General features: G+C 45.4%; 12 protein-coding genes across 47 annotated transcripts; 5 read left to right on the forward strand and 7 right to left on the reverse strand.

Moving 5' to 3' along the window:
* Nucleotides 1-8,393: 8,393 nt before the first annotated feature.
* LOC110125876 (intercellular adhesion molecule 5) lies at nt 8,394-16,480 on the reverse strand. 6 transcript variants are annotated; one of them, XM_020875213.2, is made up of 8 exons: nt 16,348-16,480; nt 13,853-13,928; nt 13,283-13,549; nt 12,060-12,380; nt 11,543-11,821; nt 10,733-11,002; nt 9,847-10,089; nt 8,394-9,673 (listed from the first exon to the last, which is right to left on the reverse strand). In XM_020875213.2, exons 2-8 carry the CDS (start codon nt 13,905-13,907, stop codon nt 9,459-9,461), a joined length of 1,650 nt encoding a protein of 549 aa, XP_020730872.2. In that variant the 5' UTR covers nt 13,908-13,928; nt 16,348-16,480; the 3' UTR covers nt 8,394-9,458. The 6 variants fall into 6 exon arrangements, with proteins under 6 accessions (XP_020730872.2, XP_020730873.2, XP_020730871.2 ...); XM_020875214.2 differs by having other exon boundaries at nt 16,336-16,480; XM_020875212.2 differs by having other exon boundaries at nt 16,207-16,480.
* Nucleotides 16,481-23,844: 7,364 nt separating this feature from the next.
* Nucleotides 23,845-33,498, forward strand: SMARCD2 (SWI/SNF related BAF chromatin remodeling complex subunit D2). The gene is made up of 13 exons (XM_020875221.2): nt 23,845-24,379; nt 28,738-28,922; nt 29,123-29,165; nt 29,326-29,448; nt 30,208-30,363; nt 30,771-30,866; nt 31,012-31,113; nt 31,261-31,422; nt 31,587-31,684; nt 31,844-31,979; nt 32,119-32,241; nt 32,360-32,461; nt 32,554-33,498. Exons 1-13 carry the CDS (start codon nt 24,164-24,166, stop codon nt 32,605-32,607), a joined length of 1,596 nt encoding a protein of 531 aa, XP_020730880.2. The 5' UTR covers nt 23,845-24,163; the 3' UTR covers nt 32,608-33,498.
* A 51-nt stretch (nt 33,499-33,549) lies between these two features.
* On the reverse strand, nt 33,550-38,207 carry PSMC5 (proteasome 26S subunit, ATPase 5). Its single transcript, XM_020875222.2, has 12 exons — nt 38,098-38,207; nt 37,491-37,562; nt 35,924-35,993; nt 35,521-35,618; nt 35,298-35,354; nt 34,990-35,220; nt 34,579-34,705; nt 34,305-34,495; nt 34,103-34,201; nt 33,912-34,022; nt 33,736-33,822; nt 33,550-33,653 (listed from the first exon to the last, which is right to left on the reverse strand). The coding sequence occupies exons 1-12, from the start codon at nt 38,119-38,121 to the stop codon at nt 33,600-33,602; spliced, it is 1,221 nt and encodes a 406-aa protein (XP_020730881.1). The 5' UTR covers nt 38,122-38,207; the 3' UTR covers nt 33,550-33,599.
* A 37-nt stretch (nt 38,208-38,244) lies between these two features.
* Nucleotides 38,245-45,971, forward strand: FTSJ3 (FtsJ RNA 2'-O-methyltransferase 3). Its single transcript, XM_020875210.2, has 20 exons — nt 38,245-38,743; nt 38,920-39,025; nt 39,932-39,978; nt 40,102-40,181; nt 40,610-40,709; nt 40,802-40,996; nt 41,077-41,192; nt 41,312-41,416; nt 41,499-41,599; nt 41,843-41,923; nt 42,015-42,161; nt 42,260-42,395; nt 43,550-43,731; nt 43,874-43,991; nt 44,072-44,340; nt 44,579-44,667; nt 44,751-44,850; nt 44,943-45,126; nt 45,210-45,304; nt 45,387-45,971. Exons 1-20 carry the CDS (start codon nt 38,677-38,679, stop codon nt 45,577-45,579), a joined length of 2,511 nt encoding a protein of 836 aa, XP_020730869.1. The 5' UTR covers nt 38,245-38,676; the 3' UTR covers nt 45,580-45,971.
* Nucleotides 45,972-46,107: 136 nt separating this feature from the next.
* DDX42 (DEAD-box helicase 42) lies at nt 46,108-81,782 on the reverse strand. Of its 2 annotated transcripts, XM_020875207.2 has the most exons (18): nt 81,483-81,782; nt 72,219-72,455; nt 69,926-70,076; nt 64,594-64,655; nt 63,256-63,292; nt 62,267-62,416; nt 58,918-59,022; nt 57,315-57,434; nt 56,087-56,263; nt 55,412-55,540; nt 54,423-54,522; nt 53,776-53,823; nt 53,174-53,271; nt 51,756-52,032; nt 50,778-51,004; nt 49,349-49,459; nt 48,144-48,245; nt 46,108-47,704 (listed from the first exon to the last, which is right to left on the reverse strand). In XM_020875207.2, the coding sequence occupies exons 2-18, from the start codon at nt 72,437-72,439 to the stop codon at nt 46,988-46,990; spliced, it is 2,832 nt and encodes a 943-aa protein (XP_020730866.1). In that variant the 5' UTR covers nt 72,440-72,455; nt 81,483-81,782; the 3' UTR covers nt 46,108-46,987. The 2 variants fall into 2 exon arrangements, with proteins under 2 accessions (XP_020730866.1, XP_070335613.1); XM_070479512.1 differs by lacking the exons at nt 63,256-63,292; nt 72,219-72,455; nt 81,483-81,782 and having other exon boundaries at nt 69,926-69,940.
* Nucleotides 81,783-82,260: 478 nt separating this feature from the next.
* CCDC47 (coiled-coil domain containing 47) lies at nt 82,261-100,710 on the forward strand. The gene is made up of 13 exons (XM_070479513.1): nt 82,261-82,451; nt 87,376-87,644; nt 88,081-88,188; nt 88,710-88,884; nt 90,402-90,523; nt 90,902-90,967; nt 92,743-92,844; nt 93,048-93,158; nt 94,113-94,198; nt 95,488-95,546; nt 95,839-95,948; nt 96,181-96,348; nt 99,021-100,710. Exons 2-13 carry the CDS (start codon nt 87,381-87,383, stop codon nt 99,099-99,101), a joined length of 1,452 nt encoding a protein of 483 aa, XP_070335614.1. The 5' UTR covers nt 82,261-82,451; nt 87,376-87,380; the 3' UTR covers nt 99,102-100,710.
* Nucleotides 100,711-104,322: 3,612 nt separating this feature from the next.
* STRADA (STE20 related adaptor alpha) lies at nt 104,323-132,711 on the forward strand. Of its 25 annotated transcripts, XM_070479516.1 has the most exons (15): nt 104,698-104,827; nt 104,906-105,267; nt 107,741-107,882; nt 112,977-113,056; nt 115,139-115,196; nt 117,726-117,754; nt 123,367-123,469; nt 123,961-124,082; nt 125,529-125,637; nt 125,744-125,867; nt 127,919-128,090; nt 128,626-128,730; nt 130,784-131,025; nt 131,298-131,340; nt 131,809-132,711. In XM_070479516.1, exons 4-15 carry the CDS (start codon nt 113,021-113,023, stop codon nt 131,959-131,961), a joined length of 1,296 nt encoding a protein of 431 aa, XP_070335617.1. In that variant the 5' UTR covers nt 104,698-104,827; nt 104,906-105,267; nt 107,741-107,882; nt 112,977-113,020; the 3' UTR covers nt 131,962-132,711. The 25 variants fall into 25 exon arrangements, with proteins under 25 accessions (XP_070335622.1, XP_070335635.1, XP_070335621.1 ...); XM_070479520.1 differs by lacking the exons at nt 104,698-104,827; nt 104,906-105,267 and adding an exon at nt 104,326-104,413; XM_070479514.1 differs by having other exon boundaries at nt 104,698-105,267.
* A 1,693-nt stretch (nt 132,712-134,404) lies between these two features.
* LOC110125892 (basic salivary proline-rich protein 4-like) lies at nt 134,405-135,765 on the reverse strand. Its single transcript, XM_020875251.2, has 2 exons — nt 135,377-135,765; nt 134,405-135,311 (listed from the first exon to the last, which is right to left on the reverse strand). Exons 1-2 carry the CDS (start codon nt 135,763-135,765, stop codon nt 134,405-134,407), a joined length of 1,296 nt encoding a protein of 431 aa, XP_020730910.2.
* LIMD2 (LIM domain containing 2) lies at nt 135,133-137,439 on the forward strand. The gene is made up of 5 exons (XM_020875239.2): nt 135,133-135,242; nt 135,990-136,087; nt 136,273-136,317; nt 136,398-136,537; nt 136,612-137,439. Exons 2-5 carry the CDS (start codon nt 136,043-136,045, stop codon nt 136,769-136,771), a joined length of 390 nt encoding a protein of 129 aa, XP_020730898.1. The 5' UTR covers nt 135,133-135,242; nt 135,990-136,042; the 3' UTR covers nt 136,772-137,439.
* Nucleotides 137,440-139,761: 2,322 nt separating this feature from the next.
* On the reverse strand, nt 139,762-197,799 carry MAP3K3 (mitogen-activated protein kinase kinase kinase 3). Of its 4 annotated transcripts, none has more exons than XM_020875241.2 (17): nt 197,432-197,799; nt 189,482-189,603; nt 187,818-187,910; nt 178,514-178,554; nt 173,517-173,616; nt 168,262-168,375; nt 161,456-161,576; nt 152,058-152,191; nt 148,328-148,389; nt 146,390-146,457; nt 146,102-146,194; nt 145,303-145,494; nt 144,632-144,780; nt 143,896-144,027; nt 143,285-143,414; nt 142,749-142,926; nt 139,762-141,539 (listed from the first exon to the last, which is right to left on the reverse strand). In XM_020875241.2, the coding sequence occupies exons 1-17, from the start codon at nt 197,433-197,435 to the stop codon at nt 141,311-141,313; spliced, it is 1,962 nt and encodes a 653-aa protein (XP_020730900.1). In that variant the 5' UTR covers nt 197,436-197,799; the 3' UTR covers nt 139,762-141,310. The 4 variants fall into 4 exon arrangements, with proteins under 4 accessions (XP_020730900.1, XP_020730899.1, XP_020730902.1 ...); XM_020875240.2 differs by having other exon boundaries at nt 148,316-148,389; nt 197,432-197,798; XM_020875243.2 differs by lacking the exon at nt 187,818-187,910 and having other exon boundaries at nt 197,432-197,797.
* Nucleotides 197,800-201,940: 4,141 nt separating this feature from the next.
* Nucleotides 201,941-211,957, reverse strand: TACO1 (translational activator of cytochrome c oxidase I). Its single transcript, XM_020875245.2, has 5 exons — nt 208,811-211,957; nt 208,410-208,516; nt 206,769-206,896; nt 205,910-206,087; nt 201,941-205,572 (listed from the first exon to the last, which is right to left on the reverse strand). Exons 1-5 carry the CDS (start codon nt 209,088-209,090, stop codon nt 205,372-205,374), a joined length of 894 nt encoding a protein of 297 aa, XP_020730904.1. The 5' UTR covers nt 209,091-211,957; the 3' UTR covers nt 201,941-205,371.
* A 1,479-nt stretch (nt 211,958-213,436) lies between these two features.
* On the reverse strand, nt 213,437-241,088 carry DCAF7 (DDB1 and CUL4 associated factor 7). 3 transcript variants are annotated; one of them, XR_002310217.2, is made up of 8 exons: nt 240,709-241,088; nt 224,721-224,879; nt 223,930-224,041; nt 223,436-223,554; nt 220,577-220,786; nt 219,515-219,632; nt 218,084-218,318; nt 213,437-213,500 (listed from the first exon to the last, which is right to left on the reverse strand). XR_002310217.2 is itself a non-coding variant. In XM_020875206.2 (7 exons), exons 1-7 carry the CDS (start codon nt 240,844-240,846, stop codon nt 218,146-218,148), a joined length of 1,029 nt encoding a protein of 342 aa, XP_020730865.1. In that variant the 5' UTR covers nt 240,847-241,088; the 3' UTR covers nt 213,437-218,145. The 3 variants fall into 3 exon arrangements, 1 of the variants encoding a protein (XP_020730865.1); XR_002310216.2 differs by having other exon boundaries at nt 213,437-214,270; XM_020875206.2 differs by having other exon boundaries at nt 213,437-218,318.
* Between the last annotated feature and the right edge of the window lie 2,512 nt (nt 241,089-243,600).

A 243,600-nucleotide genomic window follows, 5' to 3' on the forward strand; every position in this document is an offset into this window, starting at 1 on the left:
TTGCATCACATTGTCTGAGTAGGGGTCATTCTATTCTGGGGGGTGGGGTGGGGCAGGGCAGCAAGGGGGAGGATTGGGAAGACAATAGCAGGGATCCTGTGGGCTCTATGGGTACCCAGATGCTGAATAATTGACCCGGTTCCTCCTGGGCCAGAAAGAAGCAAGCACATCCCCTTCTCTGTGACACACCCTGTCCATGCCCCTGCTCCTTAGTTTCAGCTCCACTCATAGGATACTCACAGCTCAGGACGGCTCTGCCTTCAATCCCATCCGCTAAAGTACTTGGAGCGGTTTCTCCCTCGCTCAATAGCACTACCAAACCAAACCTAGCCCCCAAGAATGGGAAGAAATGCAAGCAAGACAGGCTATTAAGTACAGAGGTAGAGAAAATGCCTCCAACGTGTGAGGAAGTAAGGAGAGAAATCACAGAATTAGTTTTGTGCAGAAATTTTAAGGTGACTACACGCTCAGCCCAACTACCCTCGGGAAATGTGTAGGTATTAATCACTCAGTCGTGTCCAGCTCTTTGTGACCCCATGGACTGTAGCCTGCCAGGCTCCTCTGTCCATGGGATTCTCCAGGCAAGAATACTGGAGTGGGTTGCCATTCCCCAGGGGATCTTCCCAACCCGAGGATCAAACCCAGGTTTCCTGCATTGCAGGGAGATTCTTTATCCTCTGAGCCACCAGGGAAGCGCTTTGGGAAATGGGAGCCATGCAAAAATGGCTTTGGGACCAATAGGACCGGAATATTCGGGATCTGAACTGGGGCAAAGGAAGTGGAAGAGAGATTCTAAATGCATGTGTACATGCTAAGTTGCCTCAGTCGTGTCCGACTATTTGCATCCCCATGGACTGCAGCCCGCCAGGCTCCTCTGTCCATGGGATTCTCCTGGCAAGAATACTGGAGTGGGTTGCCATTTCCTCCTCCAGGGGATCTTCCCGACCCAGGGATCAAACCAGTGTCTCTTGTGTCTCCTGCATTGACAGGCTGGTTCTTTACCACTAGTGCCACCTGGGAAACCCAATTCTAAATGAGGGGTTCCAAATTCAGTGCCAACAGGTGCCAGGTTGGTTATGTACATAAGTGGCAAGGTCTGCATGTGAAGGGAGAAATAGCAACTAGCCCTTAGCCTGTTTGTGAAGGATAAAGCACAAGAGGGGTGGGAACCAGGGCAACCTAAAGAACTCAGGCCCCAACTAAGGATGCAGCCCATCCAGCCTCGTTACATTGCCTTGTCCTGCATTCAGGACTGCAGGAGGACTTTCCTGGTGGCCCAGTGGTTGAGACTCCACCTGTCGATGCAGGGGCCACGGGTTCGATCCCTGATCTGGGAAGATTCTACATGCCTCAGGGCAGCAAAGCCTGTACATCACAACTACCAAAGCCCTCGCACTGCACTCTGCAACAAGAGAAGCCGCTCAATGAGAAGCCTGCTCGCCACAACTAGAAGTAGAGTAGTCCCCACTCACTGCAGCCAAAGAAAACCCTCTTGCAGCAACCAGCACCTAGCACAGCCATAACTAAATATATTATTTTAATAAAAAGACCTCAGGCGACTTCCCTGGTGGTTCAGCTTGTAAGGCTCTATGCTCCCAATAGAGGGGACCCATGTTCAACCCCTGGCTGGGAAACTAGATCCCTCATGCTGAAATTAAAGATCCCAAGTGCTGCAACCTGACTCAGCCAAATAAATAATTTTTTTTTTTTTTAAAAGCTCAGGAAAAAAAAAAAGCTCAGGTGCAGGGATGCCAGACCTTCTGATTCTTCGAGATAGACAGGGTATCCAGACTTTCATGTAAAATTGGATGTTTAAACATTGGCAACTAATTCATATTGAAAAAATTTTAAGGGCAAAATTTAACCCAAGCACATTTGCTCTTCAAGCTGTCAGTGAGCAATTTGTTATTAGAGGAATGGATTGGGATAACTTGGAATAAGAGAAAGAATCTGGAAGACTTGGGCTTGAATTTATGCTCAGGAAGAAATGACTTAACCTCCCTGAGACCCAGTTTGCTCACCTACAGAATAGAGATAATAATGTATTGCCTTATAAGGCTTGGGTGAGGAGTAAATGAAATAAGGTTTCTAAAGTGATTGACACATTACAGCACTTAAGAAGCTTCAGCTGTTTTTGCATTTAACTGTGCTCTGTGTTTTTCCAAAGGAATGTTTAAATGCTCATTATTGAATCACATTCCGTTTCCCTAATGGCAACTTGAATGTTTCTTTTTCTTTCTAAATACACTTCAAAGGGCAGTTTTAAAATTGTTTTTAGTCACCCAAGCACCTTGGCTAAGTAACTGGTGATCCATAAATTAATGCGTAGATGTTCAAAGGAACTCTATTTTCTGTTAAATTTTAATTTTTACCCATTAAATTTTGCTCATATCTTTATTATCTCTACTTTACTACTCACTTTAAATTTTATTCTTTAAAAGCTTTCTATATTCTTTAAGTGGATTTTTAGATTACCAACTTTAGAGCTTTATTCTTTTCAAATATAAGATTTAAAGGTATAAGTTTTCCTTTAATCAGTGCTTTAGCTACATGCTACAAATTTTGATATTTTGTGATTTCATTATCCTCGAGTTAAAATATTTTCCAAATTTCTTTGACTATGACAATTTAGACTTATGTTGCTTAATTTCCAAGTATTTCAGGAACATAAAACAAGTATCAAAGCATTTAACAATATTGAATTAATATGGAGGATGTCCTCTAATGAAAATTAAAAAATTAACAACAAAGACGATTTTTGGGGCGGAAGCTTATTTACTTCCATTAGTACTGAAAAATGAGTTTTAAAATCTCCAACTAAAATTGCAGATTAATTTATCTCTCTTTTTTTTTCTCTTATGTGTTATTTCTATCCATATTTGTAAAACATGATGTTACAAAATCAATAATTCTTTTACAATGAAAATAATCAGCAAATCTTCCTAAAAAGCTTTTAGGAAGTTTTTACATGCTGTAATGAATTTTCTTCCAAATGGGACACACTTGTATTCACTTGGGATATCTTACATTTAGCAGTTAATGTAAATATACTTGGGGAGTGGTTGAAAGTTGGAATAATCAGAACCCTGGAGCTCCATTTCTTAGCTCAGAAACCATCCCTCTGCTTCAGGTCAATCTTTAATTGTCTGAGTTTAAAATCATGAACTTTTGGGGACTTCCTTGGTGGTTCAGTGGCTAAGACCCCAAGCTCCAAATGCAGGGAGCCTGGGTTTGATCCCTAGTCAGGGAACTAGATCCCACATGCTGCAACTGAAAAGAACCCACATGCCACAACTAAGATAAGTAAATAAATAAACTGCAGCCAAAATAAATAAATAAGAATCACGGAAGTTTGGATTTAGGAGGGCATCACAGGGGCTTCCCCGGTGGCTCAGCAGTAAAGAATTCACCTGCAATGCAGGAGCCACAGAAGACAAGGGTTCGATCCCTGGGTCTGGAAGATCCCCTGGAGGAAGGCATGGCAACCCAGTCCAGTATTCTTGCCTGGAGAATCCATGGACAGAGAGCCTGGGGGACTACAGTTCATGGGGTCGCAGAGAGTCAGACATGACTGAAGAAACGTAGCATGCATGCACAGGCCTCCTCACAGGTCATCCTTCTTCCTTCTGATTTAGGATTCTTACGCTATAGTATCTCTCACAGGTCATACTCACTTGTGTTGCACTGGTATCAAGGGAATCACTATTCATAAGGCAATTTATTCTATTAAGCCCCTCAGATTTCAGTAAAGTTTCTCTTACATTTAGCTGAGATCAATATCCCTGTAGTGTCCCCATTTGACTTTAGAATTATTTGCAAATCTCAAGGTCTTTTAGAAGTTGATGTATTGAGTACAAATACTATTATCTATTACTTGAATAAGTGTTTTAAAGGGAAAGTGAGCCATATTAAGAAGTATGTGCTGAATGAATGTGGCAGGAGAGGGGAGTTATAGCCACCAGTAAGAGGCCTCTATGTGGCTTCCTGGGTGGCGCTAGTGGCAAAGAACCTGCCTGATAACACAGGTAGACACAAGAGACCTGGGTTTGATCCCTGGGTTGGGGAGATCCCCTGGAGTAGGAAATGGCACCTCACTCCAGTGTTCTTGTCTGGGAAATTCCATGTACAGCGGAGCCTGGTGGGCTACATACAGTTCATGGGGTGGGAAAGAGTAGGACAGGAGAGTGGGCTTGTCAAGAGAGCAGTAAACGGTAGGGGGAGCTACACTCCAGACAGCTTCGGTTCATCTCCTTCTAAGCCTAGCTGAAGCAACTCAACCACTGCTGGTTGAGAATTACAAAGATGCTAGTTGATTTTGCAAAATTTTTGAATTTAAAAAGAACCTGACGAGCCCACAGGTTCCGTCTACTAAAGTCCGCTGCACTCTAGCGCCTGGGGGCTGCAACTACTGAGCCTGCACACCTACAGCCTATGCTCCACAACAAGAGAAGTCACTGCAATGAGAAGCCTGAACGACACAACGAACAGGAGTCCCTGCTCACTGAAACCAGAGAAAAGCCCATGTAGCAAGGAACACCCAGTGAAGCCATAGATAAATGAATAAATATTTTTAAAAAAAGAGACCTTGAAGATCATCTTCCCTAAACTCTCTGATTTGCCAGCTGTTCATCTGCTTCCCTGGTGACTCAGATGATGAAGAATCCGAGTGCAATTCGGGAGACCTGGGCTCGATCCCTGAGTTGGGAAGATCCCCTGGAGGAGGGCATGGCAACCCACTCCAGTATTCTTGCCTGGAGAATCCCCACAGACAGAGGAGCCTGATGGGCTGAAGTCCATGGGGTTGCAAAGAGTCGCAAACACCTAAGCAACTAATCACACAGAACACACATACACATCTGCCTTTTCAGCTCTCCAGCTAGGCACTGGGTGGCAATCTTGAATGCAAATTAGAAATGCCTGAGATGTTTGCAGTAGCCTTCACTCCCTGAGATTCTAACTTTAATGAATCTGGGAGTGGAACCTGGACAAGAGAATTTTTAAATGCTCCCTGAGTGAGAAGGTTGAGAATTACTGAGTTGGAACCACAAAGATGAATTGCACATGTGTACTTGGTAAAAAGGAACAAAAGGAGATGAGAGATCTGGGCCAGTTTCAGTGTTTCTGTTTCCAGTTCTAACCAGTTAATTTTATTTTCTATTTATTTTTTTAAGGCTTTTTAAAAATCCTTTTTAAAGTCTTTATTGAATTTGTTATAATATTCCTTCTGTTTCATGTTTTGATTTGTAGACCACGAGACATGTGGGATCTTGGCTCCCTGACCAGGTATCAAACTCGCACCCCCTACACTGGAAGGCAGGACCATCAGGGGAAGTCCATAACCAGTCAACTTTAAAAGTTCTAATAAGCCAGGAGTGAAAAGACAAATGTTAGATGAGTCCTCATGTATAAAGTGCTTAGAGTAGTCAAATTCATAGAGACAGAAAGTAGAATGCTGTTTTACCAGGGGCTGGGAGGAGGGTCAACAGGGAGCTGCTTACACAGAATTTTAGTTTTGCAAAATTAAAATGAGTTCTGGGGATGGGTTACACAATATGAGTGTGCGGTAAATGTTATGTATATATTACCTCAATTTAAATCTTCACATTGAGGTATAACTGACATAAAACATTGTATTAGTTTCATATAATGTATTACCTTGTATGTTTTTTAATACAGAAGCTATATGTATATTTCATATAATGATCTCATATTTTTATATATTGTGAAGTGATCACCACAGTAAGTCTAGCTAATATCTGTCAGCATACATGATTTCAACTTTTTTTTCTTGTGATGAGAATTGTTTTTAAAGATTTTTTTTATATGGATCATTTTCAAAGTCTTAATTAAATTTGTAAAACTATTGCTTCCATTTTATGTTTTGGTATTTTGACCACTAGGCATGTGGGATCTTAGCTCCCCAATCAGGGATCAAACCCAAATTTCCTGCATTGAATGGTGAACTCTTAACCACTGGACCACCAGGGAAGTCCAGTGATGAAAACTTTTAAGATCCATTCTCTTAGCAACTTTCAAATATGCAATACAGTATTAAATATAGCTACTATGTTGTATATTACATCCTAATGCATAATTTTAAAATGTTTAAAATATTTTTTTAATGAAAACAACTTCTCTACAATTAGTGAGATGTGCATAAGAAAGAATTCAATAGACAGAGCTCCAGTAATCCTAGACCCTTTGGAATAATGTTTTTCTGACTTTATTTAATCTTTTAAGTTTAACCTGAAATGGCCATCCTGAATTTTTTCCATTATTACTGCTGAAATACATACAGTGAGCTTTGTCCTTTTATACACATTTGAGAGAACTGACACTTTCCCGTTTCTTCATGAGTCCTCCTCAGATTTACAGGCCCTGGGCTTCTGGGAGAAGCAAGAATGATATTGCTTTGTGGCTTCTTTGAGTCAGAATGCACTGGCAAAGCTGAGAAACATTTTGAGGGATACCAGAATTCCAGGGATGGCGGAGCCTGGTGGGCTGCCGTCTATGGAGTCGTGCAGAATCGGACACGACTGAAACGACTTAGCAGCAGCAGCAGGAGCAGCAGTATTAGAATGAACAGTTCTTCCCAGTTTGTATGAGACTTTCCCAATTTTAGCATCAAAAGACCCATGTCACAGGACCCTCTCAGCTCTATGCAAACTGGGACAACTGGTCATCCTACCAGTAGTCTTAAATCTTAGGGAACATAAATTTAGAAAAAAAAGGAAAAGTAGAGGAAAGAAAACAGTAGAAAAAGAGGAAGAGAGAACACAGTGGAAAAAAGAGTAAGGAAGTATTGATGATGTGTATGACTTTTGCTCATACACATTATCAGTGGTTATTATGGATTTCTGATTCTTGCTTTCAGTTTATTATGATTATCACCATCATTATATAGTACAAACTAATACTTGTAAATACACATATATGACACTGTGCTAGTGTATTTATAAGCACTAAGTCATTTCTTTCCAAATATAGTTGTATACCACATAAATGTTATTATTATCCCACTGAAGATTTGTGTTTCCTCAGGTCTAAAAGAAAGTTGCCTTGACTTTTCTAACAGGATAAATTTTTGGAGTATTAAAGGTAGCTCTTCACCTGGAGAAAATCAGGATAAATGCAGTTAAGTGTGAGCTGGTTGCTCTATTTTCAGAAAAGGAGTATGATCAAAACCTTTCAGGGAATGGGGTCTCCTGGAGACACTGCCCTCAGTAGGGTGAGCAGAGACCAGCTCAATTGTTCCGGAAAAGAAATGTAAGAAGATCCTTTGTGCCTGAAGAATTGACTAGGAGGGACCGCCTCCTCTGGGGAGAGAAAGGAAATAGTTCTGAATCTACAAGGGGAAGAGCCTACCCAAATCTGAGGAGACTTAGGGAATAAGCCATCCAAAGTACCCTGCTCTAAGAACCCCATGCAAGGTGTCCACTAAGCTGGACCTGAACAGTAGGTCATCCTCCTGGAGGATCAGCGGCAGCCCACCAGGAATCTGGATCTGTATGAGCTGGGTAGGATGCTGTCAACAGTGACACCAAGTGGCAGTGAGAAGCAATGGCAGGAGCAGGCTAGGCTCTCTAAGGTGGACCAAAGAGCCGGAAAGACCCTTCCTCCCTCCCGTTTAGGATTCACTGTTCCATGGAGCTCTGGGCTCATGAGGTGGGGTTAGCACATGACAGCTACAGACCTGATGAAGCTATGTCAAGGCACTGAAGTGGGTAAAGATTCCTGGATGACATAACTCTATACTCCTTTCTCGAACCTGTTTTCTAACTTACTTCCCCAAGGGCTCAATTCAGAAAAGTGGATAATTGCTATTACTCACATGATGAGAGAGCAGTGCCTACTAATTAGAAAAATGGAAGCAGAGATCATTTGGAGGGCTGCTGTTGTACAAATTCAAACAAAGCATTTCCCAGCTCCCCCGGAAGCCTTTCTGGACCCTGAGTTAGGTATTCTCCCAAGGGTCTTTGCGTCCCCATTCACAGGACTGTGCTTTGCTGTTGACAAGCTCTAGCTTCTAGTGGCAGGGACAGGGCTTTGTTCACCAGTGTATCCCCACTGCTTTGTGTGTATTAAAACCAAAGGATTATTTTATACCTAATCCACAACTCAGACTCAGGGAAGGTCTGGGAAGAATGAGACTATTTTCACTTTGATGCCTGCTGTATTCTTTCTAGGTGGTGTTTTCAATTTGGGGAAGGCTGTGGCCCTCTATCTGGAAGTCTGAACTTTAGTTTTGAAGGCAAGCCAAAAATGCTACTTCCTGAACTACTGCGCCACCTGCCCTGGGCTGGCTGGTTATGCTATGAACATTCTTTTCTTAGAAACTTTACTCAAAAGGCAACTATGTGACTTAATAAAAACTTTCACACACAGAAGAAAACTACTTTCAGATAACATAAAATCACTTTTATTTTTATCATATCCAACACTTCAATGACCCATACATAACTGATTTGGGAGAAAAGATTGGTTTTAGAAATCTTTGGGTCTTCTCTAAGGGTTGAATATAATCTTTACAATGAACAGAAAAGGAAGCTCAATCATATGGTGAACACTGTCATATGAGGAGTCCTCCTGAAGCTTAAAGGAAAGTTTGCAGACATATAAAAATATATACTTATATATGGAAAAGGAGAATAAACATTGGGATTCTAACCTAAGAGCTTGTACAGGTAAAAAAATATGTTTAATATGAACTCAGATGATTTACTCTATAATGGATTTCTAAAGAGTAATTCAGAGATGTTTAGAGCCCAATTTCAAGGAAGAACTCTACCTTCCACTTCAGGGACAGAACACTGGGCTAGGAGAGCTGCTTGTCTGACCCAATGTGGAATTTCTTATGATCTGTATACTCTTCTCGGGCACACAACAGATGGTTAGGGAGTTGAAGCCTAACTAGCCACTGAGCCTTAATGATGTTACCAAGCTCAGCTCTGGAGCCAGTATTCCAGAATTCCCCATTAGCGGAGCCCAGAATGTGTAATATGTAGGCGGGAACTGGCTTTTGATTCTTAGCCCTTTGCTGGGTACTGGCTACCTTCAAACTCTGGTCCCTAGACTAAGAAATTGGTTCCCATTTAGTCATGAGGAAACCATGAGAAATGCACTGTATTTCAGAGATATTTCTGGCTATCTCTTCCATCTGATGTTTGGGAGCAAAGGGCAGTGGAAATGGGGATGGCAAGGCACTTCTGAATCTGAGAGTGGAGTGATGAAGAACACACAAGGAGCAAAAGGCCCGCTCACTAGTTGAACACTGGGACTGGATTCTTACAGGAGTTGGGCTTGTGGCTGGATTGGATCCACAGGATATGAGGGCCAGAAATACTGCTTTATGGGACCATAGAACAGAAGATATCGTCTCCCTTTCTCTTCCACTTCCTCCTTCCCTCCCTTAGGAAACCCCAGTGGTAGAGGTTGCCTTCAACCAAGTAACTTTCTAATTAACAATTATGTTTATTGTGCTTTCCTGCTTGTTGAACAGCAAACTGGCTTTCCTCTTCTTTGTTCTTCTCCTTCTGCCTGTAGGGCAATTTCCTCCTCTCCTTTTTGCAGGACCGATAGTTTAGATACAGTGCTATGGTGATCACCATCACGCCCGCTCCAAGGGCGACAATAATAATCACCAAGATGGTGGAACTGACTCCTTCATCCAGGCCTGCCGAAGCACAGAAGACAAGAGAACGGGGAGGGTTAGCAGGCAGGAGAATCACCCTACCCCAGCCCACCAGGCTTATGTGTCGGCCTCCCCCTCCCCAGCCCACCGAGCTCTTCCTGGTCTCCCCTGAGGGACTTCCACCGTGGGCCTGGCCGCAGGGGAGCCACAGTCACCTTCAACAAGGATCGCAACGTCTTTGCTGGCAGAGCCCAGCTGGTTGGTGGCTGTGCAGCAGTAGGTTCTAGAGAGGTTCTGGGTTGCCTTCTGTGGCACTTCAAGGTCAAAGACTGTGCCGTTCCAGGTACACATCAAGACCGGTGTCGGGTTTCCCTTTGGGACACAGGCAAGCATCTGCTCCATCCCTTCTAGCCAGGTCTGGTTGCCAGGGCAACCAGATTCCTCAAAGCGTGGCTTGTCTGGAAAGAGAGAGTCCCCAGAGGAGTCAGTTCAGTAAGCCACGTTTCCTCATGACCGTCATGCACTAGCTCCCTCTCCCTCCCCAACCCAGATGATGTGTCCCCTTCACCCAACAGCTTCTTTCCCAAGGGGAGGACCATTGGTTCCCTGCTTTGAACTACACTTTTTCCTCCTTGGATGAATCTGAGATGCAACAGGGCATTTTAATGGGTTAATACTAAATGAGCTTTCTCAGTGGTGGTCTTGGGGTCCCTGCTCCTCATCTTTGCTTTTCTGTGAGGGATATCATGGGTACGGGTGAACCCAGAGACAAGGATTTTTCTACTTTTCAAAATACAAGTTTTCATGAAGAAATTACCCTCCTCAGCATAGGTTTCAGCTGTTTTTACTCCCTATGTTCTCAGCCTTTGGCCCTCAGCCTGATCACCTTCTCTTTTGTTCCAGTTTCCCCCAGGTTTCTCCCTACTCACTTTCCCATGGGTAAGGTAAGCTTGCAGAGCTTTACTTTTTATTTTTTCCTTTGATTTTCTTTTTTAATGAGAAAAGTGTGGCAACTCTAACAATGAAGCTATTGACTAAGATCTCTGGAAATGTGAGACTAACAATCCATGTTTTGACAAGAAACATCAGGCTTCTACTCACACAAGACATGGAGTTGGATCACAGTGGTTTTGCTCAACTGCTGACCCTGAACCTCCAAAGAGGCCTCACAGGATAAATTCCGGCCATCATCTTCCTCACTGGCGGTAAGTGAAAGCCAGGCAGGCTCCCCAGGCGCAGGAAGATCTGGGGCTCCCTGAAGCCGCAGAGTAGGGCTGGGGGATGTTAAAATATGCCCCGAGCAGGTCACATTAATTTCTGTCCCTGCCAATGGGTTCATTTCTTCTATCTCCAGGATTGGTGGAGGGAAGTCTGTAAGGAAAGGAAAAAGAGAATCAAAACATATTTCTCAAAACTGGCAGCAACTTCTGTACTCAGCTGCTGGTGGTACCCCTCGGGTAGGCAGACAAGAAGGGAAAGGCTATGGATACCATTACTGCTTCTATGCTGACTGGCAGGAGCAATGAGATGGTTTTGGAAATTTGAGAGCTTCTCCATAACAAATGCCACATGAGCCTATTTGGCTGTGCCTCTGTGGCAAGGAGAACAAGATGTCTTTTTATCTTACAGATTTCTTTCTCACCTCAAATCACTGTACCAAGGAATAAGTTCAAGCATCCATAATCACTCTGTCAGTAGAATGGTCTAAGGAAACAGAGTGAAGGCTGGATAGAACTACTGCCTCAATGCATCCCTGCACTTATCTGAGAAAGATGAAGACCAGTGTTCACTTTGGAGTATACTAAACAAAGGTTCATGGGGATACCCGCAGTTGAATAACCAAGCCTTTACTATGGAAGTTTTCAATGGCAGAGAGAACCTTCAAGGGAAGGGAAGAGGCAAGTCACTTACTATAGACATGCACTGGCTGGCTTGTTCTCTGTTCCATTGGACCCAGAGATGTAAGGCAAGACAGCTCCTGATCACCAATCTCCATGGCCCGAACGGTGGCATTGGCCCATATTGTGTCTCCTTCCCAGAAGAGAAAGGGGCTAAGCTCCTGGTCTCCCAGGAACATGTGGATCATCACCTCTTCAGCTGGGAACACCCTAGCCACCTCGCAGCTCACCGTTTCTGCCATCCCAACCTCCAGAAGTGAAGAGACCCAGATTTTGGGGCTCTGAGAAAATTCTGCCAAGAAATGAGGAGAAGGGAAGAAAGGAGAAAGGCCATGATAAATCGTATAGGACCCCACAATGTAGGGAGTGGGGCTAAAAGCTCTCTGTTCCCCACAATGAGTTTAAAACTCAAGGAGCTCAAATACCCTTCCACCTGCATCCTAAACCCTATGGGAAATGAGTCCTAAAGGCCACGGTAAGATGAGGAAAATGAGCCTCAGGGTTCCCTCCACACCTGGGCTCTGACTCACCAAAGATTCGGAGTACCTGGAGGGCTGAGTTGCTGTGAAAGAGCCCCCCACCATGTGAATTCAGGTCCAGTTCTGCATGGCAGGAGAAATTGCACCTGTCATCCTCCCTTTGGGCTTTGACATTGATGGTGACCTCAGCTCTCTGGGAAGCCATAGCTAAGCTCCTAAAATTCTTCCGGTGTAGTTCTTGGTTATTCTGGAGAAGGATAAGGGTGAGGTTCTCCAGGGGTGTGACACTGGGCACATGACATGTCACTGTGAAAGCTTCATCCACGGCCACCCACGCAGGCTGCAGCTCCACGATCACTTGCTCTGGTGGCTCTTTAAGACAAAGAGGTAGGTTTGATGAGAGAAGGATACTCACCTCTCCAGAGAGAAAGAGTAAGAGGACAGGAAGCCTGTGATAGAAGGTAGGACTGCTACTCTTAAACCATCTGATGAATAGCATCAGCTCTCTGCCCTGGATGAGATGAGTTAGGCTTCTTCCTATCGAAGGGAGCTAAAGTCATAGCCAAGACAGGTGACCGCTGAGAGGCCCCTTGCGTTGACTGCCATTTTGGAGAGCCCCTTTGCTTTGGAGGGGCCCCTTTGCTGCCATTCTGGAGAGCCTTTCTCTCTTACCAGAAGTGCTTCAGAGGTGTGAGCAGCATCTGAGAAGCTCCTGAGCATCACATGAAAATTCCACCACAGCTAACCAAGCTCCAACCCCAGAGGCCACACTCATGGTTACATCTTTGCTGATGCTATTTGCTCACCTGAAAGATTCTCCTTACCCATCCCCATCACTTCAAATCCTAACCATATGCAGGGGTGAAGTTTAAGAGCCTCCTTTTCTGTGGAGACTTCTCCAACTACCCCAGCCTACAAAAACCCTCTTTTCTCTAATCCCTATTTATTCTAAGAATTTGTGACAATTCAACACTAATTTTACACTTTTTTTTGGTAATTTACAAATCAGCATCATTAGCATATGCCTCCTGTATCTGAACATATTCTCAAGCCCAGATGCCAGGATGCACTCTACCGTCTGCTCCTAATTTAAAAGCCTACACCAAAGGGAAACAGAAACAATTGGCTCGAGAATCCCTATAGTATGACAAAAATCTTTAGTAAAGGCCCCAATTCTCTGCCCTAAAAGAAATTCTCTAACTATTCCCTATATAAGGCATAGTAGTCATGTTCCCCCACACTTCCCTTCCTCCCCAGCCCTCAGCTCTACTCACGGTACACAGTGATGGCAAGGTTTATGTCCTTTTGGATCCCTGCACAAGAGAAGAAGCACAGCAGGATGGAATTCTGTGTGACATCTTCCAGCAGAAACTCCTTCCACTGAGGCCCGTTGCCCACCTGAGTTTTCTTTAATAAGGTTTCAATTCCACCGGGTCCTGGGTCTGGACAGCTAGTGCTGCAGTTGACCATAAGGGACTGTCCATACTTTACAAGGGCCTGATCTGGCCAAACAGAAACCTCAAATCGCTCTTCTGCAGCTCCTGAAAAGGTCAACCAGACATGCCAAAGTCTCTGGTGAGGCCCACAAGACTTAAAGAGAATACAGAGCCTAGTCTATCTATTTAAAGGTTAGAGAATAGGAAACCCACTCTGAATAAACAGGAATAGGGGACAGGACAAGAAAAGGGCCTTGAAAGAACAAGTCAGAATCCTGACTCTACCACCATTCCCCCTTCTTGTCATCTTTTGGGTATTGATTTCTCCATTAATGTCCCTATGGAAACTATGGCATTGCTAAAAATCATGCCCACAGAAGCTAAAGAAACCTTCCCAAAGAGCCTCACCTGGGTAATGGATCAAGGCCAACAGGGCCCAGACACCAAACAGTAGCATTTCCATCCTTATGAGAAGGGCCAAAAGCTGGAGAGGAAGAAAGAAGGCAGCAATGCTGGAGAAAGTGACCAAATAAAGAGGAAAAGGAAGTAGGAAATTCTTTCTTTGATACTGTTAAAAGTTACCTCCTTTCCTGAAAACCTACATGGTCTGGAGAAACTGCAGCAAGCGTATCAATGCTGTGGTTGTATTAAAAGAAATTCTTTCATCTATCTATTTGAGTTTGGTTTATGTGCACAGCAAAAAGACAACAGGAAAATATGGGAAATAATGAAGGGGTATTAGATTAAGTGAGAATCCTGTATCAGTTTGTATTGCACTTATCTGTTTACATGTTTGCTTCTATTTGAGTCAATAGAAAATGGCTGTCAGCATGGAAATATGAAAAATGAGGTTTAGAGAGATGAAATTTGGCAGTGTTTATCTGGCACTGTCCAGTGGAAAGTGACCCTAAATCAAGAAAACATGTTCACTAGAGTCTTGTTGTCTTATGGGAGAAATGTTTCATCAGGCTTCATGAAATATCCCTCAAAATAATCCATCTTTCTGATCTGCCTCCAGGCTCACCAAGCAACACTTGGATTACACTTTGGCTAAGTCAAGTCTTAAATGTCCACTTCTTTTCTCTGCCAATCTATACCAAGTGTTCCTTTCAAAATCCAATTCAAGCTAATTTCTTCTAAGAAAGGAATTTCTTGACTAATGCTATTTCACTTCATAATCCCTTATTACACATTATCTGTACACTTGATTCCAAAAGTGATTTCTGAAGCTATCTACCTTAAAATGTAATTCACCTCAGTGGGTTATTTTAATGATGTAATCATAACTGTACTAGGAATTCCTTAAGAACAAAAGATCATTTTATTACCTTGCCTCTGCAGCACCTAGCACAGTATCTAGCACATCATGCATATTCCATAAATGAATGACAGCCCTATAATTCTGCATTTTTTCATACATTAGGTTTTGTACAAGACTACTATTACCTGTATGCTGGTCTGAAAGAGGGGTTTTTTGGGTCTCTTTTATTCACACATAAAACAATAGGCATATCAAAATTTACCCTCCCAAGTAAACATTATCATTCAAAATAATCACTTCTGCAGGCTATAAATTTAATCCAATAATTATTCAAATTTTTTTTGGAAAGTGATCTAGAACTGGCTTTTAAGCTACATAAGAAAAATCAGTCTCTTTATTAAGCTATTCTATTATTCTTTGTGCAAAAGTGATAATTCACTCATCTTATTCCCCAAACTTAACTTTGAGTGACTTAACGTCTCTTTCAAAGGAAGATCTCCTATCATGGAAGAGATAATAATGTAACATCAGACTGTGAAGGAAATCTCAAAACAAGAGTTTTGAGTAATAACAGCTCTGTGAAAAAAGTACAAAATCCCCAATTGGGGCTACTTATATTCATATTCATACATTCTTTCTGCAAACAATTATTGAGCCAGGCTTGTAGTAAGGTGTTGAAGTTACCAAGATTTATCCTATTACATAAGAATTCCTGGGAGTTAGTGGGAAAGACAAATGTAAATACAAATAACAATATACTCTGCTGAGCGCTATTGGGAGGGAGTACAATAGGCAGGTACTCCAGCCACTAAAAAGGCTGCAAGGAGAATGGTGGGCAGGACTTCCCTGGTCCAGTGGTTAGTACTCCGCCCTTCCAGTCCAGAGTTTCAGGGATGTTGGATGGCTTTGGCTGTGTAGCTGAACTGGACTTCCCGCCCAAGTTTGGGATGCTCACGATCCATTTATATCCCAAGGGTATTTGCAGTTTATTATACAGATTGAGTCACATCCTACTCTTTGATCACTCTCCCTTGCCTCTGCCTGGAATTTACTTCTTCCTCTCTGAACACTGCTTCACCCAGTTCAATGTATCTTTGCAACAAGGCTGTATCCCAGCACACTCTCGGATGATTTGGCTGCTATCTTCTCCCTCAGCAGCACCACCTTCTAACACACTCCTCCTCATCCGTTAGGCCTGGGAGTCCGGTCTACTTCCAGCCTGGACTGTAAGGCCCCTCTGAGGGCAGGGCCTTTTTCACTGATGGATCCCAACCACCCAGAACGGTTACGTCTGTAACCGACTATAAAATAAGTGAATGAACTAAATAAAATATTGACAAATATATGAGTGAGGGGCTGTGCCCATCGTTTAGATACAGAGTATAAAGGTCAGCTCTGCCTCAGATGGAGTTTCCCGAGAAGCGTGTGCACTGCCCCACAGGCCCTGAAGGCCTTTAAAAGCATATAGTATTTTAAAATTTTAACTATGTGGGAAACATACTTCAGTGAATGCTCCTCAACGATTCCCGGGTGTGAGGAGGCAAAGCCCGCCAAGAGGTCAGACCCCCACAGACTTGACAAGAAAGCCGGGAGGAGACCCCGACAGGAATCTAAACGAAGAAAACAAGACCTAAAATCTCACTGAGGGTCGCTCTTCACGGCTCCAACCACTCCTCTATCCACTCCGCGGCTTCGCCGGCTACGCCTTCAAGAGTCGGCCACGCGCTGAGACCGTTTGGTAGGCACAGCCGGGAGGGGGCGCAAGAAGACGCTCCTAGCCGGACGATTTGCCTATTCCGCCTAGAAACTCGTGACGTTTGCGCAAAAGCTTAGAGAGGGTTGGCTGAGGCAAGGGGGGAGGGCGGGAAGTTAAGACGACCGGAGGGGGTTACGGAAAAGATGAGTGGGGTTGCTTGTATTCTGCTTGGCAGAGAGCACATATTTGACTCAAGGTAATCCTTACTGTATAAAACAACGTGAAAACAAAAGGTAAGCGGTTGTTGTAGCAAGTAATGGCCCTATAAGGAAAACAAGGGACTGTAGGCACCCCTGCCTGTTCGAGGGGTGGTGCGGCCTGAACAGGTGAGACTTCCCCGCAGGAGTGGGCTGCGCGCGCAGCTTTGTTCCCGCCTTGGGCCTCAGTGCGGGCTTGGCGTTGTGTTCAAGTTAGTGACTCGCACGAAGCCCAACAGGGACTCTTCCCAGCTCTTCCTGGGTGGCCTGGGAAACGGATGCCCTGCCACTGCCGGCCCCGTTTCTGTAGCCCACTCCACACACAGAAGTAACACGCATGAGAACTACTGGTTTAGGCCTCACTTCCTACCCAAATGTGCGTGCGCCCTTGATTCCCACCCTGCACCAGTCAGGTCCTATCAATAAGCCATAAAAACTGGGGTGAGCTTATAAATCTTTGTTGCCTCTTTCCACCTTGTGTCAACTTCCACGTGGAACGTCTCCGGAGGGTCTTGCCTCAAAACCCTTTCCCTGAGCCGAAATTAGGCCATTTGCTCCGACATCCTTTTGCTCTGGCTCCCCTGTAATCGCTGGTCTGATCCTAAGCCATGGGCTGAGTTTCTTGATGGAGTGAAATGAGAAGGTTTGGAAGGGTTTTTCGAGTGCTTACTTCTCTAGTACCCTAGTACCACTACTTCCTCTCTTTCCCTACTCACAGTTTCAGGGAGAATGTTGGATAGAATAGAAGCTTTGAGGCTAAACAATTTTGTCCATGAATGTCTTACTGGCTTTAGGACTATGGGAAATGTAGGTAACTTACAGTGTCCTCCTCTGCCAACAGGAATGGCATTAGTTTGTTTATATTAAAGTGCCTACCATTGTTTTTGACACTAAACATAGGTGTGCAATAAATGGTCATCAGTTTTTTCCTTTTCCAGTCTCAAAAAGGCTTTTCCTTATTACTCTAAAACTGCCGAGCTTTATTTTCTTTATAGCACTTACCACTACCTGACTTTGAGCTAAACATCCAGCAGCCAACTTAAATGGGTGAGCTGTTCTCTTCCCAAGTCTGCATTTAGTGATGTTGGTTGGTTACCTGAAAACCAAAAACTCTTTAATTGAAGCATAGTTGATTTACAATGTGTTAGTTTCTGGATATGTTCATATTCATGTATATAGAATAAACTATGTATATTCTTTTTCATATTCTTTTCCATTATGGTTTATTATAATGGTGGAAGTATATATATATGTATATATAAGTATATATATATAAGTATATATAATATATGTCACTGAAATTGTTAGAGGTTACAAATTAGGGTTTGATTATTTTTTTCTGAGAAATGGTTGGTAAACATTAGGACACCACCATATATATCTATTTGTTTACCTATTTATTATTTTCTCTCTAGAATCTTTTTTTATAATTTATTTGTTTGTGCTGGGTCTTTACTGCTGCACCAGGGCTTTCTCCAGTTGCAATGAGCGGGGGCTACTCTTCATTGTGCACGGGCTTCTCATTTCAGAGCACGGGCTCTCAGGCACACAGGCTTCATTAGTTGTGGTGCTTGGGCTCAGTAGTTGTGACTTGAGGGCTCTAGAGAGCGGGCTCAGTAGTTGTGGCACACTGGCTTAGTTTCTCCGTGGCATGTGGAATCTTTGTAGGATCTTCCCTGACCAAGGATCAAACCCTGTGTCCCCTGCATTAGCAAGTGAATTCTTGTCCACTGTCAGCTCAGTCGTGTCCAATGCCTTGCGACCCCATGAATCACAGCACGCCAGGCCTCCCTGTCCATCACCAACTCCCGAAGTCTACCCAAAACCATGTCCATTGAGTCAGTGATGCCATCCAGCCATCTCATCCTCTGTCGTCCCCTTCTCCTCCTGCCCCCAATCCCTCCCAGCATCAGGGTCTTTTCCAGTGAGTCAACTCTTCGCATGAGGTGGCCAAAGTATTGGAGTTCCAGCTTCAACATCAGTCCTTCCAATGAACACCCAGGCCTGACCACCAAGGAATTCCTCTCTCGAGAATCTTGTGTCAAAACATGAGGGCATGATTGTCATCTATCTTATTTACTGCTGTCACCTTAGCACCCATAACAATGGTTGCACATAACATGCACTAAATAAATACTTAGTAAGTGAGTGAGCTAGGAGTCTGTGAAGAGTCGTGATTTCATACCTTAATTTTCTTTGTGGGGAGGTGTGACGTAACTCGTTCATAAGACTTCTAGTTTTATGACGCCTGCCTCTTTGACTGCTTTCCATTTTCCTTCTGCTTCTTAATCCGTTGTTGCCAAAGCTAGGGGCAAGGATGAGAATCTGGATCTGTCTAGAAAAGATATCACCACCACCCTCTTTTAGGCAACAAGCTTGGTGCATCATCCCCACCCTTGGTGTCCTCCATCAGTAGGATAGAGTGGAAGATTTGTGCTTGTCAGACACATACCTTCAACTTATCCTAACCGCAGATGTTAGGGGATGATCCCTAACACTGTTTTTCAAAAAAGTGTTTCTTTTACCTCTTCATAAAGTTCCCAACAATCACTATTGTATGAGCTAGTTTTAAAAGCATTTGGAGATTTCTAAGAAGTTTTAATTGATAGGTTTCTATTTTATTTTCCTGGGAATATTTTAAGAAATATTTCATTTGTCTGAAGTTATACAGTAACTTAAAGAGCTTATGAAAATAGGGACTTTCCTGGTAGTCCAGTGGCTAAGACTCTGTGTTCCTAATGCAGGGGCCCTGGGTTCAATCCCTGGTCAGGGATTAGATCCCACATGCTGCAACTAAGAATTCACATGCCACCACTAAAGAGTTTGCATGAGGCAACAAAGATCGAAGATCCTCTGTGCCACAATTAATACCCAGTGCAACTAAATAAATAAGTAAATTAAAAAAAAATAAGTATTTTTAAAGAGTTTATGAAAATAGAGTATATATCAAAAGTTATCAAACTGCAATTTAAATATGTGAAGTTGATTGTCAATCATATTTCAACAAAACTTTTAAAAAAGTCATTATAGAAATATTTGGAACTTCCCAGGTGGTGCTAGTGGTGAAGAACCTGCCTGCCAATGCATGAGACATGAGACTCAGGTTTGATCGCTGTGTCAGGAAGATCCCCTGGAGGAGGGTATGGCAACCCATTCCAGTATTCTTTCCTGGAGAATCCCATGGATAGAAGAGCCTGGCTGGCTATAGTCTATAGGGTCGCAGAGTTGGATACAACTGAAGCAACTTAGCACATAAAAATACTTAATATTCTAAGTTAAAACTCTTTTTTTTTTTCAGAATTAGTAAACAAATTTCAGTTTCATGTGAGAATGTTTTTTCAGTTTTATAATACATTAGTATGTTATTTCTAGCAAAATGTATTTGTGATGTGATGCTTCTGTTGCTTTACCTAATTTTTAGCATGTTCACTGTTTTTTGTTTTGGGTCCTTTACAAATTTATTTTCCTGGTTAATGCATATCAAATGTAAGGCTAGTTCATAAGCTCTATCACAGTAACCTCTTCAAGTACCCTCATTTCTCTTTTGTGGCTTTGAATAGTTTTGCTCATTTATGTTAAACTCTTTCTGCAAAGTGCTACCAAGTCAACATCCTAATCACTGCTTGTGAGAAATAAAGGTTTCAGCACTTATATTTGGCAGAATTTTTTTCAGCTTATTTTTTTCAGGTACTTTTGAATGTCATTTTCTATATTGTCATATGCTTATATTTCTATTATGCTTTTTCCAGTTCCTCAGCAGCATATCATCCTAAACTTTAATTTCTTCAATTAAAATTTTAAGCTTCAACATGTTTAAGGCTGTTTATATAATCCCATGTAATAAAAATAGCTGTATCATGTAAATATAGTTGTTTTTAAAGTTCTGATAATTTTATAAAATGATCACTTAGTGAACTGAATTTTGGCAAGTGAGCTCACTCCAGCCCACCCTTTCTTTTTATGAATGGTGCTTTCCTAGGGAAGTGGAGAAGTCATTCCTTCAGATGTAGAACTGCTTTGGTCCAGGTAGTTCATGGTCATGGGACTGGGTTATAGAAGCAGCAGGTCTGAACTTGACAAAAGCAGAAGAAACCCCAGCTAGCGAACTATCCTTTCCTGTACCTGTATCTCTCACTTGACTACTTTTTTTACTTGATTTCTGCGTTCTCCAAATTTGCTGCCTCCCTGATTTCTCAAGACTCTCTCTCTCCCTTCTGTTGTTGATTAGTGGCTAAGTCATGTCCAACTCTTTTGTGACCCCATGGACTGTAGCCCACCAGGCTCCTCTGTCCATGGGATTTCCCAGGCAAGAATACTGGAGAAGGTTGCAATTTCCTTGGGGATCTTCCCAGTCCAGGGATTGAAACTGTGTCCCCTACATTGCTGGCAGATTCTTTAGCACTGAGCCACCTGGGAAACCCCCTCTTTCTCCCTTACCTGCTTTTTATTCCAGGGACTGGCAATACCTGACTCAGGGCAACTTGTTAATAGAGGCTAAATAGCTAGTTAGGATCAATATAGCCTTAACCAGAATCAGAAGAGCTTATAGATTAAGGGTTAAACATCAGGAGTTAGTATGAAGTGAATCAACCTTGGTGACCCATCAGAGTGAAGGTAAGGATAAGATCTGAGTAGGAAGTAAACAGAGAAAAATCCAGGAATTCAGGTGGAGGGTCACAAGTCAATACAATACGTCCAAGGGAGTGAGACTGTAAAGCTCAAGAAAGATTTGAGAGTCAAAGTTAACTGTTATGGTTGTTGTTCAGTCACTCAGTTGTGTCCAACTCTTTGTGACTCCATGAACTGGAGCATGCCAGGCTTACCTGTCCTTCACCATCTCCCGGAACTTTATGAAACTCATGTCCATTGAATTGGTGATGCCATCCAACCATCTCATCCTCTGTCATCCCCTTTTCCTCCTGCCTTCAGAACTGTTATGGTTAAGCTGGTTTTAACCTTCTGTCCTGATGGATTATCTCCTGATTGGAAACAACTTGAAACAGAGTTCTAGGATGAGGAAGCAGAGGTAACATTTATCAGAGTTATTTCCTGAGCAGGCATTGTTTCTGCATGGTCCTGGAGTTCACACTGCAGGAGTGTGTGGATGGAGACAGAGCCCCAAAGATATCTTTTCAAGGTCACTCAACATAAAAAAAACAATAAAAGTAGAGCTCCTTGGTTAACAGCAGGGATATGGAGATGGAGCAAGGAACTCCTAGCTCCACACTTTCAGCTCTCCACAAGAGCGCTGAGAAACCCAAAGGACCCCAGTGGGTTTAAAACCTACTTGTGAAGGTGATGGAAGACGCGAATGTGAGAGCACTGTTTCTCTGCAGGTAATAACAGACCAGAGATAATAGAACAATAACAGCTACCAACAAGAAATCATATACAGTGGGTAAGTGCCTGGATTGTGGATTCTTAGGCCAGATTAGAACCAGATTTGAATCTTAGCACCATCACAGGAAGAACAGGCAAGTATCTGAATCTCTCTGCCTTGATTTCTGAAACAGAGGCAAAAGTAGTATTTACATTATATACATTGTAGGGATTAAATGAGGTAATATGTAGTAAATGCTTAATAAATGTTAGCTATTCTCTGCCTACTGTCTAGGAAGTCTTTCTCAATTTCTACCATGTCTTATATATGTTTCCCCCCTAAAACCTTGAGGATATTTTTTCATAGCAATTAACTCATTGCTGAAGTTATCATTTTATCTCATTGCACTTGAAGATCATTCACTTGTTTACATATACACAGAGGGTTGTACCAGAATTACCTGGGAGGTCTTTTTTTAAATACAGCACAGGGATCCAGTGGTTGTGTGTGTCTATGTGTAGGGGGGCGGCTTGGCAAGGAGAGTTTGGAATAGCTCCCCAGGGGATTCACCCCTACTACTGCCTCTGGAACTGCTGTTGCTCTAACAGCTTGAAAGGGCTGAAATGGCCATCAACTGCATTGTCAAGTATTCTTTACCCACTTTGCAGTGGTGGAGAGGGGCCCTGGTGGAACAATTCCAGTGGTTTGTTCTCAGACTCGCAGGTAACCCACTTTTAGGGAGAAAGAGGAGAGGGATCTCTGAGAAGACAGCCGAGCAGCAGCAGCAACAGCAGAGTCAATCACTGAAGAGTCAAGATACCAGGAAGTAGAGATGGGCAGAACTCACCAAAAAGGGTTGCACTATGAACAGGATCTGGGGTGCTTTGGTGTAAGACTTGGTTGGGGATGAAAACATAAAACAGAATTTATATAATGAAAAAGTCTATCTTTGGTACTCCAAAGTGTACTGAGTAGCAACAGCATTGCTTGAGAGCTTGTTAGGAATGCAGACTCTTGATCCCTAGCCTAGAACCCAAGCTTACAGAATCATAGCCTGCATTTTAAACAAAAGCCCAGGTGTTTCTTATATTCCTTAGTGTTTAAGGAGCACTGGTCTGTATCATGGAGAGAAAATCACAGAACACCTGGCAAGGCTGAAGCACTTCTGAGTACCTCTGACATAGGGCTGATGTCTGAAAAGGTACTGAACTTCTGAAAAGGTACTGAACTTTTGAAAGTCGCTATAAACCTTGGAGAAAGACCTTATTTAACTCTAGGAGGCTTCTCGGAAGGCAAAATTCCTTTGCCTAGAAACATCTCCTGTGGAGTAAAGTATTACTAGGCTTCCTTAATGGGAGGCAGAGGCATATTCAAAATATGCGATAAGAGCTCGGCGCTTGGCCAATTCAACCCTTCACACAGTGGATCGGGTCCGGTGCAGCCAAGTCCGTTGGCAGCTCTGGCTTTTAAAGTCAAGTTGGCAGCTGCTCTGCCGCAGAGAGCAGCTCGTTGTCTTTAATTCTAAAAACGTAGAAACGAGGACAAAACTATTTTCAGGGAGCGTGATCCGTTACCTCGGGAATTCGGCTGCACCGAGAAGAAATCAGCAACTACTCTTACACCGTACTCTTACCTCCTGACCCTCGACCTCTGACCAACCCCCCCCCCCGCCCCACCGTATTTCCGTGTGCAGCTTCCGCTCCCGCCCCTCCGGTGGAAGGCCGACCCAAGGGATGTGGGCGGGGCTTCGGGGCCCGGCGGTTAGGGGCGGTGCCTGTTGGGGGCGGGTCTCGCGAGGGGCGGGATTTGAGGAGGCACCCTCGCATTGGGCGACTAGGTATAGGCGGGGCTTAGTGCTGGGCTGGGTTAGGCGGGGCAGGGAGTTAGTTACCGCCTCTGGGTAACTGGACGCTGGCTGCCAAACCTCCGGAGGCCCGGGGAGGCAGCGGGCCCGTAGCAGATCCCGGATCCGGAGTTTTCCGGGCAGGACCGGAATCAGGATCGGCCCTGCCCCAAAGTGGGTTTCTGAGGAACTCGCGAACTTGGATTAGGAAAGCCCGGAATCCGGATCAACAAACCCCAGAACCCGGAATTTAGATCGGAAAGTCCCGGAGCACGGACTGCGGAGCGAACTCAGCGCGGAGCCTGGAGTCCGGACCGAGACACCGCCGGACGGGACGGAGCGATGTCGGGCCGTGGCGCGGGCGGGTTCCCGCTGCCCCCGCTGAGCCCTGGCGGCGGCGCGGTTGCCGCGGCCCTGGGAGCGCCGCCTCCGCCAGCGGGACCCGGCATGCTGCCCGGACCGGCGCTCAGGGGGCCCGGGCCGGCTGGAGGCGTGGGGGGCCCCGGGGCCGCCGCCTTCCGCCCCATGGGCCCCGCGGGCCCGGCGGCGCAGTACCAGGTGAGGAGGGCGGATGGGCGGGCGGCGCCGCGAGTGAGGGCCCTGGGGCAGCCTCCTGAATAGGGGGCACAGAGGCTCTGCATGTAGATTTCACGGGGCATGGTGCGGGGCAAGGCCAGAGACTCTCGGGCTAAGCCAGGTGGTGGTGGAGGATTTGAGGGAGAAGGTAAGAGCGACTTGGGTGGAGGGTTTGAAGCATTTGGGAGCGTCTGGGAGTCTTCCTTGGAACAGGGATTCTGAGTAACTGAGAGATGGAGGCGTAGTCAAAGCTAGTGAGTTGTGGACGGGTGGAATGAGAAATCTAGTGTAGATTCTCGGGTAAGGGGTCCTGGGAAGTGATGAGAAAGTTTTGGGAAAGAACCGTCATTGAGAAAGCAGGGTTACCCTGCATTGGTCTTGGCCCTACTCCAAGTCTGCTCTGGGTTTTTTTTTTTCTCCCCCTAGTTGGGAACTGGCAGAGTTTTAGCGTGTCTGAGATGGCTCCCAGCTGCTGAGGAGGAGGAAGAAGGGCCTGGCTTCCCAGGGGCACAGAAGGCGGAGGATGGGGATTGCAGCCCGTGCAAGGGGAATCTGCTCCTGGGCCAGGCCCTGGCACCTTCACACAGGGATGCCTCTGGGTTAGATCAGAGAGGGTGGTGGACAGGCCTGAGGAAGGAGGAAAGCCCAGCCCATTCTGGACAGACTTTCTGGCTTTCTGCCTGGTGTCATAGTGTCCAGGAATTGATTAGTCTGGAGGAACAGAGAGGCCCCACTGAGTTACTGCTGGTCTGGGGCTGGAGGAGCCTGCAGAAAGTTGCTTCAAAGGGTTCTGTCTGACCCCTTCTGGGTCTGGCTTTGCAGAGGACTTCTCGGATTGCAGCTTCAAAGGCCATCGAGAGGCTGTGGGGTCAGTGTGTGAGGAACTCAGCCTGACACTGGGGGTGGGGCTTACCAGTCCCCAAGTTCATTGTTTCTGGTTGCCCCAGAATGCTTGGGAATTGCCCTCATCCTTTTTCCCGCCCTCCTCTCCACTTTTGATTAGCCTTTAGGTTCTAAACGACATATCCCAATCTGTGTGCCCCATCACTTGACACTGACGTCTTGCTAATCTCTCAGGGCAGCTGGGAGATTCTCCTGTCTCCTCTCCCTCTCGCCCTCAGGTAGAGAGGTCCCCTAAGTGGATCCTCATAGAGTAGGAGCCCTGGGTCCCCACTTTGTGAAGAGATGCTTCACTGGGACAGTGATTTTTCCTTCTTGCTCCTCATGTTCCCTCTGAACCAAGGAGCTGGTATTGACAGAGACAGACCTGGTCCCCGAGACTCCAGCTGGGATTCATCTTTCCCATCTTGCTCTCACTCCGGGGGCTTCATGGGCCCAGGGTGTCACTGAGGGATCCCTGTGTCTGTCATTCCAGCTCTTAGGTGAGATAGCTGAGGAGCCTCCCTGGGGGCCGTTGGTCCCTGGGAAGGCTCCAAGGACCAGATAGGAGCCTCTCTAATTTCCTAAGCCTGAGGAAAGCCCTGAGAGGATGGATTCCGGAGTGATTTGGAGGGAGTGGCCTTGGACCGGTGGCAAGGCTAAGCTAACTGGCTGGGTACCCCAGGCTTCTAGGAGTGAGGACCTTGAGGAAGGCACTGAGCCTCTGCTTCCTTGGGCTTCCCCTCCAGCTTCTCATGGTCTCCTCCTCCTCTTCCAGGGAACGGGGATGTGTGTACATGTTGGGGGAGGGGTGCAGAAGTAAAGATAGATGTCAGGGGAGGGAGGACCCAGTTCACTTCTGCTGACTTCAAGGAGGATCCTGTGTGGCCTCTTTCCAAGTCCAGTTATGTGACTTCTGGGAGAAGGGACTTGAGATCTGAGGAGCAGGTGGTATGTCTCTTGCTGGGCCGTGTGAGGTGAGCTGGAGGAGCGAGGCTCTGAAGCCCACTTGGGGCAAATAGGGGAGCTTACTGATGGAAGGGAAGTGATGACCCCACCTCCTTACAGAGTGTTTCAAGCAGTGGGTCACGGTCTACTAAGGGCTTAAAGAAAGCATTAAAAAAAAAAACAACAAAAACCCACAACACCTTCCCCTTCCCACCCCCCGCAAAGAACACAGATTGCTGGGTTCATGCCAGAGAGTTGAAGATATTTTCTACGTCTGCAGAGGTAGGTTCTCTTCTCCTTGGTCCTTAGGCCCAGCCTTCAGAGGCACCAGGGGCCAGACTGGAGGCGGCAGCATCAGCCTGGCCTCCCACCCCTGCTGTCCTGGGTGATGGAGCCAGAGTCCGGTTGAGGACATGTGTTGTGCTGGGCTGAGGGAGAGGAGGTTACTGCTCACTTCTGAGGCTCAGGGCGTGGAGCCAGGCCTCCCTAGCCCTGTTGCAGGAAAGGGGTCAGGGAGCCTAAGAGATCAGGGCTCTGTTCTTTTTTTTTAACTCTTGGGTTGTTTTTTAGAAGAGGAGGAATTACTGGTGCTTCAGAGCCCAGGTGTGGAGCTTGGCCAGGCTGAGCTGGGACTGCAGGAACTGTAAGCCTCCTTTCCCTGGGCCCCTTCCCCCCTTGGGAGAAGCCTGGGGCCCTGAGCGGGCCAGGGGGGCCTCGCAGGCCTCCTGCAGGCCCGGCGTGTGCCTCCTGGTTTGGGACTTCCTGTTCCGGGAGCACCTGCCTAGGCAGGCTGCGTGGTGCTCAGGACCTCCCACTCTGCAGGCGCCCTGCCTCAGCTGTTCCACCCCCTCAGCTCAGGCGCTGGCGGGAAACACTCGAGTCTAGGGTGCGAGGGGGCCGGGCTCTCAGCTGTGGCCATCCTGAGTTTTTTTTCCTAGCATCTCTAGCTGTGTAGCTATGGCTCGTTAAGGCAGAGAAGCAGGCTGTCTTTGCCTCTCAGCAGCTCAGAGGAGCCTCCTCCTGATGAGGAGACTTGTGGCAGGACTCCAGAGGTCCCAGCCAGAGCCCCCCACATTGAACCCTGTCCTCCCAAGTGCTTCCTTCCCACCCCACTCCTTTTCCTCTCCCCCTGTCTTTGGGTCGTGTTTCTTATGTTTTCCTCTGTGTCTGCCTCTGGTCAAGAACCTGACCCTCCTTGGTGAGAACGTGGGACGAGCGCTGGGTGAAGAGTTGGAGTAGTAATCTCATCTCATCTCTGTGATGCTGGCGGGGAAGGGGGTTGGGGGGGGCGGGGGTCCTTTGATTTGGTGTGAATCCCCACCCAGCCTGGCTTGGTTGGCTGGTTGTGCTGGTTGCATAATCTGGGCCCTGGGGCCAGCCCTGTGAAGCTGCCAGGGACAGTGTGTGCAAGGCAGAGCTGCCAAACAGGCCTTGCAGGCAGCAGCAGCCACGAGGAAGGGGGCGGGGGTTCCTCCCCAGTGGGCTCCACAGTAATGTTGGGGAGCTGGACCTCCGTGGGAAATCCCTTCTACATGCTTTGAAAGAAGCCACCGCCTACCCAGCTTCCTTTGCTGATCCTAAGACTTTGATCCTTGCAGCCCAGGCTAATCTGCTCTCCATTCTCCAGTTTGGCATTGGCCAAGCCAGCCCCAGCCACCAGGTGGTGCGCGGACCGCAGGCAGAGGCCAGGTGCCAGCTGCTCTCCCTTCCTCAGACCACTGGGGAGCCACAGCTTCCCCTTGGGGTCTCCAGGCTTAGGGGTTGGGGGCTGGGCAGCAGGGAGGTGAGAGAAGGGTCCAGTTCTGTGTGGTGAGTAGGGGCCATATGGCGACCAGATGGTCTGTGCACTCCGCCTGAGGCCGCCCCCACCCGTCGGGACAGGCTCCAAGCCATCTTGTTGCAGCTTGCTCACCTGGGGTGCCACTGCCGATGCGCCTGCCAGCCCATTGGACTGCCGTTCCCTGCGCAGTCACACCACCAGGCCGGTGACTGGAGACGGGCACTGGGGCTGTGCCCCGTCAGCCTGCCCGCATCACACGCACAGCCCGCCGCCTGGCTACGACACTGCCCCCAGCTTCTGCCTCAAGCTGGGGGAGGAGAGGATGGAGTGCTCGGTGGGACCGTCTGAGATCCTGAAGACGGGCTGGTCCAGGGAGCCAGGCAGAGTGTTGCTGGGGTCAGGTGGTTGCAAGTGGCAATGGGCCCTGCCAAACTCCCCCAGGCCCTTCTCCTCCCTACAGGCAGGGTTCTCCTCCCACCCTCTGGGCTCTGTGGGCCTCATTCGCTGGCAGGGCTGCCAGGGCGGTTGAGGGGGCGGGGCAGGTGTGGTTTACACTTCTGCTCTCAGGCGCCTGCTCCCCTTTGTTCCTGGCACTCCTGCCCGGGCTCGGCGGCCCCGCCGTGTGCTGCTCAGGACTGGGCCCGGCCCAAGGAGAGGGATGGAAGGAATGGGTTATGGGCCCCGTTGGGCCCCACCCCTGACCTATGCACCCCCGTTGGCTCACTTCCCCCAGCGGCCTGGCATGTCCCCAGGGAGCCGGATGCCCATGGCTGGCTTGCAGGTGGGACCCCCTGCCGGCTCCCCCTTTGGCACAGCTGCTCCACTCCGACCTGGCATGCCACCCACCATGATGGACCCATTCCGAAAACGCCTGCTTGTGCCTCAGGCCCAGCCCCCGATGCCTGCCCAGCGCCGGGGGTAAGACCATCCTGTTTCTTCCACCCCGTCTAACGTAGCTCTGGCAGTAACAGAGGGTTTCCTTGTGCCCTAGGGCTGCAATGACTGAGGAAGACTCCTGGTTTTCTTGGGAAGGTCCTGGGCACTGGAGAGGTGGACGGGTGGGTGGGGGGGGAGTCCTTTGGACCACTGACCTCTTCGTTGGGTTTCTGTCCTCTCAGGTTAAAGAGGAGGAAGATGGCAGATAAAGTTCTACCTCAGCGAGTGAGTATGTCGGGAGAGGGCCTAGGAGGCCCACCCAGGGGCTGGTTGGCTGAGGGTGGACTCAGCCTCCCCTCACCCTGGGGTGAGGGAGGAAGCGAGGAAGGAGCCAGAGCTGCAGCCGAAATGAGCTGATGGATCCCTGCTCCCTCCCCACCTCCAGATTCGGGAGCTTGTCCCAGAGTCTCAGGCGTACATGGACCTCTTGGCTTTTGAACGGAAGCTGGACCAGACCATTGCTCGAAAGCGGATGGAGATCCAGGAGGCCATCAAAAAGCCTCTGACGGTGTGTGCAGCCCCAGCCGCTCCTGGGCCTCACCAAGCTTCTCTGCCTCTCCCTGGCCTTGTTTTCCAGGGGCCAAGTGAGGGTCTGATGGGCTAGAGCAGGATGTTTCACACTGTAGGATACAGCCCATTTAGCATGAATTCGCTTTAATGTGGTGGAGCCAGCCTGTTTTTAATGGAACATTAGGGTTGTAGAAATGATAATTCTTCACAGTAGCAAAGGAATTATGACATTTTTGTTTCATATATTTGCATATATGTGCAGATCTTGGATCATGATTTAAAACATTAATATTGTACATCATGATCAGAAGTTTGAAAGGCAAAGCTGGAGGGTAGATAAGGATAGTTCCTGTCTTCTTCTCCTTCCCTAGAGAAGCTTTATCTAGAGAATAGTTCCTTGAATGGTGGAGGCTTTCCAGGAGAAAGCCTGTGGCCATGATGGGTGTTTGAGTTTCACTTAAGCTATGAGCCAACGACTTCTGATAGCACCCTCTGTGTATCTCTGTCACACCACCGATCCCCCTGTATTGGACCTGTTGGTGCTGCATCTGTTTCCCCGTAAAATTGTGAGTCCCTTGAAGGTCGGGGATGAGATTTCCTCTCCTGGTTCCCAGGGCCTCATTAGGTAGGGGCCTGGCCCACAGCACTCTGTATGGGTGTGAAATTAGTTCATACTGGAAGATTGGGTAGCAGCTGGTCCCTGTCTAGTTTAACCTGTTGTCTTTCTTGTTTTTTTTTTCCTGTTGTCTTTCTTTAGCAAAAACGAAAGCTGCGGATCTATATTTCCAATACATTCAGTCCCAGCAAGGCAGAAGGTGACAGTGCAGGACCCACAGGGACCCCTGGAGGAACCCCCGCAGGGGACAAGGTGGCTTCCTGGGAACTCCGAGTAGAGGGAAAACTGCTGGACGACGTGAGTTGGGGAAGGAGGTGTCTGGAGGGGCGGTGGTCTGTGTGGGTTTCAGACTTGGGCCAGACACTTGGGCACTTCCGGGGTCATCCTGCCGGAGGGAGAGGGCACAGCTCCCAGTCCAGAGGTGGGAGGTTTGTGTGGTTGTTACTGCGCTTTTCCTGCAGATGGCAGTAGAGTGTCCTGAGGAAGGGGTGCCCTTGCTAATTCCGGTCCTTTACTGGCTGACAGTGGGGCTGCCTAGGGCCCCTGTCCGTGCCTCAGGTCTCACTTTTCCCCGCTTCTTTCAGGGCCTGAGAATCCTCAGTACCTGAGCTCTAGGACTGAAACAGTATTCCTGTTTGGGGCTTAGTATGTGGCTTAGGCTTGAGCCTTCATTGGCACCCCTGTCTCACCCTTTACATCCCCAGCCTAGCAAACAGAAGAGGAAGTTTTCTTCCTTCTTTAAGAGCCTCGTCATTGAGCTGGACAAGGAACTGTACGGGCCTGACAACCACCTGGTGGAGGTGAGCAGGGGCCTGGGGCTTGGGAGCACAGGGTGACACGCCAGGTGGGCAGAGAAGTGGCCTTAGTCCCCGTGCAGGGCCGGGTGCGTACATTCTCACCCACCCCTTCGGTGATGAGCTTGACTCCCCTTCCTCCTCCTGCCAGTGGCACCGGATGCCCACCACCCAGGAGACAGACGGCTTCCAGGTGAAACGGCCTGGAGACCTGAACGTCAAGTGCACCCTCCTGCTCATGCTGGATCATCAGGTGACAAGTGCCCTGAGGCCACGTCTGGGGTCACGGGGACTCTCGTCTGGGGCTGGGGGCAGGTGCCTATCGTAAACCCTTCCTGTCCCTGCCCCAGTCTGCTCTGGTTTGTTTTTTCCTCCTCTGACTCCCGTCTGCCCCTCCCAGCCCCCCCAGTACAAGCTGGACCCCCGCCTGGCGAGGCTGCTGGGGGTGCACACTCAGACGAGGGCCGCCATCATGCAGGCCCTATGGCTGTACATCAAACACAACCAGCTGCAGGACGGCCACGAGCGCGAGTACATCAACTGCAACCGCTACTTCCGCCAGGTCAGCGGGGACACCGCCCCCCTTATCTCTGGGCCCCTGCCCTGCCTGCAGCTCCACAGCCCCACCGTGGCTAGTCCTCTGCCATGTTCTCCACGCTGCCCCGGGACGGTTCACTCCCCCGTGTGCCCGCTAGGGCGTCACCAACCCTCTGGCGCCCTCCCCAGATCTTCAGCTGCGGCCGACTCCGTTTCTCTGAGATTCCCATGAAGCTGGCGGGGTTGCTGCAGCATCCAGACCCCATTGTCATCAACCACGTCATCAGGTAAACGGGAAGAGGGGGAGGAAGGTTGCTCTCAGGACAGTTTACCTTTGACTTAAAGCCAAAGCGAAGCAGCATGATTGGTTTCTTGCTTCCTGGGTGTGTGTGGTTTGGCCCGGGCGGGAGGGAGGGAAGCAGCTCCCTCTCCCGTGTGCCCTGTAGCGTGGACCCGAACGACCAGAAGAAGACAGCCTGTTACGACATTGACGTGGAGGTGGATGACCCACTCAAGGCCCAGATGAGCAATTTTCTGGCCTCTACCACCAATCAGCAGGAGATCGCCTCTCTTGATGTCAAGGTGGGCCCCCAGTGAGCGGGGCAGGTGTCGGGCATTTCCATTTATATAGCATCTTGGGATGGGACCTGAGGCCTTTAGGGTCGGGGCTGCAAGACCTTGTAGGGGTGGGAGCCAGCCTGACATGTACGCCTTTGCCCAGATCCACGAGACCATCGAGTCCATCAACCAGCTGAAGACTCAGAGGGATTTCATGCTCAGTTTTAGCACTGACCCCCAGGACTTCATCCAGGAGTGGCTCCGTTCCCAGCGCCGGGACCTCAAGGTGTGCCCCTTTTTCCTGAGGGTGATCCTACGTTAAGCTCTGGGGGTTCTGCCCCCAGTACTGTCCTTCACGCTCAGAGGTGGGAATGGCATTCAGCTCTTCCCTGGGTGCTCTACAGATCATCACTGATGTGATTGGGAACCCGGAGGAGGAGAGGCGAGCAGCTTTCTACCACCAGCCCTGGGCCCAGGAAGCAGTGGGGAGGCACATCTTTGCCAAGGTGAGGCGGCTCTGCCCTGGCTGAACTGGAGGGCACACTGGAGGGGCAGGGTGGGCAGTCAAGCCTGAGCCGCTGGTCTATCCCTCCTCCAGGTGCAGCAGCGAAGGCAGGAACTGGAACAGGTGCTGGGAATCCGCCTGACCTAACTGCTCAGGGACCCCTTCCTTTCTTCCCAGCCTGGAGCCACGCCCTCCTCAGCCTGGAAGGGGACCACCCTCTGGGGCGCAGACACGTAGGATAATGAGGGGGTGAGGGGCATCTCCAGTCACCCTCGGCTCCCCGGCTTTAGTTTCTTAAGTGTAGTGATAGGATTCCTTGTTGCTTGGTCCTCAAAGCCTTATTACTTACACATTGGCTTTAACTGGGTTCACAAGAGAGGCCTCCTCTGCCCCCTGCAGGCAGGCCCGAGAAGGACCTGGAGGCTCTGCTTTGACATTGTAACCAAGACCTTTCGGAACCAAAGGCCCCTGGCTTTGCTTGTTTACAGACCCCCTTGGGGTGAGTGTCCATGCTGGCTCCAGGGAGCTGGGCGAGGAAGAGGGGCATGGCTCCCTCTCTTCCCAACCTTTCCAAACCAAAGTTCTTTGCCATTCCTACCAGCTCAGCCTTGCTGCTGGTAATTTCCTTTCCTTCGGGTTATTTGCACTATTTGTGGAGCAGGATTTTCTATGCGGGAGCCACTTTTTTTATGGGGGTGCGTTGGGGGTTTTCAGGGAGCCCTACTTGGGGGTCCCTCCTTATTTTCTTTTCTCAATCTATGCAAGCGGCTCCGGCCGCCATCATCTCCTGCAATGCCAGAGGGCTGCCACCCTGGTTCTTGGGCCCAGGGTAACGCCTCCTAGGGAGAGGGCACCCTACTTGTCTGGTGTGGCCCGAGGTGTGTGTGTGTGTGCTCGGTGGAGGGCAGTGGGAGATGGGGAGGACTGTTGTTGCCCTTTGGAGCCTGGTAAGGAGGGTGGGCTGAGGGTTTGGCAAACGCCACTTCTGGCAGGTTTGGAAATTTCCAAATAAATCTTTGTTTATTGGTGGTACCCAGACCTGGTGATTGAACAGTATGGCCACTGATTAACAGACTCAAGTCCTCAAGGTCCTGACCGGCAGAGCTTTATTTAAGGGATCCACACAAAGGACGTCCGCCTCACTTCCATAGCTTCTTGATGGACATGTTTTTCTCACTGTCCTTTTGCATGACCTGGGGAGAGCGAGCATTTGAGTGAGGGACCCGGTGAACGCGCGCCCGACCCCACTGTCCAGAGCCGCCACCTGCCCGGTACCTTAGCCACCGCCATCTCGAAGTCCTCCTGCGTGACGTGGACTCGGCGCTCCCGCAGCGCATACATGCCAGCCTCGGTACACACGCCCTGAGCAGGGAGAGAGGGCGCGGCTGCCGCTGTGCCCCGAACCCAGTGCCTCCTGCCTCTGCCCCCTATCCCTTAGGCACTCCTGTTACCTTCACTTCAGCCCCTGACGCTCCTGGCATGAGCTCAGCAATTTTTCTCAGGTTGATCCCCCGGGTCAGGTTCATTTTCCGAGAATGGATCTTCAAAATGTCCAGCCGGGCCTAGCGATGGGAGAGGAAAAGCCTGAGCCCAGGGCCTACCCCCACAGCCGGGGCTGCTGCCAGTGCTGCTGGTTACAAACCTCCTCGTTGGGGGGTGGGAATTCAATTTTTCTGTCTATGCGCCCTGGGCGGAGCAGCGCTGAGTCTAGGATGTCAATCCTGTTAGTTGCCATGATAACCTAAGTGGACAAAGCAGGTGGCGTCAGCTGAGCCCTTCCTAGGGCAGGCTGCCCCTCACCCAGGGCCCTCCCTGGGTCCTCGTCCCAGCCGACCCCACCGTACCTTGATATTCTTGGTGGCCTCAAAGCCATCCAGCTGGTTGAGCAGCTCCAGCATAGTGCGCTGGACCTCACTGTCCCCTCCAGAGCCCCCCTCCAGCCTCGAGGAGCCAATGGAGTCAATTTCATCCATGAAGATGATAGATGGAGCGTGTTCTCGGGCCATGACAAACAGCTCCCTCACCATCCGCGCCCCTGTGCGGAGACCAAGCAGGTATCAACGAGCGAACCGGCTCCGCCCCTTCCCCTCCTTAGATTTTGTTTCTGGCGGCAGTTACCTTCCCCGATGAATTTCTGTACCAATTCAGAGCCAGAGACACGAATGAAGGTGCAGTCCGTATGATGTGCCACGGCCCGGGCCAGCAGCGTCTTCCCCGTGCCCGGGGGTCCATACAGCAGTACCCCCTAGAGAGCAAGGGTGGGGCTCAGGGAAGGAAGCTGGCCCCATGTTTCATTCAAGGAACATTAGTGTTTGCACAGTGCTAGATCCCACATTAGATACTAGAAATAAAAAAGTGAATATTCGTCACAAAGTCCCTTATGGAGCTTACACCCAAACCATTCGATGGCCTGGGAGCATCTCTTCCCCCGGCCCCGGGGTGAGCAGGACCAGTGGAAGCAAGCTCAGTCTACCCAGCTGGGGCAGGTGTACAGAGGGCAGCATGGCCCTCGCCCAGAACCCCACTCACCTTGGGCTGTGCGATGCCCAGCGCTTCAAACAGCTCGGGGTGCTTCACAGGCAGCTCAATCACTTCTTTGATCTCCTTGATCTGCTTGTCCAGTCCACCAATCATCTCGTAAGTTGAGTCTGGCACCTTCTCCACCATCATCAGTGACACCAGCGGGTCCACCTTGTTGGGCAGGATCTTGTGCAGAGTGTAGCTATCATTTCTGAGGGCCACCCGGCAATTGGGTGTCACCTGGGCAAGGGACGGAGGTTCAGGAAGTGGTGTGGTGAGAGCTGACCCCCACCTCCCACGTCCCGGGCTGCACTCACGTCATTGATGTCGATGTTCTTGTCCACGTCGACGACAAACTTGCCCTCAGGATGTACCTACAGAAACAAGGGTGCATGACCGTCCCCGACAGTTAGCAAATCACCAGCCTCACCCAGAAGACCCATGAGTCTTATGCTAAGATGAGAACAACGTCCTCATGGTGCACAAAGGTACGGGAATGCAGAGGCAGGTGGGGCTGGTGCCGGGTCCCGCTGCCTTTACCTTGACTAGCACTTTTTTCTTATCCATGGCCCGGACTACTTCCCCCACGTAGGAGCCCTGTTCCTGCAGCAGCTGGAGCTCCTCCCGCAGCAGGCGAACTAGGCGGGAGGCAGACACCGTGAGCAGTCAGATTTTGATGTCCCTCCCCCGCGACTTGGTTAAACATGGTGAACTGAACACCATTTTCAAGTTTTGAAGGGAAGGACTCAAAACAAAACTCAAGAATTCACATCTTTAAGGAGATTACAATGAAACTCAGGAGAGATGCATGTGAACAGAACATCACCTTGGATTGGGAAAAGCAATGGGCACTTAGGTGAAGACTTGCTTCTTTAAGGAGACTGAACACTCAGCCCTCACACCAGTTGCCTTCCATGCAGCCCTCCCATCTTTCCCTCCTCACCTTTTGCATTAAGCTCATTCCTCTGTGCCTGTAGCCTCCGGAGATTTTGGCTCTTATCATTCACAATCAGCTATTGGAGAACAAGAAGCAAAGGGTGGAAAACAGGAGGAGGTTAAAATCTTGGCCGAGATCCTCACAGGCTGATATGAGCTGAGTGAGGAAAGCACAGGGCACCTGCATTCCCCATTCAGATTCTCCAATATGACTTTAACCTTTACCTGCCCTCCAAGAGAGCCTCTGGAGTGGAGAACAACCACGGGGGGCGGGGTGGGGGGGAGCTGCTTGTCTGATACTGGTCTAGGAATAACAAACGCTAATGGAGACAAGGTAACAGCTGATCCACATAGTTTCTCAAGAGTGGGAACTTGGGTATTGAGGGAAGATTTCTGAGTCAGAATCCTAAGTTCCAACTATTGCTGGCAATCATCAGCTGAGTAAAGCCAATAAAAACCATGAGAAAGGTCTAAATCTGTTACCAAACTTCAAGTGGGTATAGCACCCCTATCCTGGCTCTTTTCAGGATTAACATGAGGAACAAATGAAAGCATATATTGTTGTTCAGTCACTAACTCGTGTCTGACTCCTTGTGACCCCATGGACTGTAGCACACCAGACTTTCCTGTCCTTCACTATCTCCTGGAGTGTGCTCAAATTTGTGTCGACTGAGTCAGTGATGCCATCCAACCATCTCATCCTCTGTCACCTCCTTCTCCTCTTGCCCTCAGTCTTTCCCAGCATCAGGGTCTTTTCCAATGAGTTGACTCTTCTCGTCGGGTCACCAAAGTATTAGAGCTTCAGCATCAGTCCTTCCAATGAATATTCAGGGTTGATTTCCTTTAGGATGGACTGGTTTGATCTCCCTGCTGTTTAAGAGACTCTCAAGAGTTTTCCCCAGCACCACAATTCAAAAGCATTGATTCTTCAGTGCTCAGCTTTCTTTATGGTTCAACTCTCACAACTCTCACAGTACATGACTACTGGAAAAACTACAGCTTTGACTATATGGACCTTTGTCACACAGATAAAGCATTTCAAAAATGACAAACCAGATATGATACCCACGAATGTACCCGAAGTTGAGAATTTTCCCTTGTGGAGCATCTCCATGCAATGTATGTTATTTTCCTTATTTCTGTGGTCCTTGCTGCTTCTCTAGGCTAGAGCACTGGGCTGTCAGTTCCCCTTCACTCAGTCCCATGGAATCAACATTTTCCAGACTCCTCAATTCTGTCTTCTCTCACTCTGCCCCAACCTTCTCTGGTAAATGTCATTTCCTGACCCTATGTCTTCTCTTTACAAGAAACTGTCTCATTTAGGCTTCTAAAAGGAATGACTTTTGGCTGGGGGATACTTCTATGTTAAAATTTGACTCTTGAAGATGTGTAAGAAACTGTGAATATTAATCTTCAAAAAGGTGGGATTTGAGGGGAACACGAGTATAATTTCATATACTTTATACTATTAACTTGTTATCAATACTACTTTTTCCACTGCGCCCCCAGTGGATTTGCAGAGATCCGCTCATCTCCCTTCGAGCTCCCTCTGGACCTTTGAAGTCCGTTCTCACCTGGAGTTCTTCAATCTTGGACAGATAATATTGGCGGAGTCCACTGCCTGCCTTCCCCTCTTCCAGCTCCATCTGAGGATACAGTGTAATTATTAACCAAAAAGCTAAACATCCAAGGGATAAAGCTACTTCCACGTTGATTTCGGAGATTTAAGATTTGTGTTCTGATCCCTCAATCCATCTCTTCACAACCATTTCCTTAAGACTTAAACTAAAACAGCATGAGAACGCTGCCTACCTCTTAAGGCTTTCGGGAGGATCAAGAAACGGCGCACCCGGGAACGCTACACAATCCCGAGATGTTATTTGTACAGGAGCAGCCAACAGGAAGCACGGGCCCCCCGACTCCCGCAAGGGTGGGTTCCCGCTCCTACTGCTCTCACCGCTCCTCACTAAATCGGCTTGCACCCGGTCTTCCACTCCCGGCCCTGCCGTGACCCGCCGCGGGCGGCGCTGACACAGCAGATCCGGTCCCAGGCAGGGCCCAGTCTAGACTGGCCCACCCACCCCGGACTCCCCCCACCCGCTGGCCCCGGCCGGCTGCCCACCTCGGATCGCACCTGCTTCGCATCCAGCCCCGGTCCCCGCCCGGCCGCCGCCGCCATACCTGCTCTGGTCCGTCAAGCGCCATCTTCCCTCTTCTGAGGAGACCGCCGGCATCAGAGCAGCTGTGGCGCGCAGGCGCAAAGCCGGAGCTTGGGGGGTGGGCGGGCAAAGACTCTGGCAGAGAAGAGTTCCGGGTCAATGGGCGGGATGTGAGGACGGAAGGTAACAAATAACAAGGGCCATAGAGGGGTACGCGAGGTCAGGATCTTTGGTGTAAAAGGCATAGAACTCCTAAAGTTACTCTCTAGAAATTGTTTTGGCGCCATTTTCTCCTGGTGCCGGCTCCCAACAAAACCTGGGGAAGGATTACAGAGAAAATATTTGTAGCCACGCTCTTAATGGCGGAAAACTTGGAGCCGGGACGCGAGCGACGCAAGCGGAAGCGGAAGTACGTTTGCTGCCCACATGTGCCTCTCAGAGGGTGGAGAGAAAGGTGCTGGCTGCCGGAGAGTGGTGTGGAGTAAGAAGCTGAGTGTCTCCGCGACGGCGAGTGGGGAACGGAAAGCGGAATCTAGTGCTCCGGGAAGACGTTCAAACTTCTGCTTTCTCTCCCGATTGAGTGGTGCCCCCCCGTTACACCATGGGCAAAAAGGGCAAAGTCGGGAAGAGCCGGCGGGACAAATTCTATCACTTGGCGAAGGAGACCGGTGAGTCAGGGTTCGTACTGTCAGAGCAGGCGAGCCACCGACCTCGGTCGGTTCGCCCCGCTTTCCAAATATTGAGTTTCTCTTCCGCAGAAGGGGTAGTGGGTCGGGAGGCCGCAGAAATCCCGTTGGGAAAGCGCTTTGCGGACCTTGTTAAAGTATTTTGTCGCCGCCCCCAGGTTACCGCTCCCGCTCTGCTTTCAAGCTGATCCAGCTGAATCGCCGCTTTCAATTTCTGCAAAAAGCCCGAGCATTGCTGGACCTGTGCGCTGCACCGGGTGGATGGTGGGTAACACCTGGCACCTGACGCGCCTTATGGAAACTTTCAGGGTTCCAGCCTTGGATGACTGAGAATTGCGTTGAGGGGCGGGAGGGATACAGTAATACCAGCCTCATATTTCTGTACTCCCCAGAACTATAAACTTCAGGAGGGAAGATTTGGAACGTGTACATACGTTTGGCTGGTATTGACCAGGGTTCTTCAGTTCCATTCAGTTGCTCAGTCGTGTCTGACTCATTGCGACCCCGTGGACTTCTGCACACCCGGCCTCCCTGTCCATCACCAACTCCTGGAGCTTGCTCAGACTCATGTCCATCGAGTTGTTGATGCTATCCAACTATCTCATCTTCTGTCATCCCCTTTTCCTGCCTTCAGTCTTTCCCAGACCAGGGTTCTTTGCCTTCCCCAGTCAATAGAAATTGATTAGAGGCCAGACAGGAAATTCAGGCAAAGCTTTATTGGGGCCCCTGCTGCAGCAGGAGGGCATGAGAACAAGTAACAAGTTCCTTTGCTTGCTAGCTCCCGGAGAGGGTGTGAGCTGATTCTTTATATGGGATGAGGGTTGTGTGTCTAGAAGCCCAGCCTTAGGAGTGGCTTAGGTGGTTTGCTCACCCCTTTGGTGATGGTGAGTGCTTTTGCTCCTAGCCCTTCATAAGTGGCAGTGGATTTGTTTGTTTTTTGGTCTTTTTGTATCTTCTTGCCCCAAATTCACCCAAGCTGGGCATGCATATGGTTATTTTTAGTCACTTGTGGTTTGTTTATATTTTATTACTTGAGGAGTTGTTTGTTCAACTGCAAACACTGCAGCAGAAGGTCCCAGGTCCCAGAGACTCCCAGCACTAGAAGCTGGGAGATCAGATTGTCGAGGGGGTGGGAGGGGTGGTATTTTAATCTTTACTTCTCTCTTATAGGCTGCAAGTGGCTGCCAAGTTTATGCCTGTATCCAGTCTTATTGTGGGTGAGTGACCAGTGGCTCTCTTAGGTGTTCCAGGGGGGTGGAGAGTGAGACACTGTGGTTCTGCATTTCCTTCCTCCCTGCTTGAGGCAGCCTTTTGGAATCCTCTGCACTCTTTTTTTCCAGGAGTGGATCTGGTCCCAATCAAGCCTCTTCCCAATGTGGTGACACTCCAGGAGGACATCACAACAGAACGCTGTAGGCAGGTAATGGGAACCTCCCTTTTCCTGTCCTTCTAATGTGTAGACATCTGCATCCATCCCTCTTCCCACCTGGATCCCCTGAAGGCGCATTTTTCTTGCTTACCATGCCCTAAGCAGTGCCCACACATTGTCTGTATGATAAGGCCCAAAAGACAGGGTGTCCATCTAGCCTTTGTTTATTCAGGAAAGAAGTCTTCGGAGTTGGAGGAAGTGCAGAGATTTCCATGAAATCCTTTCCAGCAGGTTCTCTAGTAGACTAAGCTCTATGAGGACAGATAGGTTTGCTTATCATTGTATCACCTGTCCACGGCATAGGAATTGGCCTGTGGCGGGCACTCAGCAAATGATTGGGTGGACAGATGGCTGAACCAGTGATTCTGTTCATAGCCATGTCTGGATTTCAGTTGCAGTAATCTCTTCCTTCTCTGTAGGCCCTGAGGAAGGAGCTGAAAACCTGGAAGGTTGATGTTGTGCTCAATGATGGGGCCCCCAACGTCGGGGCTAGCTGGGCCCATGATGCTTACTCCCAAGGTGCTGGGGTTGGAGGACGTGGAGATAAGGGTGGAGGCGGGCATGCCCTCTCAGGCTGCCGAGGTCCTCACCTTACCATCTCTTTCCCATAGCCCATTTGACGTTGATGGCTCTGCGTTTGGCTTGTGACTTTCTGGGCCGTGGTGGCTGCTTCATCACAAAGGTTTTCCGTTCTCGTGACTATCAGCCCTTACTGTGGATCTTCCAGCAGCTCTTCCGCCGTGTCCAGGCCACCAAGCCCCAAGCCTCTCGTCATGAATCTGCGGAGATCTTTGTAGTCTGCCAGGGTTGGTGTAACTTCCTTTGTTCTCTTGATTCAGTCTCCTACCTACCAAAGCACACTTGCTCACGAATCTTATTACCTTAGGTTTCCTGGCTCCTGACAAGGTTGACAGTAAATTCTTTGACCCCAAGTTTGCCTTCAAGGAAGTCGAAGTTCAGGCCAAGACTGTTACAGAATTGGTGACTAAGAAGAAGCCAAAGGTGTGTTAGGGGTGGGGCCACTCTCAGGTCCTGGAACTTGGGGGAGGCTGGGCCTGGTGGGTCCTACAGACACCCTGGAAGGGACTGACTGCTCAACCTTCGTTATCTCCCTTCTAAAGGCTGAAGGCTATGCTGAGGGCGACCTCACTCTCTATCACCGAACCTCCGTCACTGACTTCCTCCGAGCTGCCAACCCTGTTGACTTCCTCTCCAAAGCCAGTGAAGTGAGTTCCCAGACTCGAGGGCTGTGGGGGAGCCCCAGAAACAGGGCCTGAGCATCTCCCCACTCCTCTCCCCGCCGAACAGATCTCACTAGATGACAGTGAGCTGGCACAGCATCCAGCCACCACCGAGGACATACGGGTGTGCTGTCAGGACATCAAAGTGCTGGGGCGCAAGGAGCTCAGGTTTGCGCTGGGGGTGGGCAGAAGTTCTGGGAGCCCCGAGGGCGGTGGGGAGGCCTGGGAGGGACATGACGCTGGATCTCGGGGAACAGGATGCTGCTGTGCTGGAGGTCCGGGGTGGGGGCCTGAGTCCTCGGACTTACGTGGCTCACACTTGAGGTTTGGGATATGGGCCTAAACCAGGAGGAGGTTGATGGAGGCTGACAGATGGAGACAGTAGGGTCAGGAATGGTATTTCTGGGGCAGGTCCCTACTGAACTGGAGGACGAAGCTTCGGCGATACATGGCCAAGAAGCTGAAAGAGCAAGCAAAGGCACTGGACATCAGGTGAGGAGGGAGCCAAGCCAGGGCAGGCGCTGAGCGGGTGTCGGCGGGAGGTGTCCGTGGAGATAGCCAGCTCCTGGGACACTTGTTTCAGCCTCAGCTCAGGGGAGGAAGAGGAAGGAGAGGAGGAGGAGTCCACAGCGGGGACTGGGCCGCAGCCATCTCAGGAGGAGGAGGAGGAGGAACAGCTGAACCGCACCCTGGCGGAGATGAAGGCCCAGGAGGTGGCAGAATTAAAGAGGTGAGGGGAGCTGGGGACCACCACGGCCGAGTCCCTCAGTGGGGGAGTGGGAAGGCCTGGCTAGGGAATCTCCAGAGCTCCTCAACCCGGCCCCTCAGGAAGAAGAAGAAGCTGCTGCGTGAGCAGAGGAAGCAGCGGGAGCGCGTGGAGCTGAAGATGGATCTTCCCGGGGTTTCCATCGCAGACGAGGGGGAGACTGGCATGTTCTCCCTGCGCACCATCCGGGGTCACCAGGTGAGGCGGGGTGGGGCCCACGCAGGAGATGGGAGGACCTGAGCGGGCGTTCAGAGGTGGGGGCCCGGAGGCCTTTGGTTCAGTACGCTGAATGATCTTGCTCCTGGTTGCTGTCCTCGCCCATGAATGACTTGGTGAGGGGAGGCTGGGAAAAAACAAGAGCCTTATATTTCAAAGACCAGGAGGGAATGTACACCTAAAATAATGGCAGAGTAGGAAGCTTTGTGAGTGTGATGTAGATTTGTTTATCTTTGTAGAAATAGAGCATCAGAACCACAAGGCTTTCGCTGCCAGATTAGGTGACAGGCAGTGCAGCCAGGGTGCCTGGGTTACCAGCGCACATGTTGGGAGTTCCCCTCGGGGAGGCGGGGCACAGTGTTGTTCAGTTCACTGAGACCAAGTTAGCACCTGTCTACTCTAGGCTGTTGGACGGTGCCTTCTGCTGAATGCTAGAGACTCGGCTTTTCCTGGCAAAAGCAGCATCACAAATAAAATGAGCTTCTGTGGCTCTTGTGTGTAAAGGTAACAGCTGGGTCAGATCTTACAGGAGCCAGAGAGCACAGTGGTCCTGGAGCGGACCACCACTTTCGCATCCTTTGTCTCCTCATCTGTAAAAGATATTAACAGAAACCACCTACTAGGGTGTTAGGAAGGAATAAACAAAGATGGTTAGATGTGATTCCTGGTGTGTAATTCAGGAAATAGTAGCTGTCTTTGCCATGAGAACAGATTTTGGAGTTGACAAGTGATTTATAAGTGAAACAATTCTTCCTGTTAGATGTATGTTGCTGGGCTCCTTTATTCAATGGAAACAACAGTTGTAGATATTCTCCAGTGATAAGGTGCGTTCTGAGTAATTTGAAAACCAGTGATTTTAAAACATTTTAAAGTTTGACACCAGTTAGGCCAAGGGGTGCTTTTCCATAAACCTATTCCTTCCACTAATTGAAGAAGAGAATGCTGAGTGACGTGGCCTAGGGTGGGGTGTTTTAAACAGTTAACCCCATCACCTCCCTGTCAATGAAAGGAGGTAATGTACTTGCCACAGTGTTTTTTCTGATGTTGCTGAGAATAAGCTAAGATGACGAACAGGGAGGAATACAGCCGTATGTTCCTTGTCGGTGCCCTTGACCTCTGTTTCTGTCGCCCTTCAGTTGTTAGAGGAGGTAACACAGGGGGACATGAGTGCTGCAGACACATTTTTGTCTGACCTGCCAAGAGATGACATCTACATATCAGATGGTGAGGACGACGACGATGCATCTCTAGATAGTGACCTGGATCCAGAGGAGCTGGCAGGAGTCAAAGAACCTCAGAGTCTAAAGGACCAGAAGTGGTAAGGAGTGTGTGTGTGTGTGTCAGGAGGGGGGGTGTCTGGGGAGGTGTCTATAGGGCACCCTCAGCTCAAGTTCCCCGTGGGAGTTGGGGGCAGCAAGCCCTCCAGAGCACTGATCCACCCACTTACCTTGGGGCTACAGTGTACGATTTGCTGAAGTGGAAGATGATAAAGAGGAGGAAGAAGAGAATCCACTGTTGGTACCATTAGAGGAAAAGGCGGTGCTGCAGGAAGAACAGGCCAGCCTGTGGTTCTCCAAGGTAAGCAGAGGCTGGGGGCCGAGACACACCAGGGCTGGCGTTCCCCGGGAGAGGGGTGCCTGACGATTCCCCCATCGCAGGACGGCTTCAGCGGGATTGAGGACGATGCCGACGAGGCCCTGGAGATCAGTCAGGCCCAGCTGCTGTATGAGAGCCGTCGCAAGGGGCAGCGGCCGCCACCACCGCCTTCCAATGAGGAGATGGAAAGCAAGCCTCCCCCGTGCCAGGGTGAGGCCCCTAAGGGGGCGGGGGCTCCTAAGGGGTCAGAGGTCGCCCCTGGGCCTGGAGAGGAAGAGAGCGACGGCGACGGCGGCTCCGACAGCGACGACAGCAGCGAGGACGAGGAGAGGTGAGTGGTGGCGGCTGACAGAAGGGCTCACGGAGCAGCAGTGGTTCTGCCCCATCCTCTGTAAGCTGGGTTGGAGATGGAGAAATGCAGATGGTTCTGGTTTAAGTGGTCTGCAGTACGGCCTGAGGGGCAAGGTTTCTGCAAGTTCCCCAGGCAGTTTTCACTAAGAACTAGGGTTGGGTCTGGGTGGCGTGGGTTACAGTGGGACATGGGTGCACATCCTTCCCCTCTTCCACAGCTGGAAATCACAGCGCGGGAAGAAGCGCGGCCGCGGGTCTAGGTCAGAGGACGACGGTGGGTTTGAGGTGGTGCCTATCGAGGACCCAGGTGAGAGCTCTGCACCCAGTGGGAGGGAACACCACCTGGAGGTGGGTGTCGGGGGCTGAGCTGTGACCTGCCCCCCTCCCTAGTGAAACATCGGATCCTGGACCCTGAAGGCCTTGCTCTAGGTGCGGTTATTGCCTCTTCCAAAAAAGCCAAGAGAGACCTTATAGATGACTCCTTCAGCCGGTGAGGGGCCAGGAAGTCATGAGAATCGACCTGGGTAGGGGGTGGGAGGGATGGTTTCTGTGAAAGCCTGATCTGGTGTTCTCTCCACCTAGGTACACGTTCAATGAGGATGAGGGGGAGCTTCCAGACTGGTTTGTGCAGGAGGAAAAGCAGCACAGGATACGACAGTTGCCTGTCGATAAGAAGGAGGTGGAACACTACCGGAAACGCTGGCGGGAAATCAATGCGCGGCCCATCAAGAAAGTGGCCGAGGCCAAGGCCAGAAAGAAGCGGAGGGTGAGCATGGGGCTGCCTGTGATGCTGGTGGGCTGGGCAGGGGTAGGAGAAGAGGCTGGCCTGACTGTGAGGCCCCCCGACAGATGCTCAAGAAGCTGGAGCAGACTAAGAAGAAGGCAGAAGCTGTGGTTAACACGGTGGACATCTCTGAACGGGAGAAAGTGGCACAGCTTCGAAGGTGAGGGGCCGGGGGTCACCCACAAAGGTACACGGAATCAGGGAGCAGCAGGAAGCCTCTAACCTGTGTCTTCCGCTTACAGTCTCTACAAGAAAGCTGGGCTTGGAAAGGAGAAACGCCAGGTTACCTACGTTGTAGCCAAAAAAGGTGTGGGGCGCAAAGTGCGCCGGCCAGCTGGGGTCAGAGGTCACTTCAAGGTGGTGGATTCGAGGATGAAAAAGGACCAGAGAGCACAGCAGAGGAAGGAGCAGAAGAAAAAGCACAAGAGGAAGTGAGCGGGGCCACCAGGGCCTCTGAGGGACTGTGTGGATGAGGAGGGATTCAGTGCCCCTTCTGACCTCCTTGGTGCCAGCCCTGCCCTTGCCTGCCTCAGCCTTTGAAAAGACAGGTTCCAGCTACCTGCACTCTTTGTGGTCCTGGGCAGTGAGGGGGGCAACATACTGACTGGAAGGAAAGGGCTCCCATCAAAGCCCTGCTAAACATGCCCTGTCGGTGCCATCGGAACCCACACCCTTCCGTGAAGGACGTGGGGCGCCGGGCAAGAAGTCTCACCACTTGTAAGTCACCTTTAAGGGGAGCTCCCTACCACAGCGCAGTCACTGCAGTCTGTGCCTGGGCACTCTCAAGTCTTCCCCCATTATCATCTGAATAAAAGCAGAAGCATAGATGTCTTTTCTGACAGTTCAGTTCCTGGGAACTTGATAGCTCCAAAACACCTGGGTGTTCACACCCTGTGCACTGTTCTAAGTCCTATTTGTATGTTCCAACTCACGGTGAAGGAGAAATGACAAGCAATCCACAGGTCCCAGTAGTAAAACATTTACTAGAGCAAGCAGAAAGGAATGCACATCTTAAAGAAACCTTCACAAAGTCACAAAATTTGAAGTATGTATATTTCTTTTCCTTTTATAAACAAGATAAAACAAAAATCATCAAAATCATTTCAGCAAAAGATTTTTCTACCATTGTGGCAAGTTAAAAAAAATACAATGAAATAGAAGACACTTTAAAAGCTGTTGTTGGGTTTTTGTTTTTTTCATTTTAAATTTAGCAACAGTTTAGGCCCAGAGCAGTCCTGTTTCCAGGATCGTCTTTCCCCTCAGCTGCAGGGACTCTGGGTCTGGCAGGCTGCTGCTTCCTGTCTCAGGGCTGGACGCAAACCTGGCTGGGAAACCTGAGCATCAACTCACGTGAATCAGGCCCCTCCCTGCCCCCACCTCCCCTTGCAGAGGCTTGGAGGTGCTTCAGTGCACACCCCCAACACCTCCAAGGACTGATCTGTAGAATCAACCCAGCCTCAGATGAGGACTGCCTGGCCACAGAAAAATTTGTAGGTGTTTTTAAGGTGACATTTTAGTAAAAAATATGCACTACATACATATAAACCTAGAGTGAGTTTTGTGCCCTGTAAGGCCCCTTCTCCCAAGGTATCCTCAGCTGACCCTCGTGACACCCAGAGCCAAAAGAAGCTGCCGACTCTGGCTGCTTCTAAGACGAAAGCAGCTTCCCAAGAAAATACCTGAAACGTTCCCTAGGTGAATGGGTCACGTCTCCAAACTCCAGCTGTCCACTAAGGGCCCAGGGTCCTTATACCTTGGGCCCCAACCCAGCCCTGAGACACCTAGTTACCAAATCTAAAAATAAAATTAAAGACAACTGATTTCACGCTTCAGCACATACCCTCTAACTGTCCCATCGACTTTTCTTGCGCTTGGGTGGCTCAGGGACAGCGAAACCATCAGGAGTCTTATCTGTCTTGCTGTCCATCTTGTCCACCTTGGGGCTGTCCACCTTGCTTTCACGATTACAACTTTCCTTCCTGCTTTCACCATTCCGACCGTCACTGGCACCCCGGCTCTCCCCGTGTCGGCCTCCGCCCCCTCCATGCCTGTTTTCTCCGTGAGGATGACCATCAGCGTGACGGCGGCTGTCAGTGTGACGGCTGCTGCTCTCTGGGTAGCGGTATCCATCTCCATGGCGACCCCCATCTCCATGGCGACCCCCATCTCCATGACGTGGACTATCGCCATGCCGATTGCCACTCTCTCCATGACTGTGACGACTTCCACCCCGGTTCTCAGTATATCGCTCTCTTTTCCCATTGCCACCCCCAGTCCCTTCTCGGCTGTTACTCCCTGAAGCTGTGTTGTTGACGCCCGGAGCTGCGGCAGAAGGGTAGGTCACCGGGGCACTGCTGAGGTTCCCAGTACTGCCAAAGCCTGGGATACCCTTCGTGGCGCTGGCAATGGGGCTGTCAGGACTGCTGTGGCCCTGCTGGGCTGAATTAGTTGGAACTGAATTCAAGCTTCCTGCACTAGTCCATCCGCTCGCCCCAGCCGCAGAGCTTCCAGCCTTCTGGTTGCTTAAACTGGCAGCAACAAAGTGACTCTTGTACTGTGACTAAGAGAGAGACAACAGCAGTGGGTGAGACAGGAAGTGTAAGAAACCTAATGGCCCAGCTAGCTAACTGGAGGTACAGAAGGATGAGGAGCAGTTCAGGGCACAAGAGGCACAAAACCAAACTTGTCTTAGATAACGCAACGGCAAGCACTCAACCAGGTTACAAGAGCCCTGGCGCCCTGACAGTTGGTAGAGCAGGGAGGGAACACTGACACTGCTGTAAGACGAGGGCCCCGAGTGTGCCTGAAGGAGACGCCCAGCAACAGGGGTTTGTCCAGCCTCTACACCTGCAGCTCTAGGTAAGCTGCAGTTAAGCCGATATTCAGAACTGAAAACGGGGGAAGGCCCTCGGGAAATCCAGCACCAAGTGTACAAGGCCAGCTACCATCTCAGGAAGATCAGTGCCCCTCACCACTGCCCCAAGTGCTTGATTTCACACCTGGAAAGCCGCTTTCATTGCCGTCAGCCGGTCTCCCATGGCTCCCGTGGAGGGCTTGTAGGCCTCATAATTGCTCATTACATTGTTGTTACTTCCTCGGTCCTAAAAAATAAACATACTCATGAGAAAGGAAGAGTAAGCAGGGAAGCCCACTGCCACAGAAGGGCCTCAATATGCTAGAAACAAGAGGGAGCTGAAATAGGTGTGGGATTTTTTTATGCCTTTCAACCCATTAAATCTGAGAACCCACCCTAACAATCAGAAATGAGGTCAGATTATGCCCAAAGCTGATCACCTGGTATTATTTATAGGCATAAACATTACGTTTATGTAAATGTGTAAAAATTATGTTAAAGCTAAAAAGGCCACAAGGCAGTGCAGCACACACATAACTGCTCAGGCTCTACATCCAAACCCTGAAGAGTCTGAACCTCAGCTTCTACGCTTCCCACAGTGTAACCTTGGGTGCCTCAGTCTATCAGCTGTATTTACTCAGAGTGACTGTGAAGCCCGAGTTAACGTGTGTGGCTGCTTGAACTGGCCGGGCACATCCTAAGTGCTCGGTATTACCACTATCACCTGCATGATCCATAGCAGCAGCATCACTGTAATGCGGGGACAGGCTACTTCACCAAGACACCAAGTTACCCACGGTGATCCAGACACGCAGACTGACAGCTTTCTTCCTTGGCTTAAGAATCAAGTGACAAGAAAGTTAAGAAAGCCAGGCAGGGGGAGCTTTTGTTACTTGGTTTGTGAGAAAAGCTAGCTCTTGTATCTGAACCAATTTCCCAGAGAGTGTAGTATTGTTTGTGCGTTTAGTTACAAGATATAGCTGAATTATAGAGGGACCCTCTGGCTCAAGGCCAATGCTGGATGGCGTGTAGAAAGACCGCTAGGCCCCACCTCCAGAGTCTGATTCAGCAGGTCTAGGGTGGGCCATGAGACTGCATTTTCTGCAAGTCCAGGGACCACACTTTGAGAACCAGTGCTAATCTACACTGATTTCCTGAGCACACCTAGTCAGTCAAGGACACACAGTATCTTCTTTAATATAAAGTCACATTAAGAACCAGTGCTGTACTGACTCAAGTCAGCAGATGACAGCGTTTTGAACTCACTGAGACTCAGGTAAATGACAACAGTCCTAACGTCATGAAAGACGCTGGAGCAGTCTGAAGGACACTGCTAGAGTTTGGACTCACCGAGTTCTCAGAGCCAAGGCCAGGCCGCTCCCGGTAGCCCAGGCCTCCTCCACCAATGTTCAGCTTTTTCCCCTTCCCTCCTTTGAAGCGGGATTTCCGAAACCAGGCATTCTGCAGCAAACACAATTCAAGGTTAAGTCACGGGAGGAAGACGCACCCAGAGGAAGAGAACAAAGTCAAAGAGGAAACTAAACGGGAGAGAGAAACTTTAGCCAATGTATCTACAGCAAAGGAGGAACTGTTCACAGGAACCACAGATTAGCTTCTTTTTGGTAGCTTAATCCATCAGATTTGTCAGGAGCCTTTAGCTAAGGCTTCCTTTTACTGCTCCTTTCTTCCTTCAGAGCTTCCAGGAAGGGAAATGATTACAATACACCTCAAATGCAGAGCAGTTCCTCTGGCCATTCCTAACTACCTTGTGGAAAATGAATTTATTTTCTATTTCTCAGACAATCTATACGTAAAATCTCTGGGGGAGCTTAGAGCTTTATCTGACTATCACAAGTTAAAGTCAAAAGTACTTGAAAGGTGGCAAGGTGCTGATCAGAGAAGCTGATCAATCTTAAGAGCAAAGGAAGCCTGAAGCACAAGGAGATGTAGGAAAATGCCAAAAACAAAATATATCTGGTTCAAAAACTTAGTTTAGGATTGGCTCCCCAGGAGAGGGAAAGGTGGCAAGGTGCTGATCAGAGAAGGTTATCAGTCTGACAACACAGGAAGCCTGAAACACAATGAAATGCAGGAGAACACCAAAGACAAAATATATCTGGTTCAAAACCAGTTTAGCACTGGCTCTCCAGGAGGGAAGGAAACATCACTCTACTCTCCCCTGAAATGCTGATCCTTTACTCCCAGGGCGGGAAGCATGGGCAGTAGTGCCACAGTACAACTGTATTATGGGTGAACAGCTCTGTAGGCTGACCTATGAATCTGAAAAACACAGAAGTCTCTACTATCAGAACATGTATCCCAAATATACTGGCAATTTGGGAACATGTGTATCAAGATGACTCAAAATTTAATTCAGTAGAATGCCTCACTCAGTTTTGGATCAACCACCAGTGTAGTCAAAGGTCTGAGAAGTAGTGAAATGCTTTTTTAAAAAAGACATCATACATTTTTAGCCCCCAATAGAAAAAACTGGGGTAAAGGGCAGTAAGGGGAATAGTAACTTTGACAGTAAAATTGCTCACAAGTGTGATATGTGGCAAGAAGGAAGAAATTTGAGGGACAGATTTTAGCACAAGAAAGGAATAGCTTTTCAACATGTATGTTGCTGAGAGAATGAGAAGGCAAATCAGATGAGTTTTAATGTCCTACAATACCAACCTATACTTTGTAAGTGCTGCCTACCCAACTTTATTGTCATGTTTCTATGTTACCTGCCTTATACTGAAGTTTTTTCACTGAAGTGTGTCCAGTCACTCACCTGCATGGCCAAATCTAGGAGCTCCTTGGAAACATGCTGATTGGCTCCTTCCAAGTTCCGAACAAGGTCACCAGCAAAATTGCTGTCCTTGGGTGTCAGCAAGGTATAGGCCACGCCCTTCTCACCGGCTCGACCTGTGCGGCCAATCCTATGAGTATGGGTGTCAATATCTCGTGCCACATCATAGTTAATGACAGTCTTAATTGAAGGAATGTCCAGACCACGGGCTGAAATAAAAAAACAAATTCTTTTATTCTTTATCAGAAGTCAAAACACCAAAGTCACCCAAAATGCTTACCTCCTAAGAAGCTATACTCCTCTTATCTAAGCAAAGCACATGGTTTGATGCGCTGAGATATAAGTATGTGAGCCACCCTTCTAAAAGGAACGCTACTATTATAGATTCTACAACGCTAGGTAAACTTAGTGTGTACAGACATCTATCTTCTACTACCAGTAACCTGCCATGGCCTCTCTCTTGACCAGAAATATGTTGGAAAAAAAAAAAATTCACAACCAACATCACATGTGTCTTGAGGCTGAGAAGTGATCACCTTTCTGGGAGAAAATACCAAGCTTTTAAGTGTAGCTATTAAAACTCATCAGAACAAACTCAAAAATCACACTTCAAAATTTTTTTCTGATCTTGAGTGAAATATGTCAAACTACATAATCAAACTAAGATATCTACTATATTCAGGGACACAGCCTATGATGTAACTGTGTTAACAGTTTCATCCTCAATGTCTTCCAATTGCAGGAATTTTTTTTTTCAGAGAGGAATATTAAGTGGGAAGTGGTACTCAGAGCTCCAGACTGTGATCACCATGCTCTGAACTGCTGCCTCATGGGGCATGGACAGCCAGGCCAGCAGAGTGCCTTCAACTGGCCTCTTCAGATATTACAGGTCTACACAGCCAGATGGAGCAACCCATACAACATAGGAACCAAGGGTTACTGGGGAAATGCATACCCTACCTGCAACGTCTGTGGCCACTAGGACGGGGATGTCCTTTTTCTTAAAGTCTGAAATAACCTTGTTTCTTTCGCTCTGATCCATGTCGCCATGGAGCAGGCCAAGATTATGACCCTCCTGCTTAAGGTTGCTGGCCAGCTCTTCAGCGTTGGCTTTCTTAGTAACAAACAGGAGGACACTCCCTGAAGAGGTAAACTCCACTAGACGCCGGGTGAGCCAGTTCCATTTACTAGGTCCAGAATGGAGAATCTCCACAATCTGAGTCACATCTTCATTTGCCTGAAAAGAAATGAAAAAGATGACGGCAGTATCTGTGCCACAGGGCACCTGAGTAAGAACCTGACACCACACTTTCCACCTGCGTCTAGAAGAACCATGAATGATCCCCCGTATCCTTGGGCTTTCCTTCAGCAAGTCAAGTGCAACTCAAATTTTACTTCCTTTCTCAAATCACAGTGCTCTCCACCTCTCCTGATGTGTGTGTATGCATGCATGCTCAGCTGTGTCTGACTCTTTGCGACGCCATAGACTGTAGTCCACCAGGCTCCTCTGTCCTCAGGATTTCCCAGGCAAGAATACTGCAGCGGGTTATCATTTCCTTCTCCAAGGGATCTTCCCAACCGCAGACTGAACCCGCGTCTCCTGCATCTCCTGCATTGGCAAGCGCGTTTCTTTGCCACTGTGCAGCCTAGGAAGCCCTCCGCTGACATGTGCACATATACCTAAATAATCTCTAAGCCCCAATGCTCTGCAATACTTTTCTACATGCCTATCCAGATTATTCCCAGTAGAGTAAGAGCTCCTAGTACAATTCATACCCACACATAGAAGGCACTCAGCAATCAAAGGTGGACAATGTTTAAAAACTAACTGCACAGAACTTTACTGGCATACTAAGCATATTAAGGAATTCTCAAGGCTGCCTTAATCACAAGGAAATTGTGATTTCCTAATCACAATTCAGGTAAATTTTCCACATAGGGCATATGTACAGGCGAGGAAAACAAAAACTTAATTCAACAGGCCTTTCAAATCTCTCCACTCCACACTGTGCGGGCCACCTCACACAATGACTGAAGATGTTACTTCCAGGCAAACCGACCAGCATCTTTCAGACAAGACTTGCTCTTTTTTTCCCAAAAATAAATTTTTTTAAAAGAAACATTTTATTGTGGAAAAAATTTTAACATTCAAAATGAATAAAATGATCAACTCCCATGTAACCATCACCAGACTTCAACATTTTGCCAAACATATTTCACCTATTGCCCCAACCCTTGTGCTTTTAAAGCAGATTTGAAACATGTTGCCTCATCTGTAAGTGCGGTAATGTTATTTCTCTCAATAGTGAGAAATGAAATCCATGTCACCAGTGTGAAAAACAGCCCACCGAGACTCCACCTGCCCTGCTCAGGCTTACCTCGCCAATATCTCCCTGTACCACGCGAATGGGATCAATCAGGATGTCTCTGGCTAGCTTTTCAATCTTTTTCCGAAAAGTTGCACTGAATAAGAGAGCTAAAAGGTAAACTATGTTAAAGAAACAGTATCACTTCTGTTTTGAATACCCACTAAGCTTCCTACCGACATTCACTGCTCAGTTTTTAAAAAACGAAAGCCCGCTGAAGTTTAAAAATTAATTCACTAAGGAAAAAAAAGTACCATCATTTTACTCATTTTCATTTAAGGCAGATGTTGCTCTCAGTATGGTTCAGAAAAAGGCTCTTGACTTCAAGTCAGCAGATCTGCACTGTGTATTGCCTCTAGCCAGTGATAAAACGTTATGAACTGTGACACGTCATTTAATTCTCAGTCTTGGTACTATCATTGTAAAAATGAGTGAGTTCTATCTGGTGATCGCTAAGGTCCTGTCTAGCTCAGATAAACTGTCATTATCTTCCCCTTTATGGTTCCTCACCATTACAAACATGATTATTTTTACTACCATAACTGTGAGCTATAAAATAAATAGGTGTTTATTCTGAGTACAAATGTAGCTTAAGGAAACTGCTTCATACGTACTCTGTCTGTCAGGACGGACATGACTTGCTATGGACCGCACCTGGTACTCTGGAAGAAATAGAAGAATAAAATCAGTAGTATAACTCTGCATGACAGTTTGGGATACTTGGAAAATCATTTTATTAATAGCAAAAATCTTTCTATAAAGACATTATAAGAATTAAGGAAGTTCTGGAACTCCCAGACCTGTCACTCAGCGTGAAACTCAGAAACACTTAGCCCAACACCTAGCTCGGTTAGGCTCAGTGGTGTTCCAATCAACAAAGACAGTTATTCAGAATTTTCACACAACTGGTTGAGTCAAGGAGGACAGGAACACAAAGGCCTTGAAGGATATGATATGACACCTACCTCCCAAATAACACAGACCTTCACCTCCACAATCAAAGGCAGATGAATAAAAAAAAAGCCTAGAATATTCTCCCTATATTCACAGGCACTTTCAAACGTCCTCAACCCAGTTAAGCCTAACATACTTTTCCTGAAAGAACTCCTAAAAATAGCTAAAGTCTTAGCTCTATCTCTACGGGTCCAACCCTACCCAGGAATATTTTTAGCTTCTCACACAGAGAAAAAATTAAGTCTTGAAAGACATGGAAAAAACTAGTGTCACTGAGACAGACAGAAGAATGATATTCAAAGCATACCAAATCCCATGTCAAACATTCGATCTGCTTCATCAAACACAAGGTAGGAGACTCTCTGAAGGTTGGTAGCTTTCTTCTTCACGTGATCAATCAATCGACCCTATGAGAGCCAGAAAATGAACAGTAAGTCAAGCCATCCCAGTATCTGCTGGACACTGGTTCCAGGTTCATCCCCCATGAGGAAGCTCAAGTCCCTTAAACAAAATCAAGCAGTATTTGTACACAGAACCTATGCACACCCTCCTGTACATTTTAAACCATCTCTATATTACTTATAACACACAATATAAATGTTACATAAACAGTTGCCAACATACTGAAAATTCAAGTTTGCTTTCTTGACTTTTTTCCCCCTGAATATTTTCAATCCTTGGTTGGTGGATCCCACAGGGAAACCTGCCAATGTTGAGGGCTGTTTAATTAAATGTATTTACAAGAATTTTCTAGAGTTCTGCTCCTGGCAAAAATGACAATACTCCAGTTTCAGACTGCAATATACACTAGTCTAAAAGCCTTGGATTTTATGCACTACAGCACTCAAAAGAACAGAAAATCTGAAAACTCACTGGGTTCCTCCTTTACATTAATTGTGATTTTAAACTGTAGAAAGATGGTGAGAACTATTTTTTGTGAGGCTTTCTGAAATGACCAAAGTTAAAGCCTTACTGATGGGTCTTAATGTTTAAACTACAATCTTCGAGGCAGTTTTGACCATACTCTGAACTTAGGCTCTTCATAAGCATGGACCCATTTTCCATGACAGTGTTAAGAAAAACTGATGCAGACAGAAATTTGTAGCATATAAAGAATCTTACTAGACTGCTATTTTAGTCTAGCAACCAAAATTAAACCAAAGCCACAAGCTATCACTGCCTCAGAGTATTCTCAACCCTGCTCCACCACATTTCAGGGGAAATGCCCTCCAACAACTGACATTTTTTCCATACCAAGAAAGGCTGATAAGCTATTTAAACCCAAGACATACTTACTGGTGTACAAACAACAATCTCTGCCCCTTCCTGAAGGGCCTTGGCCTGTTCCCACATGCTCCCTCCTCCATACACAGCCACTGATCGAAGATTGTATGCTTTCCCAAACCGCTTACATTCTGCATGGATCTACAAAGGTAACATAATGACAAATGAACAAATACCTCTGTGACACTAACCTCTGCCACAGTCCAAAAAGGAGTTATGAAAAACACACAAAATGTGATGTCAATAGAAAATCAAAAGCTAGAAAATACAAACATAATTTTATTTCATAAAGAAAATGAACAGGGTACCATTATCACATCTTAACAGGCTATCTAAAATCTTGTTGTGATTATTCTTTTTCACTTCTCTTCCTGACCCTGTTATTGCCTTTCACCGAACAAAATGAAGTAACCTAGGAGGAAAACACTGGGAGCTTACAATACAATTCCCAAATCAATTGGTTATATAGAAAATACATAACATGCAATATTTTCCAGAAGTTTCCTGAGAGTACAACAATGTGAATCTACTTAATGTCACTGAACTGTACACTTAGAAATGGTTAAAATAACAAATTTTGTGTATTTCACACAATTATTAAAAAAAAAGTTTCCTGGTGATTCTACCCAGTTGATTAGTCCTCATTAGTTGATATATGGAAGGGGGCACTCTACATAAAGCACATACCTGCTGGCAGAGCTCCCTAGTGGGACACACAATCACTGCAATTGGTCCATCACCTGGTTCCAGTTCTTTCTGGTCCATTATATGAATCAACATGGGCCAGATAAAGGCTGCAGTTTTCCCACTGCCTGTTTTGGCAATACCAATCATGTCTCTACCACTTAATGCCACAGGTACACCCTAGAGGAAAAAGAGAAGTAATATCCACTCTCAACTTTCAATTTTAAAGATGAACTGAAGGCAACTCTAAGAAGGGACAGATGACTAACAATGACATTTATTTTCAATGGGACAAAAATGTCCTAGGCTATGCACATTGGTTATGTAATAACAAGAAATACCTGGCGGAAAAAAGAATGAAACATCTAGATTCCCATAAACTTTATTTGTAGGAAACATTATCATTGAAAAAATTTAAAAAAAATCTGTCCCCCCTCACCATGAAGGTATAGAATGTCTTATCCACATACTGAACTGTGTGGAGAAGAATAAAATCCATTTATAAATGGGAAACAGAAGCTATCACTTTCAGTTATAAATGAGAAGTTTCAGGCCATGGACAAAGGAATCCTCTTAATTGACAGTGCTAAATTTCTCCACACACAAACCTTTGTTTAGTTTAGGCTTAATGAACAGTTTTCTTCAGATCATGTTTTCAAGACATTCATCAGAAACAAAAGGACACTTAGTTCTTTAGTCACTTTCAAAAATAGGTAAGAAGTAGATTTATTAACACAGCACACTAGCGCAAGAGGCAGTGGTCAGATAACAGGGCTCTGCCCCAACAGAGTGGGCTGCATTTTTATAATCAAAGAAAAGTGATGAAGGGGAGAAGACCATCTCATGTCCTAGGTCTCAGCTGAGCTCCTAAGACGGGTCACCAAGTGAGGGCCCTTGGCTTTTGCACAAAGAAGAATTCAAAAGTGAGCCATGGTGAAGTGAAAGCAGTTTATTTAGAGAGATTCACATTCCACGGAGAGAATGTGGTCCATCTCAGAAGGTGATAGCAGTCAATACCTTAAGACTGGTAAAATATTCACTTCTGCTCTTTTTTTTTTTTAAATTTTTAAAGGCTTCAAAAGTTCTATCCATGTCAATACAGTTCTGTATTAAAGTGTTTTATTGTTTTGTCAGTTTAAAAAAAAAAGATCACAATGTCATTCTACTTCATTTTTCTTTCATTGTATTTACTTCAGTTATGTCCAACTCTTTGCGACCTATATTTACTTACCTGGCACTGTATTGGAGTGGGCTGTGTGTACTCAGATTTCCGAATCTGGTGCATAAGTTGTTCATCAAACCCGAAATGAGCAAAACTACTTCCTGGTCTAGGAGGTGCAGCACCAGAAACCTAGAGATAAAGATGACTTGCAAGAATGACTTGTACTTCAAAATAAATAGCACTAGAAGGTCAACAATATTTACCTGTAGCTCTCCAGTGTTTAGTTGGAATATGAAGAGTGAAAACCTAAGTCTATACCTAATAGCTTACAATGTGTGAAAAGGTAAAATTCAAATAATAATGGACCTAAATCTCACAATGAAAAAACTCCAAAATAAATATTTCTGAAATAATGGTCACATTATTTTAAATGATTACGGGCCTTGAAATCTCTTCAATCACAATTAATTTTCTCATTAAAAAATTTTAAAAAGTCATGTTCAAAAAAATGGAAAAAGTCAATATATTTTTTTCCATGTATATAACTATTAACCAAGTGGTAGAAAAAATAAAATTTACTCTTGAAATAGAGTGCAAATGAGCTCCAAATTCAGACACACCCATAACCCACTGGTTATAAAGCTATTATCTACTGTCTCCAATCTCAGTCATGCCTGAAGAGCCAGCGTCCTGCTTAGTGCTGATGCAGACACTGCCAAACGTCCGACTGTCTGAACTGACCCAGGTGAGGAATGGGCCTCCTCCTGCATGCTGACTCCAACAGTGCTAAGCTTTCAAGGCTTCTGGGGTGATGCTGATATTTCCAATCAGTAAAAGGTTTTTTTAAAGGGGTACTTCTTAGGAAACAGACAAGTATGTACACACACACACACACACACACACACACACACACACACACCACTCAACCACCGACCCCTCACGAAACAAGTTCAAACATCACGTAGCAATTGGCATGGCCAGAAAGCTGTCCACACCAGAGCAGACATCATTTTACTACCCGTGTGTTTCGCTAAACGTCCAGCAGCACCTTAAACAAATGTGGCTGGTGTACAACCAAAGCTTTTTAGTGGACAGTTTAAAACTATTATTCTGATATTAGTGCATGCATATTTCGTGAAGTTGTTAATTTCTTCATCTGATTAAAAAACCGTGCTGTATATAATGTGAAAAGCAAGTGCATCTTAATCCTGAAATATTTAAGACTTCCCATATTGTTCACATCAGTTAATCTTGTCTCCTCTTCCTAAAGATGGGGACCACTTGCCTTTAGCCCACCCAACACAGTTCCTAATTAGCACACTGCTCTCATGGCAATCAGAAACACTTACTGATTAGTTTTAAGGTCATATGACCTATTGTTCCAACACAACACACTGCTAAAAAAACTACACAAAGTTGACGGAACATATACATATATAGCACTCATGTGTATGTATCAAATAAAAAAAAAAACCCTATCCTAAAATAGCTATAAAACTAAAACAATAAAATCAAGACACAAGAGTCCAAGGGGTCTAATTATTAGTCTATCAAAGACAGTTCAGGAACTGTTGGAGAAGAAATTCAAGATTATTTCAGTATGGATAAACAATACTACTAATCCTGGACTAATCAGCATTAATATGAATCTCTGCCTTAATAGCTGACTTACCCGAAGGTTGAGCTTATGCCGGAGATCTATTAGCTGCTGTGGAGTGAGGTTGGTTATCTCTTCATGTTCATTGTAAAAATTTTTCTCAAATGGTGGATAGTCAATCTGCAGGTCCAATTATTCAAAGTTAGTCTAGAATTCAAGATTCAATCCTGTAAGTTTGATTTTAACGCAAAATCACCTTTCACAAATACTATACAAGTAAAGCCATAACCAGCTAGAAAGAAAAAAGGAATTCACTTATTCATGACACAAATCCTGAAAGTACAACCAGAACTTTTTCCCATTCCTGTTTGAACAGCCTTGGTGCAGACCAAGGAATCTCTAATGCCAAAGGACTCAGATATTCTACCCTGTAATATTTAAATATGCTTTGCGGTAAGCTGTTCACCTAGATCTAGGCCTCTGATAATATTTCTAAGGAGTTCCATTCTTTTTAAAAACATGGAAATGTTTATGTTAACTTTAAAAAAAATGTACTGTCAAGCATTTCCAATTCCAAAGAGGGAAGAAGTCATTTCTGCTACTCCTCTCATAGCTTACTGTACTAAGAATACAAAGCACTAGCATATTACCACATACGAATCTGGCTAAATGATTCTCTTTCTGACATGTTATGTCTACAATAAATCTATTTATTTTTTAAGGAGAACTTAAGCCTTTGATAGGTGGTCAAAAATTTCATAATTCTAGATACAGCTTAAAATTAATTATCATTCTATGGTACTATCAACAAAGAGAAAGAACCAAGTTCTCCTTTAGCGTTATTAACAGGACCTTTTATTATGCTCCCCACAATGCTGCACCAAGCCCTTTTCTTCAGTTCTCTTATCAAAACAGAAGCTCCATGAGGATAACAGTTTTTGTCTTTATTCACAAAAATCTACAAATATCTAAGTTTTTTTACACACACACTTTTTTTTTTGGTTTCCAAACAAGAGGAAAAAACAAAAGGACTGTGAAGAAAGGGTATTCTTTCTTCATTTCTGGTCTCTCCTGGCAGACTTCTCATTACATTAGGACAACTATGGGATACACTCCAGGCAGGATGAAGCTTGAGTCCTCTGTCAAGTATCTCAAATATTTTATTAGACAACTATTTCAAATACTTCTGTTTTTTCCCTTATTATATTTCACTCTTTACCACAGGTGCAGCCTCCTAGATAGGTTTCATTTATGTAGCTTCATTTGCCACATGTAAAATGCCAATTCCTTAAGTGCTAACAGCTGCACAAAAGGAAATTTAAAAAAACTGAATATAACCCACACTCTAGTCTAGACCAGTAGCTCTCAAACTTTTTGGTCTCAGGTACCCTTTACACTTAACAAAAATACAATGAGATTTCATTTTTAAAATGGTTATATCTAGTGTTATTTACTGTATTAAAAATAAGAAAAATTTTAAATTTATAATTCATGCTCAAACCCCATGACACTTAAACATATACGCTTTAATAAAGACGAACTCTGACTTCCCTGTTGGCTCAGACAGTAAAGCGTCTGCCTACAATGCGGGAGACCCAGGTTCAATCCCTGGGTTGGGAAGACCTCCTGGAGAAGGAAATGGCAACCCACTCCAGTATTCTTGCCTGGAAAATCCCAAGGATGGAGGAGCCTGATAGGCTACAGTCCATGGGGTCACAGAGTTGGACACGACTGAGCGACTTTACTTTTCAAAGATAACTTTATTTTATAATGCTGCTTCACATTTTTCCAAATCTTATATTTCCTATTGCATTCAAATTGCTGCAATGTGTTGTTCTGATTAAAGCCAAGGAAGAAAACCTGGCCTCCCAAAGATACGTAGTTGGAAAAGGGAAGAGAATATTTATTAATAACCTTTTCAGATGCTTGTGGACTTTTACTCTTTTGACACTACATTCAACCTTGACAGGTGCACATTTCTTAAAGGTTATTTTCATTGTGTAACCCAAAACCATATAGACGGAACTTTCACATTTTGTCACACTATAATTCATGGGTCTATCCTGCACTTTGAATGGGCCCTTTACTCATGCACGATTCTGTAACATCATGCACTGGCTCTCTGAAAATACTGGTTCACTGAGATGGCTTGAAGATCATCCAAAACATTTCACTGTGTAACTAAAAAAATACACATTTCATGGCTGATTATCAACAGATAGAAAGCTGTCACCTATAGCCACCACCCTGAAAGCACCCAATTTCGTCTGATCTCGGAAGCTCAGCAGGGTTGGGCCTGGTCAGTACTTGGACGGGAGGAAGCTGTCAAGCTCACTGTGACGAATTCAGTTTCCCAAATCCTAATTTCTGCCTGAAAACTTGAGTTTCTTGAGTTTCTATCACTGACAAGACACTCCTGTTTTCCCTGATGTATCATTCACTTTCTCAAGTGAAAATGGTATTCTATGAAAAAAAGCAGCTAGCTCAGTTCACAACTTGAACACGTAAGTGTCTTTCTGTGAGACAACTGTCATATCTTGGCATGCAATACAAATGTTTACCTGCCTTTTCCCATTTTGTTACATGGATTATAAGAGTAATGTAAGAGTCAAGATGAAAGAAATAATCGTTATTGTTTCATCAAGGATATTCTTAAGTGAAGCTGGCTTTTACTTTTGGTACTATAACAGTCACATAGGGAAGAATGCAGTGACTACTGGAACAACGATAACCACTGTCCCGTTTCAGGCTAATGTGTCAGCATTGCTTTTAGTCATCACTGCAAATGCTGACGCAATGAAGAGGACAAATAATCTTAGCATTACCATGAAAATTCTTTTGACTTTGTAGACTCCATGAAACGATCCTTCTAGGTGTCCTTGGACCACACTTTGAAAACCACTGCTCTAGATCTAGAATCACTAGGGTATGCAAGCTCCAGTCTGATATTTAACCTGGATGAAATACTGATTTTTTTCCCCCAAGTGAGTACACTGATATCCTCATTTCCTTTTCCTGATGTAAGAACAGCCTTTCAACTGCCCCAGATCTGGGAGAAATAGTAAAGATTTATAGCAATTAAAAAGCAAATGCAGGCCCAGGGACGCACAGTGAAAGGAAGATGGTAAGTGATGGTATGGAAAACAAGCACAATTGCTTGAAAAAAATCCTTCACCTAAAACTGAATGTGAGCAAGAGACTCAGCTGTACCTTGAATAGTACAGGCTACAAAGTCTCAACCAGTCAGTCACCTTCTGATTTAACCACTTGGCAAATATGACAAAATCCCAAAGAAATATTCCCATGACATAATAAAACATACGAATCAGAGCAGTATTCTGATACTGGGAAAACCTAAATATTAAAGCTGAAGAAAACCACATCGGCTTCAAAGAAGAGTCAAATTCAGCAAGAAATACTGTACCTCTGAATGATCAATGGGAGGAAGAGGATCGATGATTTTTTTGGAAGGTGCAATTGGATTCCCATCACTATCATATTCCAAATTATCTTCCTCCTCCTCTTGAACCACACCAGCAGTTGGATTCTCTGCCATGTACCGAAAATAAGCTTCCTGCAGGAAAGCACAAGATCATAATCATACCCAAGTATAACGGAACATTTTTGCTTCTGTAATTAGTGCGCACAGCATACCAGATGACTGCACAATTTACATACCTACCCAGTAAGACAAGACTCTTACTAGCAATGATTCCTTTAACAATAGCAGCATTCAGAGGGACAACCAGAGGAAATGAGACAGTTACTATCATAAAGTGATTTAGCTTGCTTAACAGAAGACTTATAAAACTGTCAGTTCCACAGCCTTCCTGGGGTGGGGTGTCGCCTACCTACCCTGCTGAGAGCTGTGGAACACACGCTGTGGCTTTACCAGTCCAAGTCTGGAAGCTGACACTGATGAGAAGGGTCACCAGCCTAGCAAGGGCTCACTCTGGGTCCCTTCTCTCCATCCCACAACTGAATGGGGAAAAAGACACTAACGGACTGTCATTTAACGAATGTTTCATCTTGAAACACAGAATCACAAACAGAACCCTTAGAAACAGGTCAAAGTTAGGTGTTACTAGAGGTTGTCTGTAGATCCCACACTATTCTACTTCTTGATTTATCAGAATAAACATTAATTTTGGATTAAAAAAAAATCACGCTGAGTAAAGCTCATCTTTGTTTTTGATATCGTACTTGACCAAAATTTCCATCTTCAACACAGGGGAAAGCCACATGAATCTTTATATTACCAACTGGTCACACAGGTAGAAAAGGAGCAAATCAAATGACATTCCCTGCTGAACATCAGGAATGGCCATTTCAGTGAAGACAAGTTCTAGCTTGTCCCCAGGACAGACTTTGTGGGGTGAAAGTAAAAGATAGAAATACTGCATAGGAACTCACTTGGTCATCTTCCTCTTCAATGTCATCTCGAATACCCCTGGAAAAACAAGCGGAGAAACAAACTTCCCTGCAAATGTTCCACATACCCAGCTCCATACTTATAGCATAGTGTTGAATTCCATACAGGACAGGAACTCTCAACACTAACAATAACAAAGCAGCAGTAAGCACGCTGGAAGCCATCCATCCACCATGTATGTCTGATTTCACACCATAAGCTGCAGTTTGCATTTCTTTTGAATGGGACGATGTGGTACCCCCAGAAACATCAAATATATCAATACTAACAAGAATATAGGGAGTAAAAACTTGCAAAGAGAGATACCCACGGGTCCTAGCCTTGTATATCCCACACAACAAACACAATGCAGTTGTGAAAAGGACTTTGTATTAAAAAACAGAAACAAGAAGAACACCTGTATTTTGTATACACTAAAGATGGTCACAACTGTCTTACTGTGCCCCAGAGTTTTTAGCTCTGAGTAACTGAATTCAGCCAAAATCCTCAGGGACAGAGAGAAAAACTACATCAACTCTTTTTAAAAATCTGGAACTAAAACAGTTCATGTGGAGAAGTGGACCTTCACCACTTGCATTGCTCTCAGAAACTATGAAAAGTATAGTTGCTGAATTCCCACAACCACTGTTTTTTAATCAGACTTTCTGCCTACCCTAGAGCACTTGCTACTCCTAAGGCAAGCAACACCACCAGTGGAGGGCAGCTGGAAGGGGACACGACACACGATAAGCCCCCAAGAGAGGGCAGACCCTCCCCCTGGCACAGGCACCTCAGGGAGGGGCTGAGCACTGACTGCCAAGCAGAGGGAAAAGTCCAACCCGCCTTCCTGGGCTTGGTAGCAAAAGCCGTAAGAAAAGTAGATTCAGCAAGTGAAAGAGGAGAATTCTCTTTCCTAGAAAACAAAGTATTTCAAGCTCTGACTAGTTGCTAAAGCATGTCACCCTCAAATCAGGTTTTATGAATAATTATTGTTACATCTTAAAAATCAATCGCATACGCATAAACCTATTTTATATTAGTTATGGGGATAAAACTCAGAAAAATGAACCCAAACTACTAATGATGCTCTCTTGCTTCCCTGTGTAATTTACTCTTGTGGTTTACTAAAAACTATTTACAGTTGAATACCAAAAAGAATGCTTTTCAATTACTGCAAATGCAGTCATCTCTATTACCTACAGGAATATTATTTAAAGTAATAACTTTAAGTTAGGACATCTGTGTAGTTGCATTTTACTTTATAAACTCTGGGGGAACAGGCTTTGCAATAATGTGGCAATTTTCATGTAACCTTTCTGAAGGAGAAGAAAACAACTTACTTTACGTTTTTTCTTTCCTTGTCCTTTTCTTCAAGCCTCTTCATGTCTCTAGCCGCCTGATCCTAATGAAACAAAAGGCAGTATGGAATCACCAACTAAAAACACTGAAAGGAAAATTTCTTTATAAAGAATTTTTAGATTCAAACAAGCACCATCACAGTTTTAGCTATGCATTTGACAACTGCACTTTGATGCAATCAAATTGTTTTTTGACAATTATTTTTTTAGAGAGAAATACTCATGTTCTAAAAACTTGACTATATATGCAGATTCCATAGTTTTTATCTGCAAATATACTATGTGTGGAAAAACTAGCAAAAATGCTTGATTGATCACTTTTTTTTAAAAGAGTTAATGATATAATTACCAACGGGGCTAGTAAAAAATGCAGATCTCTGTATCTGGCTCTAGAAAGGTGGTTCTGAGCCTTGGGTGATTCTATCCCCTGTGGACATCTGGCAATATCAGGAGACATTTTTTGGTTGGCACCACTTGGGGTGGAGGGAGCTGTTACTAACATCCAGTGGTGAAGGTCATAGATGCCTCTAAACATCCTACAATGCACAGGACAGCCCACCAAAGAATTATCCAGCCCTAAATGCCCTTAGGTTGAAAAACCTTGCACTAAATAAACTGCAGCCATGAAATTAAAAGACGCTTGCTCCCTGGAAGGAAAACTATGATCATATTAAAAAGCAGAGACATCATCTTGCCAACAAAGGTCCATATAGTCAAGCCTATGGCTTTTCCCATAGTCACGTACAGATGTGAGAGCTGGACCATGAAGAAGGCTGAGCACCCAAGAGCTGGTGTTCTGAACTCTGGTGCTGGGGAAGACTCTCAAGAGTCCCTTGGACTGCAAGACCACCAATCAATCCTGCTGGAAATCAACCCTGAATAATCATTGGAAGGACTGACGCTGAACCTCCAATACTTTGGCCACCGGATGGGAAAAGCCGACTCACTGGAAAAGACCCTGATGCTGGGAAAAGCTGAGGGCAGGAGAAAGGGGCAACAGAGGATGAGATGGTTGGACAGACAGCACCACTGACAATGGACATGAGTTTGAACAAACTCCAAGAGACAGTGAAGGACGGGGAGCCTGGCATGCTATAGTCCAGGGGTTGCAAAGTCAGACATGACTTAGTGACGGAAAAACAACAAATAAATCTACTAAATCAGAACCCTTTGGGGTGGACTTAAATACATGTAGTTTTTCCATTTTTCATAGGTTATTTTTAAATGGCAAATTGATAATTATTGATCTAAATTCTTTGCTTTATACACAGGAAAATCAAGGGTAGAAGAATTAACTACTTTTTGCCAAGGTTAAAACACATTCTGCATAACCGTTTCTTGTTGTAAAGCAATGTGAGTTTTTCTGACTTCTTTAATTTGGATTAATGCAATACCTTGGCAACAATACTCTCCCCAAGATCAGATAATATCCATCTCTCTGTCTGAAAATCAGCAAAACACCTTTGGATACTACAGCAAAAAATATCTGGAAGAATGATGTTATATCAAAAAGATTTAACCTCCAAACAGCTTCAACTATTTGAAATTCCAAGCAAGAGAATTTGGACCATTCTTGGATACTCCTACTCAAAAAGGGCTATTCTAGCTTGCACTACCAAAAATTAAATCTAAATTTAAACCTCAAAAATCAAGAGTTGATTTTTATTCTAATTCATCACCAGGGATCTGAAAAAATAATAAGAAACACAGCCCTTTGGGAAACATTCATGTGTCACGAAGATTAAAAAAAACCTAAATCAATATGTATATGATATCTCAAACAAAACAAAACATTTATCCATTGCCTCTACTTCTAGAGAGAATCATTTAACACATTGCATTTACAAAATTGCTACCATCTTGCAAAGCACAGGTATGTTCTGAGTAGTTCTGGTAAGCATTACGCAGAAATACACAACACAAGAACTCAGATGCTGAATGATATAGCAAAAAGAACATGGGCTTTGGAGTTTACATGGGCTTTGGAATTGAATCCTGGCTCTGCTACTTTTTAGGTACACATTCTTCGGAAAGTAATTTATTCTAAATCAAATGTGGGAAACCCAAAATACTCAACGATTAGCAATTTCACAATGAATGAAGTGAGCTAAGATAAGGAAAGTTCTATTCTTCTGACACAGACATGCTTTGCTTGCATTTTAGTAAGTTGTTTTTGTTTAGCTGCTAAGTTGTGTCCAACTCTTTTGTGACCCCATGGACTGTAGCCCTCCAGGCTTCTCTGTCCACGGGACTTCCCAGGCCAGAATACTGGAGTGGGTTGCTATTTCCCTCTCCAGCGGATCTGCCTGACCCAGGAATCAAACCCACATCTCCTGCTTGGAGTCACCAGAGGAAGCCCTGAATATTCTAAAGAAGCATGCTCTAATTTTTCTTTTAACACATAGCCCTGAGTTTTACTCTCAGATATTTGACAACAGACCCACGCTCAGGAAAACTACTTCTCCACTATAAGACAATTACAACACAAATATGACGGTAAAAGGCTCTAAGCAATGGCCTCAGAGTCAAGAAGACAATAGGGACTGATGGGTGAAGTAGAAAAAGTCTGCCTTGCCCAAAGCAGGCAGTTACTCTGTCAGCAACAGCCTGTTTTTTGCCACACAAGAATGCAGTCCTAGTCTTGCCACATTTTTCACTTTTCCAGAGACTGATCTTTTAGATAAAAATCTCTGGATCTTTTTTTTTTTTTTAATATCTGGATCTTAAAAATGTTGGCTATTTTTAAAAAGCATCATTTACACCAAACAAAAACACATCTTTAATGGATTCTTTTTCTCCCCTATTTCCTTAGAGGAGAGATGAATTCTGGCTGAAGACTTCAGGTAACAAGTAACTGAGGAATCTAAAAGGACTTTACTTCATAAACAATAAAGTGACAGTTTCTGAGCAAGAGGAGTAATATGGCAAGAAACATGCTTCAGTCCAATTATTCTGTAGCTGTATACTACACGAACAGGAGAGCAGAGAGCCTAAAGAAGGGAGAGAATTAAGAGTTAAGGTACAGGGGAAGATGACCAGAAAGGAAACAGAAATAGATGCAAGAGATACTGTAAAGACTGACAGAACCTGGCAAATGATGAGAGGAAGGCAGCACTATGTTCTGGACAAGAGCCAGTTCTCAGGACTACTAAGCAAGAAAAATTAGATTTGCATCCTAGCTCTGCCACACAGTACCAATGTGGTTCGGAGAAGTGATTTGAATTATCTTAGGGTTCAGTTTTTTTATTAGTTAACAAGTTTTATATAGTTTTTCTGCCTATTCACCTTTGTTATTCTAAGGAATAAATGAAGCAAGTCATGAACATGCTTGATCAGTTACTAGACAAAAAAAAAAGGGGGGGGGGAATTCCCCGGCAGTCCAGTAGTTAAGACCCCGCCTTCCAATACAGGCAGCACAGGTTCCATCCCTGGTCAGGGAACTAAGATCCCACATACCACACAGCAAAAAAGAAAATGAGAGAGAGAGAAAACCCAAATAAGAAATGAAAGAGGAAAAAAAATCACAACTGATAACAACAACAAAAAAGCTGTAAGAGAATACTATGAACAATTAGATGCCAACAAACTCAACAACCGAGAAGAAATGGACAACTTTCTAGGAACATACAGCCCACCAAAACTGAATGAAGAAACACATAACCTGAACAGACCAAACACTAGAAATTAAATAGAATCTATAATTAAAAAACTCCCTACAAACAGAAGTCCAGGACCAGGTAGCTTCACTGGGGAATTCTACCAAATGTACAAAGAACTTACACTGATCTTTCCCAAACTCTTCCAAAAGACTGAAGAGGAAGGAACACTCCCAAAGAAGTGTTGGGAGTGAAGCCACTATCTATGAAGCCACTATCACCCTGAAACCAAAACCAGACAAAGACACTACCAAAACATAAAAGTATAGGCCAGTATCTTTGACAAGTATGTGTGCTGTGTGCTATGCTCAGTCGCGTCTGACTCTTTATGGCCCCATGGCCTGTAGCCCACCAGACTCCTCTGTACATGGAATTTTTCAGTCAGTTACTGAGTCACTTTTTGCTGTACAGAAGAAATTAACACAACACTGTAAATCAACTACACCTTAATAAAATTGGGGAAAAAAAAAAGAGGGGCTATTTAAAGGAAGAAATTAAAGCCAATGTGGGAATTTTCTTGCAGTCCTGTGGTTAGGACTCTATGTTTTCACTGCGGAGAACCAGGGCTCAATCCCAGGTTAAGAAACTAAAATTCCATAAGCTGTTTATCGGGGCAAAAAAAAAAAAGTTAAAGGGACCAGGGGGACACACCCATGTAAAAATGGCCAATATGTTTCTAGAAAAGCAAAGCTGAAACTAAAGAGAGGCTATGGAACTAAAGATATTAATTTATTCACACAGAAGTGAAGTTTGGAAGTGGGTGAGTTCACTAAGGAATGTGTGAAGCCTGCAGACGGCACATTAACGCAGAGAGCTGTAGGGGAGTCATCGTGAGAGACTGGGGGAGGAGCACAAGAATGACAGGCACAGTCACAGGGCTAGGTGAAGGTGTTTTTTTGGTGTAATCATATGGTATGATTGCTTTTTAAGAGTTAAAGACATAGAAATACCAATAGATGAAATGATATGTCAGAGATTTACTTTAAATAATGTAAAAGGGGGTGGGAGGTGTCAGATAACAAAAGAGTGGCCAAAGTGTTACCTGATAAAGCAGGGTGAAGGGTACATGGGAACTCATCTTATTATTCTACTTTATGTGTTTGAGATTTTTCATAATACAAAGTAATTAAATAGAAAAGTCAGAGACATGGGAGAAAAGAACAAAATACAAAATCACAAAAAACCTAGTGAGAAGAGTTTTAAGGAGGAAGAGGTCACAAGTCTCAATTTCTACAGCAAGGTCACGAACATGGATAAAAAGAAATAAACACTAAAAGTACTGAATACAGAATCTGTAATTTTAGAAAATCCCTTAAGTTTAATTATCTTACATATATATGTATTCAATAAAAGCTAGATCAAAATAATATTCATTCCATTTAAGACTATACCAAAAATTATTAAAATAAAACATACACACACACACACACACACTTGAGCCACTATGTTCAAGGCTTACAGTTCAAATTCCTAGGCACCAATCATCTCTGAAAATGCTTACAGGGCCATGGAAGTATATTTAAAAAACTATGGAATACAAGAGCAAAATTCTCTCAACAAAGGGCCAATAACAAATTCTGTCTGCGGACTAAAGCACTAGGTTAATTTGACCTGTTTCTAATGGCTAAAAATGTTAACATAACAGAGTTGATACTTGCCTCCACTTCAGCCATGAATGCCTCTAAGGGATCATCATCACTGTCAGAGTCTACTGGCTTGGAATGGAATTGCTGGCGGGTAGGTGAGTTCTCAGCAGGAATGTAAGGTAAATCAACGTTGCTAGAATCTTCTTCCTCATCTTCAAAATATCTGAAAATTAAGATGCATGATTGATAGAGTGAATGTTTAAATTTGGGGGTGGGTGAATCTTTCATTTAACAAAATTTTTATTATGGTATATGTTACCATTTAGAGATTTTGGTCCTTTGGCTTAGGACCTAATTATTAAGTATCACTTGATATACGCCAAATTCTAATACTGCAAAAAAACCACAGCAGATTCTCCATTTCAGTAGTGTCTGTTAAAAATTACATTTCCAACCTGGGCTGGTGATCTGTTTCACCCTAGATAATATACATGTTTCAATGCTGTTCTCTTGAAACATCCCACCCTCGCCTTCTCCCAGAGTCCATAAGTCTGTTCTATACATCTGAGTCTCTTTTTCTATTTTGCATATAGGGTTATCGTTACCATCTTTCTAAAGTCCATATATATGTGTTAGTATACTGTAATGGTCTTTATCTTTCTGGCTTACCAGCCCAGGTTGGGTACATGAGACAAGTGCTCGGGCCTGGTGCACTGGGAAGACCCAGAGGAATCGGGTGGAGAGGGAGGTGGGAGGGGGGGACCGGGATGGGGAATACATGTAAATCCATGGCTAATTCATTTCAATGTATGACAAAAACTACTGTAATGATGTAAAGTAATTAGCCTCCAACTAATAAAAATAAATGGAAAAAAAAAATTAAAAAAAAAAAAATTACATTTCCAGTTCTGTCTAAAGGGATCCAATACAAAATTATCAACAGCATATCACTGTTGAATAGATACAGCAAATATTAAAGCATATGATATGGAAAAAATACTTTTGTATGAAATATCAAAAGCCTAGTTTATTCTTCATGACCCTTTAAAACTTTTAGAGATTAAATTCATAAGGCTAAAGACTTTCTTAAAAAGTTCTGGGCTTTTTCCTGAGAACCAAGAAAAAAAACTTCTAGAATTGAAAATAAATGCTCAGGAATATAGCCAATATTTTATAACCTTTAAAAACTGTGAATCACTCTGTTGTACACTTAAAACTTATATAACATTGTACATGAACCACACTTCCTCACCATACTATGTTAAGTATTCAGAAAACAACTTCGACATCTGGAAAATGTTTCCCTCTAACAGATATCCCAGAAAAGAATACAGATATAGCTATACACTAAAACAAAACAAAAACACTGGTTAGAGCTTACCTCAGAATTAAATGAAAGAGTAATACAATAGAATATTAAAGAGATCAAAACTAGAGCCTAAACTTCAAAGCATTTCAAGTCTTCATTTAAAAGCTGTAACCATTACATGTTATATACACACACACACACAAATGCATATTTATTTATATGGTAGTTTCATTTAATGTATCCCTGAGCTGGTAAACTGCTCTCTAGAATGATGATCCTGGACTTACTTATGAACTTAATTGCTAAATAATATACCAATTTTAAAAAATGCTGCTAAATACTTTAAAAACTGTGATCTTGAGGGTTAAAAAAAAAAAAAAGCTCAATAGTGTAACAACCAGGCTAGAAATAATAGCAGTACAAGATTTCTTTAGACCTGACCAAAGGAAAAAAAAAAAAAAAAGAACTTAAAATCTGTACAGAATTAGAGCTCAAACTTTCAAACCTCAGCTTTTCAACAATCCCCTTATTAGACAATCAAGTTAGAAAAGGTAACTGGTAAATATGGTTCCTGAGAACTGTGAGCAAAAATCTGAGATTTTCCTACCACTATAAGATGTTACAACACAACAGTTTAACAGTTTTAAAGACTTTGGTGTTGAGTCAAACTATGTCTCTACCAGTTCTGACAACTGCCTGTGTTTACCAAACAACTTCTATGCTGTAAATAAAAAACTTCAGTAAAGACCATCAAAAGCCATGTAAATTAAATAATTTAATTTTAAATAAAACACTTTAGTCATATTTAGGTTTCAATGGCCCCAAATCCGTTTTGGAACAAGGAAAAAGAAAGGACCACACAAGTATTATAATCCTTATGAATGAGTGAACGTAACAATTTAACCTGTTAGGAACAATGCAATTCAGTGAGATAACCAACTTAAGAAGTCATGTTATTATTTGAGAGACAAATGGTTTCTTTGCTTCAGGTTTTTTGATGGAATGAATATCTCAAAACCTAACCTTGCTAAATTACCAGATATTATTACCACTTACGCATTTTCTTCATCAAAGTTGGCCCGTTTAGAACCAATTTTGTAGAAAGAAGGGAGCTGTGGTGGAGCCGATTTTCCAAAGCCAGAAGAAGAGCTGGTTGCCCCAAAGGCACTATGGGACTGTTGTGGGAGCTTCGGTTCCTCCTTCTTTCCAGCACTGATGGCAAAACCTCCAAAGCCAAAGCCCCTCTTAGTGCCGGGGCCACCTTTATTCCAGTTCATGGTGTCAGTGACTGATCTGTTAGGAACAAGACACACATACAAATTTAACTTTATATAAAGTGAACAGCCCACTGATGTTTATGTCTCTTCCAACCTTTACCTACAATTTTAAACATTTGCCTCTCAATTAAAATTTTAATTTTGGTACAAAAAAGTTTGGCACAACACTGTAAATCATTTATATTTCAATTAAAAATTTTTTAACTTCGGACTTCAGATATGCAATATGCTAACCTTAATAAAACAGTCACATTTTCTTTTTTTTTGATACACATTTTTTAATTGGGGGAAAATTGCTTTACAATTTTGTGTAAAATTGTACACAAAATTGCTGGTTTCTGCTGTACAACAGGAATCAATCATAATTTTACACACATGGATGCGCGCGCGCACACACACACACACACACACACACCCCTCCCTCCTGAGCCCCCTTTCTCTCCGGGAATCAGTTAAAATTTTACACACATATACACACCCCTCCCTCCTGAGCCCCCCTTCTCTCCGGGAATCAGTTATAATTTTACACACATATACACACCTCTCCCTCTTGAGCCCCTTTCTCTCCTGGAATCAGTTACAATTTTACACATATATACACACCCCTCCATCTTGAGCCCCTTTCTCTCCCCCTGAATGTCACATTTTCTGAAACATGGAAGACATCATAATTCATTTTACTGAGACCTCAATCGGAACAGGAATTTAGTATTTAATATCATACCCTTCAAAAAGATTTGATTGCCAGTTGAATATCTTATTCAGTTAGCCTACTGTTAAAGATTACAAAGAAATTTCCTGAGCATCAATCAAACTCATTTAAAAATAAACTTTTTATCTTATTAGCCTTGGTTTCAAAAAACCATTTTTTAATGACACAAGTTACTGAAGTTTCACATAATAGCAGAAAACTCACAAAGCAAAAAAGAACAAAATTTAACACTACCTGACACTCCTCTCCCAAATACACAATTTTGTTGATATATTTTGCTATTTTTTCTATGTATATGTGTGTACACACACACACACAGATTTAAGATCAAAACTGAAACCATACTGTACATATTGTTTTCCTGATTTCTGCACCTTATGATACACATGACTGTCTATGTCAATAAATACATTTCTCTACTTCTGTTTCTGTTGTTGTTTTTTTTTTTAGTTGCTAAACATTTCACATATTTTTGTCCATACTCTTAATTATTTCCTTATGCTCAATTTTTTAAAAACACAACAGCTTATCAAAGGGGAATGTGCATTTTAAGTTTCACATTTGTGGAGAAGTGTCCATTATACACTGAGTAACATGATAAGGGCATAAAACAGGTAGGTGGTATGAGTCAATGTAAAAATATGTGTCACCTGTACCAAGACAGCTGGAGGGCTGTTTATCAAAATGTTAATACCAATTATTTGATTTTTACTTTTTTCCTCTGTATTAAAGTTTACCATTAATAAGAAAAGCTTATATGTTTATAAAAGACTCTGCAGTCAATGTGAAAAGAGTTCCAAAAACTGCTTTTTACAATGGCACTGCTGAAGTGACTAGGAACAGGAAAACACGCTCTGCTCTCTGGTGCTATACCCTGCTCACCGGTTCTGTTTTACCGCTGGTACACAGTACTTAGTTCAGTCTGTTTAGTATTAAATTTGGTTTATGCTTTGTCAATCTCTACCCTTAGTTCCAGTTAGGGGCTGTCTTTACTCATTTTGGACCTTTCGTAGAAAATATTCACGGTTAGGGTAAGCACTTTATAAGTAATAGCTTACTCAAACATAAGTAAGACCATTTCCCTGCCTTCTTCTGGAATCCCCTAAGAGGAATCAACATAATTCTTGTGAGATGATATTTAGTTAGAAGATTTACAAGCCAGAAAATTTTAGCATCTGAGAGTACTGTTTAACCAATCTGTGAGCCTGGCTTTCCAAGAGCTGTTCCTAAGCAACAAAAATTACAGATTCTGAATTTTAACCTTTTTCCTAGTGTATATATATAATGCATAATAAGAGGCTAATAATAATTAAGCCATTAAATTATGGATTCTGAATTTTATCCTTTTTCCTTGTGTATATAATGCATAATAAAAGGCTAATAATAAATAAGCCATTGAAAAACATATGTAAAGGAAGGATGGAAAAAACAAATGTTGGTAGATTTTAAGAATTACATGAACAATCTCATGGCTTATTGAAAGCCTGTTGTGAAAGTTCAGGCATTGTATTGGGTGCTGGGCATTTATCAGTGAAAGATACAGTCTGATTCTCAAGGATTTCAGTGTAGTTTTAGAAAGCTTACAAAAAGAAATGATGTGTAGAGGTATTATACAAAGTGCATTCATCGACAGCCCAGGAGAAGAGTACCCAACCTACCATGAATGGGGGACAAGACAGTTTTTCTGGAGGTGACAGTGGTGTGAATTTTTTAAATCCGAAGAGGCATTAGACCAGGGAAGAAGTGTCAGAGAGAGAATTTTAGATCAAAGGCACTGTAAATGCTACCACAGAGGACTGGAAATATTTCAGTGCAGCTAGAGTTCTCTAGGACATCTGGGAAAGTTGCAGGGCACATGTTCAGAAAGACAAACAGGGCCCAGATATAGGGTTGGTATACTATGCTAAGAATACACCATACAAAAATATACTCTGCCAGTTGTAAGGAATCATTAATTTTAAGCAAAAAAGGGGACATGTTTTGGATCACCGTTTTAGAGAGATCAGATGAGAGATGGCACGAAAAGTTGGACACAAGGAAAGTGGTTAGGATGTTATTATAAAAAATATAGATAAACCACATCAAGGTACTACGAAACTAAGGAAGTGGCTATGAGGAAGGGTGGGGTGTAGACCTGATGCTTTACTGAGGTATTTATGAGGAAGAATCAACTGGGGAGAATGACCAACTCAGACGTGGAAGCTAAGGCAAAAGGAAGAGTCTAGAATAATTTTGCAGGGTTCTGGCTTTTACGGATTGGGTGAATGATGGTGCCACTAACAGAGATGGAAACCCAGAGGGTGGAGAAGCAGGTAGAAAGTGAGATCAGTTCACAGTACCTATGGGAGCACTCAGGATAGCTGGCAAGTAAGGTCTGTGACTGCAGAGAGAGGTCTGTGAAGGAGTTGCAGGTCCCACACAAGCTTCCGCGTGTGAGGTTACTGATGTAGATAAGCCAGCACAGACAGAGGGCACAGAGCGAGAAGAGAGATGTTAGCGGAGGTCTACGCTTAGGAAGGATCGGGGAAGAGGCGCTCGCGTGAAAACTTGACAAAGAACAGAGAGAAAGGGAGGACAGCAGAGAACAGTGAATAGATGGAGAGAAACTTTCCAGGCAGAAAGAAACGTCCAATGTTAGTAACAAAAGAGGAGGGGGCGGAGGAACTGAAAAGCCCCTGTTGAAGCAGTAGGGAAAAAGTTAAGTGATGATCGGTAAGGGGAGAGGCTGAAGATAAGGTCAAGAGGAGTACAGATTACTTTCTAGGCCATTTACCAATGTGAAAGAGTGTGAGGTGTTAACTAGAGGAGTTTTGCTTTTTGTTTAAGGAAGACATCTAACCATATTTATGTTAAAAAGGAAAGGCCAACACAAATAGAAAAACTGAAGATTTAGGATGACAGGAAAAATCACAGGAACAGGTGTTGCCGAGAGCTGAAGAGAAAAGACCAAAACCTTTAACAAGGAGTAAATAACACTTCCCCCTAGGCTAAGGACAGGAGAAAAGGATGGGCATAAATTAATCCTACTAAATAACCAAAGGGCTCAAATTACAAGAGAAATAAATCAAATACTTGGTTTTAAAAATTCAACTTCTGCAGACAGGCAAGCGGCGTGACCTTGGGCAGGTGAGAGTTGCTTAATAGCTTAAAAATATGCAACACTTTAACTCTTCCAAGATGTGGGTCAACCAAAAGACAAAGAACCCTTAAGTGCCCCCACACCTTTCACTAGTGTGATTGAGGTCATGCTGCCCATGTTCCTCAGTTAACTGACTCCAGCAATGAGGAACAATTGTGCTTTCTCCAACGCATGACTGGAGTGTCAGCGCCACGTGGGTGAGGGCTTTTCTTGTTTTGTCCAACGTAGTATCTTTGGTGCCTGGTCTATACCGTACTCAAAAATTTTTCGTTGAATGGATAAATATCAGGCTCTTCAAAATTCATCCCAGTATCTGTGAAATCCATCATCTCCTATTACTATGAGCCTTGCTATCGAGCCAGCCAGCTGTCCTGATGAAATCTCAGCCAGGTCATCCTCAGACACCACTGATTTTGACTTTCTTGAACAGGTTTCCTACTTTTAGTCCACATGTACAGCTACAGCCCTTAACAATCAGAAGTCTGAGGGACTGCGGCAGACAGAAGCAGCACAAGATGGCCAACCTAATCTCTATTTGGTTTTATCATTTTTTTTTTTAATGAGCCCTCCTCTGCTTAGGTTATAAGTCTATGAAAAGTAATTTGCATTCTCTAGGCAAACACTGGAGAAGAGAAATCTACTCAATAGTTAATAAGGAAGTCAGAACATAGTGAGGATATTAAAAAATTAATGTAGTCCACCATTCATGGGTCTTCTCAAAGCTCCCTTTATAGTGGCTTCTTAAAAAACTAACCATAGAACTACATGATACAGCATTTCCTGTATATGCATGATATAGCATTACTGTATATATACAGTATATACCCAAGAGAACTGAAAACAGGGACAGACATTTGTTACACCCATGTTCCAAGTAGCATTATTCACAAGACAAAAGGTGGAAGCAACCCAAGTGTCTACAGATGGATGAATAAACTAAATGTGGCAAGATAAATATATAGCAATAGTCAGTCTTAAAAAGGAAGAAAATTCTGACACATGCTACGACACGGATGAGACTGGAGGACATCAAGTTAAGGAAATAAGCTGGACTTCCCTGATCGTACAGAGGATAAGAATCTACCCGCTAGTTCAGGGGACACAGGTTTGATCCCAGGTCCGGGAAGATCCACATGCCCTGAGGCAACTGAGCCCCTGTGCCTAGAGCCTGGGAACTGCAACAAGAGAAGCCATCGCAACGAGAAACCCGCACACAACTAGAGTCTCCCTCGCGATTAGAGAAACCAGAGGAAGCCGGGACACAGCAGCGAAGACCTAGTCCAGCCAGAAATAAATAAAAGAAAGAAGCCCGTCACAAAAGGACAAATATGGTATGATTCCTCTAACATGAGGTACTTAGTCAAACCCAGAGACAATGTAGAAGGGTGGCTGCCGGGAATTAGGAGGAGAGAGGATGGGGAGTTATTGCTTAATGGGGGGAGAGTTTCAGTTTTCTAACATCAAAGAAGTTCTGTGGACACTATGGTGCTGATGGTAGCAAAACAATGTGGACATACTTAACATCCATAAACTGTCCACTTGAAAATGGTTTCGATTTTTCATGTGTTATTTTACAACAGTTAAAAAAAAAAACCACCCTTGAAAATCAAAGAATCAGAATTCAACCACACAGGTATTTTTAGACTGTTATTTTATCTGGTTTATGAGGGAGAATGATGCTGTCCAGACTTCAGTTTCTACTCTAAAATGCAAATTTACTTGTGAGATTTCAGCTACATTTTTTCTCTTTAAAAAATAGTGCTTTTTAAAATAAAACATTTACTTTGAAAAAAATTAGCTAATAGAACCATAAGCATAACCATAAGCAAAATGTTTAAAGCATTTGCTTTAAAGAGAACAATGTGAGCTGGGTCTTAGAAATAATAAACATGTTTTATATAGACCAATAAACACTTTCTGTTATGTGCCCAGTACCGAGGAATAACATCTCTCCCTTCCCTTAACCTACAAGAAGTGAAGGAAATAGCCCTATGAGGTAAAATATTAAATGAAGTAACAGTGGGTCAGAAATAAATAGCAATAAGAGAAAATTAGAATTCCTACCTCTTTTGGCAGGTGTTTATTAATATTTTGGAACTAGGGGAAGTCACACTCAAAGGTGAGCACTCAAACCTTCTTCAGGATTTCTCCAGACCCTGACCCCTCACCTTCTGGCCATACACTTCTGATCCTGTCATTCCCTTCAATTCAACAGCTCTCCAGTTACTCAATCAGGCTGGAATGAGACTCTCTGTTGTGGCAATGAACTGCTTTACATGCACTCTGGTGAATGCTCTTCCCTCTACCTGCATTCCATTCCCACCAGGTCTCTCATTGTATCTACCAAAGTCCTATCCTTCAAAGCCCATCTCAAATACCAACTCCTAGAACTATGACATGAATATGATTTCCCAGAGAAAAGCTACTTCCTTCATTAAACTCCCGTTCTAGTCTTAAAACACCCAACATCTATCTGTGTTCTTTTTTTCTCTCTCCAGCTCCACGTTACAAGCTCTATGGCTAAAAAAGCAGGCTTATTCTTTTCTCTTTTGTTTTCCAGAGAATACACTCATCATTCATGTTTATTCAACATATAGGAGACCTAGGGAGATTCACAACTTGGCCAACGAGAAAAGTTAAGGACAGCATAAAGTATCAATACCTACTTGGTACTGTTTTAGGCACTAAAACGTGATTTAGTAGAAAATCTTAACAGCACAGTAAAGCAGCACAGGCCATGGAGCCAAGCTGCCTATGTTTAAACACTGGCTTTGCCAACTAACTTGATGCGAACTTCAGGGACATTATTTAGCTTCTCTGGCCTTACTTTCCTCATCTATTGGATGGTGAGACTGTCACCTACCTCATAGGGTTGGTGTGAAAAACTGAATTCACACACAAAAATGCACCTGGAATAAAGCTTGGCAAATAGTACACAATGTGTATTAGCTGTCATGTTTATCACTATTATTTTTTTCCCAGAAATCAATCTCTCCATTGGTAAATGGAGAATATCAAGTTAAGACTTCTCAAGTTTCTTTCAACTTAGAGATTCCGTACCTTGGTGCCACATGACACTGAAGATGTCAGAGATCATTACAAGTTGACAAATGGGGACAGGCTTCAAAAGAGAGCTAGAACCCAGAAGATGAGTTTTTTTTTTACACGGAAAGATGTAAGCTGACAAGAGAAGTATGATGCAACAAAGAGGAAAGCTAAAAAGGGAGGAAAGCTAGAAACAGCAAAGTCTAGGAAATTTGAAAAAGTGTAGGAACATAAGGAAGTAATTTGGCTAGTTTATGTTTTGAGAAATGGTGGAAAATAAGATATAAATAACTTTAAAAATAGTAGACTAAAAACAACTGATTATAAAACCACGTTACTTTTTCATTATCATTAACATTGTGTTTTTGAAGTAGGAGAAAAATTTCTAGTGACAGTTGATCACCATCTACTCTAATAATCTGCCTTGAGAAAAACTCACACACTATAAATCTGATTCTTTAGCAAGAATCTGTACAAAACCCAGGAATTTCAACACATTCTTCTAAAGCCAAAATAAGTAAATGCTAGATTACACTTGTTTTAGAAGCATCTCTTTTTTCTTTGCTGGCTTAAAGAAACAAAGAGCTGATTACATAAAGATCTGATAAAGCTAAAACATAAAGAACTGTACTCTTCCACAAATTGCACTAAATTATTAACAGTGTAGGTCAGATCTTATCATTCCCCTGCTCAAAACTCTGTTTCCATCTCAGGCAGAAGAAAAATGAAATCTTCACAACAGCCTAAAAGGTCCTGGTTGTTTGGTGCTCCCTGCAACGCCTTGTTCCCCTCCCTGACCTTATCTCCTAAAAATTCCTCCTTTTGCTCACAGTACTCCAAGCAGGCTGGTCTTCTAACTGTTCCTCTAACAAGCCAGCATTGTCCTCTTCAAGGTCTTCATATTTGCTGGTTCCTCTGCCTGGAAGGATCATTCCTCCAGAAATTAGCTGGGCTCACTCCCTCACCTCCTTATCTAGTATGCTTAAACATCAGCTTGTCTGTAAACACTTCCCTGACCATGCTGTTTAAAAATACAACATCTCCCCATTGCTCTCTTCAGCTTTATTTTTTTCACCTAAGGCATTATCATCTTCTAACATACAGTATAATTTATATATTTGTTTTCTCACTACAACGTTTCATGAGGGTCGGGTCACAAACCAAGAACACTGGTAGGGAACAGGCACACATAAGTTAACAAAAATATTTCTTGAGTGAATGAACTGCAGATTAGGCCATAGTATGTCCCATCTGGGTACAGTAAAATACAACATACATTTTTTTTTTCCTTCACCACTTAAAGTCTAAAAATGAATTTTGGTAAGAAAGACCTTCCACTGGGCTTGGCTCTGGAAAGTTAAAGTGAATCAAAACAAAATCTCTGCTCTTTAGGAGTTCGGTGGTGTGTATACAGAAAATAGATATATACAAACATCATTCACACACACACACACAAACACCAAAATGTATGGGAAGCCAGAGGAATCTGAATGACCGCCCAAAGGGGTGAGGGGGCAAAGCTTTCGCTAAGATGATAAGAAAGCTACGATTCCCCCGAACTCTCGACTAGTATGACTGCTCTTCCTTATATTATTGGTGCGTAAGCTTGCAACTCCATATAAATTATTTACCCACATCAGAAAGGCTCTTTAGCAGGCCGCAGAAAAGTTTTGTGAGGAGGCTGATGCTAGTCAGAGATACACTCAAAACTACACAAAGATCACCGACTATGCCTTTCACTGTCTTCAGATTTGGCAACTTTGGCCTGGCAGGTCCCCCGATCTGGAGACTAGCATCTGCTAACTGCTGCTGGCTCGGGTCAGAATCCTCCCCGTGCCGATGCCTCCCGGAGCCCAGCACCCTGCAAATCCCTTCCCGGACAGGCGAGCGCCGCCTCCGGAAAGCCGCCAACTGGGCCTCATTAAGAGTTGTGGGAGAAGCGGGAGCCGTAGGAGGGCGACGAGGCTTCGAAAGGCTCCTCGAGTCTTCAGTCCCGCACTCCTACCCCTCCCCGGGCCCCTGCGCCTCGGCTTCCTGGAAGCTCCGCCGACTCTTTGTTAAGAGAGGCCGCGGTTCCCTGGCCCTCACTAGGCCCCGCAGTTGCCTGCGGTGCCCCCAAGGGGTTACGGCCCCGCGTCCAGACCCACCTCGCGCAAACCTGCTACTCTGGCTGCAGAGGCAGCTGTTGCTACCGCCGACGCGGAGAGAACCTCACGGCCCGCAGTACGCGCGGTCCAGGGCCCGTCCCGCCGCGCTCCTCCCTCTCCGCCCCCTTCGCTGCCGCCGCCGCCGCCACCGCCTCTTGGCCCGTTGCTGACGGAGGGGGGAGGGGAACAAAACCGGACATGCGCAGTGCGGAGAGCGCGGGCCGAAGGGCGGAGCCAGGTCTACGGCTCCCGGAAGGCGCCGTGGGCTCTGGGCCTTAAGGCTCCCGGATACCTCACAGACGCCTCAGAGCCTTACAGCCATTGCTGCTGAATGAGGAGTGTTTATGGCCCGTATAGGGAGTGGGTCTGGGAGTGAAGAAAGTCGTAGTGGCAGGGAACCGCCAAAAAAAAAAAATCCCCCAAAAGGGGCTCGAGTGGAAAACACATCCACATGAAATTGCCGATTCCCTAAACTCTGCTCCTTAGCAAATACGACCTGGGCGACATTTCTCCGCGTGCCCCTGGACACGTGGTCTCGTAGAGCATGGTGACTTTTAACTTCCGGAGCACGGGTTCAGCGTGATGACAATTAGACTGAACCCTAGCGGAGAGCACTGGGATAGGCGCCGGCAGCTCCGGCCCAGGAGCGGTGCTTATGTAATTCTCCGGGCCGCCCCACCTCGCCTCAGCTGGGCGGGGGAGCAGGCGGTCTCGCGCAGTCCCCAGGCCTGTGTCCCGGCCCCGCGCCGCGCGCAGGCGCGGGCCAGCCTCACGCATTCTACGTAACGGCTGGCGGAGGCTACGTGAAGAGTGGCGCGGCGTGACTGAGCTGCCTGATCAGGCTGTGTACTAGAGGCGTCGGGGCAGTGAAATCGCGGTGACCCGGCAGGCGGTGGCCGGGACCAGAGGCAGGCGGGATAGAGGCGGCGGCCGCAGGAGCAGTGGGCCGGGTTCCAGCCCCTGGTGCAGGTAGGGCGCGGGCCATGAGGCGCTGGTCGGTGGGGTCGGGCCGGGCCGAGCGGTGACGCTGAGTTGCGTGGCCTACCCGGGTGCCTATTCCCAGTCCAACCCCTAAGTCCAGCTTTTTGGTGACATGCTTCGATCCCCGCTCCTTCTCGCCTTTCCCGATTTTTTTAAGAACACACCAGACTTTGTCCACCCCCAAGTCCCTGTTTTCTGTTGGGAGTGCTGTTCAGGGTGACTTTAACGGTTTTGGGCAACTTCCAGAACTCTGAGCAAATGCCAACCCGCAGAGCAAAGTTGGAGCGTGCAGCAGGAATAATGGAGCAGAGAACTGATTCTCCGTGTTGGGGAAGAGACTAGACCCAGCTGGTTTAACAGAAGCAGCAACCTCGGTGGTGAATCTTCTCTGCAGGTTTCTAACATAAGACGTTTTTATCTAGCGTGTGGAAGGAGACAGGCTGGAATGTCTCCATGATCTCCCAAGCTTTAGGGTCTGACCATTGTCAGAAAGACCCACTCTAAAATGCCAACAAGGAATGATTTCCACACTTAATAGTCATCTTTCGTTTTTAAGTCCTGACCCAACCACAGCCCACTCCAGTATTCTTGCCTGGGAAATCCCATGGACAGACGGGCCTGGCGCTACATTCCATGGGGTTGCAAAGAGTTGGAGACGACTTGGCGACTAAACCAACCGCTGAGACTGCCGAATAAGCTAGGAGAAGAAATCAGACAGGACTTGTCAGTGCCACTGTGCCCTGTCCAGGGAGTCTTGGGTCTGCTCCTCCAGCAGGGTTTGTGCATTTGAGAAATGAGTTGACAGGTGCCTGCAGAGAGACTTCTGAGACTGAAGGCCAAGGCACAGATGGCTTGGATAATTTTAACCTAAATACTCTTAAAGGGGCTCTGCTACAGTGCTGAGTTATCTTAGAAGTGCTTCTGGTGTAAACATTCTAAGTGGAAATTCACAGACCTTTTGGCAGGCAGGCAGTCAGGCTTACTGTGCCAATGTTAACCTGTATTTGCTTCTCTATTTGAAAAAGTTTCAAACACAAATCTATAAGGGAATACTAAAGATGAAGTATTTTTACATCTTACAGGGTGTTCATAAGGCACAGTGGAAGGAAGTAACGGGAACTGCTATTTATTGCGGGCCTTACACGTGCCAAGCACCTATCTCCTGTCACATCCACTGTAACCCTACGAGGCATGGTGTGAATGGACATCCCTTTTTTGTACCTGGGAAACAGGGATTTAAGTAATTAGCCCAAGATCATACAGCTGGCAAATGGTAGAGCTGATGTTTTGTTCTGCTTTTAATTTTATTTGTGTATTTATTTTTGACTCTGCTGGGTCTTCGATACTGGGAGGGCTTGTCTCTGGTTGTGGTACTTGGGCTTCTCATTGCGATGGCTTCTCTTGTTGCCAAGCACAGGCTCTAGGACCTGTGGGCTTCAGTAGTTGCGGTTCCCCGTCTCTCGATCACAGGCTCAATAGTGGTGCTGCACTAGCTTAATTACTCCAAGGCATGTGGGACCTTCCCGGATCAGGGATTGAACCCATGTCTCCTGCATTGGCAGATGGATTCTTTACCACTGAGCCACCAGGGAAGCCCATGGTACTAACCTAAAAGATCAAATGTTGGAAAGGATAGAATATTGACGTATCCTTGGTGGCATTTCTCAAATCACTTGTGCCTTTCAAAATTTATGAACTTCGTCAGATTTTAAGACTATTGCTCGAGCAGCCATGAGTTGGAAGATATTGGGCAATAGCCTTTGATATTGAACCAATTTCCTTTATGAATTTATGGTGTTGTAAATATGAGATACAGAATATTCATGATGCCAGAGCACCTTGAGAGATTAGTCTATACTCCCTTTTGCCACCCGTTCACTCTTAGTGCTGAGCTCCCTGCATCCTGCACCACTTCCTTGCAGTTGCCAATCACGACTTCCTCATTAACATTTGGAAATTTTTGATCCATACTATACTTGAACTTTCTGCTGCAATTGAAACCAACATCTGTTTCCTTTGGCTTCTGTAATATGATAGCACTTGAACCAAAGTCTCTTTTTGTCCATCCATTCCTTAGTTTTGCATTCGAATTCTCCCTACTACGCCCACCTCTTAACTGTTATGATTTGTTTCAAGATGTTTTGGCCATTTTTTTTAAATCTAACTCTTCATACTCCCTGGGAATCTGATCCATTCTCACACCATCTTATTTCCAACTTAGGCTCATATCCTGAATTCCAGGCGTATATTTCAAACTGCTTCCTTTTCTTCTTTTGTAAAATAAGTTGTAATACCTTTTGGGATTGTGAAAATTAAGAGATAAATGTTAATCATCTGACATACTGCTTGAAAACACTCCAAACCTTTCAGCCGGTACTAAATTTAATTTATTGTCTTCCCCCCAATTTTTTCCCCCTCCTTTGTTGTTCTTTATCTTAAGGACGTCTTTGTCCAGCTGTTAATCAAGCCAAAACTTGGAATCACCCAAGATCTTCCTTTCCCACATTCTTTATGTTCAGTCCCTATATGTTGACAAATAATTTTTAAATACCTGTCAAATCTATTTTCCTGTTCATTCCCAGTACCACTGCCGGTTCAGTCGTGTTTTATCTTCCATCTATCTTGGCCACTTCCAGTTTTTCCCACCTCAGGTGCCCTTCTCTGATTCGCCTGTGTATGAACTGTCAGGGTTAAATTGCAGATCTGATCGTGGCATTCTGTTACTTAAATCCTTTAGTTGATTCTCATTATCCACATGTCTTAGTGTGGTATTTAAATAAGAGCCATCATGTTCTTGGGCTTTCCTGGTGGCTCAGTGGTAAAGAATTGGCCTGCCAACACAAGAGACTCAGGTTCATCCCCCCAGCTTAGAAGATCCCCGGGAAAAGGGAATGACAACCCACTCTAGTATCCTTGCCTGGGAAATCCCATGGAGGGAGAAGCCTGGTGTACTACAGTCCATGGGGTCGCAAGAGAGTCAGACACAACTTAGCCACTCAACAGCAACGTCATCTTGATCCGGCCTGTGCTGTCCTGTTTAGCCTCCTTTATCCCATTTGGGTCTGCAAACCCAATGTTCTATCATTCCAGACTTCTAAAATGTGCTGCTTCCTGCCTCTGTGCTATAGCTGTTCCTCACATTACAGTGCCTTTTCTTGAGTGTGAGAACTATCCTTTTATTTTGTAAAGAATTTTATTACAGAAACATCTTAGAAAAATTGGAAAAATAGAAAAATCATGCGGAATGCCCATATTCCTATCATATGTAACTACTATTTATATGTGGATGTATGTGTAACCTTCCAGACCTTTTTGTTTGAGTATTTGCTTCTAAAACAACATGGGTTGGGTTCTAACTTCATTCATTAATGAACAAAAAGTAAGCTTGTATTTGTATATATGCATGGTTTAACCAGTTTCAGATTTTTCATATCATGCTGTAACACATATCCTCTCTTGACATAGCATCTGAAACAGTGATGTGCTCATTGACAGTATGTTTGGTTTGCTTTGGTAGGAGCATTTTATGAAAAGTAGTGAAAGCCAGAGGGGTTTTTATGTTATTCTACAGGAACTGGTTAGCCTTTGTTGGTTATTGAATCCTTATAAAACAATAGTCATGTCTGAGAAGAAGAATGGTAGTTTTTAGGGAGAAGTAGGGGGAGAATTGAGACAGGGAAGACCATTTAGGATAATACTTGTTTCTTGAGTAGGTGGTGATAACTCGGGTTATCATGGTGGCTTTGGGAATCTAAGAAGGAAGCACCAGAATTTGGTGATTGGTTAGATTTCAAAGGGAAAAGAAGATGAGAAATTAGGTATCTTGCTCTTTTCAACAAGTAAGAACTAGAAATATGGGATTGATACTAATATCAAAATAGAGAAATTCAGGTACCTGTTGATTTTGAGATGACTTTTGGGCAGGGTCAGAATGCAGCCTGAGAGACAGGCTGTCTGTACAGTCTGCAAACTAAGAATTGTTTTTGCATTTTTAAAGGTTTTTTTTTTTTTTTTTAAAAGAAGAATATGCAACAGAGATAGGTATTTGGCCCACAAAGCCCGTGATATTTACTACCTGATATTTACTATACTATACAGAAAAAGTTTGTAAGGCATCAAAATGGACATGTCTGTTAGACATTTGGTGATGTAGGGCTGGTATTTAGATAAAAAGAGAGGAGGACTAGAAATACAGCCTAAATAGATTTGGTGATTGAAATCTAGCTACTGTTTAAACTCTGCCTCACATGTACTTCCCTTTTTTGTAAACTCTTACACGTTTGGTAAGATGATTTCATTATCCTTCATATTTTCATATCATTTGGCACATTTTTCTTGCCATTATATGAAATTAACATGGCTGTTAATAAAGCTACTTCCTTCAGAGGGTTGTTGAGAGGATTAAATTAGTTGCTCTTTGTAAAGCCTTTGGGACAGTGTGTAGCACTTTGTGTCTTAAACATTTGCTTTGATGGTGATGATGATTTGCACATATAAAGTTGATTTAATGCTGAAGAGCTTTTCTATTTATGTATTATTTTTATTACAACTAATACATAGTTGTATCTCATTCTTTTATTATTCCTCTTCCCAGTTTCTATATAAAACTTTTTATAAGCACGCAAAAAAATGCTTCCTGAATACACAGCATAAATGGAAACCCAACCTAAAGGAATTAAATGACTTGTCCAAGATTTTACAGATAACTAGTGGGAGAGCTCAGACTAGAACCCAGGCCTCTTGAGCCTCACCTTATTGTTGTTTATATAATGCTATCTGAAATGAGTAGTATTCAATAAGAAAAGTGGGAGAATCTTAGATTTAACTATTTACAAAATGTGATCAGGATATGTAGAAAAGCAGTCCATTTAGGATTTTTTGGTTTTGTCTTTTTTTTTTACTCATTTTTAAGGTGCAATGAAAGGCTTCCATGCTTTCTGTGTTGTCCTTTTGATATTTGGGAGTGTCTCTGAAGCCAAGTTTGATGATTTTGAGGATGAAGAAGACATCGTAGAGTATGATGATAATGACTTTGCTGAATTTGAGGATGTCGCAGAAGATTCTGTCACTGAATCTCCTCAACGGGTGATCACCACTGAAGATGATGAAGATGAGACTACTGTGGAGTTGGAAGGGCAGGATGAAAGCCAAGAAGGAGACTTTGAAGATGCAGATACCCAGGTAAAGCTGCTTTTTCACTGATTTCTCGGGAAATTGGAAGGATGGGACATGGTGTAACTAGCACGTAGGGAGACCTTTACTCTCTGGTATGTTCGTTTTTATTCAGCAGGTGGAGCTCTTCTAAATGTTTGTGGTTCTTTGCCACCTTTTATATTCAACAAAAAATAAATTGTATTTTTCACCTCTGTGGAAAGCCTGGACGGGGGAAGGAGTGGACTAGATGTGTATTGGTGTGTGGGTGGATGGAATTTGTGTCATTTAGAACCCAGGGTTCAAATTCATGGAGAGTTGTCATTTGTTTAAAATATGTCATATCTCTGTGTCCTGTACTTGCTGTTTTCATGTTCTCTTTTCCTCTACAAATGTTGCCTGTAAAAATGAGATAAAATTGCTCGTGACATTTATGGGGGAAACAGATTGTGCCTCGTTTTTGTAGGAGGGAGATACGGAGAGTGAACCATATGATGATGAAGAATTTGAAGGTTATGAAGACAAACCAGATACTTCTTCTAGCAAAAGTAAAGACCCAATAACAATTGTTGATGTAGGTATATAGATTTTGAATCCCAAAGTGACAAACAAAATATCTTCCTGTCATTAATCTCAGAAATATAATTAGTGACATGCAGCTGATGTAATCCTGGGCGTTGATGTAATTCTGGGAGTGGTGAAAGAGTTTGACATCACTTCCTCTGATAACACTGTGTACATAGAGAAGAAACCCCTATGTTTTTATTTTAGCCTTCCTAGTTTTATTTACCAAGGAATGAAGAGGATAGACTTTGGGTTTATTTAGGGAATGGGGCTCAGAATCAAGATAAATACAGAGGAGTTTCCGGCTTTTCATCCCGTTGGATTATCCTCAGATTTCCTTAAAGAATCTTTTACAAAAATGACCTAAAACACCGAAATGGGCCTATTTTTCAAAGTATAACCATATTCAGTGACAGTTATCTAAAGTATCCACTTCCATGTATGGATATTCTCTTTCTCCTTCATCCCATGAGTTAACTTTGTCCTTCAAAGCCTCAGGCAACATTAAATGGAATGACTGTCCTTCCTCAGGTTCCTGCACACCTCCAGAACAGCTGGGAGAGTTATTATCTAGAGATTTTGATGGTGACTGGTCTGCTTGCGTACATCATGAATTATATCATCGGGAAGAATAAAAACAGTCGCCTTGCTCAGGCCTGGTTTAACACTCACAGGGAGCTTTTGGAGAGCAACTTTACCTTAGTAGGTAAGTTAAGCTAATACAGGTCTAGCCACCTGCTTCAAAACTGCGTGGTAAGAACTGCTTATTGCTCTCAGTATCAGCATCTAACTGCTTTCCTGCACTGAGAAGAGGATGCTTTTTTTCCTCTCTCAAGGATCCCTTTTTTGTTAGATTTTGCATAATGAATACATTGCATTTATGAAATAGTTTTCTCATCTTTCATTATTCATCATTTGCTATGAAGCTTCAGAGAGAATTGAGGTAATCAGTGTTACCAAAACAAGTTGATAAAACTCTAGCCAACAGCAAAGAGTTCTGACATTTTTGGTAGCTTGTGAAATGCTTTCAATTCATCTTTTAGAAGCCCTTCAGAATTCCTTCAGGTTTTAGGCACCTTGGTTTGAGATCCACTGCAGAGGTGTACTTAGCATGCATGCATGCGTGCAGAGTGTACAGTGGCGTACCTTAGAGGAGGCCCTCTCCTTGTCTAGTGTAGGGGGTAAAGTGGACTCATCCACCTTCACCTGTTTGGCTTTAAACACTTTATTTCCCTGAGTGCTTTGCATACATTGTTCCTTATTCAATCTTTAGAACAAAATTGTCAGTTGGATATAGTTTCTCTTTTCCTAAAGAGGAAACTGAAGTCCAGAGATGTTAAAACTTGTCTAAGCTATTCAGTTGCAACCATGATATATTAGAACCTAGTCAACCTACTTCCAAAATCCATGCTCTCCACAATAGTATACTCTTTCGGTACTTTTTGACCTGGAAATTAGGAAAAATAAAGCACTTCACTTCCTCTGGTGTGTTTTTAGTTGGTGTATCGATCTGCTTTACCTTATAAGGTTGGACACATTTTTTGGTACACTTAATGAATTAAATGAAGAGAGGAAATGACTAGAATTTGAGGTTTTTTTAGTTATTAAAATTGGAGAAGGAAATGGCAACCCACTCCAGTATTCTTGCCTGGAGAACTCTGTGGACAGAGGAGCCTGGTGGGCCACAGTCCATGGGGTCACAAAGAGCCGGACATGATTGAGTAACAGTTTAACACACACTAGCTCTAAAATACAGCTCTTAATACCATTTTTATTTTGCTGCTGAAAAAGCAAACTTGGATAAAGTTAACTGAAAGTTAACTGACAGTGAGAGAGTGCTGACTGGTTAGTATTAATGATATTTTTTATTCAGTACATAGGTTTTGTTTTTGTTTTTTCTTTTTAAAAAACTTTTGACAGACATTTAAATTGACTTTGTTCCATTTTGTACCTATTCTTGGGATATTTATACTCCAAGCTGGATGTCATTAATTGATAAGGACACACAAGTAATGGCTAGAGTCCATAATTTTTTAATGGTGACAATAAGAAATAAAAGAAATAATAATGCCCCTGTCTTGTAATCTATGTGTAAAGGAGAGGTCTATAAGATAGCAAAGTATTGCTCACCTAAAGTTACCGTCATGTTGGGGTCAGTAGAAGAGAGTGTGGTGATTAGGCCCAACATTTCCAGCGGATCATGGTAAGTGGTTTTACCCCCAGGGGATGATGGAACCAGCAAGGAAGCCACCAGCGCAGGAAAGCTGAACCAGGAGAATGAGCACATTTACAACCTGTGGTGTTCTGGCCGGGTGTGCTGTGAGGGGATGCTTATTCAGCTGAGGGTAAGTGGGGAACTTCCGGTGCAGTGTATATATTCCTATCATTTTTTCCAGCGTGTTCTCAAAGCCTGTAAGTTCAGTGTCTTGGTTTCTTCATGCTTGACTTAAAGTGAGATCTAAAAGTCATCTTTGGGGAATTAGCTGGTGGTCCAGTGGTTAGCGCTCCGTGCTTCCACTGCAGGGGGCCTGGGTTCAGTCCCTAGTCAGGGAGCTAAGATCATGCAAGCTGTGCAAGCAAATAACTATAAGTATTGTCTTTTTACTGACTGGCTAATGTAGCGTGTATTTTATGAAGCATGTGAGTTCCCTCCCAAGGTCTTTTCCTTATAGCAAGTAGAAGTTGCGATTGTTCTCTTGGGTTTCTTTTTTCTTGTTTTCTAGTTCCTCAAGAGGCAGGACTTACTGAATGTCCTGGCCCGGATGATGAGGCCAGTGAGTGATCAAGTGGTAGGTATTCGTCCCCTGGTTTTCTCTGTACAGATTGGCTTCTTCACATCTTAGAGTTTGTTTCATTTCTTGCCTGGATTATACTTGGACTTTGTGACAACTCGTGTCCCTTGTCCCCTCCAAAATGGAACCTTTTCTGTTTAGACAGATCATGTTCCGCTCAATGTGCAGCTGCAGCTAGGGGTGCAGGGGTGACCCAGGAGCTACAAATAATATCTGGTTAATAAGGGCCGTATCAGTAACATGATATTTTGTATATTTTTATTGGACTTAAACTCAATTGTTATTTAAAAGCTCTCTTTTTTTGTTGTTGCAAACCTGTTTGTTTATATAATTTTTCTAATATGGTCGCAGATGATTTAATCCACTCATTTTTAGAGTCTCATCAATTAAAACTCAAAGGAGGAAGTTTTGCTGCATCTTCAGCATCTTTTTTGTAGAAATTATTCTTTACTGTGTTGTGTTAATCACTTTTAGTTATTTCCTGAGGTAGATTTAATCTTTGCTTTTCCTCTGAGCCAGGCAGCCTTTTACCTTTTTTTGTTGTTTTTTGTTTTTTTATTTTTCTCCCTGCAATGATAAACAACCTCAGCAAACATGAAGTTCTTTATATTTTTAAGCCTTGTTATCAGGAGGGTTCTGCTTAGGGTGTTACTTTGTGTAGTTTCCCCTCAGTGATCAAAGGGTAGAAACCTTTTCTTTAGCAGCTGCCATCTCCTCAGGTCTTTGCCATATCTCCCTCCATTAACATTTCCTTCATCCTCATATATACTGGTAAATTTTGAACTAAACTTTTAAAGAAAGAGTTAATAAAAGAAACGGGACCATGTTTTATCATACCAGACTCTTCAGGCTTATCACTTTATCTCTCTGGTCCAATGTAGAGTATTAAAAACTGTTTAACTTGCTTCTGGGGTGTTTCCAATGCTAGCAACCAGTTCTGACTCTCCAGATGCCAGCGGGGTGGCCAGTAATTCAGTTCAATTCTGATACTGTCTACCTGGAGTTAGTGCCAGACCCACAAGTTAAAGGTCTCAGACCCACAAGATTGCCCACACTTCAGATGCCAGTTGCAGGTATCAGGCCACCAGACATCTGATTGCCCAGCTATAAATCTATAAAGTTCCAACAGTCCTCCCCTCAGAGTCAATAATTTGCTGGAATAGCTCACAGAACTCAGGAAAACACTTTACACTTACCAGCTTATTCTAAAGGATGAAGTTCAGAAACAGCCAAATGGAAGAGAAGTGTGGGGCAAGGTGTGGGGGTGGGGTGATGCACAGAGCTTCCATGCCTCTGGAGCTTAGGCCCCTCTTCCCAGGGCCATTCAGGCTTTGGCGGAATTCAGCTCCCTGTGCTTCTAGGTTTCCATTTTCCTGCTAGTTGTTGCTGAACCATTTGTAGCTCCTGGAGGCCATTCTCAGGCACTTGCCGTGTGGTCCGGCCCCCTCCCCTCCCTCCCCTGCCCCCCCGCCCCATTGCCCTTCACACTTTGAGTCTTTCTTCAAGTAGGGCCCAGTCCCTTCTGAGGACTCCCTTGGTTATGTCAGTCCATCTGGGGGTGGGGGGTGGTGTCCCTTTTGATTAACTCAGAGTCAGCTGATAGGAACCATCTTCCAAGTAACACAATATCATGGGAGCAATCATACCACATTCCCAAGTCCTGCTCGTATTCAAGGGGAGGATGTGGCAGTCGGCAGCAATCTTGGAGGCTGTCTTAGAAATCTGCCTATCATAGAACCTAATAGATGAGTTTTTTTTTTTTTTTTTTTAAGCAAATAAAAGTAACTATGAATGATGAAGACATGGATACCTACGTGTTTGCTGTTGGCACTCGGAAAGCCTTGGTGCGACTACAGAAAGAGATGCAGGATCTGGTATGTCAGGTTCTTCTAACTCAAATAATTTGTAGAAACTGTGTCTCTTTATTACATAAAAGTTCAACTTCAGGGCATAAGATAATTATATAACTTGAACAGTTGTATCACTTTGAAACAGGTCAGTACCTATTCTCTTGAGAAAAGGAGTTCCTGTGCATAATAAAATATCATGTCTTACTTTCAACCACTTTTTCCTCTAGAGTGAGTTTTGTAGTGACAAACCTAAGTCAGGAGCGAAGTATGGACTGCCTGACTCCTTGGCCATCCTGTCAGAGATGGGAGAAGTCACAGACGGAATGATGGACACAAAGGTAAAGACGATAGAAACATACATTTGCAGACCTTGGCCATATATAGGGCCGTCTCCCTGAAAGTTCCACTGTACAAATTAATCATTTTATCTTCGTTTTCCACACAAGCATTAAAATACCTTCCTTAAACACTAGACTCACTTGTCAAAAAGGCAATTTTATTAGCCAAGAAGTTCTCTCTAAACCAAGAATCAGTTGTCTCTAGGATTGCTAATGGCATTTAGGCTTTTTGAAAAAGGACTACAACTTTAATCCTTATCACCATGTCATTTAAGTACCTTTTTTTTTTTAAAGTTTCAGTTAGAATAGAAAATGAGTATAGGGATTTCCCTGGTGGTCCAATGGCTAAGACTTTGTGCTCCCAGTCCCCAGGGGGCCTGACTTCAATCCCTGGCCAGGGAACTGGATCCCAGACGCCAGAACTAGAGATCCTGCATGCAACAATTAAGACTCGACACAGCCAAATAGATAAAGAAATAAACTATATTTCCTTTCTCTTGGTTGTATATGGTAGCAGCACATCTTACTATCATATAAGATAGTATAAGATTTTTTAAAAAAAGATAGTATAAGATAGTATAAGATAAAATATAAGATAGCTGAAAGATAGTTCTAAATGTAAGTTCTGGGTAATATGGCGGTGAAGAATCCCTGAAAACAGTTTAGATTTTATGTTCATGCTTTCATTCGTATTTTTCTTTCTTTGTTTTTTTGGGAGGTGGGGTATGGTTGCTTTTTTCATTTGTATTTTGAACATTGTTTTGGATAAATTTTCAGCTACTCAGTAGGAAGACTTTTGATCATTGGTGTGACTAAAAAAGGTACTAGTTTCATTGTAAAGCTTTAGGCTTCATGATATTGTGCAAAAATAAGGAGGATTAAAGAATGAGTATCTTTATGAAAAAAGGGAGTTGCATCAAACCTACTTTAAAAAAATAATTTTCTTTATTTCAGATGCTTCACTTTCTTACACACTATGCTGACAAGATTGAATCCATTCATTTTTCAGACCAGTTCTCTGGTCCAAAAATTATGCAAGAGTACGTATGAGATAAAAATATTGATCAGTTTTCTTCACTAGCTTTCTGTGTTGAAATACCTGCAAGGTGCTTCTGCAATTACCCTTCTTCCCAAATGAGTTTTCCTTTGCTTTGACTGCATGCATCGTGAAGGTAATTGAAAACCTATGGGAAACAATCAAATAAGACCCCTTTGTTTGCATGTGTCACTGCATGTATGCATCACCCCCTCAGTGAGGTAATCTTACAGACTGGCTGGTACTGAGAAAGTACAACTAGTAATTTCTGTCTTTTATAGTCTAGGGTCTTTTTTTAAAAATTTCTGATGTGAATCTGTGATGTCTGACTTGTGTTTGATTGATTGCAAATGTAAGCATTTTGTAATTCATGGCCTTTTCAGGCTTCCTTCTTTAATGGTTGGGTGAATATATTCTTACTAGTATATTATCAGACACCCTTAATGCTTGTAAAGTTTCTGGCTTTATAAAAACATTGTTCAGACATACATATTTAGGACTTAAATTAGTTGTTTGATTTCACACCTGGTCTCAGGAGAGCACATTTAAGTTTACCCGTTGTTGTAGAATTGGTTCTGACCTCAATTTTTGGCTAAGGACTGTGGAGTTGAGTACAGTTAAAAAAGCCAGTTTGGATTTTAGTTTTGTGTCAAAATCACCAAGATAATTAAAATTGCTTATGCCTCTAGATAGCATTACATCATCCTTACCTTGCTCAGCTAAGTAATAATACTGTGGGCAAAGTATCCATTGCGGATTCATGGAGCATTTTATATGGGGTGAGGGTATGGAAGGTTGAAAGTCAAAGATTACAAGAGGAATCTTTGGTGAGTCAGAACTGAATTATTATATGCTACAGTAGATTATTTCTAAATTTATTCTGATCTTGACTCAAAAACAATAGCCTTCATTATAGGAAGATAAAGAGTTGGAAATAAAACTTAAAAATCCACCAAAATAAAAAGGTTTTAAAATATGGGCCTCATACTTAAATATAGGCTCATTTCTGGCTCCCGGTGAGATGAAATATATCCTGCCTGGAGTGGACATCACTGGAGGTGCTCAAAGATAGGATAAAGATCACTTGGGAATGCATCCATCAGATAGACGAGAGGACCAGATGACCTGTAAAGCTCCTTCGGTCTCTGAGATTGTATTTGACTTGGGGATGCCAAGACAAATACTGTGCTGATTATTTGCAGGTATCTGTTCATCTAAGTGAATTGTGTGACTTATGTGCATGGAAAGTCTCTCTCTTATGTTCTTTCTAAATAACCTTTTCTTTTATGACAGGGAGGGTCAGCCTTTAAAGCTGCCTGACACTAAGAGGACACTACTGTTTACATTTAATGGTAAGTGTTCTGCTTCCTGAGTTCTTTGTTTTCTGTGAGATGCTTTTAAGGAGAGTATGGCTTCTTTCTAAAAGATAGGAGTAAAAAACTACATTAAAACTAAGCCCATGCCAGCATCTTGGTATTAGGTTTCTTCAATAAGAGATCCTTGTATATATTTTAATTTCTATTTGCTGCTGCATTTTAGCTAAGAAACTTGGAGAAAGGAGCCTATTAATGTAAAAATAAAAAGTTAATAGCAGAAGTCTGAGTGCTGCCATTAACTCAATGAGAAAATGGTCTTGTTTTCCAGTGCCTGGCTCAGGTAACACTTACCCAAAGGATATGGAGGCTTTACTACCCCTGATGAACATGGTGATTTATTCTATTGATAAAGCCAAAAAGTTCCGACTCAACAGAGAAGTAAGACTTTATTTTTATTATAAGTTGGAGCCTCTTTTTGTTGTTTCCCTCCCCCTGTTGAGGGGCAGCGGGGAGGAGGGGCTCATCTTTTGCTTACTGCAGTGATTTTATCTTTGCTTGCTGGCTTGAAACTGCTCAGTGGGAGTGGTTTTATGAAAGAATACTGAATGGGATTTTGTTTCTGCTGGACTGAAATGGATTTCTGATTAATTGCTTTGTTTCCTGGGGAAAGGGCAAACAAAAAGCAGACAAGAACCGAGCTCGAGTGGAGGAGAACTTCTTGAAGCTGACACATGTGCAGAGACAGGAAGCAGCCCAGTCTCGGCGGGAGGAGAAGAAGAGAGCCGAGAAGGAGCGAATCATGAATGAGGAGGATCCTGAGAAGCAGCGCAGGCTGGAGGTAAGACAGACTTTTCTTATTGCTGGGGTAAAACATTTATAAGGGGATGCCTTTTGGCGCCATATTGGCTGTTAAATGTAATTCTGTGTAGGAATGTGCACAGGCTAAAAGCTTAGCATTTTCTTAGCATTTGGGACAGTTATCACTATAAAAAAAAAAGGAGGAATAATCTTCCCTGTTCAAACCGTGTTAGATTGAGTCTTGATCCTGGTGAATGATATGAATTATTCTGTTCCCAGCACAAGGCCTTTCTGAAAGTTCCACTATCATCTTTCAGGCCAAACACGTACTGAGGTAGAAAGAAATTAGGAATTTTAATAGAAGCCAACACATGCACCTGTGGTCCAAATAAACTTGTTCTGTGAAATTTCTATTTTGATTATAGATTAGAGAATTCTAATATTTTTTTATTTGTATTTTGTTTTCTATTTTGTACACAGAATCTCAAACTTAAAAGTTGCTTTTGTTTTAGGATTTTTTTAAAATTTATGTTTAATTGGAGGGTAATTTTTTTACAATATCATGTTGGTTACTTCCATACAACAGCATGAATCAGCCAGAAGTACACATGTGTCCCCTCCCTCCGGAGCCTCCCTCACCCCATCCCACCTCTCCAGGATGTCACCGAACCCCCCCTTCAGCTCCCTATGTTACACAGCAGCTTCCCACTAGCTGTCTGTTCTACGTCCGACAATGCACGTGTTTCCGTGCTACTCTCTCACCTGCCCCCTCGCCTCCTTACCCGGCTGTGTCCAAAGCCTGCTGTCTCTGTCTGTGTCTCTATTCCAGCCCTGAAAATAGGTTTGTCAGCACTATATTTCTAGATTCCATATATGTGTGTTAATATATGAAATTTTGTTTTTTCTGACTTCTCTCTGTATAACAGGCTCTAGGTTCATGTACCTCACTAGAACTGACTCAAATGCTTTCATTCTTATGGCTGAGTAATATTCCATTGTATATACGTACCATAATTTCTTTATCCATTCATCTGTTAATGGACATCTAGGTTGCCTCCATGTACTAGCTATTGTAAATACTGCTGCAGTGAACACTGGGGTACATATTTTTTTTTTTTCAGTTATGGTTTTCTCAGGGTATATGTCCAGGAGTGGGATTGCTGGGTCATGTGGTGGTTTTATTCCTAGATTTTTAAGGAATCTCCATACTGTTCTCCATAGTGACTGTATCAATCTACATTCCCACCAATAGTACGTGAGGGTTCCCTTTTCTCCACACCCTCTCCAGCATTTATTGTTTGTAGATTTTTTCATGATGGCCATTTTGACCAGTGTGAGGTGATACTTCATTGTAGTTTTGATTTGTATTTCTCTAATAATGAGTGATGTTGAGCATCTTTTCATGTGTTTGTTGGCCATCTGTATGTCCTCTTTGGAGAAATGTCTGTTTTTAGGTTGTAGTATGTTGTGTTTCAAACATTAGCATGTTCTCATATTTTGTGAAGTAAGATGCCATAGTCCAGCTGTAAAATTATAAACCTTGTAAATGGCTAGTCAAAAAATGAGAAAAACAGAGTCCTGGGAAATGTGAATTTTAATGAGAATAACCTCAAGGATTGAAGAAAATACTTGGAAGTAGAGGAGGCAAGCTGCCAAGAAAAAGTGAGCCCTCGTGTGGTACTTGAGTTGCCAGTAAGTGACCAAAAGAGCACAGGCCTCCTCTCATCCTATCTTTTCTTGTCATTTTCTGTTTGATTTGGTTTGGTTTAGTTGATGGTTATTTTTCCCCTGAAAATACTGCTCTGTGTTTGTGCAATCTTCTTTATAAATATAATTGACTTTTTAATAGACACACAAGAAGAATCTACATGGACTCATTAATAGATAATTTAGCCTTTCATTTTTCTATGAAAAAAAAAAGTTCTCCAAATATTTCTAGGGTCTGAAACTACAATAGGCTTAAGATAAAGGGGGGCCCAGAACTTCAGTCAGATTGTAAGTTGCTTGTAGGTATAAACCATGTCATTTTTTAGAACCACCACTTTGCAATATCTAGGCCTAGGTATCTTGTGAGAAGATCCAATGAATTAAATGGGAAAGGACTTCCCCCCCCCTCCCCCCACCAAAAAAAAATCCTGTAATGAGTTTCTGGCTTGAATGGCTCATGTATACATGTGATATGGATTGAAAGGTGTTGGGCTCCGGTGTAAAGATTATGCCAATAAGAAGAGATTTATAATTAATAACCTTATCAAACAAGATCTTAAGGTTTTCTGAACTGAAATACAAAGCTTTTGTAGATACATATGTTATGATGAAAGTTGGGCTACTGTTTCTTATATTTGGGAAAAATAACAAAGTCTGCATAAGTGTAGTGTCTAATTTCACTCTAGAGATTTTAGTTACCTTTACTTCAAGGAAATGGCAACCCACTCCAGCATTCTTGCCTGGAAAATCCCATGGACGGAGGGGCCTGGTGGGCTGTAGTCAATCCGTGGGGTCGCAAAGAGTCAGACATAACTGAGCGACTTCACTTTCACTTTACTTCAAGGTAATTTTCATTAACCAACATACATATTAGCAATTCTTTTAACTATCTTCTGAAATGTTATTTGTGGTGTTAGCCTAAGCAGTATAGGCAGTATTCAGTTCTCATTTTTTTTTTTTTAACAAGTACTTAAATCTTAGTTTGGATTCCCTCTTTCTTTTTAGGAAGCTGCTTTGAGGCGTGAGCAAAAGAAATTGGAGAAGAAGCAAATGAAGATGAAACAAATCAAAGTGAAAGCCATGTAATAGCCATCCCAGAGACCTAAGTCCTGATGCCACCTTTAAGTTCAAAATTCACAGGAAACAAAAGCTACCAGTTCATTTCTCATCTTAAAGTTTCCCAGTGACTGAGAAATCCTTATTTCATCACCTGTTCTGTTTTGGCTTGGAGTTTTACAGAGGTTATAGATACATTGGAAGGAGTCTGTTTCAGTCATTTTCTTCCAGATAATCAAATTATTTTGATTATTTTATAAAAGGAATGATATATGAAATCTGTGTAGTTTTAAAATATTTAAAAAATTATAACATGAATCATCAGTACTTTTAGTGCTTGATATTTGAAGAAATATCATGAAATTTATAGATATATAATTAGATTGTTGCTTTTTTGTTTAAGCTAGGCAGTTGAAATGGCTATGAAGATTGACTCTAAACCACAATTCCACAAATAACAATTGGAATTACACAATAAACATTTCTTGGTGTTCTCTTCTGTGTCTACATTAAACTTGTGAAAAAAATAAAATTTAGAACACTGTATGTGGTATTGAAATTTCAGGGACTCAACAGTCTAGTTCAGTATATGTTTATAGGTGGGAGGTGCTATGACAGTATCATAGGATATCTGTAGGCTTTAGGATACTTATATGTACACGGAAACTTCTAGGGATAGGAAGATAAGAGCACGGTTTTCTCCTTACCTGATACAGTGAGCTCATGACAATGTGAATGCTGTATTTTAAGTGACTGTATGTTTTCTTGAGTAACAAATGCATGAAAAATTACCTGCTTTGCCTAGGTGAGGTCAGTGGTCTGCGTGAAGTCAACAAACGTTCTCCTTGGTTGCTGCAACCTGTCGGATGTTCATGGGGAAGCTCTGTCCTCTGTTACGGCTGTGTCCCTATGCTTATCCTTCTGCTTTTATCTCTTCCACAGTTGAGGCTGGGTATATTTCTTCAAAGAAGTAGCCATGAAGATGCATATATATACTTTTTAACATGAGTTTTCCTAAACTATACAGAGTTCTTCCTGCCTCTTGAGGAAGGAACTCTTGGGGGAGAGGCCCATCTGTTCTGCACGAGCATTTAGCTTGTTCAGATCTCTGCATTTTATAAATGCTTCCTACTAAGAAAGCATTTTTTGAAGTCACTGCTTGTACCAGGTAGTTTTTTCCGGGGCTGGGAAAGGGGTTGGGTTTTCGTGGGAGAGGGGTGGGTGGGTATCTTTTGCTGATGCTGTATGTGCCAGTGTGTTCCGAGGCAATCAGCATGTGCTGCTGCCTTTGTAACTGCATGGGAACTCTCCACGTGGGTTTTTCTCCAGGTCAGTGCGGAAATGTGTAAGCTGGGAGAAGCAAATATAATATTTTTTTTAACAGTTCATGAAATTAAGTTATTAAAGATAACAAAAATAAAATAAAGTTGAATTACTTTAATGCTATATATTTCTCAAATTAGCCTTGTTTTACAAACACTAGACCTGCATTTTAGAAATCAAAGTTGATATGCTTAGCTATCTTTTGATTAATAAAAGCTTTCTTAAAATCCCACACATTTGGACCATGGCAGCTAATTTTGTAATTTAAGCATTAATATGAACTACCTATGGACGTATATTAAACTAATTGACAAAAGTCTCAGAGTGCCGCCTTTACTTTTCTGGGGTTTTCCTACAAGAGTGTAAGCCCATAGGAATGTCCTTCTTGTTCAGTAAAAGTAAGCACTGAAATGCTTTTCCCTCAAAAGAGCTGGCGTTGACAATAATCCTTCTGTTGTTTAGTTGCTAAATCGTGTCCAGCTCTTTGTGATTTCATGGACTGCAGCACACCAGGCTTCCCTGTAACTGTTAGCAGGTTTTGGAGTTTGTTTTTGTTTCTTGGCCTTGCTACACGGTTTGCAGGATCTTAGTTCCCCAGCTGAGAATCAGACCCATGCCCTTGGCAGCAAAAGCGTGGAGTCCTAACCACTGGACCCCCCTGGTAAATCCCACCAGTTTATAGAATGTTTTCTATTTTTAGAGCCCTATTAATAGGCTTCTCCCCCAAAGTCCCCCACTAAAGTTAAGACACCATTGTCTCTCCTGTGACTGAGGAGACAAAGAAAGGAGAATGTTGCTGACTGTCACATGTTAGAAAACCACCAAGCTCTCCAGTCTTGTCTGCATTGCCTGGGCATTTAGCAGTACCACAACAAGTGCCGGACTGGAAGATAAAGACTTGGTTTTTAGTGCCAGCAAAACCAGTTACTAATCCTTTGACTTTGGGTAAGTCACTAACCTCTTTGAGTCTCATTCTTCCTTCTACAAGGTAAGGATAGTAATTATTTTCTCTACCTGCCTCACATGTAGGTCAACACTAAGAGGTAATACGTGCAAAATTCTCCTGTAAATGATAGCACTATAAAAGTGTATCATCTAGGTTTACTCTCCTAGTGGTATATTTTTGCTTTATTCTGTTTTGCTTTTCTTTCTCTCTGTGGAAACCAAGCAGATCCTTTCAGAGTTCTCTTTAGTTATAGATATAATGTGTGTGTCTACACAGAACATGGCAGTATTGGGGTGGGGGTGGGTAGTTTATAATTCTGTTTCCTTAATGATAGAACCTTTCCTTGTCAGGCACCAATGTGAAACTTTTTTTTTTTAATGGGACAATTGGTTTTGGTGCAAGGGGCAAAATACTGAATTTTATCATTCCAGCTTCTTTTTCTTTCAGTTCTGGCCTCTCATTTTAAATTATTTGAAAAGAGGTAAGAGAAAGGAGACAGTTAAACTCGTCGTAAGAGTGGCTTCTACTACAGAATGCTAAAACAATAGTGAAAAATACTGCTTTTCTTAGTTTCTGGAATTTGGTGATGGGCCAAAGATTTATTTGCATTTGAATAAGTGTGATGGTTTTATCTTTGTGCAAGTTGAATGTTATCATCTCAGCTGTGACCTGAGAAGTGATACAAATTTCAGAAAAAAATTTTTATGTTTTTTTCCCCCTAAAAGGAAGAACTTCATGTCTGTTACTGGCTTTCAATGGATATTACGAGGTTTTATTTTCATCTTTTAAAATTAATTGTCCTCTTTAATTCCACCTATTTGCTTTTCCAAATAGCATAACTTTTATTTCTTTAAAAGACACCCAGGCCTTTTAAAGTATTTAGTACCATGTAAGTCTTTAGGTTATTTGTTGTATCAACTTTGCTTTCCTATCACATTTTCAACCTAAATGCTTAAATAGCTTTTGCCTTTTTCTTGCATGTACTTATATTACTTTCCAAGGTTGAAGCAAAGCTAGAATTGAAGCCAGTTTCCTGCTTCAGGAAAGAGCCCTGGGTTCATGGGTTGCGACCCAGGTGCTGTCATAGTGCTGTGACAAGTCTCTTTCCTCATCTGTAAGTGGGCATCATCTACTCACCTTTCTGAAATGCCTGTTCGGAGGATCATATTAGATCATAGGTATAAAGTGCTCGGGACTTCCCAGGTGGCACTAGTGGTAAAGAAACCCTTCTGCCAATGCAGGAGACACAAGAGACGCAGGTTTGATCCCTTGGTCTGGAGGAAGGCATGGAAACCCACTCCAGTATTCTTGCCTGGAGAATCCTAGGGACAGAGGAGCCTAGCAGGCTACAATCCGTAGGGTCACAAAGAGTCAGGCACGACTGAAGCAATTTAGCACATATGAAGTGCTTTGACATATAAAATGCTTTATAAATTAAATAATCCTGCTTAACTTGTTAAACTACACATCATAAGCATTTCTAGCTGTCACTCAAGTATTCTAGGCAATTAGTTCTACTGTTCCCACAGTTAATTTATGTGCTATCTTGAAGAGGGCAGTGCACTCAGTGCTCATCAGTCCATCTCCATTCCTCTAGGCTTCAAGCAAATTTCAGAAGGCTCCAGAAATCTGGAAGAGTCCTACCCCTTATTATACATAAGTGAGAAGCATAATGGAGCTTGTGCACCCCAGAACTCATAAGTCAAAAGCAAAGCAAAAAGACACTGAGTTTGTGAATGCAAAATAGGCCTTTCATTACACCAGTTTTCTAAGTTATCTGGATTTAGGAGAACTTTCTGCAAGGAAATTTGCTCCTTTAAACAGTCTAGCCCAAAGATTCTCAAACTAGCTTTCGTGGGCAGTCGTGAAGATGGTGAGATCTTTTAGCCCCCTTGACCAACTGACATCCAGCTAGAAAGTGACATAGCTACAGGGCTGGGTATCAGATGGGAAGTACTTCTGTGTTTAAATTCCCTATCCTGGTGGCTGCATTAAATCTGGCATCTTTTCAGGCACTGACCCCTCCAGTACTCTTATTTCCAAAGACCACATGGGAAAATGATCTTTTCCAAAGAACATCACAAGGATTTTACTTCACTTTCTGCTACTATCTTGCTTTGTCAATTTACCAAGTTCGTTGCTGGGTAAGGATCTTATTTGATATTGAGAGAATAGTGAGAATACTGCTTGGGAACGCTAAAGCAACAAATCAGAGTGACATGTGTAAAATTCAATAAGATCTTGAGATGCACTGGAAAGAGCTCACATTGACTTTAGGCATCAAATTTCCATCAGTCCCTGTTTCAATGTAGCTGAACTCACCCATCTTGAAAGTTAAACCTGTATAAATCTGTGTCAAGGATCTTAGCCAGGAAGGGCTAGTGTTCATTATTGAATGGTTTAGACCCAATTTTAGATCCAGCCCACCCCCACTCCCGCCTCCGTGAGCGGAGCAAGTCACTGGGAGAAAAAACGCAGGCTCACGAAGTCTTGCTCCATCATTCATTGCTTCATCCTTTCTCAAGCCCTGCATTCCTTGGCTGAGGCTAGCCTCCCCAGAAAGGCAAACTTCACAGGTTTCTGCAAACAGTACATGTCTCAAAGTCATGGGTACGGAAGGATTCAGGACAAAAGATCATGAGAGGGACAAAAACGATAGTTGAGCTGTTTTCCTCCCTTTATAGAAGGCGGCACAGAGAAAGGGTGGGTTTCCCCTTTGTAGCTTGTCAGTCTGGTGCCCGGGAGGCCAAAGTGAGGGGCGTTCAAGATATCTTCAAAGAAAGTGCGAGACTGATTTTTCAACTAAAGTCCTACCACAGGAAAGGAAAAAGAACCCCCCAAAAGTAGCCAAGTCAGTAGCCAGCGTTGGTTTGCCTTCCTCTAGTCCCCTTGACTCTTCATTATTGAAATCACCCCACTTCCTTCCTGCTTCCGGGACCGAGGCTTACAGAACCCTTTTCAGACCCCGAAGAACACATCAAGGACAAGCTAGGTCTCTGGCTTCCACGCGCGGGGACACAGGTCCCATCTGTTGGAGACCGAATGCCCTCAGGTTTGCGCTGCGCGTAATCAGGTGACTCAGAACTGGAGAATCGCTCTGTGCGAGGTAGCTGCTAAAAGAAACCCCACTGCACTCGAGGAGCTGCGGGAACCACGCTGCTTCTCCACTAGCCTCTCCCTCGTCGAGGGGGCCGGGTGGGGCGGGGCTTCCTCTCCCGCGCAGGGCGGGGCGGGGCTTCCCCACTGGCCGCGCCCGGGCCCCGGTGGCCGGGGGCGGGGCGGGGCTTCCCCACTTATCGCGCCCGGGCAGAGGCGGCCGGGGCGGGGCGGGGCGGAGCTGTCTTCTACCAGCCCTCCCCGCGTCCTTCTACTGCGCATGGCACGTTGCGTACCTCCCTCCCAGCAACCGGCCTGGCGGCAGCGCGGCTCTAAACCAAGGAGGCGGAGCTGAGACTGGGCCGGGACTGCTTGGTAACTCCAGGACCAGGTACCGGGCTGGCGGGGCCGCCTGGTGCGCTCCGGGGATCAGTTCCTCCTCGCCTTGACGCCGATTCCATCTCCTCAGGGGCGGGCCTTCATCAGAGCGGCCACCTTTCGCCTCCCTCGTCCTCCGCTGGCCCCCTTTGCACCCGAATCCTTGTCGATTCCCGCAATGAGGGGCTGTAGCCCGAGAAGAGAATAGGTTTGGGCCTGGCCCGGAGACACCGCAGCGGAGTTGCCGGGCGGAAGAGGCGAGCGCCTGCTTTCCCTCTCCCCTTCCCCCCGATTTCCAGGTGGGAAACCTGGGGCCCAGGTGACAGTTTGTCCTGATATAACGAAGAGGAGGCATATCCTCTCCCCATACCCCATTTGCGCCCCCCGCATCCGCCCCTCTTCCCAGGCGCGACAGGCAGCAGTAGGTCAAGCCCTCGTAAGGACGGAGCTCGGGTATTCCCTGAATCAGCCTAAATAGAGCTTCTAATTGTCTTGTTTTCCAGAATGCTTAAGTGCCCACAGCACCTTGGGGTGGAGATGCGGGATGGGGGTAGGGAAGTGAGCGCGAGGGAAGGGGAGTGGTTAAATAAAATTGTTCAAGTTTTCAGGAAATGGGGAACCAACTTCTCCGCCCAGCCTTCTGTTAAGGTATCCTACTATCTTCGAACTTAACTTCTTCCCAAAGAGGAAAAGACGTGCCAATTGATCCTTTTCTTATTGTAACATTTGTTGGGGTAGAACCGAATTCCAGTATGTTTTTGTGGCATTAAGACACTTTTTCATTGACTGATCTATGCTTTTCTTTAGAGATCCCCAACATTGTTTCTTGTCCCTGAAAGTTGAAGAAAACAAATCTTTTCTGATTATCTGCCTCAAGCCAGGAGCCTGTTCAGCCATAAGATAAAGTGTTGAACTGGTTAAATCTGTTTGCCCTTTAACTAGATTTCTTAGAGGTGTTGTGACCCAAATGCAGTGTTTATAGTTGTAATCCCAGACATGGAAGAAGTTTAGAAAACCAGTGACAAAAATAGGGGAAGAAGAAAATTTGATAAGGTAAATAAATTTTCCTTTCTATACCATTTAGCATCTAGTCAGCGTTGTCAAATCAGATGATGCCTTTTCAGTCATCACATCTTTACACTCAGTCTTGAGGCTTCTCCCTAAGTTTCTCTGTTATCACTTACAGCTTCTAGAGCACAGGCTTTGGAATAGACCTAATCAGTCCTCTATTACTTGCCTGTGTAACTTCGGTTATTCGTTTTTGTTTTGTGTTTCTTTTAATTTTTTGGCCATGTCACACAGCATGTGGGATCTTAGTTCCCCACCAGGAATTGAACCTGCTCCTCCTGCAGTGGAAGCAGGGAGTCCTAACAACTGGACCGCGAAGGAAGTCCCATGTCTGTGTAATTTGGGCATTTAACCTCTCTTAGTCCTAATTTCCTGATCCGTAAAACGAGGATCAATAATAACTTATTGTGAGCTGATCTCCATGAAGCATTTAGCACAGATGCTGGCACATGCTAAGTTCACCATAAGTGTCTGCTGCTTTGATTATTTTCACTATTATTAATTTAACAGACACAAGAGTGTCCATATTAAGTGTTGGTCACAGTAGCCCCTGGGAATGTAGCAGTAAACAAGATGCATTCCCTGCTTTCTCAGACTCTCTAGTGACGGAAAATGATAAAGAGGCCGTTGAGAGAGTGGTATATATAAGGATTGAGTACAGAGGCCAAGCATCTAGCCCAGGTGGGGTGGGGCAGTCTGGTAGGACTTCCTGTAGCAAAAGGACAGGCAAAAGATGAATAGATTGGAAAAGTGTAAGTGGTCCACAAGGGGAAGCAGGATCTTTAAAGTTTTCCCTTTGGGTTCCATTTCCTACTTGCCTTTGAAGTTGTTCTTAGTCATACACAACTCTGTGTGACTCCCATGGACTGTACAGCCCGCCAGGCTCCTCTGTCTGTGGAATTTTCCAGGCAAGAATACTGGAGCGGGTTGCTGTTTCCTGCCGCAGGCGATCTTCCCGATCCAGGAATCAAATTCTCCTCTCCTGCATTGGCAGGCGGATTCTTTACTATTGTGCCACCTGGGAAGTCCATTGCCTTGATGCTCCATGTCCTATAAGAAGCTCCATGTCCTAAATATGAACTTATCGCGAGGCTTACTTGCCAGCTTTCTGCTTTTCTCTCAGCATTTTCTTCTAAAATGAATTTCTGTCACTCGTACAGCCTTAGCTACTGACCCCCAAGTCCACATAGCCATCTCTAACCCCTCTTTTAAGCATCAGTCTTACTTTTCTAACTAAATGCTATTTCCACTTGGGATATATAACTGTTTTCTTAATTGCAGCATAATTAATTAAAACTCAAACTCATCTTTCCAACCAAAATAACTTCCATCTCTGACATTTTCTATTTTGTCTTTGATACACTACTCTTTACAGTTACTCAGGCACCAAAAATAAAAAAGTCATCAGAGTTGTTCACAGGTAGAACAGGTTCCCTGATTAGGGAGTAAGTTTTCAAGCAGAGACTTGATAACCTTATATCCAGGTGTTTGTAAAGCTGTTCTTCCAAAGAGTGGAGGACAGACTCAATGACTTATGGTGTCCTTACTTATTTTCCTTTCTCCTTATTCATCTGTTTTTTTTTAATTGGATGATTGCTTTACAGTGTTGTGTTGGTTTTTGCCTTACAACAACATGAATCAGTCATAACTATATTTATGTATCCCCTCCCTCTAGAGCCTCCCTCCCACCCATCCCCATCCATTTCTCAATATTCGGTCTTCCACAGGTTCTTATCACCAGAGATGTGGCCCAGAATAACTGTATTCCCTCTTTTTCTTTTTTTCATTATACTGGATTCCAACTAACATTCCTTTCTCTGGGTTGTTTTCACCTCCCTCCTCTCACATCTCTTTGCAGATTACACAACCCCTCACAACCTTCAGTTCAGTCACTCAGTCATGTCTGACTCTTTGTGACCCCATGGACTGCACCACGCCAGGCTTCCCTGTCCATCACCACCAACTCCTGAAGCTTGCTCAAACTCATGTCCATCGAGTCGGTAATGCCATCCAGCCATCTCGTCCTCTGTCATCCTCTTCTCTTTCCACAAGCCTAGCCCACCTGAAAAAAAGAATGGAAATGTAGCAGATATTTTTCTAGATTCTTAAAAAGCACATCTGAGTATTTATTTTAGTGTTTTAGTTTTAAAATCAGCTTTATTCAGATATAATATACCTGTAACAAAATACACCTATAGCAAGTGTACAGTTTGTTAAGTTTTGACAAGTATAGTTACATAACCACCATGCAATAAAGATACAGAACTTTTCCATCACCCTGAAAAGTTCTTGTGTTTCTCTTTGAAGTTGGTCCCTCATCTCACTGTTGGGTCCAGGCGACTAAGACCTGCTTTCTGTCATATTTTTGCTTTTTCTAGAATTTTATGCGAATGGAAACAGTATGTAGATTTGTGTCTGACTTTTTTCCCTTAACCTGAAATTGTTGCCTATGTCAGCAGTTTGTCCCTTTTTATTGCTGAGTAGTATTACATTGGTGTCTGTTCAGTTCAGTCGCTCAGTCGTGTCCAACTCTTTGCAACCCCATGGACTGCAGCATGCCAGGCCTCCCTGTCCATCACCAACTCCCGGAGTTTACCCATACTCATGTCCATTGAGTCAGTGATGCCATCCAACCATCTCATCCTCTGTTATCCCCTTCTCCTCCTGCCTTCAGTCTTTCCCAGCATCAGGGTCTTTTCAAATGAGTCAGTTCTTCGCATCAAGTAGCCAAAGTATTGGAATGTCAGCTTCAACATCAGTCCTTCCAATGCATACTCAGGACAGATCTCCTTTAGGATGGATTGGTTGGATCTCCTTGTAGTCCAAAGGACTCTGACAAGTCTTCTCCATCACCACAGTTCAAAAGCATCAATTCTTCAGTGCTCAGCTTTCCTTATAGTCCAACTCTCACATCCATACATGACTACTAGACGGACCTTTGTTGGCAAAGTAATGTCTCTGCTTTTTAATATGCTGTCTAGGTTGGTCATAGCTTTTCTTCCAAGGAGTAAGCGTCTTTTAATTTCATGGCTGCAATCACCAGCTGCATTGATTTTGGAGCCCAGAAAAATAAAGTCTGCCACTGTTTCCCCGTCTATTTGCCATGAAGTGATGGGACTGATGCCATGATCTTAGTTTTCTGAATGTAGAGCTTTAAGCCAATTTTTTCACTCTCCTCTTTCACTTTCATCAAGAGGCTCTTCAGCTCTTCTTCCCTTTCTGCCATAAGGGTGGTGTCATCTGCATATCTGAGGTTATTGATATTTCTCCCAGCAATCTTGATTCCAGCTTGTGCTTCATCCAGCCCAGCGTTTCTCATGATTGTACTCTGCATATAAGTTAAATAAGCAGGGTGACAGTATACAGCATTGACATACTCTTTTTCCTATCTGGAAACAGTCTGTTGTTTCATGTCCAGTTCTACTGTTGCTTCCTGACCTGTACCACATTTTTTAAATGTATTTACCAGTTGGTAGATGCTTGAATTTTCAACTTGGGGCTATAGTGAATAATGCTTTTATGAACATTCATGTACAAGTTAATGAGAAGATATGTTTTCATTTCTCTTGAGTAGATGACCTAGAGCAGAATTATTGAGAAAGAAGCGATTAAACTATTTTCCAGAGGGGCCGTACTTGTTTACATTCCCACCAGCAATGTACGAGAGTTCCAGCTGGTTGATGTCCTTGTCAACTCTTGGTATTGTCAGTCTTTATGTTTAGCCGTTTTGGTGGGTGTTTAATGGTATCTCATTGTGGCTTTATGTTTATTTCTCTGATGACAAGGAATGTTGAACATCATTTCATGTGCTTAGTGGCCACTCCTTTTTCTTCTCTTCAGATCTGTTGCCATTGTTTAAACTGGGTTGTCTTATTATTGAGTATAGAAATTCTCTATAAATTCTGTATATAAAGTCCTTTGTAGATACACACACATGCTCACAAAATATGTTTTCTCCCAATCTTTTCAGTTTCTTGGTGGTGTCTTTGTAAGGCAGACATTTTAAATTTTGATAAAGATTAATTTGTCATATTTTTCTTTTATGTTTCATGCTCTTGACAGTCTATTTTTGAATCTCTGCTTATCCCAAGATCATGGAGATTTTCTCCTCTCTTTTCTTTAGTAGTTCTAACTTTTTCTTTAGTTGTGTGATCCATTTCAAGTTAATTTTTGTGTGCAATATAAAGTCAGCATTGAGGTTCATTTTTTTCTAAATAAATATCAAGTTGTATCCAGACTATTTTTCCCCATAAAATTATTTTGGCCATTCTCTTGAAAAGTAATTGACCATATATGCATGGGTCTGTTTCTGGGTTCTCTGTTCTGTTTCATTAACCCATATACCTATCCTTAGACCAAAGTACGCCATCTTGATTACTATAGCAATAAAGTAAGTCTAGAGTTCAGGTAATAAAAGTCTTCTGACTTTCTTTTTCAAAATTATTTTGGCTCTTTTAGGTCCCTTATATTTCCATGTAAGTTTTAGCCTGAGCTTATCAATTTCTTTTGAAAGTCTGCTGGGATTTTGATAAGCATTGCATTGAATCTGTAGATCAATTTGGAGAGAATTGACATCTTAATAATATTGAGTCTTCCAATTTATGAACATGGTATATCTTTTATCTAGATCATCTTTGATCTCTCAGCAGTGTTTTATCATTTTAAACATACAGGTCTTACTCATAGTTTATTATAATTATTCCTAATCATTTTATGTTTTCATTGGTTTATTGATGGTATTTTTTAAATTTCATTTTCTGATTGGTTGTTGCTATATATAGAAATACAACTGGGTTTTATAATTGATCTTTATAAATTAACTTTCTTAAGGATAATGATTTTTTTTTTTTTTTTGGTAGAATACGTAGGTTTCTATGTAGGACTTCCCTGATAGCTGAGTTAGTAAAGAATCCACCTGCAATTCAGGAGACCCCAGTTTAATTCCTGGGTCAGGAAGATCTGGAAAACAGATAGGCTACCCACCCCAGTATTCTTGGGCTTCCCTTGTGGCTCAGCTGGTAAAGAATCCGCCTGCAATGCGGGAGACCTGGCTTGGGAAGATCCCCTGGGGAAGGAAAAGGCTACCCACTCCAATATTCTGGCCTGGAGAATTCCATGAACTGTACAGTTGGTGGGGTCGTAAAGAGTTGGACACGACTGAGCGACTTCCACTAGATTTCTATGTATACAGTCTTGTTATTTATGAATAAAGAATTTTACATCCTTTTTTCCCATCTGTATGCCTTTTATTTCTTCTTGCCTTTTTGCATTGGCCAAGACCACTAGTACAGTGATGAAAAGAAGTGATAAGAACGTTGTTGTTTATTTCTGTCCTTAGAGGAAATTAGTTCATTCTTCTTACTATTAATAGATGTTAGCTATAAATTTTTTATATGTACCTTTTACCAATTTGACTTGGTAAATCCCATTTCTATCCTATTGCTTTTCAACTATTCCTAGTTGACTAAGAGTTTTTTTTTTTTTTTTTTAACTTGTGGCTTAGTGTTGAATTTTGTTAGATGGTTTTTCTCCATCGATTGAAATGATTGTATTTTTACTTGTTTACTCAGTAAGATAAAATAACATCATTTTTTTTCAAATGCCTTAAAATTGGTGGTTCTTTATTTGCAAGCAGCTTCAAAAACTGTTTTGTGTATGTTGATTTGTTTTTTAATGTTAAACTGATCTTTTATTCCTGCAGTAAACCCTCCTTGGTCATGATGTATTATGCTTTTAGCTATTCTAGATATAAATTCTTAACTATAGATAGCAAACATAAAATCAGGATGACATGAAAAAACATACTTTTGAGAAGTGGCAAAAGGTCTTGGGAATGGGTAACAAAAATATAAAACTTAGCAAAAAGGTTGGAAAATAAAGTTTGAAGAAGTTTCCTGGAAAGTAGAAAGTTGTAAAGTAGGAGTGAAATATAACTTTAGTGGATAATCCTAGAAATATACCTTTAACTATTAGAACTTCTGTTGCTGTTTCTTGCCACAAAAATAATATTCCCCAGAATTGGAAGACCCACATTTCCACATTAAAAAGGCTGAATGCCACCAACTTTTCACCTCGTCTAGATTACAGCCGGAGGATGGAGGGCCTCAGGAAGGCAGTCTCTAGGGAAAAATTGCAATGAATGAGTTTGAGTGTATGGAAAAATACATTGATAAGACTAATAGCAGAAATGTTGAGGTATTTTGAAAAAGTTAGTAACTACATGGAAAAACAAGCAGTGAAAAAAATGAGGCAATTATTAAACTGCTGGGGGTGGTGTGGGAGAATGAGTGTATAAGACAAAAGACATAGTTATCTCTAACTGCCTCTACTAAGAACCAAGTCCTTGGGCTTGCCAGGTGGCACTGGGGTAAAGAACCTGCCTGCCAACGCAGGAGACATAAGAGACTCCTTATGAGTTCGATCCCTGTGTCACGAAGATCCCCTGGAGGAGAAGGTGGTAACCCACTCCAATATACTTGCCTGGAGAATCCCATGGACAGAGGAGCCTGGCCAGCCACAGTCCGTGGGGTCACAAAGAGTCGGACATGACTGAAGCAACTTAGCATGCAAGAACTATGTTAGTGTAGTCATAGTAATGTAAATTTGGACCATGGTTTTAACCAAAAATTATGTCAGAACTATGTTGGGAGAATGAAGGCAGGAAAGTTGGGTGCAGGTGATCTAGGAGAGCTTAGTTTTCACCTACCATGGTGGGAAGTTAGTAGATAATTGTCTGAAATGGGTATGTCATCACATGTAAACAACATGTAAAAATGATGACTAAAAAGAAGGGTAAACAACCAAAAGAATTAAAGGTAATTGCTTCTGCAAAGGGGTCAAGAGAAATTAAAATTTTTTTTAAAAAAACCTATAACAAACTTCATTTTCCTTACAGAGATGCAGTATTTTGGAATGTATTTGGCCATAGTACATCCAGGTTTATTGTCACTGAAAGTTTCTCTAAAATGTCTTTACAGTCTAGCAATTTGTAGGTTTAGTTCAGTGCTTTGAATGGTAGACTCAGTTTTTGTTAATCAACAAATATTTCTACAAAAGCAGACTTGACTAACAACTTGTGTCTATTTTCCTTTTAGGTTTAAATTTTTGAAATTGAAGTAGGTCTACACGTTAGGAACTCATGTCTTTTCTTGTAAGTAAACCAGAGCGAATTAGGGTGAGTGTTTCTCTTCTTCTGCCTTTACTATTTTTATTTTCTGAAAAGCAATGTGTTTTAGCAGATATTGTAGACTTTTTTTTTTAATGTGATGCTCAGAATCATATAGAAGTGAGAAATGGAGAAAGTCAAGCAGGTATTGCAGCCTCCACTCCAAAGAACAGAACTTGCAGGCACAGGCTGACCAGAGACACAGAATATAATATGCCCACCAGCTTGTCTGAAAGAGAAGAAACAAGGTAGCTTCCTTTTTGAGTATCAGTCATACATTAAATGAGTTGCTGGCCTTTTTCATTGTAGATATGCACCCACTAATGATCTGCCTGTTTCCTGCGCATTTTCAGAGAGTTTGTGGGTTTTAAAAATCAGCATCAAATTGTAATCATTGGAACACTTTTTTGAGCCCAGGCCATCAGCAGTAAAAGCACGGAGTCCTAACCACTGGACTGCCAGGGAACTGCCATCATAGGTTTTAACTGAAGACTCTGAAAAACTTTATTACACCTGAGAACTTCGATAGCTAAAATGACCTCAGGAATAAATACTGGGTTTAGTGTCCATGATTTCGTAAAAGACTGTCTTATTTATTATCAAGTATTTAAATGCGGTAGCAATCATTTTAAATTCTTTAACACTGTATGTGTAATATGAGACGTTGTGAATGGACCACCCTCCTTTGTGGCCTGTGGTATCTCAGCTCCTTGATCAGGGATTGCACCTGAGCCACAGCAGTGAAAGCCTGGAATCCTAACCATTAGGCCACCAGGGAATTCCCTGAATATACTACTTTCTTTAAATATTAAGGTGTAAATTATATTTTGTGGTACAGTGCATATGAATTTTTTATATCAAGTTTTTTATTTAGGGTGTTGCTTTTTTACTTGGAAAAAATTGATACAGAGAAGGATAGAGAATGATGGTATAGTTTCAATTCATAGTCCATATTATGTGACTTTCTTTTTGCAACTTATTTCTGAATGTTCCTTCCTTTTTCTTCTGTTTATGTGGATAAGAATTTATATTGGAAAGAATAAACTTTGCTATTAAGAGGGTAAAAAATTACAGAATCCCTCCTTGGCCTGAACTCTACCCAGTGGAAAGAATACCCTCAAGCCAATGGGCTTCCTGGTGGCACTAGTGGTAAAGATTTTCACCTGCCAATGCAGGAGATGTGGGTTCGATTCCTGGGTGGGGAAGATCCCCTGGAGAAGGAACTGGCAACCCACTCCAGTATTCTTGCCTGGACAACTCCATGGAGGGAGGACCCTACCGGACTACGCTGCAGTCCATGGGGTTGCAAAGAGCCAGACACACTGAGCACACCCACAGGGAGGCACTAACTTCCTATTGTAAACTCTTAGGTGTTGATTCAAAGTAATACCAGCCCTTAAGTGAAATGCAGCCTTGTTCCCTTTGCTTTTATGTATGAGCTGCTTTTCTCTCTCAACCTGATTCAGGTGAAACCAGACCTCTGATTATGGTATGATGGAAACCCATACTCGTTTGAAATAGGCCAGTTATGTAAACCATAGATCAGTCATGCTAGTTCAGTCCTTATAAACTTGGTAGAAAATTTAAATGTTGATGATGTCTTTAGAACTCCTACCAGATGAAAGAATATGTAGCTGGCTGATCCCTTTTACAAACTACTAGGAGCTTGTGAAAACCTGTTTCATCCCTGTTTTCTGTGCTGTGAATTCATCATATTTTTTCCAAATTGGCAGTAATGACCCAAAGCATCTATAGTAGACAGCCGTGGACTGACTAAGATGCGACCCAAAGGCAGTTTTATATACAGGAAGGACAAAAACATTCCTCATTATTAAGGCCAGTGCTACTTGTCATCTGTCAGATTTAAGAATTGCTCACCTGATTAGATAAGAATAGAGCAAGGAATTAATCTATTGTTTTCAGTCGATTTGAATCCCAGTTTCTTTTAAAAACTTTTCCTTAGTAATATAGCCTAACTATATACTGCATGATTCAGTTTTCATAGTTGTATTTTTGTCTTTCTAATGGCTGATCGCTAATTTTTTGTGGCTTGGAAGAAGTACTAATTCTCTCTGGGGTTTTCCTCTTTAGCGGTGGGTCTCGGAAAAGTTCATTGTTGAGGGCTTAAGAGATTTGGAACTATTTGGAGGTAAGTACAGTATGGCTTTTAGCCATCACTTTAGGATAAATATCGCTACCCATTTCTTGATTAAAATCAATTTATAGACATTAGTAATTCCAAGGGCAAGTTGTTATGTTTATTTGGCCACAGCTTTTATATTTATTTGGCTCTTCTTTGAATCCATGGTTTCCCCCAAATCTGAGGACTAATCTAGCAGTTAGTTGTCCTTGGCCTGTCTTGATTGTTAAAAAGCCAGTATTTACTTAAAAGCACACGTGTTTCTTCCTAAGTATTTGTCGAGTTGAAATACTTAAAAGGAAAAAAGTAGGTGTTTAAAAGCCTCTAGCCTTGAAGATTTAAAAAATAAAATTATGGTCAGGACAGAGGTAGCAATGATATAAAAGTTATGGTTTTACTGATGAATCTAGTTGACTCATCTTTTCATGAGACTTAAAAAGAAACTAAAGAAAAAAATCTGTCAGGACAAAGGCACTAACTTCCTATTGTAAATTCTAAATGTTGATTCAAAGTAAAGTAGATTTGCAATTTGGAGGTTTAATAGACCCAACCCCTTCCCTTTGGCTATTTTCAAATTGAGCTGTTTTTTGGAAACTGTGATCTTAATTGAAGGCAAGGAAAATTCCTTTTCTATAAAAATAATAGTAATAAAGCCCCATTCTTTGTGTCTGAACACCACAGATACTCACTTTAGCTCCTATAGCTAAAGAAACGGAGAAGGCAATGGCACCCCACTCCAGTACTCTTGCCTGGAAAATCCCATGGACGGAGGAGCCTGGTAGGCTGCAGTCCTTGGGGTCGCTGAGTCGGACCTGAAGCAACTTCACTTTCACTTTTCACTTTCATGCACTGGAGAAGGAAATGGCAACCCACTCCAGTGTTCTTGCCTGGAGAATCCCAGGGACGGGGGAGCCTGGTGGGCTGCCATCTATGGGGTCACGCAGAGTTGGACACGACTGAAGCAACTCAGCAGCAGCAGCAGCTAAAGAAATGGCTTATCAGATTGTATGTTGGTTAACTGATCCAAAATACCCTGAAAGGCTTGAGTAATTGAAAACTCAAAACACATTAGTTACCAGGTGGTACCTATTAATTTATTTTCCCTAATGCCACTCAGAAAATTTCTGGAGTTGAATTATTCATGAATTTTGTTGAAGGGTTGTATAAAAGACAAATGAGAGTTTAGAAAAATGAGTTATTTTTGTTTTGATTGTAAAGAATAAAAATAATCTACACAATAAAGGCAAGGCTTATGGAACAGAAATGCTCCCATTCTCATTTTCTTCCCATCACTAATGGTAACACGATAGTTTTAAAGTAAACACTGGCATTGATGAAAATTGAGTTGAAAGTCCAGTTTACATTAGTTTAAAATATTCCGGTTATGTGAATTAGATGAATGGATTTTGATTTCGATGTCTTGAGTGTAGGATTTCTGGGTGTCTTTTGATAATTGCCTAGTCTCTGATCTGAGGAGGATGAAGAAATTGTTCTGTATATCGTTTACAGCTTAATGAAGTGTATATTCAGGTTGATACAGCTTGGGATTTGCCTTCTGCTCTATGAAGATGGGGTTTCATTTCCTTTCACCTGTTCACCTGGCTTCTTATCTCTGTAAGAAGAGATCTTAAGCAAGCCTGTCTTAAGCAACCACTCCTGCCATTTGTATACCAGGAAACTGATCCATGGCACACACACACAAATCTTATTTTGATAAATTGAGGCTAATTTACTCTGCAGATATTTTGGGGATGTGTAATCATTCCAGTCCTTTACAGTTAGAATCTTTACTTCGATATTTTTCAGAATGGAGAAAATAAAAAGCATAGATACAGAAGTTGTCGTCTTTTGGAGCAGAAAGTTATTTAAGCTGTCATTTGCTTTATTTATGTTCACCAGGCGTAGCAGAGGGCCCAAAAGCCCCTGCTTTATTTTCATTCAGAACAGAATGTATCTGACTGAAGAATCAAATTCAGTAATGGTCCCACAAACACAGGTTGCTGTATTAAAACTTCTTTTTTTGGGGCAAATCTATTTTTTATTTCCTGTACTCCCTGGGAAATCACCAACAATGTCTATAATTTTATAATGAGTTTTTATAAAAGTGTAAGACTCTGAAACCAGCCTATTGAAAGTAATGTTGCATGCTGTTGGAAAGTAATTGTATAACTGAAACTATAGCAGTTGAGTCATAATCAGTAAAGAATACCCGTAGAATAAGAGTCTCGCCAAGTTTTGAAGAGCCATAGATTCATGTTTAAAAGCCCATGTATCTGCAGCATTTTTGCTCTGGATCTGTGTGTGTGTGTGTGTGTGTGTGTGTGTGTATTGACTCCCTCCCTTTTGAACCTGTGTGTGTGTGTGTGTGTGTGTGTGTGTGTGTGTGTTTATATGGAGCACTGCAGGTGGTTTTTGCTATAATGACTTAAGTGGTTTCTATTAATAAATGTAGTCTTAAGTGCAGTAATGGCTGTTCTGCATGTGGGTGTGTCTTCTGCCAAAAACACAAAATGCCAACAACCAATTTCTCTACTCCAGAGCAGCCTCCGGGTGACACTCGGAGAAAAGTAAGTGATTTCCTAGGCTCTTGTACCATGGCTGTTGCATGGAGTTGATTTGTGGAGCTCCGTTTGGTTTTTTGGTTGGCTTATCATTTTACATTTCTGCTCATCTGCCCTTGAGTTTTATTTGCAATATCATTCTTCTTGTGGGGACTCAGGTTTCACCCCGGAGAGATTCTGATGTGTACTTTGAAAACTGAAAAAACATCTCAGGCACTTTTTCTCTCTCTTCCCCCTCCTAGCCCTCCCAATCACCTGGCCGCCCTCTCCAAAAAAAAAAAAGAGAGAGAGAAAGTTTCAACAATCTAACGTGGTTATCTTGCAGTAACTAGTGGTACTATATTTTCTGTCCTTAGTCAATTAATAATAGATTTCAGTCCACAGAGAGTATATAGATCTCTGTCTAGATTATAAGGCAGGACTTCCAAATCTACTTTAAAAACAAAACCCCAGATTTTAATGTAGAAAACAGAAAATGTATTATTTTATTGGCAGAAGTTTTAAGAATCCTGCCCCACTTCTGACTCTTCTAGTTTATTTTACCAATGGGAATAACAGCAGCAAACCAAGCTGTTTCTAATATGGTGAATCAGAGTCTTATGCAGAGAGAATCAGAGCCCTTTTCTCCATAGACCTCTTCCTCTTTTCCAATAACAACCTTTGTGCCTTTTGCAAGCAGCTCCGAGGTGGGTGAAAGATAATGCTGCTGACTAGTTTATTTTTTTTAGGAGTTTATCTTTGAGTAAAGCTTGCTTGGCAATGCCTGTCTATCAGATCCGAGTATTTTCCAGTCAGGAGACCAAAAACGTGCCCTGTACGAGCAGTTAGGTGTTTTTCCAGAGCACAGTGCCAGTGTATATAGTTTTTATATTTCCCCAGCTGCTGATTTTATACCAGAAGTCATCCTGTGTGAAACCTGGGGGGGCGGGGGGGTTGGATGTACTTATTTGTTGGGCATTTCATAGGTAACTAGTCTTTGTGTGCTTTATTTCATTCTGTTTTATATTCTTTAAACAAAGTTATTTAATGGTCATTTCTCGATATCAGTAGCTTGTGTATTTTTCAAATGCTTCAGAATGAACAAAATACTTTTCACGGTAGGGGAAACTAAGAAAAGACTTTGATAGAATTAGTTCTTTCTCCAGGCAATTTGAGATTACACATTACACCAATAAAACTATGGCATGCTATGTTTAAAGAGAATGGACTTCATATCTCATCCTTTTCATCTGAATTCTGACCTTGTCTAAATCTGAAACAGTGTAATGGACTAACCTGCCTTTCTTGTGGGAAAATCAGACCAAACCTCTTCCCTTTGAAATATTATTGCCTGTGTTTGTTTTCCTAAATAAAGATCAGTTTCTCTCTGAGTTCAGACCGTAGAACATGCACAATGCAGAAAGCCTCCATGTTAGGGTCATTTCCAGGGAGCTGGGGACAGAATGGTAGAGGGGCCACAGCAGTCAGCACTAGTTCATTTCATAAAACTCCAAACTGCCCAGGGAACTCATTCATATTCCCCGTTACCTAAAGAATTTCATTTTCTAAAACACTTTAAGGTACTTTTCTGTAGTCAACAAAGACAGTTGAAATACTGCATTTGTCAAGTTACAAGCTAATTATATCTGTAATTAAATGAATCATTCCTTACCTAGGCTCAACAGAAATGTGACTTTAGTGCACAGATAGTATGTCTTACATGCACTCTTGGCAAGAAAAGGGGAGATGGGTAGTTTTAAGAAAAAGTATCCCATCTGTAGTTTTTCCAAAGGGAATTATTTAAAATGCGTGTAAAATTTATCTCAGGACTCAACTGTCTTTCATAATCCTCTTTTTCAAATTAGAGAAGCATAAGGCATTTTGCATAGAGATCAGAGGAGAGACCTTAAAACACAGTCATTCTAGATTTGTTCTCATCGGGGCCATATTGCCAGCTGCTAAAATACACAGTACTTTCTCTCATGCAGGTGTCAGATTCTGATCTGTAAAGTTCCCCCGGTAACAGGAGCTAGGGAGTGTGTCGTAGGAGGACTAGCGTTCGCGGTCTAGGTCTGTATGTTGAACTGTCTCCAATGGAATGGGCTGGTACGTTTGCTTCTTCTCTTCAACCCATGGGAATAACAAGGTCATGGGCAGAAAAACCTCCTGAGTTCAAATGCTGGCTTAAATTTTCTTTTTTTTTTTCCTTTTTTTGGCCACACCGTACCAGGGAAGTCCCATAAATGATTCTTTTTTAAGTAGATGCCAGCATGGTTGTATGCATCAGGGAATACATGAGTGAAGGGACAGGTCCTATCCCCACAAAGCTTATATTCTAGCAGAGGAGACAAGACAGTAGACAAAATAAACTGGTGATCACTACAGAGAAAATCGCAGTGATCCCAGAGGGGAGAAATGATAAAGTGACTGGGTGCCTGCTTTCCTTTGACTAGAATAGATAACGTTAAGTTGCAGCCTCGGAGGTAAGGAGGAAGCATCAGCGAGAAGATGGTGAGGGCAGGGAAGGAGCAGGTCAGGAGTGACCCAGACAAAGGGCCAGCTGGTGTGCATTTGCCACGACCGCTTGCTCGCGGGGGTCAGGTGCAGCGCGGGCAGTGAGGTGTGGGACGAAGTCAGGGAAGTAGGCGGCGGCTGAGTCAGGTGGGTCCTCGGAGGCCAGAGTAGGGGCTGTGTCTGAAAGCACCCCCTGGGTTTTCTGTTAACTGGCGATGCTGCCTTTCCTGAGGGTAGACTGATACTTGAGAAGACAGTGAAGCAGAGGGAGAATATGCGTAGCGGGTTCCAGGTTCATGGTTAGGATGGCTCTCTCCTCGATGAGCGCACCCTGCCGGTGAGATTCTCCACAGCTGGGGGTTGCCTCCTTGAGCTCTCCACGTAGGCTTTTGGCTCAGATTGCTACTCCGTTTTGTTCCTTGATGGTCTGAATCTCTCTCAGCTGCTTGAGGCACCTGACATGTAGTAACCGGTGTCTGGTCTGCAGATGAGACTCTGAAGAAGCTGCAGTGGCTGTTAAGTGATCCTGGAATCTGTTTTCAGAGCATCTGAAAGTACAGCTACATGCAAAAACCAAAAGCAAACCAGCCTTAACCGCGGCTCGAGCTCTATTTAGGAGTCTCTGTTTTCTCCATCTTCTTTGTAGAACAGGAGAATGACCAACAAGTAGACAGCAGGAGAGGGAGAACAGAATTCATGTTTACTGAGTACCTGTGATCCACTAGGCAGCGCTGAGCTCTGTACGTTTCATCACATCTCATCTCATTGTCACAGCCACTCTGTGAAGTGGGAATTATTCCACTGATGAGATCACTGAGATCCCAGGGGTCAGAGGGACTTGCCCAGGGTCACAGCACAAGTGACAGACTGAGGTCAAGTTCAGCCTCTCCCTGGCCCCTAAGCCTTGAGTCTTAGCATTATCCCATATGTTTTGCTTCCCTTCCCCGAATTATCTTCCCCCAGATTTAACAGATGTGAGACACACAAGGCATCTTTGAGAAATATGTTAGGTTAAACAGTGTTAGTCTTTGTCAAACTACAGAACTTCTCAAAGCCTTTAACATGCGTGCATCCCTTGTGATTGTCCATGAGAAGGAGTATGCTGCATGTTGTAACTTAACTGGATGTGTAGACTGTTTTTTATGCATTAACTGCCAGGATCAGTGTTCCCTGGGGTGTACTTTGGGGAAATCAAAAAATTGTAGAAGAATGGGGGAAAAACAAAAAATGGACAAGAGACAGAGGCATTTTCACTCTGGAGAAAATCCACATGGCCAATAAATACATGAAAACATGCTCAACTTCATTAGCAGTCAGAAATGTAAATCAAACCCACAGAGAGACTGACAAAAATTAAGTCCAAATATACCAAGTGTTGAGGAAAAGCTGGGTCGACAAGAGGGAGAGTCTTGCTGGCGAGAGTGTAAACTGATGTAACCTTTTTAGAAACCAGTTTGGCATTTTTCTCCTGAAGTCAAATGTTCATATACTCTCTGACCTCCAGTTCCACTCATCAGTATAAGCTTTGGCATAACTCCTGCATGTATGTGTCAAGGGACCCATTCGAGTGTGTTTTTAGTAGCACAGTTCATAATAGCAGACTGAAAAGTAACCCCAAAAGCCCATCAGCATTGGAAGGATAGACTGGAGTTGGTCATAAGATGAATATTACACAGTATGGTTAAATACACCAATATAAGTGAATCTTAGACATATAAAGTCGATTAAATGAAAACTACACTTTGCTGACAAGACTCAACTTTGCTTGACTGGGTTCCTCTTAGTGTAAGCGCTGCTGGAGACAAAACCCCATTTGGTTTCTTGCACCACCAGCAGCATCAGTTGTTTTGAAAGCAGATGTGTTTCAAACGTCAGGGACCCTCCACAAGGTGATACCAGCATGCCAGAACGTTTCTCAGCTCACACACTCTGCTGGCTCATGCTGAGCCAAGAGCCTCTGAGTCTTCGAAGACCTTTTCCTAACCAGAAGGCAGGTTTATGAATGCAGCCTATGAAATACAAGCTGGTCTAAGAGTCTTTGTTTCAGTTAGACACACATCTGAGGAAAAGAGGATCCAGGAGAAAAGTGCTGATAGTCCCTAAATCATACAGATTAATTTAGATCTGGAAGAAGGACACTGAGCCTATTGAACTGAAGGAAGAGCTATTGGCCTGCTGTTTACTTTTTTGGGCATTTCCCCATCAGGACCTCACCTGTGATGCCCGCATCCGAAGTGGCTGAGACCCAGCTTCATCTGCAGCTGAAGTGCACAGAGCCTGGGGAGTGGGTCCCTTCTGCTCCCTGGGATGATGGCCAAGACCTGATGGCTCTGTTCCCTGCCCGTAGCCCCATGTGTTTGCTGTTTTCTAGCTTCCCTTGGAAGGGAGTGACTGGTCTGGCCTCTTTTTTTAAAATTAATTAATTTTGCTGTACGGGGTCTTAGTTGTGGCATGCAAACTCTTAGCTGTGGCCTATGGGATCTAGTTCCCTGACTAGGGATTGAACCTGGGTCCCCTGCATTGGGAGCTCGGCATCTTAGCCACTGGACTGCCAGGGAAATCCCTTGGCTGGCCTCTTGGTTTGTTAATGAGGGAGCCTCTTATGGCCAGTAGTGAGATTCAATATTTGATCTTTGGGATTTTTTTTCATCAGGATGTTAAAAATAGGGCCCTTCTTGCAGCTGGACATCCAAGAGAACCCCCTACCCACCCATCTCCCTTCTCTTTTCTAAATAAGCTTTTCTCTGGACATCCTTTACCAGGTAAGAATTTCAGAGCTTTTAGCTGTGAGCCAGCTAAAGCCACAGCTTTTAGCTATGAGATGAGCCAGTTGTTGGGAAGGACAAGCAAATCAACTGTCAACTACACCTGGCCCTCATCCCCACCCCTATTTGTAGTTAGCCCTCACACGTACTCTTAATATTAGTGCTAGTGACTGCACTGAACTGCTGAGGTTTTACTTTACCTTTCTCACCAAACAGTGCTGAAATTGTTTCTTTGCTCCACACTCCAAATTTGTATGTTTGTTTAGATGCCAGTCTCCTTGTGGGTCTGAATTACCATCTTCCCCACTCCCGCCCCTGCCCCCAAGTTTCTCTCACTAACCTGTTTTTCTTTTCCTTTAGACCAATGAGGCGAGCTCAGAGTCGATAGCATCCTTCTCTAAGCCGGAGATCATGAGTAGCTTCCTGCCAGAGGGAGGGTGTTATGAGCTGCTCACTGTTATAGGTAATGTCCAGGACTGTCATGCGCCAGGGGACCGCGGTGGTCTTTTCAGCATCCTCAGATGAATGTGTGCCAGAAGCTGTCAGCCAGTTAGCAGGATGTGTGGTGACAAAACTGGCTTTTTTGGGCAGGGTCTTTTGTGGTTTTCTTCTTCAAGGTATGGAGAAAGAGATCAATCACATTTTCAGGAGAGGAGCTCTTTTTCAGTTTTTTCCTGCACACTCCTGGTGTCCTGGGCCATCATCAGTTAGAATAGTTGTCTGAGAAGGAACTGATGGACATAAGAGAAGTGAAAGTTCTAACTTGAATTTTCTTTTAAAATCAAGTCTTTTTTTTTAAATTGGTGAATAGTTGATTTCCAACATTGTGTTAATGTCAGGTGTATAGCAAAGCATTTCAGTTACTCATATACATATATTCATTCTAAAATCAAGTCTCTTTAAAGAAGATGAAAACTGGTGTTGCTCTTGTCCCTGTTTACGGCCTTCTTTTAGGCAAAGGATTCGAGGACCTGATGACAGTGAATCTAGCAAGGTACAGACCAACGGGGGAGTATGTGACGGTACGAAGGATTAACCTCGAGGCTTGCTCCAATGAGATGGTGACGTTCTTACAGGTAATCAGAAATGATTGACACTTGGAGGGTGGGCTCTTAGTCCCAGTAGTAACTACAAGGCATGTTTACATCTGTCTTCTGAAATAGCTGGCAGGAAACGAAGGTAGACCAAGCCAAGAAGTTAAGGAAGCTATCAGTGAAGAATCTTGGACATTTGGTGTTAAGGATTCTGTAGCACTGCTCAGCCCAATGTATATTTCCCTCTTCTCTAGAGACTCCTTGTGGCTCCTTTATTCATGTATCTATCATTCAGCAAGGCTAAGGAACTCGCCCCTGGTCACACACACTAGTAAGTGACAAACTCCACACACAGACAGTCTTTTCTGGTGCAGGGACAAGGGCCTGAGTCGGTGTATTTTAAGTACAGTTGGTTGGGCCCCTTTCCCTTCTTCAATTACAGCGTTTTTCTGAATTCAACTCATCCGAAGGTGCTCTAATACCAGTTCATATGTTCAGAGTAGTTTTGTAGGTCTCAGGGTGGGAGAGAAAGTTAATCCTAGCTCAGTTATTTGGAAAAAAACATACCTGAGTTTGTTTGAGAGCGCATTGGGCTCTGTGATTCTTTTCTTCATTCTATAGAGCTGTGGATAGGTTAGAAGGGGCTGGCTGTTTGGACTTGGCTCATTTCCCAGAGGCCAGGACCCTGGAGTTTCTGCAGTTCTTTTGTCCAATTTTTTTCCACATCTTTTGTCCAAATTTACTTTAGAATTCCATCAGTCTTATGCTTTCTATAGCTGCTTCTGAGGAAGGGAGCTCTCAACCTGAGGTTGCTGGAGAAATCTCTTCTGATGTTCAGTAGTTGTTCTTAATGCACTGTTTCCATGTTTCCATTTCTAACAACACTTTCCTTTGTAATAGGAAAACATTTTTTGTTGTTGTATTATTATCTTAAAGAGGAGTTCTGTGCCTTGGCCCTTGAAGTTGAGCTAAGCTTTTAACTTCCCAAGTCTTCAGTCTGCAGTTTGTTTTCATGTCTGCGAGGCAGTGCACTGCCACCCTCTGCTGGCTCAGCAGTTGCCCTGGCAGTGGGGAATGGTTTTCAGGCCCTTTAGGATTGGCTGGCAGAGCCAGAGTTAGGCAGAAGCTGGTGGAGCAGGGCTGATTTCCCTACAGAGACAGCAGAGCCTGGCTTCTAATCCCAGTCCCGGCTCCTCCTGGGATCCTAGCTTCCAGTAGTGTCCACGCTGCCACCATCATGTTGCGCATTCTCCTCGGTGCCCCTTGGTTCTTTTTTAATATTTATTTGGCTGTACCAGGTCCTAGTTGCAGCATGCAGCCTCTTTTAGTTGCAGCATGTGAACTGTAAGTTGCGACATGTGAGATTGAGTTCCCTGACCAGGGATCAAACCTGGGCCCCTGGCGTTGTGGAGTGTGGAGTCTCAGCCACAGGACCACCAGGGCAGTCGCTGCCCCCTGGTTCTGACTGCGGCTCACCAATGCTTGCAGGGGGAACTCCACGTCTCTAAACTCTTCAGCCACCCCAACATCCTGCCCTACGGAGCCACCTTCATTGCCGACAATGAGCTGTGGGTCGTCACGTCGTTCATGGCATACGGTGAGTGGGCAGGGGGTCCTGGCGGAGAGGGGTTCTGAGCACTCTGCCGGCAGGCAGCTCGCTCATGCGCTACCGCCTTCCCTGTCCCTTCCGGCCTCTCCCTCAGGCTCGGCCAAGGACCTCATCTGCACGCACTTCATGGACGGCATGAGCGAGCTGGCCATCGCTTACATCCTGCAGGGGGCGCTCAAGGCCCTGGACTACATCCACCACATGGGCTACGTGCACAGGTGCTTGCTTCCGCAGGCCTCTCACCCTTTACAAGAGCCGTGTCTGGGGTCGTCAGCCCCCAAAGAAATGGTTGAAGGTTGAAGTCAGTGAAGCCAGAGGTTAAATCGAGGCGCGAGTCCTGTCCGTGCCTCTGCTGGGGGTGCGGATCATTTGCCCTGTCCATGTGAAGCTGCTGACTTTCTCTTTACCAAGCAGCTTTTTCCTGAGTACTGTGTGAGGGGACCGACTATCCAACGTGGGCCTCTGCACCCACCCCCTCCCTCCTTGGGGCACCCCTGCTGGGGTGTGCTTTCCCTCGAGTCAGCTCTCAGCTGGGAGGCTCAGGAAAAGACAGATTGCTCAGGAGATGGTGTCGGGGAGAAGCAGTTCGGGGTAGAGAAGATGATACAACCAGGACCTCTCCCTAATTCCACGTGCAGATGTTTTCAAGGCCTAAATGCAAGCTCTAGGCTTACATAGAAGGAAACGCAAGGAAATATTTTTGTGACCCGAGGCGTACCATAACTTCTAAATGTTTTATACACACAAACCATTAAGGCAAAAAAAAAAAAAAGGATGGATTCGATTTGATTATATCACGATTAAAGCTTTCTCTCCAATACAGGGCACCAGGGACAAAGTTAAGAAAGGAGTTAGAGTGTGGAAGCTGTTCATCTTGTCCAAAACCGATTTTGTGAATCCATAAGAAAAGGATAGCAAAGCAATAGAAAAATGAGCAAAGGATATGAAGTTTATACAAGAGAAAACCCAAAAGACTAATAATGGTCATATGAACAGACATTCTTGCGAGGCTTCTCAAGTGGCGCAGTGGTAAAGAACCCGCCTGCCAATGCAGGAGACCTAAGAGACTCAGGTTTGGTCCCTGGGTTGGGAAGATCCCCAGAAGTAGGAAATGGCACCCCACTCCAGTATTCTTGCCTGGGAAATCCTATGGGCAGAGGAGCCTGCCGGGCTATAGCCCATGGGGTCACAAAGAGTCAGACGTGACTCAGCAAGAGTCAGAAAATCAAATGAAAACAAGGTGATGTCACCTTATGCCTGTGGGGGCCCTGGCAGGGATTCAGAGGCTGGGTGAGGACCAGTGTGGTGAGGAGGTGGGTCTCCCATCCAGATGGTAGAAGGTGGCCCCATGCAGCCAGTCAGGGTCACTCAGAACCGGGGCCGTTGGTGCCGGCTGCCCTCTGGGTGCACCCCCCAAAGAAGCCCTCCCACAGGCACCTCCGGGGCTGTGTGTATAGACATCTGTGTTCACATTCGTGCTGGTTAGAGACAACACGAGTGCCCCTTCCTAGAAGAATGGATTAGTAAATGTCAGACCCCCTTCCAGAGTGCAGGTAGCAATTAAAAGCAACAGTGAGGTGTATACCATTGGCAACACAATGGGGCTCAGAAACATAACCCTGAAACATGGGCTGCCTAATACAGTACCATGAGGTCAGAACAGAAGATGCGTGCGAAACAGTAATCCACTTTATGAGAACACCTACAAACAGAAAGTACAGATTAAAGGCAGTGGAGGAAGACACTAGAGGAAGCAGTGGTCTGTGAGCATAAAAGAGAACTTGAACAAAACATAGATAAGTTTTAAAACCTGGTCATGTGTAAATGGGGTCATGATGTTTTTTCTCTTTACGTATGTTTGAAATTTTTCACAAAAATACATGTTCATGTATATATAATATATATGTATATCTGTACTCACATATGTATGTATATTTTGTTTAGTGGCTAAGTCACATCCGACTCTTTTGCAGTCCCATGGACCGTAACCCACCAGGCTCTTCTATCCATGGGATTTCTCAGACAGGAATACTGGAGTGGGTTGCCATTTCCTTCTCCAGGGGGTCTTCCTGACCCAGGGATCAAACCTGAGTCTCCTGCTTGGCAGGTGGATTCTTTAACACTGAGCCACCAGGGAAGCAATAATCTCCATGTTTGTGTATAATACACGCCCCACGGGAGACAGCTGACGGTCTAGTGTGTGAAGACAAAGGTTTGTGCTGTGAGGGCCTCCCCTGCCGCCTGGTGACACACACCGCCTACCCCGCAGGAGCGTCAAAGCCAGCCACGTTCTGATCTCCGCCGATGGGAAGGTCTACCTGTCGGGTTTACGCAGCAACCTCAGCATGATCAGCCACGGGCAGCGGCAGCGTGTGGTCCACGACTTCCCCAAGTACAGTATCAAGGTTCTGCCCTGGCTCAGCCCGGAGGTCCTCCAGCAGGTCGGTGCCCTGGATCTCAGGAGCCCCCGCCCCCACTGACTCGTGATACCCCCCCCCACCCCCAGGAGGCCTTCAGGAAGTTCTAGGGATGGGGGGCGCCCTCTGCTTCTGAGCGGAGTAGGGGGTTCTTGGAGAGCAGGCTCCCCTGTTGGCCGGTAGACCTGGGAGGCCCCTCGCAGCACAGGTGTGCTGTGTCCCTGGAAGGTGATGTCATTACCCCTGGTGGGTCCTGAGCTGCATTCAGATTCCCTTCAGAGATGCTCCCATCTTACGGGAAGCATCTTATGGGAAGCAAATTTTCAAGCATTTGGTGCTCTCTCTGCATCCCTACGCTAAGCAGAGCACTTCCTCCTGCTCTCACATGGCTTCAGCCAGACACTCATTCCTCCTGAAATAGCAGTGACTCCTGAGTGTACAGGTGAGGGAAGCCTCGCAGCTCATCCCGATTTGGGGACAGTTTCCACCTGCTTCTTTGTCTAAGAACAACAACCAAGGCTCCAGTGGAGTGACCTGTGGCTCTTCTCTCCTGATACAGAATCTCCAGGGTTATGATGCCAAGTCTGACATCTACAGCGTGGGAATCACAGCCTGTGAGCTGGCCAATGGCCACGTCCCCTTTAAGGACATGCCTGCCACCCAGGTGAGCCTGCAGCCAGGGATCTCCTTCTGTCCTCCTTTCCTGTCTGCCTCCCACAAATGCTTACTGAGGACCTGCCACACTCTGGACACCAGCCCGAGATGCTAGGATGAACAACCCAGGCTTTTCCTTCAAGAGCCCCAGTGTGTGTGTGTGTGTGGGAGGGCAGGGGGGGGGTAGTTGTGTAACCATTTACTTGTGTCTGTGATAACTGCAGTGGAAATGGAGCCTGGGAGGTGGGGGTCACAGAAGCAAGCACTGCTCATAATCACAGGCCTGGAGCCCACATACCAGGAGTCTTTTTTTACTTTTAAGCTGACATTTTTTCCTCCCAATTTTTGGCTGCATCACATGGCATGTAGGATCCTAGTTCCCCAGCCAGGGGTTGAACCCATGCCCCTTGCAGTAGAAGTGTGGTCTTAACCAACTGGACCGCCAGGAAAGTCCCTGAGAAATTTTTTAAGTTTATAAAGTATGTTTTGTTTTTTACTTTGATCAGTATACCTGGAAGCTGTTGTTCTTCAGATACTAAGTCATGTCCAGCTCTTTGCAACCCATGAACTGCCACACACCAGGCTTCCCTGTCCTCCACTATCTCCCGGAGTTTGCTCAAGTTCATGTCCATTGAGTTGGTGATAGTGTAGAAGGCCGATTTCTAACTTAGAATTAGACTTCTTAGGTTCAGTGCTACCACGTTCCAGTCCATACCTTTGCAACCTTCAGCCTCCTTCTGTTCATGCTCCCCCTGCTTTTTTTAATTTACTTATTTTTAGCTGGAGAATAATTGCTTTACAATAGTGTGTTGGTTTCTGCCGTACATTAGCATGAATCAGCCATCGGTGTACACAGGTTCACTCCTTCTTGAACCTCTCTCCACCTCCCACCCTGTTCACGCCCCTTTGAACTTGCCTGCTGCCCTTGGCTTCTCGGCACACATGCACCCAGGAGTCTGCATTGTCTCCCTTGGAGCTGGACTCAGGGAAGAGACTTATCCAGGTCTTGCCAAGTCCAGGAAGTGGACTTGGGTCATTTGGGCAAGAATTACCTGGGGCCCAAGTTCCTGGAGCATGATCTAGACCTGGGAGGAGGTGGGGGGGACAGGGGCGGGGTTGTGCCCACTGAGTAAGCCTCTCCTTGAACCCACAGATGGCCTGCCCCGTGGAGACAGGGGCGGCTGGAGAGTGGCCAGAGGGCAGCTCTAGAGAAGGGAACCCGGGGAGGCTTCAGGGAGGGGACACTTGAGACTTGAAGGCAAATAGGAATTAACTAGGTGAAGAATAGGCAATGGCACCCCACTCCAGTACTCTTGCCTGGAAAATCCCATGGACGGAGGAACCTGGTAGGCCTTGGGGTCACCAGGAGTGGAACACAACTGAGCGACTTCACTTTGACTTTTCACTTTCATACATTGAAGGAAATGGCAACCCACTCCAGTGTTCTTGCCTGGAGAATCCCAGGGACGGGGGAGCCTGGTGGGCTGCCGTCTATGGGGTCGCACAGAGTCGGACACAGCTGAAGCAACTTAGCAGCAGCAGCAGCAGCAGCAGGTGAAGAATGGGAGCTTCCAGTGGAAAGAAGCTTTTCAGCAGAGGGAACAGCCTGTGACAGACCCAGTCAAGAAAGAACAGAATCTGAGGACAGGAGATGTGTGGCTGAAGTATGAGTGCTTCTGCAGGGCTGCTAGGTGGCATGGCTGGAGAAGGAAGCCCAGGCAGGTCACGAGGGACTTTGTGGGCCAGGCCAGGGTGTCATGTTCCTGTCCTAGGGCATGTGGAGAATTGTCAAAGGCTTCTGAGCACAGGAGTGATAGCATCAGATGCATGTTTCAGAAAAGTGAGTCTCGCAGATGGATGAGCTCTGGTGGACTGGACAGGAGGATGTGGATGTCTGTCTAGGTACAGAGTCGAGAAAATCAAAGTAAGACAGTGACAGGCCTTTTCCCACTTCTGTCTCTGCTGCCCCCGAATCACTCATGTGTTTGGGGAAAGTGGACTTGTGAGGGAACTCTGGGGTCCTTCTGGGGGCCCCTCCAGCCGGCCCTGGCTGTCCTCCCCAGATGCTGCTGGAGAAGCTGAACGGCTCGGTGCCCTGCCTGCTGGACACCAGCACCATCCCTGCCGAGGAGCTGACCATGAGCACCTCGCGCTCAGCAGCCAACTCGGGCCTGAGCGAGAGCCTGGCCCCCAGCACCCCCAGGGCCTCCAACGGCGACTCGCCCTCCCACCCCTACCACCGCACCTTCTCGCCCCACTTCCACCACTTCGTGGAGCAGTGCCTTCAGCGCAACCCGGACATGAGGTGCTCCTGCCGGGCTTGGGGTGGGCCTTGGGGGAAGCCGGCAGGGGCTGGAGAGGACACTTCTGTCCTGGGAAGGGCTGGGTTCCCCGGAGGAGTCTGAAGTCCCCACAGCAGGAGCGGGTGGCACAGGGTTTGTCAGGAAGCCGGCCTGGGTCACTCTGGCTGTAGTTTCTTGGGGAGCCAAGGGCAGGAGGGGGCACTTGAGGGTAAGGCGGCAGTAGCAGTATTCTGGAAACGGCATGGGGTGATGCTGGTCTCTCCTTCCTCCGCAGACCAAGTGCCAGCGCGCTCCTGGGCCACTCGTTCTTCAAGCAGGTGCAGTAGCCTCCCTGGGCCCGTGGTGGTTCGCCTTGCTTGTGGCCTTAGCCACCCTCAGTCCCCTTAGTTTCGGGTCTTTAGATAGTGTCTCCTCCCTGGAGGAGGCTCAGATGGTCAAGAATCTGCCTGCAGGGTGGGAGACCCGGGTTCAGTCCTTGGGTCGGAAGATCCCCTGGAGAAGGGAATAGCTACCCACTCCAGCATTCTTGCCTGGAGAATTCCATGGACAGAGGAGCCTTGCAGGCTACAGTCCATGGGGTGGCAAGAGTCAGCGCATGACTAACACTTTCATTTTCCCGAAGGGTCAGACATGACCATGTTTCTAAAGCCCATTAAAGGCGCTGATCCTTCCTCTCCCCTGCTGCCTGCAGCAGCCTGTCTGTTCCTGAGCCATGGTCCCTTGCCCCACCATGTCCTGAGGCTCAAAGCAACAGGATCCACCCGCAACTCTCTCTCCTTCCCCAGATCAAACGACGTGCCTCGGAGGCTCTGCCTGAGTTACTCCGACCTGTCACCCCCATCACTACTTTTGAAGGCAGACAGTCTCAGGATCACAGTGGGATCTTCGGCCTGGTAACAAACCTGGAAGAGCTGGAGGTGGATGACTGGGAGTTCTGAGCCTCTGAAGAAGGTGCATGTTCTCCATCCTGGGCTGCGTGCGCCTCTGGGACCCTTCCCGAGGGCTGGCCACATTGCCACCCTCCTGAGGGCAGATGAGGCAGAAAGGACATTTCCACCAGGAGAGTTGGCTGCTTAGGGACTGGAAAGGCAACTCTTGGAGAGAAACTTTACTGCTTCAAGGCTTCTGAGACACAAGGGAGCCCCAACACCCAGGGATCGGGAGGGGCCAGAAATCTAACATTCCCTGTCCTATGAGCTCAGGCGACCTGACCTCTGCAGAAGGAAGAGACATTGTCCTATTCTGGCCGTGGGGGCTGTGAAGTTCAAGCCCAGGGTTAGACTCGCCTGGGGAGCTGTGTGACTTATTCCCATGCCGGCTCTCTCATCAGCCTAGTTCCATTCTTCTCCCCTACTCTCAGATCCTATAGGTTCATGGAGGGACCCCCCCCCCCCCCCCCCCCCCCCGCCCAACCGTTTCCCCAGGTCTCCCTAATAACTGAAGGACAGGGTATTTTTTTCTCTTTAAGCACTAGATTAAGGCTGGGGTGGTCCATCCTCCTTTCACTCGGCCCCTGACCCCAGAAACCTTCCCTTGGTTCATCTGGGTAGCTCCTTCCTTTCCCACCAGGAGTCCATCTAACTGAGAATGCTGCTGGCTGCCTTGGTGCTGCCCAGCCTGAGGGGCTTAAGTTCTTATGCCATGTTAGTTTCGTTGCCAGAACAAATTAAAAAGTTCCAGAGAATCCACTGGAGAGTGACATCATTGTGCATTGGCCACGCAGGCTCAGACACAAGTCATCCCGCCCTGGCTTCTGCCATCTGAGAGCATTTCCATGCATGCCCATGGAGCCATAGCAGTGACCTCCTTCATAAGACAGCCTTACAATACACATTTCATTTCAAACCCATGATAGATTTGTCTAACTATCTGATGTTGGGACCATTTTGGCCTGTAGCTATCAAAACACTTTGGAGCAGGAAGGGTCTGAGGTCTGAGTGCTGGCCCTGCCTTAGGACCACGTCTGGGCCAGCGGAGGCCAGGCAGAAGAGGCTCCCTTTTGGCAGGAAAGGAGGTGAATGGGATTGTTTTGCAACAGGACTCGTGGTGTCTCCTTACCTTGGAAACTAATACTCAGAGAGCAGGTAACCTAAGACCCAGACCTGGTCCTCCCCTCCGTCTGGGCCAGGGGTCAGGATGACCTGGGTCTCCTCCACGGTGCTTCCTCCTGGCCTGCATGCACCCTGGCCAGGCCCCTTCCCCTACCCATCCCCATCCCACGGGGTGGGTGCCCCTCTAGCGAGCTCTGGCTCTTCAAATGTCAGACCAAGGAAGTGCCCCTCCCTCCCTTCCCTGTAGCTGCTTCACCCCATCGTATGCCCTCGCTTTCCCTTTCCTGAGAAACTATAACACCACTTTGAAAACAAATAACTCTTCCCCAGTTACAGGGGTTAAGGAGAAGGCAGCACCCTGGAGGGAGTGGGGAACCCTGAAATGGAGGGAGTGAGCAGGCCAGCTCACATTTATTTCCAACCCTCCTGCCCAGTTTGTTTTTTTTTTTTTTCTTCTTTAAACCTCAAGTTCCCTTTTCTTCACACCATTATCAGCTTGTTTTCTTTCCTCTGGTTTGCTTGCTTCACCTTGCCATCAGCTCATCCTTAGCACGCAGAGTGCTGATTCTGTGGGAACTGCTGCAGCTCGGCACACGGATGGTCCTGGGCAGGGCCAAGGGGCCAGGCGGTGCCCAGGGGCTAGCCCAGCGCTGCTCCCCACACTTCCGCGGGCTTCACCTTTCTCACATCACCCCAACCCCCTTGAGAATCTGAAGACAGACAGGTGTGGGAGCTCAGTTGGAAAAGAGAGGGCCCTTAACAGTTTCAGTTCTCACGCACCCCATCCGGGGAGGCCTGAGGGCTGCAGCTCAACCGGAAAGTAAATCTTCCTCCAAAGAGGGACAGGGGGCTGAGGAGAAAAGCGAACCACAAGGAGGGTGCCCTGAGGCAGCCATGGGAACGGCCTGGGGCTGGGGCACCCGATGCCGTTTGTTCCTGACAAGTGTGTGGGCCTCGCTGTGGAGCCGCTCTTTCTGTCCCTGCCACTGTGTGGGCAGGAGCTATGTTTAGGGCTGTGCTTTGTGAAACAGCTTTCAGCCAGATGGCTCAGCAGTCCCTGGTGTCCCTGCAGAGATGCCACGGGGACAGGCTCCCCTGTGCTCCTCGCGGAGCTGAGGAGTTAGGCTCCCGGCCTCGTGTACCCGGGACTTGCGGTGTCCACCGGCTTGGCCACGGGGCAGGGGTCCGGAGGCCCAGCCTCTTGACGCCAACCCTGCCGCTCGTCTCTGTTACTGGAACAAGTCACTTCAAATCCTCAGGCCCCGCTCCCTGTGTCAAATGAGGTTTGGATGAACCCAGGTTTGCTTGTTTGAAGGATGGAAATCTTTCCCTAGAGGGGGTGCCCGCTGGAGCCGGGAGTGGGGGTGACTAAGCCCACAAAGTCGGACCACAGAGGCGCTTTGGGAAGGCGGCCTCGCGAGGGCCGCTGCAACGGGCACCGCAGGCGCAGGCCGCCAGGCGCCAGAAGGGGCTGAGGGCTGGTGGCCGAGGGGGCCCTCCCTGCGGCGGGGTTGAGCCTCGCGGGGCGGGATCGCGTGCCCGGCCGCCCCTGCCATCTCGGCGGCCGTGCGGGGCGCCCCTGACAGCGGGCGGACTCGGCGCCCGAGGAGGGGCGTGGGAGCCGCGCGGGGACTCCGGCAGGGCCCACGGAGCCGGGAAATGGAAGCAGCCAAAAGCCCAGGCGCGCCCGGTTATTCTTTGCCGCCGCCTCGTCGGGAGCGCCATTTGTCACGCGAGTCTCCACCTGTACTCGTTCCTGCCCCGAGGCCTCCGGCGCGGACCCTTCGGCTCCGGTCCCTGCCTCGGTCCAGAGCTGGCCGACGGGGCGGCGGGTTTCGCGAGGCGGGCGAGCGCGAAGTCCGAGGGGCGGTGCGGAGCGCGGGGTCAGCGCGGGGGGCAGACAAAGGCGGGGAACGCGAGCGAGGGGAAGACAAAGCGCAGAAAGGGGGTCGGCGGCGGCGCCGGGGCCCCGGAGGCGGCACCGGGCGCGGCGGAGCCAATGGGCGGGCGCGGGGCGGGGGCCGGCGGGGGCGGTGCCGCGGTGAGACGGCGGCGGCCGCGGCCGCTCGGGGACCACTGGCAGCGGCGGCAGCTCGCCCCCGCACGCTCCTCGCACCGAGGCTTTCCCCGGAGACCGACCCCCGTCCCGCAGCCCAGGCCGGGGCCCGGTGAGACCCGCGGGCGGGCCGGGGGAGGGGCCGGCCTCCGGCTTGCGATTCGGGCGGCCCAGGTGGGGGCTGTGGGGGTAAGGGCCGCCGCCCACGGGGTCCCGACGCCGAGCGTCTCAGTCTGTCGCTCTCGCCCGGGGTCCCGAGGCCGGCGTCCGCCCCCCGAGCGGGGCCGAGGTCCCTGAGGCCGGGCCCGCCGGGGTCCTGGGTCTGGGGTCCGGTCCACGCAGGTTCGGAGAGGAGGAGCGGGCGGCGGCTCGGCGGGGCGGGGCGGATGGCCCAGCCCGCGGGCGCTGTCCAGGGGCTGGGCCCGCCGAACGGAGCGTACCCGAGGCCCCGCACTGGGCAGCTTCGGGCCGGGGTCAGGCCGGGGCAGCCGCTTTTGGCTGTGGCCCCAGTGGGTCCGCCCTCCTCTGACCTCCCCTCGCGCCAGGCGGCGTCTGGGTCCGCGAAGCGTTCGGGCGGCTGCGCGGAGCCCCTCCCCCAGCCGCTGCCCGCTAACTCCGCTCCTCCCGGGACACATGGTTCCACTCAGGGACCCCTGCCCCCTGGGGAGCCGCGTGGGGCCCGAGCGGGCGAAGCGGGGGGTGGGTGAGGGGCGGAAGTGGCAAGACCCAGAGCAACAGGAAATGACTTAGGGAAAGTCCCAACCACAGCCCCCCAGCCCCCTGCCTGTAAACACCCCTACCCCCACCCTGCGGGCTGGGAAGGGCTTGTAGGGCCCTCCCAACCGACTTCCCCTTGCAGAACCCAGCGGGTGCCGCGTCTCCACTCGGGGCCTCCATCGCCTCCAACGAGCCATGTTCCAGGCCGCCGGAGCCGCCGCCCAGGCCACCCCCTCCCATGTAGGTGATCAGCCGGGGTGGGAGGGCACTCCATCCCCGCAGGTGTCTGGCCCGAGCGTGAAGGGACGAGGAGCGGCCTGTTTGCCGGCCTCCCTCCCCTTCCCCCTTGAGTGTCCCTGGGATCTGGGCTGGTGATGGTCTAGAGCCCTCCTCAACTGACCCTGCCCCACGGCCCTCTCCCTCAGGAAGCCAAAGGTGGCGGTTCCAGCAGCACGGTTCAGCGCTCCAAGGTAGGGCCCTGGGGCTGGGCTGTGCGGGGAGGAAGGGGTGGGCGCCGGTCAGGCCCCTGATGGAGTCTCTCCCGGAACAGTCCTTCAGCCTTCGGGCTCAGGTGAAGGAGACCTGCGCCTCCTGCCAGAAGACCGTGTACCCCATGGAGCGACTGGTGGCCGACAAGCTCATTTTCCACAGCTCTTGCTTCTGCTGCAAGCACTGTCACACCAAGCTCAGGTGCGCCCCCGCCCTGACCCCGCCCCAGCCCTCCTGACCTGGCCTGACCTGACCACAGTGTTCTGCTTCTGCAGCCTGGGCAGCTACGCGGCACTGCACGGGGAATTCTACTGCAAGCCCCACTTTCAGCAGCTGTTTAAGAGCAAAGGCAACTACGACGAAGGCTTCGGCCGGAAGCAGCACAAGGAGCTCTGGGCCCACAAGGAGGTGGACCCCGGCACCAAGACAGCCTGAGGCCCCTCTGGACTGCCCGGCCCCGGGTGAGGGTGGAAAGGGGATGAGGCCATTTTGCTCAGGCAGAGGGTTGCAGGGGCAGGGCTTTGCTCCCAGATTCCTTCTTCCTCAGCCGGTGGGGGTTCAGGAACCAGGATTGGGGTTTGCTCACCACCCTACTTCCTGTTTCTTTCAGCCTACCCCACCTCACCCCAGGGCCCCCCTGGGAGGCCCTCAAACTCAGCTTCCCTATCTAGGTGCCTTTTCTCCAGCAAGGAGTCAGCATGCCCCCTCAGGGTCCCAAGCTCCCTCACTGCCACCCAGGGGCCTATGTGGCCCCCACGTCTCCCCATCTACCTCTGCCCTTAGCCTGGTCCTGAGCCATGGAGACTGGAGGAAGGTGAGCCAGGGTGCCCCCTGCTGGGCCTCTCCAAATGTCCCCCGGGGCCCAGTGTAGGGAGAGGGGAACTGGAACAGCTCTGGGCCCCCTCCACCTGCAGAGGTGAGGCAGGGCGTGCCTGTCAGGGCCAGAACCATCCCACAGTGCGGAAGCAGTGGAAGGGAAAGCCTCCACCAGGCTGAGCCACGGGGACTGGGGGGGGGTGCTGGCGGGGCCACATTCCCCCTCCTCCCACTTCTGCCGGTTTTGACTGTTGTAATCAATCCTATTTTAAACATGTTTCGACAGATTCTGACTCTATTATGTGGCCGACTGGGGGGTGCGGTTTGTGGCAGGGACACACTACACAGAGGTGAAGGGGAACAGCATCAGGCCAACACATTCCTGGCCTTGACTGGTGGTGGGGGCTGGTGGTTAGGGTGATGGGTGTCAGGGATCTTATCAGGCAGCCTGAGAAAAGGGGGTGTTCTTCCCAACCAGGTCTCTCCATGTCAAACTCAGCGAGTTTGAGGACTGAACCCCACTGGGTCTCTCAGCCTGTGCTGCCCAAGGTCGGGCCGTCAGTGGGTGATGGTGCTGAGTCCTTACCCAGATCTTCTTTGTCCTGGAAATCAGGAAGGGATGGGCGAACCAGCAGATCCAACAAGTTGTGTCCAGGGCTTAGTCTTTGTGCCCTTTCCCCAGCAAGGAGTCAGAGTGCCCCTTCAGGGTGTCTCTCCCACTTTTCCAGCTCAGGGAATGGGGCAGTCATGGTCACCATCTCAAGCAGTCAGAGAAATGGCTCTTCTTCTCTTGGGGACAAGATTACAGTGACACAAACAAGAACCTAAGACCCCACCCCTCAGGAGAATACAGACAAGAAGTCGGGACTGTCCTGCCCCAGACCCAACTGTCCTGGTTTCCCCCAGCTGACTGGACTGTGTAAACTGGCAGAACAAGAGGGCAGACTCCTAGGGGATTACCTGACCCTAACCCTGTACAAGTCCTTAAGTTCCTAAGTGACCTCGTGCCCACAGAACAGGGTAGGAAGCAGGGCCTCAAACTCCAGTGGTAGATAGGCCACTGTGCTGTGTTGCCCTGGAAGTGACAGAGCCAACAGGAAGCAGAGTAGGCACTCTGAGCCTGGGTCCTCAGAGCATGAGGGGAATGCGGAGCGCCTCACTCAGGGCAGCTCTAACTTCTGCACCAGAGGCCTCAGCTGGGGACGAGGTTGGTCTTCCTCTACCCAGAGCTAAGCAACAGCATCAGGTCACCCAAGAAGAGCCAGCAGAGGTGGCTTGTGGCAGTACCTGCCTCACAAGGATGTGACTTCGGCCGGCAAGGACATCCCGGGGCTAGGAGGACTAGTGGATCCCACAGAGGTCCTGGGAACTGAGCCACGGTGAAGCTCAAGTTGGGTGAGCTGACAGTGTCACCTCAGGAAGTCAGCTGTGGTAGGACCACCCTCAGTAAAGCGCCGAGGAGCTGGGGAGGAAGAGAGGGCGTCACCTCTGAGCTAGCAGTGCCCAGGACCCCTCTGGGAATCATTTCAAGTTCTCTGCTGAGGGATGCAAGCTTGTTGACAGGCAGCATAACCTGGCTTTTCCCAGGTAAACACTTATTGCCTCCACCCCACAACCAAAAGCACTGCCACAGGACCCCTTGGGTATAAATGATCCCTTTTATTGTAAGTAATGCACGACACTGGCCTGGCTTTGCACTGCAAGCCCTCGGTCAAGATATAGTCAAATAACTATGGCTGCAGGTTCTTCTGCACGTTCCACAATTCAGACTCACAGAGCTGGGGTGGGCAGGAGGGCAGTGGAGAGTGGACTGTCCCCAGCCCTGGCCTCTCCATGTTGGGTTGGCCAAGGCCGAAATACCCCACGGAATGATAAGCAAATGGTGGCATGGCCCTTCCCACAGCCAGCCTGGGGCTGCTAGGAGATGGCCCTTCAGATCCTTTGGGCCAGGCCATCCTAGGCCCCACAACTTTTCATCTGGATTATTTAATTAAAAAAAAAAAAACAATAAATTAAAATTAAGCAACAGCTTGGTCCTGAGGATGCTGAGCCAGCATGTCCACAGTTTTTGGCACAAAAAAAAAAAAAAAAATCAGGGTCTTGTTTTTTTGGAGTGTAGGATTTGTTGGCTTGTTGGCAAATTCATTTTTAAGAACACATTCCCTGTGAGGTAAGACCCCGGGGGTGGGGCTCTGTGAGAGCCTGAACCTGGGACAGAGTCGTCTCATCTGGCACCGGCACCACTTTCCTGTTGGAGTCGGGGACTGGGGATTGGGGTGTGGGCCCAAGAAGAATGCTACAGCCATCAGGACGGGGTTGTGGAGAGGCCGAGCTGCCAATCAGCAGCTTTGGTCGAGACAAGGGGCCAGTCCCCTCCCTGGGCAAGAGCCGAGGTGGAGGCAGGAGCATACACTCACTGTCTTCAGAGGGCCTGGCTGGGGTGCCTGATGGAGGCCCTTGGGGGCGAGGATGGAAACAGAGGCCCAGGCCCAACTGGCACCGTGCAACACACATTCCTGCAAAACCAGCTGCTTTCGTTTGATCTTCTCTCTCTTGAGGCGTCCATCACCTGTAACAGTCTAGAATTGATATATATAAAAACCATCAAATATGATCTGAGATATAAATTAACAAGTACAAGGCCTCACATTACATGATGTGAAAAGGCTAAAAACAGCGATAGAAACTACATTCATAAAAGTGCATCGTCAACATACAACGAAGGCTTTGGCTTGTTCTGGTGCCCGTGGGGGAGTGGGCATGGCTGGCAATGAGCTGCCTGGCACGAATCCCCAGCTCCTTGGAGACACCCATCCCTGGGCACTGGCTTTTTTTTTTTTTTTTCTCTTTTAACAACAACTCCCAAGGAAACTGGGTGTTGAGAGGGAGGAGCTCTAGCAATAGGCACATTTTGGAGGGGAGGGGCCGGAAGAAAGGACCAGCGCCCAGGCTGAGGTAAGTAAGGCCGACTCTAAGCTGCTTGAAGATACTGGCTCCCCGAGCCCTGCTGCCATTCCACCCCCAGGGGAGCGAGAAGGGAAAGAAGCTGAGACCTCGTGGGGATGGGTGAGGCTGGCCATGGAGGAACAGAGCTGGAGGTTCCCGACACAGGTGGTGGCATCACACAGGCTCTCCCTTCCACCAGGCAGAGCTCTGGCCTAGCAGGTCACAACCCGCAGACAGCCTGATACAACTCCCCGGCTCTGCGGGACGCTCCACTCAGGGTAGCCAGCCGGCTCAGATGCCCTCACCGTATTGTCTGTCGTCTTCTCTGCTCCAGTGGGGGAAGAGGTGCCAGCCAGGAGCACAAGGCCTGGGGCCATGACCCTCAGCTCTTTCCAATCTGGCCCAAGGCCCCAGCCCACAGCAGGGGTACTCAGAGCCCAGAGGGCACACGAAGTTGCCAGTTTAGAAACTGGGTACAGCATAAGAGTGACTCCAACTTGTAAAACACAAACAATTGCATTGACAGAACTGGGTCTCCCCTCAATGGGGGCAGTTCCACATCTTAGGCCCCTGCTTGAGGGTGTGTGGTGGGGGGGCAGGGTCATTGGGGCAGGCAGGACAGGCTCCTCCTTCCCTGAATAAGGCAGCATAACAGTTGCTTCATTCATCTTTGGTAAAGGACAGGGGCTGGCAAAGCTGGCCTGGGGCTCCAGGGAGAGGGCCGCCCAGGCCTCTGCTCTCCATTGGCTGTGGGGTGCTGGGCTTTACCTCAGGCTTGGGTGGGCTCATCAGCCCAGAGATGCCCTGGTGGTCTCCAGACATGGGGAGGAGAAACAAAGTAACACTCTGAATGAAAGTAACACTATTCAGACCCTTGTGTCCATCCTGTGCCCCAGACTCTCTGGGGTCTGGTGCTGATGGCCATGTCAAGACACAGCCCCCAGGGTGGGGCCCTGGGTGCTTCGCACACTGTTCCAGCTCCTTCCCCTCCAGGCTGAGCTGAGGACGCTGGTGCTTCGGGTCTGGCAGGCTGGGGGCTCCCAGTCCATGAGGCTGCAGCCGCCCTCCCTGGCCCCGGGCCCCAGCAGCAAAAGGGCACAGACAACGCTGGCCGGACTCAGCTCCGTGGTCCATGGCCCAACTTTGCTGAGCCCCTCAGCAGCCCCTCGCCCATGCAGAAGGGGCGGCCGGCAACAGTGTGGCCTTGAGAGCTCAGTACACAAGCTGTGCAAAGTGGTGTGTGAGCAGCTCCTCGGCCGAAGGTCTCTGGCGGGCCTCCACAAAAATGCGCCTCAGGAAGTCCCGGCCGTGTTCAGAGATGTGGGAGGGCAGCTGAGGGTTGGTGGGCTGGGTGGCGATCTTGAAAATGGCGGCCATAGCTTCATACTCTGCCCAAGGTGGTTTCTCTGTCAGCATCTCCACCACCGTGCAGCCCAGGCTCCTGGAGAGAGAGAGAACCCCTGCGTCACCCAACAGCCAGCCCCAAGCTCCCAGTCGCCCCGCACACAGTTGTGAAAGGAGGTGCCTTTCTCGAAACACACTGAGGCAGGATGGGCCAGGCTGGAGGTGAACACCCTTGAAGAGGGCCCCCACAGCCAGAAGAGGTTTCACAGCCCCGTTAACTTCTTCCACATGGGCTTCGTCAACCTGCACCCACCCGGCTGCTTCCTGATATCGGGGGAACCACTGAGCATGTGTAGAAAGTGCTCTGAAATAACGGTACTGGTTTCCTACTGCTGCTCTAACAGTGACCATGAACCCAGTGGCATAAAAAAGCAGCCTAAGTGCATTACTGCTGTGGAGGTCAGACGTCTAAGGGCAGTCTCACTGGGCTGAAGTCGGTGTGCCACTTGGGACAGTTCCTTGTGGAGGCTCTCAGGGGAAAGCCCGTCTCCTGGCCTCTTCCCACTCTTAGAGGCTGCCTGCGTTCTCGGCTCATGGCTCCTTTCTTGTCTCACTCCAACCTCTTGTTTCCTTTGTCACACCTCTTACTACTCACTCTAATCTCCTGCCTCGCTTTTATAAGGACCTTTGTGAGTATACTGGGCCCATCTGGATAATCCAGGATCATCTCCCCATTTCAAAAATTCTTAAAAATCATGTCTGCAAAGGCCCTACTGTCACATTAGGTAACACTTACTCATCCCTTTGGGATTAGGATATGGACATCTTCAGGGACCACTATTCTGCCCCCCCCCCCCCCCCCCCAGTAACATTCTAAGAGGAAGTGATGCTCTCATAACTTTCAGGCCCTTTCAGAGGATGGACACAAAATTAGAGCAGCTGCAGGCCATCTGAGCACTAGGAGAGGGAACTGAAGCCTACTACTACTGCTTAGATATCCATCCAGGCCTTCAGATGGGATCCGAGTTCTTTCAAGCATTTAGCAAACACCCCAGGGATGTTTTCCATGGCCTAAGCTCTCAGCAAGAATAGTTGCTGTTCAGAGTGAAAAGACAACACATCTGCTGTGTGTACTGCTGCAGACACTACCACCCCTGCCCACATGGAGCCTGCAACCTGGCCTCACTGGCCAGAGGCCAATCCTCACTCTTGCCACACTGCAGAGCCCTCAGCCCCATTTCTAAACTGGAGCCACTATAGCCCAGACCAGGAGACGGGGGTCCCAGCACATCCCCAGCACACTCACCACACGTCTGCCTTCCTTCCGTAGCCCTCACCGCTGATCACCTCGGGGCTCATCCAGTAGGGAGTGCCAGTGACTGAGCGCATGCCCGTGCCAGACATGCAAATGGTTTGCAGGCGCTTGCTGGCCCCAAAGTCCCCCAGCTTCACATTTCCAGCAGAATCTCGCAGGATGTTGGCTCCTAAGGCATGAAAGAGCAGAGGCTGCAGCCCTGGACCCCTGGCACTTGCCGCCATCCTCCTTCTGTCCCTCCCTCCCAGTCCAAAGGGCTGCTGGGTAGGATGGGGGCCTCATGAGCTGGAACTGAACCACACAGAGCTAACAGGCTAGTGGTGGGAGGCATCTACAGCAGCGAACAGTCATCACCACAGCTAGCATCTGCAGAGCCCTTCGCTGTGTTTTTCCAAATCACTGAACTGATCTTTACACCAGCCCCCAAGGAAGCCATTAGGATTTCACGTTTCAGAAAGTTCACAACAACCAGGTGGAGAGTCCCCGAGTTCCTAGGTCATGGCGAGCCCACAGCCTGCCCCGCTCACCCTTGATGTCCCGGTGAACAATCATGTTGCTGTGCAAGTAGGACATGCCTTCCAGTATCTGCCGGGTGTACTTCCGGGTCACGCTCTCTGTCAGAGCACCATAGGCCTTCAGCTGGTCTTTCACTGAACCCTAAAGTCACAGGAGTCAGAGCGGTCACTGTAGGAAGGAGGCGGGAAGAGGGCAAGGCTATTTCCAGCCCCCAGTGTTCAGCAAGGGAGTGAGGTCCAGTCCCCATTAATGCAGGCCAGGCACCATGCTAAGGGCCGTCAGGCAGCTTGGAGAAAAGTATGAGACAGCCCTTCCCTCAAGCCAGGGTGACCCAAACCCAGAAGGGAGGTCTGTGTGCTCCAGGTAAAGGCAGTACCTACTGGATAGTGCAGCTGCCCTGTAAGCCTCAGGTCAGGGGAGCCTGGGACAATTCTCACCCCACAGCATCACTGCAGCCAGATGCAGGGCCTGCTGACTCCATGTCCTGCTCCTGCCTCGCTTTTCCCCTGGAGCCTCTGGACTCTCAGGTAACCAGACTCATGTCAAAGGGACCCCTCCTCCACAGCCTCAGCCCCACGACAGTCCCTCTCTTGCATGTCCGCCTGCGTCACAGGGCACATACCCCTGGCATGTACTCCATGAAGATGGTCAGAGTCTTCTCGGCGCGGTCCCGCAGGCAGCCATAGTACTGCACTATGCGCTCATGCTGCAAATTCTTCAGCAACTGGATCTCGCACTCCAGAGCACTCACCTCCTGGGAAGGGGCCCAGTGGTCACCGAGGCTTGCGGGCCTCAGTTCTACCTGCCTGGCATCAGCTCAGCTTGCCCTAGTCAGTGGCCTCAGAGGAGCCCATGTGCCGTGGGAACTTCAACTGGAGAAAACAGGGAATGTCTCAACTGTCTGGCCCTTGCCCACAATGCTGGCTAAGCTGTGGGATGGGGCATTCCCATGCTGGAAGACAGCAGACGGTGGGGTGGGAGATGGATTTGTGGGCGCAGCTAAGGAGTTCAGATAACTGCTGAATTTGTCCACTCAAACTGGAGTGAAGGCCACAGCCAAAGCTAAGCTCCAAAGACAGGCTCCTTCCTGGCTCAGGGGCTGGGAAAGCGGCATCTGTCTGCTGAGGTGGGGGGCAGGAGCTGCTTGTGTGGCACTGGCCATCCAAACCAGTCTGGGCGGCTAGGCACTTTGACACCAACTAATCTCTTCCTAGGACTGGGGTAGATGGTAAAGGAGTTTGGGAGGAAGAATGATGGGAGAAACAACCTGTAGCATCTCAAGCAATTAGTCTATGCAACAAGACAGGCATTTTGCTGAGAAGGAGGAATTGGAAGTCAGATCGTAGGGAAGGCAGTACCTTGCTTGTCTCAGGACTGTCTGGGTCAAACTGCACCTGCTTGGAAGCAAGTTCTCGTCCTGTGTCCACGTCATAGCACAAATAGACCCTGCCAAAGGCACCCTGGCCTAGGAGCTTCCCCCGGCGCCAATTAATAGGGGCACTGGGAGCTACAGGAGAACAGGAGGAAAGAGCATTAGAGTTCATGCACTTATTTCCCGATATCCCACCTCATTGTCCGAGGGCCCGAGCTGCCCCTCACCAGGTGTCATCATACCTCAGCACAGCATCTCCACCCTCACCTGGAACAGGCTCAGGGCCCTGGCCAATCAGACCTCAAGGCCCATGCCCTGATAAGCAGAGGACTGGCTAAAATCACAGTTAAATGCTTATCTGAACTGATCAAACACCTTTATACTTCCAAGGCCCCCAGACAGCTCATTATGTCAGGGATTAAGGAGACTGCTCTTCATTTAAACATGGAGAAACTAAAGGCCAGAGAGGAGTGGCTCATCACACAACAGTGGAGTGAGGACCAAGGTCCAGGGGATCTGCTGCCCCCTCAGGCTCTTCCCCTGGGTACGAATGGGCCAGGGTAGGCACCCACCAAGCCCGACAGCCCAGGGGACTCGCTGGCCCCCAGCCCTGAGCATCCCCCAGGCAAGCCCTCCCCAGCCAGGCCCACTCCTCACACTTGGTGGGCACACTCCTCTCCTGCACAGAGAGGGCGTTCTCGCTGTCGGCGCTCCGCAGGCGCCCTCGGGGGTCCAGGTACTGCACTGCCAGGCCCATGTTCTCGCCGTTTGTGCTCAGGGAGCGGCTAGAGGGCACCAGGGTGAACAGGTTGCCTTGATGACGCCGTATTCGGGGAAACGTTCTTCTGCCTGAAGGGGTGCAGGGGCCAGAGTAGAGCAAGTCAGCGCCCTGACCGCAAGGCCAAATGTGCCAACCAGGTCATAACACCAGCTCCAGTCCATCTTCTCTTCCCTCCCACCCGACTCTGGCCAGAATGGCTGATGTCTCAAGCATCCTGAGGATCAGGACAAAAGCAGGAATCAGCAAGCAGCCAGGGGGTTTAGGGAAAGCCAGCCAAAGGGAAAGTGCAGGGCTGGCCCTCATGCCCCACAACACCCGTGGGGCCAATCCATGGCTGCTCTGTTTTCCTTGGCATCTTAATCCTACACCTCTGTGGAAGCTCCATTCCGTTTGCTGCCTGAGGCAGAAGAGGGCAGTGGAGAGTCGATGCCTGGAGCACACCGTGCCCTCAGACAAAGGACTGATTTCCTGGAGGCAGTATCCATCTACAATACCATCCTCCTCTTTTAAAAAACCCTGACTCTACTGCGTCAAGCCTGCATGCAGTTCCTCAGGAATAAAGGAAACGTGGGGCCTGGACTACCTGGGCCGCCCCGTTCCAGTAGCTTCTCCTGGCAGAGCGCTCACCAGCCCTCCTGAGGTGGCCGGCAGGGGGCAGCGCGGAGGCACACTCACCGTCACTGTAGTCCTTGTGGTGCACGGACACGTGGTAGCGCCGGGGGTAGGTTCCACCTTTGACCCCTTTGTCATAGAGCTGAGTTTCCCGATCTGAGGAAAGACAGGGGTCAATGGCTTCTCGACAGGCCCATGTGAGCCTCCAGGTCACCTGAGACCTCACAGGAGCAGGACCCAGAAGATTAAATACAACCCTGGCTTCTCTTACCCCCTGAGCCGTCCAGGGCAGATTGCCGGCAGCCCTGCCTGGACACCTTGCAGTGCTTACCCAGGCTCTGGAGAACTCACCCGAGAATTCCTGTCTGTTGTCTGGGAAGCTCTGGGCTCGGGACATTCGTGATTTCCGGAAGGATGGGCTAGAAAAACAAAATGAATCACATAGCAGACTTCAGGGTCCCTCCAAAGCAGCTCACCAGGTCAGAGGGCAGGATACCCAGACACACTGCTTTTTCTGACTCCTTCCCACACATGTCATTATATGGTAGGAAGCAGAGTTCAAGAGAAGCAGACCTTTTCTAAGCTTCCTACTTTCTCTTCACTAGTCTGAGGCCCACAGCTGACAGGACCCTGCATAATGAGGCCCTCCAGTGCTCCCGAACCTCCACGGTGGGGCAGAGTGCTGGATCTTACCCTTTCCTCCCACTCTGGGAACAGAAGAACTGCGAACGATCCCTTGCTCAGGGCAGTCACAAAAACAGTAATAACATCCAGGATCTTCCTTTCAGACTAATCACCACTATCCCCTCTTAGAGATATGGAAAACTGAGGAACAGAGAGGTTAATGGACTTGTCCAAAGCTATTCGACTAATATTTGGTGGGGTTGGGTCTATATGGCTCCAGGTCCCATGAAGGGAAGATGAAAGCTCTGACCTTCGGTTATGCTGGGCCCCAAGGAAGTAAGTCCAGGTCACTGACTCCTAAGGAGATGAAAACAAACCACTGGAGGGCCAGAGGAAAAACTCAAGAATCAAGAGTCATCTTTACAAGCATCCCCGTGAGTGGTTCTCTTCCCTCATGTGTGAGTGCCTTTGGAGAAGACCAGAACTCAGAAACTCTCAAGGCAGTGGTACAGGAACTGTCCTCTACTTCCCACCTACCAGACTTTCTGTGGTCCTGCCCCACACCTCCCGCCCCCACCAGCGTGGCCACAAAACTCAGAAGAGAGTTCAAAGCCACAGTCAGTCCCTGTCCTGGAAGAGCTCTCAGTTCGCAGTAACAACTCTGGCACATTTACCAGTGCCTTCTTGTTTTTCTGCTTGGAAAGCCTAAAATAAGGCTGCAAATTGAATGCCAACAGCAACTGTGACTGTGTTCTATGACGCCTGGAGGGAGACCACACTCACCAGAGCACGGGTCTGTTAGAAGAGACACAGTGCAGATCTGGCCAGGGTCACAAGGTGATTACCCGTGTGAGCAATTAATCAGTTCCACAAAGAGAAGAAAATCCTACAAACTGTTCGGTAGCCTCTGACCACAGCCCTAAGCCAAGCCAGACATGGTCAAAATGTGTTCCTGGGCATGATGAGGTCAAGGAGAGAGACTGGCTGGATCAATGCCAAAGCCATCTCTAAACACCCCTGCTGACTGACGAACCAGCTCCACAGACTATGGGGTGTGTAAAGGACAGCACTTGTTCCCTCCCAAAGTGTAATAAGAACACAGCTGGTGTGTAAGATTACACATCAAGTGGGCAGTGTGGTAAGCCAGGCAGTCTGGATTATTTTGTTTTCAGGTTTTTATACCCCAGTTTCTTATTCCACCAGAAACACTTGGAGAAAAGAAAAAAATGAAAGTAAACCTACAGGTGATAATTCAATTTTGTCCCCAAAACACTGAAGGTCCACTGCTTCTTAGTCTAGACCTCAGCAATGAGGCCAGGGGTACAATGAGGCCAAGGGCAGCATGTATTATGTGGGAAGTCAAAACACATAAAAAGTGCTGGAAACAATGGAGCAAGCATTTATCCATGTGAGCTGCTACTGTGACCTATTACATCCATCTAATTATACAAACAGAACACTCTCCTTGGAAAATTAAGGAGAGGGCTCGGAATGCTAGTGAGAGGTTTCTCTCCAAAAGCATGAGGTTCTAGACATGGGCGTGCAGACCAGTGTCTAGTTCAGGGACACACACACTAGCTAACTCTATTTCCTCAGCTCATCAGTTCCAAAAATGCCTGTGCACCAACTCCCGAACCAGCCACAGTCCCATACCTGTCTGCTGACCTGTCCAAGGACTGGCAGCTTCCTGACAAGGAGTTTTCAGCACTGCTCAGAGGATCCAGCATCTGCAAGGCAAGGCATACAGTAAAGCCCCAGCCCCAGCTCAAGCCAGGTACCCAGCCAAGACCAGCAAAAGGTCCTTTTTTTTTCCCCAAAATATGAAAGTGCCCTTTCTCTGCCTGGGCAGTGGGAAGAATGGTTAGGCAGGTACCGTTCTCCCCCACAGTCTGAAAGGCAAGTTTCCAGGAGTGAGAAAAATGCCTGGCTGGCATCCCAAGGCGCTCTGCCAGGAGAGCAAAGCAGAGATGCTGCTTCTCTGGTTGGCATTTTCTTGGCTTGTGAAAGCTGAAGCCTGGTGCTGGAGACGGTACTACCCTGCAGAGGCTTCCAGTGTGTGTGGGCAGCTTCTGTTTACACTCCATAATTTATAATTTACAAAGACAAGGAGTGTCCTCGTTTCACAGATGAGCCACTGCAGGTCTGGAAAGGGGAGGAGTATTGTCTGAAGTCATGAAACAAGTCAGTGCACAACTGACACAAACTACAAGTTTCCCAGTTCCTGGTTCTCAGGCAGGGCCAACAGGTAGCTATGTGAGTTGAAATATTTCTCTGGCCCTTGGTCAAATGCAGTAACAAAAAGCCTTCAGATTAGCCTTTTCTCCAACTGATCTCCCTTCATTTTGCCTGGGGGTGGGGGGCAGTGAAGGGGTGTGTTCACTGTCAGAAAATTCATTATCTGAGATCCAAAGTCAAGCATTACATAGGGAAGCAGAATATCAGAACTATGAAAATCCATGAACAACTTTTATAAAATTGGTTTCCAAGTCAAATGATCTCTTCCCATTTAATGCTGGAGACCATCTCACCTATAATTTCACCCGTATATTGTCATATGTGACTTTTCTTAAACTGCCAATCAAGGCAAATTAATTGCAAAGTAAAATCCCCCAAATCTTGCTAAGGAGATAGGATTTCCCCAAGTGGATAAAACCAACATGGGAAAGAATTGCTCCCAATCCAGAAAGTACATATTTGGCAAAGTTAGATCAGATAACAGAAGAGAAAATGAGCAAGAATAACAACATGACAGGTGTGATGAAGGAGGAAGAATACCAAAGGTTCAAGAGAGGCCATTGGAAAACACAGTGAACCCCGTGAAGGTTTCTGTTTTTTGCTGTTTTTTTTTTTTTTAAAAAGGACCCTCTTTTAGGGACTTGCCCTGGTGGTCCCGTGGTTGAGACTCCGTGCTTTCGCTGCAGGGGGCATGGGTTCGATCTCCAATGGAACTATTATCCCATATGCTGCTCGGCCAAAAAAAACCACCCTCTTTATAACAGTGCTGCAGAAGTCAAAGGGAAGAAAGTTACGTTGCATTAGCAAAATTCGGTTATAAAAATCAAGCCAAAAAAAAACACCTAGCCTGAACCATGCTTTGTTCATTCTGAAAATTAGCAAATAGATGCAGCCATTACTCAAATCTGATTAAAGAAAAAATAAAACAAACTTATCTTAGTTCCACTTTTCAAGAAAGTCCCAGTTGGATATTCTTTCACTACATACCATGCTGTTTTGGTCTCTGTTGAGTAGATTTATCTTGAATGGCCCATTACCAGCAGCAATTTTCCACTAAAGATGCGGGCACTGAGGAAGGACCTAGTCATTGCCCTGCTGCCACCTTCCATGGCCTCTTCCTAAAGGCCTCTCCTCACTACAAGTCTAATACTCCCATGCCTTCCAGGGCCATGAAGGTAACGGAAAGAAGTAAAAGGACCAGGATATAGGACCATGGGGAAGGACAGAGAGCAAAGGCAGTCAAACTCATTAACAACCTCTGAGGCTTTACACCCAAGTTACCCCTCGTACAGCTGATGTCCGGAAGCACTCTGGTTAGAGAAAAAGGAAAGGATGGTCAGTAAGATAACCAAGAGAGGACTCTGCAGATAAAAGTACTCTAGGTCACTGTTCTAAACATCAATTTATCTGGAAGGCAGGACTACAGAAGAGAGCAGAAGCAATGTAAAACTGCTTCTCATAGCCTGTACAAGTGAAACAATGCTGGAAAAGTCATAAGAATCAGTTTTAGGAAAAGTTGTAAGAATCGGTTTTTTTGGTAAACCCCCCATGTGTTGGTGCTGGCCTTCTACTGGATGCTTTTACCTTTAAGACACTTCCCCTTTCAAGAGCAAATTCCAAAAGTTTAGAAGACGTATCTTTTTCTTTGCAATCAAAGCAAGCTCAATGAAAAAAACTTCAGAATGAAGCCAGAGATCTCATTCTTGCCGAGTTCACTAAGCCAAAATGACATTTTCATGAAGTGAACCACAAGTTTAAAAAGCTAGCCATCAAAATGGGTAAGATACTGTGGTGAGCACACCCTAAGATGACCCCCCAACTCCCCGCCCCCCAGTGAGTCACAATCTTTCATAACTCCCTCACCTGAGTATAGGTAGAACTTGTAATTCACTTCTAGTCGATAGACCATGGCAAAGTGGATAGGACATTCATTCCCCTAATAGTGTTATACTACGTGAGACTCCATCTTTGCAGACTGGAGCAAGAGACTCTCCTGGTAGCCTGGAAGTGAGAGGGCCACACCGCAGGGAACTGCAGGTGGCTTCCAAGAGCTCAGAGGGGTCCCTGGCTGACAGCCAGCAAGAAAATAGGGGCCACAATGCTACAGCCACAAGACACTGACCAACAACCATGTGGACCTAGAACAGAACCCCAAGCCTCAGGAAGAAATAGAGTCTGGCTGACATTTGATTGCAGCTTTGTGCGACCCTGAGCAGAGAACCCAACGAAGTCATGCCTGGATCTTAGACCCCAGGAAACGATAAAATAATAAATGTCTGCTGTTTGTGCTGCTAAGCCTGTGGTTGTTTTATATAGCAACAGATAACTAATATAGTTGTCTAATATCATAAAAGTTCACCCAAAGTAGCCAGTCCTACTTTGGACTGGTATACTCTCTACCTTTCATAAAGCAATAGCAAAACTAAAAGCTGGTTGATGGAAAAGAAAAAAAAAAAAAACCTGTGTGTTTAGGATTGGTCATATGTTAAAACTCTGCTGCAAGGACAGGTGGTTGTAAGGAAGTACACAAAGAGCAGAGTGGTGTTCTGCAGTTTGCGTGAGACCAGTGAGAGGACCACAGAAGAGGGAAAAGCTGTCAAACGCACGTCTAGCACCGAGGAGGCGAGGTAGCTTAGATCCTGTCTTTGGTGAAAGTGAAGTTGCTCAGTCGTATCCGACTCTTTGCGACCCCATGGACTATACAGTCCATGGGATTTTCCAGGCCAGAATACTGGAGTGGGTAGCCGTTCCCTTCTCCAGGGGATCTTCTCAACCCAGGGATCAAACCCAGGTCTCCCACATTTCAAGTGGATTCTTTACCAGTTGAGCCACAAGGGAAGCCCAAGAATACTGGAGTGGGTAGCCTATCCCTTCTTCAGTGGATCTTCCTGATCCAGGAATCGAACTGGGGTCTCCTGCATTGCAGGCGAATTCTTCACCAACTGGGCTATCAGGGAAGCCCTGTCTTTGGTAGGAATTGATATTTGGCCCTTAGAAAGGAAATATCCATACCTGGGCGGGCCTGGTTTACAGAAGAGCTACTGGATGGGACTCAAGTCCCTCACTTGCACACCATGCCCACTGAGGAATCCCCATTATAACCTTGGTCTGACACCTCCCAAGACACACACCCTCTATATATAACCCAGGCTGTACTCACGCACTGCTCGCTGGTCTCTGGTATGAACTCGCCCTCGCTGTTGATGCTGGTGTAGGAGCCCTGCCGGGCGATGCGCTGCTGCCGCTCGGGCACATAGCCAGGGGGAGGTGAGCTTCGGCCAGGGTTCTGGGAGCCTAGAGCACAGAAACAAGATCCTTGACGGGGGACAGCCCACGACCCACAGCATGAGAGGAGCAGACACAAAGCCAGCTTGGATCCAGCATCTGCTTGGTGGTGGAGAGCCCATTTGGCTCTCTGAACATCCTGGAAGAGAGGGCGGGCCTCCTAGCAAAGTGCTGGGGTTGAGGGAAACTTCCTGAACCAGGCAGCTTCTCCCCCTAATCCAAGGACCCCAAGAAGGAAGAAAACTCCTTAAGAGAAAAGCCAAAGAATGGTGGTAGGCTTGCTCTTTGAAAGACAGTCTTTGAGGAGTTTAAAACTACTATTTTCAACGTCCTTCAAACAAGTGATTCCTTCATTCTTCTACACGAAGTCACTGATTCAGAATATATGGGTCATTCAGTTTGTAGGGAAGATATTTTAATGAATTCACCACCAAGAGGAGTTGGTATTCCAATCTCTTGTTGGAGGCATCAACTCACACTCTCCCCAAGAACCACCTGGATTAGTTATCGCAGGTGGGAAGCACCTGAGACTTTTGGTAGCCTGGCTTCCCCACTTGACTCTAAAGCAGAGGCTAGAAACCAAACTGCTCTGAAAACATGTGTAGAATTATGCTGGATTTCCACTTTCAACACCTCACTCACAGCTACAAATTCTGAGATAAGGCGGTGCCTAAACCATGCCTTTCAAATGATCTCAAACAACCCATGGAAGAAAGAGTCTGCTCAAGCTTTCTAAGCCCTGGCAGAAATTGATGCTGCTCAGAGTAGAAATTTAGAAATACTGTGCCATCAACTAACAGAGCAAAGAAATCAGTCATTTTCTTTTTTTTTTTCTTCTAGTCACCCGCATGGGGGATCTTCGTTTCCTGAGGAGGGATCAAACCCACACAACCTGTAGTGAATGCACAGTCTTAACCACTAGACCACTAGGAAAGTCCTCCTTTTCTTTTTTATGCTCTCTTGCTTTGCCTTTAATTCTCACAACACTCCTACAGTGAAGGTGCACTATGTTCATCCACTGTGTGCAGAAGGGGAAGCCAAGGCCCAAAGTCATATAGTGACTCAACGGTGGTGCTGCAGCCAGCAAACAGCCTTTGTGACTCCCAGTACAGTTTGGGCAAGGCCATTTTGAGACCATAATTTATTTCCAGAAAGGGTAGGCATACCGTTCAACACAGAGATGGAAAGCAAAACTTCTCCTCAAGCTGGCCAGGCCATACACTCCCCAGAAGCAATCCAAACAGAGGAGCTGGGGGGATTCCACCCATGGGGGAACGCGACTGCCTTTCTGCAAGGAGCAGGAGCAAGGCTAATATGGGGATTCCTCGACAGCACAAGAGAAACACAGGGTCACATTTTACATCACTCAGATCCCAAGCTGTTCTGTCCAGGGTCACTTGTAAGCTGGATGCAAGATGCCAATGGAGGACTCAAAGGCAACAACAAGATGGAGGTAAGAGGAAATCAAATGGGAATAAGAAAGCTACTCCATTTTTCAGAGGGTCAGATGGCAAAGATCCAGGCAGCTGGCCATTTCCCTCCCCACTGTACCATAAAATTACAATGTAACCATGGAAAAAAGATGGCTTTCTTAAGCCTTACCATGCCCCAAAGCACAGTTCACATTTTTAACACTTGGCTTACAAACATTAGCCAAGTGCCTGCTTCCCACTTCCGGCCTTGGATAACATTCTAGTAGCCCACAACTCCTGTGGAAATCCAATCCCTATGTTAGCAACAATTTGTCAGCAGCAGAAGCAACCTCAAGAGGTAAGCAAGGTATAGTGAGAAAAGCCTAAGCTTGAAAATCAGATGTGCAGAGGTTCAGAGCAGGCTTTGTCACTCATTAGCTGAATGATTTAAACTCTCACCTAAATTTCCTCACGAAAATGGGAAGAACTCTACCTTATTGCCTTTTTTGGAAATTATAAATGAAATGTGGCAGCACCAATACACACCCACATGCCAGAGTCCCATTTGCTTCCTTCATTGTGTGGAGGAGGCAACGGGTTAGACTCACGACACATGCTGCCATTCCAGCGGGCCTTCCTGTGCCTCAGAAGTTCATCACCTGCAGCCGCTCCGTTGCGTCAGTCGTGTCCGATGCTGTGCGACCCCACAGACGGCAGCCCACCAGGCTTCCCCGTCCCTGGGATCCTCCAGGCAAGAACACTGGAGTGGGTTGCCACTTCCTTCTCCAATGCACAAAAGTGAAAAGTGAAAGGGAAGTCACTCAGTCATGTCCGACTCTTAGCGATCCCATGGGCTGCAGCCCACAAGGCTCCTCCGGCCATGTGATTTTCCAGGCGAGAGTACTGCAGTGGGGTGCCATTGCCTTCTCCGAGTTAGTCAGCTAGAAGCTATTAATTCTAAGGTCTCCTTTAGGTTCAGCCAGTTGAGGCACTTGTGTAGATTTAGATGGCTTCCTGAAATTCCTGCTGTTTCTGGGCACAGTCCCAGAAGCCTTGGTTTTTCTGCTGTAGCATCAGCAGAGGCCTCACCTGTGGTTCCCAGTTTTCCTGATGTCAAGACACAGGTGCAGGGATCCCCATGTAAGTGGTGTGTGGACAGATAAGAGGGGCCCTGATTCTGGATCTGGTGGTTTCCTCATTACATGAGGAAGAGGAGCTCTGTAGCATTTTTAGACTTATTGAGTCTGTTTCTCACTCTTTGTGATTTTATAAGACAGAATGTGCTTTAAATATCTTCTTCCTGAAACTAGTCAGAGTGAATTCTGTTCTGTGCAACTCAACCCTGACCAATATATTCTGGAGTGAAAAGGTATTACATATTTGACCTAAAACAAAAGATGTCTCTTATGATTAGAGAGAAAGAAAAACTCTTATGTACTGATAAAATCCCACACATTGGTCCAAACTATCCCAAGACAGCAAGACAGGCTGAAGTACCCTCAGTCTGTCAAACAGAGTGTCTAGGGTGAGACCTCCTGGGACAAAAGATCCATGGTCCCTCGACACCCATTCTCTCTCCTCCACCAGCTACCACTGAACTCTCCCCTGGTTCTGCAGGTGGGATGGGACTAGCTCACACAAAGCCAGCACTACAGACCCAGGAGGGGCTGGGGGAAAACAGCAGAGGGTTTCTGAGCTTTTATTTCCAGCCAGAGACTTTCACTTTTTCCAATACACAGTGCTGCTTGCCGAGAGCCAGCCTTGCTATCTGATGGGCAGTGGGCCAGGGGCTATTGTGCACAGGCCCACAGCTTGGGGCAGGAAAGGGAAGTCTCCCCAAACCAATGGCTATCAGAGGAAGCGAATGGAAAAATCAGGAGTTGGCAGAACTGCTCCAGAGCATTTTCAGTTTTGTTTTTATCTTCATTTCAGAAATCAGGGGCTAATGACACACACAATAGCTGCTGAGGATGAGTGAGACAGGGACCAGAGCAGGACAAGATACTGACCGCAGAGACTCACTGATGCTCTTGTGTTTACCAGCTGGACCCCAGCAAGCCAGGCAGCATGAGCACAGTGCCATGCCGGATACAGTCAACCCAGGTCCCAGCGGGCACGGCAGGGAGAGCAGCTTCCCTGGGCCACCCTCTCCTGGCACTCCAGTCTGCTCCTGCTCTAGCCTCATCAGGCCCCTCATGCCAAGGGGCCCCCTGCCATCACCAGCTGAAGCAAAAGAACGGACTGATAATCCTGTGTTCAGGGTGGCCGCAGCTTCCCACGAAGCCTCTCTACACAGGGGTTCGCGCTGCCGGCTGGCCACACTCCTCCTTGATCCAGGGCAGCAGAGCTGGAGCAAACTCTTACCCCAGGATATGGCTGAGTCTTTTGCTCTGTTCTTTGACTCAAAGCTGAAAGAGAGGCTCCCAGACTTGAGCCCTTCTCATAGGAGACTCCTGTCAGGAAGCTGATGCAGTCAGGAAGTTGCCCCCACAGGGAGTTCTAGGGCTTTGGGTCAGTGTTAATGTGCAGGTCACTACAAGTACAAAGAGATAGCTGTTTTTGGCCATCAGCTATTTTCTCTAAACCCGGTTCTCTCTCGGGGGGCTGATGAGGGGAGGAATCCAATCTTTTTTTTCTTCATCAATGGAAAATCTTAACCAATATATCCCCATTTCCTCACACTGGACCAGGCTCTACAGAACAGAGCTTCTCGATATTGTCATCCCATAAGACCCTGAGAACATCCTGTTTCAACTTTCAAACCTCCCATTTTATTTTGAAGTTGCTACTGCCACTACACAGTTTCTGGTCTCATCTACTATTGCAGAATTTTAAGCAGGGAGAAAAAACCTGTGGAAGTGAAGGAAGCTGACTGTTTTGTCTCTGTGTTTGTGGTCACCACCTCTGCAGTTCACTCCTGCAGGTCTGTACCAGGGCTGGAGGTCCGCACTGTGCAGTTCTCTAACTCGTTACTGTCCAGGTGTCACTAGAAGGCACCTCATCCTTTCAACACTCCTGTTTTTCCACCTCTCCTCTCTGAGGACGAGGGCTGCCATCCTCCTTATCCAGGTACTATAAGCCCTCTGCCTGGACTCCCCTGTTGACTCTCAGCAGGAGGGTCCCCTCCCTAGGGTACCCTCTTCACCGCCTCCAATCTCCTTTTCAGCTGTCTCTGTGCCTCCCTTCATAAACAAGCTCAGATCTCTAGCCTAAAAATAGCCTGACCTTATTTCTGCCACTCCCTTAAGCCACTAGCCCACCTCTTTTTTTTTCTTTCACATGGCCAAACCCTTTGAAAAAGAACTGATTGCCTCTACTCATCAGCTACCCATTCCTAAGGGGTTGCAATCTGGCTTGCCCACTGCAGGTTGCAGTGGCAAGAAGAGGAGCCAGATGGAATGAGAACAGAGACAAAGGCACTTAAGATGCGCTAAGAAAATTAGAGTCAGATGTGGCAGGGATGGGTCCTTTACTTGAGGGCTTAAGGGCATCGCCTGACATATTATGGAAGAAACAGTGCCCGAGCTCTCAGTTTCAAAGGTGAGTAGAATCTCCAGAGGCAAGGACACAAAGAAGGGGATATTCACATAGGGAAATTCCATTTGCCTTGTCTGGAGATCTTCCCCAAGGGTCTCTCTTTTGGGTTAACATACTATCTAGTAGGTTTTATTTTTGGTTTGGGCGGTTTGTTTTTGTTGGTTTTTTTTTTTAAGCTAACTGGATTGAAAAAAAACTGGAATTCAAGGTATGTATATTATGATGGGAAAAAACCAAAGGTGAACATGATAGCTGGTTTCAAGCATCTGAAAAACTGTCAAATGAAAGATGTTACCTGTGCTGCTCAAGAGAGCACTACTAGAGCCAATGGGTAAAGTGAGAGAAGGCAGAATCTCAACTCAAAATAAGGACTAATCTCAAATAAAGAAAGTTGTCTCAACTTGGGTGGGGCTTCGCTGCACTTCCTCATTATTGAAAATGCTGCAGTGGGAGCTGAATGACCTGCATATTCAGTCTTCCGCTCAATAGCACAGGTATGTTAATGTTAGTGGGGAAGGAAGGCCAAGAGCCCCTCCTGTTGGTGGGGGTTGCATCACTAAGGCTTCTAATTTGACCCCATTTGCATGGCTAGGACTTCTCCTATCCCTCATGCTTAAACCTTAACTCCTCTCTTTCTGTTTCCTTCTCTTCCAGAAGGCCCTACCCCATAGCAGCAGAGCAAGCAATGAGACGTGTGGATGCAGACGACAAGTTTTTCCTCTTAGTCTGTCCTTCTCCAACCTGGCTGGCGCCAGGAGAGCCTCCTTCCCACCCTGGCATCCTCTCCCTCCTGCTTCTCTGGTCACTCCTTTCCTGTGTCCTCCACAGGTTTGTCCGCCTCTAACTGGCCACTGTCTGGATCTCTAAGGCTCAGTCCTAGGCCCTCTTCTCTTCTCACTCTAGAGTCTGTTTAGAAACTCTCATCTGGGCCCTAGGCTTCAACTTGACAACATCCATTTTTCTCCTCTACCGCTGCTTTTCTCCCCTCTGAGCTAGAGATTTGCAGAGTTAGCTGCTCATCTGCTGTCTTCTCTTAGCTGACTCAAATCTATCTCCAATTCAACCTGCCTAAAATTTCATGCCCTTCTCAGCACCTGAAACCAGGCTCACTTCTAATCGCTGTCTTGGTAAAAGGCATTGCCAGATCCATAAACCAGTAACTTACCACCCTGCTCTCTCAACACCTGAAAATGCAATCCAATACCACAGTGGTTCTTAACCCTTCTGATCTTAGAACCCTTTTTCACTTCTAAAATTGAAGACACCAAAGATCTTTTATTTATGGGGGTTATAACCCATTATAACCCATTGACATTTCACTGTATTAGAAATTAGGGTCAAAAAGTTTAAAACACACTGATAGACAAGCACACATTCCGTTAGCCACAGAGCAATGACATTACCCCAAGCAGGTGACCTCTGGAAAATTCCTCTATTTGTGAGAGAATGAGTGAAAAGTTGATCGATGTCTTAGTGTTATCATGAAAATAGTTCTGACCCTGATCCTAAATGGATCTCAGGGACCTCCCCACCATCTCCCCCATGTTCTAATGGCTTTACCTTCTAAATGTCTCAAACTCACCTGGTCCTTCCTCTTTACCTACCGTCACTAGTTTAATCCACGTTTCTGTCTTCTTTCACTTGGACCACCACACAGGCTAATATGGCTTTCCCTTGGAGCCATGCTTGCCCCTCTTGGATCGGCTCTTCAACCCTTATGTAGCTAGAGAAGTCTTTTCAAAATAAAACTCTGAATACGTCACCCATTCCTCTTCACTTAGGACCAAAATCTACCTGCCAGTCCTCAGGGCTCTGCCCCCTATCCTCAGCCTCGGCCCCTCCTCCTCAGCCCTGTTCTCAGCTCTCCAGCCCTCAGGGCTTCCCTCTGCTTCTGAAATACACGGCACTCCCCTTTCCCCTTTCTATGAGGCCTCAGCAAGGGAAGCCAGGAACTCTCCTCCCTGTCCTTTTGAATAACTCCCATTCATGCTCTAGGTCACAGCTTAAGGCTTCACTGGCCCTGAAATCAGGTCACATCCTTCTGTTATACGTGCTCACACCACCACACACCTTTTGGTCAGAGCCTATAATTAGGCTTGTCGCGTCACGACAAGTGACATATGACCTCCTACAGGTATATAAGGGCCACAGGGACAGGAACTGTGCTTTGATTTCCATGATTCTGGCACACAGCAGATACTCCAGGTAATTATTTCCTAAATGAACAAATGAGTAAATATGCAGTTTGACAGGGAGAGAGATACCATAAGATAATGTGATAAGCGTCAGAATAGAGATGGGTACCAGGGGTCACCACTCCCAGCGTTTGCCCAATGCCTACAGAGCGAGTCCATGTGCAGTTGAGGCTCCTTGGTCACGGCAGACATCCTTTCTCAGCTGTCTCTATTTCTCCTTCAAATACATCAGCCCAGTCAGAAGGGTATGTGGGCTCTCCACCAGCAGATCACTGAAATGCCCTCTCCCATCATCCTGGCCTATGGAAATCCTCCATAACCTCTAAAATTCCAGCTCACACTGGGTGCACATCCCAGGTCACTCTCGTCAGACATAGCCTCTGCCACATCCCAGCTTTACGAGTCTCTCTCATAATCCAGAACCATCTGGTGTTCTCAGCAGTCACCATCTTCTTTGGTGATCGTGCCTGGCAGATGCCCCTTTCTGTGCCCAGAATATCTGTCTACATTTCACACTCAGTAAATCTTCCCCTCATTTGTCATCTCTGATGTTCCCTCTCTTCTGTGAAAGCAAAGTCCTGGGTGGAGCTGGTTCTGCCTCCTTTGTGTCCCCACACCACCCTCGGCCTTCCAGGTGCCTCCACTATAGCCCCCACACCAGCCTAGAGCCTGGGATATAGTGCTGGCTGAAGGGAGGAACCCAGAATCTGTGCATGCTGGGAGGCTGTGTTGCCCACTCTTTATACAGACAGGAACTCATTTGTAGAAATTTTACTCCTCAGCACTCTAAGACAAGGAAATTCCAACTGGGGTCCCTACGACAATGGCCAACCATGTACCCCCATCTCCACACACGTCACAGGCACTTGCTTAGGAGCAGGAGGCCAGGTCACTGCCCAACGTCAGTACTCACTGCTTCCTCCACAAAGGAGCAGCGCTGCCCCGCTCCAGCCCCTTGGTCTCTACAAGGGTTCTAGAACAGAAGCCAAACTAGCAGAGATACCCAGGTTCCAGGACACCTGGATTCCAGGGCCAGAGATGCTCTGGATAAGGCCTCCCTGCTGGGGTGCTGGCTCTCCCCTCAACCAGCTTACTGTAAACATACCCACCAATCATCCACAAGGCTAGGGAAACATGAAACGCATATACGGACTTCCAGCTTGGCAACACTTACTACCAGGGCTTGCTCGGGCTCCAGAAATTACTCAGTGAGGCAGAGTCAGTGTCTCAGCAGCACAATCTTTCTGCTGCTCCCTGGGGAGGCTTCTCATTCCCACACAAGCTCCATGACAGGACTGATGCTCAGAATGCAGCCCCCCACCCCACCCCACCCTGCCGCCAGCTCAGCTTCAGATCTCCAGAGAGCAGTTCAGTTTGATGCAATTCTACCTGCCCAGAGAGAACCTGTATGGACAGCAGCAGGGGTTCCAGCAACATCAGGGCAGCAACCTCAATGCAAATGCTGACAAGGCCAGACTCCCCCTTAAAACAAATTGCATGATTCAAAAAGAGAGCTTTTTCCTCAAATGTGGAAAAAGGGATCCAAAGCAAAACTGGACTGCCTGGTATAATGCACAGATCTGATTTAGCTTTCTTTCCCAGGAAGGCCTGGCAGCAGCTACATATCTTTCTAATGAGCCAACTGTATATACTACATCAACAGTCTCCTGTCCTCCCAGACACCTTAGACACTCCAGTAGTTTTGTTGGTCTGATCTTCCGTGAAGTATCAGAACTCCTCAGGAACCATAAGCAAGAGGCTTGATATCAAAACTCAAACTTGGACCTGACTTCTAACTCTGCAAGTTCCCAGTCTTTTAGGGAAAGTATGGTCAGAAGTGAGGGTCCACTGCCACTGAAGGTCCTCAAGCAGATGTTTGAGATCATTTTTTCGGGGCTGTTGAAAAGGACCTGATTACCCCACCACAGCATGACAGCATAAGGGTTAGGACTCCATCCCAATCACATCACTATTTCTCTTCCCCAAAGAAAGGCATGGAAGATTATTCCAAACAGCATAGCAGTCAATAATGTTTGATGATTGTTTTTTAATTAATAATTATTTTTTAAAAGAATATTAAAAAAAAACCAGCCAGATAGGTAAGAGGAAAAAAGGGATGAGATACTCACTGACAGAGAGGTGCCTGCTCCTGGACTCAGGGGGCTGGTAGATGGTATTTACATCTCCCGCAGACTGGGAAGCTTTGATTCGCACTTGCCTGGACACCCCGGAGTGGGGAGAGGAACTGGTCTGCAAGATAAGAGGAAAAAGGCTGAGCTCACTAAGGAGGCAGGCTGAGAAATGTCCCCTCGCCCCTCCCTGGAACGCAGCATGCTCTCAGCCACCTTCATGCCTTCAGTGCATGAGCTTCTCAGCTTTCCCTCAAACCTCACTCCTCAATCAGATGTGGCCCATCGCTATCTGCTCAATTCATTTTACAGTTTCACTGATAGAGGGCACAGATACCCAGTGCTCCAATGGAATAGGTGACGACCCAGACACACAGGAATACCAGGCATTCCTATAGTAATGTGCCAAACAGAAAACAGCTGTACATATCCTCTCATAAAACTCTCTGAAGGGTTGGGCAGAATAGCAGGAAAAGCAGATTATCTCAGCAGCAAGATCACCTGTTGCGTGGGGGTTCAGCATGGAAAATGATGGCCACCTCTGCACCAAAAACTCTGGTTGATAAAACATTTTAAAAATAATGTGATATACTTCTTTTTCCCTCATCATCATTGCTCCCTGAAAATTAGGGTACAATGAGCTTGGCTACTTCATGTTACTGGAGCTTACACGTGAGCCATCTTGGGACTGTGTTCATCTCACAAAGACTCACAGGTACCATGCTGCCCGAGGTCAAGGACTTCAGGACAGGGTCAGCAGCCTTGCTACATCCACCCCACTTTGCACTGACTCAGTTAGGCCACAAGGTGAGCCTTAAAGAGAAAACAAAGCAATAAAGGGGAGCCCTGCATGAGAAAGTTTACAACTGATGCCTGAATGGGAGCAAGTGATGTCAGGCTGTGCTCATAATTAAGTAGAGCGCTATGGAGAGTGGGAGCTCAGAATTTATAAATAACTTGGGTCAAAATTTCTACTTGTTTCTCTTTTTCTCTCTTTCTCTCTCTCACACACACCTCCCACAAGGAAAAAAAAAAAAGTGCAACCAAAACAAACTCTATCCTGTCCTCCAGGAAAAAATGCTTCCCGCGCGCGCTCAGGGGGCGGTCCAGCTGCCAAGCAGCCTCCTCTGTCTCCCCGCGCCGGACCTGATCACATGCCAGCTGTCCTGACACACTGTCCTGCTCTAACGGGAAGTCAGAACCAAGGGGAAGTGAGTGTTCTTGCTGAAGCCTCCGATGTGCAATAGCTCTCCGCCAAGGGCCAGAAAGGAAAAAACAATCAAAGCCACACGCTGGGGAAGCAGGTCAGTGAGGGGCACGCAAAGGCTACAGCCCTGCAGTCAGACAGAGAAGAGCTGTGCCGAGCACCTCAAGGACACCTGCTGGGACAGGGCCTGACGCAGAGTGGGAACTCCATACATCTTGGCAACACTATCTGAAATTATCGAAGAATATAAATTCTAATCTCTCAATTTTCAAATCTAAAAGCTGAGACAGGAAATGAAGTTCAATAGCCGGCACAAGCATAGGTTTCTAAGAGGAAAGGCTGACTGTGGCACCAAGCTGGAAAACAGATGAAGGGAATCAGCGAAGGTTTCTGAGCAGGGCTTCTCACATTGCTATGTGCACACAAATCGCCTGGGACCTTGTTCAAATGCAAGATTCTGATTCAGGAGGTCTGGGGTGAGACTGAGGATCTGCATTTCTAACCAGCTTTCAGGTGATGTTGATGAGGTGGTACATGAACCACACTCAGAGCAATGAGGCCCTCGGAGGTGAGTCATATTTGGTTTAAGGCAGTGGTTCTCAGCCCCATCTACCCAGCAGAACTGCCTGCGGGGTTTTTGACACCTCAGACCAACTACAGCAGATAATCTGGGGGTAAGGCCCAAGGACTGGTATTTTAAAAATCTCCCCCAATTGTTGGTAATATTCGGTCAAGTTCGGAAAACCCTGATTTTGAGAATGACAAGAGAATGGCATGGTAAACAAAAATGAAGTTGATGCAAGGACTCAAGGAACCTGGAACAAGACCTAGAAGTGGAAAAGAGAGGGAGGAAGGTGGGACTAGGAAAAAATAAAAGTGCCTGTAGAGAGTGAAAGGAGTCCCAATGGGTGCAAAGTGTGTAGATGGCAGAACATTCTAGAGACAGCAAATAGAAGGCATGCGACCATTTTGTGAAAACCTCACTGAAAGACTCTGTGGGTAGCAGTGTGCTGTGGCCGACACAAACAACATGAAATATCACCGGGGAACCATGTGCACAAAGACTGCAGTCACTGGAAACTAGGAGATCAGCAAAAAAAAAAGATTATAAAAGTTGACTCACGAATTATCTTGATTAAAGATTTGGTGGTATCAGACAAAAGGAGCAGTTGAACTCAATGATGTAGAGAGAAAAAAAGGGGTATCCATGTGTTTGGTTTAGTTTGGTCATGGAAACGTGAGCTGAGAAGTGGCTCTCTGGATCTCAGCGGTCCTCTGTTTCAATGGTGGCACCAAGAGACATTTGCATGGAAGACCATGATAGTTATGATCACTGTGGAAGCATCCAGATTATTTAATAAATTCACAGCTTTTAACACACATGAATTTATTAAAAGTCTGAAAAAAATCTATTTTGAAGCTATACAACTTGAAGAAAGGATGACATGTTTATGTTTCTTATACAAATTCTTATTTCTTTTTTGTTCTCTGATAATCCTCATATTCAAGGGGTTCATTCAAATTGAGATGAGGTGAATAAATCTGTGCTTTTATTGTCCCCACTTTTCAGTGCTACACAGACTTTGCCTAAAGGTATGTATGCTTCAGCTCCCTTTCCTGACTAAAGAGTTCCAGGCATTTTAGGCTGTTCATGTATAAAACTGATCCCGACTCCATAAAAATTTGTCTTGTCTTGGACCTTTCTTAGCTCAGTTCCCTTCTAAGTTGAGAAAGGAAGAAAAGGGGGAAAAAATGACACATCTCACAGGTTTTCCTCATGGGCAACATTACATTTCCTGTTCTGCTTCTAATGAACTGTGGAAGAACCTGGGTGAGGTTTTCCAGAACTACAATAATTTCCAAAGACTACTATAATAATCCTAATAATAAAGGATCTTACAATAATCCTAAGACCCTTTTCCTGGATGGTGTCTCGTATGTACTGGACTACAGTCAGAACATCTGCGCTCTAGCCCAGCTCTGTCACTATTACCTGCTTCACCCAGGGCACATCACTCTAGGCCTCAGTTGCCCTAGGTATAGACTAGCAATAACCAGGATCCCTGAAAGTCACAAAAATCAAATGAGAAAAAAAGTACCTTAGACACATAAAATGTAATAATTTTTATTTATCTGTTAGCAGTGCTACTGGCTTGTGGGATCTTGGTTCTCTGACCCGGGACTGAATCCTCATCAGTGAAAGCATGGAGTCCTAACCACAAGACTGCCAGGGAATTCCCAAATGTGTAATGATTTTTAAACAGGGGCCAGACTAAAGATATTCTGCCCACCAAGTTTAGTTCTAACTTCCTGCACTTGCCCCATTATTCTTATAAAAATAAAAAGAATTATCATGTAGATTATCCTGGATATTTAGTTTTTATCATATGTACAAGTGACAAGATAATATTGAGCTTGAGATTACATTATGATGGTGGAAAATCTGGAAAGTTATAAGAAGGTCAAGAGCTTTAGAAAGATAAATTAAGAGTTAGATGAACACACACTTAGAAAAGCAGTCTGTAATAGCAAACAGCTGAAAGTCAATGGCCCAAGGCAGAGGTCTAGGGCAATGAGAACTACTGAAGGAGGTGGTGAAGTATCTTAAAATGGCAGTAAAATCAAGGCTAGAGAAAGGTTCCTCAGACTAAGAGAAGTTCTGTGATTACCAAAATCCAAGTGTTCTCAAGTGAAAACAACACTGAAGTCTATGACATGGTTTTGGCCAGGTGTGATGGGAGGAGTATGACTATCCACCTTGCTGAAGGATGAAGACGGAGGAAAGGCTAAAATCTGTCATAGAAAGAGCAATTAAAAAAGGAATCAATAGAGAAGAGACAGTACATTTAAAAACAAGAATGAGAAGGGAAGTGAAGGTTCAGATGGTAACAAAAGGCTATTGAGATGATAGGCTGCTAAAACTGAAGGAAACTATAGGAACAAAGTGGCTGACAGTGATCATCAAGAGGGGATGAAGACTGGGGTGATGTGGTGTCCTGAAGAAGTATATGTAGAGTGTGATCTAAGGGCTGGTGCCAGGTTCCAACCTGTGGTGAACCAGTCCTCTACAATTTAAGTACTGAAATGTGAAGAGTAACTTGCTAATAAACACTTTGGTAACAATTTGGCATAGTGACTTATGCCTATTGAATCTAACAAAAACTGTGGGCTTGTGTTTTGTATGTCTCTCGTTCATTTTTCCACTTTTCAGTTTTTGTGTTTTTAAAGAAGAGCTGGTCTATGACAGATTGGAAACTAGAAGAACAACAGTGAGATTTCATCACAAACAGAGAAGCACTCTTCTAAAGGTAGGACACCTAAACACATAGCAATTTTGGATCATGATACCTCTGTTTACAAAGAAGCCTGAAGTCTAGTTGAGGAAGTCCCCAAGGAAAGATTTCATCACCACCAGTACTACTGTTAGTCTTAAATGTAAATCTTTATAAATGCCAAAAAATAGGAGCAGTTTAAGCATTCTAACAGTAGCAAAACTGGTTACTGAATAAAATTATGGTATGTCCACTCAAGGAACTTCTGCATCCTTATAAATTATAATCATGAAGACTGTATATTAACAGAAAAATGTACATGACAATAAGTGAAAAATTATATTAGAAAACAGCATAAACACCATGACAACACTTAAAAGTGTGTATACATATGGCCAAAGAGAAACATATCAAAAATCAATCAATGTGTTTTGGTGCTAGAATTATGTAAGACAATCCTTTTTTATTATTTTAACTTTACAATAAGCTACACTGACTTTATAATTTTTTAAATATACATCCTTAGAAAGAGAGGCATCAATATGGCATTTATTTCATGCAACATTTAATGTAATGCCATGAGTGTCAGAGATCAGATGGTCATCTTTCACACAGCTCTGGGTGCTGTAGCAGCACCTACAGCTGAGTGCACCCTTTGATGGATGCGGAGGTAAATGTACAGAACCAGTTGTCTGAAGCTTCTCATCAGGGGAGTGGAGGGATCACCATCAGGGTTGCTGGCTCCCAGTTAAACCATCACGTCATTAAATTTCAATTCCAGTTTCTTCTGTAAAAAAGGTGTTTGCTAAATATGGTCTCTACTTGACTCTTGCTAACATTTCAAGTAGTCACTGTTGCTCTCTTAGGAAGATGGGTTCCAGAAAAACAAGATACAGCTCCAATTCTCAAGGACCTTACAATCTTTTGGGATAAAATTTACAAATACGCAACAACTTTGGGGCAATTACTAAGGAACCTATAAACTAGTGTGCAAATTATATCCAAAGACTAAAGGAAAGGGGAATAATCAATATGGCCTCAGTCAAAAATACTGACCAAATTGTAGCAGGTAAATCAAGCTAGAACCTAAAAAAAAAGCTGACAACCAGGGTCTGGCAAAAAGTAAGAAGAAAGAACTGTAGAAGAAGGGAAGTATGCTGAAGAACTTGGAAAGATGAGACTGGGGAGCTGAAAGAAGGATAGTTAGTGAAAAATTCTGGATGATAGGCTACATTTAGATCTCACATGACAGGCAATGAGAAAGGACTACAAGGAGAAGGTAAGTAACTCGAACAGAGAAATGAAGTAATAAAGTTTATATTTTACTTCAGAATACTTCCCAAAACATACCCAGAACAAAAAGACACTGGGAAAGAGAAGACCAGTCCTCATGCTCAAGGACACTTCTGTACTATTAGAAAACATCTTCTTTATTCTAAGGCTTCCTAACTACATTCTTCTGTGTCTTTCCCTAATCAACAGACATTCTAAAGTCTCTTTAAAAATAAAGCACCATTCCCTCTAAATTCTGTCCGGTATAGGGCATCCACGGTTCTCAGGAAGTAAAGTTAGCTGTCCACAGTTGGCTGTTTTCAAGCATATGGAAAGGAAAGAACACCAAAGAAACCTTCAGGAACATGTATGTGAAGAAAACTGGTATAGGAATCAAATAGAAGACAGATACAGATTACAAGCATTCCTGTGAAATGTAGGCCCTTGGGGATTCTTTAGGAAAGGAAACTGTGTAAGGAAAAATCCCTCAGTTCTGAAGGCCCCTAAGATTGTTGCCATTTGGTAAGGCAGCAGATGCTAACTTACAAGAGGCCCTTTAGTCTACGGCCTTTTTCCCACTGAACAGAAGGGAAAAGTGTGTTTTCTATCTGTCCCAAGGGAAAGTCACAGTTGCTGAGGAGTTGTAGGAGTTGGGTTCACAAAGCATGACAGTCTCAAATCCTTGACAGTCTTTGCTAATCAGCACCCCCACACTAAGCAAATCTCCCTTGCTGGGGTCCAAATCTAGTTTAAAAAAAAAAAAACACATTAACTACAGAGAAAAAGAATTCTCTCCTTTATCATAAAATGTTTTCCTTCCTCCCACACCACAAGCCAAGTAACCTTTAGCTGCAACTTTAACACTGATGATCTGGCTATGCAGTAAAATCAAATGCAGAAGGCTGGCTGGCCACTGGCCCCGTGGGCTGGACTGCACTGATGTTCTCACTTTAGTGGTGACAGGGGAACGCAAAACTCCGTCAAGGAAGAAGGTGAACTCCTGAAGGGCAGCAGGCTGTGTCTTCAGCTGTCAGTCCAGGGCAGGGGCTACTTACATGGTTTCTGTCCTGGGACAGCAACAATATTCTAAGACTTTTCATGCTTGAGCTTCTATCCAAAATGTCAATTGCTTTGTCAAGATCATCTTGATTCTTCAGCAGGATGGAGAGCTGTGACACATGACACAGAAAAAGGAAATCATATAAAATATGTCTTTAGTCTGCAAAAACAAGCAAAACAAACAAAAACTAAAAATAAATTTGGAGAAAAACAATCTCAATGCATACTCTGGAGTCCTCAAAAACCTAACTGAAGCCATAGAGATATTTTCTCTTTTTTTTTTCATTTAAGTGTACAATTTAATAATTTTTAGGAAAATGACAGAGTTGTGCAACCATCACCACAATTCAATTTTAAAACATTTTCACCACTTTAAAAAGATCTCTTGTGCCCATTCACAGTCACTCCTCTTTTCTACCTCTCACCCCAGGCAACCACTAATTACTCTCTGTCTCTAGAGATTTGCATTTCCTGGACATTTCATATAAATGAAATCACACAATTCATATATATTTGATTCAATTCATAGTCTTTTGCATCCAACTTCTTTCACTTTGCTTAGTGTTTTTGAGTTCATCCATGCTGTAGCACATTAGTACTTTATTTCAAGATATTTTCTGAGAAGAGCTTCCTCTCCCAAAATACTCTCTACTCCAAAGCCATCAAGTCCCAAACAGTTTTAGCCCCCATATTTCTTCCCAACTAGAGCAGTAAAAGCGTGTCCCACCCTACTCTGTGCTGACGTTAACAAAATAAGCAGAAAAGGCTGAGGAGGAGGAGGGGGTGGGCTGAGGATGAAAACATTACTCAAGTAAGAACACAAATTTAGACCACATAGAAGGGTTTAATATCTTAACGTTTAAAGGTTGAAAACAAAATCCCTAACTAGAACCAAAAATGACTTTCTCTGTTTTCATTCCATTGAAGTATTAAAGAGAAGATTCTCAAGGATATAGATAAATCTTATTCGCTATTAAAAAGCAGAAGATACTGAGTTCAGTTCAGTCGCTTAGTCTTGTCCGACTCTTTGCAATCCCATGAACCGCAGCACGCCAGGCCTTCCTATCCATCATCAACTGCCGGAGTCTACCCAAACCCATGTCCATCGAGTCGGTGATGCCATCCGACCATCTCATTCTCTATCGTCCCCTTCTCCTCCTGCCCTCAATCTTTCCCAGCATCAGGGTCTTTTCCAATGAGTCAGCTCTTCACATCAGGTGGCCAAAATACTGGAGTTTCAGCTTCAACATCAGTCCTTCCAGTGAACACCCAGGACTGATCTCCTTTAGGATGGACTGGTTGGATCTCTTTGCAGTCCAAGGGACTCTCAACAGTCTTCTCCAACACCACAGTTCAAAAGCATCAATTCTTCTGTGCTCAGCTTTCTTTATAGTCCAACTCTCACATCCATACATGACTACTGGAAAAACCATAGCCTTGACTAGACGAACCTTTGTTGACAAAGTAATGTCTCTGCTTTTTAATATGCTGTCTAGGTTGGTCACAACTTTCCTTCCTAGGAGTAAGCATCTTTTAATTTCATGGCTGCAATCACCATCTGCAGTTATTTTGGAGTCCCAAAAAATAAAGTCAGCCACTGTTTTCACTGTTTCCCCATCTATTTGCCATGAAGTGATGGGACCGGATGCCATGATCTTAGTTTTCTGAAATATTATGAGTACTTAGTATTAAAAGATACAGAAGTATGCTATGCCTTAAGACCTAAATAATGTCAGATCTTACACATCTGTGGCAAACACAAAGCAAAAATCCAATTAATTTCTGCAGTTTACAATTTATAATACAAGGAAATAAGAACTCTAAATCCTAGGCCAGGAAATAACAAATAGTAAAAAACAGTATTTAAAATAAAAGCTCAAAACAACCCATGGAATGGGATGAAATTCTACAGATCATTATCACATTAAAGAATTCATTTCTGACTAACATATAAAGTAAGGATATAAGGGTTAGTGTTGGGTGGAGACACAAGAAGATAAAGAAATTACTGGAGTATGTTTTAACTTAAAAAAAAAAGCTACAATTTTGCAAATGTATGATAAGGATCTAGTATCCAAAATATGTGAAGAACTCTTACAACTCAACAAGAGGACAAGCAATCCAGTTTTTTAAATGGGCAAAGGATTTGAATATGTATTTGTCCAAAGAAAAATAAATAAATGACTAATAAGTACATGAAAAGATACTCAATATCATTAGTCATTAGGGAAATGAAAATTAAAACCACAATAAAATATCACTTGATACATACTAGGATGGCTATAATTTTTTTAAAAAAGAAAAAAAAAAGAATCACAAGTACTGGTGAGAATGTGGAGAAACTGCAACCCTCATATATTGCTAGTAGGAATGTAAAGTGATACCAGTCAATATGAGATAATTGGGCATTTCCTCAAAAAGTTAGAGTTTCTACAAGACTCACAATTCCACTCTTAGGTATATTTTAGAGGATTGAAAACAGCTGTTCAGATAAAACTGGTACACAAATGTTCATAGCAGCATTATTTAAGACAGCCAAAAGTGGAAAAACTCATGTCCATCAAGAGGTGAATGAAGGGATACACAAAATGTGGTATACCCATATCATGGAATATTATTCAGCCATACAAAGGAATGAAGTCCACTACACGCTACAATATAGATGAGCCTTGAATACATGCTCAGTGAAAGAAGCCAAATACAAAAGGCCACATACTGTGATTCCATATACATAAAATGTTCAGAATAGGCAAATTCAGGAAGATTTAAAGTAAATAAGCAGTTGCCCGGGGCTAGGAAGTGGAGGGGGAATGGGAAGTGACTGCTAATGAGTATAGGGTTTCTCTTTGGGGTGATAAAAAGGTTCTGGAATCATGTACTGATAGTTAACACAACTCTGAATATACTAAAAATCACTGAATGTACAGTTTAAAAACATAAATTTAAAATAAAAGGGTAAGTGATATGGTAGGTGAATTATATCTCAAAAAAGCTCTATTTTAACAAAAATATAAACATAAATAAAATCAAAGATTTTTCATTTGTGGTTCACAAGTCCTGACAAGGCAGGGTTTAGAGGGCAAAGAAAAATAGGTTGAGAGAGTTGAAATCAATAAGATATAAATTAGTCAACTCTTAGTCACTGACATTAGCAGAGTATGGAAAAACATGCATGATTTAATATAGTAACAATTATGGGAATTCCCTGGTGGCCTAGTGGTTAGGATTCTGGGCTTTCGCTGACATGGCCTGGGTTCAGTCCCTGGTCTGGGAAATGAGGTCAAAAAACAAAAACAGATACAACAACAACAGTAAAAAAGTGATGAAAAATAAACGCTCAAATACATTAGTCTTCACTGACTCTTAAAAAATATATTTGGTTAAGAATCAATATCTGTATAAACATTTGAATAAAGGAATGCCCAACATTCTGGGCAGTCACTTCCTTGGCAAGAGTCTGAAAATGGATTTTGGGACATACGGAATTCTTAATGGAAATATTAATGGAAAGAGAAATAAGTAGTACTAAATCATCCAGAAAAATATTTCCTAACTAAAGAACACCTTGAATGCTGACTGGCTAGCTGATTTTAGCCTCGTTTTCTCATACAGTCATGGATGTTTGTTCTATGGATTTTTCACTTATATTTTGGGGGTTCTCATATCCTGTATTTAAAATGTGTTAGTTTACGTACTTTGAAATGCTTACATCTGTTTTATTTACTAACCATAGTGTTAGTGATTTTCTAAATTTGTTGTATTTCTAAAATTTACCCAAAAGCGAAAGATCAGATGGTCTTATTTTTGTTAGCTATATGGCAGCATATACCCAACTGGGGAGCTCAGTGGTAAAGAATTTGCCTGCAATGCAGAAGACTCAGGTTCGATCCCTGAGTCAGGAAGATTCCCTGCAGGAGGGCATAGCAACCTGCCTGGAGAATTCCATGGACAAAGGAGCCTGGCGGGCTACAGTCTATGGGATCACAAAGAGTCAGACACAACTGAAGTGACTGAGCAAGCATGCATACCCAACTGTGGCTGTACATTTTGTTTAAAGAGGACCAGAAAGTTTTTGGCCAACGAATCTCAGCTTCTATGGATTTCAGCCCCAGAGTTTGGAGGAAATTCTTAACTTTTCAACCACTAAAATAAAACTACATAGGAAAGACCTCTCAAAGAGCCATGAGGTTGCCCAGCTTTCCTGTCTATTCCCCTCAACTTAGTTCCCTCAAGGAGCAAGCTTTTTTTTTTTAAAGCCTTTATTTTCAACTAAGAGATGAATCAATCCTTAATTCTTTTTTCTTTTTTTTTAAGATTTTATTTTATTTTTTGGCTGCGACAGGTCTTCATTGCTTTCTTTAGTTGCAGCAGGCGGGCTTCTCATTGCAAGGGCTTCTCTTGCAGAGCATGGGCTCTAGGTATGGAGGCTTCCACAGCTGCAGCACATGGGCTCAGTAGTCATAGCTTCTGGGCTCTAGACTGTAGGCTCAGTAGCTGTGACGCATGGGCTTAGTTGCTCCGCAGCATGTGGGATCTTCACAGACCAAAGATCGAACCCATGTCTCCTGCATTGGCAGATGGATTCTTAACCACTAGACCACCAGGGAAGCCCCTCAAAGTGCAGGCTCTTTACTGGGCACAAACACATTGCCTTTCAGACTAACGCAAAGCACCAACCCAAGCAGACTACAGCCTCTAGTACCTTCCTTGGAGCTGGGAAAGCAGCCAAGTAACTGACATTCAAAAGAATTCCTTCCTGGGTGATGTTCAAAGTATGCATAAATAAGGACCGTTGAGTGGGGTTAGAAGGAGTAAGTGTTTAAAGAAATGATTAGAGTAGGTGCTAATGTTTGACACCAGCTACAATCAGAAGCTAAACTCTGAGAGGAATCCAACATTTATGACTGTCAGTAGAGGACCTACCACCAGTTTTCCCCACATCCCCAGCCCTGCTGAATCCTCTGCTATAGCAAGGCAACGCTAAGCTCTGACCCTGATCCCTGTACCTGACCCCACCATGGAGTTATTAGAGCTACCGGCCTAGAATGAGCAGAAGGAATGGAAATAGCTGTGCAATCTTCCACACAGTAAAAAAGAAAAATCCCAAAATTATTGGAGTTAACAAAAGAGGCTCCAGAAAATGAAAACCTGCAGATGACATTAGAAGAACAAGCTAGTTCTCTCAGTTAAGCTGAGAGAAGATGGGTAGGCAAGGTGCGCCCCACATCCCCAGGCCATCTGACTTCCGCACCTCATTGTTCATGTAATGTAGATCCAGAGGCTGCCCAAACACTGCTGTCACCTTGTGCTCCACATCTTCGTATCTCACAGGCCGGCTGAATGCTATAATTCTGAAACAGAACAGAAGCATGGTTAACTGTACATTTTAAATGCAGGGTTTAGAAGTTATGACTCCTAAGTGATATTTTCCTTTCGTTTCAAGAGTTCTTTTTATTTTTCATACAGCTTGCCTTTCTCTGTATTTTTTTTTTTCTTCTCTTATCTGCCTTTATATTTTTACCCTTTCTCTGAGCATCTCTCAGGTTTTTCAATAGTACCCACAGGCAGTATTCAATCTCAATCATTGTTCTACCACTTCAGCTCAGATCTTTCCGTCAATGACAGCTCAGTATCACCGCAGGACACCTGGGTTTAAAATCTATGTTCCAAATATTCCTTTTAGGAAGAAAACCTGGCAACTGGAACCGCAGTCCTGAAAACATGGTCTTAACTCCTAAATGACTCACATCAAGGACTTGAAAAGGTCTTTTCTACTGTTCATTTTTGAGATGCCACAGGAATCTCAATGGTGATTATCCTAAGAATTGACATTTCCAACCACCAAGTCACAGGAATTCCCCTTGAGTTGGTTATGTGCCTGATCAGTTTTCTTAACCAGTGACACATGTGTGCCTATAAGTAGTGTTGATATTGATGCTTTTCTAGAGAGACTCACTAGGTCTATTCAAAGAATGATTTCTATAAATATTAACACATGGTAGAGTAGGAACATGTTTAAAGAGGTCTTAAAATAACTTGTCGTTACATATCACAACAAAATTTACAAGTGGGCATAGATGAAACTAAGTTGGCAAAATGTTGACAATGTTGAAGCTGGGTGACAGATCCTTGGAGGCTCAGTTTCACATTCTCTACTTTTGTGTGTGTTCGACATTTTTTTAAATAAAAAGTTTTAATGTTATTAGGGATACTGGGGATAGTCAACAATGTTTGACATATAAAAGTGACCATATCATATGGGTCCAACCCAATGCTTTAAAACTTATTTAAAACAAAAATAAACAAAGAGATAAACAGAATATAAAAAAGAAACTCATATGTATACTATATATGTACAAGTATATAAGAAAATGTAGAAATAAAAAAATGTTGGCGTAGGGATGGTCTTCCTACTAAGCATTATATAAAATTACATAAAATACAGAAGCCAAAAGGAAGAAGACAAATTTGACAGCAACAATTTAAACTGCTGATGGCTGCATCTTTTAAATTTGTCTGAAGTCTGAGAGGGTGATGTCTCCTGCTTTCTTTTTCCTCAGATTGCTTTGGCAATTTAGCCTTCTGTGGTTCCAAATGAATTTTAGGATTATTCGTTCTAGTTCTGTGAAAAATGTCATGGGTAATTTGATAGGTAAGCCATTGGATTTTCAGGAAATCTGGCTGACTGAAATCAGTGGGCACCATGAAAGTCATTATATCTAGAACTGAGCTGTTCAATACAGTAGCCACTAGCCACATGTGGCTATTTAAATTTAAATTGATTAAATTTAAAATCAGCTCTTTAAGTCCCATCAGCACATTCAAGTGCTCACTAGATACACGTAGCTAGTGACTAGTATACTGGAGAACACAGCTATAAGTCACCCCTCTTCATACCCAGGTTTACACCTGCAGATCAAAAATATCTGGAAAAAAAAATTTCCAGAAAGTTCCAAAAAAGCAGAACTTGAATATGCCCCATGCTGGCAACTATTTACATGGCAATTACATTGTCTTAGGTTTATAAGTAATCTAGAGATGATTTAAAGTATACGCAAAGATGTACGTAGGTTATATGCAAAGACTACAACATTTCATCTAAAAGATTTGAGCATCCGAGGAGTCTGATATCCACAGGGGGCCTTGGAACCAATTTCCTCAGCTACCAAGGGATTTCCGCAGAATGTTTATATTAGAGCCGAGGTTCTACTGAACAACGTTGATAGGCTATTAGTATAATCCTTCATACAAAGCCTAATATCTCAGGAAGATAATTTCTCTATAACTTTTCCTTCATCTGTCACTACCTTCATTTCTGAAAATTATCTTGCTGAATATATTAATTTATATCCACCAGGAAGTCCATCCATATTGTAATCTTTGTATTATCCCCCCTCAAATCAACCATCCCAAGCATTAATCAGGTGCTATCTTTAAAAAAAAGAGAAAAAATTAAGTGCTACCTAGATACGGGTTATCTAGATATGAGTGTTTGATGGATTCTTTTGAGAGAATACCTTTCTATTAAGTTTTTTGTAAATAAGGAATTACTAAATTCCATAAAATTAATTACATATCCCCTTCATCAGGACTTCAGCAACGGTTCAAAAGGGGTCTGCTTTTCTGAATAAAATACCAGATCACTCAGATATCCCTAACACAGTCAGAAAAAGATCAGGCTCAGAGATAAATTCTCCTGCGTTTGGCCTGGTGATGAACATTTAAAACTTCCAAAACCATTTAAAAGCAGACCAAGTCTCATCAAGGTCAAGAAACCAGGACTCTCAGGTTAGTTAAGATCTAAGCTGCCACCGTCACCTTAAATAACTGGCATTTTCAGGCCAGTACTTCAAAGATGGGTCTAACACCCAGCACAACCATCCCCACCAGTTCAAAAAGGCAGGCCCCTTTAGAACTGTGGCTGAGGTCCTGATGAACGGGATGTGATTTACTATAAGGAATAAATAGAAAGGTATTCTCTCAAAAGAATCCATCAAACACCCGTATCTAGATAACTCATATCTAGGGAGCACTTCACTTTCTCTCTCTTTTTTAAAGACAGCACCTGATTAATGCTTGGGATGGTTGATTTGAGATGGGGAGGGAATATAAGGATTACAATATGGATGGATTTCCTGGTGGATATGAACTAATACATTCAGCAATATAATTTCCAAGGAGGCAGATCTTAGCCTACAGTCCTCTTCTGCCCTCCTGAGGCTAAGAGGGAGGAAAGTTCAGAGTCTGATGCCCACCCATCCAAACCAAAGGGAAAGTCAGCCCACCAGAATGGATATCTAGCAAGGACAAAGGGGAAAAGTCACTACTTCTTTCCTCTTTTCTATAAATTCTAAGTCTATAAGAGCCTACAACATTTAAATAGATCCTATTCCTAGTCCTGTAAAAAGTAAAGAAAGCCCACAGAAACATTTTCAAGCAAATCTTTAAGATACGACATACATGAAACCAGAGCTGTCTGTTACAGAGCAGCTTGAACATGGCTTCGCTGCACAGACTTTATAAAGTCCTCAATTCCACACACAGTACACAAACAGTGAAACACCATGGCTCCAGAAAACAGCTCCATAAAAAGAGCATGCAGTTCTCAAAACCTTGATACCAACACTGCTGCTCGGGGCTTCAAAAGGCCATTCCTGCCTGACCACCTTAAATATTTGTGGTTTCGATCTGGCAGCATCTCTGAAACTAAACACACACACTTTCTCAGTGTAAGTCCGCTCACTGTAACTACATACCACTTAGTGAACAGGAATTCAGGAGAGCGTAACTGCGTAATTAGGCTCCGACACAATCAAGTCTTTGATTTAGTATCTACTTCTGAAAACTCTCAGCTGCTCTGAGTTTGGCAATCCCTCCAAAATCCAGTCTGGTCAGAAGTGTGAAAAGCAGCAACAATGAAGTGACAATTTAACTTCCGTGCTACTGGCAGGTCCTAGAATGAACAGCTGGGGACAGAGCTCAGAAAACCTTCCTCTCTCCCGGCCTGGAACAGCCCCAGAATTTACCTAACAGCAGCAGGCCCTGGCTCTGCAGACCGCCCTTTGCACAATGTTTCCACCTCTGACCAATTTGCAGGCTTCTGAATGTATCTTTTTAAGGGAAAGCAGAGCCACAGATCTCTAGAGCTCCAGAGCTAATTTCAGAGAGGGCTGAAAGATGCCAGCAGCAGACAACTTCCAGGACAAAAACGTTTGAAGGCACTTAAGGTCCTCTGGGGGTTTCCCTAGTGGCTCAGCAGTAAAGAACCCGCCTGCAATGCAGGAGCCGAAATAGATGTGGGTTCGATCTCTGGGTTGGGAAGATCCCCTGGAGAAGGAAATGGCAACCCACTCCAGTATTCTTGCCTGGAGAATCCCATGGACAGAGGAGCCTGGAGGGCTACAGTCCACGGGGTCGCAAAGAGTTGGACACAACTGAAGAGACTGAGGACGCATGCAATGCATGCTTGTGCGTATACATGCCACACACATGCACACAAAGTGTCCCAAATATCCCCTGACCAGAGTTCTGTATGCTTTCTTAAAGATTTTCCTTAAAATAACTTGAGAAATTAAGTGAAGTCATATTTTTCTCCACTGAGAACTTCTATCTTAACTTCCTACAAAAACCTTAATATTGACAATGGAAAAAGGATACAAGGGTTTTTTAACAGTACTTTCACTTCCCCAAGGTAAGACACAGAATGCAGACTGACAACTCTCTCTTTCTATGTCCTCAAATGAGCTGAAATCTTTCACAACTGAGGGACTTAATGTAGCTTCCCATGACCTAGAGACATTTTAAAGAAACTTCCAATTCACCCAACATGACCCCTGATGTGGACAAAACCAGGGACATTCTTTCAGGAAAGGAATGGCAGCATGTCACAGGAGAAGCCTCCTCTCCCTCTGATGCCCACAGCTGGCACAGGGTCAGCGTGTCTGGAAGCTATGACTCAGTGGAGCTGGAGCTCTGACTTCCTCCCCCAGCACAATGATGGACCTCACAGCAGCAGAATAAGAGCAGAAGGGTAAATAAAACATTAGCAGTTGACGCTTTAAGACCAGAAACAAGGTTCAGTCAATATGCCAAACCAAGGATGAAACATTCCCCTTTATTCCCCATCAACCCCATTACCCAGCCAGGGACCCCATAGGAATCACTCCAGGGAGATGGCTCCCACAAGCTGCACACTTTCTGAGAAATGGGGCACCCATGACACATCCACTCATCAGAAGGCAGACTTACCGCCTCTCCCCATTGTGTTCGAACTTGATTCTGACGTCACTCTGCCAAAGAAAGGATAGACAGGTTAGCGGGTTTTCTGGCCTGTGTCACTCCTGCCCCACCCAGGTAGCCTCAGGCAGTCTTTCAGCAACATTAGGCAGCATCCCTGAAGGCTCCTGTTGGAGCTTCTCTGCCCTGATGGGCACTCTTGTCACTGAGTTCTAACCTCCGGGGCAACAAAGCTCTTGGGACAAGAACCCTCGAGGGTGCCCAGCCCAGGAGCTCTGCTCTGACATGTCATCTCTAAGTTCACAAGCTCTATTTCCACAACTAGCTCTGGAGCTGCTCCCACTCTGTCACCACCTCCGGGCCAGGATACCGTTCCTTCTTGGCTGACGTAACTAAACAGAGAAAGAACTCTTCATAGTGATAATTCTAGCTATACGACCACAACCAAGTTACTTACCCTCTGTAACTCTTAGTTCTTCCATCTGCAGAATAGGGCTAAATATACCTAACTCACAGAGCTGTTATGAAAACTAAACAAGAAAATGTAAGTAAAATACTTAATACATAGTAGACATGCAATAAATGGTTGCCACTGGTACCAATGATTTCCACTATCCTATCACAGCTGCCCTGAGTGGGAGTAGAGTGGCACCCTGGACAAATACCTCATAATTGTCCCCAGTTTTAGCCTAGATGACCATCAGGGTACCCTATAAGCTCTGGGAGAACAGGGATCATACCTGTTCAAGAATTCCATAGCTCCAGGGACAAGCAAATGTAATGGTATATAATCTCTGTGCTTAACAATATTTGTTAAATGAATTCATTGATTGAAAAACAGAGTTGAGTATAAGTATCAGAAACAAGAAAAAGAAGGAGTGTCAGAAGGTTAAGGAACAAATCAGGGAGGAAGAGATACTATAAAGGTCAAATAAATAACTTGAGGGAGTTAGAAATGACAGGAAAAGAGAAGAGATATTATAGAAGAACAGGTACAAAGGAAAAAGAAAACTAAAATTGTCAGGAAACCAACAAGTAATAGAGATAAAGGTAAGAAAGAGTTCATAGTCAGTGAATGAAAATAATACTGAGATAGACAAAAGACTGTGGCTTTGAAGAAAGAAGAGGGTTTCAGGATATCTGAAGATGAAGAACATAGAGCAGGCAGAGAAGATGACAGAAAAAGGAGAAAGCTGAAAGGTAGGGTAGGTGCACAAAGGCTTCCCCTTCCCAAGAGATGGGAGGGCTAGAATTCTCTTCCAGTCAAATGAACCAGACTGATGATTCTAACTTACACTCTAAAAATTTATACTCTAAAGACTCTAATTACACTCTAAAAACCCCTAAAAGCTTTTGCTTATGTATATGATATCTACAAATATTTGCCTTATTAGAAATTAAAACTAAGAAAACTTAAATTTTATTCATCTAAAAATAATTAAAAACCACTATATGTTAACATAAACACATTTTAAAAACTGTATGTTTTTTAAAAAGTGAAGTGAGATGGAGTTCCCTGGTGGCCTAGTGGTTAGGATTTGGCACATCCACTGTGGAGGCACAGGTTCAACTCCTGGTCAGGAGACTATCCTCTGTGCCACGCAGTGTGGCCAAAATACCAGGAAAAAAAAAGAAAGAAAGAAAGAAAAAGTGAAGCAAGAGAGTAGGCACTCCTTAATGCATGGCTTCATAGGAGACAGCTGGATTCTCTTATCAGCTTCTGCTTTCAAACTGTTGTGATAACATGTGTCATACAGCCTCTGGAAAGCTCTAGTGTACTTTTTAAGAGTATGAGGGTGAAAAGGCCAAAGAACATCTTAGTACTAGTATGAAAATAGTTTTAACCTGAGGGACGCCGAAAGGTTCTTGGGAACCTGCTAGGGGTCCCAGAATACACCTTGAGAGCCACTGAATTAAAATATAAGTATAGCCTTTAACCCACTATTTTAAAGTCAAGGAAATGGAGGCTCAAAGAGCTTCATGCCCCCCAAAAATTCACATAGTAAACAGTGGACAGCAAAGCTCCCTGGACTAACAGGCCTGCACTGTGATAGCTCTTCAAAATACAACCCTGATACAGCCCACTCATCCTTCGATTTCACATATGGACCACTTTATCCATTACCAATAATATGACAATAGCTGACATTTATAGAGCATTTACTGTATACTAAGCCTTCTTCTAAGTATGTTACATGCATCAATTAAACTAACCCTCACAACAGGAACTCTTACGATCCCTATTTTACAGGAGAAACTGAGTTACAGTGAAGTTAAATAAATTCACTCAAGATCACAATGCTTTAAAAGAAGTCTAAATAGGCTACAACTTAAGTGTTACACAGGCAAGGGAGGTTTATTTTACTCACAGATGCAGGGCTTCAATGGGAACACTGAAAGAAAGAAACTATCACAGGATCTTCTGAAACCTTACTTTTCAGAACTCATGGAGGAGATGGAGTAATAATCGAGTCAGCATCAGATCAGGGTGGCAACCTTGTGGGAAGCTATGGGGCCTGGGGAACCAGTAAGCGGAGGCTCTGGCTGAGGCTGTGCATGGTTGGAGGTGGAGAAGGTGGAATGGGAAGGCAGGGTGCCCCACCTGGTCTGCATTCTAGGTGAGAGAGACTGTGTGTGAGTGTGAGCGTACACATGCACACCGGCAAAGATGTGGCACACTGCAGAGGAAGCTGTGCGGCTTCAAGGTTTTATGAGTGACAGCAGTTTTGCCACTGTCTTCCTTTTCTCCTTCCCCTGAAGTTCCCATGGGAAGGGCCTTCCAAAGCACAGTGTCTGCGCCACGCTGCCACGCTCAGACATGTCACCTCCAGCTTCCCATACTGTCCAACTTCACACCAGCTCTGGAGGACCCCACATCTCCACCACAGTTTGCAGTCCTGTCTGTCCCCACAGGTAGGGTGCCACTCCTTTCACCTAGAACATTATTACAGTTAAGTCCCCTACATACCAATAAGTTCCGTTCCAAGAGCACGTTCGTTTTTTATTTGTTCAAGTCCAACAAAGTTAGCCTAGTTACCCAACTAACACAATCAGTTATATAGTCTATACTGTAGTAGGTTTATAATACTTTTCACACAAATAATGTAAAAAATATAAAATATAAGACATTTTTAATCTTATAGTACAGTACCTCGAGAAGTACAGTAGCACCAGCTATATCACCACTGCTTTTACACTTGTTTCTGCACATCCTGGGCTTGAAATAAAGATACTGTACTACTGTATACAGTACTGTACAGCACACAAAAGCACAACCGCGTGTAGAGGGTTCACGCACGTGACAAGGTGCGCTAGGCATGTGAACTAACATGACTGAACATGGGAAGGCACATTCGCATCTGTCAAAGCTCACACCTTGAAGGTTCATATGTGGAGGACTTACGATATTTAGATGAACCTAGGAAAGAACTCCCTCCGTCCCTTTGTGGGACTAAAGGAACTAAATTTATTTCATGATGGGACATAATCCAAATGCTATTCAACGTGAATTCAGTCAGAAAGGGAATTAAACTTTTGCCTCAAACCACAAATCACTCCTACTCAAGACTAACCTAGCCTGTGATTAGCAAGCAGTGTAAACAAAGATGCCCAGTCTTCTGAGTCCTATGTCTGATGTGGCTACGGCCTTTCCAGAGCAGGATGCAGGCCTGTGACTGGTTTCCATGTACCACATGGTGTGCCCAAATCTGCCAAGTTCCCAACCCTGGGTTTCCCCTGTCAGGCTGACTAGAACAAGCCACGGACAAGAAAGTTCCGCTAAAGCTCACTAGATTCAATTCCTTCCTGCCAACCGCTCTCTGTGCCTCTCTGAGGCATTTCGCATTGGTGGCTGTGTCCTCCTTGCCTCTGTGACTCTGTCTCAAGCCAGAGAACCTGCCACCACTCTAACCACTTCTGCTTCTTTGCTGGTTCCTCTTCCTCGTGCCTTCTCCCACCCCTCCCCTCAACACGTGACTATGCCTCAAGGTTTGAACTTTTGGCCTCTGGATTTCTCTCCTTCTCCTCACATCTTCTCCTTGGTAGGAATTAAAAAATCAGGTCACCTCTAAATAGAAGATTCCCAAATCTCTATGTCTAGCCCCATCTTCTCAAGCAAAACGTCATCCATCTGCCATGTAAACGAGGCAGGTAAGTCATTTATAAGGAATGGAGCACTAGAGTCAAGTTGTCTGGCTTCAAACCCTGGGTGTATAACCTGCCTGTGGTAACCTTGAACATGACTCTCTGTGACCCAGTTTCCTCATCTGCAAAGTGAAAACAGTGACAATCTGTCTTGTGGAATTATCAAAATAATTAAATAATTGGGGAAAGATATGAGAAGAGTACTTGACACACATGTTCAAAAAGTGATAATAGAGATCCATTCTCCTTTAGCCAAACCCTTGGAGCCAAAAGTGTTTCAGAACAGCAGTATGGGGAATTCCCTGGTGGTCCAGTGGCTAAGACTCTGCGCTCCTGATACAGGGGGGCTGGGTTTGATCCCTGATTAGGGAACTAGATCCCACATGCCACAACTAAGACTCTATGTAGCCAAATAAATAAAAATAAATGTTTAAAAAAAAAAAAAAAAAAAGAACAGCAGTATGTGTTCTGTATGTTAAGTGATGCCCCTCCGGGGAGAGGGTGTCAGGCGGCGCTCCCAGGCAGAGGCAGAACACACACAAACACTTTGTGCCCTCCTCTACACTGCTAAGCCTCTCTGGAAGTTAGTTTGGGGCTTTGTAACTAGTTCTGACCAATAGCTGGGGACAAAGTTGAGTTCTGCACTCTCTTCCTTGGCAGCCACAGGTTCCAGGTCAGAGGAGCCACCCTCAACCAGGGTCCTGACGTGGCTGTGGGGAACACTGTCACCTCCTTCCCCACACTGGACACGGCTGTACAGTCACTGAGATTCAGGGTTTACCTGCTAACAGCAAAAGTCAGTTTCTGTATTGAAAAGTATCAATATTCACAATAAGTGCAATAAATAAAGACTATAAATAGCCCTGTGTCCATTCAGGCCAAGTTTTGTTGCCAAATGAGTTTGCCGGAAATTTGAAAATACATAAATTCTAAAAAGCACCTTTTAGTTGGCAGCACTCTTTGGATTTCAGAACTGCAAAAGCAATGCACACACATACCTGCGCACACAATTTCAGTCTTTCGCTATAATTGCAAACTCAACCTAGTTACGTGTCTTCATCAGCTACCCTCCCTAACTAATCCCCCTTCTCAACGGTGCCACTTATAATACTGGCTACAGGTTCAAACCTCTGAGCTCTGTTTGATTCGTTCCCTCTTTTCCCTTCCTCAGCAGATGGCAAGACCCCACTCTCCCCTCCAGAGACTCCTGGATGAGACTGCTTCCCATTCTCTCAGTTCTCACTCGCCTCTAGTCCCTTTCCCCTCCTCAACTCCTGAAGCAGCCTCTGCACTTCTCAGCTCCCCTCTTCCAGCACGTTCCACATGCCTCCACAGTCTCAATCATCTTAGCCACTGCTTTTACCACATCCCTTCTTTATTCAAAAAGTAATCAGCGATACCCATGACCTATGGAATAAAGTCTAAGTTATTAACTATTATTCAAAGCCCCCTGGAACTTATGCTTACTTAGTTTAATCATCTCACATTGTTTGTTCTCAAAGGGAACCCTCTCTCCAGCCAGATCGATGCCCACCCTATTTCCTGAAATATGCCATGTGCATTCCTTCCCCTAGGCCTTTAACAATGCAGTTTCCCACCCTGGAGTGCTGTACTTCCTCCTGTCCACCTGACTAAACTCCTACACATCCTTCACTGCTTGCCTCCAGTGCCACCTTCTCCGGAAATGACTCTGACTCCTCCAGCCCAAGTTCACCTTTCACTTTCCTGGCCTCCTTTACCTCTCAGAATCTGTACCACGTATTTAGGCACAGTCACAACCTACCTTAGTTTCTTTTTTTCACATATTTCTCGTTTATAATAAGACTGCATGATTCCTAGCGTACAGAGAATATAACATATTTCTTTTGTCAAAGAAGCTTGAGTATAAGCTCATGTTGAACTGAACGGAGAGATGCCACAGCTGCTGAGAAAAAAAGCACCAGTACAAAAATTCAGGTCTAGGTAGGTTCAAGTGCCCTGGCTCACCAGAGCCAGTGTGGTGAAAGGAAGAGTAAGGGCCACAGACAGGAGAAGACAGCGAGGCCTCCAGGCTGAGCTGCAACCTGGGAACACCACAGGGCAGCAGGAGTAACCAACGATACCAAACTTAAGTAGAAAAGACCTTCTCAAAGTCTGAATTTAACAACTGAACATGTAATCCGAGAAGATTCTCAAGCATTTAAAAAAAAAAAATCAAAGTGTTTATTAAACAAAGGTCTGTGAACCTCTGACCTGGCAAAGGCCCCCATGAGCCAGTATCTCTGGCACCCTCTCTGGTTTTGCAGTGCTCCCATTCCCCCACATTGCTATGTACCTTTGCTGGCTCCCACATCTTTGGCACTGGAGTCCTTATTTTTGCCAAAGATAGTAGATAAATGAGAAGAAAAGAGCACCAAAAATAATTTTATTTGTGTGACTCAGAGAAGTCCTAAGAGATCAGTGGAAGAGGTGACTATAAAGCGACCGTCTTCCCTGCCCCAGTTCCTGCTCAGTCTCCAGTCCTAGCACTGCACAAGGCATTCAGTGAGGGTCTGAATAAATAAATCAATGATGAAATGGCATATCCATTATTTACTGCTACTTAATAAAATACCACAGAAAAGGAAGCTTCTTATGAAATAGAATATGAGACTTGTACACTGTATTGTGTTTTATTTTCAAACTAGCCAGCCTATCTTATCAATAACTCTTGAAAGAAAAAGGAAGTCCTGAAGAGTCAGGTCTATCACAGTAAAAGCAAAAGACGGTCTGCTCAGTCCCTGACCCTGCTGGCAGAACAGCTCCTAGAATTCTCCTCCTTTAGAGCTGATACCAAGAGCCTGCCCTTCTAGTGCCTGCTATGAAGAAAACAACTTTTTCATTCTCAAGTACCAACTAGTGAACATCTCCGTTCAAGCCTCTACCTACCTCTGTGATAAGATTCAAGGAAAACAGGAATCTGTGGTAATAAGGATTCTATTTCTTCCTTCACCAGGATTTTCATATGTTAGGTTAGCTGCACAAGTCTGCAAAGGACCATCTGATTGATAGTAATGTCAATCCAATAAAGGCAGAAAACCTTAACCTTTTCAGCTCCATGACAACAGAAGTGACGCAGTCACTACCGCTTTACACCCTACCTTGTGTTCCAACGTATAAAGTGCTCTATATTCTGTCTATAAGCTCACAACTTCCAGAGGTAAACAGAAAAACTGCAGTTCAGAAAGGTCATCAGACTCACACATGGGAAAACTACTGTGACCAGAGGTCAGAAGGCCTGGGTTTGCTTCCTGGCTCTACTTAACACCTTTGCGTAAGCACCTTGAGAATTTTTAAAGTATAACACACATGCTTATATTGCTGTTATTGTTGTTCACTGTCGTTGTTGACAGCACTCTCCAAACTGTAAAATTCCATGTGAATGGATTAGTAACAACTCAATGGCTTCTGGGCCAGGGCTCCTTTCAGCACACTAGCTGCCAGCTTGGAGAAACAGACCCGGTGCTAAAGCACTGCGAGTGATGACTTCTGAAGGGTCTGCAGAGCATGGCCTGCAGCGCCATCCCGGGCCCCAGTCACCCGAGGGCGCGCCACGCGATCCAAAGGCATGCAGCCGGCTCTAGCCAGGCGGCAGGCTCCCAGGGACCTACTGGGAAGCAGAAAGCGCCCAGACCCTAGCTCCTAGCCAGCAGGTGGATAACCAAGCACGTCACGCCCCTGTACTTCCACAGCTGCTCAGAATGCTTAGCTGTTCTCCAATCATTCTCTTCTTTCAATTAATCGCCTAGTTTGTTTACTCAGGGAAGAGGATGTCTGAAGTCTTGCCAAGCAGAGATATTAAATTAGGCTTTCGCGTTCTTCCAGGCCTCGGTCCCAAACAGCTCTGTCAGTGAAGCCCCAGCTCCCGTGGCATTCCTTGCTGTGCCAAGCCTGAGCCCCAGGAGGCTGCGCCAACCTCAGCTCCACCTTTCTCACTCTGAAGCGCTGCTTGCCCCTACGAGCACCGATCTATCCCCAAACAAACCACCTTTCCTACTGGCCAAAATACTTGGTTTCTTTTAACCAGGACTCTGCAACCTGAATCTTTAGCCCAGTGTGACAATTCTTAGACCAATTTGGCATCTCTTAGCCATTTACATTAGGTTTTTGATCTTTCAGTCCTCTCTCATCCTAAGCATGGACCTTCTGGCAGAAGAAGTGGTAATGAGAAAACTGTTTATTCCTATCCTAGGCCCAAGCAAACAAAAACGAGAATTTTTAAAAAGGGAATTCACTCTGTAAACTGTAAAGTCCTACAGTAACAAACTATTAACATCTCGAGACTCTTAGGCTGAGCTCTTTTCATTATATCAGGCTGTAAACACTTTTCCCCTTAACTGCTCTCACCACCCCCACCTCACCCCAACTCACACTTCCTCGGAAATGCATTCACTAAGACTTTCTCTCTCCTCCTGCTTCCAGGATTTTGCTGAAGAATATTTCTCCTGGTCAGAAGTTGAACATCTATTACACTTCCCAGAAGAGACCACTCTACAACCTTGACTTTATTAACTGCAGAAGCTAGTCTGATATTTTCATTGTCCTTTCACCTAAAGTTAACATAAAACTTTGAGCTTCAATTTCTAAACAGCCATGATAGTTCCACAGCTTCACATTCCCCCCAGAACCCCATGGCCCTGGATTAGACTATTAGATAGGTTTCCCACTGATGAGCTTATCACAATGTGTAGAAACCCATGAACTCATGACCTGTCCATGGAGGATGAATGTACACATCTCCAAGCGTGTACTCAATTTCTTGCCCAACAAATCAAAAGTCCCTTATATAAAGTTGTGCTAAGACCACAGCCAATAGCCACATGTTGCTATTTAAATTTAAAATAATTAAAACGGGATAAAAATTTAAATTCAGTTCTTCAGTTGCTCAACAGCCATGTATGGCCAGTGGCTACTACATGGGGCAGCACAAACATAAACCATTTCTATCACCACAGAAATTTACTGTTCAGCAGTGGTACAGGCTGCGTATGAATAATATTGTTGTGAGAAATGGTAAGAGAACACAGGTAACGAGTAACCAGTGCTCCCTACAAATCCACTAAGACAACGTGTCCAAGAAATGAACTCTATACACTTCGAGCACTGCAAGATTTAAAAGCACATTTCAACTTTAATGGGTAATTTTATTCCTTACCAAAAATTTCTTTTTCTCACTGGCCCCTGCACATGAGCCTGTTGTTACTGTGGGGCTGTTCAGAAGGGCTGAGCTGCTGCTGTTATGCTTTTTCTTTAAAAACAAAAAAACTGAGGTTAATAATCTGTATCCTTCATGCTGCAGAAAAAGTCTGATGATATTCAAGTAAACTGTGGATCCAAACAGCTAGTATTTCTTGTTAAGATTATTTCCTGATAGTAGTCAATCCTTTTCACAGCCTTCTACTTCTATAACCACAGCTTTCACTCCAAAAGCATAGCAGCAGGCACAGTAAAAGATCAGGATTTTCTAACAGTAGCTTTAGTATCCTCTAAGCAGGATTCCTAAACAGTGACAGACCACTTCACCCCTCAGCCGGGTTCTTTCGGGCCTTCCAACTCAAGAAAGCTTCCCCTTTTCACCTACTAACTGATGTCCAGGCTAACAGTCCCACTTGGAGAAGGATCAGCTGACTGGAGCAGCATTAGCAAGCACACTCCACATAGGAAGACAGGAAGGAAAGTGAGGTCATTAGGCTCAAGCCTGGGGGAGGGGATTCACTCCTGGTAGAATGCTCCTTCCCAAAGCAGCTTTGAATAGAACTGTTACAGCAAGGCAGAACCCACACAATCGGAATAGTGCATGAGAGCAGTACAAGAATGGGCCCTATTCTGTTGCTCCCCAGTTCTACAAGGGAACCACAAAAAATAAGAGCAGCTCTCTAAACTATTCCTTCCGCTATAACTAAAACAAAAGGACTTGGGGTCCCCAGTTTTCCTAAAGGCAGGAAATACTCTGGAAGGCTACATCTAGCAGACCTCAGGCAGAAAAAGTTCCAGCCCCTTCTACTTTCTCCAGGAACCAAGAGCACTTCTGAAGAACTGGTAGACAAGGTGCAGATGAGCAGAGAGAAGGTCAGCTGACAACCAAGAGAACCGCCAAGGAGGAAATCATCAACCACATGGAACACAACCCTCTGATGGCCACTAGGAAGGCAGGCTCCCCCTCACTCACTCCTCTCTGCCGCCAAAGGACCCGGGAAACAAGGAGCCCAGCAAGACTGACCGGGAGAAGAAAGTTCTCCACAGGGCACACGCTGAGATGTTAACAAAAGACAAACTGCGTTCCTAAGAAAGCACACAGCTCTCAGTAAAACAGGCACTCTCAACTACCTGAGTTAATGAGGGGAAACAGCTGTAAATAGCAGTAATAACAAAATCACTCATTCTTACCTTCAGAATACATGATGTTTTATTAAATACATTTCCCTTCCTAATTACATTTAAATAAACTAAAATCAATTAATTCTTCCTGGGAATATACTGTTTAAAGAACTCCTGAGCTAGAGATCAAGAGTCTGGATAAAATATTTGCCAAATGATCAGTAAAGGAAAAATTCTATGAGTACTGTCCCCATAACAAAGAAATTACTCTTCTTCTCCACAAATGAAATGCTATTTACAAGGTCAGATGCACAAGGCACTGGGACTCCAGATCATGACCCACACCTAGTGGGTATACATCACTTACCTACCATTCAACAGACTGAAAGGAAGGGGTCAACAGCATTTAAACCTGTATTAGAGTATCACTGGCTTCTCACATATTTCCCATCTGAAACCAACCCCCCAACAAAGTTAGTTAACAGCCACAGCTGCACACACCTGCCTATTTGGGTGACCCGTGTCTTTGCTCTTCATGGTCTCATATCCAGGCACCCGGGGACGTCGGCTCATCTGGAGGGCCACCAGGTCCTTCATGATCGAGTTCAATGCCTCCTGCTCGTCTGCAAAGAAAGAGAGCACATGGGCTAAGACACTTTAAAACGGACCACAAAAGAAAGTAGTTTCACAAGTTGTATGACTCACACTCAGGGAGTTCTGCCTAGGTGAAATGACAGACCCTGTAACTAAAAGACATAAATTTGCTATCTGTGAAAAGAGGATAACTGAGATCAGACTATGGCAAATTGAATTTTAATGGATTCTAACAGTTCTCCAATCAGATTTCTGGCAGCAATATCTACCTATTCACTGGGAGCGAGAGAGGTATTCAAATAAACTAATTCTTCCAGTGCCAGAGAAACTCAACCAGGAAAAATAGATGAAAACTTGGAGTGAAGTGAAAAACAACACAGCACAGTGTAGTAGGGTACTGAATAAAAAGATGAATTCACGGAGAACCAATTATGAGACAGAATCAGTCACAGACTTATCCTTCAAGTACTGTAGGAAAGCATATTTAAAAGGTACCAAACAAGGTTGCTGCTTTAAACAGAAGTTGTTTCACAAGCCTAGCCTCTGAATGCCCCTTCCCAACTCTTTACAAGTTTATAGGCCTTCTGCTTCCCACGGGGAAGTCAAAAGGCAATTCTATTGTTTTTCTTCCCTAACCAAGCAAGCAGTGCATTGTCTCTGCCTTATTGGTATTACTTTTAATCCCCTTTCTTGAAATAGCATAGAGCACTAGCATTCTCGTGCACTGAAGACAACTGGCCAAAACCGAGAACCTAAAACCAAGTCAATTCCACGTCTTGCCAAATTCTCCCAGGTCCTTCAAATAGCAGTGGGAAGTTAAAAAGAAACAGGTCTGTTGATCTGCCAAGGGACATTAGGATGAGTTGTCATACTTGCTTTCGTGACAAGTGAGTCACTTATGGACTTGGGGCACACCTTAAAAGAAGCAAGCTCAAGACTCCACCCATAGAGTGTGCCTATCTTCCGCCCTTTATCACTGTCCCTTGAAAATATTCTAATACCCTGTGTAAAGGAAAGACCAGCATGGGGCATAGGAAGTAAATGGCATCATTCGCCTCTCCCCTTGTCCTGGACCAAATCTGCTCGGGTGCCCTACTTGCCCTCTGAGGAGGTGCAGGAAGGAAGGAGAAGGGTACCCATGAAGAGATCTCTGCCTGCTCAGAAAAGTAAAATTAGATTTAAGACTTGTAAGAAAAACACCATTAGAGTAGCTTCCTTTCTAATTCCACTTCAAAGTACATACAAAAGTATGAGTGATACAGTTGTAGTACAAAAAGAATGAAGTAAATGAGGTAATGAATGAGGACAAAGCAGGTATTTACACAAAAACACTTATTAAAAAATTAAAACTCATACATCCCATCAATTATTTTGTATTTTCTCACAATTTACCTGTAGGCTCCTTAAAGAAAGAGAACTTGCTTGGTTTTTGTTTTTTAACCTCCAAACCAAGATTTTAAAACTAGAGTACAACACCTAAACTATAATGACTGGCTTATATACATATAATATAAATATATGCATTTATATTGGGAGAAGGAAATGGCAACCCACTCCAGTATTCCTGCCTGGGAAATCCCATGGACAGAGGAGCCTGGTGGGCTACAGTCCAGGGGGTCGCAAAAAGTCGAACATGATTGAAGCAACTTAGCAAACACACATGCACTTATATTAAATTTAACATAATACATATGTATAAAATTATATATCATTAAATATTATATATGTATAAAATTATTGGACCAACTACAATAGTAAATGGGGGCTTCCCAGGTGGCTCAATGGTAAAGAATCCGTCTGCCAATGCAGGAGACGCAGGTTCCATCTGTGGGTCAGGAAGACCTCCTGGAGGAAAGCCTGGTGGGCTACAGTCCATGGGGTCTCAAACAGTCAGATACGACCGAGCGACACACGCACACACTTAACAGTAAACTGGAATCACTATGATTATGACTAGATGGCACGAGATGGGTGTTTTCTGAGGCGCATCCCTTGATAGTCCTAACAGCAGAATGCATGTAATTTTCAATATCAAGGAAACCTGCCTTAGAACTAAGAATAGTTGTCTCAACTCAGATATTGAAACAAAATGAAATGTGTATATTCATACACAGATACACACATGCTTTTCAAATCAAATCTGTGACAAGTATGATTAGAGAAACTGTTTCTAATTCTGTGTAAGATGATGCTATTATAAGAGCTAGTTTATCAGGCTAACAATTCTGTTTCCAGGAAGCTAACCAAGCCCTGGTGTTACTTAACGGACAAACGCGTTTGGAGGAATGGCTGGGCTCTACCTCCTGGGCCCCAGGACAACTGACACAGGTGAAACACAGCCAGAGAATCTGCTGTTCTGTCAGAGTTGCATACATTTCTACAGGCAAACTGGTTCTTAAACTGATACTTCAAACTGAGGAGATGGATCAAGGCGGGATGCACATCAAGTGGTTCTCTCAGGCATTTCTTCCTGGACTGGGATTTTAACTGAATTACCTGTGCTACCGCATGCATTCCTTTAAAAAAAATTTAACAAATAGCTTTCTTAGAGTACAGCAGTTATATGGACCTTGGAGTCAGAAAGACTTGGGTTTTAAGGAGCCCTTAGACAAATCATTTATTCTCCCTAAACCTCAATTTCCTCCTCATCTGTAAAATGTACATAATAAAAGTATCATTACACAGACCTGCTGTGGGACTTACGAGGGGGGAAAAAAAAACCTTACAAATTATTCCTCATGGTACCTAATGCTGAAAAAATGCTGGCTATTAACATCATCAATGGGGAAGAAAAGGTTAATAGGAAAAGACTGGAGGCCACAATCTATCCTAAACTTTATTTTAGAATTTTTATTAATCATTAACAATAGCCATTTACTGACTATCTATCATGTATTATACATTAGACAGTTTCAAAAAATACTTTCAGGTACTCAAATTGTAGGGGTAAAAAGACAAACAACACACAAATACAAGGTTATGCAAATAAAGAGACCGAATTAGACAGGATACATAAACACACGTGTAAAAAAGTTTTTTTACAGCGTGAGTAGCAAGGGGTTATATAGATAATTTTACAGAATAAAGATATTTTCAAGAAAAGAAAGCTGTTCCAGCTATGGATGAGAGCTTCATAAATGAACTTAGGAGGAGAAGGGACATGAAAGCAAGTGAACAGCGGAGGAAAAGAAAAGAGGCTCAGGGACTGATGCCAGTGAATACTCATGCCAACAAGAAGAGTAGGAAGAAGATGTGTGAGCACAGAAGTCTTTAAGAGAATTATAAACAAACAAACAAAAAGTAACACCACAGAAGCTAAGACCAAAGAAGAGCAGGGGCAGGCAGGTCCAATAGGGTAATAGAGGCAGAAACATCTTGACAGGGAATTGAGAAGCTGAAGATTAAAAGAAAATTGGAAGTAGTGGAAATCAATAACTCCTTTATGAACTTCACACATGAACAAGTTGAGGCAGAGGTAAGAGTATGCTATAACCTTGAAAAGATTTCCAAAGGATGGGGGTGGTATGACACACCTCAAAGCTACCAGAAAGAAGCACAAAGGAAGAAGTTAATTCTAGAGATTAGGGGGCTAAAGATCTAGGGGTGAGGAATATTCATAGGAAAAAAAAAAGAAGGGATCTATCAAACAGGGTTTACAATTCAGGCTTAAAAAGTGGAAGCTCTGTCAGCAGTCTCAAGCAGATAGCTATCCATAATTATCTAGCAGTGAGTACTTTTTCTTCTGATATCCTGACCTAAGGCGCGGGGACTGCCAGGCAAACACACTCCTTGTTCATTAGCTCCAGCAGGAAGTCACTCTTCCAGACTAAGCTATTACTTCTATCTAAAAGCAGGGTCTTAAGGCACTCCCACTTATGAATTCCCTTGGCTAAAACCCCAGAAAAGTTTCCAGAAGCAACATGTTGTTGGATAAACACTGTTGTCCTGCATGATGCCAGACACTCTTTTTCCCATACATACAACTCCCAAATTTAATCTCTGTTTTCATTTCAATGATTTCTTCATCTTGACAATGCTCTACTCTACCCAACTTTTGTCAGATCATCTGATCACACTGCTCAATCAGGAGATCCTGTGCTTCAGTGTCTGTGAGTCTGATTTTACTACCTTACTGTCCATGACATGTTACAGCATGGTTCTCCTCCACCCGGTCCATCTGGGCAAACATCATCTCCTAGTATAATAAGTATAAGCAAAAAGGTCTGATCCTCAATTCACAGCAAACATTTTTCCTTTTTCCTTCAAGGCCCTGGTTGAAAACTTTGCTAGGTCGCAAAGTCAAATTCTGGGGTTTATTTTTCTGTTTCTGTGATATAACAGTCCTTCAGTATTAGTTAATAACTCAAAATTTAAAAATACATATTACAAAGTAAGCTATTGCTTCCTCATAAGAATCCATATATCAGCATCATATTTTATTTTAAGTTAATGAAATTAACCTTTGAGGCCTGAGGACTATAGATAATGTATGTCAATCTCAAAACTTACAGAATTGATCTCTCCATCCAATGTATCTTTACAGTTTTGACAAGGCATCTATAACACTACTTGTTTACTGTTTCTGGTTCACCTTACCTAACTACAACTTCTTAAATGCAGGATAAATACATGTACAGGGACATGTACTGTATCTGACACAGAAGAGATGTTCAATAAAAGGGGCAAAGGAAAAATGGATAGCTTAGATAGTCAGAACCAAGAAAACTGCTTCTTATCCTCTATGTATTTCACTAAATCATGCTCAGTTGGGCTGATACTTACTTTTTATAAATGCCTAAAATTCAGTTTTAAAGCCAACCATAATTTTGTAAAACATCAGAAGTCTAGCTGTGACATAGCCATGTTGAGTCATTAATCTACGATCCCAATTTCAATTAAAAAACAGTTGCCAACTATTTAGATCTACACAGGCAGTCAGATTCTAGCCAAACTGAACTGAGACTGGTCTAAATGGGAGCTTCCAACAGCCTTGAAACAATTCTGACTTCAAACCAAGTTATCAAACCAGAACCACACCATCCTAAATCCTACACTCAGTTCCCGTTCCTGTAATGTTTCCAAGTTGTTACATATTTTTCAGTTAATACTTCCCACCAAATTTTAGATTGCATTTATAGAGCATGTCCCAAGTAAGCACTAGCAAATTAATCTTAGGTGTAATTAGCAGCATTTGCCACTATAATTACTAAAACCAGGAGGGAATTTTGGTGTGACCAAGAAAAAACGACCAGTCAATTTCCAGTTTTTTTATAACCACATAATATCAAAGCCAAAAAAAAAAAAAAAAAAGGCCAAAAACAAACAAAAAGAGTATTTCCTATTATTTACAAGGATAAGTGTAATTTCCACTAGAAAGTTACTGGGGCTAACTGCCAATATAAAATCTGACCTGTTTTCATTACCAACCCAAGCTGTCAAACAAGCTTGAGTCTGGGGCTTAGAACAGCTCAGGAAAATATGACTGTTAACCAAGGAACCTGAAAGCCAAGGACTCAAATTAGTTTTAGTCCTTTCCTCACTGGGCTGGAGTTTAACAAGTATAATAAAAATATTAACAAGTCTATGTTTCTCCCTTATTACCCCTTGAACTTATTTAGGACTACATACATCAACTAACGCATGCTAACCTGGGAATCTGACTTTTCATCGTTTATATCACCAAAATGGAAACGAGTACTTAGGAGAGAGACTCCGTGTGTATATGTTTGTACAGACACTCTTGCTAAGCTCTATACAAAGCAAACTGAAGGTCAGGTTCTAAGAGAATCCAGTACTAGTTCTAAGCGCATGTCAAGGTCATCTACTTAAAAGAAAGTGAGAATGGTATGAGGGAAGAGTGCTGAAGAAAGCCAGGCAGGGATTCTTAAATAAACTTGTCTGCCGATTAATATACTGCAGCCACCAGGCAAGTTAATTTTCCCCTCTCTGTCTCACTTTCTTCATGTAAAAACTGACATGGGAACAAATGAGAAGATATTGAGTTTTGGGTCCTTTTTCCTTTGGGGCTCTGGACCCTATCTACATAGTTCCTTTCCTCCCCATCATTGTCTCTCCATATACTCACACATTTAAACTTTTTGAAATGATCTTGAAATGCGAAAACAGGCTGACCTCTATTTTATCATTAGGCACGAAATGTAGTCAACACACCTGGACACTAATTTAGCAGTCAAGAAAGTGGAAAATAGGAGGTCTGCACACCCTCGAGTATTCACACTCCCCTTTGGGATTTAAGCCTGTCCCCACAGTATAAAAAGGAAAGACTGATTAGAAAAATTATCACAAATGTAGGTTCACAAATCAATTCAAAGATTTAGTGTGATCATCAAATTCCAGAGCACAAGATAAATATGTGAAACCTGGGGAGGACGAGAATAATTATGTTCCCCATTTACAGTAAATGCTCAACGAGTACTTGCTGAATTACATATTTATTCAATAAATACCAGGCCTCACTGAGTTCCTTTTCTGCTTACTGTCACGACTTTGCCCAGAAAAGCAAGCACTTCTGAAATAAAGCATGGGAAGGAAACAGCCCAATAAATGAAGGAACCCACTCCTTACTGTAGAGGGGCAGCACGGAACAGAACAAGGCGACTCATTCAAAGCCAGAGTGTAAAGATGGGCCACAAAAGATTAACTGCCCAATGTGACACAGCAAACTTAACCTCCCACAAAAACGACTTGACCTTGCCATAGGGCAAAGCAAACATTAATGTTCCCTCTTCGCAGATGGAATCAGTGGCTGTGCGAATGATCCCTTTACTGGTTTACCCCTTGATTAATTAGGACAATACCAAATACTTCGCAAAACTTGCCACTGCAGACAACCGTATCAAAATAACTGATCCAGTAAGAGAAGCACAGTACATCGAACATGTTATTGCTACTTAATGTAGTCCAATAGTTGTCTGCTAAATTACCACAAAGGACATGAAATATATAATTCAGTTCAAATGCTGCGTGTGGAAGACATTAAAAGCGTTCCTTAGACTACATCTTCACAACAGAAATTGCAACTATCGATTAAAAAGGAAATGATTTCACAGAGATTCTTTTGTGTAGTGAATGTTTCTCTCTTTCAAAAGTTACATAATTTCAGGGAGACCGCTAGATTAAACTAATGGATGTAAAACACTGCAAGGAGATTTTTCAAAAAGTAGGATGTGTATTATCACTGGCAGCCGATTCCTAAACTCCAGCAATCTGCGAGCAGCTCGCATTTCTCAACCGCGCGGTTGATAACAGTGATTGCCATTTTAATCGCCTCCCAGCCCGTCTCCCCGCACGCCCTCCCCCCTGCTCTGGGGCGCGCACAGGGCTCGAGAGCAAGCCCCGGGAGCTCTCGCAGGCCGGTCTGTGTGAGCAAAGGGAAGGAAATGACACAGGCAGGAAAAAAAAGCAAATCAAGGAAAAGACACAACAGAGCTAGGCCTGCACCAGCCTCCAGCCCGGGCCCCACACTGCGCTCGCGCTCCCCCGCCCTCGGGCTCGGGGTCCCGCTCGCTCGGCCCGGAGAGCCTAGCTCCGCCGAGCACGGGCCCTCGACCCGCCGCCGCTTCCTCGGGATGTGCTGGCCTCGCGGCCCGGAAAGAAGCGGCCGAGTGGGCTCAGCGGGTCGGGGCCGCCCTTGAAGGCCGGGGGAGCCAGAACCCCCGCCCGGGCCGCGGAGCCGCTAAGCCGCGAGCGGGGCGGGCGGGCGCCGGCGGTCCGCAGCCCCGGCCGGGCGGGCTGTCCATGCCTGTCAGGCGGCGGCCCAGGGTCCTCCTCCCCTCAGCCCGGGGCGGGGCGACGCGAAGCAGCGCGGGCACAGGCCGGGGCGGTGGCGACACTCACCCATGGTGGCGATGGCGGCGGCGGCGGCTCCGGCCCGAGTGTCACCTCCGCAGCCGGAGCTGCATGCCGGGGGCCCGGGCGGCGGGGACGGCAGCGGGCCTGGCTCCGCGCGGGGGGCGCGGGCTGTGCTCCGGGCCCCCGCCGCCTCCCCAGGCTCCGGCTCCGGCTCCGCCCGCAGCCGGGCGCTGTGGCATGGGCAGGGTGGCCCGCTACATCCCCGGAGCTCCTCGGCTCGGCCCAGCCCGGCCTCGGCGGCGCCTCTCGGCCCGCCCGACCGCCAGTCCCTCAGTCCCGAAGTCGTTCCGTCCGGCCGCCGTTCTCCACCTCAGGAACGCTCCGAAAAACAAACCGCTGGTCGCGCAGCTCGCCCCCCTGTCTGTCACTCATCCCAGCACCCGCCAATCCTAGCCAGCCGCTGGCCCTTGGTGCCACCCCTCACTCACTTCACCAGCCAATAACAAGGAGTAAATCGCTGCCCCCACCGCCCCTCCTCCCCACCTCTCTCCAACACCCTAACTCTCAGCCGCCAGCTAATCAACGGCACCCCTTGATGAACCAATCCCGCCTACTCTCGCAGGATGCGAATAGGCGAAGCCAAAGCAGTTTCGGAGGGTTGTCTACCCTCTGCCAATCATCGGAACAGCTCCCGGTTCACTCTGCTGCTAGCCAATCACGTAGCACCTTCCTCTGAGCACCCTCCTCTGCGCATCCCTCGCAGACTTGCCCGCCCTCTCTCCCCGGGAGGTGTGGGTTTTTCCAATCACAGCTTGCGCTTGAGGCTCCGCCCACATTCCCACCTCCTGTCAGTCACCCAAGTCTCGGCTGGCGCGCGGGCTGGCGCGGTTCCCCGCCGGCTACTTTGGGGCTGGAGTTTAGGAAGACGTTCGGAGGGGCCCCATTGCCTCCCGCCCTTCCAGCTCCCCGCGGTTCCTGAGGCTGACGTCCTGCCCCTCCGTGTCCCCACAGCGCGTAATAAGCGGGGGAAGGTTCTGGCTCTGAGCGCTTCCCGGCGTGTGGCCACCTCTGCCGCCGGACCCCCAAGCAAGTCCTCCGGTTCAGAGGCTGCGCTTGCCGGGAGGCAGGAGCGGTTTACCACTGCCTGCCTTTTCCTGGGTCTCAACAGCCACACACGCCAAGGGGCTGGGGTAATGCCGGGAAGTGGGTCCTAGGAATCTGCTGGCCAGGGCCGAAACCATTAAGTGAGGTTCTTTCGGGAAGAAAACATTTTTTCTGGTCGTAAAAGCAACACAAGCTCTGTGTATTAAAATCGAAAAAAATAAAAATTTCACCCCAGAGATATTTTGTCTCTTTCCTACATAAATATACAGCGCTTGATAAAAACGGCTTCATATTGTTTTGTAGTGTGCTTAAATTTTATCCTGTTTTCCCGTGCCACTTAATATTGTCCCAAAACAATTGTGCTTGACTGCATGACATTTCAAAATAGAGATGACCATAATTAATTTTCCCAGCCTCCACTGTTCAGCATGTTATACACCTCCATCTTAAGATTCCAAGGCCGCCACAATCCGGGCTCCCTTCCTCAGGCTCCCTTCCTTCAGTGTACGATAAACGCCAAAACATCTTCCTCTGATGTCGCTTTCAACTGTCAACTAAGAACCTTTAGTGGTGGCTTTGCCTCGGGTATCAAATCTCTTAAGAATTACTTTAGACCTTTTTCTTTAAATCCACCTCTTAGATTTAGGAATATCTACCTGTATTCAGCAGCATCTCTTGGAATGTCTAAAATACAACTCCAGTTTAACATGTTTTACACTGAATTCTTGATTCTTTCCCCCTTCCCCACAAAACCTTGCTCCTCTGTTTTCCCAGTCATAAAAATACACACCGAGGAGGCATCTTCCTTCATTTCACTCTTTCTCTAACATTCCTCTATCCAATCATCGAGCAAGTCTTTTCAGCTTTCCTTTAAAAATGTATCTGAATCCAACTACTTCTCACCACTTCCACCCTGGTGCAAGCCACCACCCTACGTACTGGGTGACTGCCCTGGCCTCCTAACTGGTTTCCTGTTTCCTCTGCGACCACCTAACAAATGATGCTCCACACAGCAGCCAAAGTGATCCTTGTAAAATGTAATTAACATCATGTCACTCCCTGCTCTCAACCCTCTGAGGGCTTCCCATCAACACACAGAATAGACTCAAACTCTGTCATGGCCATACGGGCCCAACAGGAGTTGGCCCCCGCCATCTTCTCCCACCTCACCTCTCCAGCTCCCTCAATCACTCCAGCCACACTGGCCTTCTTTCCACACTTCGAGCTTACCAGGCTCAGGACCTTTGCCCTTGCCCTTCGTTTCACCTAGAATGCTCTTCCCACAGCTAATTCCTCCATTTCATTCAGGTCTGCACAAATGTCAGCTCTTAAAAGTGCCTAACCACACCATCCAAAATAGGCCCTCTCCCCTCCAACATTTTATATTTCCATATGCTGCCTTATTTTTCTTCGTAGAGCCTGAAATTATACACTGTTTCCCCCGACTACAATGAACATAAGCCATGTAGAAGCAGGGACTATGTCCCGTTCACTGCCCTGTCACCAACACTTAGAACAGTGCCTCGCACATAGTAGAACATGCAATACAGCAATGTAAGTCTTTAGCTGGAAAGAGTCTCCTGATTTTTCCTCTACATTCCTAGCAACTGCTTTTTTTGAGGACTCCATTTCCATTATCTGTCACTGAACCAGCCATCTCAAACATCCCCACGCTGCGGCCATCCTACTGGGCTTTCTTCTGAACTTCAGAGGCATCACCCACTGAGTATTCTGCAGGTACTTCAAATTCCACAGGTCCAAACTGATCTGATTGTTTTCCTCCGTGGTTCTCATTTGCTCTCTCCATCATAGGTTCCCCAACTTGGATGCTTTTGAGTTATCAAACTTGAAGAGATCGTCCTCTCCATTTCCCTTCCCCCACAGCTAATCCTGACCATGTCTCCAATCTGTCCACTCCTCTCCCTGTCCCAGCTCCACCATCCTAGTTCAAACCTCCCAAGTCTACTACTTGGAGTATTTAGTGTAACAGCTTCTCAAGATCACTCCCATCACAGGGTGACCTTTTAAAATGGATCCCTGATCCTGCCATGATCTCCTGAAAGATTTTACAGTCCCCATCACCCTTAGGAAAAGTCGAATACATCAATGTAGTTAAGAAGGACCTGAAACCATTCCTTCTCCAACCATAAGTTTTTCCATTTCCCACCTCCAACAACCCCATCATTCAAATTCTCTGTTCTGAACTACCACTGGTAGTTCCTCAAATATGACCCTCTCTTGCCTCTAACCTTTGCATATTCACTATCTTGAACACTCCTCTCCTCCATTCTTGCCCCCACCCTCATTCTTTCAGGGAAGAAGTAAGCCTAAACATTGCTCCCTTCAGGAAGCCTTTCCAGGCAGAAAGCCCTAAATCTGGGCACCAGAGCACCAAGTACTTTATTCATCAAACACTTGCCTTACTCTACTGTAACTGCCTTTAAGAAAGTAAGCATAAAGACAGAAGTTGGGCCTCTCCTTCGGGGTTGGCCCGTTCCCATGTCTCAGGAGTGTACTATCTTCTAAAAAAAAAAAAAAAAAATTTGAAGCTGTGTCATTCAAAAAAGATGGCCTACCATCTTTCATGGCACATTCAAAAAACAAATATTTGTTGAATGAATAAGTGAACCTCTGATGGGGATGTTGCTAACTGTTGTTATTTCCTTTAGTTCTGTATTTTATCTTCCCTTTCTACGTTGTTTCTCTCCTCCCCCTTCATCTTCCCCATGTGAAGCCTCCCAACTGGGCCAGGCCTTCTCAGGTCTATCACCCTAGTTTTACACTGAGTACGTGCTTCTGTTTAAGCACCTGAGTCATCCCTGACCTCAAGATTCATGACCTAACCCTAGAGCTCAGGGCCTCAGGGTACTGGTCCCATTAAGCAGTCACTCACACACCAGCTGCACACATTTCTTTTCATTTTTCAAGAGCACAGGACACATGACAGGGAACAACAAATACCAATGAATAAATTCTCTGAAGAAAGCTGAGCACCAAAAAATTGATGCTTTTGAACTGTGGTGTTGGAGAACACTCTTGAGAGTCCCTTGGACTGCAAGGAGATCCAACCAGTTCATCCTAAAGGAGATCAGTCCTGGGTATTCATTGGAAGGACTGATGCTGAAGCTGAAATTCCAATACTTTGGCCACCTCATGCCAAGAGTTGACTCATTGGAAAAGACCCTGATGCTGGGAGGGATTGGGGGCAGGAGGAGAAGGGGATGACAGAGGATGAGATGGCTGGATGGCATCACTGACTCGATGGGCATGAGTTTGAGTAAACTCCAGTGATGGAGTTGGTGATGGACAGGGAGGCCTGGAGTGCTGAGATTCATGGGGTCGCAGAGTTGAACACGACTGAGCGACTGAACTGAACTGAAATTCTCTGAAGGGATAGCTCAATGATTTTGGTGTAAAACAGGGAAACAAACCAAAAAACCTATCACCTGATTTGATGAAAATTCTTTTAATTCAGAGGTAACATAGAATATATTCAGATCACCAGTTCAATCAGTTAGGTTCTCTGCTTTGTTAAGGAAGGAGGTAAATAGATCTTTACATCTTTACATTTTTACATATTGACATTTACGTCTAAAGAAAAACTGCTTTGCATTTTGTAATTCCACTTCTATAAATTTATCGTGAAGAATACTTTGCTAGAGAGCAAAGGTAAAAAGTATTCATTGTAGCATCTTCTGTAAGATAAACAATCCAAATATCCATTGATAGAGACTAATTAAATAAAATAAATTATGACACATTAATTAAAAATAAAATTAATTAATAATAATAAAATACTATGTAGCCACTAAAAAGAAAGAAGTAGACTTCTCCATCCCAATACCAAAAGGCATCTAGGATGAAGGGGAAGGAGAGGGTGGGGGACAGGTTACAAAGCAGATATATATAGGGTGGTCATGTTTCAATTTTTAAAAATGTTCATTCAGGATACATGTATATGGATGGCTGAGTTGCTTTGTTGTACACCTGAAACTATCACAATATTGTTAATTGACTCTAGTCCAATATAAAATAAAAAATGCTTAAAAAAAATGTTCATTCATACTTAGTGGGAAAAAAGGCCAACATATATTGAATACTTACTACTGCCAGGCACTGTTTTAAGTGCTTAGCATATATTAACTTATTTAACAGTTCTCAAGACAACTCTATGACATCTATGTTATATGTTTTCAAGAGAAAAAGAAAAGTAACCAGAGGACTGCATTTCCATGGTTAGCTGGAGGCAGAGTCTTCGCTGTTCCAGTCTGATTCAGCTGGGGCCCCCGGCAGAGGTGCGGCAGCTACATACTACATGAGCGTTTCCCAGTGAGAGTCAAGGCTGCGGACAAAGGCTGTCACTGATACTTCCACCCCACTGAAAGGACACTTGAAAGTGAGCCCAAGCCAGCTCAAGGTGCTAAATGATTTTGTTGTTAAGACACTAACCAAAGATAAGGCAAGCCAGGACCAGACCCCATTCTTTTGACTTCAAGGCGCACTTGAATCCCAGGTGCTCACATGTTGTCTCCTTAGGAGGAGGATAACGTGACTAGTTTTCTTCTTTCTAAAAAATGCTTCCCTAATAAATGTAATACATGAAAATAAAACTCAGTTATAATATCACCACCCAGAGATAATCAGTTTTGCTATTCTGATATACTTCTTTCTAGTCTTTTCTTAAAATTTCATATATACAGCATCATAAATATTTTAAAATCTGGACCACACTAAACACACAGTTTTTAATCTTTGTTTTTCATTTAACATTATATAGTAAATGTTTTCTCTGACATAGTCTTTAAAAAATAATTTCTAGTGGCAAAACAGCTCATACCATCTTCACTTAAATTTTCAGTTAAATAGCTATTTAACTATTTAACCTAGGTAGCTAAGGATCTCTTTATCAGATCTAGAGTCAGAACTTTCTGAGTAAGCTTTCACTTCTGCCTTTTCCATATTAACTGCAGGAAGACTGCAGGGCACCGCCAGAGGTCAGTGCAGAGCTGTCTAGGATGTCTTGATGCAAACAAACCAGTTTACAGGAGAACTCGCAGTAACAAATCCTATGTATTAGATCAGAGGACTATCCACATGGGTAACCAAGTTCCCTTCTCGAGCAGGCTTCCTTAGTACAAGATTACTCATATCAGAAATGACCACATTTCTCCAAATTAGTCTATATTCAACATTCACAAAATAGAGCTATTTTATAAATCAAGGTCTATGAACGCAAGACGGAGTTTTCAACTGCTTGGTATGAGATCATCTGTGCATAAAATACTTGACCTGACTATTTTATAGGTTTGTTTTGAAAGTCGAATAAATAAAATATTAAAGTATCTTATAAATTAGGAAGTGGCATTTATGTTGCCCTGTTTTAATGATATGCTATTCAGATATTTAGATGAGTTATCTCCTATAAAAACTAAAAATCCCAGGTAGTACCACCATTATGAAACGAGGTATAAGAGCACATGCTTTGGCACCATAATGGGTTATTTAATTGATTTTCTTCCCGCAGGCTTCACTCTCCAGCTGAAGTCATCATGGAATTAGTAATCTATTTTTGCTAGAAAGTGAAGCTATCATTTAAGAGCCAATTTGGTTTTAGTTCTTTTCCATCCTAATTTACCTAAGGCTCCTTTAGGAAAATTACACTGAGCTCAGAACTGCCTTAACCAACTTATAAGGAGGTGAATAACAGGGATCAAAAAGCCACTCCAGACCCCACATATTTGACGGGCTCCAGCACAGGTGGTTGGCACTCCTGGTGTCTCTAAACTTAGAAGTGATTCTTAGGAGCAAAAGGCACCATGGCTCCTATTTCCCATCTGGCCAGGCTCCTGACTCAGCTCTTCACCCTTCTTTCTGTTCTCATTTCCTTTTCAGTTCCCAGTGCCCCATCATCCAACTGGCATCAGGGATTAAGAGGGGCCAGAGTTGGACATTCTGGGCATCAGGCAGCTTTCAAAACCAACTTGGTGTTTCTTTTCCTGAGTGCAGCCCACTGATAGGTTCACTCTGGAGTGAAAGCACTCAGAACACAGACGGACCTGGACAAAGCAGGGCCTGGGAGTCCCTTACATTGGCACCCTTTGGGCTAGAGCCTTAAGCTCTCTGGCAGAAGGATACAGAGGCCACAGGAAGAGAACAAGGATGCGGGCACAGCAGTTCACATTGCCCTCGGACAGCTCCAGGAGAGAGAGATCCTGTGTCTTCTCCCTGAGGTCCAATGTCTTAGAGCAGATCCAGCATAGGGCATCAATTGAACAGGTTGTAAGTACAGTTCCTGGTACACAGTAGGTGTTTGATTGATATTAGGTATGTGAAAGAATGACAGATTTAGGCCATTAGACCAGCACTAGAACACAAAAGCACCTGGAGGGAGTCACGTTTCTATGGTCAATCAAAAAAATACAGTCTTGGGACTGGAGTAGTGGAACTAAGCCTAGAGACTTAAAAGAAAGTCAAGAGGGTCCCACCAACTGGACACAAACCCAGGAAAACTCAAGTCACACAATAGCAAGCCAGCTGTTCAGGTCAATAATGACTGTTATTACTGAAGAGTAGTTTCCAGTACATGGGCCTTCAGAGCACCTACTGTCCCAAGGGCCAGATTCCTGAGATCAGAACTTGACCAGCTGAATGGCCACTTCCCCCACATCGAGAAGGATGTGAGGGACTCACCCAGGAGGGCTCAGACACCATCAGAACTGACAAAGAGGCTTCATGGATGTGCAGGGATTCAGCTGACCACAAAGCTGCAGGTCTATGCTTGCTAACCTGCTAGGAACCCCCCCCCCCCCCAACTGAGTCCCAGGGGACACTGCAGAAGCTTGTGCTCTAGAATAGGCCACCTGGAGGCATGTACAGTCTGGCTACTCAATGTTGTCATAGACATGGATCACGTCGTCGTGGTTGCCGAGCGCCTGGATGAGATAGGCAGCCTGCTCCAGGTCGGGGTCAGCCAGCTGCACCTTTGTGTTGGGGATGAACTCTAATGTACAGGACACAGAACACAGGCCCAGAGAGTCCAGTTTCTTCCTCACTTGATGCAGTGAAGAGGCATCACAAATAAACTAGGGACAAAGGAAAGTCAGGCGGTAAGGAGCCAGGAGATAACAGGACAAAGCTGGACAGAAGTTTGCAAACACCTGCATGGAATTCCTGAAATGTGTCACTGGGTTTAAGTCTTCACTGGCAGAAACAGAGTGTTCAACACCCTGAATCCTTCTCATTGTCCTCAGGAGAGGAAGTCCTATCCAGTATTCACTTAATAAACTGTCTGTGTAAAATGTGAGCTCTTTATCTCACCTGTCCCCCGGGCACAGGACAGAAGAGACTGAGAGAAGAATACTTAACGTGTCTATCAGGGCCCTTTCGGCAGTCCACCAGACACCAAGGCTTCTTACTCACTTTAAAAATGTTCTTTTCCTCTTCGTCTTCAGTCTCCTTGACATCCTCAGCTCCTGCTTCTATTGCCAGCTCCAGGGCACGCTCTAGGTTCACAGGTTTCTTCTCTCTGTCCTCCTCTCCAACCACAATCACCCCCTTTCTGTCAAAGGAGTGGCGAGCTCCTTCGGCCATCATTCCCCTAACAGGTGAGGAAATGGGCCAGAATGGATGCCTTTACACACTCAGCCTCCACATAGCACTGCCCAGCACTCATTCCCACCCCACCCCCGGAGTATAAATAGACAGGGAGCAGCTCTCTTCCTGAAGAAGATGCGGCTACCTCTGGGCAAGGGAATAATCTGAACATAACACTAACCCTTTGTTTTATTTTGATTGATTAATTTGGCTGCCCAGGTCTTAGTTGCAGCATGCTGGACCTTTTAGTGGTGACACGTGGGATCTAGCTCCTCTAGGGATCGAACCCAGGCCCCCTACATGAGGAGCGTGGAGTCTTAGCCACTGGACCACCAGGGGAAGTCCCCAACCCTCTGTTTTCTGCCCCGACTGGAGTTTGGAGGCTGCCAAGACTTTGCTCATCAATTCCTGTCCAACTGAGAGTACACTGCTGGCGGGATATTTTAAGACCCGAACATCCTGGGGACACATGAGACAATGGGACACAGCACTCCTCTCCACCTGTCCTTCGGGCCCTGCCCACTACAGGACACATCAAAGAAGAACAAACGATCCCACGTAGGTTCTGCTAAGGATGACACGTGTGTAAAACCTGAAACCCCACCAGAAACTACAGTACTTACCTCGCCCCAAATCAGAACCTAGAGACTCTGCCCCCTTCCACTCTCCCCAGACACACACCTACCCATTCTTGTTCAGGATGTGTTTGATGTCCGAGTGGCACTTGGAGCTACTGTTAGATAATGCCTCGATGAGAAGAGAAGAGCCACCGGGGCCTCGGCACTCATACAACAAATAAATGTCCTTGGTTTTCTGCAATAGATAACACAAACACATTTTCCTGTTTCCTAATTCCCTTCTCCATGCCAGCCCAGGCACCACAAACACCACAAAGTTGACTCCATGGAGATAACAGGACAAAGCTGGAGTGAAGGGAGTGAAGCCTAGGCTCTTAAGGCTCTAATTCTGTCCTCCCTCTCTGAGAGGAGGCTCTTGGGATCAACGTTTGAGGTAACTGGAAGTCCTACCCCTTCCTTGGAAGGCAGTCTGTTTCTCTTGTCCCTGAACAATCAATCACTCATCTCCCAGTTTTGGTTCCTCCCCTTCCCAGCTGAATCCCACATCCACTCCTTCATCACTCCTACTAAAACTCACCCTCGTATACCTTATCCTGCATGAAACCCCTGGGAGTCTACCCCTGGGCTGCTGAGAACGGCTCAGAGAAATCACACACCTGGGCCTCATCAAACAGCATGGCCTCAAAATTCAAACAATCAAAAGCTCCAGCGAACAGCCTCACAGGGACATCCCACGCTGCCTCTGTCCACTCCATGCCCATGCACCCTATCTTCACCTCTCTCTCTCGGTCCCCTTGCCCTGCGTCTTCCCAGGAACACTCAACTGTTGACTTCTCTCTCCCTCTTTCACAAAGGAGATAAAGGACCACCAGGTGGGGGAAAGGTGTGTGCCTCATCTGCACACACCTGATATGAAGGTGGTGTGCAGGATGGTTCGAAAACAGGCTTTGGGGTCTGTCCAGTTCCCAGTCTGTCATTTTCTGTGTGACTTGGTCAAGTCGCCTAATCTTTCTGTGCCTCAGTTTCCAACTTAAGGTTGTTCCGAGGATTCAGTGAAATTATGCATACAAAGTTTTTATCAAAGAACTCGGCTTCCGGACTTCCCTGGTGGTCTAGTGATTAAGATTCTACTCTTGTGCTTCTACTGCAGAGGGCATGGGTTCCATCCCTGGTTGGGGAACTAAGATCTCACAAGCCACACGATGCAGCCAGAAAAAAAATAAAAAGAGCTTGGCCTGGAGTAGACACTCAATAACTGTACTAAGATGACTACGACTTCCTCAAATCCTTCCCACCCATCCCAGAGAAGAGGTGTCTCCTCACCTGGACTTGAAGATAATTTCCACACCTGAGTTCTACATCCCAGCCCCTCCCACCATCATTATCATCTGCACCTTCCCACTTTCTACTGGTTTTTCTCCTTTAAGGCATCAATATCAGAAAAACAAACCCTTCCTCAACCTAACATCATACTCTGCCCTTTCTTTTTCCCCCAGCTCCTCACAACTCAGCTCAATAGTCTTAGGCTGCAGTTCTGTACACCATCTATACATCTATTCCTGACTGTGCTCCCGTAACTAATGGCCAAGAGTCACCAAAAGGCTCTAAGTTGAGGGTGTCAACAACACTGCTTCTCTGATAATTTAAAGTGTGGTGAAAAAAAAATAAAAATAAAGTGTGGTGTCATTCCAAACATGTACTCGGTAGGGGTTGTGATCAATAACAAGAAGGTCAAACCGAGGACACACCTCCATTTTCAGTGCTGCCTCAATTGTTGACTTGGGCATGTGCTTGCTGCGACACACCTCTAGGATGCTGGCCAGGTTGCTGTTGAGCTCAGGGTTGGGGCCTCCTTCTGAGATAGAAGAGAGTAAGCAGAGACATCTCAATAAGACATGAGAGAAAAAAAAAGGGACATTCACGCCTTCCCCTCCCCTCCATCAGCCAAGAGAGACAAGTCACCGCTTAGATTTCGGTTCATTTAGGACACTTTATCCGATGTTTGAATGAAAGCTGGGTAAGTATTTTGGGAAAGACTTTTCAGTTTATTTGAAATGAAAGGCCGGGGACAGGGGGTTGGGAGACAAGTGAGGGCGTGGGCACAGTGAGGGTGGTAGCTGCCAGCGGTGGGTGACCGCCAGGTTCTCACCTTTAACCGCTAGGCGAATGCTCAAGCTGAGCTTGGAGAAGATGCGACTCCTTTCCGCGTCTTTGGGACCCTTGATGTGCCGGACTTTGGACCACTTGTTGTGCCCCGCGGGGACTTCGGCCGTGAGGTGCAGCGTCCGGCCCCCAGCGGTGCTGCAGAACGGGGGCTCAGGCTGGAAGGCCAGGGTGGAGCGCTTAAGAGCCACACGGACCCCGGGGCCTCGCGCCCACAAGCACTGGGCAGCAGCGCTGCTCAAGCTGATAACAGCCCGAGCCGCCATCGGTTCCGACCCTGGGCCAAGGTCAACCCTCCCAGTCTGCCACCGAAACGAGCCCGTCCACAGCCTGTAGCCTCCTTTGCCCGCCACCGGAGACCCTAAGGCTCAGGCCCGCCCAGGACAGCCGGAACGCCAAGGACGCCGCACCGTCCCCGCAGCAGCCGGGAGTGGGTACAATCGATGGTGTAACACACTTCCTTTCCCTGGTCCGTTCCAAAAACGCGTCCCCACCGCCCGCAAAAGCCGTTCCGCCGCTTGGTACGTGCTTTTCTGTAGCCGCTGAGCAGACCCCAGACCTACGTGAGGCAACCCTGTGCTCAGTCCCTTCGGTTGCCTGGGGAACGCCGGACTTTACGTCTCTACTAGAGATGTATCTGAGTTATGAAACTGATTCTGCTTCAGAATGGCTTCCCAACTCTGAGCAGGTCTAGAATGATAAATGTATTGTAGTTGCAAAGAGATAGGTAGTTCAGTCACTTCACTTTACAGGTAAGGAAATCGCCGGCAGAGATGTGATCTGCCCAGTCATTTAGTCTCTCTGAACTTCCTCTTCACTGTCTGTAAATAAGGATGCTACTACTTGCTTTACCAACGTAGGAGGGTTGAAAACGCAAAGTAAGCCCTTAGAGCTTTAAAGTAATAAAGTGAAAGTGTTAATAGCTCAGTCATGTCCGACTCTTTGCGACCCTATGGACTACAGCCCACCAGGGTCCTCTGTCCATGGGATTTCCCAGGCAAGAATACTGGAGTGGGTCGCCATTCTCTTCTCCAGGGGGATCTTCCCGACCCAGGGATCAAACCTGGGTCTCCTGCATTGCAGAAGGATTCTTTACCATCTGAGCCACCAGGGAAGCCCTTGAAGTAATAAAGTCTTATGCAAATAGCAGAGATGACCATACTGACAAAGTCCCTAAAAGTAACTGACGCTTGCCATCCTGGAGAGGGAGAAAAATCAGAAGAATTTTCAAGAGCCAAATTCCCCTCTGTGTTTTCCCTCTGCTCTTCCAGAAGGAAAAACCGAGGCCATTAGGAAGAGAAGGTATAGAAGAAACGAAGCCAGCAACTGTGAACAACTTCCCAGTGGCCCCCAAGCTGGTGAGGTTAAATCCAAAGGATCTGGTGTGTTAAACAGCTTAAGCTTATGGTCTCTGGTTTGAACTGGTGGGTTCAAACCCCGGTTGTTTTATTACTAGTGTAACCTTGGGCAAGCTCCTTTATTTCAATTTCCTGACCTGTAAATAGCCTTGTTATTGTTTAGTCTCAAGTTTGTGTCTGACTCTTTTGCCACCGCGAGGACTATATATAGCCCGCCAGGGTCCTCTGTCCATGGGATTTCCCAGGCAAGAATATTATAGAAGGCTGCCATTACTTTCTTCAGGGGATCTTCCCTACCCAGGAATGGAACCCAAGTTTCCTGCATTTGGCTGGCAGATTCTTTACCACTGAGTCATCAGGGAGGCCAGAATAGGCTTGCTAGGATTAAATGGGATAATGGATAAAATACACAGGTATAGACTTTGTTATTATTCTAGAAAATCTCCATAAACTCAGATCTACTCATTTTTCTGGTCTCGTGTCCCGACACTACAGTCAAGTTGGAGGGCATTACTCACTGTACTCTGAATAGAAGTTATCACTTCTTTGCTCCTTTCTGCTTGGAGTGACGTCACTATCTTGTTGGTAAGATCTTTATCATGCTTCAAGACCCAGTTCAGCTGTCACCACCTCAGGTAAAGCGATCTTGAGTTATTAGCTCTAATTAATAGTATATTTATGTGAAAGTGAAAGTCACTCAGTTGTGTCCGACTCTTTGCTACCCCATGGACTATACAGTCCATGGAATTCTCCAGGCCAGAATACTGGAGTGGGTAGCCTTTCCTTTTTCCAGGGGATCTTGCCAACCCAGGGATCGAACCCAGGTCTCCCACACTGCAGGCAGATTCTTTACCAGCTGAGCCACAAGGGAAGCCCAAGAATACTAGAATGGGTTGCCTATCCCTTCTCCAGAGGAACTTCCAGACCGAGGATCAAACCAGGGTCTCCTGCATTGCAGGTGGATTCCTTACCAACTGAGCTCTCAGGGAAGCCCATAGTACATTTATGAATTGTTCTATTTCTCTTTTTATTGAAGCTCTTTGGGGCTGGGCCCTCTCTTCCCTGTACTTTGCAGTTTATGTAGAAATGTCAGATTGTTTCTCCCAGTTCTTGTATTAAGCACAAACCTGTGTCTTTGCTGTTCAACCTCACTTCTGGCTAGCTTTTGTCTTTCCTTCAAGATTTATAGCTCAGGCATTATTTCCTGCCAGAGGAAAACTCTCCAAATTCTCCATTTGGGCTTAGCTGCCCTCCTCTGCATTTTCACATAACCCTTCATACATGTCTGTACCTTAACATTGACTTTTTAGGTTTTTATTTTTTGAATTTTTTATTTTGTATTGAGGTATAGCCAATTAATAATAATGTGATAGTTGCAGATGTACAGTGAAGGGACTGAGTCATATAGATGTATGTGGATACATGTATCCATTCTCCCCCAAACCCTTCTCCCATCCAGGCTGCCACCTAACATTGGGCAGAGTTCCATGTGCTCTATGATAGGTCCTTGTTGGTTACCCATTTTAAATACAGCAGTGTGTACATGACTATCTCAAATTCCCTAACCATCCCTTCCCTCCAGCAACTGCAAATTTTTTTGATGTAGACAGTTTTTATTTTTTTATTTTTTTTTAGTTCTACCACTTTATTGCTACCAATCCTTCTCCCTCCACCCTCGTGCTCACATGCTCAGTCATGTAATCCCATGGACTTCAGCCCGCCAGACTCCTCTGTCCATGGACTTTTCCAGGTAAGAATACTGGAGTGGGTTGCCATTTCCTTCTCCAGGTGATGTAGACAGTTTGAATTTGCTACAATATTGCTTCTGGGTCATGTTTTGTTTTCTTTGGCCAGGAGGCATGCGAGAACTTAGCTCCCCGAATAGGGACTGAACCCTGAACCCGCATCCTCTGCATTGGGAGGTGAGGTCTTTTTTTTTTTTCCATTTATTTTTATTAGTTGGAGGCTAATTACTTTACAATATTGTAGTGGTTTTTGTCATCCATTGATATGAATCAGCCATGGATTTACATGTATTCCCCATCCCGATCCCCCCTCCCACGTCCCTCTCCACCCGATTCCTCTGGGTCTTCCCAGTGCACCAGGCCCTGAGCACTTGTCTCATGCATCCAACCTGGGCTGGTGATCTGTTTCACCCTAGATAATATACATGTTTCGATGCTGTTCTCTCGAAACATCCCACCCTCGCCTTCTCCCACAGAGTCCAAAAGTCTGTTCTGTACATCTGTGTCTCTTTTTCTGTTTTGCATATAGGGTTATCATTACCATCTTTCTAAAGTCCATATATATGTGTTAGTATACTGTAATGGTCTTTATCTTTCTGGCTTACTTCACTCTGTATAATGGGCTCCAGTTTCATCCATCTCATTAGAACTGATTCAAATGAATTCTTTTTAATGGCTGAGTAATATTCCACGGTGTATATGTACCACAGCTTCCTCATCCATTCGTCTGCTGATGGGCATCTAGGTTGCTTCCATGTCCTGGCTACTATAAACAGTGCTGCGATGAACACTGAGGTGCACGTGTCTCTTTCAGATCTGGTTTCCTTGGTGTATATGCCCAGAAGCGGGATTGCTGGGTCATATGGCAGTTCTATTTCCAGTTTTTTAAGAAATCTCCACACTGTTCTCCATAGCGGCTGTACTAGATTGCATTCCCACCAACAGTGTAAGAGGGTTCCCTTTTCTCCACACCCTCTCCAGCATTTATTGCTTGTAGACTTTTGAATAGCAGCCATCCTGACTGGCGTGTAATGGTAGGGAGGTGAGGTCTTAACCACTGGCCTGAGGGAGAAATCTACCCTTTCTAGATCTGTACATGGATGTTCTCTCTGCCTTAAGTGCCTTTCTCTATACCCAGAAAACTCCAACTCAGTCTTCAAACCCCAGTTCAAGCAACTTTGTCTCATGAAGTTTTCCCTGATCCCCTGTGACTCCCCCGCAGGCACAGGTGATCCTCTCCTCCGCAGGGCCACCAGGAACCCTGAACCTGAATCACTGCACGGGACATGGCCAGTGTTTGTTTACATGGATGTCTCTTCCGGTCCCCTGCAAGCAACCCCTGGCAGGCAGTAGGTGCTCTGTGTTTTGTTACAGGTGATGAGTTAGGCCATCAGACAGTGTGGTGGGCTGAGATGGAGTCTAATCCCCGGGCCGGTGTCTCTGGAACATGACCACCATGGCAGAATGGGAAGAACTGAATTTATCACAAGAAGAAATTCAGTCAATCTATACATGTTCAAGTTTTATTACAAAGTATGATGGGCAGAAAATACGGTACTTCTTATACAGGAGGCTGAAACAGAATGAAAGGGTGAAAATTAGGTTTAATATACTTAGGAAGCAAGAAATAAAGTCATAGATATAACACTCCACTTTCAGGTGCCTTTGAAGTAGCCTTCAATGGAGATTTACCATCGTGATTTCACAGCACAGTGTTAAAAATTTTTTTACAAGCCCTGTGTATAATCAGTCCTGTGAAAATAATGTTTCTTTAAAAAATGGTTACAGTACAGTTCTGTAAGGGGCAGCTTCCTCTCCACCTGACCGTGGGATGCCACAAAACCTATGATACAGAGGAAAAGTTTAAATACATAGCAAGAAATTAAGTTCAGACACACTAGGCTAAAGGGAACAGAAACTGATTGGCTAGAGCTTAACACTTCAGAGAACAAGAAACCTCCATTTTCTACAGAGAGATTTGTACAATCATGCTACAAATTCACGCTCGGGGTAGGAAGGCTGGAAGGTCACTGACAGGGGTCATCACATACACAGGAACCACATCAAATGATCCATCTTCGACTCCAGCAAGTCCAAGCTTTAGCTCCACAAGTTTCACAACACACTGCATTATCAACCCAAGGTGAGAACGTTGTTTTAAAGAGCAGGGATCCCGAGTTCTGATCCCCTGGGTTGTCCTAAAGGCCGGTACGTGGACGTTTTCCAGCTGTTACACGGACCGCTGACATCCCTCCTCTTGAGTTCACACTCTGATTAGCTTATCTGTTTCTGGTTGGAGACACCAGTCCAAGACTCTCGGGAAGGCACCTGCATGTTTCCATTCTTTAAAAAAAAAAAATCACATCCACAAAGGAGCCTGAGAGGACCTGGCCCATTCCATGTGGCCATGTATTTGACCTTGACCATTAGCAGCAATAACACGGTGGGAAAAGAGGGCGGGGCTCCGCAACACTGAGTGGCTGGCCCAGCCAGTGTAGGGACGACCCTTCTTGGAAAGCCTGGCCCAGCGGTCACAGTTGACTGCTCAGCTCAGCTCTCCTCCAAGGGAAAACCCAACTGAAGTGACCAGCATGACCTTCCTTGCTGAGCCCAGGGCGCAGACAGGAAAGGGCAGTCTGCTCTGGGGCTTCTGCTGCAATGGTCTCCCTCCCTCCAGCTGGGCAGTCAAGGGAGCTGGGGATGGTGGAGGGAAGGTACTAGGTGGGCCTCCCATGGCTGGCACACTGCAGCTCCTACATGCCGCAGGCTGGGAATTCAAGGCCCAGGCTGCAGCAGGAAGAGAACTCTACAGGGGCAAGGGGTGGGGAGGGAAGAGGAAGAGAAAGAGAACAGGGGGGTGGGGAGTCGGCATGACTTTGCAACCTGCGCTTCTGCTGTCTACAAACCTACAACCAAGAAGAGCCATGGTCTGGAAGGACCGAGGGGCTCTCAACTCCTGCAGATTTCTGCCACCAAACAACAGCAGGGCCGAACTGCAGCAGAAAGGGCTGGTTCCTTCTGCCACCCTGTCCCCAGCATCACAGATACCGCTGAACGGTCCTGGAAGGTTGACACAGCCCGAGAACAGTCTCACCCACGGCCACATGACAGCCTGCCCGCTTCCTCACCTCAGACCTGGACCACCCTCGAATATTTTCTCCTTCACCATCACTGATTCCCCCACCCCACCCCCCATCCTCAATCACCTCCGGAAGTTTCAGCCACACCTGTCATCAAAAATTTCTTGGAGTCTCAGGTTTTTTTCTGTTTCTTCTCAAATCTTAATCAGTTCTCCGAGAGCCGATCTTGGTTCTGATAAGAGATTCTCCCCTGATCATCAAACATCTCTCTTCAAGTGCTCATCTTACACCTGGTTCCTTCCTGGAAAGAGAGGCTTCCGACTCTCCTGGGTGTAAACATTCAAGCTTTCCAAAGACTTGGACCCACTCACCAGCTCTCTGACGGGGAGCCTGAAGCCTGACGTATTCAGCACCTGCCTCCCCTCAGGGAGGACAAGGAAAACAAAGGTGGCTATGGCTCAGGAGGCCAAGAGCAGGTCAAAGGGCAACAGCCGGGAGGGCCAGAGCCCAGAGGTGCCAGCGCAGCCTTCCCAGGGCTCTTCTCACGTTCAAGGAGGACAGAGGCAGCACCTCCCACCTCTTCTCTCCAGCTGGCAATCTGAGAACCTAAATAAATTAAACCAACACTTGCTTTTGAAACTACAGCAGATCTCTGCTTCCCAGAGCGTGGCTGACTAAGAGGCTTTCTAAATCCTGAGACTACAGAAATCCCCTCCTCAGTCCTGAGGCCATCTGGTTCAAAGCATGAAGGGAGGGAGAGGGAGGCTTCAAATTTCTAGCATCCCAGCTACTGCGTGTGTGCGTGTGTATGTGCATGCGTGCATGCATGTATCTCTCTCCCCCCAGGGGAGCTGCGGAGTCTCACCTGGGCCCAGGTGGGATGTTGGGAAGAAGAGGACCACACCACAGGGCCTAAGGAGGGTGACAGGGCTGAGAGTCCACAGGGCAAAGGGAAAAAAAAAATCAAAAGTTGTTGGTTTCCACGGTAAATAGCAACTTTGTCCAAAATATCCTCATTTCTAGTAACTAACTTTTCTCTCCAGGTTGCTTTCAAGTTCCAGGTGACAAATCTCCTCACCACTCAGACCACAAAAGTGCAGATCAGGGAAGGGATCTTAACTCAGAACTCAGTGGAGTTAAGCCCTGTCCCTAGAACGACCTCTCCCACTAGACTCCATTTCAAGACCCTTTCCACAGGAAGGAAATGACGGTCTCCCAGAGCCAGCGACATTCAACTTAGCCTTGCTACCCTTGAGGGAAGGACCCTGGAACCATCAAACACAATAACAAGCAGAGGAGGGTTCTGACCAAGAACTGGTTCGTGTCACATGTCCAAAAATGATGCAGGGCAAAGGTGGCGGTAAACGCAGGAGGGTTGGCCAAGCGGACAGCCAGTTGGAGAGCCCCAAAATCAGAAGTAAGAATAAAGACAGGAGGGGAAATACCCTGACTGAAAAGAAAAAAAGAGGCTTTTTCTTTGGGAAAAGCCCCCATGTATGAAAGCAAAGAGCTATGACTTTAGGGATACCAATCCATCTGCTTCTGAAAAGGGAGACTCAACCAAGAGACTTTAAGGGCCCAGAAACACAAAGCTAACTGCTTTGTTTCTCAGGAGCAGGTGAGAGCCCAAGTGGACAAGATTATCGGAGTCAAGGTCTGCTTCTTTCTACTCCCAGTTGCTCAACTCAGAGGGTCTCAGAAACCTTCAGGCACTTGGCAGAGCGCAGCAAACCAAACTCCCCCCAGACTCTGGGCATGTCCCAAACTCTGCCTGCCCAAGGACTCGCCTACCACCAGAGTCACACACAAGACCTCTCCCTGGAACTCATTCATCTAACGGAAACAGACACCCACTGCCTCCATGTCCAATACTGCTCAGAACTGAAACTCGAGGCAGGGTGGCTGATGGGTTCGTGGGGCTCTGAACTGGCTAGCCCTGGGTCTCTGAAGCTTCTCCTGCTGTTTAATCGATGGCCTGGGATCACCCCAGCCTGAGTCCATCCTCTGCAAGAGCTGACTGTCTCCCACACTCTAGAGGAGATCTTGTTTGGGATGGATGCTCAGACTGTGTGCCTGCCAAGGAGGGCTTTCTCTCTATCGGGAGAGTGGCCAACGTACCACCAGTCACAGTGAACTAAACAGAGATACTGAAGCTCAGCTGATACATCATTCCTGCCTATCGTTCAAGACATGAAAGAGAATGGTCAGGGGCTTATATGTGGAGAGAAAAACAGACTCTTAAACTGGGGACCAGAAACATGCTAAGCTCAGCTTTCCCGCCACCGTCCCCCGGGAGTCAGGCACCCCCATCAGCCTGGCTAGCTCAGCAGGTCCTGAGGGGCTGGACAGGCGTATGTACTTAAGGGGGTAAGAGCAGGGGTCACACGTCTATTCTGGAGCTCAGAATGCCCTTGACAAGAGCCAGGCCAAGGAAAGGCGAGAGTCAGCCGACTTCAGAGCACCGAGGAGGTTTGGGACTCCCAGTCAGGTATGTTCCGCCCAGGCAGTGATTCAAGAAGGCAAACTGCTCAGAGGGTCAGGGGCCTGGGGCCAGATCCAGGCAGGGAGGGGAGAGAGGAAGGTGTCAACAGGGAGGGCGATAAAACCAAGGAAGAGGCCAAGGAGTAAAATTCTTTTCGTTAAAAAATTAGCCTAATAGATTAAAAAATATACAAAGTTGAAATTTGTTAAGAGACACAGATAACGAAGAAAGACAGTTTCAAACTGGTGTTTGTTCCCAGAAAGTGCTCACATGGACAAGGACCCAGACTGCTGTCTGGGGCAGACAGAGACCTCTGCGACAGACGAATACAGACATAGCTGCTGCCCACAGAGCTCATTAACACGACGGCTGACAAACAGATATACAGAAATTTTTAATAGCAGAACCAAAGGAGATGAGGAAAGGAGAGAAAAATCTTAAAACTCAGCCCTGGGCTGAGGAGGCGCCATGCGGCACTGAGTCCGGCACAGCGAGCGGTGGGTGACTGGCCGGGGACTTTGGAGCAGTTTCTGCTAACAGTGGGTGCAAAGCAATGACAGACGTACTGGCCACCGGAAACGCGCGTCTTCTTACTTTGGGGCGGGGCAGAGGCGGAGACGCACGAGCCCCTGCCTCGGGGCACAGCGCCACTGACACTACACTCTGAGTATCTCCAGGCAGTTGTTGTAGCAGATGGCAATCCAATCAGGCTGGGTCGACGCCCACTGCACGTTGTTGATCTCCCCCTCGGCTGTGTAGGCCAGGATCGGGTCCTCGATGGCCCGGGGCATCTGCTGGATGTCCCAGATGAGGGCCTGATGGTCATCCGCTGGGGACACAGAGAGCCGGCAGGCAAGGTCACCACTCAGGCAGTGAGGATCATGAGCCCTGCATCAGGGCAGGGGGCACACTTTACAAAGCACTCACTCACCCAAACCCCACGGAGGGAGGTTTTAATGATGAGGAAATGTTAAGGCAGGTGCCCCACGCCACAGAGCTCCGCACCAGGGAGTGGCAGAGCCCTTCCCCTATGTCTCAGGGCCCGTTCACCACAGCAGAGCGGGGGATGGCGGAGGGACCAGACCGACACCTCATCTCCTCTGAGGCGGACATCAGGAAAGAAGGCTGGGATGGGATCCCACACGTGGCATCTCCAGCCACTGAAAGTACCTGAGTCATTAAAGATCCCTCTCTGATGATTCAATTATTTAATGGGAGTTTCCCCCATCCTATGGACATGCATACATCAGTGAGGGCCACAGTGAAGAAGGCAGGCCACAACCTGAGGCTCAGAGGAAGGGGGTAGGCCTGGGCCTCTGGCTGCTTCTCAACGACATGGACAGGCATGAGCAGAGGCCCCAACAGGAAAAGCTTTGTGCTTTTGAATGAAATGGCCCCAAACCACCAAACTACGTTGCTAAGGTGGAAACGGGAAAGGAGGGAGGGAAGAGGACTTTCACCCTCCTGTTTCATACACCTCTGCACTGTTTCAGTGTCGTCTAATTTTTAAAACCAGACATTATTTCTACGATAAAAGAACTCTGATGGCCAGCACATTTTTAAGGGGTACTCTTTGGGGTCTAGCAGATGGTGAAATGGGAACTACACATCACATGCTGCAGATCCAGTCAGGTTCCGCAGGGCCCTTCAATGCACCCAGAGCTCTGCAGGGGCGGGGGGCGGGCGGGGGGCAGGTTACAGCCAAGGAGACTGCCTCTCTTCTTATATTTCTGAATGCGCCTCCTGTGCAAGCCGGGATTCTGGGGACACACAGTGGGCAACACAAGCCTGCAACTGTCTACAATGTAGACAGTATACAGATTCTCTGATATCACTGCGGGTACAAGATCATCTGGGAGTTCAGACTGCTTCAGCTGCACTAGTGTAGGGAGGTTCTCAGGGGCACCACTGTGTAAATCTCTCAAACCCTCCTTGGGATGGAGTGCGGGCTTACGATGCTAAGGAGACCAGGGGAAGACCTCCCCTCCCCTCCCCTCCCTTCCCCTTCCCCCCTCCAGTAATTACCTGCAGTACAGATGTGGCAGGATGAGTGTGGGGCCCACGCAATGCCATTGACGCATGCTCGGTGGTTGTTTAACCTGGCAACAGGCGTGCAGGGAACTCGGACGTCCAGAATCACTACCTGCAGAAAGAACAAGAAACCTCGGTGGGTGACAGGAAAAAAAAAAACAGGATACTACACAAGGGAAAAAAAAATGTGTACATATAACTTGCTCATCTGTAGACTTAAAAGGCTTAAGAGACAGAGGGGTCCCCAAAGTAACTATAAGATTGAGGGGAAAAGAGACAAAGGCACGGGTCATTTATAGTCTGTATCATAAGCCACATGGGGCTTCTAGGCTGCAGGGGAGGAGGAGGGGCAGGCAACACGAATGTGAATAATCCACCACGTGCCATTAGGTGCATGTGCTCAGAATTCTGTGCCTGCTCAGCTGGACAGATGAGAGGCCTCTCCCCTGAGCCCCAGAGCAAAATCTGAAAGTTACTGGCTTCCTCAAAATACAATTCATCACGGCATCATGTCCACCCACAACTGACTGCTTCGATGAAACAACAGGCTACACAGCTGCCATTTCCCCATCTACTCACTAAGGCTAGAAGACTCTGCCCAGACGACAGGGAAAACTGCCTGTTTACTCAGCACCAGAAGTATGAATGATTTGGTTGACTTTTCAGATACTGCTGCTTTTGGCTCTGAGTCCAGCTCTTTATGTATTACAAGTTGTTGACACACAGTCCTTATTCTAGATCAGGTTTTCTCAGTTTCTGCACTACTGACATTGGGGTGGGCTAACGCTGTGTTGTGTGTAGCGGGGAGTGGTCCTAGGCACCACAGCATGTGCAGCAAGCAGCATCTCAGGCCCCCAGCTCCCAGAAACTAGGAGCACCACACCTTCCTGTACCCCCCACCCCCTCCGAAGTTGGGACAATCCAAAACGCCTCCAGGTGGATCCAAAAACCCTCTGGGGAGAAAACTGCCACCAGCTGAGAGCCACTCTCCTGGATCCACTAAGCAGGACCAGAGCGGAGGGGCAGGGCCTCAGTGAGCCTCAAGTGGGGTCTCACCTCCATTCCATCCATGGCCATGGTGGCCAGGTAGTTGGGGTCCTGCTTGTTCCAGCAGAGGCGCAGCAGTGGGTGATGCTGTGGGTCTTCGTAAATGATGGTGCTGTGTTCTAGGTGACGGAGGTCAAACATCCGCACCGAGCCATCGGCACCCACGGAGGCGAACATGTCCCTGCCACCCCCTGCCCGGCTAAATGCAATGTCGTAGACCTGTTGGTGAGTAAGAAGCAACAGTCAGATTCAGGTCAGTTACCTCCTTTTCATGTCACAGGGAAACCTACTGTCCCCTGGTTCATCTAAACCCCTGCTCATGACTTAGGAGGTAAATAAAGCCACACCGTGACTGTGAGGACTGGAAACCAAGCGTGCTGACACCAATGATTACCCAAAGAGTGACGATCACCCTACGATGGAGGCCGGTAGGCTTCCTCTCACTTGCTGCCTTCCAAGTATTCTTCCTCCACCTCCTGTGATAACACCTTCCAGCACATACCCGGCTGACCAACAGAGCACAAAGAACTCAGCAAGTATTCTATCCGGTCGGCTTGGACAGGCTTAATGAAGCCAGAACCAGTGGCTATCTCTTGCCAGCCTGTTACGAGACTGAGACATTTATTTCCTGGCCCTCGTGGCTCTCATCTATGTATGATCAGAGCAGATCCATGACCACATCAAGGCTGAGGTCATTGATTTGAGAGGCGGAAGTAGCCCTCCTCTGACCACAGTTCTGCTGTGAAACCTGGACCTGAGACTCATGTGCAAGAAAGAGGTAAGAGCCACTGTGAATCATGGGAGGCTCGGGTATTCCTTTATTTACAGAGGGTTAATACCGCTCTCCTAGGAAATGCTGTTTCTTCTCCTAGTTGGTTTGTATTCGTAAGTGTATCAACTTAGGTTTTGAATTATTGTCTTCTGCATTTTCTACCTGCTGCAAACTTTGTATTGCACTCATGTCTATGAGAAAACAGGCAGAGAGCAACAGAGGGCTTCAAAGAAAGAAAGGGACGAAGAGAGACCGACAAACTAGAGCCAGACCAGCGGCGGGGAGAGGAAAAAGAAAAACAAAATGCTGAACAAAGAAAAACAAAATACCAAACATCCCCTGGGCTCAAGGACCGTAAGAGCTGGCTTCCGGGGAGACATGAGTGGAACCTCTCCCTCCCACTGTGACCCCAGCCCTCCTGAGGGTCTACCTACTGGGGGACACTGACCAACAAGCATCTGTTTCTATCAGCATCATGAACTGCTTTTCCTCTGGCTGACACACTTCTCTTTCTATGGTGGGAACGAGGAGTGGTTCAACAGGAAACGAGGCTGGCCATTCCAAGATCCGACAGATCTAGGCACCGGCCAGCTGCATCAGGGCTGGGGCATGTTTATCCACATGTGCACCCACGGCTGGCTGACTCCCAGGGACAGGGACACCGCGGCAGCATCACTAAGCAATAAGGTGCCCACAAGCAGTACAGCCAAGCGTGTAAAGCCAGCTCTGACTGCTCCTTCCTCCGAGTTCCACCCACATATTTCAGCAGAAGCCAAGAGAGGGCGACAACTCCCAGACACACGCTACCCTGCTCTGCACCAACTCGCCAGCAGCAACGAGAACCTCCGAGCAAGCCTTCACTTCAACAGAGATGAAAATCAAAGGTGCTGGGAGGTATGATGTTGCTCTCCGGACAACCACCCTGAGGTTCATTTCTCTGAGGCCAGGGTGGTGGTTCAGGGCCTGCTGGCTGGTAAACTCGCTGTTCCGCTCGTCCAGACGACCTCACTGCGGCCAGTGTGGCTCCTCAGCTTTCCCATCACCTGTGTGAGCCATCTCCTCATTAAATCCCCTCAGCTTAAACATGTGGAGTAGCTCTAGTTTTCCGGGCTGGACCCTGACAGAAAACGACAGGCTAAGTGTCACAGAACCAAAATGTAGCAACTTGTTCCACTGGGTGCAGAACGCCCTTACTGCTGTTCTCGGCAGGTCAAGCTCTTCCTCTGCCCCTCGGTTTACAGGGACCAAGTCAAGCAGACCAACAGATCTCGGCGTTGGGAACACAGAAAGCTGAAGAACGACCTCGAGCTAAGAATGATAACCTGGTCCCCAACTTCTGTGACAACCTCACAGTTCTCACCTAATGTCGAGGCATCCTTTTAGTCCGTACAGACATTAATACTCCTCGCTGTGCAGGAGTGGGATAGAAAAGGAACACTACCCACAGGAAACATCCTGTGATTGCCCTGGTCGAGGACCAGCACGCAGTGGCTCTGGGAGTTAAAAGATTTATGACCGTTTCACAAAATCACTCAGAAGGCGGCTCTGTGAACACAATCAGAGGTCGCTCCCTTCAACCCTTCCAATACACATAGGAGAAACATCACCATCAAAATTAACCATATTCAATTCCAAATAGTATTACACATGTAAGTATTAAGTGAACATACTGGAAATTCACAAAACAAGTTTACAGAAGAGTTAACCAATTAGTTTTGTCTGCCAGGAAATTTCCCCTCTTCTTGCCTTCCTGCTCCCAAAAAGGTAAATATATTTCAAGTTAGTGTTACTCTATTATAAGATTATTTTTTAATCACATCAGGTTCAAGTTTGCCTCTAAGGGATTTTGTTATTAAAAACCAGCAATCTCTGGCACAAAAAGAAAAACAAGACTACAGAATAAGTTGTTTATATGAGTCAAAAAACTGCATTCACATCATGTTGTTTTCCACTGTTATGACATATTAACCGTTTTCAATTTAGATGAGAAGACATCAGCATTATATAGTGATCTTCCAGGTCACTTGCAAAAAAGGAAGACAACGGCCTGACCTCACACTAAGGCAGAGAAAGCACCTGCAGAACAGCATGAGTACCTCTTTGTCGTGGGCGATGAGCTGGGTCTTCACGTGGCCAGACACGAGATTCACTCGCCCTAACACCTGCCCGGTCTCCAGCCCCCAGATGGTACATGTTGTGTCGATGCTAGAGGTTCCTGCAAACAACCAGTGTGAGTCAGCGGCTGACGGGGTTGAGGTCCCACGCCAGCCTCTCTCCGTGTGCCTGTTCGTCTGTGAGCCCAGGAGACATGCTGCAAGCACTTCCTGAGTGCAGGGAGGGTACCAGGAGAACCCAAGTGTCATGTGCTCAATCCTCACCCCAGGGCCTTAGCCTCTGCCTGGCGAGATGAGACTCACACATGTGGGAAGCTCGACTCCATGGGAGGAGTTAATAACCACATTCCTTGTTTAGCCTCTTTCCCACTCAGCCCCACTTTAGGAGGCTGCACGTACTTCAAGACCCAGTGTGACAGCTGAGAACACATATCTCTGCTTCTTCACACCGGCATGCCCCCTCCCTGGCTCCTTACCTAAAAGATAAGGATCCACCTCATTCCAGTCAAAGGAAGTCAGAGGAGCACAGAAATCCGAGTTCTTGTTATTGTTCAGCAGACATTCCAACCTGGTCTCTGTTTCGCCAACCTGAAGGAACAATAATTTTTACAAACTCAGCCAGTCTTAGCTTCACAGAAAATCTTCCAAGCCTCTTTCAGATGATACCTTAGTAAATGTAAGACGTGTGGAGACAGTTTTATCATGGAGAATAATACAACCCAGAGGAATGACTTGAATGCTACTTCTTTCCAAGCTTTCTCCCCTGCCCAGCTGTTTTCCAAATTTTCACCCCCAAATCCTTCTAAGACAAGAGGTCTTCCAATCCTGCCCGAATCAGTGTCTGTACCCGCCTAGTCGGGTGCTACACCTCCAGCTACAGGAGCGGCTGCAGTGACGGCTCAGCTGAGGGGAGGCGAGGCCCACCGTCCACTCCCACGCTGCAATAGAACCAGTGGCCCGGGATTTCGTCCAGTGTACTCAAAAATATCCTGGCTGTGAGCAGAATAAGAGGCCACTGGTGTCCCCACCCCCACAGAAGGCTCTTGTCCTTATATCACGTTCACTGAGTCCTGAGTTTCCAGGGCTGACTGCAGCCGGACTTCAAGGAATCTGGGCCAGACTGACCAAGACATCTGCTGAGCCCAACAAGCTCAGTCCACACCCGCTACCACTCGCTTCTCCTGGCTGCAGTGACCCGGCCTCCAGCCCCAGCCTGCTCTCTGTGAGTCCACAGCTGCCACCCAAGGCCATTCGAGCGCCCGCTCACCCTCCACACGCGGAGATAGTCACCGCTCGTCGCCAGCAGGTCTGGATACACGCCTTTCGTGTCAGGGATCCACATGAGCTTGGTGGTGGGGTAAGGGTGGTCAAAGGTGTTCCGGCAGATAAACTCTGAACTCTCTTCATCTAAACCCACAAGCTGAACCTGTAACACCACAAAATGGAGCCACATAAACTTTTGTTTCTCGGATGCCAAGTACCCAGAGCCCATCAGCAGTCCTAACACTGGACCACCCTTCACTGCACAGTTAAGAACCACTGGACGGGTGGGCATTGAGTCCAGACGACCCGCTGCTCAGACAAGGAAACCCAGCCTCGGAGGGGCCGAGTCACACTGAAGACTGCAGAGCTAGTAAAGGGCAGAGACCAAATTTGAAGACAAGCTTCCTGAATCCAACTCTCTGCACTCTTGATTCAACCACAGAGCTGCCGCTATCTGCCCAGCTGCTTACACTTTTCTCCCGCAACCCAAGGCCCTTGACAACGTGCAGCTGTGGTTTTAGTGACTCCATGACTAGAAGTGCTGGGGGCATTTAGTGCCATCCAACAAAGTAACATCTCACCTAAAATAAGGCAATTGTGGGACTTCCCTGGTCGTTGTCCAGTGGTTAAGAATCCACCTGGTGATGCAGGGATGCAAGTTTGATTCCTTGTCCAGGAACAAGATCCCACATGACGGGCCACAACTACTGAGCCTCAGGTCTCAACTAGAGAAGCCCACGTGCCTCAATGAAAAGATCCCTCATGCCGCAACCAAGACCCAGCACGGACAAAAATAAGTAAACACTTTTAAAAGGGCAATCTTACATGAACTGCCTCCTCCTCTAACCACCCCTGACTTTGCCCCCATTGGCTAGTAACGTGTTTACACAGAACAGTGTGACAAATGAGCATCTGAGAACCCAAACCACGGTAATGGGCAAAATAGTGGGTGCTGTTGATGAGAAAGTCCCACCTGGTTCTGACTACCCTTTCTTTGAGTCAGTTTTGGATCAATATTAACTTCCAAACTTTGTTGACAAACTTGATCTGGCTCAGTTGGAAATGCCACTTGCTATCCATTTGTTCATGAACTTCCACCTGGTGGAAGATGGAACGGATTGGTAGGAAGGATAAACAAGAGGATAAGCACTAACCATACAGAAGAAAAACAGAATTCCTTCCACTCTTGTCTTTCTGACTTTTGTCTCAAGATACCAGTATCTTCCTATGTTTTTTTTTTTAATAATATTATTTAGGTTCAATTGCACACAATAAAATTTACTCACTTTAAGTGTACACTTCCATGAGTTGGAATGTATATATGTATAGAGCTGTATAACCTCCCACAACAATTAAGCTATAAAATATTTTGGGAATTTCCTGGCAGTTTAGTGGTTGGCACTCTGAATTTTTACTGCTGGGGGCCTGGGTTTGATCCTTGACTAGAAAACTAGGATCTCACAAGCCATGTAGCAGGGCCAAAAAAAACCCCACAGAAAAACAGAATATTTTCATCATCCCCAAAGATTTTCCTGGGGTCCTCTGCAGTCAGTCCACACCCCACGAGCCACACTGGCTATGGTTCTGCCTATTCTGTAACATCACATAGATGGATTCGTGGTGCTGAGCCTTTTGGGACGGGCTACTTCCTGCAGGATGCTCTTGAGATTTAGCCATGTTTTTATCACTGATAGTCAGTACATGGATTTTGTTTATCCATATTTATTCATTTACCAGATGATGAACTCTTGGGTTACTTTCAGTTTAAGGCCATTAGAAATACTGCTGCTTTGAACATTTATGTGTAAAAAAAATTTTTTAATGCTTCTTTTGGCCCCACCATGTGGCATGTGGGATTTTAGTTCCCCATCCAGGGATTGAACCTGTGCACCCTGCATTGAGGGCACAGAGTCTTAACCCCTGGACTGCCAACAATGGCCTTGTTTTTGTTTTATTGACAAGCCTTCCTTTTTCTTGGCTAAACAACTAAGAGTGAAATTCTGGGGTCATATTGTAAGCACATGTTTAATTCTATTTTGAAAAAATAATAAACTGCCAGTGTCTAAAGTGGCAGTGTCATTTTGCATTCTCACTAACAATGTATGAGTTTCACATATATTTGTCAGCATTTGGTATTGCCAGCTTTTTAACATTCTAATAGGCGTGAAGTAGCATTTTAATTTGCATTGCTCTAATAACTAATGATACTGAGCATCTTTTCATGTACTTGTTTGCCATGCATATTTATTCTCTCTCTTCAAATCTTATATCCCTTCAAAAACAGACATTTTTTTTTTTCTTGGCCCTGCCACATGCAGGATCTTATTTCCTTGGTCAGGGATCAAACTTGCACCATCTGTATTGGAAGCTCAGGGTCTTAACCACTGGACAACCAGGAAGTCCCCTCCAAAACTTTATAATTTTAGATTCACAGAAAAACTGGGAAGAAAGTAGAGTTCTCATATACATTCAAGTTCACGCTTTGTGCTGTACAACTTCTAGGTTTTGACAAATGTAAAATGACATGTAGCCACATTGTACAGTATCATATAGAATAGTTTCTTTCACTTCATTTTTTACCAGGTTGTTTTGTTTATTGAGCTTGGGGAGTTCTTCATATGGTCTGGATACAAGTCCCTGGTTTTCTATTTTGCAAATATCTTCTCATAGTCCATGGCTGTTCTATCATTTTCTTTCAGTATTTATTGAAGAACAGAAATGTTAAATTTCGATATTAGTTTATCATTTCTCTTCTTTTACAGTTCATGCTTGTGTCTGAGCTAAGAAATTTTTGCCCCCTCCTGCTCATAAATATTTTTTCCTGTGTCTTCCTCTTCCTTTATCCTGTGAATTACCTTGGTCTCCTTGTTGAGAATCCACTGCTCACGTATTTAAGCATCTATTTCTGGACTCTATTCAGTCCCATTGATGTATACGCCTGTCCACTGACCACGACCACAGCATCCTGGCTACACACCAGCTTCCTAGTGAAGCCCTGAAATCAGATCATGTCAGTTCTCCAATTTTGCAGTTCTTTTTCAAAATGGCTATTCTACATGTTTGCTTTTCTGTGTAAATTTTAGAAGTAGCTTGTAAAATTCTATGCATATATATATTAAAAAAAAAAAGTTGAGATTCTGATTGGAATTGTGTTGAATCTATAATCAATTTTGAAAACATACTGTCTTAACAGTACTGGGTCTTCTAACTCACAAACAGAAGCTATTCTCCACTTGTTTAGGTTTTCTTAATTTCTCTTACCAAAGTTTTGAAGTATTCAATATAAAAGTCTTCCATTTATTTTATTAACTTTATTCCTAAGTATTTTTATATTATTATAAATGGAATGGCTTTTAAAATTAAATTTCCAATAGTTTATTGCTACTATATAAAAATACAGCTGATTTTTGCCTATTAATCTTGGGTCCTGTAACTGCCAAATTAGTTATTAGTTTTAGTAGTTTTGTAGATTCCTAAGCATATTTCTATGTATATTGATAGACCAAGCCATCCATGTCTGACTTTTAAAAATCTGTATGACAACTAACACTAAATATTCATTTTTATAGAGCACCTACAGACTTCCAAAAATCATGTAATTTGCCAGGGAAGATACTGTATGAAGATGTAAAAGCACAGATGTAAACAGACGTTTAGAGGAAAGAGTAATAATTCAAAGCGGGCAAGTGAGGAGAAGCTGGGATCTGAGCAGTCTACAAAGGTCTGTGGAACGGTTCTGAAGGCATCCCTGGCAGATGGGGCAGAGGAACTCACTGCATGACCCCCTGGGGCCGGGGGCAGCAAGAGGAAACACCTGAGACAGCCGCGCTGAGGACGCTGGGAGACGTGCCCCGAGCAGGCCGGACCATCAGGCCACGGAGCTCTGAGCACGGGGCCTGGCAACGCCGGGCAGGACTGACCGGATCCACGAAGAGGCTGGAGGTGGGGAGCTCAGCCCGGAGACCCACCGGGGAACAGGCGGGCAAGCTAAAGGCCTACGGTGACTGGCAGTGAGAATGGCAAGGGATAACCAGAGACGGACGCGAGAGTGAATCTGGCAGAATGAACAGTTCTTAAAGGAATTAAAAAGCTGACATTCTGACCTTTGCAGAGAACAAAACATAAAGGACGATGGGACAGGGAAAACTGGCATCAGACTTAGTGGGGGAGCTCTAAAATTTAGCTTTAGAGAAGGTAAATTTTGTGGCTCATTGGGCAGAATAAAGAATAAGCCTCTCATGTAGATTCTGAGCCACACACTGCATTCAGGTATTTATTCAAACATTTACCAAGTGACTGTCAGGTGCCAGGCACTGCTCTAACTGTGGCACAAAAGGAAAAAAACCTCTCTCTAACCATGCAGGTAATACTGTAAGGCTAAATTAGCAGAGAAAAATGCTGCTACTTCTAAAAGGTGCTTTTCAAGCCACTGGAGATTTCTCTGCAAACCTCAAAATATGAGGTCCTGGGAACGTGTACCGCTTAGGATCCACTTACCCAGGTGTTCGAGGCTTTGACCAGCCCACCTGATTTTCACTCTCACTGATCTAGTCAGTACTTCCCATTCCTCTACTTACACTGCCCTCATGCTCTGAGACCCTCGTATGTCCTTCTGTCGATCCAAGTCTGCCCAGTATTAATAAAGTGCAGGGGCATCAGGCTTCCAGGGCTCCTTACGCATCACTTGCTGGCCATGGAACCTTGGACATGTTACTTAACTTTGCCAAACCTATTTCCATGTAAAGTGGGGATATTCCCATTACGCATAGAGTTGTATGCAACACCTTTTGTATTTAAACTGCTCAGCATGGTGCCTTCCTCAGTGTATGAGCGTTTAATATTATTACATCTCACCTCCTTCATAAACCATCTTCGGTCTTCCTAACAGTCTCTCAGGCGTGCTCACTCAGTCCTGTCTGACTGACTCTCTTGCGACCCCATGGACCGTAGCCTGCCAGGCTCCTCTGTCCATGGGATTTCCCAAGCAAGAATGCTAGAGTGGGCTGCCATTTCCTCCTCCAGGGGATCTTCCTGACTCAGGGATAGAATCCACATATCCTGCATCTCCTGCTTGGCAACCAGATTCTTTACCACTGAGCCACTTGGGAAGCCCTTGGTACTCATCTATTCCATCCGTTTGATCACTCATCCCACACTGCCTCATGAAAACCCTTACATGACTCTGATACTATTTCACTTAGTAAATGCCGTAAAAACAGGGCCTACGTCTGACTCCTGCTTGTACTGCCAACAGCAATGCTTTCCAAATCTGGTTATCAGATTTACTTAAGAGTGCTTTACAAGGCCTGGGCTCCCCACGGCTAGCCCAAGATTCTGATTCAACAAGTGTCAACTGGGGCCCGTGAGTCTAGATTCTTTTTTTTTTTTTCATTTATTTTTATTAGTTGGAGGCTAATTACAATATTGTACTGGGTTTTGTCATACATTGACATGAATCAGCCATGGATTTACATGTGTTCCCCATCCCGATCCCCCCTCCCACCTCCCTCTCCACCCGATCGCTCTGGGTCTTCCCAGTGCACCAGGCCCGAGCACTTGTCTCATGCACCCAACCTGGGCTGGTGATCTGTTTCACCCTAGATAATACACGTTTCGATGCTGTTCTCTCGAAACATCCCGCCCTCGCCTTCTCCCAGAGTCTAGATTCTTAAGAACCTCCCCAGTGAGCTGACTCACCCAGGTTTGACAATCTCTGCACAACTGTCCCTAAGCCAGGGAAGAAGTCAGGAAATGGTTGGGATTTAATGTTTCCTGGTCTTCCCAGAGACTTCACGTGTTTGCTCAGACTCGTGTTTCATCCACAGCCTAACTTGTTCCAGCTCCTCTGCTCCACATTGCCAACCAAGTACTGACAGGAATAACAATTAGCTTTCACAGTTATTCAGTCAGTTCCTACCAATGGTCATGTTTTGCAAATATTTTTCCTTGGCTTATCATTAAAAACTTAATGGAAGAGAATGTTCAGTTCATGTAATAGTGACACAGTAAAGTCTCCCATTAACTTCACCCTCAATTCTACTTACTCTCAACCCAGTCTGACATGAAATACTTTCCAAACGATTCTCTCTGCAACTATATGTGTGTGTATATGGTGGGTTAAAACAAGAACACACAGATATGCTTGCACCATAAAATACATTCCGCCGAGTTGCTCTTAACACCATATTGGGAGATCTCCTGTCAGTACAAATAGTTCTGCCTCAGTCTTCCACAGCCAACTGTGGTGAGCACACCATAATTTAACTATTCCTATTTCCTGTGGTTGTAACCCATTGTTTTGCTATTATAAACAATACATTGTACATTATGTGCAAAAGCTGCTATTGGGACAGACTGCCAGAAGTGTAACTGCTGCATCCCATTTCAGATATTAATACCACAGAAACTACAAGATAATAAATGTGTTTACACTTTCATTTAACAGTGTATGAGTGCCAATTTCCCCATATCTTTGAAAATACTGAAAAATAATCTTTAACGTTTTGCTACTGATAGAAGAAAAATGGCATTTTACTACTGAAGCTGAGCATACTTTATTATTTTTACTTCTGAGGAATCATTTTTAATATTCGAGTGCTTAAAATGGTCCAGGTATAGGCACTATGTTTAAGGCTTCACATTCCTCATTTAATCCTCTCAACATATCCATAAGGTAGGTACTATTATCCTCTCTACTTTCATTAAGATACTGAGTAAAAGAGATGTTGAGTATCTTGCCCAGGATCACGAAGGTGATCACTTCCCTATACTTCAGTAATACTAGAAGAAGAAACTTAATTTTTATAGATTTGAAAGGGAGAAAAAACATCACAGGGTCATTTCCCTTAACTACCTGAGGTTGAGTATCTTTTTATTTTTTAAGTTGACAGTTTATTTAATTTCTATACATTTGAATACAATCACGTAAATCTTTTTGTATTGGAAAATGATTTGCAGTTTTAGTTTTTTTTTCTTTTTTTCCATTTATTTTTATTAGTTGGAGGCTAATTACAATATTGTAGTGGTTTTTGCCATACATTGACATGAATCAGCCATGGATTTACATGTGTTCCCCATCCTGATCCCCCCTCCCACCTCCCTCTCCATCCCATCCCTCTGGATCTTCCCAGTGTACCAGCCCTGAGCACTTGTCTCATGCATCCAACCTGGGCTGGTGATCTCTTTTCCTGTTTAACGATCACTTGCATTTTCTCTACTATGTAATGGCTATTTATATGCTTTGTTCATTTTGCTATCACAGTAAGTAAATTAGCTCCTACCAGCTGTCAGGTTTTGAAAATATCTTTCCTTGGTCTACCATCTGTCTTTTGATTTTTTTTCCACATCTTTCCACAAAAAAATTTGTATGTACAACTGACTCATGAACAAAACGAGGCAGGGGTGGTTAATCTGTGTATATTTTAGTATCTGAGTCCTATGCATTCTTGGATTCAACCAACCATGGGCCTTGTATAGTTCTTATCATTGAAATATGTCCATTTATGTGGACCTGTGCAGCTCAAACCTGCACTGTTCAAGGGTCAGCTGTGCTATAACCTGTCCCTCTTTGCCTCAGCTGACCCTGGATTTAATGCCTGGCCTAAAGCCTGCCTTCTCCTCTTCTCCCCAGAAAAGTTTCCTACTCAGTTTCCTTCTACTATGTTTGTGAGACTTTTCTTTACATTTAAATACTTGATCTGGAATTGATTTTCATGTATGACATGTGGTGTTGAACTGTGGTGTTGGACAAGACTCTTGAGAGTCCCTTGAGCAAGAAGACCAAACCAGTCAATCCTAAAGGAAATCAACCCTGAATATTCATTGGAAGGACTGATGCTGAAATTGAAGCTCCAATACTTTGGCCTCCTGATGTGAAGAGCCAATTCATCAGAAAAGACCCTGATGCTGGGAAAGACTGAAGGCAGGAGAAGGGGGTGACAGATGAGACGGTTGGATGGCATCACTGACTCAATGGACATGAGTGTGAGCAAGCTCCAGGAGATGGTGAAGGACAGAGAAGCCTGGCGTGCTACAGTCCATGGGGTTGCAAAGAGTCAGACACGACTGAACAATGACAACAAATATGACATGTAATAGAGGACTCTAAAGTGTTCTGCCAGGTAGACAACTAATTATGCCATGTGTCCTAAGTTGCTTCTGTCATGTCCCACTCTGTGTGACCCCATGGACTGTAGCCTGCCAGGCTCCTCCGTCCATGGGATTCTCCAGGAAAGAACAGAGTGGGTTGCCATGCCCTCCTCCAGGGGATCTTCCCGACCCGGGGATCGAACCCGAGTCTCTTATATCTCCTGCATTGGCAGGCAGGTTCTTTACCACTAGTGCCACCTGGGAAGCCAATTACACCACAGAATGTATTCATTTTTTCCTCAGTGAATTTTATCACTAACTACTTTTCTATAGATACTTAAATTTGCTTTGGAACATTCTGTGTGACTGCATCAACTATACGTGGTATTAACGGGCTAGAACTATACCAACTGCAGCATGCTTACTCTGATCTGTTCAGGCAAGTGTTCCCCTCTCTTTTCAAAACATTCTTTTTTGTTCCCCCCAATCTTTTTTTTTTTTTGACATCAGTATATAGTCAAGACTCTGAAGACAGACTATTCCAGTTCTGGCCCTGCTATTACCTTCCATGTCACTTTGGGGAGTTACTTAGCATATCTGGGCCTGAGATTCCTCAACATCCCTTAAGTTTGAGGTTTTTTTTTAAAAAAAAAAAATTTATTATTTGACTGTGCTGGGTCTTAGTTGTGGCATGTGGATCTGGTTCCTTAATCAGGGATCAAACCTGGGCCCCCTGTATTAGGAGTGCGGAGTCTTAACCAGTGGACCACCAGGGAAATCCCATCCCATACGTTTTGAAATGTATTATCTTTTACCAATAAGCTGATTTCCCTTAACTTAAAAAATGTTTTTTTTTTCTTAATACATGGTCAATTTTTATAAATTATCTATTTAAAAAGTATATTCCTTTTCCCATGTAGTCTTATATACTCATAACTATATGCTCATGTGTTTACAGTAGCACAATCTAGGACAGTGGCAGATTTGTACAAACTGCTCTATGCCTTCTGTCAACTGTGGCTAGCCTGATTTCTCCTCCTCCCCTCTCAGAGGAAGAGACATCAGTTTGCCTTGATGTCTAAAAGATTCTTTCTTCACCCTTAAAATGTAGATATTTTCCTAAGACAGTTTTCAGTGCCAAGTGTTGTGTGTCTGTTTTTCTTGAGATATACAATTTGAAGGCATTACTTTATACATTTATTCTATAGTCTAACTACACATTTGAGATTTTGTGTTTCATTTCTTTGGTCTTCTTCAGAGACACCAATTATACCGAAGTTAGTATCCTTTATTTTCTGCATCTATTATAGTCTTCCTAACTGTTCATTTCCACTTCATTTTCTCAACCTGTCGTCCCTAGTCTTCTCTGTTTTCCGTAGTTCGTATTCACCTTTATCCTCTTTCCAACGAGGGTTTTGGCTCTGCTGTAATTTCTGTCCTCTCTCCTCCTGTCTTCCTGGGCTCTACCTGCTGCTGGGTCCATTCTCTCCCGTCACCGCGCCTCGTGTCACCTGGCCTCCTGTGCCTCTGCTTGGAGCTCTTTAAGTTCTCTGAATTCGTGGCGGGAGGACTGGCCATTAATGCTCAATTAAGGTGAAAACATTTTCTAGTGTGGATACTTTACCTTACACGTGTTTCCCATTTCCCCTCTTTCTTATAGTATCTCGCTGTTGCTACTATGCTGATTCCTTTCAAATGAGGCAAGTTCCTTCTAGATGATCTCAAGGAAGTTTTTAAGGGAAAGAGGCCAGGACTCTGTTCCAAGTTAGCATAAACACATGAAGTTTCTGCATCTTCCCAGGCAACAGAGATGAGGAACTGTCAAGCTGCTCATAATTCAGTCTCTTCCAACCTGCCTAATCCAGTGCTTCTAGAGACGATGGCATGTCTGTCTCCTTGTACAGCTAAGCTCTCCTCTTATCCAAGGGTGTCAAGGAGGGGAACTGGAGAAGCTCCTGCTGCCAGCCATGCACCCTCTCCCACTGCCCCAAACCAAGGAGTATCGATGTTGCCCATCACAACCCTGTGCTGGAGAACTCTGCTCTTCTGAGTCTGAATCGTCTTGGCCTCTTCCTGTACTGTACGCATCTGATCTTCACTACACTGCCGTCCTTCCTCCCTTATTGTGGGAGCATAACCAAAAAGTACAATTTTAATCGTCTTGTCAACATTGAAGTTATTACCCCTCTGCCCTTTCTTTCCTCCAGGCTTCTCTGTCCTCCTGCTAAACGTCTATCTCCCACACCCACTACCCTTCTGCAACTATTTGCTTCACAACACTTTATCCCAGCATGTGAAACAAATGCCCTTTAAAAAAAAAAAAACAACAAGATCATTTTTACTTGTTTTTAAACTGTGGAGATGACTATGTCAGATATCTCCTAAGAAGCGGGTATAAAACATTACGTATTTATTCCTTGGAGGCATGACCACGTCTTCACTTTCTATTGCTTTCATGAATAACAACATAAATTACTACTCACATTACTCATACCTTGTATTTTAAAAAAATTTTAAAAGTTGCTGTGTCTATCTTGATGGAGGAAACTGTGAATTCCTCTTTAATTACATACAGTGCTAGTACTAGAACACAAAGGTGAATGCATGTGTGTGTGTTTAGTTTAAAAAAAAAAAGTGATCTAAATCAATAATACCACCTCGTCAGTGGCACATTTCCCCACAATTGTTAGTATAACCAAAATCAGCTAAAGGCAAAATTCTGACAGAATAAACCAGCTTTTCTTGATCTTTTTCGTTTGTCCTCCCTTCAAGCCTGTTTCTGACTGATTATTGTTGATCAATGTCTGCAGAGAGGTTCCGCCTTGGCACAGCACCCTTCTGCTCCTGACTCAGAGTCTAACCAATAAGCTCCGGCACCACAGCCCTAGGCGGGACAGACTACCTACAGAACGCAGATTCACTCCTTGCTCACGTCACAGCATCTCTAGGAAGTCTGTGTGAGTCAGGTCAGGGCAAAAAGCAGTAAAGCAGCAGCAGTTTTATCTAGTTGTCTCATGGAGGAACTAGTGCTCTCACTGTATAGAAGAAAGAAAGGAGGAAGTTAAACCAGAGAGTTTGATACTTTAAATTCTCCTGCTGGCAGTCGTGCCAGAGACTGATAGAGCACTGCAAAATTCTAAGTAGTTATCAGAAACATTTATGTGTACCAAAACACTTTCTCTTTATTGCTGCCAATTTCACATCTGCTAAAAAGTATACAGAAGATTACCAAGTATCATCACTGTGCCTAAAACACAATACATACTTATTGAATTAATGAACAAATAATGGGAATCCTGAAAGGCTGCCAGAACTACTGAGAAATGAAAACTTGTATGCCAGGGTCAAAATCATTATGCGTCAAACAGATAAAGTAACTCAGCATTAAAGATCTCATAGGAATCAACACAGGCTGACAAGGCAAGCATTCATCCCATGTGAATTTGAATTACAAGGTAGTCTTACTCACATTCACTGATAGTCTTCAAAAAGCAGGAGGTATACCTATGGTTTCTCCTCAAAATCTCAAAAATGTTTTCTTGATGCTATATCTTAAAGCACAAATGGTCAGCTAGTTAACTATTAGTGCAAAATAAATCCCAATCACACTGCCAGTTCTAGTCATAATCAACCCTGAAATATACAACTAAGTGGAATAGAAGCCCAGGAACTGCTAGTCATCTTTCTCCATAAAACAAGGGAAATACCACTTGTCTAAAGACCACAGTACTGTCAAGACTCAGGAGAAATGCCAGAGTTCTTCTATCAGTTACTTGTCTAAGCCAGGTAGAACATGAGAAAATGGGCTTCAACTAGCAAATTATGGTACTCTGAGTCCAACAACAAGAAGCTTCTAGACCACAAAATAGGTTTGGTTCAAAGGAACCAAGGGAGTTTCTCCCCCCTCCACCCCCCAGGTCTTTAAAAGTCAAAGAATGGACGCAAGACCTTTCATCGTTCCTTTCTGACCTAAGGTCCTGATTTCTCCCTGGAAAATACAGAAGTCAAATTTACTGAACACTCATATAATTCTCCTAGATGATATTTCAGTTACAGGTACAGTGGTGATGTGATTGCTATGTGCCAGGCAGAGTTCCTAAACCCATCACATTTAAAACTCCTTTCATCTTCCTCACTACCCTCATTTTACAGATGAGGAAACTGAGGCACAGGCTTTCACCTGGCAAAGGTCACGCAAAACTGGGAAGCAGCAGGACTGAGATCTCAACCCAGGCCCCTTCAAAGAGGCTATCTGGTGATTGAACTTTTCATGGGATGGAAGGGCAGAATCAATATTTAGGCACATGCAGATACAATAAATGATTCCCACCTCTGGTCGGGAGATGGAAAGGTAACTCCAGGGAAATGGTCTTGCAGCGCCACCTGGACCATCTGTGTCTGAATCACCTGGGTGTCTTTAAACTTCAGGAGGGAAGCCCAGGAAGGTGTAAGTCCCTCAGAGGAGTCACACACACACTAAATTTTAGAAAACCATTCTCCAACACCAGTGCTATCCTATCCCCCAGCAAAGACCACACACACAAAAAAAGAACATAAAACATTATCATCAATTATGGGACTCATTAATCCAAATGTAGATGATAGAATTTAGTTTTTTACACTGCAGCAATTCCCAAATTTATTCAGGTGATGGAACACCTAAAAGTCAAGTTGTCCTTGAAACACTAACAGATTTAATTCTGTCAAACTACAAATAATTTTACTACAGGAAAGTATGATGACATTAACAAAAATTTTTTAAAATTATGATCATGTTTTCTTAATGTCTCAGAGTAGGAAAAAAAAGGCCCTTTCTCGGCTTTTTTATCAATGTTAATTTGCTGAGTCAATTTATTTTGCCCTCCACCAGCAATCACTATTAACAGCAAACAGGAATCAACGGTCTGAGAATGTCAACCAATAACTTTCAAGCTACTCTAAAACATCAAGTCTGGCACCTCTATGGCCAGGTTTTTCCAAAACTGAGCCTGATAATCACTGTGTGGTAGCTAGATTTACTGCCCGCCAGCTCCTAGGCACAGGGTTTCTTACCCTGAGGCCCATGAACTTGAGTTGGAAAATCACACTTACATTTTCACAAACCTCTAGCTGAAATTTACCATTTCCTTCCATTATAAATAGAGGCAGTTACTCACCATGGCATTAATATCTGTGATTTGTCACTAAGAAATCATTGCTTTTTTTCATATCACACCACAGTGAACATCCTGAAATGCTACTACTTCAAAATTAATGGATGATGTCATCTAATGAGTTAATTTTAAAGTACATAGAAGGGAAAGGCTACCCACTCCAGTATTCTGGCCTGGAGAATTCCATGGACTGTATTCCATGGGGTCACAAAGAGCCAGATACAACTGCGCCACTTTTAAAAAAGTGTTTTTAATAACTATAGCTCAATATAATGGTTTCCTTTGTAACCCTATGTATTTTATGCATTTGAGAACATAATTATGAACAGAGGTCTGTTGGCTTCAAAGTGCCAAAGGTGTCCATTACACACACACACACACACGTTAAGAACTCTAACCTAGATAGGTGGGGACAGAAAAACAGAAGGCGAGACGCTACATTGCCTACACCATGCAAGTGAGTGAAGACAGAGGTAACTGCTCACCTGTTACTCCTGGGATCAGCAGTTTGCATCTCCCTAAAACTGCACTGCTTGTGTGCCCTGGCAAAGAAGGAGCTCCATAGAGTTACTAAATGGAAGGACAAACTTTAGGGTATAGTTCCTGCAACCGAGGTTTGACACCAATTACTCCACTGATTCCACCAGCAGCCTAACGGTGGAGCCCAGTTTCTCCCCTCTTAGAGATGGGGATACTAGATTTCAAGGCCACTCTCACCTTCAGAGATGGCCCACACTCTGTCTGTGGAGTGTGTTTCTCTCTAAATAAATCCACTTGTTACCTATCATTTTGTATCTCACTGAATTCTTCCTGAGATAAGACATCCAGAACCTGGGGCTCAATACTGAAACCCCACCAGGTGGATGAAGCTGACTATATGCTCTCACAAGCATGTAGAGCCCAGAGCAGCTGGAACCAGAAGTTTGATGATGCTGACTCCCACTTACCTCACCACCGACCAATCACAACCCATCAGAAGAATGCCCACGAGCTGATCACCTTCTCTTTGAACCATTTCTATAAAACTTCTCACTGCTCCCTCCAGGTTAAAACACACAGTTAGGAGGGCATTAGCCCACTGTGGCCCCCTTTGCCTTGACAAAGCAATAAAGATATTCTTTCTTCTTCGCACCACCGCCCCCCAAAATACGACCCTGCAAGAACTTGCAAGGCAAAAAAATCTGTGTGAAAGACTCAAGCCCTTTGAAAGACACGTTTTACCTTTTTTTTCTTCCCAACATGTATTCTTAAAACGACAGTTCTATTCCACTTCACACATCAGTACCTTGAATTCCATTCCCCACTCTGCTATGCATTAACCAGCCATTAGGAAAAAAGAGGCACCCGAGAAAAGGAAATAAAGCTGTCTTTTAAAGCTAAGTCTTGTCAGGACTCTCTGCTTTCTGTGGGCAATGGATGGGCCACAAGATCAGTGCATATTCCCTGGGATTTGTTTGTAAATTATGTATATATGATGTCTGGGTAATGAGAGTCCATCGCTTTCATCAATTTCTTAAAGGGGCTTCCAGAAAGTTTAAGACTTAACTCCAGAGAAACAGATGCGCTCCTGAAAATCTGTAAACAAAGTTACATCGTTCACGTGTTTTTTACAGGACCTTTATGTCTAAAAAAAGAACTTGCCTACAACAAACTGTGGGTGAGAAATAATAAAATTGACCTGTGCAGTGCCCCACCGCCAGTCAGTGGACTAGACAGGGCATCCAACCCTAGAGCACCTGCCTTTCTTCCCTGCACCATGCCTGTCACCATCCACATACGCTATTCTTCCTAAGTCACAGTGTTCATGGTGTCAAGCCGGTGTACAGGCTTTAAAAACCGCTAAGCACAGCTCTCAGTCGCTCTGACTACGATAAATCACCACGTTTACTCTAATAAAAATGGAAGAGATTTAAAGAGCAAAGGAAAGAAAATTCTTCTCACTAACTTATTCAACAACTTTCAAAAACAAATTTATACTGCACTATCAGCTTAAAGTTCTTCCTACTACCTTCTATGAAGGATTCTCAAATTCCGGATGTCCAGGAAGACTCACTACTCAAGGCTACATATTTGCATTAGCAAGAAAGATGCCAAGAAAAGACACAGCAAGTTAACATCCTTCTCTATTCGGAAAACAACGGCGGGATCACAGTCACTGGTCAAGATTTCCAAAAGGAGATCGCTGTGAAGAGGAGGAACACGAGGCCGCAACAGCGATGGAAATCCCGACAAATCATCAATAATAGTACCCGAGGGTGGGTGTAGGGGGCGGGAAAGCCTGCGCAATAACCAGACCTAACAGAAATCTAGTGTGGCCAGGAGTGAATGACCATCGTAAGCGCCTTTTCTTCACAGCCATCATTCCCTCATCCTTCTTCTGCCCCCTAATTGAAGCAGTGCAGCAGGAGGGGAGAGGATACCAGAGATAGATGGCATAGCTCTGGGGTGTAAACTTGGGTTTGAGACCTGTTTCCGTCACGAAATAACTGACCCGGGTAAAGCTGCAACACGGTGCCTCAGTTTCCCCATCAGTAAAATGAGGGTAACTACACTCCTGACTACCCAGGGATGTTTTAAGGATTAAATGCGATAAAGAGCGAAACTCTCTGCACAGGACCAGACACAGAGGAACCGCTCCGTGGCGCTAAGGCAAGTCCGCAGGAGGGTCCTAGGGTCTGGGCTCCGGCCCAGAAAGGGTGCTCCCGGGGCCCGCTCCCCGCCAGCCGGGTTCCGAACCCCTGCCCGGCCCACCTTGTTGTTGTACTCCTCCACGAAGCTGCCCAGCGCCAGGCGAAAGCGCTTGTCGGGCCGCACGCTCCAGTTCATGGCGTAGACGGTCCAGGGCGCTTCATACTTGTAGATCTCCTTCCGTTTGCCGTGCAGTGACATGGTGGAGGCGAAGGGGCCGCAGTGAGGACCGGGACGGGAGCGGGCTGTTGCGAGCCGGGCGCAAATCCGGCAGGGAGCCTGGCCTGGGACCCAGGGGTCCGAAGGGAGGCGGGGCGGGGGCGGGCAGGGACGGCCTAGCCCGGAAGCGGGGCGGTGGCAACAGACAACGACTGCCGGGCCCGACCCCCAGTTTCAAACCAGCTTTGGCTCGGACAACAACCACCTTCCGTTTGAGACACTGCCCCGCCCTCTAGGAACGGAAGCCACGCGACCCCCGCAGCGCCGCTGGCCGTTGGCTGTCTGACACGTCCTTTCGAACGGTTCCTTCCCCTCATTGGCTACTGTGCCCTTAGCTTTTGATACCTCCTTGCTATTGGCCTAAGTGTTTGTCATGTCAGTTACTTGCCCCGCCCAACTCCGGAGGCGGGGCAGGCGCTTACACAATCCCAAAGATCATTGGCTGACAAAGATATCAGTCAGAGAGATAACGGCGCAGTGCGGGTGAATGGGGGCGTGGGTGGCGAAGCGGCTGGCGTGCCAGGCAGCAGGCCTCCAAGTTCTAGGCCAAGTGTCTGAGTGAGACCTTTTGTGTGACCTGCTTTCATTTCCCCACTGCAGCTGCTATTCCCAGCGGCTACTTCACGCTGTCGAGTAAAAAATGAAAATTCTCCCTTACCGGAGGACCTGCTGTATTTCAGGGCTCTGAGCTCGGTGGCCTGGCTGACTGGCCTGTGCCGGAACGGGAACCTCTTTAATTGCCCGCTCTTGCCGACGTCCCAGTTAAGCCGTAATGTTGTTCCCCAGCGCCCCAAGGGCAGGCCTCGAACACACCGTTTTCACATGGACACACCGATGTGTACTCGGGCCCAGGCCCAGCTACAGTCCGGCTTTCGTGCTCTCTCCTTGTCGTAAAAATGCTCGCAGTGCTGGGGTCGGTCCTCAGCAGGCGGTAGCCACACCAGCGTGGCTCTCAGTGTTTATTCCTCCCCATTTCATCCTTCCCTCTAGCGTACCAAAGCAATTGCTAATCCAGCCCTAAATGCTGTTATCTGTGTCTTCAGTTTGAAATGGAGAAAGGTCCGATTCTAGGTAACATCTGTTTACAATTTAAATGGTTTCCAATGGTGTGCTTTCAACACAACTAAAGGAGGATTGTAATGAATTGTTAGGTGATAACATTAAGTATGGGCCTTCCCAAGTGGCGCTAGTGGTACAAAGAACCCGCCTGTTAATGCAGGAGACGCAGGTTCGATCCCTGGGTGGGGAAGATCTCCTAGAGGAGGAAATGGCAACCCAGCCCGGTATTCTTGCTAGAAAACCCCATCGACAGCAGAGCCTAGCGGGCTACAGTCCTTGGGGTTGCAAAGAGTCAGACACGACTGAAGCGACTTGACACATCATTAAGTATAGTTTTTAATGATGTGATTGTTAACACAACTCAGAATTCAGAGAAGTGAGTGCCACTGTTAAATATATAACAACCCCCTTAAAGTCCCATCTGCTTCCTTATGTGAACAGGTTTCTCTGGGCTTATGTTTTACTGTAACAAAAAAATATTTATCCACTCACATGAACTGAGAGAAAAATTCCCTCTTTTAAGAGGTGTATGTCATCCATGTTCAATACCCAATAAAATCCCAGATTAGTCAAATCAGATGTATACCTACAATATTACAAAAATAAGAAGCAGTGAACAGTCCCTCCACCTGTAAGGCTGTTCTGATTACACTGCCTTGGGAGTTAATATCTGTAAAATGAGGGACGAAATTGGTGCCACTGAAGAATATATAGAGATGCACAAATTCTTTGAAATGACGGGAAAAGGAAAAGATCCCCAGCTCTCTTGCTGAGGTCATCTAAGGACTTTGAAACATGGAATAAAAGCATATTACAGCAGGGGGTCCCCAGCTTTGGGGATCTAATGCTTAATGATCTGAGGTGGAGTTGATGTTGAATCAACTTCAACATCATCCAGAAACCATAAGTGTAAAGTAATGAGCTTGAATCATCCAGAAACCATCCCTTCTCCCCAAGTCTGTGGAAAATCGTCTTTTACGAAACTGGTCTCTGGTGCCAAAAAGATTGGGGACCGCTGTATTACAGACTTGCCCACAAAACCAACTGCATTTATGCTACCTTCACCATGCTTTATTATTCTAAGCTGGCATCTAACTGGGTTCAGGAACCAGGCAGAAGAGAAGTAAATATTCACAGTATCTCGGTCATCCTTCCTGTGCTTTTCTGACGTGCGGGCTGAGTTAAGTTGCTTTGTTCTGTACCTCACCTTCCTACCACCACCACCTCCCGAGGTCCACATTAACAACACTAACAGAGCAGGTAAACACACAGCCCTGGGACTTGGGAAGAACCTCCAAGCCCACAGAGGGGGAGCACTGCCAGCCGCATCCAGACGGCACAGACGCCTAACTCTGGGGGTGGGGTGGTCATTAAGGCCGCAGGTAAGAGGGCTGGATCTGTGCTACACTGAAATCCCTCTGTTGTACAGACCTACTTTGAATTTGAGAAAGAACAAGCTCAACTCACCACAATGTGTGCCCAACCACTGCAATCCCCACGTTGCTGTTTTCCGTTGTTCAGTTGCCAAGTTGTGTCTGACTCTTCGTGACCCCATAAGCTGCAGCATGCCAGGCTTCCCTGTCCTTCACTATCTCTTGAAGTAACCATGTAATATGAAATATATCTATTGTATCTTCTTAAAAAAAAAAAAAAGAGGTGTATGTCAATAAAATTTTA

Source organism: Odocoileus virginianus, chromosome 17 (genome assembly GCF_023699985.2).
Source record: "Odocoileus virginianus isolate 20LAN1187 ecotype Illinois chromosome 17, Ovbor_1.2, whole genome shotgun sequence".
Taxonomy (NCBI): domain Eukaryota; kingdom Metazoa; phylum Chordata; class Mammalia; order Artiodactyla; family Cervidae; genus Odocoileus; species Odocoileus virginianus.

What these genes read in the sequence shown, in the direction of transcription:
- LOC110125876 (XM_020875213.2), bottom strand. Translation starts at nt 13,907, where the DNA reads ATGGAAATGCTACTGTTTGGTGTCTGGGCCCTGTTGGCCTTGATCCAT. An exon ending in CCAGCCAGTGCATGTCTATA is followed by an intron (nt 11,003 to 11,542) that starts GTAAGTGACTTG and finishes CTTTCCTTACAG; the next exon opens with ACTTCCCTCCACCAATCCTG. An exon ending in CGTTGCGATCCTTGTTGAAG is followed by an intron (nt 9,674 to 9,846) that starts GTGACTGTGGCT and finishes GTGCTTCGGCAG; the next exon opens with GCCTGGATGAAGGAGTCAGT.
- SMARCD2 (XM_020875221.2), top strand. Translation starts at nt 24,164, where the DNA reads ATGTCGGGCCGTGGCGCGGGCGGGTTCCCGCTGCCCCCGCTGAGCCCT. An exon ending in AGGGAAAACTGCTGGACGAC is followed by an intron (nt 30,364 to 30,770) that starts GTGAGTTGGGGA and finishes TTACATCCCCAG; the next exon opens with CCTAGCAAACAGAAGAGGAA. An exon ending in CCCAGCGCCGGGACCTCAAG is followed by an intron (nt 32,242 to 32,359) that starts GTGTGCCCCTTT and finishes GGTGCTCTACAG; the next exon opens with ATCATCACTGATGTGATTGG.
- PSMC5 (XM_020875222.2), bottom strand. Translation starts at nt 38,121, where the DNA reads ATGGCGCTTGACGGACCAGAGCAG. An exon ending in CCAAGATTGAAGAACTCCAG is followed by an intron (nt 35,994 to 37,490) that starts GTGAGAACGGAC and finishes GTTCTCCAATAG; the next exon opens with CTGATTGTGAATGATAAGAG. An exon ending in GAATGAGCTTAATGCAAAAG is followed by an intron (nt 35,619 to 35,923) that starts GTGAGGAGGGAA and finishes CCTCCCGCCTAG; the next exon opens with TTCGCCTGCTGCGGGAGGAG.
- FTSJ3 (XM_020875210.2), top strand. Translation starts at nt 38,677, where the DNA reads ATGGGCAAAAAGGGCAAAGTCGGGAAGAGCCGGCGGGACAAATTCTAT. An exon ending in ATAGATGACTCCTTCAGCCG is followed by an intron (nt 44,851 to 44,942) that starts GTGAGGGGCCAG and finishes CTCTCCACCTAG; the next exon opens with GTACACGTTCAATGAGGATG. An exon ending in AGGCCAGAAAGAAGCGGAGG is followed by an intron (nt 45,127 to 45,209) that starts GTGAGCATGGGG and finishes GCCCCCCGACAG; the next exon opens with ATGCTCAAGAAGCTGGAGCA.
- DDX42 (XM_020875207.2), bottom strand. Translation starts at nt 72,439, where the DNA reads ATGAACTGGAATAAAGGTGGCCCCGGCACTAAGAGGGGCTTTGGCTTT. An exon ending in TTGAAGAGGAAGATGACCAA is followed by an intron (nt 62,417 to 63,255) that starts GTGAGTTCCTAT and finishes GCTTTCCTGCAG; the next exon opens with GAAGCTTATTTTCGGTACAT. An exon ending in CTCCCATTGATCATTCAGAG is followed by an intron (nt 59,023 to 62,266) that starts GTACAGTATTTC and finishes TTGGACCTGCAG; the next exon opens with ATTGACTATCCACCATTTGA.
- CCDC47 (XM_070479513.1), top strand. Translation starts at nt 87,381, where the DNA reads ATGAAAGGCTTCCATGCTTTCTGTGTTGTCCTTTTGATATTTGGGAGT. An exon ending in ACCCAATAACAATTGTTGAT is followed by an intron (nt 88,189 to 88,709) that starts GTAGGTATATAG and finishes GTCCTTCCTCAG; the next exon opens with GTTCCTGCACACCTCCAGAA. An exon ending in GGATGCTTATTCAGCTGAGG is followed by an intron (nt 90,524 to 90,901) that starts GTAAGTGGGGAA and finishes CTTGTTTTCTAG; the next exon opens with TTCCTCAAGAGGCAGGACTT.
- STRADA (XM_070479521.1), top strand. Translation starts at nt 113,021, where the DNA reads ATGTCTTTTCTTGTAAGTAAACCAGAGCGAATTAGG. An exon ending in CGGGTGACACTCGGAGAAAA is followed by an intron (nt 117,755 to 123,366) that starts GTAAGTGATTTC and finishes CTTTTCCTTTAG; the next exon opens with ACCAATGAGGCGAGCTCAGA. An exon ending in TGAGCTGCTCACTGTTATAG is followed by an intron (nt 123,470 to 123,960) that starts GTAATGTCCAGG and finishes GCCTTCTTTTAG; the next exon opens with GCAAAGGATTCGAGGACCTG.
- LOC110125892 (XM_020875251.2), bottom strand. Translation starts at nt 135,765, where the DNA reads ATGTGTCCCGGGAGGAGCGGAGTTAGCGGGCAGCGGCTGGGGGAGGGG. An exon ending in CGCCGGCCTCGGGACCCCGG is followed by an intron (nt 135,312 to 135,376) that starts GCGAGAGCGACA and finishes TTACCCCCACAG; the next exon opens with CCCCCACCTGGGCCGCCCGA.
- LIMD2 (XM_020875239.2), top strand. Translation starts at nt 136,043, where the DNA reads ATGTTCCAGGCCGCCGGAGCCGCCGCCCAGGCCACCCCCTCCCAT. An exon ending in CCCAGGCCACCCCCTCCCAT is followed by an intron (nt 136,088 to 136,272) that starts GTAGGTGATCAG and finishes CCTCTCCCTCAG; the next exon opens with GAAGCCAAAGGTGGCGGTTC. An exon ending in GCACGGTTCAGCGCTCCAAG is followed by an intron (nt 136,318 to 136,397) that starts GTAGGGCCCTGG and finishes CTCCCGGAACAG; the next exon opens with TCCTTCAGCCTTCGGGCTCA.
- MAP3K3 (XM_020875240.2), bottom strand. An exon ending in GAGCAGGCACCTCTCTGTCA is followed by an intron (nt 152,192 to 161,455) that starts GTGAGTATCTCA and finishes TCTGTGCTCTAG; the next exon opens with GCTCCCAGAACCCTGGCCGA. An exon ending in TCATGGAGTACATGCCAGGG is followed by an intron (nt 143,415 to 143,895) that starts GTATGTGCCCTG and finishes CTGTGACTTTAG; the next exon opens with GGTTCAGTGAAAGACCAGCT.
- TACO1 (XM_020875245.2), bottom strand. Translation starts at nt 209,090, where the DNA reads ATGGCGGCTCGGGCTGTTATCAGCTTGAGCAGCGCTGCTGCCCAGTGC. An exon ending in AGGCAGCACTGAAAATGGAG is followed by an intron (nt 206,897 to 208,409) that starts GTGTGTCCTCGG and finishes TATCTATTGCAG; the next exon opens with AAAACCAAGGACATTTATTT. An exon ending in AGGAAAAGAACATTTTTAAA is followed by an intron (nt 205,573 to 205,909) that starts GTGAGTAAGAAG and finishes CTTTGTCCCTAG; the next exon opens with TTTATTTGTGATGCCTCTTC.
- DCAF7 (XM_020875206.2), bottom strand. Translation starts at nt 240,846, where the DNA reads ATGTCACTGCACGGCAAACGGAAGGAGATCTACAAGTATGAAGCGCCC. An exon ending in ACTATCTCCGCGTGTGGAGG is followed by an intron (nt 224,042 to 224,720) that starts GTGAGCGGGCGC and finishes TTGTTCCTTCAG; the next exon opens with GTTGGCGAAACAGAGACCAG. An exon ending in TCATCGCCCACGACAAAGAG is followed by an intron (nt 220,787 to 223,435) that starts GTACTCATGCTG and finishes ACTCACCAACAG; the next exon opens with GTCTACGACATTGCATTTAG.